At 40.9% G+C, this 269441-nt stretch overlaps 2 protein-coding genes and 1 long non-coding RNA gene across 20 annotated transcripts; 2 read left to right on the top strand and 1 right to left on the bottom strand.

Annotated features, from left to right (window-relative positions):
* Positions 1 to 26064: 26064 nt before the first annotated feature.
* Positions 26065 to 59600, bottom strand: FHIP2A (FHF complex subunit HOOK interacting protein 2A). Of its 2 annotated transcripts, XM_065843256.2 has the most exons (18): positions 59330 to 59600; positions 52517 to 52595; positions 50436 to 50605; positions 48222 to 48326; positions 47755 to 47877; positions 45207 to 45245; positions 43164 to 43457; positions 42153 to 42349; positions 40853 to 40967; positions 40671 to 40747; positions 40374 to 40566; positions 38978 to 39147; positions 37968 to 38111; positions 36160 to 36250; positions 34382 to 34525; positions 31570 to 31710; positions 30407 to 30510; positions 26065 to 30313 (listed from the first exon to the last, which is right to left on the bottom strand). In XM_065843256.2, exons 1-18 carry the CDS (start codon positions 59372 to 59374, stop codon positions 30208 to 30210), a joined length of 2337 nt encoding a protein of 778 aa, XP_065699328.1. In that variant the 5' UTR covers positions 59375 to 59600; the 3' UTR covers positions 26065 to 30207. The 2 variants fall into 2 exon arrangements, with proteins under 2 accessions (XP_065699328.1, XP_065699329.1); XM_065843257.2 differs by lacking the exon at positions 45207 to 45245 and having other exon boundaries at positions 59330 to 59599.
* Positions 59601 to 59630: 30 nt separating this feature from the next.
* LOC136104237 (uncharacterized) lies at positions 59631 to 68896 on the top strand. Of its 6 annotated transcripts, none has more exons than XR_011740341.1 (5): positions 59631 to 60387; positions 60811 to 60942; positions 61531 to 61597; positions 62749 to 62836; positions 63316 to 64507. It is a non-coding gene; the product is annotated as an uncharacterized lncRNA (long non-coding RNA). The 6 variants fall into 6 exon arrangements; XR_011740343.1 differs by lacking the exon at positions 63316 to 64507 and adding an exon at positions 68388 to 68896 and having other exon boundaries at positions 59637 to 60387; positions 62799 to 62836; XR_010651743.2 differs by having other exon boundaries at positions 59661 to 60387; positions 62799 to 62836.
* A 1826-nt stretch (positions 68897 to 70722) lies between these two features.
* ABLIM1 (actin binding LIM protein 1) lies at positions 70723 to 267195 on the top strand. Of its 12 annotated transcripts, XM_071812181.1 has the most exons (24): positions 131920 to 132262; positions 163494 to 163628; positions 178765 to 178948; positions 181251 to 181360; positions 195708 to 195834; positions 196986 to 197079; positions 219306 to 219393; positions 223972 to 224030; positions 226505 to 226567; positions 233172 to 233249; positions 235966 to 236121; positions 240764 to 240799; positions 242053 to 242182; positions 251665 to 251769; positions 254265 to 254312; positions 256648 to 256788; positions 258879 to 258970; positions 259092 to 259188; positions 259765 to 259826; positions 260138 to 260198; positions 261146 to 261153; positions 262412 to 262486; positions 265368 to 265448; positions 266682 to 267195. In XM_071812181.1, the coding sequence occupies exons 1-24, from the start codon at positions 132019 to 132021 to the stop codon at positions 266793 to 266795; spliced, it is 2388 nt and encodes a 795-aa protein (XP_071668282.1). In that variant the 5' UTR covers positions 131920 to 132018; the 3' UTR covers positions 266796 to 267195. The 12 variants fall into 12 exon arrangements, with proteins under 12 accessions (XP_065699473.1, XP_065699474.1, XP_065699478.2 ...); XM_071812180.1 differs by lacking the exon at positions 226505 to 226567 and having other exon boundaries at positions 131924 to 132262; positions 256642 to 256788; XM_065843401.2 differs by lacking the exons at positions 131920 to 132262; positions 262412 to 262486; positions 265368 to 265448; positions 266682 to 267195 and adding an exon at positions 70723 to 70866 and having other exon boundaries at positions 256642 to 256788; positions 261146 to 262405.
* The last annotated feature ends 2246 nt before the right edge of the window (positions 267196 to 269441 follow it).

Raw genomic sequence — 269441 nt, 5'->3', positions numbered from 1 at the left:
CTCTGGTTCCACTCTTGGTATAAAGATGTCCTTCATGCAAAGAGCACCTCAGCTTTCCAGTAATGCAGTGGCAGATGGGGCCTGTGAAAAAACTCCTGGTACTGACATCCCAGGGCTGACCTAAGCAGAGAATTGTCCAAAATTCCTGACAGAGGCATAGGACATGAGCTGAAGGTCAGTATCTGACTCCCAATACTGTTTCCACAAATTGCAGAAAGCTTTCTTTTTAAAAAAATGCCTTTTTGGGGGAGGGAGACAGGGTTTCAGGGTTCCAGGTGTCTAAAGAAATGACTCCTTACTCTCATGTTTGGTATTGAGCAGGAGGTTCTAGTAGGTCTTCCAGACCTTGGCATCAGCAATTAAAACATTTCATTACTGCAGCAGGTAGAGTCTTCAAAGGCTTAGAAAGAAAACGTCTGCTTTGACTTCAGTGGGCATTGGATAAGGGCCCAAAATAAGAATTGCAAAAAACTATTAATGACTGTCAGTATTTTAGTGGGCTGGAAATAGATGTGTACGTAAATCACAAATAGCTCTCTTCGTGTGGCAAGGTTATTCAGCATTCGAAATGGTGGGAATGATATAGCAAACTGTTCATCTCAAGGGCATCGTTTCAGATTTGCCTCATGTTGCTTGTGATTAAAAGTCACTACCATCTGCTCAGTAGCCTATTTGAAATAGGATGTTTATCTCCAACAATTCCTAGCCAAGCCAAGATCCACAACAACCAAAAGCATGATTAGAGTTACTGACTTTATTTGCAACCATAATAAAGGGGCTTCTCAAATGGCTGAAAGGACAATGTTGCTTTTTGCATGGAACATGGTAGATCTGGACAAGGCAAGCCAAACCCTCCCCTCAGGTCACTGGAACTGTGCAAAATAATGCCTCGAGGACCTGGTGCAATTATGCTTTATAGAGAAGAGATAATGGGTAGGATCTGTTGCATGTGCAAACAGCAGATGAGTGCTATTGCAGAAGAGGAGAAATCCATCACTTGCTTGTGCGGAGATGCAGCATTTCACTTGACCTTCTCCAGAAAGATGCTCACATTTTTGTGTGCTTTCAGGCTGTTTTTTTCTGAGGTAGTGCTCACACAGCACAATGCAGAAGGAAATGATGCTGCAATACAGCTTTCAAGTAGATTCAGTAGCAACAGGCCATTTCTGTATTGTGTTGACTTTATGATTCCAGCTTTATCGTCTGTATCCAAATCAGAGCAAATAATTCCAAGGGGGTCAATCATGCCTCATGTTCTCCTGTAAAACAGTTGTAGCTGTTTGAAAGTTTAGGTCCTAGATGTGTAAACTGCTCCCTTGTCAGCTAGTAGAATTTTGTCTGTAATAGGAACTATCAAACCTGATATATGTAGATTTTTTTCCTCTAGCAGTTCCATCTCTTTGGATAATAAGGCCTAGATAAATAACTCTTCAACTTATTAGTTCCATTGGTCCCATTCATGTGGACACAGAGCATATCATTCAATGTGTTTGAGTGGTTCTTCTGAACAAAAGTAGATTCTTCAGTATCTTGTTCAACTGCAGCAGTTTTGAAAAAAAAGAACGTCAATTATTGCGTGCAAGGGAAAGATATAACTACCCATGACATACCCTAATCCAAGGTTTGGCAATTTTTGTTAGGCGTTCTCCACATGAGAAAATGTTCCTAAACTGCAAGTATTTCATGAACAGATATCTGTATTTGGTTCAGAACAGGACTGGTAGTTAAGGTTTACACCAATATGGATTTTACATCTAGGATTTTGTTTAAGAATATTTTCATTCTACCTTTCTTCTGGCTTCTCTGATGTTAGAGGGATTGTTTTAAATTGAGAATAGTTTAGACAAGAAGAGGTTTTGGATGGCTGATTTAATACAGATTTATAGTGTCAATTTGCATTGAACTGGACAGAATAAAGTAGGATCCAAACGTTTTTAGCTGTACCTTCATGTGAAACACAGTTCTGGCAGTTAGCTAATTAAGAGAACAGCAGTTTTTCCTGATGGCTGGTAGGTCACAAATGGTGTAGAGCTACAGAGAAATATGACACAGACATGATTTCTATTGTTCCTTATGGAACCTTTCTAAATACCTTGCATTAGTGAGGGCAGATCTATATGGACTGGGAAGTTGCTTTTAATCTCTGATACATGCCCAGGTGTGTCTGTAATGACAGAGGACTGAGCATGGTCTGGAATAAGAAGATTCAGTGATGCTGAGGGAAAGAAAAACAAAATACATTTTGGACATCTTTGATTTTGTTGCTAATAAAAGTCTCAGTGAGATTCTCAGTTCTCATTTAAATTTGCACCGTTTCTGGTTACAGTTGCTGTCAAAGAACTAATTTCCCAAGAAGCTGCATCCTAATTAGGAACAATGAAGAGCTCTCTGACTGTGCATGTGAAATAAGGCATCACATGAGGGACTGTTTATATGAACAACTCAAGTCCAGCCTGCCTCTCCGTAAATTCAGAACATAAGGTTAAAAGGACCTAGACACTGTTAAATCTGAGAAGCTGCTAAATGCCACGGCTAGAAAATAAAGTCAGCAGTATGAGTTGAACTGAAGTGTGTTTTCTTGAAAAAACATTCAATCTTGATTTGAAGATGCTCAGAGACAGGAAAAAAAAATAGATCTGTAGGTTTACTAGTAGTTCAAATTTATACTTGTTTTCTCATCTGGCTTTGTGTTATTTCAGATAAATGTGTTCTAATCAGCCCTATGGTGACTTGTTCACAGCTTGTGGGCCCACATATAGACTCTGATTAATGGTTTGTGAGAAGGATGCCCAGCAAAGAGAATACCTGAGCTCCAGCACCTCAAATAACCTTCTTTCCTCACCTCCACATTTGAGTGAAGGAACAGATTGTACCTCCAGAAAAAAGCCACCTTCAACATCTAACATTAAAGCCATATCAAAGTTAAATAAATATTGTGTAATTTTTTTGACACAAGAAAACCAAAGCCTATGAAGCCTCCATGTGTGGAGAGCTAAGAGCTTCTCTTCCAAACCTTTCTGAACTTCCAGATTCAATGTGCTCTCTGGCTTCAGCAGTGGCAAAGGCATCTCCTGTGCACAAACAACTGGCTCGGTTCAGGTCCCCAGCCCACTGCTGGAAGCCTGTAGCAAATGCTTAGGGAAAGCACAGGAACAAAGACTGCAAGGAGTTGCCCTCCCAGCTTCTCATTTTCATCAGTGGGAGGTATTTTTAGCCACAGCTTCAGTGTGGACTATTAGATTTAACCATTATCAATATATCTTCCATCCGTTGTCTAATCTGCCTAATTGCTTTGAAGCCATATGTACATTCAGCTTTTACACTCTGGCAATGACTTTCTCAAGTTAGTTGGAGGTTGTATGAAGGAGTCTTATTTATTTTGCCCTTTATTTTAAGCTACCTTGACTAGCACGAAGTGCCTCTTGATTCTAATACAATGAAAAATGAAAAATTCACTCATTTATTTCCTCCATCTCTCATATTATTTTAAAGACCTTAAATCATATCTCGCTCTCCCATCATCTATCTCTTCTCAATTTGAAGAATCCTATTAAGCCTTTCTGAAGCTTTCTATTTAGTCCCTCCTCAGACAGAGGCTATTTGTTGGCTATGATATTCATTATGATTGTAACTCTTCTCCCTCTATTTTTAGATTTCACAATATCCTTCTTGATATGGGGTGACTGGTATTTTACTCAGCAGTTAAAATTTGGCCGCGTTAGGGTTTTATAGGGTGGCATGACCAGACCTTCTGCTGTGCGTTCTGCTCCTTCCCAAAATTCTTAGCACTTAATTAATGTTTTTGATCTCTTTACAAGGTGCAAAGCTTGACCCCCTGGGCACAGTTGGAGAGCCTCGTTCTGCATGAGTATGATCATGTAGTATCATTAAAAGAGCTGGGCATAGCTGTTAGCAGGTGTCTCAGGCCCTCACTGCACTTTCCTGACTGCCTGACACTTCACGTATTGCAAGAGAAGCTGTCTGATGCCTGGTAGCTGTTGTCTTTCTCCCAGCATCCTCCATCTTCCGTTGTGTGGGTGATTCTGGGGGGTCTACTGGACAAGCATACAAGTTACGTTATTGGGGCAAAAGAAGAAGGAAGGGAAGGGAAGGGAAGGGAAGGGAAGGGAAGGGAAGGGAAGGGAAGGGAAGGGAAGGGAAGGGAAGGGAAGGGAAGGGAAGGGAAGGGAAGGGAAGGGAAGGGAAGGGAAGGGAAGGGAAGGGAAGGGAAGGGAAGGGAAGGGAAGGGAAGGGAAGGGAAGGGAAGGGAAGGGAAGGGGAAAGAGAAAAGACAAAAAAGAAGAAAAAAGAAGAAAGAAAAAGAAGAGAAGAGAAGAGAAGAGAAGAGAAGAGAAGAGAAGAGAAGAGAAGAGAAGAGAAGAGAAGAGAAGAGAAGAGAAGAGAAGAGAAGAGAAGAGAAGAGAAGAGAAGAGAAGAGAAGAGAAGAGAAAGAAGAGAAGAGAAGAGGAAAGAAAAGGAAAGGAAAGGAAAGGAAAGAAAAGAAAAGAAAAGAAAAGAAAAGAAAAGAAAAGAAAAGAAAAGAAAAGAAAAGAAAAGAAAAGAGAAGAGAAAAGAAAGCGAACAGCCAGCTGGAAAGCATTTCTGCAAAAGACAGTTAAAAGAGACACAGAGACAAATGTTCACTCCACCTTAGTGTCTTGGAGCTACAGTCCAAAATGTAACAATTTCTTAAAATCTATGGACTACCACATGTTCATAAGAAGAAAGAAATATCTCTCCTTGTACTGAAGAAGGGCTGTCCAGAACTGCTACAAAGGGCAATGGCTGAGCTCAGGTTCTCCCTGCCAAGAAGAGCAGGAACATCAATGGATGACCACCCACCAGACATGACCTCAATAACAAATCTCTCATCTAACTGGAGACATCCCCACAAGAGTCAGACCACACACAGGCACAAACTGGTTTTTCTCAACCTCACGCTAACCTGACAGTTTTCTCCAAGCCACCTTTTTTATTTTATTCCCTGGAAAGATTCAGTTCTTTTGGCTTCAACTCTCAAAGACACAATCCCCATATTGATCTTCCTACTGATCGCTCACCCCTTGCAGCTGCTCCTGAATACCTATGTAGCTTAACACCACTTTTGCTATGAGAGGCTTGTAAACATCACCAGCCCAAGCAAATACCTGTGCTAAGAAGCTGAAAGCTGTGAGTTTGCCCTCCCTTGCCCTGGGAATGAAGCTGGAGGTGAGGAGGTGTTTGCTGTGTGTCCTGGCTGGAGGTGTCAGTAACCATTCCGTGTGTTTTGCCTGGAAGATAACCTGCTGGCACGAGAACAACCATAGCACACCCCCTCCACCCTCTTTTATGGGCAGAATCTCACCCTAAATAAGCACAAGTAACCACGGATTTGTTCCAATTAATTCAGAAGTGCAGGCAAAAAGCAGCCATGGCCCACGGGCCGGGGCTGCCGATTGCATCGCTAATGAGAACTCCCGAATCAATAATCACCCAGCTCCAGGCAGTGAAGTACATTTCTAATGCACATTGTAATACTGTTGACAGAAATTGTTCCATTTGCTGTATTCAGCTTCTAATTGTTTAGGCTTTGGAATCTGTAAAGATGCTAACTGCCGACTGTAAGATTAAACTTACAGTGTTGAAATTGCAGAGAGAAGAAAGACTTTGACTTTACAGATACCTTGTTAAAAATAAAGAGAGCAAAAAAATGATGAGTGCTCTGCTTTTTTATTTTGGGCTGCGATCATTAAAATGGCATTCCATATTTACCGTATCTGTCTGAATGCAGGAGTAAATATTTTGACCAGCACACAGACCTGAGTCAATATTCCACACCATCCGAGTTATTCCATCCCATATCTTGGTCATGGATAGTGAATAACCATCAGATGAGACTATATTTTTGCCTGTCACATCTGAAGTCGTATACTTCAAAGCAAGAAAGTAAAATGGAGTTGAGCATTTTTAAGTCTTCTGACATTTCTTGCAGGTTTTCTTGTGTTTGTATCATTCTTTCATTGGCTGTTTATCTTCTGGGATGTGTAAAGATAGATAGATAGATAGATAGATAGATAGATAGATAGATAGACAGACAGACAGATAGATAGATGTAAAAAGAGAAAGTTTGCTTTTTATAGTAATCACTATGGAGAAAAGATATTGAGAAGTTTATTCAGAAATATTTTTGCTTAGTAAAGAAACTATTTGCTAGAACTACAAATCTGATGTCACCTCGGAAGTCAGTCTGGATTTTTCCACTTTAAGCTGATTTAATTGAATTTGAACTTCTGTTTGAACTGCTTGATGAGGAAAGAAATTGCCATTCGTGGTATCCTGGTTGACATGCCACTTCCAAAAGGAACAGCGGTACATCCAATCTCAAATGTCAAAGATAAAATAAACTAAAATAAAGAATTTTGTCCTGTGTTAGACATTGAAAACCCCTTCCTGGAAAGCTGAAAAAAAGGCCAAAGTATTTTTTTGTTTTAGCTTAGAAGTTCACTTTGAAGCAGTATTCGCTTATACAGCTGAACAGCTTGATCCCAGGGGTGCTACCTACTGAAGTCAGTGAGAGGTAAAGGATGCTCAGCATCACGCCCTGATTGCTAACTGCTAAGAAGCCAGTTTACAGCAATTGTCCTGTGCTGTAATAAAATCATGGGAGGCTGTGGTGGCTGAGACTACCAGTGTGTAAATGTAGCTTTGAAAAGGGGCACTAAATGGCTGTACCACGGCAATGATATTTTGGCAAATGATAATCAAGAGGTGACCAGGGATGTGCAAAAGTTGATCTGCTTGAGTTACTGCTTCAATAAAGATACTCCGCTTGAGTATTCGCTCGGTTCAAGCCCTTTTGTTCATAGGAGGTCATTAAGTTACTTTGTTTCTGGAGTATATTTATTACTTGTAAATCCAGTGCAGTCTATTTAGTCTTTCTTGATGCTTCTGTGTAAAACATTAATGAGAAGCTCACACACAGAGTCATAGAATTTGCCTGATTACTCCATTCATATTTAATGAGCTTGCTGCTTACACTTCAGAGTAACAACAGAAATTAGATAACGCAATACTTTAGTCCTGGAGTGCCCCTAAATTTGACTCTAAATTATTCATTTTACTGGCTGAGGGCGAGAGAGCTGTTGTAACCCTAAATTTATCTAAATCCTACATTGTCTAATTTGTGCCTCTGTTGTTATTCCCACTTTAAAAAAGAACTTGTTTTTACTGAAACTCAGAACATCCAGTTTTTATCTGTGGCAGATTTATCATCATTGTCTGCAGAAGTACTGTGGTCAGCTGAAAACAAAGGTAATTTAGTTGGACTTCAGGCGTATATACAAAATGTGAGCCCTGCAATCAAGTAAGACTGGGAAGATCTGTTTTGTTAAAGTAGTGATTGTATTTTCAAGCTAAGACAGTGTTTTGTTAAAAACTGTCAATTAGACAGGAACACAGATATTAACCAGCTGCACTCCCACATTTTTAGATTTTTATTGTTTCATTCTGTAAACTAAATGTCTCTATCGTATGGCTTCTATCTGGAAACACACTATCAATATAATATTTTTAGGGCCTTGAAAGTAAATGAAACTTGTAAGGTAAAAGGTCTAATCTAAGCCTAGGTGGCCCTTCAAGCAGAGTCTAAAATTATATCTTAAATGTTGGTGGACTCATAATCTATTTACCAAAACAGACAGAATCTTTCATACCTTCAGATTCATTGCTATGAATGTCCCTTTCTTAAAGGTTATATCTGGAAACAGGACCACAACATACAGCTCAGTTCAGATGTATTTCAAGCTTCATAAGAGTAGCTCACTGAAGGACATTTGCATCCTCTGATCTGACCTTCTAGTAGAGATCCCCTGTTCATAAACCACTTCTGCATTCAAACCTTTCATGGATTACGTGCACATGCCCAGCATCAAACTGGATTGGGCACCCATGGTGATGGCTCTAATGGTTATAATGGGCTAACTGGCTGTCTAACAACATGGGGCAAAACCAGGCTCACTGGGAGGTGTCAGTGAAATAACCACCACCTTCTAAAGCATCTCAGGGGAAAATAAAGATGAAAGAGAAAGTGGGGTGTAACTACGTGGCACATAAGCAAGAGGAACCCAGAAGCAGTGCAGCTACCTCCAATTTTTCCTCGTTGTCTGCGCTGCGGAATGAAATGACCCCACTATGGAAAGCCCTGGTCCAGATGAGTGGCAGCACAAAAACTTGTCCCTCATTTGCACACCTCAACTTGACCAAACAACCTAGTCTAAACCACCAAAATGAGAAAATAGCATAGAAAATGCTGTTACACTGTTCCTAAAATACAGTGAGTCCCCATTAAAAGTTTGGAACCTCTTTGTGCTCGTTGCATTTCAGGTGACGTGCATGGTAATGCATTATTATCATCACCTGTTATTAAGAAATAAAGTAACACATGTAAGAGTTGAAGGCATTTTACCACATCTCGAGCGCTGTCTCAGTGAAACGCTCACAGAGACAGATTGCATATCCTGACAGCAGTCCAAAAGGGAAAAAAACAACTTTGGGAAGGCAACGCAATCTACATTTTGTAGAGTTGAGCCAACAGACAGATGGCAGGAACTAAACGTCCTTAAAAAAACTCCCATGGCCGGGGCCGTCCTGGCATCAGTCTGATACTCTGCCGAACTGAGAGCCCTGGTGAATGAACTACAAGGAGCTTATAGTTGTTTCAGTCCAAAAGAGCTTAAGGGGAAAAGAGTTGGAATGGATGAACTGCTGCAAATGATGGCAACTCAGAAAGTTAGTATGGGAATCTGCCCATTCGATACTGGCCATGGGAGAGAGGCACTTTAAAAGAAATCTGTGATTTCATAGTCAAATTAATAAGTTATTTTTCAGCAATAGCAGAACAGTTATTGTAACTGCTCTACAGCCAGCAGATCCAGCTGCTGGAAACTTACTTCTTGCGTGGAAAAAAAGGGCAAGGCTTTCCCCCACTTAAATCCTCAAAAATAAAGTTTAAATTAGATTTGTCTGGGCCATGGCAGAGGCAGATTTACGGAACAGCAGCCCCTCTGCTCTTCCCTCACCAGGGCTGTGTGCACAGCACAAACTGCTGGGCAGGTACCAGCCGTGCAGCTCCCTCAGCCACCCACATTCCTTGTGCCATAGCTGAGTATAATGATTCCTCTTTCAGATAAATCCCATTAAATAACATCTTAGCTTTCCCCTGTGCTCTGGAGAGCAGGAAATACCAGCTGGGGGACGAATGAAACCTAGAATAGCAGCTTGGATTAGACAAGACTTGCAAGACTTTTTCCTCATTCTTTTAAGTACAGCGTAATGGTTCAGTCAACTTAAAAGAGGAACTGCTTTCTTCTTCAGAAGCATTCATCCAGATTTAGCTTCAAAGTCCGATTGTTGTAACACTGAAAACTGTGGTTTTCATGACATTCAGCACCACAGTACACTTGCTTTTCCCCAGAAAGCTTTGCATTGTCTGACCAGCATAAAACGACAGTGGAGCCTGACCAGATGCTCTCAGAGAGATGCTTGTGTGTCAGAGTCACCATCGTGTCTCCAAAATCAGCTTTGCTCTGTGCCTGGGGTCGGCAGCTGAAGCAGCAGCCTTGTATGATGCTGGTAGGCCCAGCTTCAGTTCATAGGCTCCTGAATGCTTCTGAAAAATCTTCTGAGCTCGTTTCAGAGGTTCCATGGGGCAGGGAACAGACAGAAAGGCTGACCTTCCCTCAGAAGCCCTTCCCTCAAAGGCTGGCGTTGGCAACGTCTCCCACTCCTAATTAATATTTCCATCTGTCGTCCCATTGAAGGATGAGGGTGAAAACATGCCTGGGGGAAGGCTGGCCATGCAGCTATTCTTGGTTTTCCCTCTATCATCGCTGTCCAAAGAGAAGGAGACATCCTGGCCGGTTACAGGCAGGCAGGAGGGGCTGCAAACGCTTATAAACCCCTGAGCTGATTAAACTTGCTTTGATCATCACAGTAATTCTGCATCAAAGGTGCTGTGTGGCAAATCACTGCATTGCACAGATCGCTGCACTGGAACCATTCCTGGGTGAATGCTTTTCTCCCCAAAATCTGCAAAATCTGCACAGTAAATAGCGAGAGATTGAAGCAAACTATTTGAGGAGGGAACAGGCTGCAGGGTCTTCTCCTTCCTGCTGGGTCCAGCCTTATACAGCCCGTCCTGCCTCAGGGAGCAAAGAGGACACTCACACAGCCATTTTTCTACTTTCTGGGTTTGATTGCTGTGTGCTTCTTGCCTGCGGACCCAGGCCTTTGCCATTCTATTTACCCTTCCCAGAAGTGCACTTAGCGATAAATGGAAGATTCAAATTCAAGCATTCACTCTGGGGAAAAAGTAGGTTACAATAAATAATGGTCACAGGTTAAGTCATCCAGGTATTGTGTGTGCTCTTAATGGATATCAGAGAAAAAATATGCCATAATGCTTGCAAATAACTTCATTTTTTCCCCAACAACGTCCATTTTAAATTATATCTCGTGAGAGACTTCAGCTATTTTCTTCACTTTCAAAGACAGCTTCCCTCTCTTTCTCTGACTCTGAAGTAGAGAGCTGAATTCAAACTGCAGAGAAATTTGTGAGAAGATGCCTGGAGGTATGTGGCACAAAGACAGACATTTTATCTTATTTTCTGGCTGCTCTGAACTGATTGTGGGGATTAATGATTTATGACTTTTTAAAGAACTCCTTGGAGCTACATGGTCTCAAATCAGATAGAGTATATACCATTCCCTGACCAGGCACCTGTCAATTTAGGTTTAGCCTTTAATGAGGGCACTTCTAGTTTTGCAAAGATTTGACTTAAAGGAAAGTTTCTTGAGAGTTATCAGTGTTCATCAGTTTTCCAAAACCTGTCTGATATTTCTTCTGAGAGGCCTGATAGCCTGGATTTTTTTCAAGAAGAAAGGAGAAACAGCAGAAATTTACCTTTCTGCTGAGAACAGTCCGACACCACCCTCTGTCCTGAGTGAATCCCTTGAACAGCACATAGAGCTCAAGGTGGCTTCTGGCACAAGGGCAAAGTTTGCCTTGGGGACTGTCACGGTCATATTTCACCCTGCCCTCAGGATCCGTGTAGGTCACCAGCAGGCACAGAGAAAGCAGCAGCCCCCTCATCGAACTAACACCTGTTCAAGTTCGCTGCAAGCTTACTTATCTGTGCGAAAAGGGAGTGAAGGATTGCTCAGAAGCAGAAATACACACCACCGGTCCATAGACAAGTCTTTCAGAGGTCAATACGGATGTTGCTGAAAACGCACCAGACACGATGTGGCTCAGTGACATGAAATCTGATTATTGACTCACTTGTAACAAAGTCAATGGGAGTCATCTTGTTGAAAGCATGTTTGGACTAGATACTTCTCTGATTCATGTCCTTATTTATCTGAATCCAAAGTGGGTTTTGTTGTTTGAGGTAAAAAAGAAACCAAGCAATTCATTCACATATACAATAAAAAGGAATCCACACACGGCCAGAATTCTGCCAAATGCAAGGCAGGTCCAGAGAAAAATGACATTGTAAACCACTTCGTAGCTTAAAAGAAAATAAGCTGGGCGTACAACAAGGTAGGAACCATCTGCTTGGCTTCAGTGGGAATTTCCCCAGAGTAATCATTGCAGGGCTGGATAGATCATGAAACAGAGGAATTTTTTTCTCCTCTCATAATTAAATTTACTGGGTTTCTGCAGAACAGTTCCTGGCACAGAGTATGACATGTATATGTAATTCCTTATCATTGTAAGGCTACATAATTACAGTGATAAACAAGCCCATTTAGTTTAGCAGAGTCTGACATTTCGTCTGATTGACAGAACTTCATTTCCTACACATCGTAAGGCCATTTTTTGTCGCCATGTCAGATTTCCCATTCAACCACTGCCTTTCCCTTCCCACAGCATCCAAAACAAATATCTGTTTGATGTAGTACCAGATTTCCCTGGAAGCTGGAATTTGAAGGGGAGACCATATTTGCTTCATTCTTCTTCATAACATTCAGACTAAATAGTTGCCCTTTACACAGGTCTCCTGTAAAGCTGGGAGCAGAGAACATGAATCAAGGAGGTAGAGGTCTAAATGACCTTGTAATAAATTAATATTGTCCTCTGACTCCATGCTTTTGGGCCTGCACCATAAATTCTTGATCAGGATGTAAATTCAGAGCTACTCTTAGTTTGCTTCTGCTGCGGTATCTGGAATTAATATTGCAGGTAGTGATTCACTTCTAATGCAATTGGAGTTAAATATTGCTGTCAATCTAAGTACATTTAATTAAGTAATATTTACAGAGCAATCGGATGTTCTGAGAATTACAATATAGTGACCTGGAATTCTTCAAGTCTTCTTTTTCTTCATTTCCTGTTTCAATACTTTATTTCATGTTTCAGCTTCTTTTGCACTGGTAATTTAACAGTGTGTCACAACATCACAGTTGACCTTTAGAGGACAAGAAAGTGGGACCACTGTGTTGGTTCTGTTATTTTTCCCTTGCAGTTTCAAACAATACGTATTAGATTTACATTTTCTATGTGAAATGAAATCAGTCTCAAGAGTTACAAAATGTCAGAAGAACCAATTTGTTGAATCTTTTTGAATATGTTGAGCTTTATTTTTCCAGTTCCCATGCTAAGTGGAAAAGGCCAAAAGATGAAAAAATAATTGTCCAGTATAGCCTGTACTATTAATTAAAAATTAATAAATTACATGTAAAACCAAAGATGAATAGTTTATCTCCAAGCAGTGTGCTAGACAAAGAAAAGCCATATTCTGGCCATATTTTCTCAATATAGATCAAGTAAAGAAACTAACTCACACAAAGAAGTTTGAAATTATGTTGATTCTGTATCGTGAATGTAAATACAGGCGTGAGTTTCCAGAGAGAGGCAGACAGAGAAAAAAATATAAATAAGGAAAGATTGTTATAATAGGCTTTCATTGTATCTTTTGCAATGTTTGACTTTCTAATGTCCTCTTTAGCGGTATCATTCTTCATAATCAGAAACAGAAGGAAAAAACTATCAATGAGCAAAGCCATCGAATCAGCATTTTCTTTCATACAGGGGTGAGCAGTGTTCAATATCAGACCCAGATGGAGACACTGGTCAATCAATGAAACCAGGCTCTTCAAGGGAAGGGCAGTAGCTTGTTTGGTTGATTGTGTCTGGACTCCAATTTTGGTCATTCTGCCTGCTGCACAGCTGGGTGTTGCCTGATCTCTAATGTCTTACACTAAATGTACTAGTGAGCTTTCCTAAAATGCTCCACGCTCCAGCAGCAAAGTGTCTGATGTCCAGACTCTGACAGCGTTTTTCCCTCCAGGAACCCCACGAGGGATTTTGTCTCCTGGCTGCAGGGTTGAGCTGCACCAGGGCTGGCTGAGCAACCAAGGGCACGAGAGGAACCCGTGAGCCCTCAGACGAACCCAGAGCTTGAGATTTTACTCTGTTTCCCTTTCTCCAGGAAACCTGCTTATCGCACATTTAGAAAACATAAATATTAGATGAAGTTATGCTGGACTGTGAATAACCTTCTTATTTACAGGGCAGTCCTACTGTTTGAATCCATCCATCCATGGAAAGAATTCCCAAGTTGGCAGGTACCGCAACTCACACAGCTTGAGTGGTTTAAAGGTACTTTTGTGTCCATAATATTTGGGCCCAATGTGACTTTTAGGGAGTGCATAGCTGCGTGGTTTAGCCCACAGTCTTCAGTAGTTTCACAAGTTCTTTATCAATCTTTATAAACATGATATTTAGCGCTACAGGCTACTTCAGAGGACGGGCATTCCAGCTTCCTTTAAAATTAAGCAGAACAAAGATGTTCTCATCTTCTCAGCACAGCTGAAAGCTCGGGCTGACCATCCTGTTGTGCTACAGTTCTGCAGGATATGGCAGATGATGCCTCTGCTCTGGGGACAGATAAGCTGGGGGGACATGGAGGGACAGCAACCTCTTGAACCAGCGCAGCAGAAATCCCCAGGGCACTCTGAATCTTTGTTTTGGATCATTAGGGTAGAGTGCTACAGTTTTTCTATAATGCGTATTTTGAGACAGATACCAGTTCCAGTGAAGCGTTGTCTGTGAAATAGTCTGCTAGAAAAGGGTCAAACTACTGATGTGCCAATTACCATTATAAACCACTGCTGGCGAGTGTCCACGCAGCCAGGCGGAACGTGGCTCACACAAACCCGTGCAATTACCATAAAACAGTCACATATACATCGGGCTGGATTTAATGGCTGCAGAAGTGCCTGGCAATGAACAGGGTTTGCAGCCTTTGACTGATGATGAACTGGATGTGTAAGTTTTAATTAGCCAGCGACAAGGCAGAATGATAAGAACTGTTTTACTGGTGCAAAGTAAATACTTGCTCTCCTGCTTCCTCTATCCCTGAAATTTATGGATGTGTCCACATTTGAGAGCCAAGGAGGCAGACACTGGGGGAGTGAGGAAGAGGCTTTTGCAACCTGACCCCTCAGGAGGAATAGCTGCAGCAAAGCCTTTTATGCCGGCACATTTTTCTGAAATATTTATGCCCCATCATCCGCTGTTGTTTACCTCATGGTCTCCTCTCCCTGCTCACCCCGAGCTGCCTTAGCAGACAGCCTCCACTATTTAGAAAGCACATAGAAAACAACAACAACAACAACAACAACAACAAAATTAAGCGTCTGAAATTAGAGAAAAGCATTTTTGCCACACATTGAAGCATCCACTAAGAGAGCTGTGGAGAATTAACCGGGCAGGCAGACAGGGCTGGGAGAGGAGACCTGCGGGTGCCCCAGCAGCATCACGCAAGCCTGTGAAGGGCAGTTCCCCTCGCTCCGGTCAGCCTGACTGCTGTGGAGTTTAGGTGAGAACTGCTTTTCAGAACCAGTTGTTAACCAGCCAGAGGTTGGTCGGTTGTTTCACCCAGTCCATGCTGGATGTTTTCCCCTTGCCTGCTTGCAGAACAGGCAACCGCAGCCTCGGCAGCAGCTACAGCAGCCGCCTGCAGCGCGGACAAAGGGAAAAGCCTCAGAGTGAGCGGCAGAAAGTGGGTTAGTGCTGAAAGGTGTGAGGAGAAGCAGTGCTTTTATAGACAGCTTTCTTATAGACTCCTGTACATTTACTTTGTAACGGCTCAGAAGCAGATGACACTGCTTTGCATCATTTTCAGTGAGGAGGGAGCTGAATTCCCTCTCTTCATGCTCTCTCCTCTGACCTCTCTAATCACTGTAGAAGGGGAGCCCAAAGAAAGTCAATATGGAGAAAAACCTCCTGAATCCTGATATCGGTCTGACTGCCTTCCTGAGGTCATAGATTTAGCTGAGAACAGCAGATTTGTCCTTTTCAACAGTTTTGCAAGATGAGGGGCTTTTGCTGTGGGATTTTTGCTTTCCTTTGTCAGTCGTTGTGTCTTTTTTGCTGTGTCTAGATCCAGCTACCTGAAGGTAACCATGGTTGTGCCAGTGATTTTAGTGTAATAGGAATTTGATCTTGAAATACACCGAGTTCACAGGCCAATAATATTTTGTACATCTGCTCTGAATCCAGACAGCCAGAGGACCAAAGGGACATTCCCCGCTGTAAACAGATCTGCTGAAAAGCAAGAAATAGATCTTGATTTAAAGAGATCCACCATTGCCAATTGTGTGACACAGATAGAGAATGGAAGGAGAACCGTGATCAAACACACTTTATTGACTTTATTGCTTCCTTAACTAACAGGCAAAGTTCTGCAAATGTGCACAGTAGACATTTTATGAAATATGAAAGCAAGCACTGAATCGCAATCCTCAAATCACCAACTCAGAGCCCTCAGAATTTATTTTTTTATCCATTTCTTCCACTATAATTTCCAAGCTGGAGCTCTAGCCATTAATAGCAGCTACATCATTACACTGCCGTGACACTTCAGCAGCACCCTCATCCATTTCAGTCATTGATCCACTAATGTGCGCCAAATGAAAAAGGAAAAGGTCCAGCTCATCCATCCTCCCCCTCCTTTCTCCTCCTCTCACCAGGTGGCAACCACTCACCCTTTGCTTTCAATCCCTATCAGATTTCAGATGCTCAGTGTTAATTGTCTCAGTACAAGGACTGACCCCAGACAGTGAAACTAAAATTAAAGTAGCAGGGTCACAGAAGTGGGTGTAAAAGCTGCCGAAGTGAAGGGATCTGCAGCTGCTTCCCTTGGTCCCAGTGTGCTGACAGTGCTGGACGGGGTAAGTTAGAGCTGGAGTCATAAAGCACACTTGGCAGGGTTGGATTCTTTCTGGAATATGAAGCCAAACCAGGGAAAGAGTGGGAGAAAGGCTAAAGAAGTTAGACAATAGGATCAAACACACAGCAATGTGCTGCTGCAGGAATGGTACCTGAAGTATTATAGCATGAGTATTATAGCATCATCTGCATGAGTAATTCTGTGATTCCAGTTGCATAGGAAGCAAAACAATATCCTTCCTATGGACATCTGTGGTTAATCCATATTGCAACTCTATGTTTAGGTGGTTTTCTGAGTTGCAAAGATACTGAACTGAATGATACCTGGTAGCAAAGATACTGAACTGAATGATACCTGGTAGCTTGTTGGGGTTTCCCAATCCAGCAACCTGCTTAGTTTTTATCTGTCTGTCTATCTATCTATCTATCTATCTATCTATCTATCTATCTATCTATCATCTATCTATTTTAATCTATCCAACTAACATATAGGCACATTCTTGCTTTCCCTTTTCACTCTTCACTAGGTACATCTGTTCTTTTGTTCTGCTTTTCCTTATCTTTATATTGCTCATTTTGGGGATCAAAGGATAAAGGAAATAAAAATCCTGTCAGTTTTCAAAGGTCCACACAGCAGTAGATAATTGGTTTCAAATCAAGCCCAGACTGTCTTTGATCTCCAAAGCCCTTGCAAAGAACATTTAGCTAAGACACAAGTATATGTGGTCGGTAGCTCTACCAGGAGATCTAATTTTGAAAGTCTGCAATTACCTGTGCAGTGGCACTTATAAAGATGAGAGGGACTGATAACAATGCTGGGGTTTTACACTGTCTTCCATCAAACTTGCATTAATGAGATGTAACTACACCCTTCTGAAGAGGCACATTCAGTAATATTTCTCTAACACTGCAGTACCAGAGGTGATGGGTCAGGGACAGAAAACAGCTTCTTCCAGCCCCCCAGCCCACGGCTCAGCTGTGTCACCAGCCTCCCGTGCCGCCCCTTCCTGTTCTTCTTTGTGAAGCCAAATTTAGGTCGAGAGAGGTTCTCCTGCCCCTCTACTCTGCCCTGGTGAGACCACACCTGGAATATTGTGTCCAGTTCTGGGTCCCTCAGTTCCAGAAGGACAGGGAACTGCTGGAGAGAGTCCAGCGCAGGGCAACAAAGATGCTGAAGGGAGTGGAGCTGAGTCTCTTTAGCTTGGAGGAGACTGAGGGGTGAGCTCATTAATGTTTACAGATATATAAAGGGTGAGTGTCAGGAGGATGGAGCCAGGCTCTTCTCAGTGACAAACAATGGTAGGACAAGGGGTCGTGGGTTCAAACTGGAACACAAAAGGTTCCACTTAAATTTGACAAGAAACTTCTTCTCAGTGAGGGTGACAGACACTGGACCAGGCTGCCCAGAGGGGTTGTGGAGTCTCCTTCTCTGCAGACATTCAAACCCGCCTGGACACCTTCCTGTGTAACCTCATCTGCTCTGGCAGGGGGATTGGACTGGATGAGCTTTCCAGGTCCCTTCCAATCCCTGACATTCTGAGATGCTGTGATTATGTGATTCTGTGAAATTTGCTGCCTGGAACCACCCTCTTTCATGTTTCCATCTCCATGCAGCAGTTTATAACCTTTGGCTGTGCTAGCTGAACTCTTTGGGCTGTGTTGCCATGAAATGAAATGAAATGTTATTGTTTATATATAACTTTCAGTAAGAACAAAACATGATGCCCGGCAGCTAAGGATAGAAAATTTTTGAAACCAGCTTTACCACTAGAGGAACTGTAATGTGAAACTATACCCTTGTTCATCTTTGCAAGCAGTTAATCTTTTCTGTCACTTGGAACCTTAATGCCCTTCACTTTACCTTCCCTTGTTCACTAAATGTCCTTCTTTTCTCTTTCCACCCATGCTTAATCCCACCAAAACATATGAAAAATCAAAGTGTGGTTATGCTAGAAAAACATGATACACTCAGGGTGAAATTACTGATCTTGGGTTTATAGGAATGTCTTTCTCTTTCTTTTTCCTTTTTTCTTTTTCCTCCTCCTCCTCCTCTTCTTCTTCTTGTTCTTCTTCTTTCTGTTCTTCTTGTTGTTGTTGTTCTTCTTCTTGTTTTTCTTTTTCTTCTGTACTCTTTCTCCCAGGCCTGGCCAGAAACAACAACAGATCTATTTCATGTATCAAGGCAGAATTGTTTTGTGCAATCTGGAGAGGCACAAGTGCACAAGACACACAGGTATATACTTGTGTATGCATACCAAAATCTTTAACTGACTCTGCTTCTTTAAATAAACAGTATACATTAATTTAGCTTAAAATAGGACTACTGTCAAGCTCCTACCCTAGAGCAACTACCAATTGCACTGTCAAAATCACTCTCTGTGGTTCTGAATAGGTTTCTTAATGAAAGAGCAACATTAGCTCTTTAGAACATTTTGTCCCTGAAGGATGCAGCAGCAGCCACTGAATGATTTCTGGCTCAGACATGCTTATAAATGGTAGGAAACATAATGGTTTAAAACATGACTATCAGCTCTCTGGAAATGCTTCCTAACGGTGATTTGGTGAACCAAGAGACAAATGGATACTGAGAATGGCACCCACTGAGGAGCACTTTGCTTCCCACATGCACACTGACCCCCGTAAGAATAAATATGGTGTGGGTATGTTGTCACTGAAACAATGCAATAAATGGAGGATGAAAGTATTTGGGACCCAATCCAAAGGAAAATATGTTCTGGTAAAATTAAATTTTAATGTTCGCTGGTTGCTGTATTAAGTAATGATGAGCATCCGAATGAAATCCTGTGCTTCTATTTTTGCAGTCTGGTCATACTGACTGTTACAGTGGTCATTTTTTATGCTGGTTAAACCTGAAGGCAGTAGCAGAGTAGAATTTGACTTGAGTAGAGATGTCTAGATTCAAACCAAAGACAAAGAGCTCTTGTTATAAAATGTTTGGTTGGAGGCAGGGCTCAGGTGTTCTCTTGTTTCTTTAATACAGATGTTATGGTTGCACTCAGCTAAAAGCTCCAAACTGGGGCTGCAGCACCATTTAAATGTTGAAGAATGATATTAACCACCAGCCTCGTGCACATCCCCAGTCCTGGTTTCAGACAGATTTCAGATCAAATGTCGCTGTTCTCATGCAGGAAAAACCCACAAGCAGCTTTTCCACAGCATGGAGGGTTTCTGGATGAAGAACAACAGTAAAATAGATGTTATTTTTCATCAGAAGATAGAAGTATCTATCCCTGCTTTGTCAGAATCTTTTCCTTGGCAGCAAGAGAATGAATTTTTCCTGGTGTGTTTGGTCCTGTCATTTGCTCTCTTTCTTTTTGTAGTTCTAAAATGTATTCGTCACTGTTTTGCTCCAAAATTTGTTAAAAGGCAAAGAGGAAACACACCTTATATATGAATCCAATAATTTATTACAAGTATAGTTGAAACCCTTGCAGTCTGTTCCAAGAGCCACTGTCAGCCCAGATCTAATTATTACAGAAAGAAGCTGCTTTGACTGAGCATGAAAAATTTAAATGTCAATAGCAAACCTGTTAAAATTGCTCTTCCTATGTCCTGCCCCATTTCCTGACATCACGGCCCCTTCCCCTGCTCCCTGGGGCTCTGTGGTCAGTGCTGGGGCTGCTGCAGCACCATCAGCATCTGGAGCCTTCCAGCAGGAGGACTGTGATGTTCACACTGATAGTTTTGTCGTCCTAACCCTAAGATCTGCTTGGGTTTATTTTAATATGTTTCCTAACAGGTTTTACACCTTTCCTCTTCACACATTGTTCTGCAGCTCTGCGTCACATCTGAATTTGCTATGTACGGCACCTTTTAAGTATGCTAGGTACCATTTCTTTGTTATCCCTAGAAGCGGCTTTGTCCAGGACTGTGTGTTTTTAATGGGCTGGGTGTGAGTCCATCGTCGTGGGGTGTCCAGTGCCAAGCCCATGCCCCACCACTCCTCACCCCATATCAATATTTCTCTGCTCTGATGCTCTCAAGGCTTTGGCTGTCGTACCAGCCCCATATTTATTTCTCTGTACTGCATCATGACATTAGAGTGTAAAACCACAGCAGTACCATTGCAATGATAACCAAGGTAAAACAAATTAGGCATGGCCACCTGATCAGAGGAAAAATAGCTGATACAGCCAAATCAAATTAAAACAAAGCTGCAGGCAGGTCAATAAAAGTTCAGACAAAGGAAACCTGGCGCCTCAGGCCTGAGGCCTTGCAAACTCAGCACAAAACCTGTGGCCTGTTAAAGGAATGGCAATATGATATAACAGGGCTACACGGTTGCATTATTGTGCTATTCTTAATTTTATCATTTGCTTCCCATCCAACTCAGATACTTCATCGCCCAAAGTAGGGAGCTGCAGGTACAGGGATCAGCCCAGCATCAAGAGTTTGCTGTTCACCTGCCTTAATGAAAAACAACTCGTTAAATACTACATGCAGGATTGGTGCCTCCTTGGCTATGTTTATAAAATTTCAGGGAGGCACTGGATAAATGGTACTGAATTAATATAAACCTATAAATAGGTTAAACAGGTGAAATCTTCAGCTGCTGAAATAGTAGAGTTACACAATTATACTGACCTTGCTCGTGACGATGCAAGTTTCCTTTACCGAATTTTGGTTTCAACCTGGAGATCTTTATCTGGCATCTGGGTCAGCTTGCTCTTGTTTTCTACCGAAGTAACAAACCACGAGGCCAATGTTGAAGCAATATCTTCGGGGCTTCTGGTAGTTGTTCATAGAGCTGCTGAGCGTAAAATGTTTCTGAAGAAAACTGAGTCAAAACTAAGAAGTCAAACCCCTTCTGCTGAACATTTTAATACCTGGAAAGCTGAAAAGATGAATTGAATCTATATGGCCTGTACTTAAAAAAGTTAAATGAAGCCTATATAGGTAATTCCTCTGTGATAGCTTTCTCTATTAACAAAGTAAGTCATTCAGCTGTCACATGGAATAAAAACGTCTTTGTCACTCAAACCCACCAACCCAACAAAATTGCTCAGATGACTCAGCAGCCCCTTGGTGTGTGGATAGGAAGCAAGCTGCTTAAAAATAACTAAACAATTAGCAGAACAAGACACAGTGATCAGGGGTAAAAGGTTAATATGTTCCTTGAAATGGCACCACTGGCCATTTCAGCACATGCTGGCTGGAATTATTGGCATCACAGTATTTACAGTTCCCACACCTTTGCTTCTTTCTGAAATACAATGGAATAAATAATGCTTTACAGGATAAGTATTTATACCATAATCCCAAACTATCCACCATAATGTACGGCCGCTTTCTAGCTCAGAACCTGTGGTACTGTTCCACTGTTTGAACAGATCACATTTCATCAGATCAAGGCATTTATTTATTCATTGTTCTGTTTGGCTGATACTTAGAAACAAAAAAAGAAACCCTATTTTAGAAATCTGGCAATTAGAATTATATTAGTAGATCAAATTGACATTTGGAATTAATTATAAAAGGGGAAAAATGGGTTTGTGCTCACTTTTGATCTTTTAGAATGTAAAAATCAGGCCTGATATATCCAGTTTCCTGCATATTTACCATATTGGAAACATCAAGCTTTATTCTGATTTGTTGGTTGATATTAAACCAGCTCCTTATTTAATGATCCGCGCTGAGGTCACGGTTCCAGGGAAGCAGACATATACTATACAGAGCAGGAATCTGCTCACACAATTTTGATGCGTGATTTACCCAGTATTACTTTTCCTAAATTTCAGACAAAAGTCAGGGAACAGCAGAATTCTAAGCTGTTAATGTGAGGTCTTATTTACCAATAGCAAAGCTCTCTTCTGGCAGACAGCTGTGAGACGGGAACACTTCAGATAGCACCGGCCTAAATATGTATCTTATATGATCCTGACAAGTTTTTGGCTATGTAAGCAAGGCCAAGAGATTTTGGTGACTGAATTTTGATTTCAAACTCTTCAGGCTTCCATTCCGTAGGAATTTATGTTTGATTATTTCAACAAAGAACCATCAGAACAACACAATTCTGAGCAAGCAGAAATATGAAATATATGAGGTATATATTTCCCATATGTAGGAAGTTATTTTCCTGTCCTTGGCTTATGCTTTACTTCTGTGGCCACACTGTAAGTTTCCCTCTGTGGGTTACAAACTATTGTACTTGGTCCAAGACACCAGTTGTCCCCACCTGCCCGAGCACATGTGGCTCCTCTGTCCCTGTGCTGAGCTGGTGCCAAACACGCTGTTGGGAGCTCAGAACCGCGGCCAGGTTGTGCAGACGCACTCTTTAAATCAATAGAATGTGTCTCTTTAAGCGTCTGTCTTTTAAACACAATCAAGCTATACAGTTTTCTTCAGGCATCATAAGAAAGTCAGGAAACCAGTTTTTTCTTCTCTGATAGTTTTTCATTCCTGTTTTCCTTCTGAAAAACATAACACTTCATCAGAAATGCCAAATTGAAATTGTGAAGCAGTGTGGGGGACTATGATGGATTCCCTGACGGAGGGCATGGGAACAGAAATTAGCCTTGAAGATAGGAAGGCCTACCCGTGAGAAAGATGGGAGTAAAGGAGTATCCGGAGATGTTAAGGATGTACCCGTGAGAGAGAAGGGAGTAAAAGAGTGACATTGATGATGGCAAAAATAGCCAATGAGATGTTCCTGTTGTAACTTGTAGCCAATAGTGAAGAGACACCTGAACTGGTAAAGCTGTATAAAAATGCACTTGTGGCAATAAATGGCATCTACTGCTTTCATTCTGGAAGAACCTGGTCTATGTCGTTTGTCCATCTCAACCACGACAAAGCAGAAAGTGCTTGACTTGGTATCATTTCTAATGATGGCACAATTCCCACTGATTTCGGGGTGCTTGGGTTTTAATTCTGGTCCCACATTTGCTGTGTAGACAGGATTTCCCATACAGATCGTGCAGCTGGAGCTGGGTGGAGGGAAGCAGCTCAGCTTCTGTCTGTATGGTCCCCAACACCCCCTGCCTGCTGCGCTGCACAAACGGCTGATGGAACAACCCCCAAGGTGAGGGACAAGACGAGACACATTTTCAGGGGTTTGAAAGGAAGGAATTAACAATGCAGGAGAACGTGAGTCTCAAAGTGAGGATAAACAAGACAAAGATTTCTTTCTTTTACAAGAAGCTGAAAGGAAAATTGGCTGGGAATATGCGGAGTGTTGATGGACATCCTGCTAACGGTTAAAATAGGAGCCTCTAAAAACCTTAGGAAATAAAAATTCATGACCCAAATTAAGAAATGTGAACTTGACAGGTGCTTCCTGAGGAAGCGGAGATGAGGGAAGCAGAAGTGGGTTTCTCAAGTGAGGGATAATGACGATGCAGAGAACAGGTGATTTGTTCCTTCCCTCCCAGGCAGCTCAGCATGGAGGATCCTGCCCTGCTCCTCAGCTGCACCGCCCACTGCTGGAACGGGGGTCGCTTCTGCAAACAGGTTGTTATGGAAGCGAGTTGCATTTTGGGAGGCTGAAAATTGCTTTTCTCAGATTGCAGAAACTTTCCTCTTTTATAGGAGACGCTCAGGTGGATTAGCTATCTCACTGCTTTCTCGCAGAACAAATGCAAATTATTCAGGAGCCATTAATTAGCTGGTAGACTGAGGATGTAAACACATTTACTTCATCTCCTCACTGACCGGCTGGTTTCCTCTTGAAACATTCAATGTTTTGTCCAGTTTGGTTTTTAAAGTGGGAGGTTACAGCCTCCTTCCATTTCTCCTGGTCTAGCAGCATTCATGACCAGGAAGTTTTCACTGCCAATGAATATCAGTTTTCCTCAATGACATTACTTCATTCTTAATTGCGTTCTGATAGATTAGGCTCCGTAATTTCTTCAGTCTTGATGCTTAAGGCTTTAAAATCTTTTTATTGGGAAGTAATGTTCTTCTAACCCTAAGCCATAATTTCACTATGCTAAACTTAGTTACCTCTGTTGCCCTCCTCTCTTAAATCAGTTTAATATCTTTGGTTTTCTGCAGAACTTCCTGTGGTCACTTTAGAGTACGGTGAGGTTCACCTTTTTTGAAAATTAAGACGGTTAAGAACACGCTTTTCTTCATGCTCCTACAGCCCAGCACTGCAATGGGATCCTTCCTTTCACATCTTCCTATTTTTCAGTATGTAAAATGTCTTTCCAGAGGGAGGAGACACACACAAATCTCTACTGAGTTACAATGAGCAGAAAGGTAAAGGTAGATATATCTACTTCATCAAAGTTAGAAGATACCGACAAAGTTGTCGATTCCACACCACTATTCTAGCAGATTTCATACCACCAGCAGCGATTTGATGAAAAATAGTATTCTAGTAAGATCAATTTAAATAGCCTGGTAAGAGACCACGTTCCAAGATGCATCTTTTTATCCCCATGGATCTGACTCCAAAGACAATGCCAGCAACTGCTTCAAAAATTTAACTTCTTACATTTTATTTCTTTTTTGGCATTCCCAAGAATCTTACGACACCTGAAAACTTTAATCCACCACATGCTCTTCACTTGAGTCCCAAATTGCTCTTCAGTTCTCTTTCTTATCCTTCGAAGGGAGTCTCAGTGGATAAAGGATGTCCCGGGAACATGTGGGTTTAGGCTGAAAGGGCTCATGCGAGTTGTGACAGATTCACTTCTCTGAGCGTTATTGTTATTGCACTTTAATCCAATTAGATCGCATACCAAACTGGCAAAATCCTTAAGGCTTCAACAGCACTGGTTCTGCTAATACCTGAAGGTTAACGAATTCGGTAGATCCTGCACTATTTGTATCTACATTGAGACTGAGAATCTGTAAAATGAGTTAACAAATATGAAGTAGGGACCACACACTGATAATACTCTGGTCTTTTTCCAGTAGAATGTAGAGCCCCAAAATCTTGTGTCAGGATGCAATTGCCATAAGATTATCATGCTTCAATAATCCAGTCATTTCAGGGATATCAAAGTAAGAGAAAAGTACAAGAAGATATAAAATGTGCAATTTTGATACATCTTCCTCACTGCTTGAGGAAGCAAAAAGTCCCTAAATCTCAAAATGCTTCAAGCAAGGCACAGCAAATAAATGATTTGGGGTGGGAGATGACAATCTCTGAGACCCAAGAGGAGGAGGTAAGATGCTGAGAGCTGTTAAAAAAGCTGTCAAGTGTATCATCTTGCTGTAGCTCTCTTGTAAAAGATGCAAGAGCACTTGCAGCTGCTAAATACTGAGAAGGAGAAACAGCTTAACATCCAAGTGGAGCCCTCAGAGGGAATCTTACAGTGCAATGAAATTTTTGAAAAGCTGAGGGAAACTTCAAGGACATCAAAACTAGATGAGATACTAAGAAAAGATACCCAACAAATACAATTTTAAAATATATAAAAGCATATGTATAAAAGCATTCCTCAAAGGGCCTGAAGGAAGAAACGATGCTTACTCACGTACATGACATTTCTATCCAATTCAATAAACTCATGTTGTGACTGACACACTCTGCGCTCAAATGCAATAGAAAACCAAGGTCTTGATGAGCTGCAGTCTTGACAGATATCAGGGTTTTCGGGAAGATCAGACGTGAATCTGTGTTGAGGTGACTCAAGTCTGGCCATTTCCTTTTGCTCCCACTGTTCATGGGCCAGAACGAGCTGATTCACTCCCAGCCCCCGCAGTGTCCTGCAGCTCCGTTCAGGAATGAGGTTTATCCCAGCAGATGCTGCAGTGACAAACTCACAGTAAATGAAAGGACTTGAGGATCAAAGGCATGATGGAAAATGTTAACACATTTTCTGTCTCAAGGTCGTCCGTACAAAACTTATTATGGATTCTGTAATAACAGAAGCAGTGGCTTCATTGAAATTAATTTATTTTGAGAATATCCCTTTTAATCCTCCATGCATTTTTTTGCACAAAAAGTTGGAATTTATCACAACCTCCTTCATAAAACTTATTATTGTATGTCTGGTAATGTGGCTGTTTCAACAATTCCTCATTGGAAATCCCAAACCCACGAAACCTTGGCAACGCTCTCAGTAAGTGACCTACACAAAGTTTAATAGAAAAAATTTACTGAATATCCTCTGTTTAATGTAAACAAGGCAGGAGGCAAAACAAGGATATAGATTTTATATAGTTACACTATTTTACAGGGCACAGAAAGTATTGAGGATCATGGTTTGAAAACCCTGCATGGTACGCAATATCAGATATGGATTTTCCATTTAGCCCCAAGTCTACGACATAATCCTTCAATTTTACCTATTCACTTTGGTTTAGTATTTCTTTCAACAAGACAAATAGCACTAGTAAAACATCATTTGTGAAATTACACAGCAGGTTATGGTAGAAATTACCATGCATTTACAAAGCCATTCCATGATTATTTGTGCCCTGTAAAATCAAGTGCAACAATCCTTACACTAATTGTAGTGTAAGTAAGCTTGGGATTCTGGTCCTTATATATATATATGTATATATATACATAGGTGATGTACAACAAGACTCAAGCTGTGTATCAAATCACAGCTTTTATATTGCACAGACAAATACATAGTAAGAACATTACACAGACGGGATCTGATTACCAAGAATATTACAATCATATGAGAAACTAAGGACAAACTTGTTCTACCAGAGTTAGCACATGGCTTATTACAAAATTTTCTATACTGGAGTCTAAATCAAATACATACTGTAAATGGAAAAGAAGTAAAAAATGTGTCTATTTACACACATGTGCATCAGGGTTAAAATGTGGTTTGGATCTGCTTTTTGAAACAAAAAAAAATACTCTAGTATTACCTCTCAAGTATTTCAATCTAATACTAATGGTCGTATTCTCTAAGGTGATAAGCACTTGCATTTCCCACCGACATCTGGGGGACATGCATATGCTGTGAACTTCAGGCCACGTCTTTTCTCAGGGTCCATTTCTGGGTAATAAATAACCACATACAAACACGCACACAGAAACAAAACAGGCACCTCAATGACATGCATAGATTGGAAAGGTGAAAACATGGACCTGAACTAACTTCTAACCTTTTTGAAAAAAAGTGCATGAAAAGTATAACCACAAAAAAAAATAATTGAGTTCCATCTCTGAGGGAAGATTAAATCACTTTTACAAAAATAAAGGTCATTGTCATCATGTACGGTAATTAAGGGCTTGTCGGCAGCGCTCACAAAAGCCATTTAGGCCACAGCAACTTGGAGCAATTGCTTCACTTCCATCAGGATGGGTCCATGTCTTATCAACTAAATAACATTTAGTTTGCAAGAACATCAGCAGTGTTGCTGGAGACCAAACAATAGCATGCTGAATTTTAGAGTGTTTATAGCTATATCTACCTATTTTTTCTCATGGACAAGCATGAAGAAATTATATTTGCAGCTCAGTAGACTGTTTTCTGTTAAATAGCATAGAGGTTGCAGCAGTCCTTCCAGCAGCTGATCGATACAAGTCCTCAGTGTCACAAGCTCAGGTATCACTGAAAACAACGACAAGAGCCGTGATGTTACTGCTTTCATTTGAGATCAGGCATCTCTTGAACGGCTTTATAAATTGTTTTATTACTTGGAATGCTCTTGCAAATTTCGTTTAATATTTATCTCGCTTTTGTTTATAGCAGTAATATCACTTCCAGTTTCCACTGAAATTGAGACATTAGAAGTATTCTGGAACATACATTAAAAAAAAATAAATAATAAAGATAGAAAATTTGAGGAAAAAGTAATGAAACTCAAGCAAAACCATCAAAGACCCAAATTCAGGAAAGCATCAGCATTTGTGCTCAACAGTTTAACTTTGTTCATGTAAGAATTTGTGAATTAGGAATAAAATTATTGAAATGAAGCTTATGTTTAACTGCTTTGCTGAACTTGGACCTTATTTATAATAAATGTATGTCTTCAACATCCTCTGCATAGACAGTTACATGTTCTAAACTACGTGTCAGGTATGTCACATTAACAAAGCTTCTAATATAGACTGACTGCAATACATATCGCTAAAAATTATTTGCTACTTTCAAGTTACGTTTCTAAAGAACAAAAATGAAGGAAGTGTCACTTTTTAAACTTTATCCTACTATGTTACTTTGACCTGAAAACACTTTAGGGCTAAATTTTGCAAAAAAACAAAAGAGGTGATGAAGTAAAACATTCTTTTGTTTGCCAGATAAATGCAACGCTTTGTGCAAAAGCCTCACAGTATAGGGAGCCAGTGAATACAAGTTTTACCTGCCAAAATATTTCCCAGGTTCCAGAACTGCTCTCTCCAGCTGAACCTGTACTGGAAGCTTTTACAGCAGGACCCTCTTCACTGCTGTGATAGGAATAAATGTAGTCCATTAACTGTGACACTGTTCTAATTAATCTGCTAACTTAAAAGGCTTCTCAACAACCAGGTTCCATAAATATTAAAACAAAAAATAGAACCCTCAAAGGCATGGATTCAGAGCAGAATCTGTTTCACGTAAATCCAGAAAAATTCTAGTGACCAAGTAAATTAGTCCATATTTGTGTATGAGCAATCACATCTGAAATGGGCATTAGCGGTGCAAATGGGATGGTAGGAAAGACAAACTAATACAATATAAACACAAGGAGCTCAACTCCACCTTGCCTGCCTACACTATGATATTTATAGGAGGGGAAAGAGGGACCACACACCTGTGTGGAGAGCAGGACAGGTCTCTCACCCAAGTCCCTCAGTGTCACCTGAAGGTTAAAGCCCGGACGCCTGAACCTGCGGTGCAGAGGTGGCACTGGGGAAGCGCAGGCTGCAGCACCCGTCATGCTGGAGAAACAGAAGCAAAGCACTCTGAAGTCCGAACACTTGCAATGCAAACGCCTGCCCTGGCTGATAGTATTCATAGTGAAAAAGATTCACTGAGAGACATTTCTGCATCCCAGCACTAGGAAAAAAAGGTGTAAATTTTGGTCCTATATATGGTATCAACACTTCAACTGAATTGGCATCAGTCAATCTTTTGCTGAGCACTACTGCAATGGTTAGATAAGCAATCAAAACATTTCAAAAAATGACAGAATGTTTATGCTGCCAGTTTTCAAGGCACAAAAGATTCTTAAGCCAATTCAGGCTAAATATAAATTTAAAAGAAATTAAAAATACTGTTTCAACAACAACTACTAATGACCTACAATTAACTTCCCTGTAAAGGTGACATGAGCCAAAGCAACTAGAGTTCACAGGCAGAAACCTAAAGCAAATCTAGTTACACAGATGACCTGAAGAGCAATCACTTGGAATGACACAGACAAACATACCAGAAACACGTACACTTCAGATATATTTGTTACGGTTGTGATGCTGAATCAGGATTAATTCCATTAGTATTGATTTTATACTGATACATCTCCTGGAGTAATCCATTGGGGAATTAGTCTCAGAGTTGTCCTTAAGATTCACCAAAACAAATATGATCCCTCATTAATATATCCCACTGCTTATGAATTGGTGGATTTTTTTAACCTCTTCATTTTTAATAACGTACATTGCAACTATAGTTGTGATTTCCTTTCATGTATCCAACTGAAAAGAAAAGGAATTAAGACATAAAAATGTTAGAAAATTAATTTGCTTTTTAAAAGTAACATGGTCACAAAAAGCAAATTGGCGTGTGTGAGCCCCAGAACATACAAAAGACCCAACTCTCTAAACACTGTCATTATAACAGAATAACCAAGGTCTGATGTCTGTGGTTCTTCATGCAGCTTTTGCAGCTCTTCACACAATGGCTAGAAATGCTATGTATTGGTTTATCCCCAAACGACTTCGATCATATTCTAGGTCCATTTGAATCCCTCTCTATTGCGATGTCAACACCTGGTGAGAGTAACTTCTCTTCCAATTCTGCCAAACGTCAACCGACACTTTGCCAGGAGGCATCACCTCCTTTTCTCTAGGTGTTGTCAATAGTCTGAAACAGGCTGGGTGGTTTTACAGCCTGGCTACTCATCAAGGCTGCTCATGGTGTAGACGAGGCATGATACTTCACAAAGGCAATGGCTGCCAGCTCTTTGCAGAATTCTTCCAGCACAATCACGCCCTCTAGTAACGTCATGTGGTCAATGCTGAGAAAGAGAAAAAAAATGAGCAGAGAATCAAGACTGGCACACAGAAAAACCAGCCGTGAGTCTTGGAGAATATGCAGTGTATTTACTCACATGGGCCCTTCTGGCTCCAGGCCCAAAAGGCGTTTTCTGACCAGCAGAAGTTTGGGAGTGAAATCTGGGATGCGCTGGATTCTAACCATGAGGTCCCCAACGACCTGTGAAGCACAATGTCAACACACAAAGTTAACACCTTCAAAGTGTGCGCGGTAGCAAGGTGAACTGGCAGCCTCCAGTGCCCAGGATGCAGAGTCACTTCAGTATCCTCACAGGCTCACAAAACAACACACAGAGTATGTGCTCTGCCCCAAAAAAGGGTGAGTGGGTGCAGAAAGTAAAGAGATCCAGATGGGCAGGAACTCTTGAGCCTTCCTAGCTGTTGCCACAAATGGTATTACTTATTTTAATTATGCCAACAATTAATTTGTCCTAATAAATGTTGATGCAGGCAATTGACCAGTAAATTCCTGGGTTTCGGGAAAGCACAAAGGGAGAGAGTGAAGATTATATTTTGAAATGGGGAGAACTGCTGGGAAAAAGGGAGCTAAGCCCTCCGTTAGTACTGGGCAAGGACCATTAATAGGCTTCCCACCAGCTTAATAACAGCTGGTGCGTGGGGCAGGGAAGGGATCTCTGACTGAGAAGCCGCAGTGTGACAGGCACCCAGCCAGCACTTCTAGGATGCAGCTCTGTCAGGAAGAGATGGAATCTGAGAGGGAAAGGAAGGAAAGGGACTCTCAAAAAATCCAGGACATCAGCATCAAAAACAGAAAAAAAAAAACCAAAGGATGAACAGAGATACATGTCACGGCACAGAATACTCTGGAGTGTCCTTTGCGTGTGTGTAAACCTCGTGCAAACCTGCACTTGGCCTGTTCTTACAGCACTACCTGACATTGCCTGCAAGTGACAACGATGTGACCTAATCCAGTTTAAAGCAACATCATTGCCTGAGCGGTGATTTTGCATATACACAATGAAACTAAGCAAACGAGCAACTTTCAAGACACACAGAATGAAAATAAATGCTGGGAAATACATTTTCCAATGTTTTTGGTAGAAAATCCATAATTCTGATGTTCAAATCAGAGCATAAGTATCTATGTTCAGTGATAAGCCATTCGCCAACTTAAACTAGTCAGCAACAACCACCACTGACTACAAAGTTAGTAAATATATTACTGCCATATGTAAATATTAACTGTGTGTTTACTCACCCTGACAATGACAGAGAAGAGAGACCTGCAGCCAGACGCCAGGTTTACGTAAGGATCCAATAGGTATTCGTGTATATGAGGATGGGGAAATAAGGACAGTTTGGACAACACTGACGTAACTTGTAAATTTACATCATAGGGCTGCAAAGAAAGGAAACAAAGAGCTCAGTTACTTCATGCTGGCTTCTTTTCATCAAGCCAGTGTTTATTTAACTACTAGAACCGTATGCACAGGGATATGAATATATAAAAAGTTAGATTAGAAGACAAGCCCAAAACCTCTGATTTCCACAACAGGAGTGATGTGAATATGACAGTTAGTCATTAAATGCTATTATCTCTGTAACTGCTACAACCACTTGAACCTATTGCACAGTTGTCTACTGTAGGATAAGTCCTCTTCCTGTAAGATACTTCTTCAGCTCAGTAACTAAACAAATAGCACAAAATCAGCCTAGATTAAACATCTGCTTGCTTCTCTTGGATAACAGTGAAGGGCATGAGCTCAGACAATTGAGACAGACAAATTCATGTTTACAACTAATATGGCATTTCTCTTCTCCTCTCCTACTTGCTTTTTTCTTGGAGAGAACCATTGCAGAAGGCCTGGTCATCTTGTGGCAGCATCCTATGGGAGATGAGATAGTCCTGAGAAGGCAGCATGAAATTCTGAGCTGCTTCTCTACCTCCTTCCCTAATCAACCACGTGGGAAAGGCAACACTGTCAGATGCTAGAAGACGCTAATCAGTCATAAGGAAAAAAATAGTACCTAACTTTCTAGGAAAAAAATAGTGACTAGCTTCAAGGATTTTACTATTCTAGTGAGAAACTCCATAAAAGCAAGTATTTTCACCATAGTTTCTTTGTGTTCCGAGTACTTTTTTTTTCCATCTTTGATTTTCTCATCACAGTGAAAACAAGCTGACATTTTAACTCAGCCCCAAACTTGCGAACTAGGGGAATTTCCTTCCAGTGGTGGAACAGATGACGCTGACAAGAGATGGGCAGACATTCCCCTTGTACACACCTATGCCAGTCTGAAGATGTTACTGACACCCAGATGGTTTAACTTAATCTTGTTTATTTTACCTGAAGTGGATTACAGGGCCCTCACTCGATCCCTTTGACTGCACACCAGCAGTAACATCCTCAGTGGCATAATCACATCTAGAAGAGGATGATTTCTTGGCCTCAAATTATCATCTTAATGCTCACAAGTTAGCATCCTGCTGAAGAATCAGAGAACAGATTCTTCCCTTTTCCAGACTGTAAGATTTGGAAGAATTCAGCTTCAGATTAAGAAAGATACATTTAGATGGGTCTACATGTCTTTAAGCTCGCATTAGCCTACTCAACAAGGATCTGACACTTCATACACTTGCCTACATGCAACCATCTCATGTCATCTCAGGCGCTCAAGAGCATCTGCTGGTCTCTTGATGGTTCCACAGAGGGTGGATCCTGCAAGATCTCTGTTGTAACCACAAGCTTGCGGGAATATCTTGAGCACCACCAAAATGGCAACAGGTAGCTCAGGCAACCGAGTCGAGCTTTCAGTCAATAGAGTCAAGGAAGCTGAGACGGTGATTCACTTCACAGTAAAACAGATTTGTTTTTCAGTCTAACACCTCCAGAGACAGCCGGGGCTCTTCTGACAAAATTTCCACTGACTAGAGGTGGGCACCTAACTAATATTTAGGTACCTCACTCCTGAATTCATCACCACACACTGTTGCATTGCAAAGGGAGTTGTCTTACAGATCTTTTGAAGTGAAAGCACATATTTCTCCCAGTCAGTAGCAGTTATTTCTGCACTTGGTATTCCAGCAATAGATTCATTCCAATCTAACCAACGAAGCTCTCAGACCCCGGATCGGAGATGTTAAAGGTAATAGAGATCACTACATTTTGAGTTATTGTAAAAAAGTTACTCTGCAGACACAGACACAAATTCCTTCCATAAATCCATTCCACTGTCTACCTAGCTGAACTGTAGAAGGTTTTTAAAGTTGTCTGAGTCAGTCAATTCATTAGGAAGCTTTGAAGCCATGAGCATTATTTGGTTTTCACAAGAAGAGAAGGAAAGCAACTAGTAAGACGTGCTGCGCTGTTCAGACAGATTGCTGTTGTGATTTGAACTAATTGAGACCATTAAGGAAAGCTGCTTCTTCACATAGAGCTTTTATTGCTGTCCATATGTCAGCAGACTCAGTTAGACAGCCTTACATCAGATAACATCCTAAAAATTTCTCTGTAACTAAAAAGGTTTAAAACCAGCGAAGTTTGCAGTTCAGAAAATTCTTACAAAATTCTTATGAAACATTCAGCTCCATGGAAGTGACATTGAAGTTCACTGAAATGTGGCACTAAGGAACTGTACAATATGTTATTTGGTGAAAAATGTACATGCTTTCTCAGTGTAAATGCCAGAAAATGAAACAGAACCAGTGATGCTAGTACTGAAGGATTCCTCAGATACTATCTTATCTTCATCTTTTATCTTAAAGATACTATTTTCTTACTCATCAACTTAAATGATATTTCTGGTCAAGAAAACATTTGGTACACAAAAAGGTAGTTAACAAAGATAAGAGAGTTTTTGTTCTCTGCTTTTGTTAAATAATACTGATCACTGTAACATCCTGCAATCTACAGAGACCTGCTACCAAGGACATGAGACATTACACAGTAATACTCATAAGATGCTCAATGGACATCTGAGTGATGAGAATACATGGGACCTTAAGGAGATTAGTCCTTTAGCAGTAATGAAGGCATCAGAAATGGAATTCATAACCTGCTTTTTCTTACCTGATCAAGAATTCTGCCCATTCTTTCAAACAGGACTTTCAAGAAGTGTCCTTCAAAAAATGGTGCTTCTAAATTGCACTTTTCCAAAGACGTGGGATATCCAGGCCACTCCCACCGTAAACAGACGACACAATAATCCCGGAACTAAAAAGAGTAGTGAAGAAAATAGATTCAAACCTCCATGGAAACAATTTAATTTCCTTTTAATAGTCCATATACCTCAAAACCATAATCTGTAGCTAAATAATAAATCTAAGTTCAAAAAGAAATGTCACTCTAATGTAAACACTATCAGTTTCTACGCAGGTACCTCATTTTCTTCTTGACATTCATGCTACTAGGTTAGTTTCAGAAACAATGAGTGGAGAACAAGAATTGCATTCACATACATTATTTTTCTCAGTCCATTACCCCACTTTCACTATATTATGTGTAGTTTATCTCGCTATCCAATTGATACTGCTCCCTAATTCCCAGGAGAGGAAAGGCAGGTGTATGTGCAGGAGATCCAAATGAAAACTACATCAGGGCCTTCTCTCCCCTCTCTGTTTCCTGTCACCCAAACGAGACTTTCTCAGCCTCTGCCTCTGGTTTGCTGTGGGCTGCCTGATGTCTCACTTTCCAGGAATTACACCTTGAAAGGAACACAGGTTAGAGCAGTGAAAACACAGAACCCAGGAACAAACAGTAGCAAAAGAGAGACAAAACAGACCCAGAAATTCTGCACTGCATGTACATTACCTACTTGTGCAGGCTTCCAGGAATAGAAATATGAAAGCAGAACAGCTATTTGGATGTAATAGCAGCAAGAGGCAGGGCTATTCTCAGGGGGAAATATTTTAAGAGTAGCCATATCATTGTCAGGAACTGACAGAAACCAATTCTGTTCTCTAATAACTCCCAGAATACTCTTTTTCCCAAGGCATGAAAGAAATACAAAGATGATATGTATTTTCCGTCATCCAAGAATAGAACATAGGGGAATTTTACATCAACCTTTGTCTCCCTATTTCCTATTTTCTTTCTCCTCAGACTACAGATAAAATGATATAATAAGTACGGAAATTCAAGCTTCCCACCTTAAACTGCTCATATTGAAAGTCAGAGGTTATGGAATATTTATGGAATATAATAGTGCCTACTAAATATAGCTCTCTCAGTTACTCTACTCCTTTGCATTTTTTTTATTTCAGAAGAATCACAGGGCTTCAATAAGAAAGCTGCAAATATATGGTGATTGTCCTTTGACCAAGAAAACTTTAGATTGTTTGTAAGAACAAAACCTGCATTTATTCAAAACTGGAAATCAAACACCTTTCCCTACCTACCAAAACTCCCAACTTCAAACCTGAATGCCTTAGGCTGCGCATTCCCTGTGATGAGCCTTTATTTTTTAAGTCCCAGATTGCATAACTCCTATGCAGCATTTTAATTTCCCTTTAGTCCTTTCAAACAGCTTGGCAGGCGATTCTCCAAGAGAATGCAGATAAATGCAAAAGCAAATTAAGAATCTATCTGCAGTTCAGATAGAATTCTGAACGTATTTGTTATATGAATATTAATGCATTTAATCTCATCCATCATTCCCACTGGAGTAATACAAGGTGGATTCACCATCAAAAGATCTTCAAAGGTAAATCTTCATTAGAAAATAAAAATTGAATTTTCCTATCTTCCATTACCAAAAGATGCATTTAGTAGGACTATTTATAGAACCGTTTGTATATACTCATAGTATTTCAACTTCTCAAGGACTCAGGAAGACTTCACTGACTTACTTGTCTGTGGGCATCTCTGAGGTAAGTGTCATAACCTGTACCCTCCACGTGGTACGATGACTTGGCTTCATCAGGTACAAGACAGAGAAAACTAAAGAGAAAATAAGTACATTAATGAATATCTACAATCCACAGAGCACCACATCAATACTTGCTCACCATTCGTAACAGTGTACACAATACTGAATTGTCTGGCCAATTAATCCACAGATTCTACCATAACTTTATGTGAAGAACAGAGAATACACAATCTATTTAAGTGCATCTATTCTAAGTACTGTTCGTAATAACAAGATATATACTTCAGAACTTTCATATCTAGCACTAGAGGTAAAAATCTCAGTGGAAGCATTTTCTGAGAATTAGCAGACAGAATAGAGACGAACAGGAATATTCATAACCAGGTCAAGTATTTGCTAAAGGTCACACTCAATCTTACTACAGTACGTAGAAAATCTACTGGGGAATAAATGAGCAAAAAGAGAAGGAGAATTGCAGTTAAAATTCCTTTTAACCGACTGCACAAGCAGTTTTATTTACCATAGTTTGTTCTGGTAAAAAACAAATATCTAGGAACATAAATATTTGCCTATAAATGTCCCAGTTACACATAACACTGCCTTTACCAGGTATGTAGTGCAAATACTCTATGTTCTTATTACTTCACCAATATCAGATCTAAAAAGTATCAGGAAATTCTGAATCTTATTAGAGAAGAACAGTCTTTAAACAATAAACCCCTAAAATTTCTGGACACCAAAATAAAACTCAGTCTTTGGGCTCTGTTTCCAAATTTCAGCTTTCTTCACACCCCAGGAACTGCTGGAAGCTCCCGAAATATTTATATGCAGAAATATGTAATAGGTGACTTTTTGTATGGAGTTCATCTTATCTGAAAAAATACAAATTTGCAAAATATTGAAAAACCTGAAAACATTCCTGTTCACTGAGGGAGATGACATGGGGTGAATTCAGGAGACTGTTCTTTGCATCTTTGCTCCAAACCACGTCCACCATAACTATATATAGCAGTACCAGGGGAAAAGGGCAAGGAGTGACAACGCCATCTTCTGCTGCCTGCCCTCGGGCTCCTTGCTTCCTTTGCCTAACACCTTTGATTATTTCTGGATAAGCAGATAGGTCAGCACTGAAATACCAGCGCTGCTTTGCTACCGTGCACTAACAGAGCAAACAGCGTTTGTCCTAATATTAGTCACTAAGAGAATTACATCACTAAGTTGCTTAGAGGAGAGCCACTCCTCTTGGCGATATCCAATTTGCAGGACGTGCAACACGCACAGAGGTGTGTTACAGGTGACAGAGATGCCCCTTGATTTTCAGGGAACAGAAGGTTATCTCTAGCATGGCAATTATTTACTTTTATATATGTGTTTAAGAAAGATTAGGAAGTTTGAGGGCTTTTTTCCCCTGAAACTTTTATGGCAAGACTCCCCAGACTTCTCCAGGACGGTGAAGTCCTGTAACAGCAGATTAAGCATAGCATTTTTTTTTTGAGAAAAGAAAGTTTTATAATCAATGAGGCTTTCATCATTAATTCTGAGTATTCAACTAGACTATTAGCTATAAAGTTCTTCCATTTTTCTCTTTCATGTTGAATTATTTTTACTCATTGTAAGCTCTTATCTTTCAGGAGTCGCTTGCTGATAAAATGCCACATAATTTCCTTCTGTGGAGTCATTTTACCAGCTGGCACAGAATAACACCAGTTACAGAGTACATTTAATTTGCACAGTATGTGCAGACACCCACACATTCAGACATTTCTTTAAGTGTTTGTTTCAACGTACCTATTTACAATTTTATGAACTTCAGTCTTCCCATCATTTCTTGGATGTTCTGGACTGGCAGATGGAGAAGCGCTGAGCCACTCCTGAGTTGACAACGTGTTGTCCGGAGACAGATCAGTAAACAAGGGATCTTCCTCTAGGTCTCTGTAAGATTATAGTAGACAAAAACATAATCATTCACAGAATGTTATGGAAGGTATGTAAATCTCTGGGTCAAAAGGCATGCTCTCTGTTTTTCTTCTCTGAACAACTGAGATGTTTTCCAGGACACTATCATATGCACATCTTTTTACCTAACAAATATATAGAAACACCAACCTTTACAGATACCAAACAAACTTCATTTTGAAGGAAATGCTAACTTCTTGACCTGAACAACATTTTTGACTCATACAAAATCACTGCATTATATCACTTAAACTCACATCTTCTACATGACAGAGAGTTATGCTCCAGGAAATCTTCAGATTATTTTATATAACTCAGAAATATCTAAATTAAGGTGCCTAAAATAGCTGGTGTGACTAGTCCTTACCCCTCCATCAGTAAAAAAAAGGAGTTACAAGAGTCACATAGGGTCTTTAAAAGGATCTTACATAAAGTGTCCCAGAAAAGTTCTTCCATCAAAAAATTATCCCAGAACATAAATATAAGCAAGAAACCCAAGTGACTGACTTCCAGGAATGATCTTATTGAAAAGAATACAAATATGTATAGACTTAAGCTAGGCAGAGGCATAAGTAAATTGATACATGAAGACCTTTGGGTGCCTACTGTTCAGGAAAGAGGCTTTTGATAATTTTAGCTTTGCTGTTACAGTTCTACCGATATCCATAAGTTGCTGATATAATAATTTCTGTATTACTTTATGTATATGGATTAATACATAGAGCAAAGTGCTATCTGTGCTCACTTTTCTTTCAATTACTGAAAAAAAGCCAACTGTTTTGTTCTAAAAATGAGGATCCAAGTTAGCTGTTGTGAACACTTCCCTTAAAAAAGAAACTTACACTGCTCCTGCAATCTGTCCATTCTCTACCATGTCTTTATCTTCTTGACAGAGAGGCTTGTATTCCATATAGTTTCTTTCTTCTAAATTTCTCAGAACCAAGTTATAAAGAATGTGCTCATTGGGTTTTTGCAAAAGGTGCTCAAACATTCGTAAAGTCATTATGCTGATCTGCAACACAAAAAGTGAAAATTCAGTATGTGGAGGCACCGCTGCCTTATACTTTTTACCTTACATCTGGTTTGTACATCCTAGAATATCGCTATTACTTATTAACATTATGGAGGGAAGCAAAAATCCTAAGAGAAATGGGGAAATTGTTACACTGAATGTGGTATAAACACGGATGAAGAGTTCACACACATTTGAAAATCCATATGTGGATGTTATTGTTTTCCTGTAAAACAAAAATTGTTCCAAAATCTGCCCAAAGAACAATACAAAGAACATTCAGAGAACTTACAACTTAGCTTTCCATATTGCAATGAGATCCACCCTGGAAGATGGTTATCATTGTGCCAGTGAGACACACAACATGACTGAATGTTAGTAATAAATACCCAGAATAAAATAAAGTAATACTAGGATACTGTGACTAGAACTACAGGCTAAGATTTTTACATGGAGATATTATGCAGGCTTTTAAAAATAGACTGACTTTAAGTAATACAGAGGCAGTTTTTAAAGATGATTTCAGAGTGCTTAGCTTTGCAAAGATCAACTAATTTATAAACAGAATTGATTCTGATGGGGTGAGCAGGTAAGCATACCGAAAAAAATGGATATGTGAAGGCATAGATCTGTATTTCCGGAAAACTTGGTTTGATTTGAAAAAGCAGAGTGTGGAGGTTGTTTCATGGAAAAAATGAAACAAGCACCTCCTGAGGAGGGATTTTACTCAAGTCAATTATTTTAACAACATTCACTGTGTGTAAAGGGCTTGAAGCTACTATATAGCCTTTCAATTGGCATTGTGTGTATTCTCTGATCACACTTACTTTATATAATAGAAGTCTCTAACTATACCTTACATGATAACACGACAGAATTGACACAACACAGAAAATAAGTGTGACGGAACATATAACAAAGCGCAAATGAAAATGCAATTAAAGAAACTGATTTTCTCCTATCTTATCGATAAGCCAGCCCAATTACATATGCATAGGGGCAAGCAAATTTAGCAAAGAATCTTTATTGGTGGGAACAATGTGCTACCTGGAAAAAACAGTGTCATTTTCTAAAGGGAATTTGCAGGGCTGGCAGTCAGAACTCTTTTCCTTGGCAAAACAAGATAGCTGACACCAAGATGAGAAGACCCCACGACGACGTTTTTACAGCCTCTGCGCAAGACAGAACTGACCAGCAGACATTATTATGTTGTAACCACTTCTCACCTCATCAGAAATATGATCACAGTGCTCAATTAATCTGTGTCGCAATGGATGTCTGTTGATGTCTGTCAAAGTTTCTGGCTCTCTGTGTTCTCCAAGTATAAAATAGACTATTTCCTGCAGCAGTACATCTGAATTCACTTGACGAACGATGCGATGCAATAGTGCAGTCGATGTGAGGATTCCAATCTCTGAACTGCACAAAAAGTTTCATGTCAGATATGCAGTGGATTTCAGCTGAAAAATCAAATCAGCTTGATTCCAATTCTGTTCTGCTGTGTCTTGCAGGATGCTACTCACGTTTGCATCAGCTGGGGTTCCAAAACATCAATGAAAAATCGTTCCCGCATAGCTTTTGCCATAGCAACAGCCGCAGTCTGAAACAAAAGTACAAAATGGTGTGTCTCAAACTAAAAAGCTAAGAAACAACTGGAACTACTTATTTGCTGAATATATTTGTATTCTCAGTAAAAATTTCAAACCTTTTGTGCTTCTTTGATGAGTTGATCACAGTAGTCAAACCATGAAAGAAACGAAATCAACGCTCTTTTCCCTGGAAAAGCAGATGCATCTTCTTTGTGGCTATAGGAATCCAAACTAGACAACACAGGGAAAAATACTTAGTCTGCAAGTAACAGAAAAATCTTGAAATTTATTCTTATTAAACTTAACAGAATAAGTAAAGATGAATGAAGTGAACAGGAAATGTTCATTGCAATGAAGTGAACATGAAAAAAGCTTTTCTGACAGTCTCTACTTATCCAGCAGTGCTATCATCATACAGGTTTTCAGTGGAATGCTAAAGGACACACAGTATAGACAGCAGAATAATTCTGGTTAAGCACTTCTTGAGTCAGAAGGGAAAACTGATCACCTAATCTGTTCTTCCAGGAAACGCAGACCACAGAAACTGAATCAGTAACTCCTGTAGTCAGAGAACCATAAAATGAAGGCAATTTTTCTTCTCTACTCTGTAAACAACCTCAATCAAGTCCACCACGGCCCCACAGTGTATACCTGAACTAGACTGTACCTTTCAGAAAAACACGTGTATCTCAATTTAAAGGCTCTACGGAATCACAAATTCACCATTTTCTTTGGTAAAGCAGTCCAAGTTATTTATACCACCGCTTAAAGTTGGTTTGTCCCTTCTATCTTCAAACTCCAACCACGGGAAACTTTGGTAGTTGTTTTGCACATACCTACTTTTTGCCTCACTACTGATATATCAGGAACAATTCATAATAATGAAGGCAGAGTAGGGAAGAGAAGTATTTTGAGAATCTATCATGGAAGCAGTTAGGCTAGCAGGCATGTATTTTTTACTTCATGCCAGTAAGTTATGCAGTTACTCTTTCCTACTTCTTTTTTACTGAAAAAATTTTGCAACAACAGCCTGTTACCAAATATACTCTTCCTGTCCCCTGCAGCAGCTTACGGTGCTGTGTACAGTTTATGTTTCCTAAATCCTAAACATCCGAACAAGAAAATATTTTGTACCTGATACTGCAGCTACACCACCACAAATTGCTGATGTAATTCAGTGGAAAAACCTGCCCCCTGAGGAATCTCTGCAAGGGACTGGTAGCCAAACCTGGTCGCGTGTCAGAAATCACACGTACCGAAGTCGTACCTTTACTCTGCAGCTGGGATCCCAGCTCTGCTCTTGAGACTTTAGCATGGGGGTGTGAGTATTTTATACATCTTATCTACCTACAGAAAATTAGATTCAGGGAGAGGTATAGTCACCTTGGGTATTAAATACAAAAATAAAATTCTTACCCCCAGTTAATTGCCTCCACTGTTTCAATGTCTAGGGGATCCAGTGACTGAGGCAGGGCTTTGTAGAGAGTGGCCAGCCTGTCTGTCAACAATTCACATAAACAAGTGCTTTGAGTCAGGCACTTGGCAGCTGCTGGTTCTGGCAAACTCACCAAAAGCATGAGACCCTCACAGGCCTTCACTGCTATCCGGCCGTCCTGGCAGAAGGCATGGAAGAATTAATCAGAAGGTGAAAAAAGCTCACTTGAAACCAAGAAGCAAACATCTCTCAAATAAAACCTCTCCATTGCCCCCAGGGAGCGAATGCATTTATTTTTGTTGCCTTTTCAGTCATTAAAATTTAATTCTACTGAATTAAGTAAAACTGCAACCTTCAGGTTGACAGAACTAGTGCTGTAAGTCAGCTTAAAACCAAAACATCAGACAATGTAAACTATCACTTAACAATAATGAGGTACATCATCAGGTTCAGTTTTCTGCTCTCAACACTGCTGTAGTGATTACAGGCTTACCCAACCCTTCTCTGAGTTTTCTGAAAGAACCTAAGTATGAATTCAAGGGTGGAGCTGGGTAAGACATACAGCAGTTGTTTCTAAAAGAAATCAAACCACCACAGATAGCCCAGTGCCTTTACAAAAAAAGTGGGTCTGCTTAAATCAGTACAATTGAAAACATTTTTTTTAATATTCTCTTGTGGTATATTTAACCTAATAATTGCAGCCTGTCTGGGAAACATGCAGCATTCTATAAAACTTGCTCAAAAAACACCTACGTTATCATCAACCAATTTAATATTAATTTTCTCAAATAGTATTTTTACTTTAATCTGAATTGGCAAATAAAATTGTCAATTTACAAAAACTGTCTGGAAAACAAACCTCATTTTGCTTTTGATAGTTGAAATACAGTGTGTCCACACATGTATATTCACTTCTTCTGCCCACTTAACACAGCACCCAAATGATTTCATTTTATTACATAAACATAGAAAAAGAACACCCAACAACTCACGGGACTTTTAGTGAGGTTTAGTAGAGAATTCACTAAATTATAGTCTTGATTTGGACAAGCAGTGGAGGACTCGGGTGATGATGTGACATTTAGTTCATCCAGACTGAACGAGAGATCATCTGCCTGTTGCAGGAGGTCGTCGTCCTTCTCCATTTGCTCCGCTCCAGCAGCAGCGGGCATTTCTTCAGGCTGAACGGGCTGGCCTGTGTCTGTTGCCAAAGAGTCTTGGCCTCTGAGCATGTCTTCTGTGATCACACCTCCTGATTCCTTGGAAGCCATTGCTTTTAACTTGCTCTGCAAAGCATTGTTGTTGCAATTACACAGTTGAAATTACTGTTTATTCTGAAGCATAAATTTACTAAAGGCAAATTTTTGACACCAGCATTTGGAGTAGGTCTCTACAAGGCTAGATGCCGTAACCACGTAGAACGTAATGGGTTGTGGGAGCGTGGCGGTTTTTAAACCTAGAACATTTTTTAATCTGCTTATATTTCTCTTAAGCCTTGTACCATTCTGCTTCAAGTGCCATTTCCAAAGAGATGACATTTTTTTCTGCCCACCAATGAAGGCAAATATTCACTTGCTTTGCCTACTATCTGATAGAGGTTTTTCATTTCCATTTCATTCACCTTTAGACTTCAGCACACACTATAAAACTTTCCTTCCTAGGTCAAGGCCTCAAATTCATCTAATATCTGAAACACTGTTACCAGTTGGTGTCATACAACTAAACTCATTCTAAACTTCTTGAGATTTTATCTTCAACAGCAAAGGGAAAAACAACCCAACTTTAATGACAGCAGAATACTCTCAAGTTGTGTTTCTCACTAAGAAAAAACTCCATAGATTAAATGGAGAGAAAATACCAGAATTTAGCACTGGGCACTGAGTACTATAAGAGACCACAGAGAACCTTCTCAGAAGCTACAAAGCATCTCTACTTAGCCCGAAACAAAGCAACCACCCTGTCTTCCCATCAATCTGTTTTCACAGAAAAAGACATTTAAATTTGTGCTCTGTGATACCAAGAAGCAGCTCACAGCAAGGCAAGAATTCAGTGTTCTTCTGGCATAAGCACGAATGAATAATACTTTATTAGAACCATAAATTAGACTTCAGCACAAGACATTTTTTCAAGTGAGTATAGTAGTGAGATAATAAATCCAAATGGTTTCCCTTCTCTATGACAACACCAAAATTATTACAAATATATCTCAAGCATTAATAATTTAAAAGAGTAACCATTTGGGGTTAATGGAGTTTAGTACATACAAACCAGCAGGGACATCACGGTCTCAGGCAGCAAACTAGAGAACTGCTGTGAATTCTTGCTTGACTGACGTGCATTCATTGTGGAGAATTTGTACAGAATGTTGCGATACACTCATCGAACCAATTCCCTGAAGAGGCAAGCCACTGGTAAAAGCAGCACACCGCATGCTATAAAATAAGTATGATTTTTGACTACACTGGAAAAATTACTCCTTCAACATATATATATATCTGTTTTTACAGTGTGAAATACATAATGCTGCCAAGCAACCAGAATGTGTCTGTCTGATCCATGCTTGTCTATCTCTAAATCTTTTAAAGTCCTCCAGCATCCTTCCATGTATTTTATCAATACACAGGAATATCTGAATCACAACGATGAGCCTCGACCATCAAGCAGAACTAAAGGCTGGAACCGCATTTCACTCCTGCATTATACACTGTTGCTGGCACTACTCAAGTAGCAGGCAGGGTTGCCAAAGAGAAAAGCTACTTTTTTTCAAAAATTAGAAAATATTTTGTTTTACACCAGCCTATTATCTCATGTCTGCACTTTTCTGCCATTCGAAAGGCCGTCGTTTAGCTAAGGCATCACTGAGAAGACTTAACATAAATGTATAAATGCCTCCAGAAATTTGTCCATAGCTCATTGCTCTTCCATTGGCAGGTGACACAAAGTGGTCTGTACACTGAACAACGCACAGGCAGAGTTTTTGCGTGTATTTAAGCTTCTATTGCCTAATCATGCAATTCTGCAGCTTAGCTGCTCACCTGCCTCCTGTAAAGGTGCAAAACAGGATCCTGAATGACCTAACAGAAAAGGTGACATAAAACACATCGTCAACGCTAGATGAAGCACTCCTCTAATTGAATTCCGCACCAACAGAGAGTGGACAACATTAAAATACATTTTTATATTTTCATGATATGTAACTATCAGAGTTTCAAAATCTGTGGTGGATGATGTTGTGTCTAAGTTCAGGTAGATTTAAAAAGAATTCTGTGAAAAAATGAAGTGCTATCACAGCTAACGAGAATCTCTACTTAATTCGTGGTGAGAAATAGAAAGCTGGTAATTTGTAGTAATGAAAGTAGAAGCGAACAGTAAAACTACTGTTCAGTTTATGAAATGCAGGTACAACTTTTTAATGGACACTGTATTAGAACTTGTTTAATGTCTCAAGAGTAGAAACAGAAACATAGAGAACCAAGTGTCCCTTTGCATGGAACCAGTTGCAAGGAAAATCCTCGTGTAAGACGCGATGAGATGGGGCAAACGAGTAAGGAACACCACGAGTTAACAAGTTTAGCATAAAATAATAATGACTGAAATAGAGGTGATAAGTCAAACATTCTTATGTATGTTCTTTCTATGCAAAACCAAGGAAAACTCGGTCTAAAGAAAGGAATAAATTAAAGCCAAAATAAAATTTGTATACTGATTTTAAAGGTTTAAAAAGTAGAATCCAGTTCCTCCAGTGTTTATTTCCACAACAAAAGTAACTTGCTGAAGAGACAGATAGGCCATAGAGCCTTACTGGTTATGCAATATAGGTGAAAGATTTTACTAAAATATAAACAGCACTCTATCAACAAACTATTCGATACAGAAATGACATGAACAAAGGAAATAAAGCGTTTGTACATACTCCATTTTTTATGTTCATAAAATACTGCAGAAACTGATCAGGAAAAGTCAAAGAAGGAAGCAAACCTGACAGATACAAACAGACTGCTTTGGAGAGACCTATCTGCATTTCAGTGTATAAAGTGATGGGAGATTTGAGAGACAAATGCCATTGAATTCTGTAAATTTACCCTTTCATGCATTTGAAGGTCAAAAACAACAACAGCACCTCAAAGAGGCATAGACATGTACAACCAGAATATTCTGTTCTAATATAGTAGAACTCTGCACCCCAAACACCTTATCTGGAAACAACTATCAGATGTTGTGAAGACGTGTGCCTTAGGCTATGACATTTAGAGTAATGTTGTGAAGGAAACAGGAGCTACAAGAAATGTTCTCCAGCTTGCCTGAACTCTATCACCAGCATTCTGTGAAACTAGAGATCTCTCTAAAATTTGGAATCATGTTTTTCCATGTCTGATTTTTAATACTGTAATCATGATATTTTGGGGAAGAACACTGATGTCTAACAAAACACTTGAGGTTCTTTTATGATTGGGGTTCTCAGGTTGGACTTCAAGGGCATTATTTGAGTGTAAGAGTCATTCAGAGGGTTCTTTTCAAACCACACAACTTACAAAAATTACATTGAAAGTAATCCTGGTTTGGACTTCTACCATACTCTGAGTGTAAAATACCTAGTAGCTTGCTTCTGAGTGCTTCTCGTGTTCAAACACTAACTTCTCAATCCTTACACCATTTCTACTGCTTGTGTAACTACAGTGGATACAATGGCAATCAGGGTGGTATTTAATTAAGGTAAAAATAAACTCAAGATGAATTCTTTACCTTATAAGTGATATCCATATACTCAGTGGAAAATAACGTATCTGTGGTTTAGCAGCCTCTGCTGTTACAGATCTTGTTTGTGAAAAGCTTTTGAAATATTCCTGAAGGACACTATATCTACATCTCTTCACCATAGGAAACACCAAAGTGGGAGCAGAAGGCTTTTCTAAATGGACTTTTATAAATTAAACTTTTTATGCTCCTTCTACATGGGAACAGAAAGTCAGTCTAGAAATTATCTCTCCTCCCACTCTGATTTCATCAATGCCACATATTAAGTTCAAAGAGGGAGTGAAGATTTCTGGCTTTCCTACAGCCAGTAAATAATGTCATGTTGTAGATTGTGAGGTGGCACTGCAGCTACACCATATGTGCCACTGCCAAATAAGGGCCCAATCCTGCAGAACACTTTGCAACTTGCAAGGTTCCAATGCCTCATGCAATATGTCCCTTAGTCTTTATTGGGCTGAAGACAAAACAACACCAGAAATCCAAAGTCTCACCCAATGTTCTACACTACGATTCATATCCCTACTCTAAAAGTCCTTTCACTACAAATGACAAGGACATCAGGCAGGTATATTTGTGAGCTCTGAATGAAACTCTAGTAAAAATAACCAGATGTATCAACTCTCTGGAAGAAAAACAAACAAACCAAAACAAACAAACCCCCTCCCAAAACCAACCAAACACCCCACACACACCTGTTTTCTAATATTGCAGAAAAAACCCAGAGTGAATGAAAACTCAGTTATGAAGCACAATGTGATATCTCCGGTTCCCTATTAGATTTTGTCTGTGACACTGTAAATACACCTGGAAGTGATTGATTTGATTTACCTCAAGGAAGAAGTTGACCAGGTATGGATCCTGTTTCAGCTTTGCACACACTATACACAGAAACTGAATTTCTTCATTTTCTGTTGGTGTTGCCAGGACTTCACCACAGAGTCTGATTAATTTCTGTCACATAAAGAAAAGTGAACAATTAGAGAGCAAGTTATAGCTTTTTCTGGGAATGACAGACTGAATTATTTTTCTATATACATACTACAAAGATTTATGATTATTGACTTGAACATTTGCTCCAGATTTCGATCGCTATGAACAAGATTTCTTTATTACTTATGACTTGCATTGCAGGGGCAGTTCAAGGCTTTAATCGTCAATACGTTAAAACTGATACTGCACTCGAGCAGTTTCTTTAACTCACTTGACAATGGAAGAATTAAAGATACTATTAGATACAGCAGAGTAAGAGAAACCTGTCATGCAAAACCACAGTTTACTTAAAATGTGAACACTACCTGCACTGGTCTATGCACATTTATGTGGGGAAGAAGAGGTTGCCGTATTCTTCCAAGAAGTTTTGTATAAAAAGCCAAAACTTGCTGTTTCATTCCTGGAGGACACTGAAACAAAACCAGATTAACAATAACAAAAATACAAGTGCAGAGAGAAACACAGATGCAAATTTGTCACTCAAAATGGCTAAAGAAACAGCAATAATTTATCTGAAAGTATTTTTTTAAATATCATCATCTGTTAACATATTCCTTTTATCAATATGGACAGAGATCAACAAAAAATGTTGCATCTCATGACTGTTTTCTTTTTCAGATTATTCATACTTTCAGTTAATTGCTCTAGTGCAGACTTCTACTGGTCTTTCCATGAAATATTCGCTATCAATACAGTGCTAAGGGGAAATCAACCGAATTAACTGGCTACAGATCAGCTGTCTTTTACGGTACTGTGCCACAAAATCCAGCAATTCAGTGAGTCAGCACACGCAAATATACAATGATAAACTATAAACATCTTAATGTCTACAAAAGCTTTTTAAATTAATGTGCAATCAACCTTAACAGATAAAGTGTTTATAAATGCACAGATGTTCCAGGACAAGAGAAAGCTGTTGTTTTCCCTGAGATTCAGCAGAATATAAATCATAAATAAACCTCGTTCTACTGTCCCTCATGCATATCACATGAAAGTACTTCTTTACCTCCATGAGATCTGATGGCTCGTGGTCCTTGATGTACCTTTGTTTCTAGCTAAATCCCTCCTGACTCTAACGTGTTCTACCATGTTAACAAATGCTGTTATTCCATAGGTTAATTTTAAACCACATCATTTCCTTCATCTGGTTCACTGCACAGGTGAATGGAGCATGGGTGGCAAGAGCCAACAATGGCAGTTGCACAACCTGGTTCTCCTTCCAAGGTAATTATCCTTAGATTGTTCATCCCTAATTGTCACTCAGTTGTCAAGCAATCCATTGAAAAGCATGGCCAACTGTGTACCATCAGGGTGCACCTACAATCATGTAGTAAGTCTAAGTGGTTGCTGTGAAAAGATATTATTCATTTTGCAGCAGATCTCTGCAACATCTTGCAAGCACTGAACTGTGTGTTTACTTCAGATGTATCAACTCGCAAGTGGTAAAGGATAAAGACAGGCTGTACAAGAATTGCTTGTGCAGGCGTATTTGCATGAGTGCAAAATGACTTCTCTCAACTCTTAAAAACATATTACTAATTACCCGCTTCACATATGTCACCATTTCATCTCAGCTCCTTGGCAAAGTTTATAGATTACTGAACGAGCTGTATTTCTGAGCAAGTATTTTCAATTCATCAGGTATCTCAGCCTGATCGTACGACAGCTGGTAGAGCAACAGAAATCATAGAGCTCTCATCCTTCCAGAGCAAGGAACAGTTCAGGCTCAGACAGCAAGTACCCTGCATTGTCTACATATGTAAAATCCAGTAGATTAAAAACTCACAACCTGTAAAAGACTGACTGAGAATGAAACAACAGAGAGCTCCATTTATACTTGGAATAGAATATACCATGATTTCTAACTCATCTGTATCATGATACAAAAAGTTCTAGCACAAGGGCTGCTGAGCTATTTCACCCCATGATCCCACCAGCCCCACACATTTGAGCTCTTAAGTCTGCCAAGACACACACCAACAAGAATCCACCAAGACTACAAAGATAATTTCCCAAGTGCCACAAAGCAGACCTGAGAAGAACCAGACAACACTGCCAAGGGCTGCACTCATACCAAAAACTCAGCTGTGAAAGCTGTCTGGGGATCAGCTTAAATTAGTGTTTTCTGTCATAGAAGTCTTTCTGAGCAGCAACTCATCACATTCAGAAAAATTAAACAAAATTAGTATTTAATACACCACTTTTCACCCAAGAATCTCCCAACACTGAACAAATGACAGGAAGGGACTGTCTTGTAGAAGCCAGAAAAATTCTAGACTAAAAAATATGTTTCATCTCCTTCTGGCTTCACAGTCAATGTTAACAGTGGTGAGTAATGAATCTCAGAGTTCTGCCTTAGCATCTCTCTGGTTGTCTCACTCTTGTAATAGTGTCGGTAACATAAGCAAACAGCTCTTTGCTAGAGTTCAGTGTCCCACACTACCACCTACTGTAGAACTTCAGTCCCTATTACAATCGGGAGCTCACACAAAAGATAATCTCAGCTGAGAAGTACGTACATCAGCTTTTCCTAGTGTGTAAAGTGTCTCCAAAATCTTGTGATGTAGCAAATATTCCATACATGGTCCTGTTTCTCCTGATTCTCTCTCATTTTCTTCTTGAACTAAAATATCCAACATTTGTTCCAGGTGAGAAGGAATGTTGGTATCAGTCACGGGAGCTTTGTCATCTAAACAGAAGAGACGAGCAATTAAGAATGATTAAAATATTGTCCTCTCTTTTCTTAAGTTCAGTTCCAAATTTCAGATTCAAAACCATGACCACTCATCTTTTATATAGTATGTAAGTTTTTCAACATGTCTTAAATCAAATTTTCAGAACCGTATCTGGAAATGTAAACTGGAATATGCACCAGGTAGATATTTAACCTTGCAATGGGGAAAAGGTGAAATGCCAATTTCAAAACATGTGTTAATTACACAGTCAAAAAGGAAAACTTTTAAAGCCAGAAACCAAGCTTAGGGAGAGAAATGTTCAACTCCCAATTTTCCGGTTAGTATCCACCCTGTCCTGATAACTTCCTCTTTCACTCCTCACACAGAAATTGGGAAATCTATAAACAGCCTCTAACATCAGCTCAATGTGCAGCTGAGCAGTTTCTTTACAAACTCGATAATAAATACTTTTTCTAATAGTAACAACAAAGAAAACCCAAACTCTATGCTGCTTATTCTTCCAAAGTTTATATATTTGTCTTTTATACTTTCTGCATTGAGGTAGCATTCTGTCAAACTTGAGGAAGGAAAGAATAATACTCTGATTTCATTACACTAAAGTCATGGAACTGTCACGGATTTACGGCACTGGCAGTGGGAGCTGGCACTAACATGTTGTAGTGCACGTCCTCACATGGAGATTTTCCATTTTATTTTTTTCAGTGACATGCTACTTGAAATATAGCCCACTAGAGAAATGGTTACTACTTCTTACGCAATAACCTAAAAATAACTGTCACTTGCATGCAAATGGCAACAAGATCACAAAGGAAAACTGCCATGTCAGAGTGATTTTGATCTCTACCACAACCTTCAGTTAGCCTGGAGTGTTTTGCTTGAGTTTCCTGGGCATAATTCTGCTCCCACTGCAGAGGACAGAAGTACATCCACTGGGTGGAAACGTGTTTTCCACCAGACTTTTGAAAGTCTGGCAGAGAGGTCAGCTTTTATTCCGCGCCACATAATCGCAGGTATCAGTTTTCTCCTACCACCCTGTCATTTCTACCTTGGGAAACATCACATAGCGTTCCGAAAGATGGGTGTTTAGGACCAAGGGTCGAGTTTCAGCTTCTAAGAGTAAATATTGATCTAAACAAGATCACCAGGCCCAGACACAAATACAGATTCAACAGCTATGCTAGCAGAAATGCAGAACTTGAGGAAAGCATGGTAACATTCACTTTTAAAACTTAATAGTTTAATAACTAAGACTAAAAATTAAAAATCTAAATGTTGTGTAACTGTTGTAGGAAACCATGGAAAAGTTTAAGAAAAAGCAACTAAAGCCATATTTCATCAGAATACCCATTTTTTAGAAGAGCAAAGTAAGGGCTGGATAAGTTTTAACAAAATGTATTCTAAACCTTCTCATCAACTCACTTTTCAGAACTATGTTATCAAAACATCTTTCATGGCAACAAGACACTAAAGAAAAAACACCTAATACTGAGCACACAGAGTTCAGATGGTCTGGTAAAATCTATGACCACAAAATATATGTTGTTAAAATCTTGGAAAGAAGAAGAAAATCCCTGATGCAAAACAATAAAAAGGTCAACAGCAGGAACTACATTTCTGTACTTGTCTGTTCGGATTAAACAGAACATGTGAAGACAGAAATTGGGTCAGACATGAAAAGGTACAATTCTCTACATGGTACTCAGGAAAGACCTTCCCGCAATCATTTTTTTACCTACTTTTTAAGGGTACACAATATTTTTAATTACTAATAATTATTGTTGGCATTTTGAGAAAAGACACGACTCATTTTAGTAGTCCTTAATGTTTACTTTTTAACAACACTGAAATTGGGAATTCTAGTTTTCACAATAAAGAGACAAAACCAGAATGTTTTCTTCTTTTACCTGATGTCTCTATGTAGTAATGAGTGATTGCTTTCCAGTGGTAAACAAAATCTTCTTGTAATGGAAGGGAAGGTGCGAGCTATAGGGAAAAAAAATAACAAACAAAAACCAGTTAGGAATGAAATAAACATATTTCCTTAGAGATTAAATTGAATTTTATTTTATACTTGGAAGCAAACCACTGCAGACTAGTGCTACAATTCTTACTCTATGCTCTTTTACCTTTAACAAGGACAACATACATTATTCATGCCAAAAGCCCCATGTCATATTGCCTAGACTGTGAACATCAGTAATAATCTCTGTGATGTCTCTATGATCAGACAATCTATTTGAAGCAACAAAAGCAATCGCTCATACAGCAAAGCAACAATAGAAACATAGGTTAGAATTCTTTAGCTCTCAGTTTTGTCCTGTCGAAAAAAACCATGTTCTTTTACATTTGCTGTTGGAGCCATCATCCCTTTCTGTACACTCTGTTCTCTCTCCCTCTGCTCCCTCAAAAATACTGAACAGCTGCTTCATATAGTTTTTGCCATGCCTTTTACTCCTGTTAACCACAACTTTTAAAATAACTTTCTTTTTTTTTGCACATCAGGCAGATCACCACAGCTTGACTGGTTGTTCTTTTTTTAAACAAATTCACTTCTTATTTCCCTTCAGAACCCACAGATACCACATTCTGAATTTCTTTAGTGTCTCCTCGTAGGACCTAAAAAGTGTTGAGTTGCCTCAGCTCTTGTACAAAAAGAAGCACATAGTTCAGACATCTGTATAATCTTCACTGGGTACTGCTGGTCTCTGAAAAAGCCTTGGAAGTTCTCCACATCAACCTTTTATTTTACTTGAATTTAATGACAATAAAATTTATCTTGGCAAAGACATAAAGCCCTGTATACGAACAGCGTGCCCTGCTGTGACAAGAAAGTGGAATGCTAATTGTTAACAACCCTTTGCAGATAGAACTTTGAAACGTAAGACTTTAAAAAGGCAGTGATAAGTATCTACACCTGCATCCTGTGTGGAAATGTGTCCTTACAAACAGCAGTGAGGAAATAAAGCTGACATTGCTTATCCATTCCCTGACAGTCTGTGGGCTCATTAAGTCTTCCATACTTCCAGGGCTGGGCCCTGAGAGCAGCACTTCAGCTACCACAGAAGAAATATCAGGACATCACACACTGGACAAAACTAGTTTATTTTACTAAGAACTCTACTAGGTTATTGAAATTCAGAAGAAAACCTGAACAAACTGAAGACCGAGCACATGATATTTTGTATCATACGCCATATATCACACTTGCTACTGTAGATGTGTACTTCAAGCAATGTAATGATCATTTTGCATCTTTCTGTAATAAAACTATACCTAAAACTCAACTTGGGCTGATGAATGGCAGAGAGATCACTTTTGAGGAATACCAGGTCTTTTAGACCACTCTACTTCCAAAGTAATACATAATAGATAACATTAAAGATTTATCCTTGACTGATGTGATTTTCCTCTCTGCTGCTTCTAGCCTCATCTGCCTCGAGATGAATTTAGTGCCTCTGAGCAGTGCCAGGAAAAGGATTTCACTTCTCAGCACTGTCAATAATTTATCCACCGCGGGAGAGAACTGTGCATACAGACATTCTCCCTCCCAACAAACGCCTCCAGGGACTCCTCTCAGAGGTGAAAAGGTAACTCAGGGACAGGTCCTGCCATTTTTAATTAAAATATTCAGTGATTTGAGAGTCTTCTCTGTCAAGGACTGCAAGACAGAGTTACCAAACAGAGATACCATTAGTGTATGCGTGCACCTGTGCTTGTGTGTACATGTTCACCTATTGGGAACATTCAATCGACCTTGACACCAATTGTACCTGGTGATACAGAGCTGCGGCAGCTTCACCTACATTGAGCTACCAGACTCAACAACTCCTAATGATACAGAAAAATGGTATTTCTTTACTTGTTCAGTTAAAGTATTGCCACCCCCGAATTCCTCTTCCCACCGCAGATGGACATAGATGGATATCTGCTTTTTACAGCACAGCTGTTCTCAGGAATATTTAACAGAGATGTAACTCCAGCAATGATATGTATTATTCTGAGAGAGGCATCCTACTGACAAAAAATAGCCCAATCCTCTTAACTGAGTTAGTTATTCAGACACAACATCAAGGTACAAACCAAGACTAAGGTACCAGCTTAAACACAAAGAAAGCCCAGCACTGGAAAGCATTGGAAAAATGTAAGGTCCCGAACACTTGGTTGACATGCTTTAACCCTACTAGGACAGGTAATCCTAGGGTGAAGCTGTAATTTCTATTTTGGGATGAATTATTAGCTACCAGCTGAAAAGAAATATGTCACAGTTGCCAACCTGAATAATCACTCTTTTTTAAAAGTGCACATAATGGTGAAGGCCATTAACTCCTGCTATTTGTCTAATTTGAAGGAATTACCTTGAAAGTGCAGTTATTTCTCACAGTTATATTAATTAATTTTGATGTAATTACGCATGTTCTTACTAATTTTGAACTATCAGTTCCTAATCTCAAAGTGAAGTTTTCCTCCTTCGGGGAAAAAAACCTAACCTCTCAAAGATTGCAGCGTGGGTGTTGGTATATCAAATAGCCAAAACTCACTGAACACTCCTAAAAACCAGCCCATTTGAGCAGACATTGATTAGCTCTTCCATCTGGTCCCCAACTCCAGCAGTCCAGCTCCTGGGACTGAACGAGTGTTCTCATTTACGAGCTAAATTTAACACATGCTGCCTTATCATTCTGGTGACAATACGTTACTAATGATCAAACCCAAAAGAAGTGCTGTTCTCAGGAGAACTATCGATCTTTGACCAGAACTACAGCCTGTTCATTATAAAATCTGTCCAAAATACAATTCCACGTAGTTTTCAGAAGTATATAGAATTTGTGTTTAGGCAGGAAAATAAAATAATTTCAAGAGCAAAGAAACCTATAAATATTCAGTATTTAACAGCAATTCCTTTGTGAATTTAAAAATTATTGTCCTATTTTTCACGTGTGATTTTCAGAAGTGCAGTTCAATACAAAAAGAATGGAAACAACCAAAGCTGTTGATAGCCTGCAATATCTTTTGGACTAGTCCACAAAATAAAGAAAACACTGTATAAAAGAATAACAGGTACTGTCTGGTCAGAAAAAGAAAGCAGAAACTGGGCAAAAAAATAAATGAAGAAGTCCATTCACAGTCCCCTGACTAAAACAAGGAAAACTGCAGCAGTTGCTTGATTCTTTTTCTTCAGTCCTACTACTTTACCAGTGTGAAGGTTTGCCCCGAGGGAAAATCTGGAAAAAGACTAACGCTTGAACGTTTACTTTATTTCTTCAGCTGGGAAATGAACAGAATTTATAATGGTCACTGCTTTCAAGTATAAAATTAAGACTGCACATGTTTGCAAGCCATGTATTAAATTTTATCATCATAATTTGTTAATAGCAGCACAGTATCAAAGCAATCGGTAATGGGAGGTCATTACATCTAGTAAAGTGGTTTCAAGAATAGATCTTGTTCTGAGCAGCTATTCAGTTAATGATTTTGGTCTAGTACCTGTAGCAAATGACTCAGTTTCTTTCACAGCTCAGCTTTGCCTCAAAACATGAACAGAAAAGAAACTACATATGAGCATTTTAAGGTACCAGTGTAAGAGATACAGTGGAATAACAGGATGGTAGAGAGGGGTCCCAAAAATGTGCAACAGACCCCAAAATCTAAATTCACTCCCAAATACTGAAAGAGTGACAGAATAATCTTATTTGACAGAAAATTGCAAAATTCAAAACAAAAACAATCATATTTTTCCTGCTTAAGGTAGACAGCTCAAAAATATCCTTTTGAGTTCACTGTTAAGATGAAACATATCCTGATAGCCCAAATCAAACACAAACAGAAGTCCTCTGAAGACTGAGTGACCACTTTACAGACAAGGTATTTTGTCTAGGGAAATATGAGTGAAAAGCACAAGATAAGAGAAAAAAATAAGTCTAACTTGCTGCTTTGTTATTGTGCACTACATTTTGTACATTCCTGAGAATGTGGCACTCCTGGAATACGTCTGGGATAAAAGTATATCAGAAATGCATAGCAAAAAGCAAACATCTCGCAGACAAGCTGTATATAAACTGTCACAGATTCATTAAGATTAACCTCATAAAATACTCCCATGTGCACTAGATCATCAACCTTTGGAACTCCTCGTCATAGTTCAGAGAGGTGGCATATTGAGGGGAAGATAATGATTATCTAATAACACAGGAACTATTATTATTTAAACACATCTCTCAGTTTGCAGGCCCAGAGGCCCTGAGGCAGGACAGGAACATTTTTAAAAGTGACACGCAGGAGAAAGGAGAGGGGAGAAGGGATATCCAACCATCCTGATTTAAAGTCATCCTCCCAGGGAAAGCCAAGCCTAGGCACTTGGAGTGTATTTAAGTGTCCAGCTCAGCTGAAACCTGTTCAGCTGCAGCTGAATTCCTCTGGGATGTAGAAACTGAAAATCTTTGAGAATTTATATCTTAGTTACCAGTTATGTTGTTAATATTGAGGGCTGAAATAGGGTCTACTTGAGGTTGCATGAGCTATACTTCCTCCACTCCAAATTCTCTAGGTTCTGAAAACAGCAGGCTGCATCAAGATGGACTTCTCTAATATTTAGGATTTACACCAATTTTCAGATTTACACCATCATTTTCAGAGTAGAAATGCTAAACAGCCCACACACTTCAGTTAAAGAGAGAATGAAACAATGATCTGAAGTCACATACAGCCCCCAGACTGGTTAAAAGTTTCTATTTCTCAGTTCTGTGCCTGAATTACTAGGTCAAACTTCGCAGCTGAAGTAAGAAACATTCTTAACATCCTCTTGCTTTTGTGATTCCATGTTTCTTTCCTAGCATGTGGTGTTTGGTATTTGTCACAACCCTGCAAATGCGGTTTAGTGCAGTATTTATTATAAGGAGATCCATCACAGTGCTGTTAGCAGGATGAGGCAATTCTAAAAGGGACACCAGAGTTGAACAAGGATATACAGCATGTTGTTTGATAGCTGTCACTTGCAGAGTGATGTTATCAAACTCTATTTCTCTTTGAGTTTTTTTTAATCACCATTCTTAATAAAGATTGTCTAGCCCCTACTACATCTGCTTTTCCCCTTTTTCATTCAACTCGTTCTCATTCATTTTTCCTAGTTTTTTACGGATCTCAAGTAAATCAAGGGGGGGGTGTTTGTTGGGTTTTTTTGCTTTGTACACATCACTAATCCAAATATTCTTCTAGGAGTAACTTTTATTAGCTATCTTGGATTGGTAAGCCTGAACGAATAACTTCTCCTTCACTCCTGCATCTCTTAGTCATCCAGCCTTATTCAAAAATGTGGCACATCTCCCTATAACAAGATTTCTTTAGGCAGGCAGCCACTAATTTCTGTTTCTCCTCCAGGGAGAGGAGGCACTGAAGGCATTCATATGTGGTCACAGAGAGTTTTCAAGTAAGTCACTTCATCATTACTTAAAACATTTATTTCCAATTGCCACTCTACCACTAAAAGAGGAAACTAGGAACCTGCAAGTAATTAATACATGCTTAACTTTAAACCCTGAATAGTCCCACTAAAGACTGCGGAACCACAGGCAGAAATAAAGTCAAGCATATGTCAAGTATATGCAGCAAAGCACACACTGATGCACAAAGGGTGCACCTCACATGAGGTAGGATTTGCCATGCAAGGCTCTTTTTTTCAACCATTTCAACCATTTCCCTTCAACACTTTCCACCTTCCCTGCCAGCAGTATTCCACAAACAGTTTTTAGCCCCTAACCAAAGATACGCCTCTTCTAACTCAGTCTCGCAGGTGCCCTGGCTTACTGAGAAAGGTGCTGAATGCCCAGACATTACCACCAGGACCCACCTCGCCCAAAAGCAAACACAAATAAATCGTGTAGACGGTAAACAGGCACTAAATCAGCAGGCAGCTGGACGCGGCCTACAGAAATGGCAGCAGCATCAGAACCAAGCCCTGGTGCTTCCCTGTCCCCAGGGCAGCCCTGGGCTCAGAGCGTGAGGCTCCGTGACGAAATCTGACTGAACATACACAACTCCAGGTCCTCTCCGCTTCCTCTTCCACCCCACCCAAATTAAAAAAAAAAGGGGGGGGGGGATGAAAACATGGGTTTGGAAGAGACCACAACACACAAAAGCACCAGAGACAGCGACTGCCATTGTCTGCTGCCCACGACAAGAAGAAAATCCCCAGAAGTCTGCTGAATTCACCCCCTTTCTCAGTAGCCGTGCGGAAGGCGCCCAGCACGGCCGGGCCAGGGCCGCCCTCAGGCCCCGCGCAGCCTCCGGGCCCGCTTGGAAGAGCTTTGCCGGGGCAGCCCCGGGCTGCTCCCGCCGGGCCGGCCGCAGAGCCCCGGCTGCAGCCGCTCCCTCCCCTCGGCAGCCCCGGCCCGCGCTGGGGCAACTCGCTCCCTTGGCGGGCACCGCTCGGGGCCGCCGCTGGCCGCGGCCTGTGCGGGTACCTCGGCTTCCGCCTCCCTGCCCCGCGGCACGGGCGAGCCGGGATCGGCGGGGCCGCGGCTGCCGGCGAATATGCCACTCGGCAAGGCCCCTGGCCCCGGCAGCGAGCCCTGGGAGAGGCGGCAGGCCCGAGGCACCGCGCTTAGGGGCCGGACCGGGCCGGGCCGCCCGCTCCGCGCCGCTGCTCCCCGCGGGGCCCGCTCGGCGGCTGGGCCCGGTTCGCATCCCCGGCTTGGCGTGGCCGGGCCCGCCGGCGGCCTTACCGCCTCCACGGCGTGCTGCAGGATGGAGGTGAACTTGGAGAACATCCTGTCCCGCGACTGCAGCAGCCGCTGCCGGGAGGACCGCGAGAGCTCCTCGATCCGCCGCCGCCGCTCCAGGGTGAGGGCTGCATGCGGGGGCTTGGCCGCGGAGATCGGGCGGGCGGGCGGCCGCCGGCTCTGCCTCTCGCTCCCCGGCGGACACCGTGGCACTGACTCCGCCGGGCTGCGGCGCCGGCTGCCAAGGCTCCGGGTGTCCGCCCCGCCGCGGCCTGCAGGGGCCGCCACCCTCCGCACGCACCCGCCGCCCCGCGGGGAGGTCCTGGCCCAGCCCGCCCTAATCTGCCCGGCGCCGGCTGGCCCGGGGCCCGGGTCCTGGGAAGCCTGGAGTGCCGTCCTCCCACCCGGGCGGTGACGCCGCTCGCCGTGCCCCCGGCATTACCGATCGCACCGGGCCGCTTGTGCCGAGCCTGCCCAGCACAGGGACCCTGTGCCGGATCCCCAGTGTGGGGCGCAGCCCGGGCTGCCCCAAGCCACCCCCTGGCTCTGCGGGCAACTCCCGGGAAGGGGCGCCCAGCGCTGCGGGGTCAGGCTCCGACCGGGGGCTGTGTGTCTGCACAGGCCGCTCTGCTCCGTGCGGGCTGGACAGCTCGGCCTCCCCGCGCTCCGGGCATGGGCAGGTGGGGAGCGGGCCCGGCGGGGGTGCCCGAAGGCCTGTCTGGCTGCTTGCTGGGACACTTGGGATATGTCACCGTCTGCAGGGACTACGAGGTCCTCAGGGACTCGTTGACATACCTGCCTTTCCACAGAGCAGCGAGAAGGGCAATGAACTCAGAAAGTCAGTGACATGTTGCTGCTGGCCTGGTCTGGCTGTGTCCCTGGGGCTCGCAGGGAACCACAGCGTGACAGGGCTTGTGGCTGTGCCTGTAACCTGTTTCACTGCTGGTTCTTCCCCCAGAACTTTGAAAGGAAACTAAGGGGGGCTTACTTCACCTCCAAGCCATGTACCTAAGAGAAAATATCATCCCTGCCAATTTTGCCATGCTGCAGGGAAAGCAGAGGTGAGGGGCTGAGCAGAGGTTGAGGATGTGGCTCGTGAGCACTGTGATGTTTTAGAACAGCTGCCATTCATGGGATAGTGTTCGAGTGCTGCGCAAATGGATGTTGGGGAGCAGGACTGATTTGGCACTGGGGGAGCAGAGTGAAATGTTGAGGATGTGACAGAGCAGTATGGGGAGGGGAAGAGAATCTGTTGTACTTAATGGAGAAAAACTTTGTAATCAATTTTTTGAGATGAATGAACATTTGTGAGCAAGGAGAGACACACGAATCAAAAGACGGGACAAAGGGACAAAGCTACTGTTTAACTGCTGTGTTTTAAATTGCGTCATCTAGGAAGTCTGAGTATGACTGTTGATCCTATGATGAAGTCTTACTAATGATTCTGCTGTACTGATTGTTGTTACTACCCCTGTGCTTTGCAGGCTTGAAGAGCCACAGTCTGTATGGAAGTAAATGCCAGTTGTATGTGGACACCTTTGCTGAAGCTGTTAAGGAGCAGAGCTAGCTATTTCCTTCTCAAAATCCAGACATATCAAATAACATAAATTTATAAGGTAATTGTGGTTTTGTATTTGTTTTGGGGTTTTGTCTTTTGTTTTTTATTTTTTAATCTGCTTGTTGTGGGTTCTTGAAGTTATATTCTATAGATGTTCTTAGGAAATGTAAATTTGCTATGTGGGTGGTCATATGATGAAACAGATGTACCATCTCTGCACTTATGTAATTATTAACTGGATGGATGCTTCATTTGGAAGGTGCCTATCTTCTATGATTTAACTTTAAAAGTTCTGTTAGGTTTTTTAAGTGTTCTAGGAGGTAAACTCTTCTTCAGGTGAATTTAAGTTTTGTCTACTATAGTTTTGCAATGCATCAGGAGTATTATTAATATTGATGTATATTTTTATATGTAAATACTCGTATGTATTTTTATGCTGTAAGTACAGTTCAGGAGCTACATTCAGCCTGCTTATATGGTTCATATTGAAGGTTTGTATTGATTTCAGAAAAAACACCACAAACAAGTTGTACATTTGAATGCAAACATGTTGTCAGCAATGGGCTGAGTAGCGGCACAGCTTTTCTGCTATCAATGTGAGGGTGTTTACCATGTTAATGGGCACCTTCCTGTTCTCTCACCATAGATACCGTTTTGGAGCCTGCATCATTTCTGAAGAAAATGTGGATTTAAGGCATGCGTGTTTGATTAAGGTATCCAAGAGAACATGGTAATTTAAAATGCTCTTTGCAATCCATTTGTTTTTGCAAAAATGCCTTTTGGGTGTGCCTGGGCCTCTTCATCTCTGTGCAGTGGAATGCATAAAGAAACAGTAAGATATCATGAAGATATAAAAGGAGACAGTTTTATAACAGTGAGAATATTCCTAAGCATGCTTCACAATTTATGAAATCATAAGTTGCCTCTTCACAGATGGTGAGGTAAAGCTTTTCTAGTACTTAAGGGCCTCTTATTATTCTAAGAGCGCCTGATGTATATAAAAGCACTTTTTAAATACGGAACATTTCATTGTGATTTGAATTCATCTTTTGGTTGTAAAAGTGACTTCTAATTAGGACTTCTCGATATGAAATGCCTTGCAGTAAAGGAAACAAAGAAAATATCACAATTATGTTATTATCCCTAAGCTTATTAAACAAATTGAGTCTCTGCAAGTGATTCCACATTTACTTACTAATATATTGATCTTGATTTTGTAGCCATACTGCAGAATCCAGTTGGTGGTGCTTATGCATGTTGAAAGTTCTAGATTTTCTTTTAATACTCTTTTAAGGTAATCTCAAGTATATGAACGTATTTCTCACAGCTAGGAATATTAGATAAATACCGGCAGCCCATTAATACAGATCCCTGGGAACTGATGGAAAAATCATTTCACCAGTTTCAGTGCAAAAGAACTGAGCTGAGGTTACGTTCTGTGTGGGTAATTCCTGTTCTCATTGGAGGTGATGCAGCTGGAGGTGACTCAGTTATGGACAGGCTACCAATGTCATATGCAACAGTACATTTTCACCTGCCCGTGCTTGATGTTGTTTCCACTGAAATAAACACAAACATTACTCCTTATTTTAATACTCTTGAGAGCAGAGCTCTGCTGGTTTTGTTTGGGTTTTTTGGTGAGGTAGTTCTTTTTTGGGAATGGTGCATGCAGTGAATGTTTTGCTTCAATGTGAGTTAAGACACAGCTTGAAAGTGAGGCTGTTTTAATTGATAGAGCTTTTGGGAACTAACTTTTCTCTTTCTTGCAAATTAATGAAATTGTCTAGATCAAATCAATTTAGATGGAGTGAGACAGTGAGATAATGTGCCAGCCTTTCTATCTGAAAATCTCTCTGCTATTTAGATTGATGGCACCAGGCCAGTCCCTAATGGATGTATTTGTCTGCATTACAGAAAAACTTCTTGCAGTCTGGACTTTTGCTTTAGAAAAGGTGAGAATTTGGAAGGTACATTTTTGTACTCTAGAATGGAAACCTGCTGATACAGCTATGAATAACAACTATTTATATTCTGCACAGGAATTTATTGTATTTATAATAACCAGATTGCCATTTATGTTTTCAGTGACTACTTGAATGAAATAAAGAATGAAGTGTTAGTGGCTCAGCATGATCTCTGCTTTTGAGGAGGGCTAAGGAGACATGTAAAATCATCTTAATACCTTTCTGATTCTGGGCTTTATTATAGAAAGCAAGCATTCTGTGCATCAGATACCAAAGAGCACACAGTGGGAATGAAGACCAAACTATGCTTCTCCCAAATTGCATGTGCTTCTTTTCACTGCCATTTTCTGTCATGAATTTTCTGGTTTTCTGTCCTCTCAGCTGTGTGCAGTACCTCCCTCCTTGCTGATTGTCTAGTAGCACTATGTAATCAGCTCATGCAGTATTTCTTTAAATCCCATTTTCAGGTATTTCCTGGTCTGTGCATCCTGCTCCACATCTGCACATCTGTTCCTTCTGTAGAGACATTCGTCCTCTGATGGGTTACAAACCTCCGAGTCATTAATTTATTGTCTAATTGCTTACCTGTCACATCTGCAAGTGTCTTTTTATGCCATCACTCATTGCTACTGTGGAAGACACAATACTGAACTGGATGGACAAATATGCATTCCCAGCAGGATATTTCATCTGTACTTCAGATACACTGTCCACACTACCCTGCTTTAGTGTATATAATGGGTTGTATAGGAGAACAGGAGAAGGTCAGAAGTACATATTGTCAGTGAAATGAGCTATTTATTTTCCAAAGACATCATATTTCCCTCAGATGTTTCTATTCCATTGGAAGTGTTATAATCCAAGCTTTCCTCTATAAGTAAATATATTAATGTTCTTGCATACGGTATCTGCAAGCGTTAGCATATAATAAGTTATTGAAACCAGATAAAATACTCTCAAATATGATCACTGATATTTTAGCCAATTTCACTGAAGTCTGCAGGGTACCAGGACCACAACTTTACTTGTTTGTATGGTAGCGGAGGCTTGAAGCAAAGACATTAAGGGTAAACATCTGGCTTTATGCTATATTGCCACTGCAAGAGTCTGAATGTGGCATAAATAGACATAAAACTGTATTTTGCCCCAAAATCTTGGAAAAAAAAAATTGAGTGGTCCAGCTGCTATAAATTGGGTCCCTCAATTATTTGTCTGTGTATCTGCAGAAAGGGAATTCTAGCAACCGGAATCTGGATGTATTTCTGTGGATAATTTTTGTGCTTAGCCTTGACTCTTCTAAGAGATTTCAAAGTCATTTTCAGATCCGCTCTGACTGCATTATTTGTTTTCTAATACATGATAAGATTTCATCGTTACTTACATCTTTGGATTTAGGGGTATAATCTGTTAATCCCTAAAATGTCATCGCATAATCTGTTTAATCGTCAGCAAAAGCTGATCCTGGTAGTCAATATGTGTTATGCAAAATAGTTCAGGCACACTACTACTGTGCAAGTAGAGAAACTTTCAGATCTCTCTTTTTTCAGTTCTCCACAATTAAAACTAGGGTTTTGACAGTTTCCCTTCATATTTCTTTGTCCTGAGGCATAACTGAAATCTTTCATGGTGTCTGAGAATAAATTTTGGCATTGTAAAATGTCTTAATTTTGAAGCAAGTGTCTAAAATATTTATGATGCAAGGTACTCAGTAGTGGCTTCATTATTATTTTTAAATTATTGATAGCACAATTGTCTAGAAGGCCCAAATACTAATGTTCACTATCCATACAGTTACATGACAAATGTCCAGTGATGTTCTTCAGTATTTTGTTACACCAGGAAGGTGGCCAGTAACTCCTGTGAGTTCCATTCATGGCTTCTTGGTAGGAAGCTGCTCTCACTTGCAGATGACACAGATGACCTCATTTCATCTGTAAGCCACAAAACAGCAAGAGAGAATCCCCCATAGCTATTTTTAGGAAAAAAATAAACGTATGTATCCTATGTAGAATGAATCAGTATGCCAACTAGTAATGGTACCTCTGGGGTTAACTGCTGTGTGTTACTTGGCTTGTAAAAGCTTTGGTTGCTACACATGACAGCCCATCATCTTAGCAGTTCACTTGTCCCACTGGATTCTCAAATGATGTTATTTGAAGCTACAGGACTGGTTTGATTTCACTAAGACATTGACTTACCCCTGTGGCTATCATATCCCACATGACATTTGCATCTTAGCAACAGCTAAACCCAAGTGAATTTAGGAAAGGTCTTGTATTCAAAGACTGGTCCTTCTTGACAACTGACCGAACTTTTACGGAGTTCCCAAAGAGGTGAGAGTGACCATGTACATCACCATTGCATTATTTTACCTGTGGATTAGGGTAGAGGGAGCCACCTGAACATTCCAGTTAGAATTTCATGCTCGGAAGCTGTACTCTGAGCCAAACTGCATTTCCAGAAAATGTACAACTTGATCCTTTGTAATTCTTTCTGAGTCATCCGCCCTGCAGGAACAAGCGTCTGCACTTGGATGAAGCCCCTAAGGAACTGAGCTGGAGGCACTACTGACAAGCAAAGAAAATGAAGTCTGTAGCAGATCTGGTATCATCCAGAAATGTTTTTGTTGCTCGTCCCTTTTTTTTTTTTTGCCTCAGGCTGCTTTGGACTAGTTTGACATTCAGTCCTCACGCTGTGAAATGCTGAAGTAAGCAGCCCTGTGTTTGTAATACGCCTAATTTAATGGAACCTGTTCCTGATTAGATCTTGGAGTGGTGCTGTAAGGTACGGTCCTTGATTCCTGCCTGGCAGATGACCTGCTAAGAGAAGTATTTCCATCCATTTATTTTCTCTGGTTTTGTGTTCAGAAGCTGTTCTCCCCACTCTTTAGGTCTCTGGGAATTCCCAGGTGGCGTCATATCCAGCTGTTATTTGTACCTGGGGTGCATGACTGCTGCATCAGACACATGCAGTCTGCATTTTCTTCACCCTTTCTGGCAGTGACAATCAGGCAGCCAAAAGCCAATTGTTATATTTGGCGTTACGGGTACAGCATACGTCAAAATTCTGTGTTCAGGCATAGAAATCTTGTACCAGCACTATGCAGTTTCCATGAGCTGTTGCAAAACAATTCATCCCAGTGGTAGATCATAGCCCGCAGAGGGCAGCCTGCCCTCGTGTTTTACGCCAGCGATGTGCTCAGCTGGAGAATTCAGTCATCTGCTGGCATCTCTGTCTATCAGCGTGACTTGCTGTGAAGTAAACAACTGAATGTTGCTGAGAATGAACATCAGCCCTAAAATCCAACAGATTCAAAAGTGGACAAAAAAAGAAAAACAATTGCTTGACTAAATTAAACCTCCTGTTTGTTTGTTTGTTTTTTTTAACATATAGAAAGAAAAAATTGCATGAGAAAACTCAGCTGGACCTGAGATTTTAATATCTCACATGCACAACAGATAAGTTTATTGGTAAATGACAACAGGCAAGAGAAGGAAAATATCCACAATATGTGTACCTGACTGTACTGGACAAGATTAACGGGATAAAAGCATTTTTCTTCAGGAATCTTCAGGAATCTTTCAAGATTTCAAGTTTCTGTTACCATGACTGTAAGACTGTAACTTTGGCTACTTGGCCCATGATCTTTCACAAGTGTGTCCTGAGTCCTTGTGAAATAGTCACCAGAATTTCAAGCAGATTTTGTCTAAGAGGTTGTGTCTACACACAGGCACGTGCCCTAGCTGTAAAACTGGTGAGTGGCAGGTTTGGGACTAGGGGTTGCTCTCTTGACTGACTATGACAAGAAACAAGGCATTCAGTTTCTGAAGAAGAGCCAGTACTTTGTGTCTCTCATCAAATTGTGTCCACCAGCTAATTAAGTAATGATCTTGATGTGCTCTGAAGGGAGGCCTGTCCACTTCTATCCTTCTCAGCCAGAGGGCCCTGCAATGCAGTGTTCAGAGTAGAAAATAATTGTAAAGAAAAAAGCATTTGAGGAACCAAGACAGCATCAGTAGTGTTTGTTTTTCAGAAGTATGGGAAGGAACCTAAGTATCTGTTATGATCAGATGTCAAGTTACTCACTGATGCACTTTGCACATTGATTTAGATAATTAATGTCATTGGTTCCAAACTTTCTATCCCATATAAGCATGACTATTCACAGCAGAACATATACTCTTCTTAGAGTTCATCTTGCAACTACAGGTGGATTTTCACTTATGATTCCTAAAACTTTTTCCATGTATATGAGTGCAGAGAGATTTTGACTATGATATATTAATAAACTTTGCTATGTTTGGTATTTTATTCATAAACACCTTTGCTAATGTGAAGTTTGACCAAGGACATATCTGTCACGTTTTACATTGATAGGATGGTGAGTCTTGGTCAAAAGCTACTGAAAAGCAAAGTGGGAGATTCTCACCCACCTTGCTGTGCAGATCATGAGTGGGACAATGTATTGGCTGTAAGAATTCAGTAAAAATGATTAATGTATTCACATTCAAACTTACGAATCCAGCCTTCGGTGCCTTATCTGGACATTATAATTCTTCTAAGAGTTTTTTATATATATACCTAGTGACTAAGTGACAGCAAAGTATGCTGCACAGGGAATACAGTCCAATATTTAGGATACTTTTATTTAAAGATGCAGTTTCTGTTCTTTGCTCTGACATAGATTTTTCTCTGTGACTCCGGACAACATACTTCGCTCCTCAAGGGCACTTAGGCATCTGAAAATACCAATAGGGGATTTGAAAACACCTGCTGTTTGGTAAAATATATTAATCTGTTTTGGTGTCTCTAAAAAATCTCAAGGTGCTTGTTTGCATCTCTTAAAGCACAAATACCTTTAAAAGATGGCGTTAGTGGATTTTTTTTCCCACTATCTGAGTTTGAAGCCTAGTCCGTCTGTATATTCAGTAAGAAAATGTAGGAGGTAGGATCCTGCTTCCCAGTTGACTAATTCAGAAGCCTCAGGTAGCTGCCTGAAATAAAACAGTGTCAATCACTGCTCCTTAATGGACTTCTAAAGTAGTCAGGAAATGGCTCGGTCAATCAAACAGCTCAACAGCTTGCTGCTGCTCAAAAGGATCATCTCTTTTCCTTCTAATGGTTCCTCATCACCTCTTCCTGGCTGTGCAGTTCTGCAGTAGCTTTCTGTCAGCACCCGTGTTTATCTGAGCCTCTGGTTTCTTTCTCTGTTCTTCTGTATCCTTATCTGGCAGAAAGCTAACTCAGGGCAAGAAAGTGAGCAATTTTTTGCTAATGAATGAGCTGAAGTAGTTCCTTGAGGGTCAGACCAGTGGTGATGGTGCTGCAGTGAGAGGAGCAGGAGCAGGGCTGGAGTAAGAAGAGGGAGCACACAGAAAGGTACATGCCTGCCCCTTGCGGAAGCAGCAGTGAACTCTTGGGTTGGCTTGTCCATCTTACCTGACTCAACATCTGTTGTCTAAGTATCTGAGGTCTTCATCTGTAAAACAGCAATAATGATGTCTCAATTCTCTGTACCTCCCTTTTTTGCCTTCTTCAGCTCCCTTCCACGTTGGCAGCATCTGAGACAGCAACTGCAGGAGCCGGTTCGGCTGCACATGTGCAGATTGCCTGACTGGTACTTGTAGCTAATGAAGACACATCTTCCAGAAATGGTAACTGTTGAGTTCCCACTGCAGATTTTCTCCTTCATTTTAATTTATCTTATTCTAATATTTGTGCTGATTTCCACAAAACTTGTAGGGTTGTAGAACTCTTTTTGAATCATACCTTTTAATCAACTTGAATTGAAATTCTCCATATCCAAATCTGAAAATTCTTGAAGGGGACTTGATGGACAGACAGAAAAATAGAACTCTATCAGCCTCAATTCCACCAGAAACGCAGCTAAAAGCTCTTTTTAATAAATGAGTGCAGTATCTGTTCCATTTTAGCATTCTCTGACATGTCTGTTGAACTTCTCTGCCTTAGGAACTTTACACAATAAATGGAATAAAGTCTTTGTGTTCTATAGAAACCCAAGTTACAAATGTCTTTCCCTTCCTACTTCCTAGCAGTATAAAGAAAGGAAGTTCTTAATTAAAAAGCTAATTTCTGCGTGTTCCTGAGCCTTTTTTTTTTTTTTAAAGCCATCTCTTAAGTGCCACATGGGAGAACCCTTGATAGTGCTACTTAGAAACTCACTGAAGGAAGTGCATAGGAAATGACTCAATTAAAAATACAAAACGCTGTCATACTGCACTGACTGAGGAAAACCTTCACTTTTTTCGCAAGAAGGAAAACTTGAGTTGTTTGCAAGTGGAAAATTCTACTCATTTCAGAAAAGAAGATGGAAAGGAAATGTTTTTCAAGTGGGTGTCAGATCACCAAGTGAGAATAATGCCATAGGACCTGGGAAGGAGAGGAAGAACTTAAGATTTATTTCATTCCTGTTGCAGGATTCAGAAACATTTGCAATGGGCAAGAAAACAGAACAACATGAATATGATTGAACCGAAGGGTGGGAGACACTGAGGTAATCCACGGCAAATAGAGTTGAATGCGACTATAAGTCATTGCTGTGTGTGAGCACGGACACAGTATCAGAGAAACAGACATATCGATTGACTTCTTGTGCATTTATCACCTGAGGAGAAGGCACGTGTGTGCTGTCCGTTCTGCTGCCGCTTCCCTGCTTTCTTACACATGCACGCTCCCTACTCGGGGGCGATGGGGAAGGTGAGCGGCATAAAGCAGTGCCCGGGGATCCTCTGATGGAGCAGATTCACTGGCCGGGCTGCGCTTCCAATAGCAGTGGGAACACCTGTTACTAGCACCCATCTCTGCTCTGCAGACACGCAGCGATGCGATTTTTGCCACCTCTGTTACATTTGAATATTTTGGTAATTAGTTATTTTGATGGAAAATTTGTGTAGGCTTCTTGCTAGTATGAAGATGTATAGTGTATGGTAGAGCAGCGTGGAGGAGTGTGATTCAGTCTCTCCTGTCACTTAGGTTGTCTGCTGGCTCCTCACTGAACATCACAGATTGCGCTTTCTGTTTCTTAGTTCATTGTTGCTCATTCTGAAATTGATAAGTCAGCTCTAATGTTTTAATTTCACTATTCTGACGTGGCCTTCTAACCTGTTGTTCTTCACGAACTAGATCGTTGTTTTGCTTAACTCTTGCCAGCATCTAATAAATGGGTGGCATAGAGGTTTTCTTTTTAGTGTGCCTTGGGAGTACTTGGCTTTATTAGATGGGAGGCTCAGCTACTGTGGGGAGGGGTGTCTGCTAGACACTGATCGTCTTCTTTGGTGCTTTGCAGTTGGTTGCTTTTATTAAGGTGCTCAGAGGAAGCTGAGTCCTCTTTTCTGTATGTTAATGCCAAAATTTACAGGCAACATTGCTATAATTTTTATGTTTATATACTATTCACATACAGAAATGCAGGTGTATACTTGCTCTGCTCTGCTGCTGTTCCGTGGGTGAATTTCAAGTTGTGCCACAGACTTCAGTGTCACATCATAAACGAGCTGCATTGCTGTCGAGCAGCACTGGCAGAGATTTCAGAAGAATACCCGCCTACCCGAGCACTTTAAGGAGCACAAGGTCTGGCGGTGCTTTTTCCAGCCGTGCTTTTGCTGCCGGTGCGGCTCTCCCCCCCGCGCATCCCCGCCCGGACCGCACCCCCGCCGAGCGACATTTCCCGGTTGCCGAACCAGCAGCGACCATCGCCGTGTTCCGCGCCCCCGCCGCACCCGCCGCGCAGTCACGCCTCAGGGGAGCCGCCGCGGCCCCGCACCCACGGACACCGGCACCCACGCACTCCCGCCCCGCACGGAGGCCCCCGGCGCCGCCCCGCAGCGCGGCGGGCAGGGAGGGAGCGCGGCGGCGGCGCGGACCCGCCCGGCCCGGCCCAGCCCAGCGCCGCCGCCCCCCGCATCGGCCGCCGCGGAGGGCGCAGGGCGGCGCGGTCCCTGCGCTGTCACCGCCGCCGCTCCGCGGCTCCTCGCCCGGCTGAGCCATGTCTGCCAGAGGTGGGTCTGTGCCGCCCCGGGCTCCGCGTCCCTGCGAGCGGCTGGGGCGCGGCCGGAGGAGCCGCGCTTGACCTTGGGCGCCTGATCGTGCTGCAATGCTTTGCTCGCTGCGCTTGGGCGGAGGTTGCGCGGGCGATTTCGGAGCAGGGGGAGGCGAGGAGGTTCCCCCCCACACACCGGCCGTGTCCTCCCCGGTGCCATTGTGCAGCTCGGCCGTGGCAGGGGCTGCGGAGCGGGCTGGGCGCCGCAGAGCATCCTCCGGGCAGGGCACCCCCGCACCTGCCGGGCGAGGCGTGGAGACCCGCTGCGCCTCTTCCCAGCGCCCGGGGCGACGGGGGCCGGCGGTGGGGGTGCGGCGGTTTGCTGCGTTTTAGATGGTGATGGGAGCGTGTGTATGCAGAGAAAGGAATATGGTGGTGTGGGGAGGTTTAGGGTCAGGACTCGGTGGTTATTACTACTTAGGAAATATTAACTGGTTGGTGCTGCTGTGTCTGCTGAGCGCTGCTGAGGCATCTGGTTTGTTCTGTCGTTTGTAAAGCAAGAGATCCCTTCAGGGTGTGGTGCTAAATCCAATCGGCAGATTATACCTCTGGTGGTGGACATTTGCATCCGGCTTGAAATTAACATTTTGAAGTTTTACTCCGAATTTGCATTTGTTTTAATAATGGCCTAAACTTGAATAGCTTTTGTCCTTTGCATGCATTTTTGTGTAGGCTCTGACTGTGCATTTGGTAATTTTGGGCTGGAGATGAACAGATCAACCCTCGTTGACTGCAGATCCTGCCTCTTCCCAAACTTCTGCTTCCGATTCGAGAAACTGATGCAGGTGTGGCCCAAGACTGGTGCTTTCATTTTGTGATGTTTTTTATTTTCTTTTTATTAGAGTTAGTAGCAATTAAAGAGCTGGAGGCATAAAGTTAAGCATTTTCTGAACGTTGTCATAACAAAGCAGAAATACTTGTAAGCATCTGTTTTTTTTTCCCCTGAAGGAAGAGAGAAAATTACCTGCACAATAATGACAAGTCAAAACACCTCTGAGTTATCTCCAAATTGAAAAAATACTTTGTCAAAATTATGTATTACAAATTAACAAACTCCTGAATATAGGGATACATTTTTTTTTTTATGCCTTTGTTTTTCTGCATCTATTACATGGTGCTCAGCACGGACTAGCTCTTTCATTTGCTTGGATTCCTATTGCCCCCCAGATGAGCTTCACGCACATGGAAGGCATTGGGCAACTGCTGAAAGGTTATCAGCATTTTGTGGTTAGGACCATATTCCTAAAGCATCACACCCATTTCAGATATGAATAATAAATGGTGTTAGAGCAGCATCCTTCTTCACGGCACAGTATTATCCTTGCTTTAGGAAGAAATGGACCATATCGGTCTCCAAAGAATCAATTGCTGGAAGAACAGTATTAGCCTCAGTGCTGTGCTAAGGCTGCATTAGTACTTGTGGGGAAAACCCAGCAAAGCTTTATAACATGTTGTCTTCAAAGGGGTACCCGGATTTGAGGAAGCGACAGAGAAACTTTGCCATTTCAGCTCTGCAGATGACTCCCCACTACAGTACTGTACAGAATGGGAATCCAGGGAACGTTTCCACTGGCCATATTCCCTTTTCCTCCCCCCCACCATCCCTCGTTCCTATTCATCTGCACAAACACATGATGTTTGATGCCTGCTAGATTCTGCTGGAGAGCTGCCTGGGGAAGAAGGGTGAATTCTTTCTCAGCCTCTCCCCTGCCATCTAGTTTTTTCAGAGTAATTAATTGTTGAGAGAGAGAGAAGAGAGAGAGAGTCTGTAGGACTTCAGGGAGGTACTGAATAAGATTCATAAAAGAGATTAAGATATTAATTTCTATCAATATCTGCTTTAAGAAATGTACCTACTTGGAAAATAAGCATGTCTGTGCAAGTAAATAGTGTTATTCAGTATTGACCAAAGGCTATTCGTGTATAAAGCAGTGTAGACCATTGTTACTAATAACCATTTTAAACATTACTGCTGTTAAAAATCTTACATATGAACTTACTTTTACACACTTATGTGGTATGATGGGTCTTAATGAGGTTACTCACGAGAACGTAACTCAAATAAGCAGTGAGTCAGTATGGGATTAGGGCTTTGTTCAAATGTCAGATAGGAGCCCTTTGCTTCATGAAGGCAGATTACCTCATGCATATGCAGTCTTATTAAAACCACTGTTTCATTGGGGTTTGCATGCTCAGCGAATATTGATTGTTAATATTTTATGTTGTGTTAGCCATCCGGAAGGTGATCGTTATTATTCTGAATGCATCAGGCACTTGGAGCTGTCTGCTTGTTGATTACATACCAAACATAACAAGAATAGCAAATGAGTTAAACATTCACCTGTGCCATTTTTATTATTAAACTGCAGAAGATATACAAGGGGTAGTAGAAAACCCACAATATTATCAGTGTTCAATCTGTGCAGCTCTCTATTCATCTCTTTTGCTCCAGGAGGCAGCATGGTCTAGTGAACTGACTGCGAGAGATGACAGAAGAAACTCCTGAAATCCAACAGTACCTCTGTACTTTTGGAATGTTCCTTTTAGGTTCCTGTTGTTATTTAACCAAAACTACCCATATAGTCAATGACAATATGACAGATTGTAAGTCAATACATAAAGTATAAATGGTAACACAAATTCATATTATTTTGCTTCAAGTGGAACTCTGAATGAGGAGGTTTACGCTTCTCTATTTGGAAAATACAAAAAAAATGGTAGCTAACTTTTTCATAGGGGCTGCTGTGAGGTCTAATGGCTCACCTGTGCTTTAAGATGAATTTTCTGAAATGCTGCTTTGTTTTCTTCCACCCTTCACAGCGAGGTTGTTGCCGTCCCTCATGCCTGTCACTCACCCCTTGCTGTTCCAGAAGTGTAAGGTCTCTAACGTTCTTCCACCGCTTCCCTCATAGTACAGCTCTAGCAGATGTTTTGACCACATGCCAGATGCAAGAGCGTCGACGAGTATTCCCAGAAGCTTGAAGAAATAATAATTTTGGAAATCTTGTGACTTGATTGAACTGGGAGCCGAAACGAACTTTGAAAATCCCTTTTCACTTCCCTGTCAAGCTGGAGCCCTTCCCAGGGCTCTCAGGCCGGGCTCCGCAGCCCGTTGGGATCCGTGCAGAGCTGCCGTTGACGTCAGTCGGGCTTTTCAGTTTTGCAGATTGCAAAAAGCTTCATATTCTGCTTTCAGCTGCTGTTAAGTAGTTGCTGTTAGGACTCAAACATGACTGAATTTGGGTGTTGGAGGAAGCCTTATAAGATTGTTGCTTACCTAAGGGCTTGTTTGCAAAGAGCTGTAAATCCCCTGGATGAAAGACATTTTTCTAAAGCCAAGTATAACTGTGACCTACTTGTGCATACTATCTCGAACTGCTTAAAAACTGTCAAAACTACTTGTTATCATGAAGGTCTAAGTTAATGGAAAAATGGCTATTTTTAACTATTACAATCTTCAGTTATGCTAGAGCAAACAGGCCCAAATGGTAGTGTTTGCTATGGCCCAGTATGAAGATCTTTGCTAAATTTCTAAATGTTGAAAGGATTAGTGTGAGCTGTATTTAGTCTGGTAGGCAACTTATTCAGGAAAAAGAAGGCATGTGAAATAGGAGGTTTATCAATAGTGGTGTCTTTTTAGGCTTTTTTTTTGTGCCATAACAAAAATCACTGCATTTTGACAGAAGCCAGTGTTAAGGAAATATTGTTGCTGTCTAATATTAGCAAGCTGTACTGTGTCACTCTGTTGCTGCAAGTGTGGGTGTTATAGGAAAGGTAATTACATTTTTAAGCCTACTCAGTAGTGAAAGTAGTAGAATTGTTTAGCTGAAGAATTTATTTTATAATACAATCTTTGTCTTTTCCTATTTGGTTTTCTGACAAATGTAGATCAAACCCTTCTCATTCCAGACAAATAAATCACCTTAACACTGCTGTGAGGGAGGTTTTCTCCTCATTTTACATGTGAGACAAGAAGTGAAATGATTATTCCAAATATGTGTAAAGACTTATGGTTTTTTCTCTAGTTACTTCTTTTAGGGCTTGAACCTCAATTTAGTGGCTTAAGTAGCTCAGAGCACCTGGATTGTCACTGCAAGTTGTACTTGTCTGTACATGAGAATCAGTAGCTGCAGCCAAATCTTTAGGCCTGGTAGAGCTTTTTGTTTTGATGAGGAAGAAGAAAATGTTACTGAAATGCACAATTTAATCAGTAGTATCTCTTTTAAGCTGCTCCTTTTTAAGTTTTGTCTCTTGTCCCATCTTTTTTCCCCCTCAACAAAGCTTCGTCTGTGCTGTTTAACTTTTGTGATTAATGAAAATTAGTCCTGAATGCATGGAAAAAGTTGCATAGACTAATGGCAACAACAAGAGGAAACTGGGACAATGAGGTAGAATCTATTTTAGATGCATGGCTTTGAAAGGAATTGCACAGAAGGAAAATAAGCATCAGCTTATGGACGGAAAAGCCAGCAAAATTGCTTTTAGTGAAGAACACCAGAACCTCATGTGTTTTGCAGTCTCTGAGAACAATCTTTTTGGGATTTTTTTTTTCTTTAATAGATTTGGATTGAATATTTTGAATTATTTTTAATCTAATCTGTTAGTAAAATGAAAACCACACATGCTTAGTTCATGTGACTGGTGTAGTGTTTCTTAGGTTTGCAGTGTAAAGGCAGAAGCACACAGTGGAAAGCAGACTTCGGTCGATAAGTTCCAAGACCAGCAAGTAGCCCCTTATTTTTTTATCATATGCTGTTTAGGTACAATGGTTTTATAATTAGGTGTTGTTCTTCATTAAAACCCAAAGAAAACTCTTAAACCTTACACAGAAATAGGAGAAAAAACCTCTGCGAGAGACACATTTTTTTAAATGCTCAGTCCTTACTGTGGCATGTTTTCAGAACTTAATTTTTAGAAGCTCACACTCAAATAAGAGTCTCAATACTATAAACATTATTGAGCATTACATTCTGTATGTTTACCAGTACCATATGGTATGTAGGGAAATCTTTAATTTGTAAACAAGGCTTCAGCAAGGTACACCTGTGATAGAGGAGACTTACGTTCTCCTTTTCCCATTTGTAAGTCAGAATTAGCGCTTGGGTGACTCAGTTTGTTCCATGTAAACCATGAAACACGGGCACATCCACAACACCGTGCCTGCTGTTTATGCGCACACATTGAGTTAAAGTCAGGGTGGTGCTACTGGTGCAGAGCATTAGCGAGGGCTGAATGGGAGCTCCCTGAGTACCTGCCCAGTTTCTTGTGTGGATTTTGCAGCCTGTGTTGACTTCAGTGCTGTGGTGAATGGTTTGGTGTGGCCCATCTCAGCAAACTCAGCTGTGGTGTGATGACATAGCCTTGGAGTTCCTTGGCCATGGTCAGGAAAAATTGCATGCACTTCACACTTGGCGAAAACTATTCATTTGTTCATCTAAGATCTATGGTTTTGAAGTGGAAGGAGGACTTGTTGTCATCATTTTAAAAAAGATTGATTGTAAAAAGGTATGATGAGCCAGAGTGTTTTGTGACACCAGGATGTTCTCTGCCTTCAGAGAAGGGGTGCTGGGATCCCTGCTGTGCCTGGGAGTGGCTGAGAGACACAGGAGAGATGCTGTGACCAAGGGATGCTCTGGGCAGGAGGACGAAATAGGAAACATCCAAAAGAGAATGTTCTCAAAAGTGAGGCATAAGGTTATTTTCTTCCCCTGTGGGATATTTGCAGTTTCAACTTACAGGGAGGTGAAAGAAGAAACGTGCAAGTCAGTCAGCAGATTGTGAGGTTGTGACTCCGTGAAGCCCTTAGACCTGTGCTTAGCTCTTTTTGGAGCGTGCTGAGAAGAGCAGTCAGTACATGTTGCTGTTGACTGATGAAGCCAACAGGGTCTTTTTGTGTTTCAGGGGCATAGACATTTTCTTGGTGACTTACTGGCATGGTGCTTAGTAGTGATCCTTTTGGAGACAGCTTAGAGAAGTGAGCGGTCTTATCACAGGGAACTTTCCGAGGACATCACGATAAGAAGTTTTGGTTCACTCCTTCCTTACTAATATAGATGGTTTATTTTGTTTCTGAAACTGCACAAACAGTTCGTGTATTGTCATAGAGATGGGCACGTTTTAATCCAAAGTGCAAAGCTGAAACAGTTTTTGTAACATTTTTTAGTGCATGCCATTCCTTTTGCTATCCCTCAAACCTCAACTTAGTTGTTTCTAATGTGCTCTCATTTTAACTACTGTTTCCTCCAGCGTAAGTCCTGTATGAGTAAGGACTGTGGGATTTCACTCAGTAAAAGGATTCCACTTTAATTACTGCTATTATAAACTTGATTTTGTTTCTATCACATCAGGCTCGCATGAGGCATCTTTGATCAACAGAGAAGTTGGGAAAACTGCTGTTCAAATTATGGTTTCTTTTCAACTAGTGATGAAAGCTTTCAGTTTATTTTTGGCATCAGAAAGTCTGGGAGACAACCAGGTTAGATGAGAGATGAAACCTAGTTAATGATAAAGGAAGGTAGCTAGGAGGGTATACTAACAGCTCGGAAAAACATGTTCCAGCTCTAACTCTCTGTGACCCTACACACACAGAAAATGCAGAACAGTTTATGCCAAAGTGCTGGCTTTCTCTGGTCTCCCAGGTTGCCACTTCTGTTAATCTGTGTTTGTGGAAGATTTGGCTTCAATAAAGACTGTGAAAGGTGAATGAGTTTCATAGAATTAGAATGCAAAAGAAGATGGATTTAGGACTTGCTGTTTCACTGAAGATAATAGCAAGTACCTTGTTCAGTGGAACCGGGATATAGGTGAGCCTATGGTCAATAGACAATGTGGAAATCAGTGGTTTTGTCAGAGTGAAAACCAAAAGAAGAAAACCCATTTTTTTCTTGAACGGAAGAACACCTGAGTGAAGCACAAATCTAAGCACCTTTAAAATTAGGTTTAGTTGCACAAGGAATTATGCAGAGTATTACCCATCATGAAGCAATCTTTTATGCCTATTAATGAAAGTTGACATTATGTAAGTGTACTAATTTTCTCTGCCGAGGACTTTCTTTATCCCAGTCTGAAGGATGTGTACACGCATGAACAGGCTGTACTAAGGTGTGTGTGAATGTCTCTGTTCCGTAAAAAGAAATCTGCAGATGTCTTCAGTGGTTTCTGATGAGCAGAGCTGGAAGACCTATTACCTTTCATTGGAGTTGTGCCCAGTTTGATTGTTTTTAATCTTAGTTTCACCTCTTCTCATTAATATCCTCTGCATATGGATGTAGGTGCATGAGACAGGATTTGAATGCATCTACGGCCTGCTGCTGCTGCTGCTGCGTAATTTCTCTTGTATTGTCCTAGCAAGCCAATAGAACAATTAAATGATAATCAGACAATCCATTAAAAACCTGTGGCATATGTAAATAAGAACAAAACTTACTGCAAGAAGACAATATTATTATATAATACGTGGTTATCCAAAACTATTTATTCTACCTTATAAGCTGGAGATAATCCCAAAATTATCCAGTCCAGACTTTGATCTAAGGAGGAATAATAAAACCTTGATCACTGTTGAACTGACAGCTGCTGTAAAAAGTCTATGTCATATTTCTCTCTTAGTAATGCTGGCTAAATCCAAAATAACTGAGAAAAGAATGTGACGACTGAAGTTTAGGGATGCTTGCTGACTTGACCTGAAGTAATCTCTGTCCAAAAATGTCTGTAAATATTTTTTCTGGTTTCCGTTGCCAGATGTTTTGATATTTGAGATGAATAACAAAAACGTTTTGTGTACTTGGATGTGTAATCCACATTTGGAGGCCAGTGTTTCAGAGAAAGAGGCTCTGATTAACTCATTATGTTCATATATAATACAGTCAATTTACAATAAAATCCTGATGCCATTATCTTACTTTCTATCTTTCTGAAAATGTCATTTAAAATTTAAAAAATGTAAGTGGCTAATGTCTGCGACTGTATTATAGTTACCACAGTGATACCATGTTTCTTTCCATACTTGCAATATAGTAAATGTTTTCCTATACATGTTTGTATAGGAAACACAGCTTGTGGTGTTCTTCCCTCAGAGTTGTGGCTGAACAGTGGCAAATTTTTCTAGGTTTAATATTTTAAAACTTAAAGAATAATTAAAAAGCGCCATCTAACATTTTATTCCTCATAATTTTAGATTTTTTTTTTAAAATAGCAGAATTGTAAGGGTTAACAGAGCTGAAAGACTTGTAAAGTTTCTTTGGAACTTTTGGATTTCTACCCATAATACATTCAATAAGGAAAAGCTGAAAACCTACACTCAAATGGTGGTTGACTTTAGGATCTTTAAGGTATTTTGTATATCATGATGTACCATGACCTCAGTCCCTGGGTAACGAGGGGGTTTTTCAAATCTGTGCGGCAGGGATGTTGAGAGGTTCGTGTCAGGTTTGGTACCGTGTGGCCATGGAAGGGCCACATCTTGTTCTTCCTTCCACCGGGCTCTGTGGATTTGGCTTTTTCTGCACGGTTTGTGGTGGGGCAGAAGTTAAGCAGGGCAAGGTCGACCTCTCCCGTCTTTCGCTGGGTGTTCTCCTGCTGTCTGGCTCCCTGCTTAATGTAGATTATCTGCAGATGGAAAGTTTTCTTTAATAACACTGGTCTTGTCTTTTGGGCAGTAAATCCTATTATGCTAAACATGTTCAGAATTTAGGTTTGGGAGATTTTGTGGACTTTTTGCGATAGCAGTTTCCTTCTCTTTTTGTCCTGCTTTTGTGGATACCAGGAGTTCTCATTTTTCCTTTCTGCCAGGCACACAGGCCAAGCAGACCAGTGCTAGAAGATGCACTTTATTCTCTGTCCATTGTTGCCACTGCGTATTTATCAAAAGCAAAAAGCCCACATGCCTGAAGGGGGGATTAAGAATCCTACCATCTTGCTATTTATGATGCTCAGGAGGTATTTTTAGCAAAGGTTGTTGGCGCTGCTGCCCGAGGGGCAGGTCAGGAGGCAGCCAGCCGAAACTAATGGGTGCTGTGGCTGGGGCTGCAGGGAAGGGCTGATCCCCGCAAAGATGCCTTCGGTGGTTTTGTGCGTGCGTATGAATGTGCATGTGTACACAGAAACAGATTTGGAGTCTGTGTATAGAAAGCAACTAACGAAACGGTAATCACCTGTGCTCACTGCAGCCATTTGAAAGAGGGGAGTAGATTAATTTATTCTCTATTCCACACGATTTGCCTTCCTGAAAGATTATTAGAGTTACGTGAAATGGTTTTTTTATATGATACTCAATTTCCACAGCTGAACCCTCCCTCCAAATGTACAGGTCCAGCAAGAGCTGTGTGTAACTAATACAGATTATGACTCAGTTTTCTGAGGAAGCAAGGTCGAGATTAAGCCTTGTTCTGCCCTTGTTCAGTTTGCTTCCTACACTTTCCTCTGGAGACAAGTCACGAGAGCAGTGGGTGAAGGAGACGGTGAGTAAGAGCTGGAGAGAGTGGAATAGAATAGAAGGGCACCTGAGAACAGTGAGCAAAAGAGACAGATTTAAAGCAAAGTGAGAGCAGAGAGTGTCCCTGGAAATCCTTCTTCCAGCTCTTACAGAGACGAAACTGATACAGACCAGAACTGGCCCTGAACCTGAAAAGATTAGAAGAGATGGGAGTAGAGAACGTTTGGAGAGTTACAATCAGTGTCCTGATGTCAGAAAGCTTTTTGGTTTGATTTCTTTGGTTTTGGGATGCCCCAAGTAGCCCAGCAGTCAGTCCAGGAGAGCACTGGAGCAACTGTCCTTACACTTGCTGCAAATATTTTTGTGATTTCCTGAAGGGAGTGGAGGAAAGTGTTGGTTTGAAATTGCCGGAGGTAAAACTCTGAGCTGCCTAAAACCTCTGAACGCTTCACAGACTCATGTAGGAGCTGGTGCTCTGCCAGCTTTAATTTTTAAGCAATTAGGTTTCTCTCCCAGCCTTATGAAGTTCTGCTTCTTTATCTATATCACACAAGCATAGGGTGTGGGAAGGGAGGGGGGAACACGCATGCAAGCATATGACTTTTCAGGGGAAAAATATAAAATGAAGTTTGGTGCCATGTTTCCTTGTTTATGTAGCAAAGGGCCGATCTTCATGGAGACGAACATCTCCAGCCTGGCTGTGTTTCCATCCTGCCGAGTTGCACTCTGTGTTGCTACTTGAAAGTACAATCCGCTGTTTTCCTTGAATACACTGCTAATTCTTTTCTGCTAATGCTTTCTTTGCGCTGCAAGTTGAAGTTTCACACGAAAGTATTAAGAGATTTCCTGGGACAATCAGGAAACCCCATCAGCTGGGGAATGTAAAGGAACTAGAAAGCGTGATACTGACAAAAGTCTTATGTTAACTCACTGGGAATGGATTAATTATGAGATCAGCTATGATATCCTCTTGATTTCTGACTTATCTAAAGAGCACCACAGATGCAGCCAGAACTGATCAAAAGTGTTTTCGTGAATATAACAACTAGTTTTTCTATTTGCAAAATTCACTTAATGTATTCCTGTGGAGACACAGAAGGAATAACGGGATGAGAAAATAAACTCCACAGGAATCATTGTTGCTGCCTAAACAGTAGTAATGCTATTAACTCTAAGTTCCAAACTTAACAGTTTTAGTCAGAATATATCTTCCTTCATGCTGGCAGGAAAGCTCAGTTTACTTAGTGTGTTCTGATTTTCTGATTTCCAGCAATAAATGCTGTATCAAAAATGCTATATCAAAAGTGTGGCCAATGGATCATAGAAGAGTTAGAGTCTCTGAGATTTTTCCAAGTACTAGGGTAAAAAAATGATGTCTTGACACCAATATGGGGAGAGGTGGTCAGTTTAAAATGCATGTTAGTGTTCCCCGCTCAGAATTTCTTTCAAGTGTGGAGTTCTTAGTAACGAATTAATTGATGTTTCTTCCCCAGTCTGTATTCCAGGAAAAATACTCATCCTGGACTTGATGAGTTCTTGAATCCTATTAAGTTTCATTTTCTACCACACCCTCCTTAATTTCTGTATGCAAAATAACCCAGTAGGAAATCTTTAATTTGGCTTTTCGTTCTGTCCAACATTATTTACTGCTAATGTTTATGGGTTCCATAAGCACGCTGCTCTTAATGTTTCATCTTGGGAGCGCAAATGTTTAGCACCAAGTTCATTCTTCACTAGGAACTAGAAGTTAAAAGCCTTTCAAAAATGGCTGTTTTCCTGTTTTATATGTCTTGAAGATGTGAGGCAGTACTGTTGGTTACACTCGAGCACAATATTCTGCAGAATCAGAGGGTGAGAGCGACACAGCGATTTGATCTTTCCTGAGTGCTTCAGAAAATAATCAGCATGCCTTTTATTTCTGATCTGCTTCTTGGCTGAATGGCTTTGCTCATTTTATGGGCAAAGAATACATTGACAAAAGGGCTTTTTTAGTAGCGGAGCTCTTTGAAGACAAGCTGTCCCTCTTGCGTTGTGTGAATCTGGAATAACTGTGGAGGCCAGCAGAGTAATTGCAGATTTGTGCTGTTCGGAGAGATGAATTGGTCAGATTTTTGGTGAGGATATGAAGCAAAGGAAGACATTGAATAGAGGATGGGTGGTAGAGACAGTTCATCATGCCTTGGAAAAGGCACAGAGCTTGTTCAAGTCCCTTTCACTGTTAGTATTTTGTAACACAGGGTTTTGTGTTACAGGACATATGGGTTTATTCAGCTGTGTTCTGCCTGAAACCCTATTTTGGAGACTTGCTTTAATTTTTTTTCATGTTCATTTGTATATAACAGCACTACAGAGAAGCTCAACAATATATTGTTATTTAGAAAAGTAGTTGATAATTAAAATAGTCATACTTTAGCATGCGTAAAAGGAAGTTAATTGTATATGCAGTGATTCTTAAGCTACATGAAGCTGAATAAGTATTCCCCCATTTGAAAGCACAAAAGTAGGCATTGCGGTCTTTGGGAAATTGTTCATCCTGGCAGTTACAAGAGTCTGAGTAAGATCTGTATTTCATCCACAATCTGCTTTACCTGATCTAGATAACATGCTATCCTAGAAGGAAGGTGTGAAAATTACTTTTAGCTGTTTCTAGAGTGTTATGATTGAAGTCAGATGTAGGTTAGTGCAGAGAAGTTATATAAAACTCTTAATGAGTTCTGTATATTAATCAAAATATTGGTCTCCCTTCCTCTTTCTCTCCCTTCCTCCCTCTGGGCTAAACTCTGCTCTGAACTGAGCACCTCTGTTGAATGCTTTTGCCATCGTGGCAGCCGCATTGGAAAACTGCTGGAAACGTGAGGAACTCCATGAATTGTATATGCATGTATATAGATGTTTTTATTCAGTTATTTCTGGTGAGCTGAACCACAGACAAGTATCCTTTTTTTTTGCCTAGTGCATAGTTTGCTTTCTAGTCATTCCTTATCTTCTCTAAAGAAAGTACAGTAAGTGGATATAGTTGTTATTTAGTTTTAATACCTCTTTGTTATAACTTGTGTGCCAGTAGGAGCATGGAGGTCTTACCCCTGATGTAGAGCATGGTGGCTTTGTGTTCTGGAGGACATGAACACTGTCAGCACCATGAAGACAGCTGAGACATTGTTCAGGAGCCAAGGGCAGAGATTTATTGCATGTTTTAGTTACCTTTGCATCTTTTCATTACCTTTTACAAGGTAAACACCCTGTAAAAGAGAGCTGCAGAAGGGAAGGCAGCATGTTGCATTATGTTTCATTATGTTTTATGATGCTGAATTCATATTAATTTCTTCTGCGTGTTTGTTGTTTTGTGTTGGTTTTTTTTTTTTTTTTAAGCAGAGATTTGGCAATGGCTGTTTTTCAATGTATTTGACGTTTGGCCATCTGGAGCTGAGCAGAGCTTTAGTCACACACGTTAGCTGTGTTAAGTGGAGCAGTGTAGGGTGCAGGGCCCAGATTCAACTCTGAAGTAAGCACAGCGGAATTAGCAAACTTACACCAGGACTGGACCAGGTCTTACTGGTGGCCATTTGCTATGCGGTTTAGTGAGAAATTTCATCTTGTTTTCTCATCTCTGGGGGAACTTGATGTGAAAATGCTCAGGATGCTTAGGGTAAATTGCTGGATAAGTGAATGGAAACCCATCAAATAATTTCCAGCACTTTGTTTCTATCCAAGTTAAATAATAAGTACTTCTCTCTTGGTAAAGCTTTGTAGGGAATTTTCAACTTGCTAATGGCCCAGAGCTCATGCTTACAGAACCTATAATTTTGGGTTGCGTTTAGGGTGCATCGTATTCACGAGGTATCTCCCCAGGCCCTGCATTGCTGGAGCTCTCTGCCCCAACTTTTCCAGAAGGTATGGCTCCAAAAGCAGAAGAGAGTGAATACAGCATTATTAGGTGGTTGAATGATTTACTGTTGGTTTGTGTGTTGACTTTGTGTACTGCGTACAGGGGATGGTATTAGATTCAGTGGACAAGTTCCCTTATATAACAGTATCTCTATTTCCTTGAAAATGAGGCTGTCAACACCCTTCTGGGTAACCAAATATATATTCTGCAAACATTATTACTGGTGATGTTTCTGCAGTCCATGATTGTGATGTCCATCTTCCTTCTGGGTCACATGAACAGCTCATAACTGTTTTTCGTATCCCCATAACAAGGCACCAATGGGCCTGTGTCTCCAATCAGCTGACTTTAAAAGACGCTTGTACTCTGTGTTTCAGGTTTATCTCTATGTGAGAAAGAATATTACTTTCATAACGCTTTCCCTCTACTTGTAAGTTGGCCTTGTAAATGTTTTGTTAGTACCAGAAGGAGATCGTCGTGGTTTCTTGAAGGGAGGTATCAAGGCTGAGCCTATTTAGGCTGGAGGTGGTGCCATGTACAGAAGAATGAACTGTGTATCTGTTGCTGAAATCCAGGTATACAGGAAACAAAGCCTTATGTTGCTCCTGTCTACAGATCAGAGATGTGATTGTAACGTGCCATATGACATGACATTACAGCTTTAATTGAGATAGTTTGGGTAACAGTACAAGGGAAGTCACAGTGGCCCAAGGTTTAGGAAAGAACCTGTATGTTTTGATGAATAGGCTGAGTTGAAATTCATATCACCGTGATTAATTGTTAGTTCCCAAGCTTCATATGAGTTTGGGTATGGCAACTACTGTTGTAGTTAAGCTTTTCATGTGGTTTTAGGCAAGTCCCTGAGATTAATTTCAGAACGTTTCTATGCGTTTTGGTTGCATTCTTGCAAATTTCTATCTAGTGCGCTGCACAGCCTGCCACGAAGTTTTTTTCCATGTGTGGCACAGCTGGACAAAATGAAAGCCAGCAGGATAATAAATGTATGTAGCTTCAGTTGTTATCTTTATTTTGTAAACAGGTAGTCTAGCTAACAGCTAAGGACTTCTATTCCTCTTGGACTTTGGTTTCTCAGCTGCAGACAGCTGCTCACAAACAGCTGTGTTGGTCCATTTTTACAAAGCTTTGAGGATTAATGATGTTAATGCACAATACAGTAGAGGAACTTCGCTAAATCAATGCTCCCTCATTTGGTGCTCATGCTCTTTAATAATTAAAATTATTGCCCATAGTGGTTTTCTGCCTTTCCTGATGTCCAGAAGAGCAGCTCTAGACCTGACGCAAGTCCTTGTATTCTTGTGCAGATGAGCCAAGGGCTGAGCGTAAACCGCTGCCATACAGTGGGGTCAGGAGCTGCAGAACAACTTCCCCTCAACAGCTCTGAGGAGTCTTTAGGCAGATTGTAAAAGCTGATCTGTGAAATCACCTCACCTGCATTTTCAGATTTGGTATAGGAGAAATGGTTAAGAAGTGCAAATTATGGGAAATGGAGTATCATATAGCCCAGGTATGGAATCACTCAGTGAGAAAATGCACTTGTGCTACTGTTAACGAAGTTCATTGTAAAGTATCTGGTTAGCAGGCATTTCCTGAGATTTAAGTGCACCATCATAAATTTTATTTCTGGAGGTGAGACTGGCTGATGGTAGATGCCTTACAATCAGCGGATGGAGAATACTTTGAGGCAGCAGTCATGGGACACACTTTGAGTGGGACCTCTCACCATCACAGCCATCAGCTGTCACCTGTAAGTTGGTCTTTTCCTTCAAGTGCAAACTGTCATGCCAATCTGGTGAACAGAACTGCCTGTTGAGGACATGGGACAAATGAGGTGCCTGGCAACATTTACTCTCATGGTCCAAACTCAGAATGGAGTTTGTAGTGTTAAGTCGCTTGCATCACTAGATTTTTGGTATTTTGTTTTGGAAGCATTGGTTACTTAGCTCTGTCCCCTTCCTGAATTTGTGGTTTGCTAAGCAAGAATGTAATTTAAGAGTTGAGTCTTTATAGCAAGTTGCTGTTGTTAGTGTGTTTAAGAAGATTCAGAGCACGGCAATTAGAAAGTTTTGTGTCTGTGTTACCACTGATGTCATTCAGAGCCCGCCCTAATTCTGTGATGCTCCACTGCTAAGTACGGGCCAACTCAGGCTTTCCTCAGTGCTGCAGCTTCTCTCCTACTCTGATTCAACATACCGGGTGTCAGTGGTTGGTGTGATCTACGATGGCAGGTGCAGGTCAAGATATAGGAGAGGATATATAAGATGAGGCTGTTACAGTGAAGGAGGTTAGAAAGCACAGATGATGGCATAACCTAGTAATGCTGTGTTGGTCCTTCCCTGTCATCTCCAGCACACTAAGCGTGTCTCCCGTTACCTAATCCACAGCGGTGCTGTCTCATTTGTGCAAGAAGAACGTTAATGATATTTCAAATAGGCTTAAGTAGGATTTAAGTGTCGTGCAGATGTGGGCTAATCTTTTGCATGGGGTTGTAGTCAGCTTTTAATGCAAATGCATAGTTGGCCTTTTTGCACAAATGTAGATAGGTACGAAAATTAACAGGTTTGAATTACAGATACAAGTTCTTTGAAGTCCACTTGGTAACTCAGAGAGCATCTCAGTATCTCTAACACACTGTCCTGAAAGGATAGAACAGACATTTACTACAGCATTTCATAATGCAAATCTATTTCTAGGTATGTGTCATGTGATTATCAGGAAAAAGAAAAGTGTTGGTTTTTTTTAATTTGAACAGGGTAATTTAAAAGACAAAATCAAGTTTCTCCAGTTTAACTGCTTTAAAAGAAAATACAGTTGGGAAAAATATCTGTAACTGTATTTTTTTAATGTTACCTGCTCAGTCATAAATTGATATACCAGATGATCAACTTGGAGAGGAGGAAGTCCAGAATAACTCACAACCAGAGGCTTGTATCAAAGCCACACTAGGGAACAAAATAGAGCAGGTTTAAAGCTGTGTTTGGATGACCTTCAAATCCCATCTGCAGATTTCTTTTTAGCTTCAAGTTTCAAATGTCAGCTGCAAGTAGATCACTGCACCAGAAGCACTTCGGCAATAAAAGATCAAGGATATCCTCTTTTTGCATTTGTTTTAGAGGAGACAGAACTGTGTTGCCTCCTCGGGAACTGCTGTCTGTGGGTAGACTGATGTCTCTGGACAGAATGGTGAAATGTTGCACACTGGCACTGGGTTGATGTATTAATCAGGGGTGAAAATTGGAATATCTCCACTAGGTAAAACAAAAGCATTAAAAATCCGCTATGTTAACATATTATAACATACTGCTTTTGTCTGGTGTTCAGGTTTTATGTCATGAGGCGTGAATATCCGTGGCTAAGAGGTGTAAAGATTTAGAGAGTGTGGATGTTGGGGAAAGACAGCTAAAAAAATACTAGCGTATACTCAAGTATATTTAGCCAGTATTATAATCTCTTACCTTCTTGAGCTACAAAATTTACCAACAAATCCAAAAGGCAGGCTGAAGGGAGAAATCTCCATCTCCTGTGTTAGTTGTGGGCTTCCCTCTTGTGCTTCCATTGCTTATATGAAAGAAATCGGGATAAAGGGGAAGTACATGCAAGACATTGTTATTTTAGAAGCAAAACATTAGGTCAGAGGTTTCTGTCAGCCAGGATGGCCCTTGAGTCCAGTAAAAACATTTGAGCCTTAGCTGCCTCCAAGAGGCATTTGGCAGAACTGGAGGGCTGCTCAGAGAAGGAAGAAGCTGCTCTGAAGTGCTGTGAAAGCTTCAGGAGCTTTAGTTGTTGCTATTGATGTCATTGAAGCCTGATTCCCACTGGAACTTCCTTTGTGTTAATTATGGTTCCGAGGATGATAACTTGGCAAACGCAGCTGCAGCGTTGCTGTTGCATCAGTTAATTAATCTGCAGGCTGGGCTGGAGGGAAGTTGTGTTTCTCCGCTTGTTATAAACAGCTGTAGAGAAGTGGAAAGGTTTTGACGCCTGGAAGTCCCTTTTCAGCCGTCTTACAGTGTGAGGGCTGCAGGCTCCTAACACTGCTGTGCAGATCTCATATGGGCATGTTTTCAAATGCATTGGTGGTGCTTTTTATCATAAAGGAAACACAAAACACATCAAATCTACAAAAGCAGCTCATCTCTGATTCCTCAATACAGCTATAAGAACAGGCTTTGTGAATAAAATAAATCCAGCTTTAATAAATTTTTTAAATAACTTTCACGGGTGAAGGAGATCATATTAGGAATGAACTGAAGATAGGCAGAGTGGTTTTCCTAGGGAAATGTAGAGGGATTATTTCTGGGGTGGCTTTGGGAATAGCTTGCTTGCTGTGGCGATGCTGATTTCCCTGTAGGGTTGTTAGTGTTCCCTTAGTGCCTCTTGCTGACCTGCTGCTTGAAGCAATGCAAACATCTGAAGAACACCACTCATAGGATTCCCAAGCAAAACCTCAGCTGTAAGAACATGGCCTTTGAAGTGACCTCTGTCAGTTCGTCCCTGCAGTGCTCTGACCCTCTCTTTATCTGGTCCTGTTAATCATAAGGAATATTTATGGAATTTGTTGTGTGAAGTGCAAGCTGTAGCAGCTGAATATTGTTTCAGCTAAACTTTGAAGCTGATGAGAGGGCATGTATTTACATTGCTGAACTGGGTCACTCTTTGTGAAATTTGATTCTGAACATGCTTGGGAGCCAAAATAACACTTTTCTAACACCGTTATTTGGTTCTTCAGGCAGATAAAAGCCTCAAGCTGCTTTGTGTAACATGCCTCACAGATCCTCTTGTTGGCTCTTTCTAAGGCAAAAATAACTTCCAGAAATGTCAACAGAGGTGAGAAATGATTATTTTGGAGCTTGTAAATTAAGCTAACTGCACTGAAGACATGTTCTTTTTATGTGGTGATGGGAAACAGTGATAAATATGACATATTCATAGTGATATTCTACAATCTGTAATTATGTTCTTCCTCGTTTGTTAATTAACTGATTTCCATGGCATTCTTGCTGGGAGGGGAGGGCTGTGTTTTATTAGCAGGGCACTGCGGAATTTGGTTTCGTGTCCAGTGGGCTGCATTGCGTGCCCTGAGGAGCACCTGAGTCTGGAATAACCTTTAAGGTCATTTAAATCTGTTAAAGCCATTTTTTTCCCTCCATTTTTAAAACTGTAGAGATTCCCTTTAACACTAGTTGTTTTGAGTTGACTTATCCAAGGCAAATATTTAGTTTGGGAAAGAGTTTTTTTCCTTTGAGGAAACTAGCACTAGTACATTGACACATGACTAAGGTGACATGGACTGTGTCTGGTCTGCGTCGCTGCTGAGGAATAAAAAGTCATCCCAAAAGAAAGATGACAAGGCTGATAAATTAATATTCATAAGTACTTGTTAATTGGAGAGAAAGCTTTGATGATTTAGTGTGGAGGAGATGCTTATCTTTTGGGCAACTACTGATAGATAAGGTGAATCTTGCTCTAAAAAAATGCTTTATATTATTAGATTTGCAGTGGGAAGCCCAGCAAGGCTGGGTGGGTGATGGGCACTGTATGAAGTACCATTTACACACTGTGAAAGATCAGTGCCCGGGGACTTGTTAATCTAAACAGACAGCAGAAACAGAGAAACTGTTTGTAGCCTTTATTTATCTACTTATTTATTAATAAAACCAGCTATGTAAAGCTTTTATTTTAGTAATTTGGACTCTGGTAAGTTGCTGTAAAGGAACTGGACTGACAGGCAAATTGACGAGAGTTCATCAGAGAAGCACAAATAGACACAGCTCATCAAATGGATTAACCATGACATATATTATAGGTACACGTAAGATGTTGAAAAATGAGTGACAGATCCTGAATCAAGTTAATAAATTTCACTTTGCATGGCAGAGTAGTGGATTCTTCATTGCAGATCAAGGGAGACGTGCCATTGTTTAGGGAGCGCTTTAGAGCAGAGGTGTGCGTTGGCTTTGTGCTGTGTTGGGAAGGTGTGACAGAGACTTTAATATCTCTGGCACATTTTTAACTTCAACCATTACAGCCTGGTACATAGATCATCTGTGTAAAAATGGCCTTTTAAATCCATTTCTTTACTTTATTCAGACCAGAACGTTGAAATAAAGCTGTACTTTATCTGATTTTAGCTCTAATGTACCTACTGATCTTTAGCAGAGCACTAAGAATCACAAGATTTAGAACATCGGTCTTAAATATATTTTCCACAAAAACTGAAAAGTGAAACTGATGCATGGAGGACACTTGCCATCCTCAGATGGTGGCCACTAATTTAGGTCACTTCTGAGTGTTAGTGCTGAGGCTGTTAAGTTTAAATATGAGTTATCCCCCAGCAGATCGGGCAGAGGAAGGCGCTTCAGAACTGAGTGCTGGGGACCGGCCTCCTTCCTCCAGCAGAACGTCTTCCTTACACACCTGTGCTGGTGTGTAAACAGCTTACCCCTTGGGAACAAATGAACGTCTTTGCTGGCAGGGTGTTTGCAGGTACTGATTTGATTTGCATCAGCCATTCCAGAACTCCTGTGACATAGTTTTGCATCCCTAGTGTCACGGAGACACCCAAAAGTCAATTTTAGGCGGACAACAAGTTCCAAACCAGACTTTATTCTAGCTGGAAAAGTGTAGCCAATAAGCCGACTAGAAACAGGGTTTATACAATTATTTAGCACTCTGACAAGAGAAAATACAAGTTTGGATATCAGTTGAGATTACTGGGGTTCGGCAACGTAAAAATAATGAGGATCCACAGTGTGCACACACACACTCACAAGAAACAAAACCAGAGGCCTCTCATTCCAGGACACCCACAAGAAAATAATCAGTTGCCTGGGTGAGGCGAGGGCTCACGCTTGTATGGGTTTGGCAAGGACTCATTCAAGTATATATCCAGTAAATAACCACTCAAACAGGGAGGTGAGATGTTCTCAATCCCGGGAAGTCTCCTTAGACACGTCCCAGTCTAAGGGGAGGACTCCACAGATCTGCTGCTCCGAGAAGACCACTCAAAAGGGGACCCCGTTTTATAGCCTGGTCAGATATGGCTGTGGGCATTACAACATGGTCCAGAAGCTTCTCAGCTTCTTTGGGCACCTCCTTTGTTGAGGATCCTGTCAGTTGACCAAGGGTCCCACCCCTCCTGCCGTCCCAGCTGGTGAAGGTGAAGTCCTCCTGTCCTGGGGCGGGGGAGGATGTGACTGTCAGCACCCTGGTCCCACCCTGGGTGTGTATGTGGGGACAGGCACAGTGGGGCACAAAAGGTGCTAAAGAGCCATCAACTGCCCCATTGAATGCTCGGGATCTCAGAGGAATGTGCAACTGCCACACCTGGGGATAAAATGGGTTTGAAAGAGAGAAAGGTGGAATGACTTATAGTGACTGACAGACATTCTTATGTCCAAAGGAACTTGCTGCCTCTAATTCAGTTTCTAAAGTCTGCTGTGTCTGCAGCTCTTTTGGAGGTGGCTAGACCTGGAGCAGGTCAGCTTTGGTCCAGACATCGCAGTATTGTGATTGCCCTGTGTGGCCCCCTTGGCACACCTCCATTGCTGTGGAATTACAGGCTTCACCTGTAAAAGACACAGGCAGGTCAGTTCTTCTAGCAAGCAGCTGATTTTATTTCACAGTGTAGTAGGCATAAGGAGAAAATTTAGGCTCTACAGATCTTTGCACAGTGTTTCACAAGTTCAGTTCAGTGTCGGGGTGTGGAATCTGTATCCCAGGTATTTTTTCAGTTGTGCTCCCACTCTGACTCTCCTAACTCCTTTAATCACTTGGCATTTCCCCTGGCAAAGGGGATCGGTGTCCCAAGGTTGGAGTAATTTTCTAGAGCATCTGTGTTTCTTCCCAGTTACCCCAGTAGAGTCAGGGCTGAGCAGTCTGCCTGTCCGGGCTGGTACCCTCGCCCGCTCCCTCAGTTGTGACGTTGCACATGCGCCAGAGAAGAGCATAAGGTGAACCTAAAATGAAAAACTAACACTTTGCTGGACTTCCCTGCCCTTTACCCACTGAGTTGGGCTTTCTTTTGCTGAAATAGACCTGATACACCTCGTAGTGTCATACTGAAGCAATAGGGTGGGAAGGGTATCAAGGTATTTGCATCTCTGTTGCTTTAGTGGTATTTATTTTCCTTGTTATATTTCCTTTTTCCTGTTACTGTTCTCCAGCGTAATAAAAGCAGCTGGTCTTCAACCAGAAGAGAATTCTTTTGAGCGTTTCAGTAAATAGTTTAAAACAATTACAGGTTTTATTTGGGTGTATGTGCGTCCTGTTTCCACTGCTTGTGGCAGGGAACAGTGTGAGAGGGATTGTTGAAATCACCTATTACTTTCTCTGTTGTCAGTGTGAGCTGGTGGCCTGCTGGGATCCTTTCTCCTGTGCCCACGGTTTGGTGGTATGAGAGGGAAGCAAGCAGTATTTTTTTGGATCTCTCCGTTTGTTATATCCCCTGGCAGGGATGGTTTGTATCCCTTTTCTCTGACTTGCAGCCATTTGATGGTAACTTGTTCTTTCATTCCTCTCAGCGGTGCAGTCTGGAAATCTCCCAACTGATTTGTTCTGTTTTCCTGCCAATGTGCAATTTCAGTGGCAGTAAGGGAGCAGGTCCCTCCTTGTTTTGGGTAGGGGAACTTAAACTGCAAGACGGTTTCACAGCAATACGTTACATAATACTGCGCAAAGCAAAAAGTAATTAATGTGGAGGTGGAAAAGATATCCCTGCTACTCAGTGCAAAGTCGGCTTGCCTTTCTGACAAAGATAGTTACCTCCTACCTCTTCATTTCCATGAGGCGCTCCCTCAGAATCCCAAAGATAATGAAAAAAAATTGGAAAATTGTCTTTAATCTTTAGCGGAATCTGGCAATACACACAAAAGGTTGAGGCAACGTTATTCTGTTGCCTCAGCTGCTTAGTATTTGGAAACAGCAAGGAAATAAGTGAAAAAAGACCCAATGCCCCCTCCTCAAGGCTGCAGAATTCCAGAGTTTTCAGCAGACCAGCCACATTATCATCTCATGCTGCACTGGAGAAAATCTGAATAACATAGTGAAACTAATTAATTTTCCCAGTATGGCTAAAATCACAGTGTCACAGTATATGGAATTTAGGAAAACTTCAGTCTAACTGCAGTAACTATTGAGAAACTTATTATTGCAGCGTCTGAAGAGGTGAAGCTCTCCTGAAGATGTTCCCTGCCCCGGAAATGACAGGACTGCTCAGTTTTATCTGTTATACCCTTCATAAAGATTTGTTTTGCAGCAGTCTCAAGTTATATGAGGGTATGATAACAAGAACAGAGTCTGGCTAAACCTCCTAACTGGTGCTCATCTGATTTAGACAATGTATAATCATAGATTAAAAATACCCTGAGCTTGGTTACATACTAAAAATACTGTTCAAAGTTCTTAGCAGCTGTTAATAGAAATAGTTTACTATTGGCTAGGAGGTACAGTAAAAACTGAAAATATAAAGAATGGGTTTCGTTTTTTCTCTTAAATGTTCATCATGACTTGAATACTCTGTGTTCAGATCAGTATCTGTCAAGCACTTGCCCAGGCTGTTTATAAGGACTGAAGTCATGAGTCAAAGGGGATAGGGCATGTGGCATATAAAAAGTACTGTTTATTTCTATTGATTGGTGATGCAGGTTTTCCTGCAGTATTTTCTAGTTGTGATTATTTCATTTTAAGCTGGAGAGAGTTCAGAAAAGGGAGATTAACATGATCTATGCTGGAAACACATGATGAAAGACTAAACCCCCTGGGATTATCTTTTTAGGCTCTGTTCTTTATCCCCTTTCCATGCCATATCAGTAGCTGAAATTACAAGTGGTGCAGAAGAGAGAGATAAGGACCATCTATTTTCTTTCTTCGTAACAAAAATATCGGGGTACTCAGTTAAATACAAATCATGGCAAACCTGTAGAGGGGAAAAATGAGGGTGCTTGGTTAGACTTTGAAACTCATTGCAACAGGCTTGTTGCGATCAGGAAATTAATGAAATGAAGAAAGAAATTGAGTCAGTGAGACTAATTTATCCAAATTCCTAGTTGTACTGAAACTAGAAAAGTATTGGTTCTGAAGTCCTGGGTATAAGGTGAGGGGGTTATGCTTCACAGTACCATAAGAGCATTGTGAGACTGAAGAAAGTAATGGAAAGTGCTATATGTCAATATTGTATTTTTTTTTAGAGTTAAGAACATGTGCCAACAAACAGTTTTTAGATGCCTGTACCAGGCCTGGGCAAGGCAGCTCTGCTTCTACTGCTGGCCAGGTCTGAGCTGTGTTTCTTTCCTGAAATAAAGCCCCAGAGATGCAGTTGATCAGACCAGTACGTTTCATGCGATTGCCAGTCCATATTCTCCCCTTGAGTCTTCGTATCAGCTTCCTTTGTGGAAACCTGAGAACTATGTAATTGTCTGCATTGCAAGAAATGCAGTCTGAGACGTGTGTTTATCTGCAGAAATACTTTGTGTGCTTTTAAAAATCCAAGGAATTGTCAGTAGAGTGTTAACATCAGCACAGTACTACTTCTTGTCTGAAGAATATCCTTTGTTTTTAAAGTTTGAGGCTTTGCTTTTCATTGTAAGAACTTACTTTAAAATCACAGAATCACAGAGTCACAGAATCACAGAATCACAGAATGTCAGGGGTTGGAAGGGACCTCAAAAGCTCATCCAGTCCAATCCCCCCGCCGGAGCAGGAACACCCTGATGAGGTTCCACAGGAAGGTGTCCAGGTGGGTTTTGAATGTCTGCAGAGTAGGAGACTCCACAACCTCCCTGGGCAGCCTGGTCTAGTGCTCTGTTACCCTCACTGAGAAGAAGTTTCCTCTCAAATTTAAGTGGAACCTTTTGTGTTTCAATTTGAACCCATTACCCCTTGTCCTACCATTGGTTGTCACTGAGAAGAGCCTGGCTCCATCCTCCTGACACTCACCCTTTATATATTTATAAACATTAATGAGGTCACCCCTCAGTCTCCTCCAAGCTAGAGGGACCCAGCTCCCTCAGCCTTTCCTCATAAGGGAGATGCTCCACTCCCTTGATTATCTTTGTTGCCAGAAAAGCTATATATTATGTATTTATATAGTATTTACTTTTATTTTGAACAGGTTTTTTTCTTCTGTGATTGTTCCCCCAAGACCAAATTAGTGTGTATATTTTGTAAATATTGCTCTTACAAAATGCTGGCTTTATGACGCATCTTCTGAAATGTGTTATGCTCTTCACAGGTGTGCATGTTCTGAGTGTAAATCCTATTTACTGGTAGACATCCTATAATCTTCTCAGTTGCCCACCCTCCAAATTCACTAAAATGAACTGTATTTTGTTGAAGTCTTGGCAAAAAAGTGTGTTTTGTATACAGTAAAAACAGATGATGGCAAGCATAGCAATCACCATATTGCTCAGTCAGTGGTTTTGAGGTATTCTGACAGAGCAGCGGCATTAATCATGTTACCACCTTCAGATTACCTTCACCTTTTGCCTGTGGAAAAGATGCTTCTGTTTGCAGAGCATAGATGTGCAGTGAGTATGCGTGGATGTAAATGTGGCACTTTGCATCAATATCTCAGGGTCTGAACAGAATCAACTGGGTTGGAAAAGACCTCAGAGATCATCAAGTCCAACCCTTGGTCCAACTCCAGTCCGTTGACCAGATCATGGCACTAAGTGCCATGTCCAATCTCAGTTTAAAAACCTACAGGGACGGTGAGTCCAGCACGTCCCTGGGCAGCCATTCCAATGCCTGACCACTCTCTCTGTAAAGAATTGCTTTCTAATATCCAGCCTAAATTTCCCCTGGTAGAGTTTAAGCCCATGCCCGCTTGTCCTGTTGCTGACTGCCTGGGAGAAGAGACCAATGCCCACCTGGCTAGAACTGCCCTTCAGGTCGTTCTAGAGAGTGCTGAGCTCACCTCTAAGCCTCCTCTTCTCCAGACTAAACAAACCCAGCTCCCTCAGCCTCTCTTGTTGCTCTTCTCTGGACCCACTCCAGCACTTCAAGCTCTTTCCTGAACTGAGGGGCCCAGAACTGAACACAATACTCCAGGTATGGCTTCACCAATGCAGAGTACAGGGGAAGGATCACTTCCCTTGTCCTGCTGACCATCCTGGTTTTGATACAGGAACGTGCTGTTAAGTGCTGTACAGCTCTGGAGGCAGCTGCATTTGCCCAGTGGTTCTGTTGTCCCAAAACCAGGGTTCTGTGCAAAAAAAGAAAGAGTATAGCACACAGAGATGAGATATTATTACAGAGTTGCGCAAGCCAGGGTGGTGGAATAAAGCTAGCATGCCAGCAAGGAAAGTAACAGCCATTGGATACAAGATCTTATCACTACTTTTACACCCTAAAGAGTCATTTACATATTGGTTACATATTAATTTTAGTGTATAATGAGCAACGGTCATCTAGAGGACATTTTATCCAACAGTCTCGAGATAGCTGTTAAAGCAAGCCTTGACTAATTGTGTGGGCTTCAAAATGTTTAAAGCGGCAAGGTTAATAGTCTTGGTGGTTTGTGATTAGGGGTTTTGCAAGTCACTCATTGTCAGACTGACCTGAAACTGAAAGGATGTACGCATCTTTAGAGTAGCAATTGCACACAGGATTTGTGAATTCTTCAGTCCCCCTTCAGAGCAATGGGGAGGGTGCGCTCCCAGAGACCTGCAACCTGCATCTCCAAGGATTAGGGCGCTGGGCAAGCCCACCTTGGGTAGTTGCTGGTACTCTGAGGCAGAACGCTGCTTCATTCTGTTAGTACCGTTTAAGACTTTTCTAAAACTTAGTTTTAGAAACTTAGTTTTAGCTACTGATTTTTACCTGTGATAATTTTTGCATCCTATGTCAAACAATTGATGTTGTTAATGCCGGAGGTGGAATGAACAGGCTTGGAAATGGTGACTTACCTTTGATTTTGGAAGTAACTTTTAGGAATCTAAGGGGCCTAGAATTACAGAAACGTAAAGCAGACATACGTTTTCCATTATCTCGTGGCCTTTGTTTAACAGAAGGGAGATTGGAAGTATGTTTTTTTCAGGACTATTTCTGATGCAGAATTAATTATGTATTCTTTTCATTCCTCTTCTCTAAACACTGTCTGTTCCGCAGGGGGGTTTTTGTTTGTTGTTGTTCTATTATAGATAAATTATAAGTATGGTTAGATTGCCATACTGTTTTATTTACATATATATTTCTATTTGTTTATGTATTTATTTACAGTTAGATTGCCATACTGTTTAGCCCAGGGAAAGCTGCCTTTAGTGTCAGATAACGCTAAAAAATGACTTCACTGCTAGCAAAACGTTGTTAAGATTTGGGGGACTTTGCAAATAATTAGTTAGGTTTGTAGTTCTCTCTGGAATTCATTTGAGTGAACGAGTGTTGATGTTACTTCTGCCATTTGTATCTATTTCTTCTGATCGCAGTTTGAGTGGAAGTTTCATCAGATCTGGGACCATGGTAGACACACCTCGTTACAAGTAGCTGCAATTATCTGAGTGTTCTGCATAATTGTTATCTATTACATTAGGTGATCAATAATATCAGTTCCTATTTTAAAAAAAATATTGAGATTCTGGTTTTTAAACCATTGTGGTTTATTTCACGTTCAACTGAGAGTAAGAATATTACCTTCTTCAATTTTGCAGCTGCATGCAAATGAATAGTATTTCCTTCGCCAGTTTTAGAAGGGATTTGGCAGAATGCAGACTGGACAGTAGCTGCATGAGCCGGTGACAGATGAGACTGACATTAGGAAGATATTTTAGGTTTTTTAATTAATTTTTTTTGTTTTTAACCTGCTGGCACTTATGTTCTCCTTATTTTTGGCATCTGAGTAATCATCGAAGTCCTAAATGAAAGAGATCTAATTTTTTCTGGAGTCTTTACAACATGAACTCCATAGCTGTACAAAACTTAGGAGAAAAAACCAACCAACCAACATTTTCTCTTTTAAAGAGGGTAACTTTCCCCCAGTATTTTTTAAACTGTAACTGCAGTGATTTTTTTTCCATTTTGAAAGTTCAAAAGCCTGGAAGTTGGGAAAATTGTGTGTTTAACAATATTCTTTTTGTTTTGGAAGCTATACTGTGTTACTGAGTTTACAAAACAACCAACAAATGAACACAAACAAAAACAAACAACCCCCCAAAACAAACAAACACCAAAACCAAACAGAAAGAGCCGACACCGACGCTTTACTATACAGTTAAGTTTTAAAAAGTCACAGAAGCAGCCAAGGTAAAACCTTACAATTCATACAGGAGAAACAGTGCATAGATAGGCAAATAGATGGGGTCAGCTAAGGAATGGAAAACAGAACGATTTAGAAATATTCCCCTGCCTCTTGGTTGTCCGGTTAAATTAGGCAGATATTGCTTATGTGTCTGTAGTGCCTCATGTTATCTTGTCTAGAAAATTCACCTGATGAGTGAAGATGTACAGGTTTAATGGCAGATTTATAAGACTTTTTTCTACCGTTAACAGTCCCTTGCTCTTGCCCCATAGAGTCCCCAGAATGCCTGTGCCGGGGAGGAGGCTTTGACATTTGTCAGAGTCACTTCTCTTCATTTCGGAACAGCTGGCTTGCCATTGGTGGTGACTCTGGCTTCTCTCTCTCATTTTAAAAATCTAAATAATCAGTGTCTTTTAATTAAAAGAAATGCAACTTGCTTTAATCTAATGCTAGCAAAGCATACAGCTGCTGTAAAGTGTCTGCCACTAACATATTTAAAGTAGTATAGCATGGGGTTGAAAGCCTGTGTGTGTTTCTCTGAAGATTTTGGGGTATTTTGCAGGATTTAGATATTAATATTGAAAGCTGCTTTGGACAAATTTGGGCACTCCGGTAGTTGGATACCACAGTGACGGTGCTACATGAAGCTGTAAGGAAGTAGAAAACAGAGCAGCACTTTACAAATAAAAGAGCTGGTGTACCAAAGAGTTTAAACGAGTACTTGCAAATCGTATTTATGTGCATCTTTTTTCCTTGAATGTTGGTTTAATGGAAATGGAATGGGGGGAGTGCATCTTTTCTGTCCCTTAAATAAACTTTGAAAAACACTTGGCTAATTTTTTTAGGATACCTACTAAATCTGGGTACCATAGTTTCTGGCTGCCTATTTCAGATAGTTAGAATTTGATTTTTGAGAAGTGATGCACAGACTGTCTTAATCAGGCAAAGGAAGAGATTCAATAGTTTGCCTGGAAATTCTGTTTTCCATTCCTGTTGGCATCCCTGTCTTGCACACTGCATTGCTTGTTTTAAGCAGTATCAGGGACGGCCTCAGAAATATGAATACGGTATTATATTTGATGTGCTCTCCAGGCAGGCTTCTCATCCAGTCCTATATAAACATTCATTTACAGAAAGAAAATAATTTAAACCAAATGCTTTAAGGAAGTGTGGACTATTTATCTGGATCTGTCAACCTTTGTTTCTAAATGAATAATTCCTATTCAACTGAAACTGTCTCTCAGAAATAGCCTGAGATGAATCTGTACCCATGAACAGGGTTACTTATGAGCTCTACCTGAACAATTGCTGAATACTGATAATGTGAAAGGAGGGGCAACACCGCATGTTTTCTTTATGCAGATATATCTGACAGTCTCCTTTTTGCCCATGAAGGTGCAAATGAGTTTGAATTTGAAACTGATAATAGCAGCAGTGCTAAGAAGAGCTTTTAGAATTTGAGGCTTGCCAGCAAATTACTGATGCAACAAAGTGGAGGAAAAAAAACTTACCATTTTCTCTTGAGGCCTCATCATGACAAGTAGCATTTTAGTTTCCCCAGGTTTGCGTCTTTCCTTCCTCGTTTAGTCTTTTCAAGAGGCGAAAGTTAGGATGAAGTACTGGAGCACCAGGAGCAGTCAGTCTGGAAGCAGTGCTGCTAACCGGGTTTGCCAGCCCACTGACACGGCTAGAAGTACACCAGAATAATAAACAGATGTGATACGGGAAGGAAGGCATAAAATTCAGTTCACTACACAGGGTACTTTACTTTGGGATTTTCATTTTTAGCTCTCACCATGAAATTTCCGTGAGTAAGGAATATGACGGATGCTTGGCCTATCTATTATACTGGTGTTGGATTTTTGACAATTATACTTTTAAGGTTTCAAAGATGTTTGTCTTCTGTTCTCTGTGGATCTTTTAAATCATGCCGCTCATCACCACGTTGCTTCTCATGCCATTTTTGTAATGTGAGGCAGCATCAGACGTGATTCATCCTCAAAAGAATTTGGGTGAAGGCGAAAGGGTCAGTGGCTGCACCTCTGTGGGGTTCTCTGTGTCAGGGCTGGGAGGGCATGGCCGCGTGTCTGTGGGCTCATCGGGAAGGTGCTGGATTCCTTGTCAAATCAAGATTACGACGCTCAAGTTCCTGAAACCACCTCAGCAATCCCAGATCAAATTTTAATGAGATAGTTATTTTTTGTTTTCTTAATCCACACATAACTGCTTGCTGCATTTTTACATTTCACTGAATAGTTTACTTTATAGATATGAAAGGCTCTGCTTACTTGATTATGGTACTTTCCACTTCTTGTCTCAGTGTTGCATGAAGTGGTTGTATTCCCTGTAAGAGACAGCTTCTAGCCTTAAGCATTACAGTTTGCTGATTCAGTTATTGCATGTGCCAGTTTGTTTCCTGTTGTTCCGTTACAGTTTTACTGGTAGAAGTCATCCCATGCAAGACTGTCTCATAGAACTTGTCTTCGTTAGGCTATGGGATTGAATGCATGCAGGTAGGACACTTAGCAAAGTCACCTTTGTTCTTGGCTTGTGTCATCTCTGCTTTTTCTCTCTTGTCTATCTTAAGAGGGTTTTTTTTTTTGTCTTGGAGAGGATAGGGGTAGCTGCATGTTTCTGAGAACCAGTATTTGAGCTATTTAATTCTAGGACAAAATGTAGACAGAGAGTAAAGCAAAGAGAAAAAGTTGTTCATGGTTAAAAGAAACTCTTTCAATCATACTGTGAAGTTCATTGGCTTCAGACAATCAAGGCATGGATTTACCCTCAAGCAGTTCTGTCCTGCCGCTGTATTTGTAAATCGTATCCCACAGGTTCTCTGGCTGTGAAACCCCTCCTGCTCACTGACCTGGGAGTTTGGTGTATCAGCCTACTTCATATTCCACTAAAGGTTGTACAGTTCTTTGAATTCTCTGGGACAAACGGTGCTACGTGTGTAACTCGGAGGTTACTCAGTGGATGGATGGCATACACTCTGTTAAAAGCATAAAGTGTGGTATCTTTCTCCTTTGTCTCCCAAGTGTTACATAAGAACTTTCAGGAAACCTTCAACTGAAGAAGACAAAGCACTCTTAAGGATTTATAGGTTTTTGCAGTCTCAGTGTTAGACCTAAGGCAAGTAAAACCAGCCATTATTTTCCAGTGCACACAGTTGTGAGAGATAGAAATGATATTGCTCGAGATTCCTCAGAACGCCTGACAGAGATGGGGTTTAAGCTCAGACATCTTGGATGCCATTTCAGGGTCTTCCATGCGTCCCTCTCGCTGCCTTTCCACTCAGACGTGGGTACCGATAATAGTGGCACTTCCACAACAGCGCAGAGTGAAGTAGCACTAGAGACAAAGAGAGAATCACTATCACCCCCTCCTGCTTCACTACACACACTCTGGCATGCATGCATGCTTGCAAACCCATAGTAATTTAAATAGGTGGTAACATAAGGGCAAATTCTCAAGTTTCACTGACAGTACAGCTCAGCCTCTGGCATCCCAAAGTTTTACACCCATATGAATTTCAAAGTAGCTGGTGAAGCCTTCAGTTAACATACTACCACTGGGCTGATTCTCTTTAGAAAGTCAGTGTCACACGGATTTGATCAGTAGAATACTGCACAAGTTTTCCAGTGCTCACTGCTTTACAGAATCATCGGGGTTAAATGCAAATTCTTGACACATAGAAAGAAGCTACTCTTCCAATTAGGCAAAAACTTTGTCTGACTAATTTTGTTCTTGTAGTCATGCTGTAAGAGAGTAGAAGATGACTTAAACGTTGTGATCCTAGGGAAGATGTGTTATTTGAGAAAGTGGGCAATACTGCTTACAGCTTGTTGTGCAAAATATTAGGAAGATGCTTGGCAAGCAGCACGAGTTTCTTCTCAGCTTGTTTTGCCTCCCATCTGTCTGCTTGACTTTGTTCCACTCTGCAAATGTAACTTCCTTGCATTGTCAATTGGTGAAAGGGTGTTGTTTGAAGGAAATGGTTCATAAAAACTTCATTAAAGGTTTAGGGGGAAATGGCAAGAGCAGTAAATCTGTCAAAACGGGTTATTCCTGTCTCCTAATGAGGCAGCTGGCAACCCTGGTTATAAGGAAAAGTCTCAGTGTTCAGCGACTGCTACCTGATCTTTGAGCCTGTTTCCAGCTCTGAAGACTTCTGTAAAACGCAGGCTGTTTTGGTTCATTTGCTCTGAGCTCCTTCTGTGGTCTCTCTATAGTCTGCGCTCGAGGAGAACCCGAGGGCTGTCAAGTGCAGCTCAAGTCGCAGTTGGCATCATCAGCCCCCATTGCCTTCGGAGTGAGGCCTGACAGATGCATCATTTGCTCTTGCTGCTTTTTCTGATGTAGCAATGTATCACTTTCAGTTAATACTGAGGTATTTTTGCTCTATCCAGAACAGTGAATTTTATAGCCATGATTATTTTTGTGTTAGAAACAAAATTGTAACAGCCTTGTGTGAGAACGTGTTGTGTTATGTGGGGTTTAGAGTGTAATGACCAGGGAGATAACGCAGGGAAATTTGTTTCTTTCCATTTGTTCGCCAGCCTAATAGTTTTACGTAGTCTGATGAAGAGACATACGAACAGTTAATTCAAATTAAATAAAGAAGTGAATTCAGGGTTGAAGGGGCTCTGATTGATCTTAATTTATTCTTGTAATGAGCTAACTGAAATTGATTAAGGTCATTCTTATTCAGGAACGAGAGAGCCCACAAAAGTAGTTTCTGTAATCTATTTCAAAAGTTAATTTGAATTTATTTTCAGAGGTGTCCGCAGGCAGAAAACCCATTACAGTCTGTGTATGACGACTGGAAGCACTCAAAAATAAATCTACCTGGCTCTGTGTTCTCAGTGCCGCCACAGGTGATGATTATAAAGAGGGAGACTGCAGTGTCCCAGTGGGCGGTGTTACACCCCAGGGCCGTGTCCCCAGGTCCTTCCTCTGTGTGGAACCGTTGCCTCGGGATTAAGGACTCCTTCAAATCTCATAAATTTTATCCGGCTCCTACTCCCAGTGCATTAATTTACATTTGCTTTACCTTGGCTCCCATGTACGCCACCTTCACCCACAGCTAGCTGAGAGAGCAAGTCTTTAAACACTTTTTCCAGCACTTCAGCCAGAATGACTCTGTGGTTCAGCTGCTGGGTGAGACTAATGCCAGGTTCCCTGAGGAACAAATGCACCACCTGGCCAAGGAGCTCCAGTTGTCTGGCCCTGTGCCTTGCAGGCTTCCTTGTACTGCCAAACATTGCCAGTTAGTCCCAGCATGTAATTTTTTGTTGTTGCTGCTGTTTTTATTAGTGACTCAGCCAAGATTGTTTTGAAAAAAGCCCTTTTAAATTCAGGAAGGCTGTGAAAAAGGAGGAAAGGCTGAATGCATGGGAACTGCTCCGAGCTGTTTGTAATGTTCCCTCTGTAAATTGAAGCTGGAATATCACTCTTGTGCTCTGCCTGTGCCACTCTGCCACATGAAAAAAATTGCTTGAGAATATTCCGACAGACTCCTTTCTCTGGTGCTCGGAGTAGGGTGTTTGTTTGAACGTCTCTTCAGATTCAGGGCCCTGTCATCGCTATTATTAAATGACTGTGCTGGTCACAGGCACTAGTTCAGCAGCCCAGGAGATCCCTTCTATGCTCAAAACTGCCTAGAAAAAGCCTCTGCTTTTATGGGGTAATTCTAAGGGATATGCAGAGGTGTTTTTTTATCTTCTGTCTTCTCAGATGCCAAGTGCATTGACTTCCTACGAGTCACAGTCCCTGGCTACTGAATTGATTGTTTCCACAGTACTCCTGCTGTGGAATATGACAGTAATGAGATACTCTGCAATGAGAAGGTGTGTTAGGATCACAACCAAAGAGCTCATCTCCTTTGTGATAGCCACTACCAAGCCATAAAATACTCTGATACTTAAAGCCTTGCTTGTGAAGCTGGAGCTACGCTGGGCTAAAACCCGAGCTCATGCATAGATTTATACATGGAAGATGTCCAGGAGCTGAAGTCAGCGCAGGCTGTGCTGTTGCTAATGAAGTTGTGTTGGTGGCTGCAGTGCCGGCATAGGCAGAGGTCCAGGCTGGGGAACCAACACCTCTCCCTTTCTCGCATTGACCAGAGCAGGTGCGGCTCCTGTAGGTCATTCTCAACCTATTCTGAGGGCAGCTAAATCTTCTCCCATGTGGTTCAAAGGTGGAGGCATTCGTCCTCCATTCTGGAATATTAATAGACGGTGTCATCTCAGAACACAGTGCTGGTTTTTGTAGTCCTCTGGTGGGTCAACCAGGGATGCAACCTGGAGGTCACTTGGGCTGGCAACAGTGGAACCTTGTTTGTGTAGCCCTAGTTTGTGAGTCTCTGAGTATTTGTTTGCAGAGACCTCGCTGATGCACAGTGTAATGGGCTTACACAAGGAAAGAAGTTTAGGTGGGAATTTATTTAAGGAAAGATTTGGAGCTGTCTTCCCCAAGAGCAGTTTTTTCCTTAAATAGAATTTTTTTCTCCTGAGCTGCAAACAAGAGTTGTCACTACAGGCAGGTCTGGAAAATGCATTTCAGCTACTTTTAAATAAGCATCTCTATTATTTAGTTCTAGCACAGGACATTTAATTACCTCTCTAAGGCACTGGAGCCATTTAAAATATTTCCAAGGCATTTCCAGCTCATCTTCCATCAGGTTGCCTTACACTAGTTATATTCATAGCGTGCATTTAAATTTATGAGGTGCATTTAGATTTGGTGTGTGTGTTTGTGTCAGAAAGGAGCATCTGTTCTGGTATGGCAGAGTTGAGTAGGAAGCAGTGCCTTCTAGATATCCAGGAGTTTTCATCTGCTTTAACTGCATTATGCACTAGAGTTGGGTTTTTAAATTATTTTTAAACAACTTCAACAGGACAGAAACACTTAAGCTTTTTTTCTGATTTTAGTGTGGTTTTACCCAAAAGTAACACCATTTGCACTGAGGAGCAGTGTTTTTAATGTCTGACAGTGTGAGCAGAATGCATATCAGGACACAGGTACTCCTGATTATTCCCAGGATTAGATTTTTTTAGTTTCTTACGTGATTATAATTAAAGAGCAACAATAATGACTTTCTCTGATGACCCAGCTGATTTGTCTAGTTTGGAAGCTGCTTGTACTCTCAAATTCACTAAAACTGACTTTCTGGAAAATGAGACTGTCATTCTAAATTTCCAGGAATTACTGCCTTGCAAATTAATTGATGTTAATAATGAAGAATATGCCTCACTAGGAAGTGAGGTGGGGAATGGGCATGATCAGATCAATTGGAGATTCTAAAATACAATTGGATAAGGTATTCTAGTGCCTCTTGAATAGGGTGTAGGTGGCTTGGAGATAAGGAAGATTATGTCTCGTATCTTTTGATACAAAATGCCTACTTTTGAGTATTGAGCCTAAAACTCAATACAGCATTTAAGGGTTTCTGTTTGTTTGTTTTTAAATGGATGGATAACACCATAGTTTATTATTATTTTAGTATTTTAGATTGATGAAAAGAGAATAGTAATTGTAAATTTAGTCCAGAGATCACCAGGAAAGTTTTCTTGGCACTGCAAAAGCATGAGAACCGCCCAAAATGCATCTTTAAGTACACAATAAACTTAAGCCTAGCAATGAGCCAGTATTTTAAAATAGCATTCGATCTGAAGCTGAAAATAGTTCTGAGCTGGAAAAATTAATGACACTGTAATAAAGCTATCTGGAAACTGAGCTGCTGAGAATGTGTGATCCATGTAAAGGTGTCTATGTAAAAAGGACAAATGCTTGGAGTGGAACAAAGGCTTTGTGTTTCCAGTGTAGGTGTCTGTAAGGTATGTGTTATCCAGCCTTTCAAATCTCTCATCAGAGACATGTAGTCTAGATGGGATTTCTTTTGAACTGCCTTTTTTTGGCAACACAGTTGACCTTGAGTTAGGCTTCTGATTCCCTTTAGTGTACGTAAACAGCCTGCTAAAAGGCCAAACGATTTGTTGGGTGGTGGTTTTCTTTTCACATTTGATTTGTCATGGAACAAATGAGAAACTCATGATAAAAATTAGTAGAATTAGTGTGTGGGTGTCATCAGCATACATAAATTGCTGACTAGGTGCTCAGTTAAATGCCAGCTAAATTTCATTGGCTTGTGTTAGTTTTTGTTCATAAAATCATTCCATGGGTTCTCAGATGCCAAAGGGTGAATTGTTTTCTGGTTTATCTGGGTGCATGGCTAACAGCTCAGTCTTTAAATAGAAGAAACAGACCGCATAACATGAAAATGAGGTGTTAAAAGGCCTGGCTGCTATCCCTTTAGTGAATATAATAGGAAAAATGGACAAATGGAGTAAATCCATAGGAAAGGGAGGAATTCCCAGGTGTTGATTGTTTCCGTTTGGGATGGATGCGTATGAACACAGTGGGCTTCTGAAATAGTGAAACAGCTTTTCTTAGCGCTAACAACTGCTAAATTTCACCCAGTGGCGATCACCCTTTAACCTGTTTTGTCTGGACTTCAGTGTGTAGCAGGGGTGCAGCTCTGAACTCAAGTGCACTCACTATTCTCCAAGCCAGCACATAAACAAATTGATCTCCCATCATATATTTGTAGTCAAACTGGGGGTTATGGACCAAATGGGTGGACTACAAGGTTTGTGAAAACCTGACTAGACCTTCAGGCTCAAAGTGTCGGTGTTTTGAAGTCCAACTGTCTGTGCCAAGCAATGTGCCTCAGGGCCTGATGCTGGAGTTACTGCTGTTCAACATCTTTGAGTGCCCCAGCTTGTGGGGCAGAATTGTCCCCTTAGCATGTTCAAAAGTGACACCAGATCAGTGCACTGGAAGGAGAGCAGGGCTGCCATTCAGAGGGACTTAAGCAATCTGGAAGAATGGGCCGGCAGGGAGCTTGAGACGTTCGGCAAAGATAAATGCGGCCTCGCATGTTGGATGAAACAGCTGAAGGAGCTGGCTTTGTGTAGGCCTGGGCAAGAGAAGGCCAAGGGCTGATACCATTACTGGCTTCAACTATTCACAGAATGACAGAATCACAGAATGTCAGAGATTGAAAGGGACCTCAAAAGATCATCCAGTCCAATCCCCCTGCTGGAGCAGGAACACTTAGATGAGGTTACACAGGAAGGTGTCCAGGCGGGTTTTGAATGTCTGCAGAGAAGGAGACTCCACAACCCCCCTGGGCAGCCTGGGCCAGGCTCTGGCACCCTCACTGAGAAGAAGTTTCCTCTCATATTTACATCTTGTGTTCCAGTTTGTACCCATCACCCCTTGTCCTATCATTGGTTGTCACCGAGAAGAGCCTGGCTCCATCTTCGTCATACCTGAATGGGTCCATGTTTTCTCTATAGCCCCCTTCCCCAACTCTCCTTGGTGCACAGTGAAAAGGTGCAAGACAGCAGTCACAAATTGCGTCAGGAGATATTCCAGCTAAATAGAAAGTTTGTTTTTTTGTTTGTTTTTTCCACAGTGATAATATGGGCTAGAGAGGGTGAGCAAGCTGTAGATTTTCAGAAGTTGATGGAAAAAGGCCCCGAGCAACTTGATTTGGTTTTGAAAGTAGCCCTGCTTTGGGCAGAAGGTTGGACTAGAGATCTCCAGAGGCCCCTTCCAGCCTGATTTATTCTCTTGCTTCTCTTTTAAGACTCAGGGATTCTGATGGCAGCAGAATGTGGGGCTCCTGCCCTTCAGCAATCCAATCCACTCTCTGCAGGGGGTAGGCACAGGCTGTACTTTTTTTTAGGCTGAAATCTTTTTATCCTTACTCATATCTTAAGGGACAGTAAGGATATCAACGGGCTGCCTGTAAAAGCCGTAAGGAAGAATCTGACACCGGAGGAGTTTCAGCATTCACTAAGAAATGATCCCCTTCTCCACACCGCAAGCATTGCTCTTGTCAGGGCTCTTCCTTTTAAACTCTCTCCTCCTGATGGGGAATGACCTGACAAGTGAGTGATGGTCAATGTGAATTTCTGTATCTTCAGTCCCGTGTCCCACGTGTAAGTCCTGGTCAGAATTCCTCTTACTTTAGCAGAAAATTTGGGCAGAATGGAGAAAGAAGTTCCACTTGGATGAGCTCTCTGTACTCCTGTTGAGAGTTTAGATTGCGGGGTGACAATCAAACCCTGGCAGATGTATTGTTAACCTCCTCTTCCCCCCGCTTTCCCCTTTTTGCCCCTTCCTCTCCCCACTTCCCACTCAGGACAGGCGATCGGGAGGGAAAGAAGGACAGAGAGAAGAGAGTTGGAAAAATTAAAGATGTTTTACTAATGCTACTAATAAGAATAGAGAAAATAATACAAAATATACAAAACCAACTTTGAAAGTCTCAGCAACTGCAGAGCCAGCACCCAAATTCGTGGACTGGACTCTGCAGCCAACCGGAGCTGGATTCAGTCTGTCACTAGGCCTCAGTTCGCAGGGACGACTCGCAAGGTCCTCTCCTAATGTCAGCCATAAGCAAAAAGGGACGAAAAGGGATGAGATCCTTGTGATCTCCCACTTTTATATGAAGTATTCACATGAATGGAATGTTATACACAGTTGGTCAGTTTCTTGGTCACCAGTTTCTCATTGCCCCTCTCGCGAGATGTCCATCTGTGCTTATCAATAACTTCACATTGCATTGCTGTGTTTACCAAAACATGTATCTGGTTCTCCAGGACAATGCAGCTAATATGAAGGCTTTAGCTGACAGGCAAATTCACTAAAAGAGAAACTTGTTTTTTAACAAAACCAGGACAACTCCTAGAGTGTGGTTTATAATGTAATGTGGAACTACTGGTTAGATGTAGCAGGTAGCAGCGGATGTGGTTCTCATTTTCTGTCCTTTGAAAACAGAGACTAAATAAATAAATAGAAACGCTGGTTCTGCGAGCCATCCCTTATGCATTTTAACTAGAAGCAAATGCCATTGCCCTACTTCTAAATAAAACTTGCAGCTATAAAATCATGTGAATGTCAATTAAAAGGATAGATCTCCCTTTCTCTGTCAATTTTAATCCTGCATGTTTCTGATCGTTTAACTTTCTTTACTGCTTATTTGTTAGATAAACAGAGTGCAGATACTCCTGGGGTCTGTTATGCTAGCACTTTTTTTTTCTGCTTACTGTAACAAAATACGAACAACAACAAAACCAAGACCCAAACGTTATTTACTCAGGTTCTCTAGTGTTTAAGATCCTGATATTTCCAGTGAGGCTATTGACCAGACAGGTTTTGAATTTAAGGCTGTAAAAAACCCATTTTGTTTACGTTCCTATATCACCTTTTTTAGTTGTTGTGATACGAAAGAAATGTTCTTGGTCTAGAGTCACATCTCATATGTAGGAATTTCAGTGGTAGTAAAATTTTAATGAAAGCATTTTTTATATAGTCCAAAAGGCTGTGATAAAAATTGCCTTGCAGCAACAAAAAAAGAGCTATAAGGCATCATTTGAATTCTTCCAGTATTCTTGTCTATCAACTGTGCTTTATACTTAAAGCACATGGAGGACTATAAAAGCCTTTAACTCTTTCAGATTTGCCTCTTTTAGCACATTTTTGAGCCTTGGTCTTTGGATATATTGGTGATTTATCTACACAATAGTTATCATATTAAGACAGTTATTTTTTTTCAGTTGGACTATATTGTTCATTTGTTCTCATTTTTAATATTCCCATCAGGCACATCCGTACTTCAAAGAAATGAACAAAACTGAAAAACTGCCTTGTGGGTTCCTGCCTACACTTCCAAGTTCTCTGCCTGGCTTTCCTTCTGATCTGTGGTGTGCAAATTTAGATTCATTAATTCCTTTCTATGTCGTATTTTTGTCTCCTGTCCAGTGGTTCTCTCACCTGTTCAGATTTTAATTGGTACAGGAATGTTACTGTGTTTGTTACAGGTCTTAGCCCAGCACTGTCTTGCCCTCTGTAGAAGCCTGTAGGCTTTATTAAAATAAGAATGAAAATGTCTGCACTTCTTGTTTTCTCCTGAAACAATACTGTGGTTTTTCTGGAAATGGAGACAGAACTTAACCATTGTTTTTTTACTCTGGTTACAGAATGATGCTTCTGACCCAACTTGAGCCACCAGAACAGCTTAATGCGAGAGTGACTGATAAGAGGTTTGGGTTTTTTTTGACATGGTAATACAAAACAGGGCAAATGAAACATGGACAAATTTGTAAGCTTGAATATTTATTCTTGAGAAATTACTAATAAAGGTGGAAGATATTATAGTTCATACACGTGTTGTAAGGTGGACAAGAGAAACATAGGGGGCTGCTAATCAAGTATACTGGTGACACACATTTGAGAGGTGTATTCCGTGTCAAATGGGGATTAGCACATAGTGAGGTTTAGGGCAAATTGTTGGAATAGGTTGAAATTTGGTTTTACTAAGAGACGTTTGTGCGCTTGGCGACTAAGGAGGATTTTTGCTGTACAGAAGGAGGTTTTTTGGGGGGAATGACTGTAGAGAAGAACGTATATCACAGTATCACAGTATGTTTGGGATTGGAAGGGATGTTTGATGGCAGGATGGTGGTGGACAGGGCTCTAAACAAGGATGTGTTGCTTCAGCCTAACAAAAGAGAAAATATACCTGTCAGGACATACAACCAAAATTATATGACACTTATGAAGGGTGAAGAACCATTTTAACTAGTGGATGATGTTGTCACCAGAAAAAGGTTTATGAACATCCCATTAACGAATGTAGTATAGGAGTTAGAAGAAACTTAATCTCCACACCGGCCTTCCAGTGGAACTTGTGAGTGTTCCATGTTTTAAGTTGGAACTTGATAAGGTTCTGTAAGGAGCTGTGTGGTGTAATAGCCTGTGATTGCTGACAGCTGATACACTGGGAAGTTGTATCTGTTCCTTCCATCTGGGTATGATATTTTTCTACGCAGTGCCACACCGAAATTTCTTATAAAAAAGAACAGTGAAGTCTTCCCTTTAGAGATTGCATTATCGTTTTCTTTCCATTCTTGCGAAGGATGGAATATCAGAAAGACACTGGTAAATTAAATCAACTTCCGCTTTAAAGAGTCCCACCAGGTGATGTGTGAATCTGGCTGCTGGGAACGGGCACAGCCTCAGGAGCCCAGCACATGGAGCATTGCTCACATCCTGGTGTATCACACCACACGCTGTTCCCAGCTGCCAGCCAGGTGCGATGGCTTGTACTGAAAATCCAGACACAGATAATGCCGCTTGTGTTAAGGCTGAGGAAGAACATTTTGCAATACTGACTTGTGCCTATCACTGTTTATGCTGCGAGCTAGGAAATTCTACATTTTCATGCAGGTTTTTATAGAGAAAATTGTTACTACATCCCTGTTTTTCTGTGTCTCTTTGCAGAGCATAAACAGAACATATGAAGAAGTTTCCCTTGACATGAAAGAAAAAAAGTGGACAGGAAAAAAGGAGGCGTTGTTTAAAGTGTCTTCTTTTTTTAAAAAATACTGTTGTGCTTGCAGTGACATACACTGAAAGTAGTATTTTGCATTTCTGGTCGTTTAAGCTTGCTGTAGCAACATTCACATGGGCAAGATGCATACGTGAACATCAGTAAGTTTTCTTTCGTGTACAGTGCTTACAGGCCTAGGTTTTATTTTAGTGTAATGGAGACCAACATTTTTATTTCTGACAGTCTTCACAACTGTTGCTCATGGTGAATGAATCCTTCAGCCAGGACTTTCATTTAGGACTTAGCTCACTTCTTTGAGGCTTAATAGTCTTCCTTGAAAAAATCAAGGATGTAAATATTATCCTGCTACTGACAGAATGTAAATATTTTTCATTTCCCTGAGAATCGTTTGGCAAGTGTATCATATTTGCAACCAACTTGTATCAAAATTAGCACCATTCAAAAAGATCTGTTGTAAATTTTGTAAAGGTAATGACCGAAACACAGGATCAGGATTTCAGTATGTAGTACAGCGTTTAGTAACTCGCCAAAGATGACGGAAAAAAGATGGCAAGAAATTAGGATTCAGATTGTCAGCGGATGTAAACTGATCCCTCCACTAACATCATCTTTCTCAAAGGTAAAGTTGGTATTTTTGGTGGGGTTTTTTTAGTATCAGGGAGCAAAATCAACCATAACTAGCTAAGTATCGGGCCCAAAGTTATTTATTGTAAAGATCTGTTAAATGCCAGCCTTGCATCTCACTAAAAATTGCTCCTTAAGCTTAACACACTTCCCTTCTGAAAGATAAAGCACTTGCTTAACCAACAAGTTGCCAATAAAAAATAGAATTATGGAAAAGTTAATTAATGAGGTGGTTTTAATAGGCTCTGTTTTATTTCTTGGCAACAGAAAGTATATGATAGTGGGGTGTCTGCCAAATGTTTTATCTCCCTGTTATCCATTTGTGATCCATTGCCTGGCGCCTGAATTAAAAGCTGAGTCGGGGAAAGCAGTTGGTATCAGCGAGTTCCCAAGCTGCCTTCGAGAGTGGGAAGGCAGAGAGAGGTTGCACGTTATTGTAGCTTTGCAAACACTTCGCTTAGCTTAAGGAAAGACAAGGTTGTTAAGTAAATCTTTAAATGAAGTGTAATGGGACACTGCCTTTTTAGTCTGAGAAACTATTTAAAGCTCGGTGTATCACAACTGGAATATTTGCATTTCTTGCAAGTGTACATTGAAATCCCAGGAGAATTGACTCAGTCTCCTTCCTTCCTGCATGGATATGTTGGGGAACGTGGAATTTACTCCTGCTCTTTGCCTTCTGATAATGATTGTAAGGACACGGACGCCTGGGCTTTTTCACCAGGGCTGTCACTAGCTCAGTGTGGGACTTCAGAAAATCATTTGGTGTCTATATGGGAGGAAATTTGAAAACTATCTGCCTAAATTTAGATCTCTGAAAACAAAGAGTTTGTATTTCTGCAGATGTTAAGTCTTCAAAATATTCTAAAATCTTTGTGCAGAGAAAGCATGTAGAGAATGATTATTTTATTTTAAGTGGTTGGTTTGTTTGCTTTTTATTTTTTCCTGAGGACATAGGAATTTTGGTCTCAACCAGATCGAATCAGCAGGTTTAAAAGCAAAAAAAGCTATTGTGGATGTGTTTCTTCATATAGCACTGGAATACAGGATGGAGTTCACTGCTTCAGAGTATAAAGCAATGAAGAGGAGGGAGACATTCTGAAATGGAATATCAGAGACAGGTGTATTGGCAGCTGTTAAACACTGACCTGGAGACAATCATCTCCAGCTAAACCACCATTTTGCTGTAATGTGAGAGAGAATCTAGAAGGACCACTCAATATTTACCCTGGTTCATCTATTTTTCTTCCCTTAAGCACTTCCTCTTGACTACTAGCAGAGGCATTGCAGGTTTTAGATCTTTATGTATGCCTTACCTAATTAAAATACTGTACAAGTTAATTAATGTTTTTAAAACAGTGAGATCATCAAATGAAATGGATATGCAAGAATTTCAAATGATGTCTGAAGGGGAAGGAAAGGTCTTTATCTAACTACAGAGATTCAGTGTTCTGCCATTGGCCAAAGCTTTCTCATAATGAATTTATCCACAGGCTGCTGCCCTGGATTCTAGACGTGTCTGGGTACTGGTAGTTCTGTATTAATACAGTCTCCTTTTAAAACTGTGTGACAGTTTACAAAATGCTCTGGGATATAGTAGGATGAAAAACGCATAAATACATGTAAAATGCTCTAATTAAGATGCAATTAGCAATGCACAAGAAAGAAGTGTTTGCCTGGCTACACTTTATGTCTATAAAGTTTCATTTTCTGGAGCACAGAATACATGGCATATCACTTGTTCTAAGCAGTTGCACTTGAAAATAATTGCTGTGTAAAAGCTCTGAGGAGGTTATTGTAAATTTGTTTCTGCTGCGAGACAGAGGCATTGAAAGTGATGGAATAATTTCACAGGATGAGGAGAAAATTCCGGAGGAGTCACCACTGGACGCTGTAAATGAGCAGCAGAATTGCTATTCCAGCAGTCAGGAGTCTCGCCTGGACGGGCGGGTGAGGGGAACTGCTGAGGGAATGAGCAAGAGTCAGGTTGGGCTTTTCCTCCTGTGATCTCTTGGTTCTGCTGCTGTCGCTTTGGAACCAGCTCTGGTGAAAAGGTTGTGGCACCGCGGGAACTGTGTAGGGACATTTTCTCTGATGTGGGACTTGGGGCGAGAAGAAATAAGAAGATAAGCTATGAAGGAACAGGGTAAGCTAATTTCCTTTGATAAAAGCTTATTTGTTTCGTTAAAGTCTCTGTCTTTTTTTTTTTCTGTTGTGGTTTTGTTTTGTTTTAAATACATCATGTTCAACAGAAGGTGTAATTGTTAGACCATTGGGTTGGGATGCACAAAACCTAGACTCAGTTTCTAAGCTGGGCACAGAGTTTTGTGGTTCTGGACAGATCACTTAGTTTGCCTGGTATTTTCTTCACGGGAAGAATATCTCAACAGGGATAAAATCTTCCAGGGCACAGGCTGAGCTAATACAGTCTTATGTTGTCTAGGAAGAACTGCTTTTGAAATCTGAAGGAGAAATTGTGGTGTCTTGTGTGTCTCCCACTGGGCACGACAGGAACCTGCTGCCTCCTGAATCCTGTGGCTGTCTGAAGCAGCTGATAAGGTTCTTGATCAGTAGGTTTTCTGATAGCAGGTAGTTTGTAATTGTGGCTGCTTCTGTTTGGGTTACGTGAAATCTAGAGGAGAAAAAAAGGCAATGAAAGAAAATCAAAATCACAGAAATGAATTCTTAAATTAGTGTCAGATTGTTGGTCTGTGTAGTGGAATCACGGAGAACAGTGCTGTCTTGCTGTTCTTCTGGCACCAGCGTGATTCTGCATATCCCTTGCAGCATGGGGATTGATTATTCTCAGTCACTTTGTAGGAATTACAATAGGCCTGAGAACTGTGTAGGATGGAATAAGCTAAATCCGATAAAATTACTAGAGAACTAACAGCCAGCAGGTCTCTGCTGAGCTTTAATGGCCAACAAAAACATCTCTCTGCTGAGCATAATAGACTGCAATGTTTCAAAGTCTAGTCACTTGACGAGATTTATGTGGTTTTTTTCATGGGAACAACATAAAATGTTTATGGCAGCACACTGGCAGATTTCAAATGCTGCAGAATTTCTGGGGATTAGACCTTCAGCATTGGGAAACGTGTACAGAAATTAGTGAGATGAGACTCAGGACTAGTGCAATGTGTGGGAAGTGATTGCTTCTCACGTCGTGTACTAAACTACTACCTATGATCAGTTAATTTAACATAAATGAAAATCAACATATAATCAATTGTGTTGCAGAGGTAACGTGTATGTGCCTACAGAACTATACAAAAGACAAGTTAATACCTGTCTCAAATATAGCATCTAAAGCTATAGCTACTAGTAATAGCTAGTGTGAGCGTGATGACTTGTACAGTATGTAGATGTATATTGAATCATTCTCATCTCCCTTCTCTTTCATCTCTTCAGCTAAATAAAAAAGATATAAATGTGGTTACCTGCAGAAGTCACACTGGGGGAAACTCCAGGAATTGGTCTCTCAATGAGGACAGGAAAACTTAATTCTGGACCCACAGAACTTCTCTTCACCGTTGTACCTGAGCTGGATACACAATACACAGTTGTATCTAGGAGCAGAGGAAATAAAATAACTAAATGCTGGTGGTCAGCACTTCCTAGGAATGTAGTGCTTTAATTTTTTTGTCTGTAGAATGGGAATAATTGTATCTGCTTACCACATCAGAGTGGCAGTAACGGTAATTAGAGTGTGGAATGCTGTGATTATTAAAAAGAAGAACAGGGGTGGAGAGAAAGCAGCATTTCTGATGAGCTAATGGTTTTCAGTCAGGCACATTTAAAGTCCAAGCGGAGTGAACGCCCTGTCCTGCACTCCACTTAATTTGGCAGCAAATGAAATGTGTAAAGCCAGAGGAGCAGAACGCCAGACTGAGAATAAAGGCAGAGAAACCAGATTCTGTGCCTGTGTTTACATTTGTCTGTGCGTCTGCATGAGTGTCTATTTTTAACAAGCTGGCTGAGAAGATGACAATTCTTTGCGGGGAAAATGAAGTCAAGAGTTCAGGAAATTCAGGATTTAGTGTTTGAAGCAGGGGATGAAACGTAGTTGGCCAAAATTTGGTTGGACTTAGCAGTTCCCACCCAGGAAGCCGAAAGTTTTTGTGTGTTTCTGGCATCTTTTCATGCATGTTTAGAGGAGAAAAGGCATTTTTTTGTCTTCTAAAGTGAAATCTTAGGGATAAAATGTGATTTGTGTTACAACAGCATCTCTCAATCCATAATAAAGTACAGAGTACGGTAAGTGTGCTCCAGGGAGGGCTTCGGGCTGCAAATTGTCAGTGTCTGCACCTTGTGTTTGGCTGCTTTTCAGTCTCATTTCCTAGGACATGAGGGTTATACAAGTGCTCTGTCAGCCTTCCCTCCCTCCTCCTTTCAGAGAAACAGAACTTAAAGATACTAAACAGTCATTGGGGTGCAGGAGAAAGAGTGAAAGGAGTGTGTGGTTTAGGAGGTATGGGTAGAAACTGAAGATGTTGGAGCAGTTATGGAAGACAGCTTAAGGGTCTGTGCATGGATTTAAAGGACATGGAGAGGAACTGGGAAAGCAGACAAATGGCAAGGAACTGAGAGTATTTCTGGGAATGCTATTGCCAAGAGGATGTTACATGGAGACAGAACAAACCCGACGGGTGTTGAGGATGTTGCACGCAAATCTGTCAGAGAAAAACGATTCATTAATTCAGCTGCTCATGGAACAGTTTGTCTCTGGATCTGTACAACTACGTAGAAGGAAATGCCTGGAAGTCTACACTTCGAGTTGGCCTAATTGTCTCTGTCTGGGTGGGACGTTGTGGGAGCCTAGAGAAGATGGCCAGGACTTTTACTTTCCCTGCTGTGTGTAAGGAAAGTGATAACGGTATTTCTTCGATCCCCATCTTCCACAGGCCCTTACCCTTTTGTTTAGGTGCAATATATCCGTAAATGAAAAGCGGTGGAGTAGAGATGAGACAGAGCGAAAGAGAAAGAAAACAGTCTCAGGACAAAATTGAGTCAAGCTTTGAGGCTGGTTAGGGTCCTTTCATGTGGAAAAGAAAGTTACCAATAATATCAGCTGCTCTGAGACAGTCAATACATGGAAACATGTCACTGAAGGACAACACACCATGGTCCTGATGACTCATGGAATATCTAGAGGAAAATAGTCACTCTTCCTTTAAACTGTTTGGGAACACGGACACACCTGCTTTGCTCAGGCCACTCCCTTAGTCCTGTTCAACCCAGGAAATACGAGGAGTAAAGCCATAGAGTGAGAAGGATCTCTGCTGTTCCTCCAGCTTGTCATCTCTCCTCCGAAAGGCTGTAGCTTTTGAGGTCCAGGAACATTACTGCCTGAGAGCCCAAATGGAAGTAGAAATACATCAGAGCTCCGCAAACGGCAAAGGTTCGTCCTGGGCTATAGCTTTGCTATTGAAATCTCTATTGAGAATGTCATAGGTTAAGCCATCCATAGGACATTAGTTCTTGGATTTACAGAAGAAAGGTTTTCTTCTGAGGCTGAGGAAGTTCTGCTGAACTGAAATTGGGATGTTTGTTTCTAGAGCAATTTATTTTAATTTGTTTTTCCTGTACTGATTTAACAGTTAAACTTCTCCGTCTGTTGTATTCTGTGAACAGTGAACTTTGTGACAGGGCTGACCAGTGTGTGCTTGTAGCCATGTGTCTGTCCCCTGGACTGGATTTTTTAATATAAAGAGCAGAGCACAACTCAGTGCAATTAAACCCAGGCTTGTTATCCATGTGTATTTTTGTGAGAGGTACCTCACTGCTCTGTTTTGCAGTTTCTCGGTAAAGATGATGCTATTGCTGTGGGGCAGGTTCTGTACAAAGAGCTGTTAAAGTTTTGTAATGGAAGGTGGCACAAAAGGTCAGAGTATTATTAATTAATGCTTTGAATGAGAAGCTGATAACTGATCTGGCTTAGGGTGCTGTTGAGGGCAGCATTCTTTGGAACGTAACCTGAGGAAACATTGTTGTACAAAGTGTGACTTAGTGACCCGGCACACCTACAAGTCCTGGCTGTCCTGCCACCGTGTGTCACCGCTGTTGGCTGGCAGCAGGACCTGGAGCAGCTGCCACCGAGCAGCACTTGTTCCCCGAGCAAACGTGCTGCAGGTGTGACCGTACAGCACACAGTCCCAACGTGCAGCAACCCGCGCGGAGCTACCAGGAGGCGTGAGTCAAAGCGCTTCGCTTCTAAACACCGAAAGCATGCTCAGCGCAGTTTTGGTGGTAACTTACAGCAAAGTGGATACTCTTTGAATCCAAGAGGCATGCAGATCTTAGTTTGCTTAGTAAACATTTCTCTCTTTTTATACCACAGTCTTCTGAAAAGGTGGGCGAAGAGGCATAAATATGGAAAGTTATATTTAGCTATCTTGGTAACTCAAGGGTGTGTAGTTGTTTTCTCTGTTATGCTTGGGCAGATAAATAAACCTTTAGGGTATCCCTTTGACTTCAGGGGTTAAAACTGGAAGAAATCAAGTCTTATTTTTTCTTTATATTGTCTAATCCAATATTTGTCACTTAAAAATAGTGCTCACACAGATATCTTATCTTTATGGATCTGGAGCTTAAAAATGTGCAGGTAGACATACTAAAGAACTGTGTATTTATCTTCATTAAAAGTATCAATTTACCTTAAAAAAAGCCCACAACCCCAACTCTCTACCTACTGTTCATAACAACAACAAAAAAAGACTTTTTCCATTGCTAATTAGTCTTTTAGGCCACACAACCTAATGTTGAACTAGATGTAACAGTTCTGTTTCTGTTGTTTCTCCCAATGTGTGCCGAATTAAGTGTGCAAAATTACTTCTTTTTCCCTCCTTATTTCTTTACTATTTATTTTTAAAGTACTATCTTGGGTTTATTATGTCAATATAAATTTGTCAGAAGTACAATACAATAGCATTTGGTTAAATTGTTGTGATGTGGTGAACTATTATATCATTAAGTGAACATACTGACCAAAGTAACATTTGTCCAAGTCCTGTGGGGGATCATTACAGTGAGGTTGGGCTGAATACCTGGTTCTCCACCTCCTGGCCAGATAGATTGAGAACTGGGGAGGTCTTCCTTATATATCTCTCCCTGCTTTGGCCAGTGCAGGTAACCTTGTCTGTGGATGTGAAAACCTCTTCTCACTGGTGTGTCCTGTGAGATGAATACATGTAATTTCATTAAAGTAATGAGAACAGATTGTTTTATTTTTCTTTAGTTTTTAAACACTTTCACGTGCTGGCTTTCACATTCTAGAAAAATGACACACTGGTTCTTTCTGTCGGTTATCTGTTTTGGATTGCAAGGCCTGACCTTATTCTGATGATAATCCGGTAAGCAGCTGGAGACCTGAAATCTTGTACTTCTTCAGAATCAATTAATTGATTCTAGGAAAAGTACTGGAAGGGTTTGGATTCCAAAGAAATCATAAATGTGGGGAAAAAACTCAATAACAAAACAATCAGAAAACCAATATAAAATAATGCATCATCTTGTAATTCATTCATGGTTAAAAAGGAAATAACAGGAAGCTGCCAGCTAGTTTCAATCTGAAAATATGCACAACATATGTTTATAACACAAGGTTCACTACTGATAAGTCCTGTGATGGTCAGCACCTGTTTTAACTGATTCATCTGAAAATATTGCTTTATGCTGCTAGAAGTAATTCATCAATCGGTTTTTATTAGCACAGCCTGACAGGTTGGCTGGCTTGCCTACTTGCTTTGATTCTTGTTGCTGTTTTTGCTGTTGTTTTGCTGTTCTCCTCTGCAGAACTATTCCTAAATCATTCCAGGGCAAAACTGCTACCAAAAAACTGAAGATGCACAGAGAGTGTTAATACCAGAAGCGATGCTGAAGCTGATCTGCATGGGAAAGGGAGGGTTTTTTGTCATTGATTTGTGTCAGTGCTAAATCTGTATATTAAACAAGTACCACAGTGGTAATATCAACACAAATAAAATAAAACTAAACTTTGCTTTAGACTGAGGGAGTGTTTACACTTAAAACCACAAATGACCAAACCTCCTAGTTTGCACTAGTAGAAGTTCTTTGCACTCTGCATAAACTGCGGAATCAGTTCCCATTGTGGAGGAACTGTCTAGACGCAAAATTTAATGTAACCATCTGGACTTTACATCATGTTTTAGTTACAATTTAAAAATAATTTTAAACCTACACTTTCATTTAAAGTTCACCCGCTGGAAAAACTCCTTTTGTTAGCAGCCCATGATGCGCACGGCCTTAACTGGCAAACCCAAATAACCTCAGGAGGCGGAATTTGGTCAGGCAGTGGCAGGGTAAGATCAAGAAATGCTGCTGTAGACCATTGTTGCAAATATAATATGGTAAATATCAATCAAGCAGTGGGCAAAGTGGTCTTAGATTCTTTGTAGCAATTCCATTTGACTCATTCACCACTCCCATGTTTATGATACCACTGAAACTATTATTCCCAGTATTGTAAGACCTTATTTCCTACCTTCTGTTCCAAAATTGTAGCTTGCTACGTGCTGAATGCCCTCTGCTTCCCCTGCAGGATCAAGACTCTTGATATAGCGCTACCTTTGAATAACTCTCATAGGATTTGATGGGCACGGCTTCACAATGTTATACATGTCAGGGAAATACCATGAGATAAGGCCACTAGTGTGCTGAGTGACAGTGGAGAAGAACAATCCCAGCTGTACCTGTCGTCAGGTCAAGGACATTTTTGTCCTTTTTAAATATTGAGGAAAATAACCAAGCAAAATGAGACCCTGAGGTACCCAGAATGATCAAATTCTCAGATTATCAAATACTAGTAGTTAAATGATACCCTATATGTAATTTCCTGTCATGAATAAATTAAACCAAATTCCAAATCCTTTGTCTGCCCCATCAATTGTATTTTCAGATGTGTCCAGGCCTCGTTTTTGCCTGTACAAAACACGGTCCCTGTGTGAGAAGTGAGCTGCCAGTGGAGTTGTAGTTTTGCTTATCTGACAGTTTGTGGATTTTTAACGTGGCTGTCGATGGCCGGTGTGAGTGCGGCTGATGGCACCGGGAGATAGCACTGGCCGCCAGGGAAGGGTTCAGCAGCGCTGTAGGATTCATTTAATTACGAAACAAAGAGTAGCCAACACGGCGTATTTAAAGCTGCTTTTAGTAGGAATGTTGGCAGTGGATGAACTGGCCTGATGTCATTTCTGGCATCCTGTATCTTGCTGCCATACTTTCCACTATATAGAAAGGTAACCTCCTATTCTTAGTTTTGACAGACATTGACAAAAAGTTTCTGCCGGCTTCTGGTAGGTGGTTAAATTAGTCCTTATCGTATGAAGAAGGAATCTCTTTCAGGGCTTTGCTGAAGTTAGGAGAGGGCACTGTGAGTGCAAAAGTTGTTCTGTTGGAGTCACAGCACGCTCCAAGGGGGCTGTGATGTTGGAGACCTTGAGAGTTTGATGCAGCGAGAGAAATACTTAATTCTTCTAATGATCACACGTGCTGGTTCTACATCTACAGCAGAAGATCCACTGTTAGGAGAGCATGGGGAATGTTAAACTAAGATGTTCAAGAAGTCCTGCAATGGCCTAGGGAAACCTTTCTTCTGATATAATTATTTGTTCAACATTTGAATGAAGTTGCTGTGCATAGTTCTGTAATCCCGTGACTTGTCAGAAGAGAGAAGATAATAATATCCATTTTATTTTAATACAAAACGAGTGGAGTGGTACTTTCTTTGGTATCATGCTTGTAACACATCGCTCTTTATACAGATACAAGAAATAAATATGAGGATTGAGAGAACACTGAGCTTTCAACTTTCATCTCTTTGCTTCCTAACTTATCCCTGTCTCAGTTGCTATGAAGTCTATGTTGAGAAGGGAATGTTACAGAGAGTTTCTTCTCTCAGCTGGAAGAAAAACATTGAAGTTCAAGGAAAGAAAAGAAAAAAGTCTGATTAAAGGAATTACGTTTATCTTGAAAGTCTTTGCTCACTTGAAGCTACCTTTGTGATCGTCGGGAAAGCAAAATTAATATGAAACACAATAGGGAGCTATTTTAATGTACCATCTCCAGCTCTTCAGGCCTTTAGCCAATATAATTTAGTTGTGGTTTGTTTGGTTTTTATTTGTTTCGGTTGTTGTTCTTTCCAGGCTATTACAGGCTTAACTGTTACACAATAATGACCACAAGTAAACAGAAGAATATTAAAAATTTTAAATGCTTTTCCACAGTACTTATTTGCTTCTCAAATATCTGAATAAAAGATACCTAAACATTGCTGAGTAGAAAAAAACAAACAAAACCATTTTGTTACTGAATATCTGAAGGGCTGCCAGCTTCTGCCAGGATCCTTTTTGTTAATTATTCCCTAGAGTGACTGAACAGTCTCTTTAACTTCAAGCACAGTGCGCAGCCCCACTGAAGTCGTGGGGTTATTTGTAAGCTTTGAGGTAGGCAGGCACTGGGATTGTGCTATTGAGTCAGTTCAATGATAGAGAGTCTTACACTGACCTCTGAGTAGTAAAACCATTGCCATACAGCTCACTTATTTAGCAGGGAGAGCTCAAAGTGGGCTCATCCAGGCTATCGTTTTTCTAGAAGAAAGTGGTTGACTCGTACTCAAATAGCATAGAGTAAGAAAAGCGTGTATGAGACTTGTGCGCTCACAAGTTACCGGCATTCAGTTGCTCTTCTGCTTCCCTGTGAGTCTCCTGGAAGGAGTTTTTGGCCTGGTTACGGCTCAGGCCCTTCCCTCCTCTAGAGCCTGGATCAAACTGCTGAGGATTTGGCTGGGGGTGATTGGGGGATCAAGTGCATCTGCCACACATGGCAGCCCAGAGAGAACTGAGCCAGACAACAGGACTCCTTTCCGCAACATCCTCATAGACGCCTGGACCAAGGAGCTTGGCATTCGGTAGGTCTGTGGCATCCCCATCATGCACCAGCCGCTGGGAAAATGGAGCGGTGTGACGGACTGTTAAAGACTATGCTCAGAGCAATGGCTGCTGGAACTTTTAGAAACTGGGATTGAAATTTGGAACAGCCAGGTTCCCAGAGCTAGCCTGTGCCTCCCGAAGTCCTGGAGGTGCAGCATTTTTATAGTTATATTTCGCATAGCTCTCACTATATCCTACCCACAAAATTGCATCAGTTGTCAGCAATTACAGTTGTTAGCAATTACAGTTGTTGGTTTTTTTCCTGCTGTAAGTGAAAAGGCTTGGTTTTGCTGTAGGAATACATGGTGCAGTGTTCTTGACATTACAGATCAATAGATTTGCCTTGTGCTGCCAGGAAATGAAATGCTGAACCACCTCATCTTGTAATAATGCAATAGATGGATCCATTAATGCACACACTGTAATTTTATGTCTGAAAATAGTTGAGGACAGAGATTTTGTTTTTCCCGTGGCCAGTCCAAAATAAACATTAGAATTGATGAAGTAAGGTGAATAGCCTTTGGTTGAATCATGCCTTTTGTCATAACTGGGTAACTGTGCACTCTTCTACTCACAGCAACTGGAGATTTTGCTTGTTTGGGGCAGAATAGATAAAAATGGAGTTTTCAGATGAGAGAAGATGTACAGAGTTAGTTATGTTCGCCTTATCTGGTAACATGATTCTCCAGGGGAAACGAGCACTTTTAGTGTTAAATAAGGGCTGCAATCTGTTGGAAAATCATTAAGAAATACAGTAATGAAGTTGGAAGGTAATTAAGATCAAGGAGAAGCACTCAGCTATGCTTTACATGACCTCTTTTTTTATTGCTAACTAGTTACTCCCTAGTGTGGTCTGTAGTACTTCTATAGTTCCCATTATCACAAAATCTGAAAACTTCAGTCTTTAATGTACCAATTGTTACAATTCCCATGTGAAGGGGGAAAGTGATACGGGAAATGCAGTAAAAGAGATTAAGGGGATGGCTCAGAGATGAAGTAGTCTGGGGAGGGCAGCGGCTGCAGGTTTCCAAATCCCAGGTTAGCATTCCAGCCCTTCACTCTCAATTTCTTGCTATTAACCTCAGTATTTATTAATAATTTAAATAATAGATTATGGAAGCAGATACCTTGGTAGCTGTGATGGCATTAAATACTAAAAATGGATTTCAGCAAATGGTTTTGCTGCTTATTTAAATGTGGTAGAATGGGATCTCCATAGGCTGTTGTGGATGTGGCAGTAACTCATCTGGGTGCTGGTGACATTCTTCACCAGCACTTGTCTTAGTGCAGCGTCATCCCAAAGGCCTTTGGTCATTAACAGGAAAACAAATCAGCATTGCAGGTGCAATGCCATAGGAACTGCACATTATTTCTGGGTTCCTTTGGCAGATTGAGGTCCAGTTCTGAATGCACGAATGTTCAGCTTTGTGCCCCCAAAGGCACTGCCTGTTTTCTGTCACAGGTTGGGGATTTAGTTGTCTGTCTCTGCTTCAGCTTTAAACCTAGTAGAAGAAATAGTTTTAAAAATGAAACTGGATAACCTTCAAAGATAACCTTTTGCAGAAGGCAAAAAAAATCATTTGAGGAATCTTCCTTAAAAATGTTCCAATTGGTGAGTTTGGGAAGTACAAGGAAAATAAAAGTTACTCTTTGTTGTTTTCCAGTTTCACAGAACAGTGATGTCGAAAGAGTTAATATTTTATGTTAGCGAACTCAAAGTTCTACAGACCGTTTTGTTTCTCGCTTTTAGATAAGTTAATAGATTAACTCTTAAAAACAATTTCTGTTTATTTATTTGCAGTATTCTTGGTGGAAGTGGATTATCCAATATAGAAACAATGTAGTTATGAAATGGATTCAAACCATTTCATTCCCAGTGGTTGTACATGTGCTCCCTGACAGTAGCCAATACCTGATGCTTGATAGGAATGTTTTAAGGCTTCCACAGGTCGTAGACAGTACTTTGCTACCTGACATTGTTCCCCACCCCCCCAATCATTTAAATATTTGATGATTGATTTTTGTGTGTACTATTTCAGCTCAGCTAATAAAAGCACATGATGGTAAATGGCTGGTGCTGCTCTCCCTTTTGTCCAAGAAGAAGATGATTAGATATAATCTCAAGCTTATTGTTTAGATATTTTTGTTTGTTTAATCTTTATCTTCACTGAAGGGTACACTTGGTGGATATAGGGGCTTAGGGAAGTGAGTCAGGTTCAGTTTCTGAACATACAGCAAAGGGAACAGCATTCCCAAGAGCTCGTGCTGCCCAGCAAAGCTGCTCTTTTGTTATCAAGGGCTCATGTGCCATGAAGTTATCAGCCATGGTTGATAACAGGGAGCTGAGCACAATGCTTTAATTCAGCTGGAAGATTTTGCAAATGTCATCAGTTGGGAAAGGAAATTGTCACCATGTGGTCTTAGTTAAGCCTGGGATAGAAATGTAGTTGTGTTTTTTCTTGGGTGCAAACTGTAACAAAAGAATAAAGGGCAAAGCGATGTTTCATGTGTGTTTTGGTATAAACACCAAGGAGAAACTGATGCATAAAATAACATTTGCTTTCTTATTTCTGAATTAGTTTAACCAAATAGTTTGTGTGTGGAAATCTTGCTGTTAGCATATAAAGATGAGATCAGATTTGCAGCACACAACCTCAGGAGATCCCCAGATGGCTTTTCAAAGAGTTAATATTTGATGTAGTGGAAGATGATACAAATGTCCTATTCAGACTTGAACTTGCTGCTATCCTTTCACAGACCTCATGGACTTGACAGACTTTGAAACAGATCTTTAATGCTCCTTTTTGCATGTGTGTGCTGCAGAAGCAGGTGTTTTGGGTGGAGTTGGGCTGATGATCAGTTAAATGTCAGGTCTAATAGCAGTCAAGAAAAAATTTTGACTTGACAACTTGATAACAAGCCTATGTGGGAGGCTCGCACTTAATTGGGTTGCTCAGCTGAGTTATAACACAAATCATTTTACCTTTACAGTTTGGGTTAGCGCTTTTCAGTAAGCCACTGTTTTTTTTCCAGTATAGAGACGCCATGGGGCTCTGTGGTCTTTATGTTCCTCCTGCCACAGGCAGTAGTATATCTTACCTTATAGAACCTTGTATGGGCTGAAACCAGTAAACTAACTTGGTAGAGACCTGTGGACTGTAAAATTCATGTCTATGGGGATCCTTCATAGCCCGTAGCATGATAAAAGACATGAATGCCTTATGCTTTTATAGACAATAAATTAATATTAAATATTAATAACTAAGCTTCTCAATCTGTTGTAAAATTTACATCTAGATGTACCAGTACAGATCTCTTTTTAAATTGTCTGCCTAGTAGTAACAATGCTCAGTGCAGACATCAGCAGTCATTATATGATCTCTACTAAATGTTTTTTCATGAGTGGATGTGATCTTAGTGAAGATGCAGCAAGCGTTAAGTAAATGGAGAAAAAAAACAGGTGTGGTGGACCAGGAGCATATTTGTTTATGAGGGACACCTGTTCTTCATTGGTAACGCTCACCTGAGTCAGAGAGTACAGCCAAAGCCGTTCTGCAAGTATTGAGCTGAACAGGTGTCACTGATTGCATGATTTGTAGTGGATTTGTTGTTGTTGTTAATGCTCTTTCTCCCCTGGTCAGGCTCGCAATGCTCTGTCCTGGTCTCTGGAGAGCAGAGCAGGTCCAGGTATGTGTGGCTGCTGCAGCTGGCCCAGAGCAGGATTGCTGGCTCAGTTCTGGGGTATTTTCTTCTCAGCCGAGATGACCAAGATGAGCTTCATCTGCACTAAGAGAGCTGAGAAAATACCATTTTCCTGGTGCTCCTGGCTGTGGTGCCTTAGATTGTTTGAAATACATCATGCTAGAAAGTGCCAGAAAATATGTTAGTACTTGGGCTCTTTTTTTGTTTGTTTTTAGCCCCCAGAAGATCTATAGCATTGAGAAGTGGTGCGTGGCAATATAAGATGAACTAATGGTGCTGTTACAGCAGTGGATGTGTTTGCTTGCCGGAGTATATCGTAATGCATTTCTCTATATGGTAATTCTGTTTCTGGGTTTGAGCTGGGTAATTTAAATGTCTTAGTGATCTGGGAGTGTAATGCCACCAATAGTTCCACTTGTGCAGGAAAAGAAAGGATTTTGTTGCGATTCAAAAATATATTCTGTAAACCATTGGAATATAATAAACTGTGATACTTTTTAAGGACTATACCATGATTACTTCAAAAGCCACAAAGTAGCTTTGCGCTACCGGTTTTTAAAGCTCAGCAAGTTTTATGTAGTACCTGAATTATTAATGGAGATGAATTGGAAGAGGAAGCTCCGTTGGCTTCTCAGTCTCCAGTGGTTGTCTCTGCAGGGAGAGGCAGCTCCTCCTGGAGCCATGAGCGAGCAGGTCCTGGGTGAGGAACCCCCCAGCGACGGTGGCTTGTGTCGCTATGCCCAGAAGATGACGGCCTGTTTTGGACATTTAGGTAAAGAAATTAAAGAAGTGCATGTGGATTTTTTGGTCTCTGTTATGTGAGGAAGCATTTCCTCAAGTTCACAGTAAATAGCTGAGCGTTTTGTACATCACCCTGCGGTCTTGAGTAAGTAAATTGTGTGTGTCAAAAGCGAAAAAGCCGCATGTGTGAAGTAATTTCACGACAAGGAGAAAGCTTATGTTTCTTTTTTTGTGTGTGTGAACTTGAATGTTCGAATGTTTTTACTCTCTCTTTTGCTCTTTTAATTATTTTATCGGTTGGATAACTATACTTCTTGGTATAAATAGACATAATGCTTGCTCATTTTTCATTTATGTGAAGAACCTTTTTAATTTTAATATATATTTTTTTCTCTCCTTACTCTCAATATCTTTGAGAATTCACACATGGTAAAAGAAAATTATCCTGTTGCCTTGGATAGATGCATGAAACATCACATGGGGCATCTACGTGTGCAGTAAATGTGTTACTCTGATGTGGTATCAGGGGAAAGGAACATTTCATTTTGTTTTACATTGTTTTCTGTGTCTGTATTTTGATTTTTCTTTGCACCAGGTTTCGCTGAAGTAGTAGGACAGAGTTCAAGTTATTTTGGTTTTGGTTGGCGTTTTTGTTGCTTTCAATGCAAGAATAAAGTCGCAGTGAAATGTATTTGCAGGCAGTTTAATTCTGATGACAGAAGCAATTAAGGGCAGCATTAGTGCCTTTCATTTAGCTGAAGGACCAGTTTAATCCTGAGTGTTGTTCAGGAGGATGGAAAGATATTTCCTCTACCATGATTTTAGCCTTTGGTGTCTAATTATTGCTATTATTCAGCGCCTGCTATTCTGTTGTTCAATTTATTTGTGGATTGGTTTCAAATTTTTTTGGTTCTTCTGTTCCAGTAACATTAGTACAGAAGCTTCTATTCCAGGTTGCATATGAAGCATATATGTATTTTTGTCATCGGGATAGCCAATGAGTTTGGTAAATTCAGAAGGAATTGAACAGGAAATGATCTTGAGATGGCTGAAAATATTGAGAAATAAAATATTTATAGAGTTGGTAAGGAGATAAAATATTTAAAGTAGCTAGTCTGCCTAATTCCTGTCTCGTAGCCAGTCCATTGTGGGAACGGTCAGTCTGGAAAGTGCCCATACCTCAAAGTGTGCTCTCTGAAGCCTCGAGCCCCCAGCACTGAATGCTTGGACTCGGCACGGCTCCGAGTTGGCAGTCATTTGGAAATATTCTGCTATTTGGCAAATGCTGAGGAAATTTCCTCAACGCTGCTTCTGGGTTGGGCGCCTTGGATTCCTGAGAATATGTTTCAAGAAGCATAAGGACAGGGTTGTGCCCTTGTGTTTTCTGCCTTTTTCTTTTCAGCAAGAACATTAGAAATCAGTCTTTTCTACTTAATCGAGTGCTTGACTTAAGTGGCAGGAGATTGCCACTGTCTTTTTGATTCTGGCTACGGCTAAATGCTGATGCTTGGTAACTGGGTGTTGTACAGGGCTGTTTGTCCTTTACCTTGGACACCAGGATCTGACCCTCAGAGCCAGATGCTCCAAACAGCCCTTTGTCTGGCTCAGGAGCTGTTGTGATGCTTCCTGGCCTTGTTTTGCTCACTTCTACTTCTTACCCTCTTTTATATTGCATATTAACATGATGGAGGCTGTTGAAGACATACTCTGTACTTATAAACCACAAAAAAATCATATTGCTTTGTGTTATAAGCTTCAACTGATATGTGGCCTTAGAGATTGTAGTTATCAGACAATGACAGCAATAGCCAGGGCTGGAAAGGGGCATCATTAGAGTGGTCTCTCTTATTTTTAATTAAGCAGGGCGCTTCTCCAGTGACATGTTAGGGTCACAAAATGCTTGTCTAAACAGAGCTGTTCCCATGGTCCCCCACTGATCCCGCGTCTTGCTGGCGGGAGGAGTCTGGATTGCATTTTGCTGTTTGAAATAACATCAGACCCTTCTCCAGCACTCACGGGCTGGCTGCTCCCATAGTGGAGATGCTGTGGGAAAGGGACACAGACCTCCGCTGCCCCCCAAGCTCACGTGGGGACTGCAAATGTTGGAACGGTTAAAGAATTTACTGCACAGCTCACCTTTCTGAGGATTCTGAGTTAGTGTCAGGGCAATGTGTACTTTTCACCTCGCCTACCTCCAAGGGTAAAGTCCACCTTGACGTGTTGGGGAGATGGGATAGTTGGCACTGCTGTCATCAGATGTCAACATCCGTCACTGATCATCCAGCAACAAATAGATATTCCTGTGCTAAGCTGAGGGAGAGCTGTGTTAAGAGTGCATCAGCCCTCTCCTATGAGCCATCCTTCTGCTTTAGGCACAGAATGGTGATCCACCTTGAGCTGAAGTGGCGGAAGCTTTAGGAGTTTGAGATGATCTGTCTTTTCCACCAACTGGCTGTGGTGTGCAGGTCAGGAGGTTGTGAAATCTGGGAGAGAGTGAAAAATTGCCACAAAGCTTCATTTCCTAGGGGGGAACACTTGAAACAAAGCTTTTGCTGAGATTCCTGATCTGATAGAAGATACTCTAAGGCGGAACTCAAATTGCTGTTTTATTGAGCCACAGCTCTTTCTCAAATATGCATTAGCATCACCCCATTAAATTTAGTGTGGTGGTGCTGATTTATTCCAGCCTTGACCCACTGTGTCTGTGACTGGTTAAAAACCCAGGATGATGGCTGTTTAAGGAGAACTGTGATTTCAGGCTTATTTTCAAGATAGCATAGAAGTCTTGCTACTTGACAAATAAAAAGCAAAGGATCTCATAGGAGTTGTGTAATACTAGATGATCAAAATATGGATTTGTGAGATGATATTTTCTCTTTAAAATAGTAAATAAAGCAGTCTTCTCTTCCAAGCCTGCCTCCATCTGTAGATAGTACTTGAAATCTGGGTTTCAAGGGAACAATTAAATGACAGTTTCTCTGTGTGCTCAGTAAGCCTGTTAGTGTTTTTTGCACCTTCTAATTTAACAAAGACATAACTGGAAGCAGTGCAATTATTACAGCAGGTCATGTTGCAGCTGTAGCAACCTTCTCTGTGTTAAGGGGAACTGAAACCTGGGCCAAACACAGTCTGCACAGTTTGGCTGAGTAAGGAACCTGAACTTGTCTCGGAACAGGTCCTGGTCTGAGCTCTACCTGTAACTTTCTCTTAGAGATGATGGATGTGGTTTTCTTTTTTCTTTTTCTTTCCGTTTTTTTTTCCTCTCTTTTGCTTTGGAATTTCCTGTGACTTTCCAGTGCCCCGTTGATGATTAACTCTGCCTTTACCCAGGGAGAAATATTCATTAGATGATTAGATTAGCAAGTCACTGGAATTGGATTAATGTAAATACTTCTTGTAAATGAAGCAGGAAGTATCTGCGGTATCTGCAAAGCCTCTGCTGTCAGCTACACAGGAAAGTGGAGAGGAAGAGCACAAGCAAACCAACCCTTAATAGTTAGGGGGAAGCTTAAGGGCTTTTGTTTGGAATAGGCAGTGAAAGCGGCAGAAGGAATTCTCCAAAGCAATCTGCTTATGAAGCAGTGCTACCAGCCCTCGCACGTGCCTCTAAGAGAAGGACCAACACGTTCTACCTTTCCTGTAAGCTTTTTGCCGTAGCACATGTATGACCTGGCACGGAACAGGGGCACGGTAGATTATGTGCACAGATGTGCATTTGTAGCTTATGATAATGATTCTTCCATAATAAGATTTTTAACACAGCAAGGTTTTTTGATTTTAAACTAATCCTCTTATATACCTCAGTTACGTTCTTTCTCTTGTCCTGAATATTAATCTGATTTTCAGATACTCTTTATGGTTTTGCTTCTGATTTTTGCGTTCCCAGGGATGAGTTGCAACTGGTTACGACAGTTGTAGATGGCAGTCACCTGACCAAGCATACTGACATAATCTCTTGAAGATAATCACTAAAAATATATCTTCCTTAATCTCCTTTGCTGGAGAAGAGAAAAAGAGAAGGATTGGTAAGGGCAGCGTGCCGTGAGTAGTAGACTGACTACAAGCACCACAAGTTGCTTTCCCTGGCTGCTTCTGAATAGAAATGCCGTCTTTCCCCATCTTAAACAGCTTTGGGAAGCTGTGTGGATCAAGTAAAACTGAAGAATTGGTGCTGGAAAGGGTGAAATTCCGAAATTCAATCAAAAGGATGTCCATAATTGAGGATGGGGATATTGCAGAGGTCTTGTATCTCATTCCGAAGCAGAGCTTGCTAAAGCAACTGCCCTACTTGAATCCTGATGACTACTACTTATGTGAGCGGTTATTCGACCCTCCTGAGGATCTGGGTAAGTGAGGACTGGCATCGCATCTTGAGTTTTAGTTGGCGAATAGGCTAAATTACCGCACAGCCTGTTTTTTGTGTAGCGGCAATGTACTTTATGACAGCAAGTGTATTCAGGTGTGGAGAAATATTTTATCACTGACGGGAGGGAAAGATGAATAAAAAGCCAAATTGGAATCTCAGTAGTCAAAAGCAGTTTGGATATAGGTGCAGCTCTCTCTGTGTGGCTGTCCTGGGACAGGGGGGGCTTTAATGTGCAGAAGTACTCAAGCTAGAAAAATACCTTTGAAAGCACAACATCTTGTAGTAGTGTGTTCCAGAGCTTCCTCTGGGTTTTATGGAACTACAGTAGCTTCATTTGAAGCTTCCTCATTTTTGAATGGGAAGAGATGATTAAAAGTCTGTGTTCACTTTTGTCTTGTAACTTGTGAGTTTTTTAGAATTCTGTTGTGTCTTTTATCCAGGTATCTCATGTTCCAAGATGAGTGGTCATAATTTATTTAGATGCATTTTGTGCAAGACCCAGTCCATGCCTTTGATTATCCTTTTTACCTTTATTTTGTAAATTCTACTATAACCCTTGAGAAAATGTGTAATAGAACTGTATTCATCATGTAGCATAATGTGTGTGTGTGTACAGAGACATAACAATATTCTCTGTTCCTCCCAGTAGTTCCTAAAATTCGGTTTGTATTTTTCATCAATATTGAGCACTGGCTTACTCCTTCCTAGAGTTATCAGTGGTGGGAGGACTTAGATCTAGAATTCATCAGCTTAACTGATTTGTTACAATCCATTAAAAAAAGGTTTCCTGGAAACTCTGATCTATGAAATTGGCTATAAATGTTAATATGAAGTTTTCAGATATATTTCAAAGGTGTTGTCTTTTAGGACTTACAATATGGACCTCAGTTTTGATAACCCAAACTAGTTATGTGCTGGAGTTTTGCCTGTACTTAGCAGATGAAGAAAACTGCTGCATGCTTGTCACTCTACTCTGCTCTTCAAAATGTTAATATTGAGTAATTATATACAGGCAAGTATTTTAAAAATATCTGCTTTCAAGTTTGTCATTTTGTCAGTGCCAGGTAACATCTTTTCCTCTGTGCAAATAACTTTTTCTAGTCAGCTCTGTACCCAATGAACTTCACACTGTAAGGGTAATACTGACCAAACCCCAGCTGCTGGTTTGGATAGTTACTGCTTCTGAGTGATCGGTTATGTTAAAACTACAATTTTAATTAAGGCATTGCTAAAACATGGGGCAAATACATAATATGGCTGTGAACCAGAAAAAGCAGGTACCATTCTACTTTTCGAGCACCTGCCTGGTGTTTCACATTGGTAATCTGGAGAAAACTTCTGCCATTTAGGCACTTTGATAAATCACAGTTCAAGACAGAAAATTAATTGAATGAACAGTGATCAGCTATATGATCAATCCATGTAGGCCTCCAAAGAAATTCTTTGCCATTGTAGCCAGCTGGGAGCCACCTTTTCACACAGGTATGATTTTCTTTTAATTTGTATGGGACTTAAATCAGTATAGAAATCTACAATTTTGCATTTCTTCACTCATTTGTAAGCAAACACAAAGCTAGTGGGACAGGCTCTGATTAGCGTTATGCTGTGATAGGTAATGCAGATAATCACTGGGGCCTCTTTTCCTTTCATCCTACAGTGTGGGTGCTACTGTGCAATAGCATGGCTGTTGTGGTCCTGCTTTCCAGTGCCGTGAATAATGCTCTCTGAAAGGCTGCAAGGTGTCTGCTGTCTCAGCTTTACTTAAATTACAACAATTGCAATCAGACTCTCGCCTACCTAGAGCAGAAATAGTGGAATGATATTGAAAATGACCTGGTTGTAAAAGCTGTATGTGACTTTAAGATGCAAAATGCATGAGTCTGTCTCTTAAGCCATATGCCTGCTTGGGGATTATGGTGCCTCAAGTACTAGGAGATTTAGCAGTTTATATACTCTGCTGAAAGACAGTTTCCTGTCTGTATTTGCCTTTACAAACAGAGATTAGAAATTGTGCTGTTCAAGGCATTTGGAGAATCACTAAATGTTTTCCTTGCTGCTCGTAAGTGGAATCATAACCATCAGGAAGGGTTCATCTTTTAGGTTTTTGGAAGGCCTTGACTTATCAACAAGTACAGAGGTATTTATCATACAGGAAAGTGAGTCTTTTGAGTCTCCCCAATTTTATCTGCAACGTGCTTTTACTTAGCACTTGTGTTGTTCTTCATAAGGAGGATGGTGGAGGTTAAATGGTGGTATGATACTGACAGTCGAAAGTGCTCTAAAAATTGAAGAAAACTTAAAAACAAGAGTTCAGAAGAGTCTTTGAATCACTGAAAGGCCCCTCATTCTACATTTCCCTTGAGTTTGGCCAAGGGCTGCTGCAAGGAGGTTTGCTGCAACCAAGTCCGGCTTAGCCTAGAAGGCCTGGGTCAGCACGTGGCTTTGATCCTCTGGAGGCCAGACTGGGATACTAAGAATTCTGTGGAAAAATGTCTGATATTTAGAACAAGCAAAAGTTCAAAGTTGATTGCAAAAGAGCAGTGGAAATTGGCTTGGAACTGTGTGATGTTGCTTCTTGTACAAGATACTGTCACCTGTCACTTGTGCAGATGACACCTGGTGCACCCCTCCAAACCGGTGACTCTGAACATAGCAGAGGATACACCTGAGGGAAAGGAGATCTATACCGTATTATCTAACCGACCTCATGTGTGAGTTTAGTAACTATTTATGTAACAGTCTTAATTTAAAGCAGCGCTTGTGAGAATGGCTGCTTGTGTTGGATCAGTCAGATGTAAAGGAAGACAAAAACAACCTGAGAGGATGAGAAAGGCATGGGGGGTACTTCAGAGAGCATGAGAACAGCTCAGTGGTAAAACCAGGGAGCAGGCTGGACTGGTGCAGGAAAATACATGGAGAACTGAGAGCCTGTGAGAAATGGGGGTCTGGGGAAAAAAGGATCTGATTGCTGTGTGTGTATGTTTGGGGGGAAGGGTCCAGGATGTCAATATGGTGATGGGAAGGAAGACAAAGAGGTAGGGTGTTCTTGAGAGGAATGGGCTTGACAGATTTTAAACCAGACATCCAGTTCTAAAATACTATCTGCAGTGTAAGCATTTCAGTTTCTGCTTACTGTTTAACATCTAAGATCCCACACATCAGCTGGCTTGTATCAGTGGGGTTTTCCTGTTGCGTTATGGCAAGAAAGCTGGAGCTGCCAGCTCAGGAGATGAGCAGGCACAGTTTTGTGCACCGTTGTCGTTTTATGCTCTTAGTACCCAGCCCAAAATCACCCTGAAGGCTGCAGTTTCTTTACCACCAGTCCACATCATTACCTGGGCAGAAAGAAGGAAGGTGTAGATGGGGGTGGGGGGAAGAGTATATTTTAATCTTTGGTCTTACCTGCTAAAGGCATTCATAGTGGCTCCCTCCAGAATGTGTACTTGATGTGACCTACAGTCATAGGATTTTAATGGTGCTGTGTGACCTTGTCAGGTGTCCAAAGCTAAGCAATCCTGAATGTGACAAGTGGTGATGTAAGAGAGAAAAATCCAGGTTCTGTTGGCATTGTAGCAGGTGGTTCCCTTTAGATGCTGGAAGGTGCTGTACAGACTGTTCATGTACTTCAGATAAGGTAGTTTTTGATAGCTTTTCAAATGGATTCTTTCAAGTGAGTGCTCTCTCCTATCCTCAGTCCTTACATAATTTTCTTTTATGATGCTGACTTATATGATTACATGATTGAATAGGGAGCATGCTTTTAAAGTTTGTAGTAATCCAGGTTTAGGAATATTATGTGATTCTTCTGCAGGACAGTGTCTGAATTCAGTATAGTCCTGACAAGTCAGCTAGATGATTTGAAATTGCGCAGTTGAATTTTGGTGAATAGAAGTATGAAGTGTTTGACTTGTACAGATGAGGAGTGGAAAAAAAACTAACATGACTCCAGAAAAATACATGCAGGTTAATGACACTTATCACACTGTAAATATAGATCGACTATATAACACTGCCGCAAAAAAAACATTCTTTTTCTGGGTTGTGTCAGCAGGAGATACGAACAGCAAGGAGAGAGTTTTTCTGTTCCTCTTACTGAGGAGGACTCTGCTTGATGCTGTCTTTAGGTTTGGACATTGCATTTTGAGAAAGATACTGATCAATTGGAAGCAATCTAGTAAAACGCAATGTGGATAGTATTAAAAAAGACTTGTGAGAAAAGATTAATAGAATTAGGTTTGCTGAATCTGGGGGAGCAGAGATAAGTGAGGGATTTACTCACTCTTCAGACGAATAGGGGGTTGTCAAATGGCGATGTGTTCCGTATTGTCCTGAGAGGCACAGAAAGAGATCAGGTGCATTTGCAGCAGGGAAGATCCAGTTTGTATAATGGGAACTCACTTTCTAGATACGGAGGCAGAGAAGTGGTGGAACAGTTTGCCTGAGCATGTTGTACAATCTTTTTGGAGGGTTTTAAGAATCTCACAAATGATATAGGTGCTTGAGCCTACCCAGCTCATATGTGATTTTTTTTCTTGAGTCTTCCAGAATCTTTTTCTGTGGTTACAGATCACTGTCAGCTAAAGACCTGGTTGAGTGCACTGACATTAATTTCTTTTATTTTTGTCTTTAAGAAGTACGTGGCCCTAGTGTCTTCAGATTTGGGGAAACTGGATTTCTCCCTCCTTGAAGTCCCATTTTTCTGGGGACAGTCTTGCAGTGTTAAAAAAGAAGTTTCTAGGTGTATTGTGCTTCATGGACCAAGCATGTCATCGAACTTGGGTATCACCGTGGGAGCAGCCTCCCTCTCTACGGTGCTTTTCAGCACCTCTGGGAATTGCTGGCAAACCCTCTGTGATACCAGTGCAGAGCTGGGGTCCAGCGTAAGGATCACACATCCCTGACAAAGACCATCAAAGAGTGAGAAACCTCCCTTTTATGCTCGTTGCAATGTCTGGGTATTACCCTGCTGCTAAATAAGTTTGCAAACTTCGTACAGGTGAAAGTTTTCCCTCTCCCTCTTTCTCTTGCTGATACTGGAGAAATTGCTTTCTTCTCTGCCCTTTGCTGCAGTAACAGTGCTGATGTGGCTTTGATCCTGCAATGATTGCATCCGTTGAAGATGTAGTTGCTTATTTCATCAGCTTTACTAGGACAGGATAGTTTTTCTCTGCTCACCTATTGGACCTTAAACACAAGCAGATGTTTTTCCTTGTGTTACTGCAGGGTTCAGAGTGGCTGCAGTGAACAAAGTTCACCTGATGCAGTTGCTTCAGCTTCAGCATTCTAGGGACAAATAGACTTGTGAAAAATACTGAGTAGTGGGTTTGTGTTTGAGTAAGAAATACAGCTGGAACAGCTTCTCTGTGTTAGGCCATAAAAATCATTGCTTCTGTAAATATGCACAGTTTGATAAATATATATATATATATTTTTTTTTTTAATTAAGAAGAAAAAATAATCAATTAGGACCAGTTCTTCATCCTCTGCCCATTTGCAGTATCTCCACTCCAACTTAATTGCTGTCACATTTTACGTCAAATATTTGAACATTCAATGTCTTAACCCTTGGCTTCCTGTTTCGGATTTCATTTGCTGTGGGATAAATTGCTGCCGGTGTTCAAGATCAATTCAAGCTAATTTGCTTAGTAGTACATCAGTGGTTTAACACTAATCTGCATTAACATAGCACGATTTAGAGCAACTGCATTTACCTCTGTAGGTCTCACTGCTCCCTCTCCACCAAAATTCTTTGTTATCTCTTATCCAATAAACAGGAACAAAACTGCAGTTGCTACTGTTATTAGATGCTAGAGCTAAATCAGCTTTAAGTAGAAAGAAATAATGAGAGTTTTGTGGTTTGCTTCCTCTGTGGATATATACGTAGGCAACAGCAGCAGTGAGAAGATGGTTAAGGGGAGCTGAAGCAAAGATGTCCCTTGCTCTGTGACTCCTTAGCACTGAGGGCAGCTCGGACTGGAAAGACAGCTGTATTGTGGCTACACATCCCCTGCCATTGTTTACAGGGAGTCCTGCTTTTGTTCTGTATCTGATTGAAACTTCCTCCTCTGTGTCCATCATTTGCAGTTGTATAACCTTGGTATTTTAATTAAACAACCCAGACAGAAAAGCAGTCCCCTTCCTGGGCAGGGCTGAAGCAGGACGGTAGATGTGGCTTTGCCCTCCTCTGCTTCAGGTGGCAAGAGCGACCTCTCTTCCGCCAGAACGTGGACATCCCAGGCAACCACAGCCTCTTGCAGGCAGGAAAGATACAGGTGAATCTGGAATGGAAGCTGCTTTCAAGCTGAAGCAGTTCTAGCCTTTCTACCAGTGGTGAAATACTGGTGGTACTGGAATGGGGAAAGAGAAATGCATATTACTATTTCTTCTCCTCTGAAAGCCGTTCCCTGGGCCTGCTCTGCTTATGCAAAAGGTGAAATAGCAGGAACACTTCAGAGCAGAGAGGAGGGCGTAGGAAATGGCCACCCTCACTCACTGCAACTTTGACTTTGGAGCATGGAGGGAGTAGAAGTGGAGAAGGTTGATATATGTCCTCTTCCCTTGCTTCATCCACTCCCATATGTCCCTGGTATAGAATCACAGAATGAATCAGAATGGTTTGGGTTGGAAGGGACCTTAAAGATCATCTAATTCCAATCCCCCTGCCATTGGCAGGGACACCTTCCACTAGACCAGGTTGCTGAAAGCCCCATCCAACCTGGTCTTGGACACTGCCAGGGATGGGGCATCCACAGCTTCTCTGGGCAGCCTGTGCGAGAGCATCACCACCCTCATGGGGAAGAATATATCCTTATATCTCGTCTAAATCTACCCTCTTTCAGCTTAAAGCCATTACCCCTTGTCCTATCACTACATGCCCTTATAAAAAGTCCCTCTTGAGCTTTCTCATAGCTCCCTTTGGGTACTGGAAGGCTGCTGTGTACTGGTTGATGAGAGGATGAGTGCTGTCATAATTGCTGTTGGCTCCTTTCTTCCTTTATGCTTGAGAGATGGGGATATCACTAAGTAGACTTTTGTATACAGGGACCTCAGAGGTACCTTTTAGTTTGGGAGAATGGCAGATGTTCTGTAGACCTCTGTGGGCTTTTGGGAGTAAAATGGAAATAGCTGAGGGGAGGAAAAGGGAAGAAAGGGAAGCAGGAATGCTCTTCACCCAGGTGATGCAGACAAGGTGAAGCTGAGAGAAAGACAAAAATGTTAGAATGGGAGTTTGTGAGGAGTTTTTGCATGATCTTGCTTTTGATTTTTTCAGTTTTCAGTTATTTCCCTGTAAGGAGCAGGTCTTTATGGTGGGATGCAGAAACATTATGGCACCAGGGAATGTTTCTCACTGGTTTGTTACCCTGTGAATTAGACAGTGGAGCTGTCGGGGCAGTTTCCATGTAAATCATAGCAGCATTAAACTGTAAAATGCAAAAATATAAACCCAACTAGCTTATCAGTATACATGGATACTTGGAGGATTAAATATTGTTTATTTTTTAAGTTTGCAAACTCTCCTTTAAAATATGTGACCCTTTTCTTTGAAGCAGAGGCAATAAGCCACCTGGTTTGATGTAACTGTAAGCAAACCTTCTTATGGAGCAGCAACAGCAAAATAATTTCTGTAGTTATCTTTCAAAAAATCTGGTTGGTGCAGATGTGTGAACTGGTTTACCTACTCTGTTTAGAATATCAATTTGTTGTGTGTCAGCTTAATAGTTTTATGATGACCCTACTATTGAAACAGCAACAAGTAATTTAAAAGACAGCTTCACAGATAGATGTTTCTGCATACTGAAACAAGTGACCTCCCTAGCCAGCAGTTGAAATCAAAGAGCCACTAGTAGAAAAGCTTCAGAAGCTGGTGTGAGGTGATATAAAGTCTGTTTGTTGTCAAAGCTTGTTGGAATATATTACTACACTGTGTAGCCAAGTTGTATCGTCTTGAAAAGCATATTTTTATCTTTCAGGTCTTTTTTGGTTCATTTGGTAGGGCACTGGGCTGGGAAGTAGCTGCTGGGAGTGAAATACATTTGCAATACAGTTTTAGGTGCCTTTTTAAAAAACTTTCTTTTAGATTCCTATGTGTAGTTTAATAAAGAGAGAATATGTCACTTGGCTCAGTGAAAATTGGTTGGTCCAGTTCAAATGTGAGGGTGGTATATATCCAGTGCCCACGTGGTGGGTTGCCTCATCTTTGGGGACCAGGAATTTTCGTTGTCACCTGCTTTGCTGTGGGTTGTGTTGCCAAGGCACACACTGAAGGTTAATGCCTAGTGAGCTGATCTGTCACGTCTCTCGAGGCTGCAAGACAAAGAACTTGTTTCTTTGCTCTGCAAATTAACTGATTGGCAGGAAGCTGCTTCAATCTGGTATTTCATGGATCTCTCATGGAGAAGCTCTTTAGACCGGGGAGTCTGCTACATTCCTGCTGGTTTCACTGAGGCAGGAACTCCCAAGACAGGCTGTGTGGGTTATTCTGCAGCGTTAATCCAATTCTGAGGTGGATTATCAATATCAAATCTCCTTAATTTTAGGCATGCACAGTAAAGCGTGACACTTGCATATGTGCTATCCTGTTGGAGATTCCTGCCTTCTGCAAGTTATTTGCAGTTTTTAGCAGTAGTTGTGCTTATGGTCAGTAAGAGCTACTGACAGTATCCTCTGCCTAAATCTTGCAAAACCTGTGAGACATGGGCACAGCAAGTGAGAAACGGAACAGTTTGCTGCTTTTTTGTTACATGCAGTGGAACAACCCCTATCCTAAGCCAGAATAAAAGTTCTGTCTGGCCTTGTAGCCTGTGGCCTACAGTAGGTACCTAGGGAAGAATGCAAGTATGTGTCAAGTAAACAGCGATCCCTTATTTTGTAATAAACAGCACATAACCATATCTTTCTTCATACTAGTCATGGTGTTTTAAATCTTGTACTATGTCTCTCCCTCCAGGTCTCTTCTCAACACAGAAGTATCCTTATCAATTTAATATCTCCTTCTAGACAAGTAACTTCTGATCATACTTGTCGCCTTTCTATAACTTCCATATTTCTGTTACATTCTTGGTACTGTTGTAATCTTTGGCAAGTTGTTTTTATCAGCAATAGTACTAGTTGTAATCATGATTTGGCTAGATGATTTTACTTTATAGTACGAGAACAGTGATTTTATATAGTAGTTTAAAAATAATACCGAGTTTAAACCGCTGTCACTACAGCGTATGACTGTACTGTATCTTGGTTCGGCATCACCTATGTGTGCATAGTGTAGAAGTTCACACAGGTGTTAAGAAAACTTGATCTCCTTTCTAAGGATTAGCAATAGCATAAGAAGTTTGGAAGCCAGTTGTTATATCAATAGTATCAGTGTGTGTTCAGGGGTAAATGTCTGTACAAACTTACAGTAAGAAGATGACCCATCAGTGAGCTTTATATATTTTGGGGACCACTGCAAAGACATATAATGTAACCAACTTTTCTCATCTATTTCTAAAGATGATCTGGAAGCTTCAGGTGCTTTTTACATAAACGTGTGTTATATAGGCTTCTTAATGTTTGGAGCAAAGTCACCTGCCCTTGTTTCCTTATTTTCTTCTGCAATAAGTTACACATTACTCTTATTGGTTTATCTGTATTTTGCAGACTATTACTGTTACACAGAATAGCAGGCTACCAAGAAAGTTTTGCTTGTGAGAACCTCAGAAAATGAAATTTTAAGAAATCCAGACCTCTTAATACATCAAAACCCAATAGATGTTTTATTCCTGAGAAGTGTAATTTAAATGGCTCTATTTAAAAAAGCACTAATATCAGAATGAATGCATTACGTATTTTGCTGAATCAGGTGATGCATTTGGTAAATTTTAATTTCATTTACTCTTAAAGAATGATGATACATGACTGTAGACACTGTTATTACAGACTGTCTTCAAAACAGTATGACATAGGCTGCAAAGAAAAACCCAGCATAGCAGAAAAGTTGTGGGTAGGATCCAAGCATCAGGCATTATTTACTTGAGGATCAGTCAGATTATCCCAAGACGTAGGGTTGCAGGACCATAGCATGTCTTAAGAAAGAAGATATTATTCCTCTCTGGTGGGTCTGTGGACCCTCCTCTAGACTGTTTAAAACTTGTGATGGGGCAGCATGGAGGGTCTGAGGTGAGATCAGACTGTGGGGCCATCATTGCTCCTTCATGTTCTGCTGGTTCCACACAGGGCAGCATGGTGAGGAGAGGTTGGCAGCCCCAAGTCCATTGCACAAGCTGCAGTATGAAGTCATTACAGAGCAAAATCTGCATGGACGGTATGGAAAGGCTATAGGATGAAATAACTGCCATAAAGGAACTTCCTCTGCCGCTTGCCTGCAGGTTGGGAAGACAGGCAGAGTTACTGGGTGTAGGAACCTGGAGAGGCACAGGAGCAGCACGTGCAAGAACAGCCTGACTCAACACCTCATGTCTGTCTACAGGAACAAACACCCAGCTCTTCACACCTCTTGTGGGGGACAGTTTTGTGAAGTACAGGCTGAATTCTGCTCAGCAGCGTGTCTCGATGAATCTGAACCTCCACCAGTGTTATCAGCTTTGCCTCAGTCAGTTCCCTGCCTGCTACAGTCCTTCAGCAGCACCACTGCTTGAGCTGTCCTCAAAAGATGGACAATCTGCCAGTTGTCCTAATGTCAGAGGGAGAGGCATCAGAGGAATAGCTTGCTGGAGCAGGGTATGTTCAAGGGGAACAGAAGCCAGGAAATACTTAATCGTACAGCTTTTGAGGATGCGAAAACTGGAAACTTGCGTCTCCATCAGGGTACTGGGACCACTGCTGGGTCACAGGTCTTTTGCAAGAAATCTCATGTTGACATTATTGGTTTGACTCTGAGCAGGCACAGTTGAGTCAGGGTAATAATTAGAGCGGGTCACCTTTTCTTTAAGGGCATGAAAGAACGGGGTTTCCTTCCTGGAAAAGGGAGTATTTTGCAAAATGCCATAATCAAGATGTTACAGAAGTGATGGCTCTTGATTGACCTGGGTTGTACGGTGGTTAAGCTGTGGAAGCCTCTGGCAGGATTTCTTGTCAAAACTGTTTGTGCCAGGCTATTTGCCAGAGGGACATTAAACAGAGGGTATTTTCTGGATGTTATTTGATATAACAACTTCTCCCCTTTTCTGCTTGCTAGCAGACTGTTCCCTTCATTGGTTGGTGAACAAGAGATATTTGTCAGTTTTGAAGAAACTGGATAAAAACTGTACACTCATACCTCTAAGCCATGATCTCATCTATGAAGAATGAGTACAAGATAAAAATATGAAGGCCAGCTTTTAAAATGAGAATAACAAATCTTAAATCATGGCTAAACTGCTTAGTATCTTACATGCGCTTTTTCAACATTATCAAGGTACCAGAAAAAGCAAAACAAAGTGGTTTAACTCTTTCTCAGTGTGGCTCTCATGGCTCTTGCTGAATGCACAGGGCATTTTTCACCAGAAAATAACAGCAACATAAGCATGTTGTTTACCTATAGTATACTCGTGGTGACTATTCCATCCATACTCTGTTCAAGGGAGACTCTCTGATTTGTACAGTGCAAAAGGTTATTTAAAGAAAAGTTTATTTTGCTTTCCTTTAAAATATGCACCTCTACATAACAATAAATACTAGGGGTTTGTTTCTAAAATTGCTGTCTATTTCTCTTTCATCTCCAGTTTAGGATATCTGAGTAGATTGTGAACTGTACTGCAGGATGAATTTTAGTCTTAAGGCTTAAAACAATGAGATAAAAATCAAAAATCCCGGTGTAAAAAGATTTTATTTCTACTATCAATGTCTGCTCTTTATCTCTCTTTACTCAGGAGTAAATTAAATTTGGCTCTTAAATCTCCAGTATAATTTCCTGCAGTCTGTATTTTTACATTATTTTTGTGCACAATCTGTAGTCCAACCTTGCGGCTTTCCATGGCTGAACAACGTGAGGAAAGGCTTCTGTGCAGGGTGAGATGAGATAGAGCAGCGCTAATCTCTAGCACATGTGAAAAATGGAGGTAATGAACTCAGAGAACACCAAGTCCAGATACCGGCGGGGGCTTCTGTGTCAGCAGCTGCTGGCACAAAAACTGGATGGTAATCGTTGTGAGTGTTCTGAGGGTGTCTGCGGATCCCAGGAAGGGGTTAACAGTGCCCATAGACCCTGCTCTGCACATCAGATCAAATATTTATGAATGAAGGTCTGATGTGCCCCTTTCAGGGGGCTGTCCCCTGACTGTTTACAAAATACGGGTTGAAAAAGAACACAGCCAGGTTGAGTTACAACCTGACATCTCGAATGTGTCAGAAATGTGACATAATGGATTGTGCCCCAGCGTTGGTGGGGTTCAGCCCGGCTCCCGCTGGAGCCTCCAGTGTTATTAATAGTAACACAGTGAGTCATAGAAGCAGGAATGTCAGACTGCCTGGGCTGTGCTTCTCCTACACGTTAGACTGCTAACAATAGAAAGCCAGCCTAGATTTGTTAGAATAACTATCTTTTCCATGCATGTGCCTGAATCTCTGCCTCTCTCTCTTATTTATTTATTAAAGAACAGCACTGAATAACAGAGATCTTTTGGGTGAGGCAGATTGGCTTGTTTAATTTCTTTCTGTTGTTCTGGGTGGCATTTATACAAAACATTTGGAATTTATTGACTGCAAATATTCCTAACACTGTGTCTATGCTCTGGTTCTTTTCCAGCAGGTATCAGCCATCTGCTGCTCTTTCTGGCTGATGCCTACAGCTTGTTTCTTTACATTAATTTCTTTCTCCCTACACGTAGTAGCATTAAGAAGGAATTCCATTGTGGAGGTGTGAGCTCCGGTTCAAGTCCAGCTCTCGAGTCTGAGTCTGGGCTGAACATAACTTGTGTTTTAGGACACAGTATAAATGTAATTGCACCTCCATCATGTAACCTAAAGCACATTTGCACTGGGTTTTGGTCAAGCCAAAGCTGTAGCCCAATGAATCTGACCATAATCTATCCCAGAATATCTTCACATTTGACGTTGTTCTCTATTACTGAGGTCACTGCGATCTTTGGCAAGTCAATTCATGTTCCTTTGTAATTTTCTCTACCTCTAAACCACAAATACTAAAATTTACTCTCCAAGCAAAATTATGATGGGATAGGTTTGTATTGGTGAAGTCGCTGTTAGCTACCTAAAATGAGGAATGTAGTTAGTTATAACAAAGGAAAAAGTGGCAAATAATAGTAGTGACAGAGGTTCCCCAAAATCTTGGTACTGGCAGTATTTATGTATTAAAAATTATACACATTAAGTGTTTTTTAATGGACATTCAGGGTTTTGCTTAATTGTATCTACGAACTCCTCATAACTTTGAATAAAACTATGCTTAGAAAAGCTTTGTTTCTCACCTCTGACCTGTATCATTTAATAGAAAACAGAAATATTCTGAAGCTTACTCGATGATGAGACTTGACAGTATTGTAAAGGGCTGTTTGCTTTGTTTTTTAACATCAGCTCACTGACCAGTGCTTTCTCAGGTAGACTTTAGTGCCTGGAGAACAATAACTTGGAAGGTCAGTGGTGCTTTGCCTTGTTGGGGGATGAAATTCGCGTGTAAGTGCTGCTGTTTCAGTGCACAAACTGTCTTCTCAGTTCGGTGAGTACCTATGGCCGTCGTCTCAAGAGGAATAGTGTAAGAGGAGTTTAGTTTACAATTATGTAGTGCTTGACTCACAGCAAAAATCTAATCTGTGGTACTTAGTCCTTGGCTCTGCTTCTAAGCCCAGGTGCTCACCGAGCGGTGACAGTTCTCATTTTTATCATCTTTATTGTTACTTCAAGGTAGTGAATAGAGGCAGTATTCTCAGCTTGGGCAGATTTGATGTTACTCTCGTCTGTGCTATGGTCGGAAGGCATTGAGAGACTATTAGAATATTTTGTGCTCTAGTAATGGGCATTTGGTAACAGCTCTAAAGTAAAACCAGGAGTGGATAAGCAGTGCTCACCATAGAAAAGCCACCGTGCCCAGCCTGCCTCAGCACTTGTTCATCTTGGGTTTCCCCTCTTGATCCTGGCTCAGCTTGAGTAAATAGAATAATAGGAAGCTCATAGATACCACTTTATGTTTCTGTGTGTGTTTGAACAGCTCTCGTGTTCTCTCTCGCATCTCCTCACGGGTGGTTTTTCGCAGATTGCCTTGCCAGCCCCGCTCGGGAGGGCAGAGGAATGCAAGGTGGTGTCAGGGGCTGGGATCGAGGGACGGTGGAATTCGGTGTTTGTTCGCGGCAGCAGCTGGGGCTGTTGTTCTGCACAAGGGGCAGAGTCCACAGGCAGGGCAAGAGCTGCCGTTAGACCACAGGGGGAGGAGGTGAGAGGCAGGAGAAGAAAAGACAGTGACAAGCTGAGCGGATCTTGTGGGAAATCTGACCGAGGAATATAATTATCTGGAATAAGCTGCCTCTTTTTTATTTTTATTTTTATTTTAAATCCACCTCAGCCACACACTGCTGGAAAAGAGACTGTGTTTAAATTACTTCAGCTAATTCTTGCTGCTTCCACTACGAAGAAAATTTGTTTGCCATGGTGAAAGAAAAAGGTAATTATGTTTATTGATAGACTGGAGGAGAAACAACATAACGTGCCAACCATAATCACCTGAGGTTTAAACCTTCACATTTAAAATGAATCATGCTTTGATTGACAGTTGCTGTTTTCCTTTCTGTAGGAGTGATGTGCCAAAACCTGCAGTGGATTGCACTGATTATCTTTGTACCTGTTTTAATAAGGGTAGAATCTGGAACACACCTAATTTAGAGTGTTTGCACAGCTGGGATCCTTCTATGTGTACGTGTAGTTTTCCTTTTTTTCATGTCATTTAACCCAACTTTGCTGTTGACTGTTTTTTACCTCTGTTTGCTGCAGTTCAAAGAGCTTTGGCCACCAAAGCAGTTAGCTTGAAATTTTAAAGACAAACATTGCTATATTTAGTAAGTCTGAATTGAGAGGATGTTATTTTACTTCTTAATGAAAAAATGGATTATGTGAGATTTTGCATACTGTTTGAATTTTGCAGCTGTAAATTAGAGATCGGTTTCAGTTTCTGTAAATAATGTTTTAAGCCTCCTACTGAAGCATTTACTAGGCAAAGAATTTAGAAATGGTTGTGGGGTCTTTCCCTGCAGTGATAGTGGTCTGCGTGATTTATTGCATTGTGAAGATGTGAATTATGTTCTGAATTGTATTTGAGTAGTGGATTGGATGTGATTTTGGAGCATGATGTTATCACAGATTTAATCTCTTTCTGTGAAGAGGAGGATCTGTGTTCTTCTGAGGACTCTGTAAAAGATAATGTGGGATCAATTCAAAGTAGGGAAGAAACACATGTAAAAAGTAGTGATGCGGAGCAAGTGTTAGTGGTTTTTCAACTCCAAACACCCACATTAAGGTTCTTTTTAATGCTGTAAATGAAATAAATGGAGTGGATTTAGCTTCATAGATGTTCAAATGGAAGAGAGCAGGACAAATGAATGCCTCGTTAGCCTGTTGTAGTGTGTCAGATGTATCAAAAGAGTTATAGTCATAACCATTATACACTCTACCCATAATTTTTCTTGATGAAAAGCAGTGGCCCAGCATAAATAGTATTGACTGCATAGCAGATTTGAGATCTATTGCTTCAGATTTACAGGATCATTTTTATTATGTCAGTTGTGAACTGTTGACCTGCTACCAGGATCAGAAAGCCATATGAGAGATGATTTAAGTGGCAGTTTCACCCCAAATCCTTGAAAATGCAGGTTTCAGAATCATTTGAATCAACTATGCCACTCCTCATAAAAGTGTAGTATCACTCAACTCAGCGTAATTGTTGCCTGTTTTCTAAGATGCACTTTTAAATTAGGCTGTTGATTTACTTGGGCTGTACATAAGATGTGTCACCTTTTTAACCGTGTGTTCAGTTTCGATCCTTTGGTGTGTCCGTGCTCCCCGCCCAGCTGATGCTCAGTTTGCTGGGCGCCCTGTGTGACATCGGCTCTGCCTCAGCAGTACTCTACAAGTTCAATTTCAGCATCCTACACCATGAAAGGTGTCATATATCTGCAATAAAATTAAAACGAACCTGTTGTTTTTATAAAAAAAAACGCAAGGGAGAGAAACTCCTATAATAGTGGGGAAAAATTAACAATAAATGGTTGAAAATGTGCAAAAGACTTGGGTTCAAATTGCTTCCTTTCCCCCTCCCCACAAAGTTTAATACACTATTTACAATGACTACTAATATTGATGTTGGATACAACTTTTTTTTCCCTGTTCACACATATATATAATAGACTAAAATAACTAAATGCTGTCTTTAATTTTGTGGTATAATTACTTATATTTCGTACCTTATGGCTGCAGAGTTATCTATTTAGTACTTTTCTTTTCTGCCTTATTACTTTCAAATAATATCTCCAGATATTTTTTGTTGCTTATTTTGCTTCTTCCTTGCCTTTTTTTGTCCTTTTTTTCTTAATTTTTCCCCCCTCTGCTGTAGTCAGAAGGTCGGGAGTTATTGCTGCTGTAGCTGCTCCAAACACGGCTCTCTGGAGTGATGCTCTTGCTAAGTGCAGCAGGTTCCCTCCCTCCCAGCCACGGCTTCAATTGCCGTTTGAACAAGCTGCAGATGCTTTCAGTCCGGTCTCGGTTCATAAACATGTTAACTGGGCACTAGAGGGGCTGGTTTCAGCTAGAAAAATACAATTCCAATTCACTGAAGTGCGAAATGGTTAGTAACAGTTTTTAGCAAATTAGCATGCTTCATTATCCTCATATTGTTGAAAGATTTCGGTGTCTGCCTGGTTGGTTCATACACAAAAAAAATCCTGAGGCCAGGGTGTTTTCTGCTGACACCAAATGGCGCTTTCTAAATTATGTCTGACTGATATCACATTTTCATGTCTCTGACTGTGTACTTATCTATTCCCAATTATGAGCCCGTATTATCTTGTTCCTCAGCTACGTTATTGCCACTGTGTTGCATGCAAGGGCAACTTTCTGTCTTTATATCCTTAAACAGAAAGAAAGTTTAGATGTGCACGTGCATGTCTCGTTAGTCTCTTCTGCAATTTAAAACCCATATTGAATAATCTACGTTATTAGTGCTTTGATGTTGAGGTCCATGTGTGAATTGTGAGCCTGGCAGCCATGTCGCTGGGTGATAAGTGTTGTATCTTCATTTTTACCTCTGTTAGTTCATATAAGCTGATGATTTAGCCCTGATTATTTATTCCTTGACCAGTTGATAAAAAGATGGTCCAACATTCACCTGCTAGTCTGTGAAAACATACTGGGAGTCAGCTTTGAACCTGATGAGATCTTGGGTTGGGTCATGCCTGGCCAAACCTATGGATTAGTATCTCTTCATGCCAGACTTCTCCATGCTTGGAGGGATAAGAGAAGAGGAAGGGTTGGAGATTTTTTTGGATTAAGGAAGCAGGTACAGAGGCTTTATGATTTCTGTTCTTCACATGCTGATTCTGTTGGAGGGTACGTGCTGGCACCTACTGAGTACCAAGTTGCAGTAAACTAGATGGTGTTTCCATGTTCTCACTGTCTTTGGGTGTTCAACTGGTGCTGGCTTTCCCACTAAGCAACACAGAAAATGAAGTTCACTAAAATGTTAACAGCATTTCCTGTATATTTAGGCCTATGGTCTCGTTCAATCTCGCAGAGCAGTTTAGTTCTCTGCTGGTTTCATTTCATGCTTTTGGTAAAGCAAGATACTGATACCCTGTAAGGTTATGACCAAGAGGGCTGGTTTTGTGCTTGCAGTAGCTCCAGTCTTGTCTGCTCTTCCATTCGTATATCCCGAGAGCTGTGTCTCCAAAGCAGCTTTTAGTCTAACTTTTCCTTTTGTTGTAAATGGAACTGCTTTAGATAGGGTTATTCCCAAAAGGCATGCAAATGTTACCTGTGTGTTAATTTAAAGGTTTTCTTGATCTGGAACACTGTCTGTCCAGTGCCCTATTTGCAGTCTCAACATTTATTCCCAGTGTGAATCAAGAAAATGGTGAATAATGGACTTCGAGCCCTGACGCTGTCTCAGTGTCACGGTCGTTAATGAAACATAGTCTTGATCTGAACTCATGACTTTGGAACTTTTAACCCTGGGTGACCTGGGAAAGTCTCCAAGTTTGTTGCTTTTGGAGCACATGACAAGATTATGCAATGCACGTTGGCAGGGGCAGGACTGGGCTGTTCTGTTTTATTTTGCTTCAGTTTACCTAGTTTTAAATTTAGTTCTGCCTGACAATTTGCTTTTGGTGCTGGACATTTGGGGGTTTGTTTTGTTTAAGTCAATGTGCTAACTTGTACAAGCCACAGAAAAGGCATTTTATAAATACGCAGAATAGTAGATGTTAAAACGTATTCTTGTAGTTGAAGTACTAAACTACAGAACAGTTCTGTGTTAGAGACTCGTAAGGTGACCTTGGGGAAGTAATTTGATCTCTCCTTGTGTTAATCTGTAAAATGAGGATAAGAACATTCCTTTTGTCTGCCTTGATTATTCGAATCAAGTCTTTGAAGCAGAGAGTTCCTTTTACTTTGTTTCGCAGCTATGACAAGGAAATCTTAGTCTTGGGATTTAACTGCTTCCATTTCTAAAAAAAAAACCCCAACGAAATCCAGTGGTATGTGAATATCTTCTAAGTTATCTTCTTAGTTTTTCAAGACAAAACAACTTGAAAGGAATTACATTTTTACTGGAAAATTTATGGTGTTGCTTGCTCTGTACTCTCTCTTTCTAAATGCATTTTTAATATTAGGTTTCAAGTTGCGGTTCTGCTGTGCAGTATTCATACTGAGAGAAACAAAAATAACCCAAGAGATGCCAGCTCAGGCACTGCGTGTTTGTTAGAGGTTTTATGTTTTTGTTTGTGTGTTTTGGTTTTTTTTAAATAGGACTTAGTTCACATGAGGGTACGAATATTCATATCCGAAGAGCTGGGCAAGCACAGCGTGCAGTCCTGCCATGCCTGAAGGCTTCTCTGTTTCCCAGTAGTGAAATTCCATACATTCCTTGCATCCCAGCTTCATGTAGGAGCCAGCTCTCTGATGGCAGCTATTTTATAGTGAGAAATGGGAGAACTTCTGCTGTTGATCTCACTGGAGAGGAGGGCTTAGTGGTTTTAGTCGTTGAATTTGAGGCCACAGAGTTCATGGGTTCAGCCATGGGCAGAAGCAGTTAAACTGTTCCACCACCTGAAACAGTGGGTGTTGAGGGCCGAAAACCGGGCTTGAGTAGGGGAGGCTCAATCAATGTGATTTATTGGCGATGAACAAACTTTTAGTTACTGATTTGGATGTTGAAAATAAAAGCAAGCAAACACACAAAGAAACATGTGCTTCTTTCCTTAGCTCTGCCTTGGTGTCTCTCCTACACTGCCATTATCTCTTGTGTTTCCTCTGTTTTTCCGCCTCCTTGCAGCTCTGGCATCTCTCCTGTGTCTCCTACCGAGTGTCTGTCCCTTCAAATATTTACTGCCCTTTTTAATGTATGTGTTTTTGCAGAGGTGCTATGTGCTTCTCTGGTTCTGTTTTGATGTGCAATAGGCCCATTTTGTCCATTGCCGAGATGGTTGGAAGCAGCTGTGACCAGCACAGTGTGGTCCATGACCGCCTCCCACACCGGTCACCACTGCAGCACCCATGCCACCCAACCCTGCTGGTTACAGAATCAGTGAATTTTATGTTGAATACAAGTGAGTACACGGCAAACTGTATAATTCATTTTCTTGGAGGAGAATCTGAAAGGCAAGGCTTTTAAAGATAGTCTTGGCATAGTGGAATTGTGCATGTTTAGAAGCTAGGGCAAAGAGATATTTTTTTCCAGAGGGGAGTTAGGAAGATTGGTAGGAAAGTACTTCCAAGTTAGGGTGATAATTTGGCCTGCTACTGTAGGAAAGTCAATTCTTTTTGTGGAAAAATTAATGCGTACCGGGGGAAAAGACGACCAAGTTCGACTAATCAAAATGCGCTGTGTCCTTTGGGTGGGAGAAACCAGAGAACTGGATTTCATTGTTTCTGGGGGCAATCCATAACTAATTTAAAAAGGATTATTTATAACAGAGTTGGTTTTGCACCTAGAGAACAGTGAGCATCCCCAAAAGGATGATTAATCCTTGCCTTCCGTGAGCCTGGATAGCTTTCAGGCTCACTAGGGATCTGGCTGAGGAGAACTCTTAGGCATTGTCTTAAGCCTATTCTGTTCAGCAGAGTATCTTGTTGAGTCTAATTGAATCACTGGGATTTAAAGCTCAGTAACTGCTCCAGTGTTGTCTCAAAGTTGGACTCCATTTTTAGAGGCTTTGCGATATTTCTGCAGTGAAGTTGTGTATTTTATTAATAGCGGTCATTTTATGTTGTTAGCTGCGTTGAGAGAAATAATACTGGCTTATCAAAAATGCTATAAACCCAGAAATGACAGATGCCTTGTGTAGCTTAGTTGTGTACGTTATCTGTTATTATATTCCGTATAGACCCGAAAGCAGAAGCAGGAAAGTGGAGGAGTCTCCTCAAAACTGCCAAGTGAGGAGCAAGTGCTAAATAAGGGTCAAACTGAGCAATTCCACCTTTTCACAAGTGAAATGTTGCATTTATGCGATATGAGAGCCTAATGGGCAGTGTCAACAGGAGAGCTCTCCAATTCCCAGTGCTGTTAGCACCCGTTCAGTCTCACAGATGTTAGTGTGATCTGCATGGCAGTGTTGTGGAACTTAGTTCAGGATCTGGTACAGCAGCAGGATCTTAAACTGATACCAAAATAAAGAAGCGATGCAAATATAAATGCAGCCTTGCAGAATGGTCAGGGTTATCTTTTGTTACTGCTCAGTCAAACAAGAGTCAATAAATGGCCGGAATGGCTTGTTTGTTCAAAGAAGCAGTTGCATTTGCACCTTTTTTCTTTTTTAATTCTTCAAAGGCACCTCAGAACAAGATTGGATGGATTTGAAAAGTGTCTGCTTGCTGTTCTGTACATGAAGTGCTAGCCAAGGAACAGGCTCTATTCAGGAGTACTGTATCAGTCATTAGTGCTTTCTTTATGATAGTCCATTTACCAAATAGTGTTTGAAGCTGACAGACTTCCAGAAATAATAGACATGAAGGAATTTACTTCTACACTGCAATTTTTTGCTAGGTCTGGGTGCCAAGATGGGCAGCTAAGCCCAGGGCAGGGCTTCTGAAATATCAGGTTTACCAGCTCTATATGTGGCAAACCATCCTGGCAGTCAGGAGCCATGTGAAGGGTTATGTTGCTCATTAATGTGCCTGCCTAGTCTGAGCTCAGGCAGAAGAAGAGATGCAATGTGTGGGGACAGAGCTTCTGTGGTTCAAAAGCACTGGCTGAGGACAGATCTCTGCCAGGGTCTTCCACAAAACCCTTGGTGAGATTGCTGGTGGTATCTGAGGGGAGATTTTACTATAGATTCTGTTCTGAAAGATCTTTAAGTCAGGCCTGTTTCTGTGCAGGCTTTCCCTTATTTTTCATACAAACATCAAACTGCAGCCATGATTCAACACTATGAAGATACCAAAAGGTATCTGGGAGACCACTGTCGTAAGTATGTCAGTGGTCCTCCTTAGGTAATCTCAGGGTAAACAGTGGGAGAATTGGTGTTTAAAATTAGCATTTTTATATTGACTTGCCTCAAAAGGGAATTTATCTCCTTTTACTGTATGGAATGCTTTTGGCAGCCTCAAAAAAGGAAGCACAGGGGAACTCTGAGTGTGTTGCCGCTGACTAAAATCCCCATGTGGGCTGCTGTGAAGGTAGCTAAGACGCCTTTTTGACACTTCAGTGCTATTATGGGTAACCAGCACTCATCAGTAAGCCAGAATTTCTGTGCTGTCTGGAAAAAACAATTGCCTTTTCTGCTAATTTCAGCAACTTGCGTTCGTGCAGCCTTGAGCATCCTTGAGGTTTTACAGTGAATAGTTTGACACTTCTGTTTATTTATTCATCGTTTTGAGTAAGATTTTGATACGGATATCAAGTGATGTGTATGAGATAGTTGCTCAGACTACTCTTAGGAGCTCTTGAATTTCTAAGTACCCCTCTCCTATGTTAGAAGCAAAACAAAACAAGCCCTGAATAGTCTTTGAAATAGTGACTTGATCTTCTTGTGTATGGCAGGTGTGTTGAAAGAATAACTCAAAATAATTTTACTACTTACAAGGCTGATAAGGAGTTTCTACATGTTAGGCTTTCAGATGTTATGTATGAGAGACATCTGCTTAGCAATGATCCTCCAACCCTTCAGTAAAGAGTTTTGAAAGATTGATTATCTAGAAATACCGTCTCTCGGTAAGCTGGTTGTACAAGTAAATGCAGAGAACTTTTGTGTATGTGATGAAGATCACTAGGGGCATTCTCAGAACATGAGATAAAACAATCAGGGTTCGTTATCCTTTTATCACCCGATTTGTATCATGATCCGTTTTGGGAAAAATTACTCTCTACTAATGTAGAAATATGGCAGACTAAATTCACTTTACTTCTTCCCTTTGGGTTGCTAACTGCTAATCAGTAATCCATCTGTTAACCATCGTGTTGAGTAATGAAGTTTTTGATTCAAAGAGTGGCTTAGCTTAGTCAACATTTGTTTCAACATCGTCTGTTTCACAGCACATCTTAGCTTGATGCATGCTTCGTTGTAACATTAGTGTCCTTCCATTACTGAAAACAGTTTTAAAGCTGTTTATTGCTTTCCCTGTTTGAGCTTAAAACAACTCCTGACCATACTCAGCAAGCTGTTCCTGACTCTGCTTTGAAAGGATTAAAGCTTTTCTTAAACAGTAATTGTCATATAAGGTATTTAATGTAACAAACATAAATTGAGTGATTTTGTCAAGTTGTTTTGTTTTCTGCAGTAGAGATGATGCTATAGAATGTGCTTTTGTTCACCTGCCAAGCAACTGAAGGCAAACGCGTATGGACAGACATGGTGGAAGGAAAATGAAGGACAGTGCTGCTGCTTCAGAGAATGGCAGGTCCTTCTAAATAGGCTCTGATGCTTTTATACTGAGAACAGCATCAATGGTACTGCTGCGTTTATGTTTTGTCACTGTAAAACTGAAAATTGTACACCAAAGCTATAGAAGATCAGAATCTGTGGTGTAATCTTCACTGAGTCCGGATAAGGTTATAACCATGTAAATGCAACTGAATTTTCTTAGTCTCTCAATCACTATCAAAATCATGGCAAAGTGGATCCGTCAAGCACATGTATTTTAATCACAGAACAACCACAGGTCTGTTCTAACACAGAGGCTTTTTGTGTATCTTGTAGAAGATGGTCGCTTTTCAGAAAGGATCAAGCAGGTGCTGGTGTTAAATACTTCCCTTAATTCTGAACCATTCAGATGCTTAAATCTTCATAAGGCTGAGGCCTTGGGCGCAGGTTTTGCAGGCTGGTCAGTGAGGAATTCTTTGCTGTATCAAAACTCTAGATAAAATAAGAGGGTTGGGAGAAGGATAGGGAACATCAGGCAGAATACAGAGAAGCATGTTTGTAGCTGTGTTCTGAAACTTTTAAACAAATAAGGGTTTTTCCTTCCTGCTGTGTTTTAAAGCTCATAATTTCCTAGCCTTTCTACATGTATGTATGCAGGTAACACAAAGCTGCTTTATTTTCTTTTCAAATAACATAGGATTTCAAGTTACAGTTCTTAATATTTTAGGTTATTACCTGACACTTGACTCTCTAATCTTTTACTTCATTCTTTTACCTGCATCAGCTCTATCCTTGTGGCGTGCATGCTTACAAATATCTAGGAAAGTACTTAAATACTGGCTTGCTTATTTAAAACCAGTATATGTTTCATATCTTCTTTTTAAAATTTGATTTCTGGTTTTGAAATCTCTGCGCTCTATTTTAATGCAAATTAAGTGTTCGATATCTTTACTTACAATGTTTTCTCAACTGCCTTTCTTATGAGCTACCCTAGCCTGTCATCCTAGTTTAACAATTTCCACTTGTTAATGTCCACATAACCTATTTTTTCCTTTTAAAGATGTTATTTCTCAAGATAGCAACACACCCCATTTCTAGGCTGGACTCGTGCCTTGTCCTCTGAGCATTTTGTGGAAATCTTTAATTGTTACAGTACCTGCCAAAGGGTGTGGGGGGATGTGGAGAGAATTGATACAAATCTGTTAATTACTCTGAGTCAGCCTCACATCTGGCTGTGAGAGGCTGTTTTGAGGGTCAATGACTCTGGTGTACTTTATTCTAGTTGAAGAACTGAGGCTGAGAAGCATATATTACGGTGATAATTGAATAGGATACATAAGAAAAGTGTCAGTTTTCCTTAGGACTTCTCTTTGTTAAATAAGTACACAATAAAACCAGAGGCAAAGACCTGGGATATTAGTCGTGATTTCTGGATCTAAACCAGAACAGATGCGGGCTGTGTTATCCATCTTTATGTGGCTTTCTCACGTCATCCAGCCTTCTCTCCTGCGTTGTCCTACTTGTTAAGCTTTGACTTTCATCCCATGAACACCCCAAAGAAGGGAGTGTGAGCAGCTGGGGTGCTCTCACCTGTGTGTATGTGCCATGTGTCACTTGCTTTTGCAGTGCCCAAGGAGATGCTGTCCCACAGTGTTCTCATGGCTGCTGGGGCCCCATTTGCATCTGCTGGTTTCAGCAGCAGGCTAATTGTAAAGGGGAAATAACAATACTTCTGTGGAAAATATCAGTAAACATGTAAAAACTATGGCAAATAACTACAAGTTTAAGATTTTTTTTTTTCCTGTCTTTTTTTTAAAAATAGCTGCTCTGGTTATATGTGGATAGCAAAAATAGTTTTAAGACAAATTGGCACTCAGTAGGAGTGATACAGATAAACTGACAAGGAGAGTTTTTAAACTATTCTTCAGCTATGATTTGAATGGTAGTAGTATGAGCAAGCTACAGTCTAGGGTTTTGCCTTAGGCTTTTTAGTACATGTGTGGGCATGCAGCTGACTAGTATCTCTCTATGGGAGTGCCTCTTTTTAGGATAGCCTGGAATTCCTCAAGATCTCTGCCTGATACCTGTGGCTGCTTTATCTGTCCCTGACAGCTGGAGGTTTGATTTCAGTTTCGGTGGCTGTTTGGTCACCTTAGCTGATAGGATTCTTATAGATTGAAGATTCGAGAACTGAGGCTGCAGATAAGGAGAACGACACTGCATTTTTCATCCCTTTTTAGTGGGTATTTCAGTAACTCCTCAAGGCTCCACTGTGCTGAGATTGTACAAAAGAGCAATGCCTTGGGTAGCGTACAAACTATAGACAGACAGGCTTTACAAACCAGAGGTTACAGACATTCACCTCTGCGAGAAAACACAAAGGATGGGAGAAAATTGCTTTTTCTCCCTTTTTTTACAAAGGGAGCGTGGAGAAGTAGTGATAAGCCAGATCTGGTTCTTTAACTTGGTTCTCAGGTGTCTCTCTTGCACCTTTCATCCAGGAATAGCTTTGTCACAGCTGCTTGTCCTGGTCCCAGTGCCCACCAGCCGCCCTCTGTCCTGTCCCCAGCAAGCGGCCGCCCAGCTGGAGGTACAGGACAGTCACTTGATAGTGTCCAATTGTAAAACCTTCATGTTTTGAACTTCAAATCCTGTACATTAATTCAAGAAAAGTTCTCCGAAGCCATATTAGGTATTTTGGAGAGAGAAGGCAGGGAGCGCTGCTGCCCGAAGGAGGATTTGGTTGCATTTTATGGCCTTGGCAGTCTCTAGTACAGTTATTTTACCTTCATCCCTGGAAACAGAGGAATGGGGAAATTTAAAGCAGGCTAGCACAAAAACACACAATAGTTTAATGCCATTACATTCTTGCTTTATTTTTCCATCTTAATAGTTCTGATTTTGGCCAAAAAAACACAGCAGCCAATTGAAAGTTAGCATTTCAGAGCATGCTGTCTGTATTAGGCCACTCTTCAAGATCTGAAGGACACAGCTGTGAAATCCTGAGCGTCCCCTTGCCTATGCTGCTGTGGGCACAGCACATTCTCAGTGCTGTGCAAAAGTGCCTCGAGGTTGTGGAGCTACACATCACAGAAATGGTGTATCCTAGTGTGAGGTTTGAAGTTACACCTGCTACAGTACGGTTGGAGCTGACTGAGTATAACTCCAAGTTTATCTGTGAAGGTAGGCATGCAAATGAGAAAACTACAAAAATTCCCTTTTAAAAAGAAGGATAGCGTATATCCTCCTTGTGATTAAATTTAGAGGAAGCTGCTTTTTACTTCAATTTAGAGCAGAACGGAACCCAGCCTCTCTTGCTGTGACCTCTGCTTTGCAGCATACGCAGAGCAAGGCGTTTCCCAGAAGCTTCTCTCTGAATTCCAGGACGAAGCTGAGTGTCCTGCGGCTCGCAGCAGAGACGTGGAGTCTCGCCAGCAGGAATCTGCAGCTCAGAGCCACTTAACTTCAACCTTTGCTTTCCCAACAGTTCTGTGTTCAGGGAGAGGATCATCAATAAGGGAGGCTGCAGGATTTATTTTCCTGTTTTTCTTTTATTCAACAACGGTTACTGTTCAGGTAGTTGCTGTAATTGCCGGTTCAGAAGGGTTCGGTGTGAGTACTGCGGTCCTTTTTCTAGCTGATGCAGCAAAACATGTAATAGGTATTAAACCTTTGTACGATGAGCTGCTCTACGTAAAGAAGCATTGACAGGACAGTTTTGAACTTTGCACAGCAATTCATTTCCTTCATTTTGCCCAGAAGGTGCTTCAGGTTTCTCATTTGAACACGGGGTTGTTATCGGTCTTTTCTCTCCCTTTTTCTTTTTAGTTGTTTCTTTGCAGATCTGGGATTGAGATGTGTTGATAAAATGCAGTAATGAGTACTCTCAAGGTGGTAGAGTTGCTTTAAATTTACATCAATATAGTGCAGTTGCAAAATGTAATGAAATTGCGTGCTTCACAATGGAACATAAGGAATGACAAAAATCAGGGTGAAATGTCTATGGAGTGATGTTAGCACAAAGCAATACTCCAGTGACAAAGATTATATTCCTCATAGAAGAAAGCACTATTGATTTCCACCCCCCACCCCAACAAACAATGTAATCCAGACTTCACAGTTCTCCCAGTCAATACATTGGATATTAAATGGGACATTGATTTGTCTTATTGGAAACCCAGATGAGCTAAAGAAAGCATTAAATAATCATTAATTGTTCAGTTAAGCTGGTCTTGTAAGCAAGAGTGGAAGTCTTGCTGTTCTTGAAAAGCTGTTCTTTACATGACTCCCCTTTACATATCTCATGTATGGTCATTAATTTAAAAAAAGCATCTTTAGACAGTACTCAATAGCATTGGAAGTTAAAACTGACATAAAGCAACCAGAAACTTTGGAAAAAGTTTTATTGATGGTTTCTTGTAATTGGTCTCTGTACAATTGTGAAGACTGTGACAGCTATTCTTCTATAGGTACTGTAGCTTTCATAGTTACTCTTAACAAGGAATAAAAACACGATTAAAGATTCAAATAAATTGTTGCAGCTGTTTGGTATGTATGCGTGCTTCCAGCATCCCGTTGTTCAAGTGTAGACACTGCACTAGTTTAACTACAGTTGGGTTAAGAAAACAGTTCACTTAGTCGCCTGGGTACTTGGAAGGAATGACATTTGAAACAAGATCTATTGTCTTAGGAGGTGTTTGCACCTTGCTGATGTGAGCTAGACCGATACATTGTGCTTAATGTTACACAAAAAGATCCATGCACCTTGTTATACCGGTTAAGCTAAACTGGTATGATCACATCTTGACTTAATCTGACATGATTTGTGTGTGGGCAAGTATCAGTTCACCGCAGTATACTGGAACTGGTAAATACTTGACTTGTGTTTATATTATGTTACCCACACAGTACATATGTATTTTATGATAGGACGACAATTGTGAACCCTGATACTGGACCAAGAATTTGTTGCTGTGGCAGCATCTCTCCCTCAAAAAGCTGTTGATTTATGTTCTTTTAATTTGGAAGATAGTTGTGGTGATAATGTATTTGGATTTGTAACTTTATTAAAGGCAATGCAGCTCCTCAAGTTGGTGTTGGTCCACTCACGCACTTTCCAATGAATGCTCCTTCCAGAAATATGGCAGATGTGGAACATGTAGCCCATCAGGACTGAATTACTGTCTTGGGTGCTTGTGTGACTCCTTCCATCGCAGTGCCTGGGAGCCTGGTCCTCTGTGTTCCCCCTCTCAGCAGGGTGAGGCTGACAGTGCTGTTACACCTGATTTAAAGTCAGGGGCGTTCAAGACACAGAGAAAAACCTTCAGATAACCTGATTTTAAGCTGACAGGTTACAGGCTTAGAGACTGAGCTGAACTTCATTGTCTGGCTTTAGTTCTTTAGAGCTAAGGGTATGCCATCTGAAGAGCCTAGAGATTGTGGAGCAGGGGTTGGAACCTGGGTTATCCAGATCCTAAATTAACATCCTGTCACTAATGATACTGTGTGGAGTCCATTATTGTCTTAGTCACGATATAGAGCTGCCCTATTACACCATTGCTGCTGGTGCACGATGCCTGAGGATCTGTCCTTTAGTGGGGAGCGTTGGTGCAGGCAGAGCCTAAAAAATTACTTTCTCAAGATATGAAATCCCTGTAAGGAAATGAACCTAATTTGGAGTTTTCAAACCCAAAGTAGTGCACAGTTTACATGTCCAGTAGGCTGGCTGGACCTCTAGTCAGAAACGTTTATATAAACAGCTTGTAAAGGTATTTCTTTAATTTCTCATTGTGTCCTCACTGGCATCCGTAAAGCCTCAGCTCTGCCACTGAGAAGCCTTGTGTGTATTGCAGATATCCAAAGGAAAAAGCTTGCAAGCAATTCTTGCAGAAGAACAAAAGTCAGCCACTCAGTCTTGACCTACAATGTCAAATTGAAGCCAGTGAGACAAGCACCATAATTAGCTTCAGTTAAGAGGTCAGTCTGGAAAGAGCAAAACTTGTATTCATTTAAATGGCTTTAAAGGCAGAACTGGAAAGAACTTGCATCTTCGGACCAGCCTTGAAAACATTTGTTTGCTCTGTAGTAAAGAGCAAGAGCTTGTGTTTCAGATCAAGAACAGAAGATCTGGAACCTGACATGCAGAATGTGTTAGAGTGTCCTCCACCTGTGAGTTTGCGAGAGCAGAATGTTGTAGGTACAGATTTCATGCTTCACCGTTTAAGTCCTAAGAGACTTTGCCCAAATCCTTGATCCAGTTCTTCACTGAGCAACTTTAAAAACTGTTACCTTTTCTTCAGCTGGCATCAGGCCCATCTCAGGCTGTCTGGATCAGAGAGGGGCTTTTCCTCGTAATAGTTTAATTTGCTACTGCTTGTCTCTTCTTTCTTTCTCACTGCATAAACAATGTGTTTCCTTGGTTACAAGTTAATAGTTAATAGTCCTGTTTGGAAGAAAAGTAACTTCCACTCCAGAAATATGATGGCATTGCAGACTATTAGATGAGGTTCACTCAAGTCAAGGCATTCATTAAATGGAGCTGCTAATTGAAATACTGGTTCATGTTGCCAACTGCATTCTGTTCACCAGTATGGACTGAGAAACTGCTCAAGGGAGATTATTGCAATGAAAATACCTGAAGCTTGAGTAGAAAAATTCAGCTATTTTCTTTGAAGACTGCAGTGTATGGGGGGTGAAGAATCAAACAGCAGCTGCCCTATTAGTTTGGCTAGACTTGAAGCAGAAATTATTGCTTGGGATATTTGTAATCCTCTAGTCCTGTTACTTCTGTAATCACATATTAGGCTTTTCTATTATTAATCTTATTGATATAATACAGAATTTCTTCACTAAGGCATTTATGGAGGACAGTATAATATAGAAGAACTTCATTAAGTGTTGGGGCTTTTTCCCTAGAAATTCGTTGAGGAAGGGGAGGCAACTGATGCAGTCAATGTGAACAAGGTAACTGTTATGTTGCTGAATATGCAGTAACCTGAAAACGAGTATAATCCTGGCTGGGTAGATGTCAGGAATTGATCAGGGAAGGAAAAGATCTGCAGCAAACATCAAGATAAAAATAATAAAGATGATTCCCAGTGACAGTGAGAATGATGTAGGTGTAACAGCACTCAGTCCTTTGCAGGACAGGAATGGCATGAAGACTGATACATTTTCTCTGAAACATCCTGACGGGCATCACTAGTTTGAGAACAGTATTACAAGGCGAACAACTTTCTACTGCTAGAATGGGATGTGGGAGGGAGATTTCAAGGGACATAGTTTTGTTTGGGAGCATTCTGGGTAACGCTTTCCATTTCAAACAGTACAGTTGAGACTCAGTCTTGTTCCAGCTTACACCCCTGGGTTTCTGTTGGGGCCCCAAGCTGCCACAGGACACATCTGAAGAACAAGTTAAACATTCTTTTACAGAAGCCAAATGGGTAGCAATAAAACTTTTATTACAACAATGAAAGACACAATAAAGCTGACACAAACCTTTCCTGTTCTTCTCCAAGCTCTGCTCTGGGCTGTGGGACAGCTGATCAATTACCAGTACCTGGAATTTTCGTCTCCCTGACTATATTGCAGATGCTTTGATTATTTCTGTTTGTTCATAATATCTCTAATCTGCATATGGAGAGACATTTTTGCTAGAAACAAATAGCATTGGCTTCTTTTCAGATGTGCTTTCCGTGTTTTAGGTATGTGCTGTAGCAAAATGGAGATGTTTGTAGTTTCTATTTAATATGGTCATTTGCGTGCAAACTCAGGCTGCGTGGTTCGTCTGGTTTCCCAAAACATGATTTGCAGTTGCATTCTGTTCATTCTTTTTGCTTGGATTGTATTATTTCTTGGATTAAAATAGCTCGGTTCTTGTTGCCTTGTGTACTCATTGAATGGTTTGCACACATTCAGGTTCTTGGAAAGGAAAGCTCAGGCATTCTGAAACACTTTGTGGCACTGAAACTGTGGAGGGAATTTTTCCTCATCTTTCCATGGCAACCTCTGTGGAAAGAGGTAGTAGTTGATATGAATGGCTTAAGTTAATGGTTTAGGAAAAGATTATATTTTTAAAAAATGGTGGTGACTTTTTAGATGAGCTTAAAATATGAATGGATACATTTATTTTGTGATGAAATCTGTCTGAAAACACAAATATAAGTGCAGGAGAAAATATTATTTTTTTGTCTGAGTTTAACGTCATATGTTGTTGTTTTACAGTGGCCCACCCTCAGGAGCCTCACCACCCCTCCGAAAAGCCCGTCATCCACTGCCATAAATGTGGGGAGCCGTGTAAAGGTGAAGTGCTTCGTGTTCAGGCCAGGCACTTTCACATCAAATGCTTCACCTGCAAAGGTAAGACCTCGATATACAGCTGTCAGAAATGAGTCAGTTTGTGCAAATGTACCTTGAACCAGTGGCGAGACATCCCACTTCCTGCGATCGGCCAATTACAGGATATTCTCGTTGCTTAGTATCTGAAGAATTTGTGCGTGGAGAGGGTAAAGAATGGGGGTGAAATGGCTGAATCACACATGTACAAGCAGCAAAGTGATCAGTTCCACACAGCACAAATTCATTATGCAAACATCTATGATTTAATGGAAAAGGAAGATTATATGAGACATTTTGTTTTATTGGAGGGATGCGAGAATAAATTGGCCACCACTAGAAGACTCAAAATAGCACATTGTGCTCTGAATAAGTGTTCATTCTTTTTCTTTTCTACTGTTCATTGAGTGCAAAATGCACAATAGATAATTATACCTGAAAGAGATGAAAGAAACCCTTAGTTCTTATTAACATTATTTTCAATTTTATTTACTTTGTACAGTTCTATGTAGACAGTTTCTCATATTTCCCAAATAGTGAGTTAGGCCGTAATTAGACTCTGGTTGCTTTGGTGATGTGTGTGTTTTCTTGTTTATTTGGGAAACAGTGGAACAACACTAAACATCCAAGATGAACTGCTTTATGGAGAGTTGCAAAACATAGGAAGAGAAATCCAGTGTAAATAGTTGATTAGGTTTAAAATATGTTGTATGTGTTTCCTGTTATATCCATATATGGGGTGAGGGTATGTTTAGATTGTATAGTGTGATGAGGTGAAAAGGAATATGGTATAACAATGCTTAAGAAAATTCTTTCTTTGTGTAGTTTTGCTCCAAGTGCTTTTTCAAGGATTTGGATAAATCTGGATTTTTTGACCATTAATAGCAACCACTGCCTTTCATTAGGAATAGCTGTGAAAATTATGCTCCTTTTAACTGAATTGATTGCTGAAACTAACTATGTGCATTCAAAAAAACCCCACCAAAAAGCACCTAATGGGCACTGACATCTGAGAGAAACACGCAGGGAGGTCACTGAGGAGCATGTGCTGGGGAGAGGGGCAGCTCAGCCCCCCGTTTTAGGAGAGGCGCTTCAGTGAGCGAGCATTGCAGAGGGTTGTTACAGGAGGGAAGGGAGCGGGAGCCAAGGGATGTTTGCAGCAGCTGTGCTCATGCTGTCACCCCCAGAAAAAGCTGAGCTGGACATTTTAAGCTGAATGACCAAAAAGATGTTCTTAACTTACTTTGCTTGTGTGGTTGGATTTTGACTAAGTTCTGGAAATAGTATGTGCACGCTGTATATGTGTGCATAATATATATTTGTGTGTATAAGTATATACACACACCTGCTGAGGCCTCCAGTCTGTGGGCTGGGTCCCCTCTTCTGCTATGTGAGGCTCCAGCTCTCTCTGGGTCTCCATTCTCTGGGCTGGCGTTCTCTGGACAGCCCACAGTTTTGGGTGGCCCCAGCTCTCTAGGTCTCCACCTGCCCGGGACCTTATCCTCTGAGCCTCACACTGCTTCAGGTGTCCCTGTGCGAACCTCCCTCCCTTTCTGGTTCCCCCTCACTTGGTGTGAGCCTCCCACCTTTTATTGCCTTCCCGTGCCTTCAGGTGTCCTGCTCTTTCTGGCCTCTGCTTCCCCTCACTCCCCACACACGCATTTTTCCACTGTGTGAGTCGCCCCTCCATTCTCTGTGCCTCTCGCTTCCTTTTGTCCTCATAATTTTAAGGACCTCCATGGTGTGAGCCTCTCCCTCTAACCTGCCCTACCCGTCGCTGGGCCTCTGCTTTGAGCCTTGATGTCAGGTGTGAGTACCTCTGTGTTTCTGTATTTGTATTTGTAGCTGCCTGAAAGCTGTCAGGAAGCTGCATGGCAGGCTCTCTATGACCACAACAAAGGCTCGCTGTGGCTTTTTGTTAAAAAAGAGGTTTAATGGAGCGTTAAGTAATTGTAAAACTACTCTTTGTGAAGTCATCACCTTTGAAGATGGGTGTTCTGAAGCAGGAGGCAATCCTGACTCCTCTGTATGGTTTCTGTTTAGTGAACAACAATACAGAGTTGGCTAAATTAAGTAACTCTCTCCGCAGTACGTAGGATGAAAGGTGAAAATATGGAGAAATATATTGGCCCAGGTGGAACAAGGGAAGGGTTGTTCCTGAACAACCAGCATCTGCTGCATTCAGTCCTAGCACAGCACAGTGTAAAGCAAGGGCTTTGGGCTTGAGCTGGACGTAGTGGAGCTGGTGGTGAACTCGAAGAAAGGTTCTGGAGTAACTTGGAGTAATATAGAGTAATTTAGTACCTAAAATAGAGTAGCAGAATAGACTTTTGCTTCCCTTACACCTAAGTTATATTTCTGAAAGTCCATGTCTAGCACATATGCTGCAGATCCAGCCTTTGAAAAGTGCCTCAAGCTCAGTCTCTGAGTTTGTTGTATTTTCATGTTCTGGATGTGAATGGAATAGAACAGCGGTGTGATTACAATCACTCTGTTCTTCTGCTTCATAAATAGATGGGATATAGCAGAACTTAGAAATATTTGTTTCCGTATGTTACTAAAGGTTGTTGTGTTTTTTTTTTTTTTTAAAGTCAGTTGAGTTATTTGCGTGCTGAAAAATGAATAGCTAGAATCTAAGAAATTCTGTGTTTCTGTTACCTGCAGGTTTTAGTTAAATACAGCTAGGTAGCTCAAAAAATAAGCTTCGCTTTCTTCTGGATGTTTTCCATCTGTGTCAAACTGGAATGGTATCAGCCCACCATGGGCGGCAGAGAGGAGCACTGCACCATTCCTGAAACTCTTGGGGTAATGCATATGCCTCTCTGTATTAGAGCTGCTCTATTTCAAGCAGTACTTGATGTTGTGTGATGCCAAAACAGTTCAAAACCAGCAATAAGTGCTTTCTTTTACCATTTTTACCCGTAGTGAGTAGTGATCTCAGTGTACAGCAGCCCCTGGATTAGGGTATTTCCAGCAGCAGCCCCTTTGAGTCATGAAGAAGAATGGTAATTCAGACCAGGCAGAAAGCAGTATGGCAAGTACCCTTCTGATAGAGCAAAGGACAGGGGTAGCAGACCTTTGGAATTGTTCTCCTGCTGAATGTGCTAGATTAATCTTGCAATTTCTCCTTTCACTTGTGTTTTAGTTACATACACACTGCTTTTGTGCTTTAACTATTCTGTTGCAAGGCTGGGTTTACTAGGATACTTTTTGTTTTCTTCCCTAGGGCAATATGTAAACTCATTGTGATTTCTGTTCATGGAGATAATTCCAAACTGATGACAGTTTGATATTCTGTAATATTATTGGCCTCATGACTCCTTGCATGAAGATCACCAGAGAAAGGAGAGCTATAGAAATTTCTCTGATGGAAATGAAACTATGATTTTTATCAGTAACTTGTTAAGGAAACTGTAAGCTTGTGGAAGGTGACTGGTTGCATGTGTTTACCTATTGTTTAGGAGAAAGGGGTGAGCGTGGCTTCTACCTGTTTGTAGTATTTGCACATCCTGGTTTGAACTGAGAGAGCAGTGCCGAATCTTAGAGACTTTTCTCTTGCTGTTTGTCCAGTTTGTGCCGTATTAGTTGGGTTTATCAGCAAGTAAATGCCATCCTTCTCATGTTCATTTGCTTGCACTGAGAGGAGGGAAAGGAGGGTGTGTGAGATGTTACTCCAAGTCCTCTTTTGAATCTTCTACCTGCTTGTATATTCTTGGTCTCTCATATTTAAGCGAATGCACGCTTTTGTTTAAACCATATAGTTATTTACTTATATTGCATGTTGTCTGACCACATGGTTCATACAAGTGGGACAAAGCTGTTTGAGTAAGCGTTCTTTTCCTCTTAGTCTAATGGGTTTTTAATTTGACATGACTATGACTCTACAGGAATTAGAGCTAGACCCCCTCAGCATATAGGGTGTGATATTAGCCAGAGGAGATACTGGGATACTCCTGATACTGGGACCAGAATGTGTCTGACATCCAAGGCACCTGTGGACACAGCTTTTTCCTTCCAGTTTAACAAAGCTTGTTCTTGAGACTTCAACTCATACATGTACGGTGTGTAAGACTTCAGCAAGCACATACTTGTCTGAGTGCTGTTGTACCTGCTGAAAATGCCCATAGGATTAGTCTTATAGCCTAGTGAAGTTGTGGAAAAAAGAATCTATTTCCTCATAAAACCATCAACATTAGTTGTGTAGTAGCAGGGCTTCAGTGTGAACCTGTTCTTATTTTTGCTCTGTATGCGATTCCTATATATTTTTTTGTCATTGTCATCCATGCTCTCAACTTTGGACTGTATCTTATATGATTGTAACCCTGCTTCCCCAGGTTACATCAGAGACACACAGGCACTCTGTGCCCGTGGTGGCTGCTGCACTGCAGGGACATGGTGACTTACACCTCTGTGCTGCGGCAGCCAGTGCGGGACATGCTCGTGTGTCACGTTACATGATCACACAATTGTCTTCTCTTGTAGTTTGGTGCTCTGTCCATCTCTGGAATCTTTCTCAGAAGAGAGTAACCGCCTCCTGGTACAGATGACAGGCAAAACCTCCATCGCTGCCTATGGAGAACCGAGTGCATACAGCTGGTTTGTCCTGTCTGCCTGGCGAGGCCGGATAGTTCTATTTGTGGCTCCAGATAAGAGCTGATACAAAAAAAAAAGAGCTGAAAGTGGCATGGCCTGTCCCCCAGAAGGTGAGGGCTGCCAGCCCCCTGATAGGCAAGGAATCTGCGGCAGTCGGCAGCTGACTCAGAGCGGCGTTAGCAGGGGCTGGTGGACGGGGCAGGGACAGGAGACGTTCAGGAGCGCAGCCCCAGGAGCTCTACTCAGAGCAGTTGTTTTTGGCTGGTTTATTACAAACTTGCTTCCCTTGTGAAGGAATTACACTGTTGTGTGTTACAGGTGCAAGTTTAATTGGATTTTATGTTATCTCCAGTTGTAATAAATAAGTCTTAATTTCTGTTTTTCCAGGAGTACACTACTTTAACCACACCACATTGTTAATGGTTACCAGGCAATGGAAGCAGCAGGCTGAGAGGAGGGCGGGTTTGATGAGGCGGTTGGAGGGAGAACAGACCGAGCTGGATAACTCATTGTTTTACTTTTTGTCTTTAATAAGCATCAACACTAACAAGAATGATTTAGTAGCTTACAAAAAGTAAAAAGTTTTTCTTGTAAGCATCTATGTACATGAATAACTTTTTTGGAAAAACTAAGACTGTTCACTACAATGGCTGTTACATATGTAAATGTGTGTAGGATCAAGCCCTGAATTATGATGTGCACGAGCAGAGATCTGAATATCTCAAATTGTCATCTGATACAAATGATAATTTTCTATTATTGTCAGTTGATTGTTCATTTTACCCTATTGCATGTACTAGGAGAGGAAACTTTGAGGCTTGCAAAATTGCTATAAATAAGACATTATTATTAAGCCTGTGATTCATCTTCTGGGTTAGAGGGAAATGTTGGTTTCAATACAGTGTATTGCTCAACAGAACAAGCTTTAAGGTTTCATAGTAACAATGTAAAAGTTTATGTGTCTTGGTACATGTAGGGATTGGTTGCATTAATTTAACAAGGTAATGTAGAGTCTGTGGTAGGAGTTTTTTAAAAAGTAGAGTGTCCCTGTTCTCAGTGTCAAATACAAATAGGAAAACATAATGTAGCTTCCATGTCGTAGTCTAAACCAAAACAAAACCCACAACGAAAAACCACCTCATAAATAAGCAGTCCTGCCATGAGAATATAGATGGTGTCTAAAAGTTTTCTAGTCCTCACTATGTGGCATATATGTCTGTCATTTGATTAGGCTATGCCAGGTGGAAATGTTTCACTCTGTATGAATGTTTTACATGCCATAGCAATATCAGATATCAAAACTAAATTACTAGCTAATATTTTTACTAATTATAAGGCCAAAGCAAAGTCTTGGCATACAGGAAGCATTCCACAAACTCGGAGTATCTCACAGAGGTAGTATACCTTCTATTAAAACACTGCTGTAAGTGAGCATAAAGGAGCTTCTTAATTATGGAACAAATACGCTAATTTTCCTCTTTTGAGTTAGATGTCTTTCAAGCTTATTTAGGAAAGCCCATATCAATATCTACTTTTAGAATCCTTTGTGGTATGTGTAGGTTCCAGGCACGTGTCTATTTCTTTTATGTGATGACTGCTGCAAGGCTACATCATCTGTAGCTCAATGTGCTTGACTGGGAAGAGGGAGGGTTCCTAAGTTTAGATTTTGGGATGCTCTGTGATCTTTGACTTTGAACCGGATCTTCCTCCCGTGAAGGACAGGGTAGAAGTTGGGGTCATGTAAGCAGACACTGTATCAACAGGCTGGAATGCGTTTTAAATCATTAGTTCTTTGACCTTTGGTCTGTCATCAGATTCCTCCTGTGGCGGCAGGAGGAGGCTGTAAACTGGCTGCTGGGTAGTCCGTGCTATTAATAGTTCAGTGTCAGCGGATGGAAAGTTTAAATGTGAGGACGTTCTTGTGATAGATACCCAGTGCAGTGTTTGAAAAGACCCCTGCGTTTCCACAAACACTTCTGAAACAGAGACTGATCTATGGACGCGGTAACGTTAACTGGTGGATAGAACATGCTCCTTCCTGAGCACTGGGAAATTATACGAGGTCCCTTGAAGCTCTGAATCACTGAACCAAAGAGCCTGCTTTATATAAAAGCTCTCCAGGCTTGAAATTCTCTTTCAATACACCACAATTCTGCTTGCCAGATTCTGAACTCCCCTTTTCAGCTTGGTTATTGAAACAGCCTTTAACATTATTGAGTCTTTTGATTTTTTTTCTCGAGAGTATTTGTATTTTCATTTTTTTCATAAACCTGAGTGTGTTTGCTTTCATGGAAAGAAAAGCACATTTCTAGTCATTAAAATACAAAACATTGGTAAATATGAGCCTGAAATGCTCTAACAGCAGAATACAAATACAAGGGACAGAAATGTTACAATATCCTGGTTTGGATGGTCAAGACTTTGGGGATCTGACTCGAGATAGTGAAGGATTATGACTCTGCATCCTTTCTCCGTGATAGAAAGTCCCATGGAAGGGAATGAGGAAGTGAAGATTTTAAGGGTGAAAATGAGAAGTACTTGTTGCTGAAGAGATTAGTACATAAATCAAGTGAAAAAATGAAAAGGGGGGCATGCTGTTGTCTGTGTGCACAGAGAGGCCTAATGAGACACGTGGAGAACATGCAAAAGGACAGGAAATCAGGTTTGAATGATTTAGAAAATCCAGGGAGCAGTGGGATTCTGCTGCTCCTGGGAAGCTAATGGAGGGTAAAATTTCTCTCATGAGAGGAAATGAGATTCAGCTGTGAACTCATCTGTTCGGGTAGTTTGATAGGAGAGCAAGCCTCGGAGTAGCTGTAGTTGCCATTTCTCCATTTGCATAGTTCTGCTGCTGAGTCCTGTAGCCTGTTCTTTTTCTTGCAGTGATTCCTGTTGGTATTTCACTTCAGGTAAGGGCCTGGGAACTTTGCTGCAAGACAGGCTGTAAGGTCTTTCTTATGAAGAGAGACTGAGAGAGCTGGGTCTGTTCAGTCTGGAGAAGAGAAGCTGAGGGGGGACCTCATCAATGTTTATAAATATCTCCAGGGTGGGTGTCAAGAGGAAGGACCAGACTCCTTTCAGTGGTGCCCAAGGACAGGATGAGGGACAATGGGCACAGGCTGAAGCACAGGAGGTTCCATCTGAATATGAGGAAAAACTTCTCTCTTTTGAGGGTGGCAGAGCCTGGCCCAGGCTGCCCAGAGAGCTTGTGGAGTCTTCTCTGGAGACATTCAAAGACTGGCTGGCTGGATTTCTTTGCAGTCTACTGTAGGTGAACCTGCTTTAGCAGGTGGGTTGGACTGGATGATCTCCTGAGGTTCCTTCCAACCCCAACCATTCTGTGATTCCTGCAGAAACCCAAACCCTCCCGGACATACAGGCAGCAGGGAGAGCTCTGCCTTATTAATGGCAGCAGCCTTTGGGATGGCAATAGGCTGTTTTGGCTGTGCAGCAGGTAGTAAATGATATCCAACTCCTTGGCAGTGAAAGCCACCGCTCACCCTCAGCACTTGTGGGAAAGAGTCTCTATAAGAATTCCCGAGGAGCCCTTGCTCCCTGTTGAAGAGGCACCGTGGCTGAGGTGTCTTATGGGCGCTGGCAGTAGGGTTCAAACTGGACCCATAGGTCTGTGTCACACTGTTCTGTCATCGGACCCTTTCCTGCCCTTGTGCTTGTTTTCAATAGCAATGTCCTCTTTTATTTGCGTCTTCTTTTCCAAGTTATTTTTTCTATTTTCACATAAAACACCGAATTGTTAATTTTGCTTTAGATGTTGACAGGAGAAAGAAAATCCCAAGTAGTTTCATCCCGTTCTGAAGTGGATCCTTGTTTTGCTCGTGGGGTTTTAATGCTATGAATAGCAATCGGTTGACACTGATCTTGGTTTAGTTGGGATTGAAGTCTCTTTCAGTGACCAAACATTTGACAGGAAATGAAATTAATTGCACTGCTTGGCTGTTATTGATGAATGCTGACAGATGTCATGTCAGATTTTAATAAGCTACTGGATCCCTTTGAAAGTAGAGGGCCAGCAGGATGCTTTACAGGTGCTTGATGAGTGCGGCAGAGCATCATTATAAGAATATGCCAAGTCGCTTGGGTTTGTTGTCATGTATCCTTCATTTGCCTGGCTTGTTTCATAAGTCTGGATGAGGCAGATTTGGTTTTTTTTCTATTCTTAATCCTTGGTTTGCTTATTTATAATCTTTTTGGAGAGATCTCACATCCTAGATAGTTACAGCCAAGCTATCCCAGGCTAAACTTTGACATTTTTCCACTGATTGCATTTTCTTCAAGGTTCATTTCCCACAGATCCATAGATGACTTTGATCTCCACCTAGTGCTTAGTTTAATGTGAAAGGTGTTTTAAATGGTTGAATGATTCCTGCCCTTGTTTCCATCCTGGTGCACAAAACATGGATATTCTATTTGGGAAGGTGTCACATTGCTGCATTATGTATGGCTGTTGTTTATTTGCTCTTGAGCTCAGGTACTAGCTATTGTCTGTTAAGTTGCTAGAAAGACTGAAATATATGCGTGTCAGACGCAAACAGGAAAGTTTTCCCTGTGCAGTATTGTTTGTATCTCAGGTGTTTAAGAGAAAACCGAAGAAAAATGACCTTTTAGGACTAAGGGCAGTGTCATGGCGTGGATTGGGAAGTTAAGTTAAAACTCTGAGCGTAGGGGATTCACTCAGGTTCCCCACTGGGAATTCCTTGTGTGACAATGCCAGTGGCACTCAGGAGTCGTGCAGGCGGGATATTTGAAATGGAGGGTCAAGGTTTTTCAAGGGAAGCCGAGAAGGGCCTGGCTGGAGGTGAAAACACGCTTCTGCTGGACATCCCAGGCCAGTTTAACAGAAAAGAGGAGAAATGGAGTCTCATGTTTTGCACAGGAGATATTATAGCTGCTAAACCCTTCTGCCAGCTGGTGACTAGATAATGAAGCAGATTTTAACATCACCTATATTTGTTCCATGTATATAAAGCTCTTTTGACTTCGCAGCATTGTTTATAAAGTCAATCTCTTGAAATGAGAAGAGATTCCAGAACCACTGAGAGTGCTGCACACGGTTCCAAATAGCTTAAATCAAAATGCATCTCTCATCAGTGTGTGGCAAATAAACCCAACCTGCTGTGACAGGAGTGTGACAAACAGTTATCAGGATCTCTGTTGCAGCTTTTGCAAAGAACTTTATGCAATTTCTTAATGGTGCCTGTCAATCTTCCTACAGTTCTGCAGCGTGGCTTCTGAGGTTGACCATTCTCATGTGGTCTTCTGATGGTACTTTGAACGTTCATTCTTTAAATGACTTAAGGAACCAGAGGTTATGCCATCAAGAGAAGTGCTGATAAGAGGAAAAGGAAGGCAGCGAAAGACTTAGTTCATTTGAAATGTGGAAACTTTAAACTTTAATAAGAACATGAAGCTTGCTTTCATCAATACTGGATTTGTTCAACTCTCAGGCAGAATAAAAAAAAAGAAAAGAACTTTTCCTGTGTATTTGTTTAGATGTAGATGATAAATGGAAACATTGCCAAATTCCTTTCTACCTTCTAACAAGAAATCCATTATGTCCTAAGAGGTAAATGTTGTATGAATATTTCCCACTTGAGAACAGCACCATTATTCTATGAAGCTTAGAAATACAAGGAAGAAATAAAACCCCAACAGGAAATTGAATTTGCACCTTATTTAATGCACAGTGACAAAGCAGATCATTAGAGTGTTCCTAATGAATACCATTCACTTCTGCAAACTGAGAGCCCATGCTCATAGAGTCTCCTTGTGTGGGTTTGTTTCTTCAGTGTTGAAACAATTTTTCCTTAACATCAGCACAGAGTTATTTTACTAAGGACCTGTTTTTTCAGCTCTCACTGACAATACCCTTATGGAAACCCTACATAATGCTCAATAGGATCAAATCTACTTCCGTTCAGTTAGAAAAAAATTGGATCTCTTAGTTTTCATTGTACCCGTTAAAGCTTGGAAGTGACTCAGCTTAAGAATGATCCCAGTCCCTTGGAGGTAGAATCACAGAATGTTAGGGACTGGAAGGGACCTCAAAAGCTCATCCAGTCCAATCCCCCTGCCGGAGCAGGAACACCCTGATGAGGTTACACAGGAAAGATCACGTTGTCAAAGATAATGCTTCTTATTTAAATAAAAATGCTGATTTCCACCCCCCTGCAATGCTTCTGGTACCTCAGGGAATAGAAATGCTTCCCAGTGTCTCCTGTTTCAGAAGGTTCTGGTCCTGTAAAACATAATTTCTTCCATCGTATCAAGCAGGAAAGGTCTTGGAGAAATGTTATACTCCTGTAGAACTGTTTCCATGTGATGGATGTTTAGGGAATACCTCTCACTTCTTGCTTTCTCAAGCACCATTTGTACATCACTATTGACTCCACTAATTAATAATTTTGAAGTGATTTTTTTTTTTTTCATCAGCATAGGAAAAAAACCCAAAAGAACATTCAGTGCTTCCTATTAACTGTCATCATTTTGCTATTTGTTTTTATTTGATGACTTGATATTTGTATCACAGCTGGTTTCTCTTCATTGCCTCTGCTGTTTGTGCATTTTGAATGATGCTGGGCAGATGGTCTTATTTTTAATAAAAACAGTCATAACTGGTCCATCTTTTCTGTGGCATTACTACAGTGGTCATAAACATGTGTGCCAAGGCAGTGTGTTTAAGCTTGAGGGGTTTTGTTGTCAGAACCATGACTTCTGCACAGTCGTAAAAAGAAAATAGAAAAACAAGCCATTTAAATCCATTCCTTGTTTGAACAGCACACTGCACACCAAGTGTGGATCCAGTCATGTTCATTCCTTCCGATTGGATCTCTGACTCCCAGCAAGAGCAGCTGGAACAGCGTTTTTCCGACCACGGATGTTAACAGCCTGCCCGTGGAGCTTAAAGCTGGGATTAGTGATGGGAACACAATTGTCCACAAAAATCCGTTGTGACGTGGGATTGCCAGGACTTGTCTTAAATTCTTGCAGATTGGTGTGTGCTTCGTGCTGTGAGAAGGCCAAAAATGATGGAGCTGCTGGTGGTTTAAGCAGTTCTGCCTGTGCCCGAATTCATGACTTGCCTGTATCAGAGAATTAACTCATTCTGAGTTATTGACAAAGAGCTACTGCGTGGACAAGAGACTTCATAAAGAAAAGGGCGATACAGGGAGCTTCTTTTTAATAATAGTAATTACTGTATTTACAAGACTTGCCAAATAATTTTATTTCCCATTTTTGTCACTGGGCTTGAATCTCTGTGGCCATGCAGAAGGGGTAGATCTTACCTGTGAGTGCATGAGCCCTTTAGGGTTTGCATGGAGTTTGCAGTGGGTTTTTTGTAAGCAGTGATCTACCACAGACCTCTGTATGATATGTTGAAGCTGGATTTTCAGAAGCAACTAGAACTGAGGTTGCATTGAAAGTTGCTGTTGATCATCCTACCTTATTAGACTCATTGCTTGGGCAGGCCAGGAGAGCCATCGTGACTGAATTTTTGAAAAGGTGACTCATTGGTAGACCTGGGGGCCATAGTACAGAACCAGAGAGTTCATACATGCAGCTTCGGAGGCAGATCCAGCAGCATGCTCGGTGCCTTTGGCTTGAAGCTGAAATATATGGCCTCAGGTTATGCCAGAGAACGTTCAGATTGGATATTAGGAAAAGGAAAGGATTGTGAAGCACTGGAACAGGCTGCCCAGGGCAGTGGTGGAGTCACCATCCCTGAAGGGGTTTGAAAGACGTGTCGATGAGGCTCTTAGGGACATGGTTTAGTGCTAGAGTTAGGTTATGGTTGGAATTAATGATCTTGAGGGTCCCTTCCAACCAAAATGGTTCTATGATTTCTATATATTGATTTGGATGTTAAAGCTTCAAGTTAAATTACAAACTAAAGGAGGTTAGGAGGAAACTTTCGCACAGACATGTGAGTACTCCAGAGCTCTTTATGAAACGTAGCAGCTTCTGAAGTATCTACTATTGACCACGACAATACTCCAGTTTATACACTGTAAACCCAGGATCTAGCAGTCTGAATATTGAAATAATCCCTAGCAACTTTTAAGCATTAAAGTAGGATTCTCAGTTACTCCGTGATTTAATCCTAGGGATCCACCAAAGGTAACTTAGAAAGGCAAACCTATTGCAAGTTCCCTGTTGCCCAAAAAATAAGACAGGGTCTTATATTAATTTTCACTCTAGAAGATGCCTTTTTTACATGTATAGCCTGCACGCTATTTAAATTGTCTTTTTTTATGAACTGTAGCTAGAAGTTTTTTTTTTTTTTGGAGTAGCACTTATATTTTGAGCATCCTCAAAAATATTGAAAAATCATGCTATGGCTTATTTTTGGAGTGGATCTTATTTTCAGGGAAACAGGGTAGGCTTAGGTTTCACCTCTGAGCCTGCAGTGGAAAATGCCCAGATGGTCCCCAGCCCAGGAAGAGTCTAATGTGGTGTGGTCTAGAGGTCACAGTATTTTCTGCATAAGAGTTGCATGATATTGCACCATTAGTTTGAAAATAATATTTTAAACAAAATGGAAATCAAAAGGAAAAACTGGAAGGAGATGTACCTGAAAACCAGCTTGACGCATTTTGCGGCATTGTAGTAGAGCCTTAACAATAGTTCTCTGTAATTCTCTGAAATCACTCATTATTGAGTTTTGACTGCGTGTGGATTTAATGCCACTGTGAAATGTAATTTGTTTGTACATGAGATATTCACAGTGTTCTATGCAGAAATGTGAAACCAAAAGAATGCTGGCAGTGATACTGCTTCAATTCTAAGCTGTATTTTAGTGCTTTCTGTTTATTGTTATTCTATTAATTATTGTTACAGTAATACTACTTAGACCTCTGAGCCTTGGCAACAGGCAAACACGGAGGATTTGCAATCCCTGCCCCAAACACCTTTGATTTTGATTTTCAAGGCAGGTATCGAATAGGAGAGAATTAATGTCGTGCACAACATCATGCTTGGAATTTGTGGTGGAGGGATGAATTGATCCTAGTTTCCCTGATAATCTTTCTATATTTCATATTTTAATTTTTCAAGGACTCTGTAGCTGCAGGGACCTAGAATGCTTGTTATTTATTTCCCCTTAATAATCAGAATTTCTGACATTTGATATTTTGATATTTGATCTGAATGTACTTGGATGGTATGAAGAGGGATGAGATGGAATTTCTTGCAGAGTTAACCTAGCATCCCAGACCACTGTGAGCAGTAGTTTCTCTTACTGAATTACACAGATACAGCAATATGCAGTAGGAGTGGCCTGGGAGGGTCCTATATCTATTTGTTTAAGAATTCATCTAGCAGCTCCTGTTCGTGCCTTCCCGCTGAGGTGAATAAAGAGGAGGTTTAAAAGCTTGCATGAAACACGTAATGGTTTTGGTGCTACTGTTGGACAGCAGTAGGTTCAAGTCCTTTGTCCAACCCGAGCAGAAGTGCCCATGTAGCACTGTGAATGTTTCCTTAAAGCAAAACAGGTACCTGGTTGTGATGTGTTTTGGTTTGGGTGAATAAGCATCTAACAGTGAAAAACTGCCAAGTCACAGGACTCCTTGACTGGTCCTTTGCCTTTTTACTGATAAAATGATTTTTCCCAATAAAGTTGTACATGGTCACAAGTCTATATCCAGATATTAGAGTTGTGTCTCTAGTCCATGAAGTACAGGGAATTTAGTATAGAAAAGACACAGGACCAGTGCAGATGAGGCACCCAAAGGTAATAGTAGCTCTTCGAACATGAATTTGTTCTGAATGCAGATGGGGAAAACTCTTTATTCCTAGTTCGCTCTTCAGTATTCAATATACTGTTATATAGCTTGGCTTCATATATCATAAAGTGTACATAGTGGAGATGTGGCTTGATAGTCTCTTCTCTGCAGCTTTCTCCCAGTATTTATGTCTAAATTATAACTGTAAAAGCAACCTGAACATTTCAAAGATCATACTTTTTAGAGCAAAATGAAAAGTATTAATGCAGCAACAGTGGAGCAGCTTAGTGTTATCTGGGGACTGGAGGAGTTACTCTGAACCATGCAACATTTCTAAAATATTCATTGTTTCAAAAAGATGCAACACCTTGTAAGTTTCTTAAAATAAAGCACATGCTTGTAGGAAAAACATATGCTGGTGTATAAAATAGTAAAATCTGTCCTATTTATGGAATCAGATCTTTTCTGCTCACCTCCAGGCCCAGAAGTGAAAGCAAGATTGTATTGGTACAAATAACTCTGATAACATGATTAAGTGGATGACTGGAGGTAACTGAGGTCTTGGTGAGGACCAAGCACCTGAAAGTTGTTATTATGTAGATTCCTCCAAGGAAAGTCTTTATTACAGGCTCTCTTGTAGCCAGAGAATACCAGCCCTCTCCTGGGATGCCAAAGCATGTAGTGACAGGAGGAGAAAGCCAAAATGTGGTAGAAGTGAGTAAGACCACCAAGGTCATCTCATTTGTTGGCAGCAGGCTGTTGCTGACATCCTTAGGTGTATTTTCTCTAATCTATTGCTGTGTTGTTGTTTTTTTTTTTTCTTCCAGTGTGTGGCTGTGACTTGGCACAAGGAGGCTTTTTCATTAAGAATGGGGAATATCTCTGCACCTTGGATTACCAGCGCATGTATGGGACCCGCTGCAACGGTTGTGGGGACTTCGTGGAAGGTGAAGTAGTGACAGCTCTGGGAAAGACTTACCATCCAAGCTGCTTTGCCTGTACCGTTTGCAAGTAAGTCATCTCTTTCAACTAATGTGGCGTGAACCCAGCACGAGGAAAATAGGGAGAAAGGTGTTGCTGTGAGACACAAGTCTCAAGACATATTTCTATTGGGGAAGCACTTGGCTGTAAGAAAAACCTGCTGCAAGTCTGACTTTGAGGGTCTTCAAAATACCACTCACTTATTTGGGGGCACAGCTTCTCTGTTACATGTAGTTCCTTGTTCTTAGAAAGTTAGCCTCACATATGAAAGAATTAAATATCAGGTTTACCTGTTGAGATAATGGACATGGGTTGATTCAGGCGATCAGCCCAGCTTGGTGGGAGAAATGAGGCAAAGCAAAGTTCTGGATGCTACAACAGACAAGTAATTTGGGCTGTAAGAACTGTTAAACAATTGAAAACATACTGGAGCTTCATTTTCATATCATGCAAGAACACATGGCTTTGGGACAGCTGTGGTCCTCCTCTTCCCGAATACTATTTCTTGTCCCCAGTAAGAGACCAGTTCTATAGGGCATAAAAAGTAGTTGACTGCGGCTATGTGGATGGGACAAAAGGTGGCATTTTTAACTTGTGCTTTTGTTTAAACTCTCACTAAGACGTTCATATAGAATTTAGGAGGTTACTGAGTAAATCTTCCACATTCTCTCATAGCCTGCTCATTTGAGCAGTTCTGTACTTGAAAATCTCAGCTGAGCTTTGCAGCCTGAACTCAGCCCAAAGTCTCCATGCCTAGCTGGCTCTAGGCACTGGGACCATGCTAGAATTTAGGCTGTCTTAGCATGTACCTTATTGCTATGGTGATCAGTGAAATATTTTGGATACACCAGGGGAAATAAAGCTTCTGTAGGTTTTTATAGTAGTGGCACATTTTTATAGTAGTAAAAACAATCTTGTAGACATAATAGGAAAGTGATATTATGGTGCCGTGATGGTTCTACAGAAAGCCACCTGTGTTATGTGCATACTTACTAAGCTGGAATTAAGATGACAATCAGGTGGTAAATTTCCGCAGTTCTGAGCCCTACAGGTAAAACAGAACTTTTTTTTTCAATAAGTTTCAGCATAATGCCTGAGGGGCAGATAAGGAGCATCAAATAGCAATGTAAAGGAGCATCAAATAGCAATGTAGGTAGATTTAATAGAGAGGGAGGAGTAAAAAAGACAGGGCCTGTTCCTTCATCTGAAACTTAATGCAGGAGGATGACGTGAACAGGAAAGGCAAGAATCTCCATTCTGGGATAGTACCTTGTTGGAGATCCCATCATATGATGTGTCTGGTTGTTAGTGTGGCAGACTTGCCGGGTGCTACCCTGATCTTTCACAGTTCTCTCTGACAAGTAGTTTAAGAACTTTTTTCTATAGCCTGGTGCCTTTTTCAAGACCTTTTGTATTGAAAGTATTTTGATCATTTTTCGATTTGGTTTTAAACAGTGTGTGAATATCCTGCACGTCAGTAATCATATGATTTGTATGTTCCAGTTTTATTTCCCAAGAACAGTGTGAAAGTAGGTGACACAGTATGAAACATGACATTAATTTTCTGTACATTGACTTCCATCAATCTTTTTATGTTGAATGAACAGAAGATGAGTCATTGTAATAGATTCATGAAATGCAGTATTGCTGCTGGTTTATTTATGGCCCACTTAGGAACGGCAGTGAAAGGAAACTAGAACAATGCCTCAAACATTTTATTTTGTGGAAACAAGCAGATGTTCATTTGTCAAGCACAGATTTGGAGCAAGGTGTGGTGTAGGTGGGTCTTACTAAAAATTTGGAGTTACTGAACCTTCTTATTTTAGTGAAATACTCATACAAAATGTTGTTCATCCTCTGTTTTACACACCAAATAAGAGTAACAGCAATGTCATGTATTTCACTGCCGAGTACAGATGAAATGAGTGACTAGTTCCACATTCCTTCACTGGCATCAAGGCCAGTTCCGATTCTTCCTTTGACCTCTTTTCTGTACCATTTGCTACTCACAACATCATGCTGAGACCATCATAAATGTAGCTGTTGTGTCTTAAAAGGATTTCACTGTCTCTACTCCTTAGATAAAGTATGTCTGATAACTTTTTTAAACCAAAATACAAGGCAAGCGTAACCTCTGCTCCACTTGCATCCATGGATTGGGTTTCTTCCAGTGTCTGGCTTTGCCAAGGCCACATTGCAGAAACTATTTGGCCCGAGTTTGTGTAAAATATTGATTGCACTGGGGGCAGGCAGCAAAATCAGGGCATGGGGAACAGAGGAAAATTTCTGGCATAACCTTTGCTAGAATACGTTTTTCTCTTTAACTCTCCAGGCGTCCGTTTCCACCAGGCGATCGAGTTACCTTTAATGGAAGGGACTGTCTGTGTCAGATGTGTGCTCAGCCCATGTGCTCCAGTCCAAAAGAACTGTCTTCCTCCAGCAGTAAGTATGGAATCTGCCTTCTGAAGCCTCTCGCTTTCACAGGCTGATCAACATTTGGTTGGAAGTAACTTAATGCCATATATTGGCTTTTGTTTTTCTTTACCTTTAGAAATGTGGGCTCTCTCTGGGAATTGTATTTTTTTCTTTCTTTTTTATTTGTCTTCATGAGAAGTGACACACATTTGAATATGAACACATGACTTTTCTCTCATGACTGGATTTTAGAAAGGGATGAGTACTTTTTAAGTACTGGAAAGGTACTTGATGGAATCTGAGGTTTCAGAGTTGATAAATTCATTTTTTTTTCCATGTATAATTGCACAGGTTTAAGCATTCAAAAGAGGAGAAAGAGGAAATTAATTTTCTTCTACTATTTAGCAGTTTAATTAAATTATCCCTTAAAGGAATATTGCTAGGATTATGCCTCCAGTGGACTGATACAATGATACTGTGATCAGAACTTCAGGAAACAATTATAAAAAAAGGAGAAAGCAAGTTAATGGGAAAGAGAATGAAGAAAGGTTTGGGAGGGAAAAAAGCTTGTAAGTGATAGATGCAACCTTCATGTGTGAAACACTGTTCTAATCCTGTCTGGGTAGTATTTTAAAGTACTTGCAGGAACATTGGTGATATAGTGAATTTACTTCAAGTATTTGAGAAAAGTGTGTGAGAATGTGTGAGGTTTTATTTTTCTATCTGGTGTAATCACTTGAAGATTTTGTGAAAATCTCTCAGTCTTTAGGGCTTTTTCTGATCTGCTGTCTGTAAAAATGGGAGTAATACCTCTAGAATTAATCTGAAGCTGTTGGGTTTTAATGTTTGTAAAAGATCATTTGTAAATTACCAATATTAATCTCTGTCTCTAGTAGTTAACTTTTTAAATTTTGGGAGATTTCTGTTTCTTTCTCTGACTGCTGGATTGTATTCAGCACTCTAATCGGTAACGATTTACCGAGTATAGGTCTGTAATTCAGAATAGCTGCAGTTTTCCTTGTGATACTGGGCAGTTTTCCACCAATGTTGGTTTCCTTCAGGGAGACACTGTGGATTTTGTATTGGGACTTTGCCTTGAGATCCCGGGATTCTGAAGTGCAATGTACAGGCAGGGTTGGATACTGTTTGTGCTTGGTGGATGGGTCGAGTGAATCTCAGGTTATCTGATTTGCCTGAGAATATGTAATCAGACACTTAGAAAACAGAAAATGAGGAACTTTTTTTGCTATCATGCCTTTCTCTCTGTTAAGTGATAGTTTTCCACTGTAACTGTAGATTTGGAGCTAAAAATGCACAGGCCTAATCAGTTAAGGAGAATTTAAGAACCTGAAAAAAGCCTTACAGGACTTACAAACCAAAATAGAAATGTATAAGGTACTTCAGGCACCCAGAGAATCCTGAGACAAAAGAATGATGTGGAAATTGTATGTGAGTTACTGATATTTGGGAGGTATAATTGGCAAGGAACTGCAAGGGGCCCTTGGGCAGGAGCGATGTTCTTTTTCTAGGCCTGTCACAGCACCGGTTCCCAAACAACTGGTGTTCGATGTACAACTGTCTGGATCACAATACATCTGGTTCTCAAAACGTGGCGCACTCATCCAGCAGTGTGGCCACTTCCCAGTTCTGTGACTTCGGGTGCCAGAATTGCCCGTTGCAAATGATGGACTTGAGGCGTCTGATGGTGAGCGAGCAAAAGAGCTGGAGAGTCATTTTCTGACAGCCAGAGTCTCTGCTTCAATTGCTTCTTGGGTTCTACGCTGCAGCCATTGGGAGCAAGGAACAGAAAACAATCTTCCCTGCTACTTGTGATATTTTTAAATTATTATTATTGTTATTTAATTAGAATTGTGTCCTGCCAGGCAAACTCCCTCACCAATACACACAACAAGAGATCTCCAGCTCTTAACAGTTTAGAGCGCGCTGCTTTGAAATCTGCAAGTACCTGCCACTGTGCATCTTGTTCCTTCAGGAAGAGAGACCTGTAGCAAGATACAGTATAGAGATTCTCATCATTTTAGAGAAAAACTTGCCAAACCAAGGCAAATAAAAGTGAGACCAGCATGTGTTTATAAGTTCAGAAAAACTAAATTAAAAGAGTGCCAATGAAGCATCCTCTGTCTTCAGAGATATGCCAGCTGCTGCTTTGGCTTTGTCCAAAAGTTGACTTGGATACAGAGAAGTCTTTCTTGCTGGCACTGGAGAGTCAATTTTAATTAATGTAAGCTGTTCCAGATTGCTTCCTTGTCCTCCTGCTGGCTGAATCAGACACATCAATTTTTTTGAATGCTTTGCCCTTTTCTGAAAGGATTTTTTTTAAATGCAAGTTCTTTTAGAAGAGAATCGTATTCCCACTATGCATCTATTTTATATCCTACATTGTTTCCAGTTTCCTTTGATTACTTCCAAGTAGATTACTAGGGGAGGCTTTCCTTAAAATAAAGGAAGTTGAAAGTGAGGAAATTCAGTATACTGCAAGTATACCAGGTTTGGTTGGCTTATGTAATGTAAAAGGAAGCCTTCTGGCCACTAGAATGTCTGCATTAATACTGACATGCAGTTTTCTGATGTCTGTTACTTCACATAAAAGAAAGGCTTATTGACAGCTTTTCTCGGATGATTTCAAGGAAAATCAAATGTCTCTATATGCAGGGGTTAACATCTTGAATAACATGAACCTGAACGTGGTTATGCTCTTTTATGGTGCACACCAATGAAAATCAGAAGGAAAAGGACTGGATAATTAATTTTCCTTTTTTTGTTTAATGTTATTTGGGTCCATGGTACTTATTTACCTTATTTATATTAAGGATATATTTCTTTCACTGCACGTATACTACCTGGAATAATTATAGCTGTTTTCTCGAAGAACCATTTCAGTGACTCCTTTCGAATTCTAATTTTCTAAGACAATCTTTTTCATTATACAGGTTCTACAGAGTAATCATAATTCATAATTTAGTCCACCCTATTTGTTAGACACTGCTAGATGCACACAATGCCAGTAGCTTTGGGATTTTCATTCATTCATTGCATTCGGCAGGAAATCTAAGACCAAATACCTGCAAACAGCTTTGCAGGAAAGTAAAGGGGTGGTGTTCTTTTTTTGTTATTGTTTTATTTGGTATGACAGGTTGATAAATGAGATGTGATCTGTAAAGCAAAGTGACTGAGACAGATGTGGAGCAGCACAGCAGCAGGGGACAACTGGACAGCACTGACTAAGGGTGTGATGTTGATGGCTGGTCAGGGTTTTCAAGGTTCTGCCAAAGGCAGGAAGATATTTTCTTTTGCTCCCAATAAAGAAGTATCAATAGTTCTAAGTCAGGTATCCTGGTAACTACTATTTCTGTTTTAAGCAATGTCTTTTGTATACAATATCATGGTTACATATCTTCAGCTCTTTCTACTTTTTGTTGTGTTCTATTGTGTTCTAGTTCCATGCTAACACACCTCTCATTGTTATGGTCCATATTGTCTTTCCAGAGAAGCATTTGTGCAGGAATCTGTTGTTTCTAAACTATGCACAAAACTGCAACTTGGCTGTTTGGCGATGGGTACCATGCTTACCCTCCCTCCCCCCATTTTACGTTCTTCTAATTAAGATCTCCCCTATTGTATCTCTGTTGCATAGATGACAGCCTCATTTCACCAGCCCTCAGCGTTTTGTATCGCATATTCAGTGGGCTGTTTCTGAAGGCCACCTTGAAAAATCTTCATATTATATGGGTTTTGGGTTTGTTTTTTGTGTTGTTTTTGTTTTGGTTTGTTTTGGCCTTTTTTTCCCCCTAATTTCTTACTGTAATTTCAGGTAAAAAAAGAGTTAAAGCCAAAGTTAAACTTCAGAGTCTTTTGTCGTCATTGTCATTGTTATTTTGTAGTTTGTGGATTCATGGTTTATTGTTTCCATGTTGTCATAGGAGGGATTATCCAGTGGTTAATTCCCTGAATGTGGGAATTCTGAGTGTAGCTTTCTGGTCTTTTTACACATTTTATGTATCAGGGTAAATTTGAAGGGTTGGTTCTCTACCAGCAAAATGAAAAAATAGCACTGCCCTAGCTTACTAGTATGTTGTGGTTATACTCGAATTGAAGATAATGTGGTGCTTAGATGATGCAGTGCCGAGTACTGTGCTACTGCCCGAGTCTTACCTGTCGATGCTAAAGGGATAAAAATTAGAAAATAAAGAACCTAAAGTCTGCCTAAATCTTTGTTCTTCATCCACGTTGGGGTTAGATACCTTTGGAAGAGTAGCGTGAGCTTTGAAATTCTGCTAAGACTGTGCATCTTTGAACAGAGTTTAATACATTTCCCTCTTTCTTAGACATAGATTATTCCCTTAGGCATTCCACTTCACTATTTCCATAGTGAAGCATTTCAGTAATCAGAATGTTATTTCTCTACCCGAGCCTGAGCCCTTTGTCTGTTAGTTCCTTGTCTGGGTGCTGCTAAGTAAGTTTGTGTTATTTCTGATTACCTTTTTGCTGAAAGGTTGGATTATTTGAGTGATGTGCATGAACTAATTAAGAAATTGCATTTCAAGTGAAAAGTGGGCTTCCTACATGGTTAAGAAAAAGCTCTTTATCCAAAGGAAACTGGAAGCATTACAATCACCTAGCAAGAACCTTCATTTGAAAAATTGATCTTTTAAAATGATGGTGGAGATTTTAATTTTCCTTTTCTTCAGCTAAATATATTCTTGTTCTATATATGCGGAGATACCCAGCGATGATGCGATTTGGAATGAAGGATGGGGAAGTTAAGTCAACTCCCCTTTCTTTGTGAAGTCTCTCCTTGTGAGTTAAGGGCATCCCAGCACAGCCAGGATGTGGAGCAGGGTTTTCAGATCGGCCGGTGTTACATGTGCATAAATCATCTTTGGGGCAGCTGTTCCCCGACCAGCCGGCGTCCACGTGGAGGTTTCACAATACTGTTTTGTATGTTTGTCCTTGTCTGGTTTGCACATTATGTTCTGGTTCAGAGAATGTAAGTTCTCTGGGACAAATGCTTTCATGCCTATCAGTCGGATCCTGCCTCACAAATGGAGATCTTAGCTCTATTGTGATATAAATAATAAGCTTAATGCTTAATGAACTTATGGGAGAAAGATATCTTTGTTAATTATTCAATAGCCTTATCTCTTCCAATAAGATGCAGCAAAGCTCCCAGCAAATATCTGAAACTTCCAACAAGGTTTCTGGTAATGCTGGAGTGGAGCGGAGCCAACATACGGTGGGCAGGAAAAAATGGGGATCAGCGTTTGCCTCACTGCCCAGAAAGTGGGGGAAAGCGAAGATATTTTTGAAACGGTGAAGCATCTGAATGGAGAAGCAAATCTGCTTTGTAGTCGTCCTCTAAAGACCAATTCTTATTGCAGTTTTGTATTTGGGACATAACTGTCCCTTCATTAAATTGAGATACAGATGATTGTTGCCAGTGTTCTGAGCTGAGTTTTAGGCATCACGAACTTCTGCATTAGAATTTAACTGAGTGGATGAAATGGATGCAAAATTCCTTCTAATCATAGTTTTTGTGAATAGTCTGCAGTTAGGATTTGTAAATACTTAGCCCCATTTGACTCAGTTTTCATTATTTTGGTCTTTAGCCCTTTTTCCTGAGCTGTTTGAAAACTTCTTCAAGTCCATAGGGAAGACTTCAAAAGTGAAGGGCAATAGTTGGCTGACTATTTGTGAGCAAGCTATCTGCAGTGGTTTTTTGGCTTTAAAAGGGTATTAGGCAACATGCCACACATGATTTTGAGCTTCTTCTTAGGGAATATCCTACAATTTCACGCAGTATATCAAAGCTACATAGTAAATGTAGGTGTTGTACAAATGTAGATAGGCTTTAGTGCAAGACACTGAGCCCAGTTTTGCCTTATGGGATACACCCAATATCCACAAACAGTGAATGCCCTGGGGAACTTAGGCTCAACAATTTTGGTTTTGAACATGCGTTTTTAACATACAGTTTAAAAAATTCTGTGTATAATTTTGAACCTTAAAGGTTTAATATTGTTTTGTGCCGTAACACACAGATTTTCTGGTTACATGATTCCTGGTTTGTGCTAAGAATACAGAAACACTCATTTCTGTGGCATTCAAGCTCGCACACCTATGTTTAGGTACTGGAGATTCAGCTGAGGATTTTGGGGGCTTTAGGGGCTCATTTAGTCCCATATCTTCTTTTTTGGTTTGCCACAGAATCAGGACACGCCACAGACATCATTGTGGATTGATATCAAACACTGCCATTTAAATCACTGATTTTAATCATGGTTTACGTGAGAACTGTGGAAACCTTGATTAGAATAATGGATCGTAACCTTGTTTTACATTTAGATTTTTAATTACGAAAGGCTAATTGATGAGCATGAGGATATTCCATATTTATACACATTTAATTAAACTGATACAGCTCTGCATATATTAATCATATTCTTTAACATCTATATTTTGTTCACTAACGGCTGTTTTTGCTCATTGTTTATGTCAAGCTCTATTTGAATGGAAATTGAAATGCAATTAGAATGTATAAAATAGCATTGTGGGTTTTTTTTAATTTCAGAAAACTGACTGAAATGTGTTAAACACATCAAGAAAGTAAATGCATTGCAATTTAATTTAATTCTGAACCAGCTGATTTGTCAAGGATATGTAGCTTATAAAACCGTTTACTTTGGGTCATAATGCCCTTAAGGATTTTAAAAGTGGCAGAACTTAAAATATGTCAATTTATTCAAAGGTAGGAAAAGGAGAGCAAGTTTATTCTCTGTGTTTTGAGACCTCATCTGAATTTTTAAAATCTAAAATGCTGGTTTTAAGTGAAATCCTTTTGTTTGTTTGTTTCATTGTGGTGGGGTTGGTTTGTTTGTTATATATAGATATATATATATATATATATATATAAATATCAGTATTCCCCTTTAATCTAGGACAACTACATTTATGGCTTAATATATTGAGCATACAGTGGTTCTAGTATTTTACCCTTTCCCCACTTTTAAGAATAAAATAAGCAAATCAACATGCATGAAATGATACAAAGTTCAGAGAAACGGTGCAAACCCAAGCACAGTTCCTTTCTGGCAAAAGCCATTAGATTACACCTTGATACATCCTTCCCATGACACTGACCTGCTTTTGTGATTACTTCAAGGAGATTTACTCTTTGGAAGAATTTGGCAATTTTTGAGGTGTTTTTGTAATTTGAATTGTTTTCTTGGATTCCTTATAGTCCTCACTTCTGTTTCCTAACAGTGGCTAAATTACTTGAGTAGCCTTCCTTTATTCAGATGGGTATTATAATTGCTTTTTTTATAATACGTTGCCTTGGATCCTCCTCAGGAGGAATATGAAGCGTTGTTATAGACTGACTTTGGGGTGATAGAGACAGGGCAGGAACTCTATGGAGAATACAGTTGTTGCAGGGCAGGAAGTTTCTGAATTGTGAGTTTTCTATTGAAACATAGCCCTTCACAAAAATTACTGTTTTTCAGGAAGGTATTTTCAGTCCAGTTTACCTTTTTTTTTTTCATACTTTTGTGTTACATGTAAATTAGGCAAAACCAACTGTGAATAGACTGTAAGAGTGTATTGGTTCTTACTTATCTAAGCGTAGCCCCATCTTGAACTTGGAATCAAAATAGGTCCATCTCCTTAGCTTTTTCCAGAGAGCTACTCATCAAAAGGTAATTCCAAAGAACATTCTGGGGCAAGTGCAAGGAATTGCTCAGGAAAACACAACTGAAGGAGATCACTGGAGATAAGAGGAATTGTCATGCTCAGCAAGCCTGCCAGGTAGTACATCAGGAATCAGAGGTCACTTTAAAAGAATATGAGAAATTAATTAGTTTTTAACTAGATCTTTATTTGCCGTGGCTTGTCATGGCATAAAAACCTTCTGAAAAGTTGCTGTATCTTTCATTCCTATTGTCAGAGGTTGTACCCTGTTGGAATTGCTTGCTTTCCGAGAGTAACAGTTGAAAATCACCCAAAATAGTCTGCAGATGAAGAGACACAATGTGCTTTCCATGAGCTGGGTATTAAATGGTGAAGCTCGTTTGCTAACCAAGCAATTCAGTTGTGGTATCGTGAGATGGAATGGTGAATTTGAACTTGTTTGGAACTCAGTACTGAAGTGTGGTAAGAGAAATAACAGGGTAAAGACTATAAAGATATACCTGGCTGTGGTTTATCCATCAGAGTAGTTTTACAGCTGGGGGTCCTTAGCTGGAAAACCAAACCAACCAACCAACCCAGCCTTTATCTTTCATTTATGGGACAGTTCAAACTCTTCTATTAAATAGTGTGTAGCATCTCTGCTGTTTCTTCCTCGTCCTGTTTCATTCACCCCTTGGTTTTGAGTTCAGGCACTTATGTGAAAGGTGGGCTTGAAGAAGACACTGAGGCTGATCTTATGGAAAACGGCCACATTGGTGGTATGTTGCTTGCAAGAACAGTTTGCAGGAGTAACAGGTTAAAAGATCAATTGCTTTTGACTTCCTTTGGAAAAGAGGTGTAGAAAGATGTGGGAAGAGGGGAAATACTGTTTCCTTTTCCTGGGTAGAACATGAACACAAATACTTACCTCAAAACAAAGGGGAAAAATAAAACCTCCTTTGATAAAATAATGTCATATTAACAAAGTAGATTTGGGGAAGAGCATTCATCTTTGCAAATGAATTTAAATTACATCAGACAATGCAAGAACTATTTACAGTAATGATATATCCAAGATGTATGTTAAGCAGTTTCTTAAAAAGGCGGGTAAACATTAGGCACTCGTAGGCGGTTAACAGGGACCTGTGTTGTAAGCAAATAATGCCGGTTCATGCCATTGTGATTTCTTTCCATATTTAATCAACTAAAATAGTTTTATTTCCCTAAGTATTCATTTTGAAAATGTCAGTTTTCCCCAACTTGCCGTTTATAATAAACTGTGGAAGCTGTGCTCCCCTTCCCATGGGGGATTTATTTCCCTCCATTGTATGTATCCAGCCTCTTATTGTTAGATTTCAGGAGTACAAGGCTGCCCGCATGGGTTTGTTTTGCCTTTAGCAAAAGGGCAATAGTCCATTTTGTTCTGGCAAACATTTCCCATCCTTGAGCTGGCAAAGAGGAAGGGGCTGGCAGCAGATTTCTTTGTGAAATTGAGTTACACACTCAGATCTAAATCCTGGATGTAAAATTCCCAATGCTGCATGTCCTTCTCTGACTTGCAGAACTCATCGCTGCCCTGACGATCAAATGGTTGTGCTTTAAACTTCGGAAGCATTTACTGTATTGTAAACAGACAAAGTGAGGTTGTATTTTTAGCTTTGACAGAAATAATCCTGATGATCTGGAAAACCCTGTGTGATTTCATCAAAACATTTAATTTTAAAACAGAGCTTTGAAAGGCATTACCTGACCTGTGGTTAAAGGGTGACTGAGGAAAAACTCTGATCTTCCTAACTCGATGAGAACTTAAAAATGTGCAACCTTCAAATTGCCACAGAAGATTTATTGGGATGCAGGTTGGTTTTCAGGCTTGCTGAGAGTTATTTACAATTAGAGATTTCTTGGCCTTGACTTCAGTGATATTTGCCTTTTCCTTCACTTCCAAATCACCGTTCCTCATAGCTTGCTCTTTAGGTCCAGCTGTGTTTGACAATGTATTTCTGTGTAAGTCCAATGAAAACTTGTTTGTTGATGGTGATAACAATAATGCCCCTCATTCTGCCCTGCTTTACCTGTTTCAGGGCAGAAGCCTGCTGGTGCTGTCTTTATAAAACTAATTTATCTGTGTTTTATAGCAAGGGGAACAGTAACAAAAGGAGTATAAAATGAGTGTTACTCCTGTGACTCATAGGAGTTGTGGCAGCTTCAGACTTTATCTAGCCATGTGCTGCTAATGGCCATCAGGATTGAAAGGAACTTTTTGGTGACTTAATTATGGATCATTAAGTCAGACTGCAATTAACTCTGCTCAGTGAGCAGAGTTAACATGCTCATGTAAAACTCTCCCTGCACGTGACTTTGCATAAGCATGTTCATTAGGACTAAAGCAGGGAGAGGTGATTTCCCTTTCTTCAGTTATATGGGGTGAGCAGAGACTGTGAGGTAAATGTATATTTGCTGGAGAATTGTCAAAGCGATGGAAATGGGTGCGGGTGATGCCTTATGCAGTGTGCTCAGGGTTAATCCAGCTGTATCGCCTGTGCAGGGATGGGGGCTCCTGCTATTGGCTGAGCACAGGGGAGGGAGGCAAAGGAAGAAAATCCACCGCTTAATTTAGGCAGTGACGAATGGGTTGCTGTGCAGGATGTGTCACTCCTGGGTGTCTGGGGTGATGCAGATGCTAAAAAGGGAACCGCATTTTCTCCTCATATCTTTACAAGCAAGGTGTCATGGGTGGCAGCTCAGCCTGGGCTACATCTGTAGCCTGAGGCTACTTGAAGTGCTTGAGGGGTGGAGGTGTTAATCATCCATAATATTATCATGCTGTGCTATTTTTCCTTGTCCTGCCCCCCCACTTCTCCCTGCTTTTGGACTGGCTGACTCCACATCACAGCCCTTTTGTCCAGGCATTGGCATTTGCTTTTGTATCTGGACACATCAAATATGACACCCTTCTGGACTATTTTCTTCCAGAGCTGTAGCTTAAATACGTTAGGATATATCTTCAGATTGAGCAGGCCTAGCCAGAGTATGTGAAAGATACAACAGGTATGTTTAAGCATCTCTGACAGGGAATCGTGTAAGAAGCTTTTGCTTGGATAAAAAATGGTGCTGTCAGCTAATGCTGTTATGAGAGTGAATTCAATTTTATACACAGTGTCTGAGCAAGTGGATGTTACCTGTAGAAGCTGCAGCTGCTGGCGTCATAGGCAGCCCAGGGAGGCTCCCCTGTGATCTGGGTAACTACATGTCCAGCGCTCTCAGATACAATCCTTTTCCTCTGCTTAGGATGGATTTGGGGGAATACATTATCTTACTGACATTCCCAGCTAACCTTATTCTGGTTGGGTCCTTATTGAGGTCGTACTGCAGTGTTTTTATTGAGAGATGGCTGTCATACAGCTGAAGATTCTGGTCATGGACACAAAACATATGAACAGTGTTACTTCCCATTTCTTCTGAGAATCAGTGCTGTTATCCTTCAGCTCAAACCTAATTGCACGTAGTGTTTTTTGTGGTATGCTTTTCTTTAGATTTTAAGTGCATATAGGAATGGCACTGCTCACTCTGCACTTTAACCAGGATGCTGCACTTTCCTCCTCTTCGATATCCCGGCACAGCTGAACGTGTGGATGTGCAAGGAATGGAAGTAGGGAAGAATTTGGGTTATAAGACATAAAGAAAACTCAAGATCAGGGGTTCTAGTCTGTCAGACCCAGGTATGAAGCTGGAGAGAAATGTGGTGGGAACCTATTGCACAAAATTTCAAGAAGCATTTTCAGCTTTAAGTACAATTCAGCTCTGACCTGCGGTTGTGGACCACTCTGTCATACCTCACGGCCCTTTTATTCGCAGTGTGTGCTGGTTAGAGGTTAGGCTCCTGCAGATTGTGCTTAGTGTGATAGTGAGATCCTGCCTGCATATGCTGTGTGCTGCTGACATTCAGCCAGAGGCTTTAATGTCTCTCATGCAGGCCTGAGATCATAAATGGCTTTTATTTGTAGAATTTGGCTGAACAAATGGTCTTTTTTTAGCTCAACCCGGCCTTATTTGCTTTCTATTTTAAGAGATAATGATAATTGCTTGCTTTTCATGTATGCACCCAACCATTTTGCCAGAGTTAAAATCAGGTTTAGTTAAAAGCCATCTCAGCCTAAGATGACAGTACTGGGCTATTAGCTTACTTTGATTCCAGACATAAAACATATCTGTGATATTAGTAGAATGGAAATAATGATGTTAATTTACTCTTGCAAAGCACTTCAAGGAGCCTAGAAAGAGTAAGTAAATGTCATTGTTGCTATAGAATAGTGAAAGCATGTTATCAACCCCTTGTATCACACATGAGCACAAGAATAAGCACAGCAACACCACCTTTGGCTTACAAAGAAGCAACTAAATAGGTAGGGATACTTCATGGATCCCTGCTTCCTCCAAACAGGTGGTTTTGGCACCAATAAAGATATTGGACTAGGTAGACCTTTTGTGTAAAGTGATTTTTCTATTCTGACTGCTTCAGAAATTCAATTAGAAACAAAATATCTGCGAAGCATAGAAGTTAGAAGCATATCTGAGAAATTTCAGCTTCACAGAAGCAGATTGTTTGAGGGATTAATGTAACAGGGAATGTACCCCGGTTTGGCAGGACCCCAGGTCAGGAATGTGGAAGCTGGCACACCAGGGCAGGCAGCAGTGCTGGGAACCTGAGGAATGGGTGCTGTTTAGAACTGCAGTTCAGCACCCACTGAGACTGGAGGAAAGATCCCATTTGCTGCCGCACTTGGGAGGACAAATCGCAAGGTTTTATATTTAGCGTAAGAAAAATAGCCTGGAAGTGACCTCGAGAGATGATGTAGTAGCCTCTCAAAACTGAAGGCAAGATCAGGGTACCAGAGCCACCCTGGCAGATCTTTCCTTGTCCCTTCCTCAGCCTCATGCTGGGCATTCCAGAGCCTCCTTGATGACCTTATCCAGCCTTTGCTGTTACAGAGTGGCATGGAGCCTTGAGCTGGCACTGAAGAGCAGAGGGATCCATTACATGGTGTCAGTCCTTGTCATTTTATCATTTCAATTTGCAACATTTGTCCTCTAGAGTAAAGTCCTGGTATTAGGTCATCTCAGGGTTGTTTTTCGAGTCCAAGTCATGTCAACAGACTTGCATTTTATCACAAGGTACCATGGGGCTTAGCACCCCCCCTTTTTTTTTTCCAAGGGGTTTGAGAAGGGTGATGCTGACAGAAAGAGGGACGTGCTGCAAATGGTGACCTGGATAGCAGGAATACACAGAATTTATAATATTTGGGGCTCTCTTGGCCCGTTATCCAGGAAACAAAAGTCAGGCTTTTTAGTGTCAAAAGGAGTGACTCTCATTATCAGTTGTGATAATAAACTTGGACTTGCCCTTTTGCAAAGTGTGGGGTTGCCTGGGCTGCAAAGCCATGAGGAGATGAAGGTTTTCAGGCTATATCTGGTCTCTCAGCTTGAGCAGTGCAGTCAGGACAAGCTTTTCCCCAGGATGAGCTGAGCCTTAAGTGCCCAGATCGCACTCTTGATCTCTGTTTGTTTGGGATGTTACATTTGCCAGAGAAACACTGAGTTTGGGGATAATAAAATATGGAAAATGCTTTGTTCCAGGCTGTCTCCTCTGTGGCTTGTGTGTGTGCCTCAGCTGATGGGCATTCCCTTTCTGCTTCACTGCTCTTCCAGGCCTTCCCTCCCCTCTGTCCTTCTGTCCCCTCGGGCTGAGCACAGAACTGTAGCACAACCCTGGCAGTTCAGCGCTCTCTGCCACATCAGTCTCTTCAGATCTTACCATGTGCTGAATTGCCTCTTACCAGGAAATTTCTCCTGAGTATTTTAGGTTTGAATGGGGAGGAATGGGAGCTTGGGGCTGAGCCAGAGATTTGTGATGTGACATGAGACATTGTGGCATCCTCTGGGACAGAGGGCATTCAGTGCTCCTGGCTTCAGGTTTGCATTCTGCCATCAAAAAGCCTTTCAGAATCGTGGTGAAAAGTGAGTGTCAACTGCTAAGATAGTACCAAAAATCCCTGAGCAAGAGTCCTTGTGCCTGTTGGAGACCATGAGAACTACAGTTTCCCACAGCTGCAGGTGGAAGACAATCTGCCCTGCCATGCAGCCTTCGCTGTTGTCACCATGCTGTCACCCTTGCCTTGGGCCCTCCCTGAAAAAAGGTCTGTCCCCTGGTCCCGGCTGGGATGTGTCACCGCCCTGTGCTGGGCGGACACGCTGGGCTTTGCTGCCACCCGACGGGGACATGCAGACGGTGCTCGCTGGGATCTCCTTGTTCAGCTTCGTCTCAGCAGTCAAGTTCTCGATAAAAGCAAAACGAGAAACAACAGCGATTGCTTTAGAAGATGGGAACTTCTTGCAGTGATGATTTTTGTAGCTCCTTCATAACAAAATGTGAAGTTTGTATGGAGCTTGCCTGGCAGTCTTTGAATCATAAACAGCATGAAAAACGAAGGAGGTACATTCCCTCTGCTACTGAACATATCTATAGTGATGAAGATTGAATCTGAGAAGTGTTTGAGAAAAGGAAGATAGACATAAATCTGCACTACTGTATAATTCTCCCCTGTGTTCATCAAGGGTTACAATGGATGGCTGGTTAATGAGAGTTAATGAACCAAGTAACTGACAACAAATGCATTTGTTTGTTTACTTGCAGATTGTGCTGGTTGTGGAAGAGACATAAAAAATGGCCAAGCATTGCTAGCTCTGGATAAGCAGTGGCACCTCGGGTGCTTTAAGTGCAAGGCCTGCGGGAAGGTCCTAACCGGGGAATACATCAGCAAGTAAGTAACCTCTGTGTCTATTCTGCACTCTTGGCGTGAGCTCTGGTTGCCTATGGAAAGGAGTTTGCAGCAAAGTTCACCTTTCAAAATGCAGTTTTTACCGCCTTTCCATATGCGCCAAAATCTTTGTTCCCAGTGAAAGCGAAGTTGGGAAAGGAAACTAAACTGAAAGGTGTGTTTAATGATATTAGTCCATATTTAATACCAATATATAATAGACGGGGGTGTATGTTTCCACAAAGGATTAGGTGAATTCCCTGCATCTGTTTTCTGTATTAGCCACATAAAGCGTTGTGACATTTTGTTCTCCAACATGTAATTTTGAGGAACAAAAGTAGGAACCTATCCATTGCTTGCCTTTGCTAGAGAATAAACACGACAATGTAATTGATCTGACACTGTTTCCCATCTCCATGTAAGAAACTAATAAAGAGGTTTTTGAGTGGAAGGAACTATAGAGGAAGTGAATGGGGACAAATGGTGTAATGATGAAATAGAGAGAATGAAGATGCAGTTTCTGTTCCCCCTTTAAGCATATAACAGAGAAAAACTAGAAAGACAATGTATGTTTCACAAACCTGTCATTAATGGGTGTATAATATTTAACAAAAAGTAGCATCTGTAATTTCTCAGAAGTTCAGTGCCTGAGAAATACTCCTAAGCTGACTAGTGTTTCCACTTTTACTATATGTATGTTCCTTTTCATACTAAAAAACTAAATAACCTTACACTTAAAAGTAACTGATTATACCCTTGCAGACTACCAAAGATTTTTTTGCTGAACTAAACAAAAACTACCTGCCTGTGGTAGAGATGTGATCTCCTCTCATCCCACTCTCATTCTGCTGATTCCCTAGAATTGCACCACCTGTAGGTCAAGAGAGTCTGTTCTAAAGAATGAGATTTACTTCAGTGGTTTCTACTGGATGCTTTTTCTTGATGGGAATTCAAAGAATAATTCTGAGAGACACTAATGAGAATATTATGTTTGGGTTTTTTTCTTCTACTACAAAATATTCCCCTTGAATTTTCTCCCATTTGCCTATTGCTGTGTGTAAGAATTCCAGACTGAAGACAAGTGAAGAGTACAAAGTCATGCTGTAACCCGTTTATTAAAATGTGATTTGTAATTTGTGGATTTTTGTTTTCAGAGATGGTATTCCTTATTGTGAAAAGGACTATCAGGTTCTTTTTGGAGTCAAATGCGAAGCATGTCACCAGTTCATTACTGGGAAAGTCCTAGAGGTAGGTGTTACGTCCTCATGCAACTGCAGAGAATACAAAAATTCTCATAGGAAAGTTCTACTGATTTTTAGAGCAAAGGTTCTAATTTTCAGAAATATTTTCAGTGTTTTAGCTTTGCAGTCATCAGGAAAAGTATATTATAGGGAATTAATTGCACTGGCTTCTATAGATTTGTGGTTTCTATGTTTCTCTTTTAATGGTGATCTGCCAAGTCTACTGCACTGCTTATTCTGCATCAGATCCGACATATTTGCAGAGGTAATTTCTGTATTAGAATCATCTTTGGCAACCGTAGGTTTGCCAAAACTTGGGACATGAGATTTCTCTTCTCAAATGAGGCCAGATGATCTGAATGATGCTGAAAAGGTGAGAGAGAGAAATTTGCTGGAGAGGTAAATTATATGATCAGAAACAAGAAGTCAGAAAAATCAGAAGCATCTCTTTTGTTGGCTCTTAGTTGGAGTCCTCAACGTTACCATTGAAACTGGCCAAAACTTTATAGATATGTGTGTCTTTTGTTGTCAGTACTGATTTCCATCTCCCATGGCTCTGATGAGTCCCCTTTGAGCTGGAATCCTTGAACTCTGCATGGATTACTCTGTGCCATCACTGAAATGTTTAGGGGGCGAAAATGCAGAGGACCTTCCTTGTCATCACACTATCACTGAGATAATGAGGAGCAAAACTGTTATCTCCTTTCCATGTAGGAAGCTGTTTAATGGAAAGAACCTAAGCTTTGAGCTCAGGTCTGGAGCTGAGCTGTATGGCTTGACTCCAGATTTAGTGGGCTTTTTTAATAGTCCACTTTCCTTGTAATAAATAAATATAAATATGAATATAAATAAAACATAATAAAGTTTGTGGAAGAAATGGAGCACCACAAAGAAATTTTGTGCATTTTGTGAAGAAGAAACTGCAGGTGCTGTATGTTTTACAGTGAATAACAGAAAATAAATGTGCAAGTGTTATAGAAATCAGCTGGAATTTGCTAGTAAATGTGTATTACAGGTTCTGTTTTTAGTGTCACGTCTGCTACAGATATAAGACTGTGTCAGCCCTCATATGAGAAGTTTTAGGTTTGATTTAAAGTGGTAACAACTTGTGGTTTTAGTTCTGGAGGTTTCTCTGGTTGGGTGTTCAGAATATTAACCAGATGGTAACCACCCGTTGAGGGACTCGGAACGTGTGTGGACACCTGGTGCATTTGTCACTGCATCTACTGGGAGTGCGGTTTTTAATTAGCCACGCTCTTAGTCTGCCTCTTTTGCAATGTGTATCTAATTCCTTCAGAGACCCGCATAGATAATTAGTGAGAACAGTCTGAGTTTTCACTTGAGAAGAAATGCTGTGTCTCTCACTTTAATCTAGTGGTCTGCTACCATCTGTTTATCAATTCCTGTCTAAGTGATGAGTTTTCCAGTTTAGTACTGCGTATTGGTGACACCAGAGTTGCATTCCAGCACGGGAAGCACTGCAGGAGAGAAGGAATTGGATTTGTGAGATTGGGAAGCATAAAATAATTCTAAAATTATTTTAGATGCACATGAGAAGTGCTCTAACCTGCAAACAATGTAACCTATTCAGTGGCATGGAGATGAAAATTATAAACCAGGAGCTTATTGGAATCTGTGGAGAGCTGGGAATAAATGAACTATTCCTGTTTAGAGCCTGTTGTGCAGTGGATGTGAATATAGCAAGGTTGCACTCGAGTCACTTGTCCTAGCATCACTGAGAAAGAAATGTAGCTTTTTGAAAGGATCGTGCCCTTGCAGAATCAGAATGTGCTGATGAATTAGAAACAGACCCTTTGAATGGCTTTGTCAATACAAGGAAATATTAAGCGTGCTAAGTTCTGGGTAAGACTAGGAATTTTGCTTGAATATTTGCGGTTCTTGTTGATTATCAGAGGCACAACCCATAATAATACAGTAGATGGCAGCACTAGTTCTCAATATGTAACTAAGACCAACCTCTTGTAAAGCCTGTAGTTGAATTACTCTATAGTGCAACTCTGTCCTGATCTGTTTAAATGCAATTTAAAGGCTGAGTGCTATCTGAAAGGTACAGACTGGACAAGTCTTTAGAAACTTTCACCAAAAAATTAATATTAATACTGTGTAGTCAGGGAGGCCATTCAGACATTGGCTGAACTGCATTTCAGTCTGTATTAGCAGTCCAGATAGTCCATGTTTTAGCGTTCTCCAGGTATCATCTGCAGATGCAGGAGAGACATTGCAGCACTTTGTGTCATTAGGTGGTACTTGAGAAGAGCGGAAGGTACAGGTGAGCAGCCAACATTCAATAATCAGAGCAATTTATCAGAACCGTGGGTTAGTTTCTTGGCACATCCTTGAACCTGTTACGCTGTCAGAGATGAACAGTTCCAAAGGTACAGTGTTTAATCCCCCTAAGTTAAAGTAAAGGAATGAATAAGTCAAAACTTAAGATGAGAAAAATCATGTGTCAGCATATGTGTCCCCTTTGGGCAGGAAAGGGAAGTCTGAAGGATGCAGTCAGAGCATGACAGAAATCCACTGGTAGTAACAGAGATGAGAGATCAGAAGCAGCCAAAGGGCCATGGAAGGTGATTCCCAGCACAAGATGCCACAGGTCAGGGAGGGCTGCAGACCCCTTTGAGGTAGGAAAAATAACTATTTCCTTATCCTGTACAGGAAATCACCCACAACATCTCAGTACACCTGAACTTGTAACTTAAATAAAGCTCAAGATTCTCACAGGAGGATTACTGTCTTCCTTCTCTGTTTTCTTTGGCAACGTTTCTTTGGCAAATGGGTATTTTTGCTGATTTGTATCATGCAAGTTGTCTCTTGTCCTGCTCCCTCTCTTGGGAAGGAAACCACATTTTGGTGTAAAGTAGCACAATTACAGGAACTGAGTAGGTAGAGGTTATGGCATCACTGACCAACCCAAGTTATACCTACTAACATCGGGTAGGAAAAAAAAAATCACTGATCACTATCTTCCTTTTTATTTGTCAATAAAATAATTTGGTATGTTAGGAGCAGAGGATACTATTTCATCATCTCCAGCTAAAGAAATGATGAGAAGAGACTGGAGGAAAGTATGTAGTACATTGTCTACAAAGCCTTCCCTCTAATGGATCAGAAGCAATTAGCAGCATGCCGTTGTAGTTCTGCTTTATTTTCTGCTTCTTCTTATTACATCTCTACTTTGTGTTCACAGAGGATTCTGACATCTATTTTTCCAGTAAAATATATATATGTATATATATATATATATTTAATTTAAAGAGAAAATGAGATTCCTTGCAATGTTGCCAGCTTACAGATTTTGCTCATGTTTGTCGTCAGTTCAGAAATGCATTATGAGAAGAACAGTACTTATTTTGCTAATATCCACATATCATGGATCATAGATATAACAGCTTTCAGTAGCCATGAAAATATGCAAGAAAAATACCGTGTGCATTTAAGGCATCTCAGATAATTTCTCATGTATTATTTGGCACATAACTTTCCATGACAAATAATCACAGATGATAGATGAGTGCATGCCAATACAAAAATGTGATAAGTATCCAATATGAAATAGATATTGCAACTTTCTTGAGCATATTGGATCCTTTAATGCTTGAATATTTCAGGGAATGTTGTCAAGGCAACACCAATCCATATTCTTTCTTTTGGTTTCTCAAACAGAATCTTTATTTGTGAAAAATTACTAATTTCCCATTAATTCTGGTGAAAAATGTTTTTATCAGGCAATAGCAGTGTAGAGAGAGCAAGGACTTTCACATAGACTTTCTACTCAGCTATTTTTTATAGCTCAAGGCTTGCCTATTGAGAGATGCCCATCTGATCCCAATCCTGCAAATTTCTGTGTAGACATGTGTAAGTCCACAAATTTATTTCAACTTCAGCACATATTTAGGTATTTGAAAGATGCTGGCCTAAATAATTTTTGGTGTGGTTATTATACACAATATAACTATACCTCCAGGGCTTAATTCAAAATATGTTATATGAATGAGAAGCTATCTGTTGACTTCAGAGAATGGTGGATCATGCCTACATCCGTGTCTTTCACCTTTGCTTATCTGAAGAGTTCTACAAAAATTTTAAGTAGTATTCTTTTATTTCTGCAGAAAGAAGACAGCATGGCAGAAACAGGCGGATATTTTGCATGAAATCATACTGAAAGTTTGAGAATAAGATTTGGGTCTTACAGTTTTAACTTTTTACTTATATGAACAGGATCTGATCTCATGATCTAGAGATACAAATGCATGCATCTGCTATCAAATCCCTCAACCATCTTGCTACTCTACCCATTATTTTTCCAATATCATTTGCTTAATATTCATTTGCAAATAAGAAGTCACTGTGTGATTTCCCCTAGCTGTGCGTAGCTCAAATTCCTGTTGTCCTGCCTGCCCTGTGTGTGTTTCCGTGCTCTGCTGACACTTGCGCCCACCTTGGGAGCAGTGGCGATTGGCCACTCGAACAGATGGAGCTGGAAAGAGAAATGCCAGCGCACCAGAAGGCTCCCTTGGCTTCAGCCTGCAAGGTCAATTTCTAAATGTGTTTTTGATTTTGTTATTTATGCTGAGCTTCCCCTGGTTTTAAAGAGGAGGAGTAGTTGAATATGTGGCGTTTAATGTGAAGGAGGTTTAGTTCTTGTAGATACTTTAATGCGTCAGAATTTTAAGGTGTCTTATTGCTGCTGCAGCTAACTCTGCAAGATGTCAATTCTGAGGCACCTTGACTTCTGCAGTTAGAAATAAATAACAATAATTATTGAGAGGAAAAACAACCCAAACAGCAAAAGCTGCTGTGGTTGTGTAAGGATACCGTGCCCATATTTTAAGAGGCAAAGGATGGGAGCCAGAGGAACCTCCAAGTTTCTTCAGGTATTGTTTTCAGAGCTAGATTTAGAAACCTGTGCTGTGAGGGGTTCAGGGAAGTTTCTGCCGATTCTTTACATGTGAATGAGTCAGTTCTAAATAAATAAATAACACATAAATGAGAGAACAACGTCGCTGTTTCCCATAAGAACTGTAAATTATTTATTGGAACAATAGGTGTTTATATTGTTCAAGGATGTGCCTTCTGCCAATGCTTAACCATGCAAGCAACTTTGTTCGTGTGGCTGTTAGTGTTCAGATGCTTCAGCTGATTGACTTGCAGGGAAATTTGGTCACCTATATGTTTTGATGTAATTTATTTTAAGAAGCTTTAGGCTCACAGCTCCCGTGAAAACCCTTTTCTGCAAAGATCCATGCAGCACAGAGTTCAGTTCGGTACTTTGCTACATTCATGCATCTGGTCCGATGTTCTTATAGCGGTATGCTTTATAGCTTGAGGAACCACGTAGAGAATCTCTTAAAACAGAGATTTATTTCAATTCCATTCAGAAATGTTAAATGAAAGGCTAACATACCATCTTCTGCTGAACACTTTATTTAGCAAGGCTGTTTTCATAGTAGTTATGTAGGGAGTATCACAAAATGTGTCATTTACTGCATTTTAATGATGCAACCTGTACTGGTCATACAGGTTGAAGCTAAGTAAAATTTTAAACACTTCTGTAAATGAAGCAATTGATGGACTGAACAAAGACTGATGATATGATGGATCCAAACGGGTTTGGGTTTTGGTGGTATGTTAAAGTTGTAGTAAAATAACATCCCTGAAGAATGTATTACCATTCTTTTTTCATAGCACTAGGCGTTTACTGGTTTGGATGGCTTACAGGCTTGGGAGAGACTTTGTTCTCAACCAGTATGTCCCAGTCACCACTGTCATCTTCAGACACTATAAAAATGCATGGGGAAAAGGCAAATGAGAAGCAGCAGTGGAGTTCAGCGCATGCTTTGTTAGCTCTGTGATTTACTTTATGTTTAATTTTACTGCTCTTACAGTAAGTGAGGAAACATGAACATGTTGTCTGAATGTCCTAGGTAAATTGTAAGGAAAAGCAGAAGCACATGCTGTGATTGTTTGTCTGACAGGTATGTCCTGCAGACTACAGGACATTTTTGATTGTGGAAAATACCTGTTGAAAGATCAGATAGGGCCAGATAGAGCTCAGATAAGGTCAGTGCACAGGACCCACTGTAAATTAATCAGATTTTCTCAGAGTATGTCTGAAGCATTAGCCCACCCAAAATGTGCAAATAGGATCAAGGGATACATGCACTGGTGTGGCAAGTGACCCCAGCACTCTGCCTGCATTTATCTACATTGGACTAGAATATAATCTCAGTGTAACTAAGTGTGTCTGACAAAACTAGACTGACACCCAGGAGGCTGTATGAATTCTTCAGGAGCTCTGCAAGTAATATTTAGTAACATCCAAAGAAAGAGAGCACTAATTTCACACGCGGCAGACGCCTCTCCCCAAGGGCAAAATGCTTCGAGTTGTATCAACCTCAAGTGATGAGAAATGGTCCTGCCCTGCCTGGGCCGGTGTTCTTCCCCCTTTTCCTTTTTGAGAATGGGTTGGCCGAGCTGCTGCCGAGTGAGTTTAATGTGCAGGGAAGGAGGATTTTGCCGCTTTTGGAGGGTGCGTGCGGGAGCGGGAGGCACAGGGTGCGCGCAGTCCCGGGCGCTTTGCTGGGAACAGAAACCGTCCCCCATCGCTCCAGGTCCTGCTCCCGACGGGAGCCGGCCGGTCGGGCTGAGGACGGGATGGACTCACACTAAGAACTGTCATCAGAAGGTAAAGCCCTTCCTGTGAGACTAGATCGGAACTGGATGGGGTCCTGGCTTTCCTTTGGGGGTAGAGGGGGTGCAGCTTTGTGACTGAATAGCTTGCCAAGTGGTCCCAGAACAGGGCGCTGGTACTTTCGTTCCTGTGCACCAGAAAGATTTTTGGAAGGCTGCGTGTAATTCTGTGGTTCAGCAGAAGAGAGAGCAGCTCACGTGTTTTTAAGCTGCCGTAAAGAGAGGAGAGTGTTACAGACCTTGGGCTGCTTCTGATTGCAGCGAATTGCTGATGTATTGAGGAACAATATGATTCTTTACCTTGAATAATTCTTAATATAGGTTGTTGGCTCTTTTGATCACTTCTGGAGATTTTGCATAGAAATGAAGTCAGAGGTTGTTTCCAGTTTCCCAGTCTTTTTCCTGGGAAACATGTTTTATCAGTAACCTAGAATGCCTTTTTTTTCCCTTGTAATATAGGGTTTATTTGTGTAAAAATGGGGGAAATGAGAAGTTTAATAATAACTCAGGATAGGGATAAATGGTTCAGACAGGTCATGTAGCTGAGTAGCAGCAGAAATTTAATTTAATTTAGACTGTCCTTCTCTGATGAAATATATACTAGCGTAATTGCCTAGAACACCACACCATGCACAGGGGCAAAAAACTGGAATAAATATACTTCCAGAAAACTAACTTAAATTGCTTCATGTACAAATCTTTCTAACAGGACTTAGGTGATTTCTTCCCCACCCCCCCTTCCCCACCCCCCCATCCCATCTTAAAAGAATGAATTTGGCAAGAGAAATGCATATCTGTAGTTGGGAAAGACTTGATATATAAAGATGACAAGGGGTATCTGAAGTTGACAGAGCCCCAACAGGAGTTTGGTTGCTATGGGAGCATAATCACAAGGCATTAACTTCTCAGCAGTGGTTTGGAAACCATCCTTCAGTCAATTTGAACATCAATAGGAAGGGGAAGAATGTTAAGAGGGTGTAGGGATGGTGAATAAGAAAAGCAAGTTGTAACAAGTAATTTGAAAAAATACCAATTAAAGCTTCCTTATTGCCACAAAGGGATTTGTGAAATCTTGCAGGTGCTTATAAAAATATGACTTATTTGTCTATGATTGCTTTCTTGAGTATGGTATTGCTGATTTGAATCTATATTTCCTAGCACAGCATCTTTACTTTTTACCTTTTTGATTTAGTTAAATATTCTCCGGTGTGTTTCTTGCACTAAATAGTACTGAAAGACTTTAGCGGGCTGAACAAAATACTTTAAAATTACATTTCAGTAGAGGAATTTATATTAGTATGAAGTTTCTTGCCAGCAACAGGAGCCTTTGTGATACGTAGCCATTGCATATATTTCAGTAATACACAACAGGTATGTAAAACAAGTAGCTTTTTCATAACTCGGGGTGCACATAAGACATACCAGTTTTTAGTATGAGAGTAACTTATCTGGGTGACTTTATTTTTCTTGTTATGTAGCTGTACTAATAATTTAGTTGCATGGTTGTCACTGTTCTTGTTCTGTTGTCACACGTCTTGTTCTCCTTTTGGAACGCTGCTTTAGGGAAAACAAGTCTCTATTTTTATTTTGGAGCTTCCATTGCTGCTTCTGTTCATCTTTTAAACCCTTGCACTGTGATAGTGCTGCCTACACAGTCACCCACAACAGATGTAAAATTCGGAATGATCCCTGCACTAAAGTAGTTCCAGTGTCACCATCTGACTGTCAGTGGGATGTAGTGACAGGGGAATGTGAGGCACTCTGTGGCAATACCAAGTTATTTCAGCCGGTTACTTTTTTTGTTACTACTGGACTGAGATCACAAGGAGAAAATGGATTAAGTGGTGATTCTTTTTTTTCTTCTTCAGGATTGTGATATTTCATTTTTAAGTTCTCCTATCAGTGGGGATTTTGCTGCTGACTTCTAGAAGAACAGGATAGGATTTAAACCTGCCCCTGTAGAAAGTCATTGTTGGAAAGAATGTAGCAGTTAACAGGTTTGAAACTTGAGAAGCAGGGAAGAGCCTGTTGGGACAAGTCTGTAGCTGTCACCTGTTTCTAACAGCTCTACCTGGGTTTGTGCCTTGTGTTTGCTCTGTGAGGGCTCCGTCCTCTCCCTCGTTGGTCTGCTTCATCAGGCTGCTTTCCTGGGCGGTGGGGGGAGCACGAAATGAAAGAAAAACAAAACCAAGACTGAAAGATATGTCTAAAATCTCTAGGGACTTTGAAACCCACAGAATTAACACCTGTCTTTACTGAGCAGGTGCTTTAGAGGTGAAGAAATATGATACACCTGAGTATTTTGTGGGTGATTAAATGTTTGAAATGACCACCTGGAGCACAAAATGGGTAGATTTTAATCACATGGTCATGCTACATTAGGAGATCATAGAGGTCTGATAGTTCTTTGAATAGATACCTGGGAAATATGACATTTATTACAAGCCTTTTTATTTTTTTTATAATAGGGAAAAATAGCACAAAGCAAGAAATGCACCTTTTCATCACCAGCACCACAGATGCTCTGGTACTCGGCTGTAAACCGAGGGGCAGTGGATGATGTTAGGTGTCCCCTCCTGCTTCATGTCCATCACCTTCTTCCTCTTCACCACTGTAGTAATATGTTGTATTATCGTTATTTTGTTGGAACTATCTTCCTGTGGTAACTAGAAATCTTGACTTCATGCAGAGCTGAAGAAAACAAGATAGGGAGTAAAATCCCTGTGTCTTGGCTCTGACAAATACAGTTTGATGCCTTGTTTATGCCAGCTAGGATTCAGAAGTACACTCACGTAGTTTTGCACCTGTAATTGGAAATCACAGGTATTGGCAGTGAGAAAACTGAAAAGCAGAACAAAAAAATGGACTTTGCCAAAAATAAAAAACTTTGCTTTGAGCAGAGTCCGTGTTGGTAATCTGATATTTGTTCAAGGTTTTTCTATTTGAAAAAGAGACAACTATTTCTCTGCATTAACTATCTGCTGGTTACCTTGATGTACATTGATACTTGAATTTTAAATTTAGTGTAATGAACACTTTGGTGAGAAATGCAAAACAGGGATTCCTGAGAAGTGTCTGAATGTAGTAGAATCCAGGCTCATAGTTATGTATTGGTGACTCTGGAGATAAGAGCAATGTGGTTGGGGAAGAAAAATATGTGAAGAAAATCTGTCTCTTCCCTAGATTGTCATCTGTTGCTTATTGTGACCCCTAGCTGGAAGAGATTTCCAAAGGCAGCAGGTAGCTTTGCAGTTAATCAAGGATAAAAACCGTTCTGTTGACTTTTTAAAGTGTTATCATATCAGAATAGTTGGAATGACAGTGACTTTTAGGATCAGTTTGCTACATGAGCAGGCTCTAGCCGCTAAAAGAAAAGTGTTCCCTGCTCAATTCACTCCTAACGTGTTTTCCTATTAGAACAATCTGTGAGTCTGCCAGGTACAAATTAGTACATATTGAGTGCTTTGTGTCTGCTTTGTTTCTTGCAAGCTACTTTTATTTTAGATTCTCTGGTGGTTTTCTACATATGTACTGTGTGTGACCTCATGCTTAGTTTCTTTCCCCATCCTTTGGCCTTCACAACTTGTATTTCTCTGTTCTTGGGACACTCCCTCTGAACTGAATGCAGGCATCAGAATGGAGACCGGGCTTTGCTAAACCACACACCAAAGCTTGCCTGAAACAACCTTTTGACAGAAAACTGGAAAGACAGTTTTGTGTTGGGCGAACAAGAAAATCGGCTACAGTTATTTGGATCTAGTGGTATGCTATGGGGAGGTGCAGTGGGGCTGGGAGTCTGAGAATTTGAGTTCTGTGCTTGGCTCTGCTACAAGCATTTGTTTTGATCCAAGGTGAGTTGCTTTGTCTCCCAAGCTTTCACTTGCTTCATCGGTTACATAGTGGTTTGCACTTGCTCACTGAATAGGTTAATGTGAGTTGTGCTTGGTGTCACACTGACCTGTTTTCTCAACCTTCCCCATAGTGCAGACCCCATCTTGGTGCTGGACCCTCTGGGTCAGTGACAATTCTGGCACTGATGCAGCACACCCAGCCCCAGAACTTCTCCTGGTGTTGCACTTGAAGTGTCTCTCCAAACCACAAGCCACATCAACAACATCTCCCTGCTCTACCAGGGATTTTGCTGCTTAGCTAAGACAGCTCTCCCTGAACTCATTTAACTCTAGTGAGAGATTTTCCTGGTATAACCTTAGACTCTAATAGTTCTATTGGATGGTACAGAACTGTGTTCCCTAGGAGCATCTTGATGCATGTGTAAAGCTTCCCTCTATGTAAAGCCCATTGAAATGGATCTTAAGATCAAAGGTACTGTTAAAATAATCTTGTGTGACCTTCTCTTTTCAAAATCATAGAGCTTTTCCATAGAAACCAAATGAGAACTTACGCATCGTTGTCATGAGGACTGCAGAGTGATTGTAAGGCCACAAATTTCCCCTCTTGCTGCTTAAATTACCTTTCCTTTTTAGAAACTTTACCTTATTTTGAGGTTGAATATGTCCAACTGTAGCTTTTGGATGTTACCGTAGTTTTTTTCAGTGGGATTGAAAAGCTTTCTGGGAGATTAGTACTGATGTTGTCAAACCACCTCTCTCAGTTGCTGTTGTCCACAACGTGACCCTCAGTCTCACAGGGTTCTGCTTTCTTCATTTGCAGCCATGTTATTCTTGACTATTAAAATGTACTTGTTGTGTTTAGCTAGCTTTAAGCAAGCCTTGTCTTTGAGTCATCTGCAGATTTACCAGGAAGGGTTTTATATTCTTGGCCCATGCAGTGGGCAGGAGGAAGTACTGGCTGGGGTGTCTGGCCCAGCAGAGCCTCCCCTGCTAACACACCCATCTGTCAGAGCTGCCTGGCCATGGTTTTCTTAACACTCTTGAGTACAAATTATTCAACTCTCCGAATTCGTAAACGTTGACTCATGGCAAACACTATTCAAAAAAATCTTGCTCCATCAACAGTGTCAAACAGCAAAAGTGTATCTTTCATCGTTGTCAAATACAGACCTGAAAGATACACCTTCTGAATATTCCTGCCTTTTCTGTGCCATCTTTCATTGTTTTTCATTTACAGCCCACAAGGGACCTTTGCTTGATATGTCACTTTAATTTTTTTTTTTAAATGTCATTTTTTGTTGTCAAGCTTTAATGAAGACTCTTATTGTCTTTAGACATATTCTTTGGTCACTTTAGCTTTCTTAGTCATTTAGTCATTGCCTTGGTTTTTTTTTTTTTTGTGAATAGTATCTTAGTTCTTTTCAGTTCCCTTGATTTTTCTGTGCCTCAGGCATACAGACCATGATAACTTATTTTGTTTGTATTTTAGAATACAGAATTTGGGACATTCAGTAGGATGTCTTAAAAATTCCTGGGTTCATCCTTTTATGGTTATTTCAAGATCTACGAACATGTTCCTTTAAAATTGCACATGCACATATATATGTGTAAACATATAACACCGCTCTTTATTTCTGTCTATAAATGCAAACAAATCATGATCAGAATGGAAATAATTGCTAACTTTTGGAATTGCAAAGAACCTTTTAATATCAGGGCGAGGTCTGTATTTATTGCGTGTTGTCACGTGCAAGACGTTCTGATTTATGAAATAATGTTGTTGTTTTTTTAAGATACAAAGGAGGTTTGTTACTGACTTTTCTAGCTGAACTTCAGCAGATTGAAGTCAGTTATAGTTCTACTGGCTGAGAAAGTTGTTTCTAAGTAAAGAAACTAGTAATATCTCAGTCTTCCAAGGTACATTCCATTGCTCTGGTGATACCTTTGCAGCACTTGCAAATACAACTTCATTTACCATGATCTGCTGATGCCTGTATAGCAAACTCTGTTATTAGAAGTTCAGCCAGGGGACAGGTCAAGGGAGTAACAATCACTTCGTGCAGAGAGTTAAATGGAGAAATGTGGTTTTGTTTCACTCTTGTGCTCATGTATTCCTGACAGCTCAGCTGTCCTGTTATCACCTAACGAAGGGAAACATGGAGATCACTTGGAAAGTGGGACTTTCCTGGTGTTACGGAAGATCGCATACGGTGTGTGTCCGGTACACAATGCACTCACAGAGCTCCATGCCGCCCCTCGCCTTGTACCGTGTAACCAGCGCTCAAGCCAGGCTCAGGGCTTGGCTTTGCTTTGTGCTCAGCAGGCTGGGAGCTGTGCCTGGAATGGATTTCTCGCCTTGCTGCAGAGACTGATAGCTCAGCTCAGCAGACCTGTGCTGCCGTCTTGGTGGTCAGTAGAGGTGTTTTACTGGCTGGTTAAGCCAAAGTTACAGTCATGCCAGTATTACCAGGCTGTTTGAAAAGGCCCTTGGCACTTTGGTGAAATTACTGTAAAGTAGCTTTGCTGGTTGATTCTGATTCCAAACTAATCCAGCAATATGAATGTGGGTATAATCAGGGCCTTTAGGTGAAGTATCTTTTCATGTCAAAAACTCATGCTGGACAAAGTGCATACAAGATAAAACCCTAAGATTACAGACGATATATTATAGAAAGTTCACACCTGTGCTTGTGAACTGGACCTTTTCCAGCATTGTTAAGACAAGAGGAGGGTTTTGCATCAGGCCTTGCCAAATACTTGCTGTTAAGTTCAAAATTCAAAACAGTCTGGTTTAAAAGAAAATTGACTGGGAGATGCTGGATTTTGCCCTCATATGCACCTAATATAAGGGAAATGAAGCCAGTGAATTCACAGATTTGTATTGTAATTAGATTAGAATGAAAGTATGTAGAAAATCGTGTGAATTCATGTAGCTCTTCACTACAAAACAGAACATGCACCTAAAGAAAACACTAGATGCATCCAATAGTTGCCTTTTTTTTTTTTTTTTTTTTTTTTAGTTTTTCAGAATATACACATTATCTTAATAAAATTTAGTGCATATATTTCCTCTGGATTTTTTTCTGATTAGCTATGTGTTTACTCACTGGGATTAGGTTTGTCTGTGCATTAATGTAACCCAGGACCCAAACAGAGATGCTGTAGAAAACCTGGCAATAGGCGATAAAGCTGTGTTTGCTATTGCTTTGCTCCTCTGTACCACCCGAAGTATTCTAGCCGGCCACTTTGGGCTACTGTGGCTACATTTCTTAGTTGAATGGAATTACCTTCTTTATGGTACTTCTTCTTGCTGTTAAATATTTAGATAATGTAAGTTCATAGCTTTGGTACTGCGGGTAGCAATAGGTGGCTTTGCCCCATGAAGACAAATGAGTAGCTCCCACAAGGCCTGTAGTTGGTAGTTCAGCATTTCACCTGTGTGTGCAGCTCGCTCAACACTGGGATTGCAGCGAAGCGAGAACTCTGGGCAGAGCTGGCCGTGCAGAAACAAGTGAGCGCAGAGGTGTTACTGAAGTCAGGTCCCATTGATATTCAGCTGCCATGAGGGCTGTTACTTCACGCCAGCAGAGCAGTTGCACAACTGGGGATCCAGCCTCAGTCATTACCCACATGTTTGCTACAAGGAAAAATTATATTCCAAGAAGCTGATAATTACATTGCTGTTAACAGCAACTAATGAGTATAGGAGTATTGTGTGCTGACAGAATTAACACTGATAAGTTACAAAGTTTGTTATAGTCCATCTGCTAAGGAATATGCTTGCATGACATTGGTAGTCACTGCTGGGATGCTGGTAAGTATTTCTGCGTAAAAATCAGAAACCAGGCGTGACTTAACAGCGCAAGTGTTCACAGCAGCAGGACAGCTGCAGTTCGGCCTTACCCAAGGCAGCCCAGCAAGCGCTGGAGGTGTCTGAGGGTCTTCTATGGCTCTTGCATGCATGTTGTCGTTCAGATTTACAGTCTTGGCCTCGCGCTCCATTTCCTGCTGTCCCCCCTGTGGTCTCTGGTGTCCTGGGAACTGCCGGTGAGCTCAGCCGCCCGCTGCTCCGGCCTCCCTGGGGTGCAGAGGCTGCCGGCAGCTGCTGCTGTTGAGGTGCTGTGGCAGTCGTGTTAAAAACAGCTTTTTTAAAGATACATATCAAACAAGGACTTGTCAGGCTAGAATTTTTTCAGCATTTAAATTGTATTATGCTTTCCTTCCTTTGGTACTAGCAGAAAATTATGGTAGATTCTGAAGTTGTTTGGAAGCAGAGGAGCTGTGCTTTTATTTTTGTATATGAGCACAGATATTTGTAGTGGCTTGCTAAACAGATAAGAGCCTGGGAAAAATGGGTGGACAGTTTGGGTCAGGATGTTATTAGAGGCAAATTTTGGTCTTTGTAGCGTTTATGCTGTTCCAACCACTTGTGAAGCCTGCAGAGAAGGAACAATGGAATTTGATGTTATACCAAACATCAAACAGGGTTGAAGGTTCTGTGACCTCTGCAAGTAATTAAAATAAAGCTTCACTGGAAAATGGTAGGCTGCTGCCACAGTTCCTGTTTTACAATTCACAGCGTTCCTTAAGGGGCTTTAAGAAATGAGTCCAAGTTATTTTTTTGTGCTGCTTCTTAGGCCTCCTTAAGAGAGTTAAGAAATCAGGTCATTCTCCTCAGAGTTATGGTAGAGCTAAATATTTCATTAGGCTTATCCATCAAATGGGCCCATTATACCTGTTCATAAAAAATTAAAAAAAGGAGGGAGCATTTACTCGTAAATGTGCTTTGCTACTCTGTAGCAGTTTTTGTGCTATTTAAACAATGTTAGAAAAATAAAGCTTTCTATATGTTTAATAGCTGTTTGTCAGGTGGCTGCTAAGATATCTTTGAATGGAGAGGGAGTGAGTGCAGCTGTGCAAATGTAACACAACAAATATGCACTTAATTGTGTCCTTTGGCCGGCAGAAGATGTCTGCTGGTAATCAGTTGTTCTCCAGCAGACCCACTGGCATGGGAGCTCTCCTGGCGGGATTCTTGTTGTTGTTCTCTTTGGCTTTTGTTCACTGTTGTTCTGGAAGGAAGGACACAACTGAAGGCATGAGTAATAGGAAATCTTAAGCTCTCACATTCCCCGAAGAGGAAAACATTTATTTAATCAGACTAGAGCTCTACAAGCACTCAGAGAATAAAAGTTGTGTGAGAAGTGGGAACAAAAGGGATGGACTTGGAAAATGCAGTTCTGGGCTTGTGAACAGCTTTTACCGTGGGGTTAAAGCCGTGTGCTCAGCGCAGGTACTTCTTATTAGTAACTGCCAGGCTGGAGTCGTTCCTGCAATACCCACTGACATCAGCTAAGGAGGATTTGTATTTTCCAGTTATTGAAGAGAACAGTGTGCTGGGAGAAGGCTGAAAATTGATAGCTGGTGATCTATGAACTATTTGGTCTCTCATTATTAACTATTATTGTACGTCATGGTATTGTTCTAATACCTAATAGAGCTTGTGCTTCTGCTGGTGTTACTTGGGACATGTTGTCTGCACCATACACACACCAGGCTCCCCAGTGAAGCCCATCATCTGTGAATCCGGACGACTGAGCCTCCAACCATCATTCATAAGCCTTAGAGGAGAGGTGAATACATGGTTTTAGTCTCAGGACTGGTCATGAGGGATACATTTCTGTAATGGGTTTCCTTGGTAGTGTTTCTCTAAGGTATTTTATGAAGGACATTGAATTTTCTTTAACCTTCTTTGTAGATCAGGAAACTGAAGTGTAGTGTTGTGAAAAACTTGATTCCTGTGTAAGTCTAAATTACCAGAATAAATGAAACCTTAGTACTGTGCGTGTTAAACCTTGTTTTCTCTACACGAATGCGCATATAATGTACGTATTGTGTGTAGTAGCTATATTTAATAATATATAGAAAATAAATAGAATGCATATTTTGCTGGTCAACCATGAATCAGTGAGACTTACAGAACCATGGAAAGCTGTTCAAAATTAACATACATATATTTGTATTTATAATGATACTTATATCTTTGGCTACTGTTTCTTAATTCTGCAATTCTAAAGCTCTGGAGTATGCTAAATGAGTATATACTACTACTTTTTTTTTAACCTAATTTTTTCTGTCTACTGTGTTTAAATGGGATTTAATCTAAGAACTCTATTAGATTTGTCAGTGTGGGTAGAAGACAAATAGAAAAGTCAGAAGATATTGTATGTTGTTATAAATGGATAACTGATGTTCTTTGCTTCTAGCGCAAATGCAAGCGCCAGTTGATTTAACAAAGAGTTTATAAGCAGTGACAGTAACACGTAGGTTTAATATTTCATTTGACAAGAAACTTTGCTGCCAACTCATTCAGTTCCATTCAAGAGTTTGTATGCAAAGTGATAGTGATGATATTCAGTATTGTTTTGGTTGGTTTTAGCACTTCTAGCTGAGCAAAATTTTCAGCAATTAATTCAGCTTTGTTTAGTAACTACACTTAGTTTAGTGACAGTCCTCTAAGGTATGTGTTATAGTTGGCACTGGTGGTTTGTATTGTCCTCAAGACCTCAACTAAAGCAGCCATGATTCAGAAGGGATCAGAAGCAATATGATGGATCAAAACCTAGTGGCCGCATAGCTGGTTTTTGAACAAGGAAGAGATTGGTTGCTGCAGGGTGCAGGGTGCTGCTTGAGAAGTCCTTGTGTAGCAAAGATAACTGTAAGGTATTGCTGGATGTGAGGTGAAGGGTAAGGAGAGCCAGGCGTGGTGGGAAGGGACTTTAACCCTCTTGCACCTTGACTGAAGAATGATCGTGGCAAATGTGCACTGATTTAATGCTGTGTGTTACACCCAGCAGGACTGAGATACAAGCCTTACACTCCCCAGCACAGCAGCATAAGGTTACAAGAAGCTGTATGTTGACTGTACTGAATGCAGTTTAGTGGCCTGAGAGCTGAGCAAGACCTGGTATATGGAAAGTGTGAATATTTCATCCCGTTCTAGATCTAAAAGGTTTTCCTGTTACTTTGCGTATTTTTAGCAACCGGTTTTCTCAGTTGATTACAGCAAGGTTAGTCTTGAGTTAGTTGAGATGCAGATTGTTCTCCAGCAATTACCCACTGAAGAAAGGTTTCCATTCCCGAGTAATAGAAACACTACTGAGGTGGAAAGCGCATGCAGGTGGTTTGGAAGTGTTCAACAACCACTGCGGCTGCTGTGGTGTGCAACTGTCCCCCAAAACCTCTCCAGTGTGCGATGTGTCCGCGCATCCACTTAGAAAACGTGTGTTGTCTGGGGTGTGGTGTTCATTCATTATCGCTCACACCAGGCTGAAGTGTGGACAGTTGTTTCAGCTCTGGAGAAAGATCTGATCAACTTGAGATCAGTCTCTTTGGCTGTTTTGAAGAGACATGTGTACATCATTTAAACTGTATTCTCTTGACAGTAGCATGTCAGAAGTTTTTCCAGGAAAAAAGCCTTCAGAGATCCCACAGGCCTACACACAATATTATGATGAATTCTGGATTTGTTTCCCCTATAAATAGCCTGGATTTTAAAAACATGTAAACTGCTTACAGCAATTAACCAACAAATGCTTGAATCCAGGTGCCCTTTTCTAAAGGAACCTTAAGAAAAACTTTGTGATGAGGAGAAAAAAAAGTGGAATGTTTATCGAATGATCAGGGCAAGTAGAAGACTTATTAATATTAGCATTAGATGGACCAGATATGGACCCGTTTAGGATCAAGCTAGTAGAAGCAACTGACCAAAGTTATTGTGAATTAATTGCAAAACAAGGAACAGGACACTCAGAAGCCTGGGGCAGGACTGCCAGAGTAGTTACACAAATCCCAAAGGACTGGCAGCTTTTGCTTATGACAATGAAATGCAGCATTTGGTTAAATATGGCTTTCTTGTTCCTAAACAAAACAAACAAACAGAACCAATCCAACAAACAAAACCAAACAGAAACCTCAAAACCAACCCAAACTAAAAACGCTTCAAAGGCCAGACTTGAAGAACAGAAGCTGGAACTGTACAGGTGTGAGTCTGTGATTTGCTTTGTCCACATGCCGTGGTCCTCTCACAATGTAGATATCTCTGCTGGATCCTAACTACCCTTCTTAAAACCACTTTGCCTTAGCTGAGCATTGAGGTGCTTGGTAAGGAATGATTTCTTTATAAAACCTGTTGTGTCTGATAATACTTATGCACAAAGATTTCCATCCTTCATGTCTGGGAATTCAGTAAAGCATCTCACAGGACACAATCCCACCTCAGGTGGGATATCTCAGATGTTAAATAATAATCACAGGCTCTGTACTCTTTCCAGTTCAGATTATGTAGCTACTTAGCTACCCTAATGAATACCTTTAGAGGAGTTATGAATTCTATTTCAGAAAAATCCACATGCCTGCTGAAAATCTGAGCTCTGTTAAGCAGCAGCACAGTTATGCTGCAGAGATATTCTTTAGTTAGATGAGACAGGCTGAACATAGAAAATATTCCTGTTTCAATACTTCACATCTATTTTTCAATTACTGTCTTCCTGTTTGGAGAAGAGCCTTTCTGGCAGTGATTCATCCTTCTCAGGAATTTTTTATATCTCATTACCTGGGAGTGGTTCCCAGGACATCAGATTTGCCATCATGTTTGAATCAAGTACATCTGAAATCACTTGTGACAAGCAGCTCGATGGGCCCCACTCTGCTGAAGAACTTCAAAAATGCTCAAAAGCTGGGATTTCTGTTGTTGTTGAATACAGATAAAATTGCTGTTTCTCTGTATATACAGTGTTTGTGTCAGGCAGAAAGTGCAGAAAAGGATGTCGGCTTCTGCTGGGTGCTGAGCTGTCTGAATTTGAGATCTACCTCAGTTGACAGCCCTAAGCCACATGTATCTACAAGTAGCTGTTCTTTGTGTGTCTGCACTCAAGGTCGGAGTAGCTGTGCTTTGGTGCTGGCATTACGTTTCAGCTACATTCACAGTTTTTTCATTTTGTTTTTCTTAAATTCCGGTCTTGAATGGAACTGATGGGACACCTCAGAGGTTAAATAATTATGAGAGTCAGAGATAAAGACGACAACCAGTAATGAAAATGATACAAAGAGCATTAACTGTGTTTTTCCTTTTCAATTCAATATTGATTTTGTTGCTGCAAGTCAAGCATCAGTTGTTTGTTTCTTCCCTCATTAGCCTTTCTTCCTTGAATAGACATATCTGGTAGTGAACTTCTGTTCTCCCTTTTACCAGAGTCCCTTTTTTGCCTGATAAGTCTAAATCTGCTGCACAAAAAATACTAAATCGCGTTAGTCTCCCTGTTTGGTGCCCTCTAAGAAGCAAGAATCAACAGCAAAGGCAGGATCTGAGTAAGAGAAGTGCAGAGTGAATGTATGAATGAATTAGCAGCATACTGCATCTCTTCTCTGGCCTCGTGTTGCTGAAATTTCTGGGTGGGAACTGTTCTTTATGGTAATGAAAGATAAATATTTATATCCACAAACGCCACTGTCTCTCTGAACAGCTGCCTTTCCCAACCTTCCCTAAAATCTAACCCGGGTACTACACTGCTAAGGCAGGAATAAATGAGAACATGAAAATTAATTGGTGCAACGTTCCCTGTAGAAGGACCGGGTGGTCGATCTGGTTGTCTGGTGTTTGTTAGGTACTTTAATCCATATCCTTTATCATCTCATATAAACACTTTTAATTATTAAACCTGTATAACCAATGTCAAATGTGAACCAGAAATATGTTGGTTTTCATCTCAATAGACATAAGGTTGAATTAAGTAATTTTACAATCTTGAGTACAATGAAGTAGAATTTTAGGACATTTTTCAAGTCTGCTACAGAGTAAACAGATATTTTGTGCATACAATATCTCAGTGGATGGGGAATATTTTGTGAAAAAGGATTTGAGGTTAACTTGTCTGGAAAGACAGATAAAATTTCAAAGACTTTTAGAATTCATAACTTACCATTATTAAGGGTCATTTTCTAGGGACAGTTATTTTTTATTAAAAAAGCCTGATGTGGACATTGCATGCTTCATATCTGATACAAGGAAGTGAATACATTGGTCGTATTGTTCTCCTAAGGAGAAGAAATCACATTAATATCTGTGCCTTGATTTTTTCCTGTCTTTATAGGTCTGAAATCTGATCAGATTTGTTTATTATAAGTATCAATGTATGTAAGAGGTGAATGGCTCAGTGGATTTGGGTAACAGGATCTAGAGTATTTAGCATCTTTACACCAGTAGTTTGAATTCAACTCATGCTGCCTGTGCTAGTGTATCTTCCGAATTGAGTTGATGGTCCCAGAAGTGTCTTTAGACACTGCCATCCAGCGAGACCTGGACAGGCTGGAGAGTTGGGCAGGGAAAAATCTAATGAAATATAACAAGGGAAAGTGTAGAGTCCTGCATCTGGACAGAAACAACCCCAGGTTCCAGTATAAGTTGGGGAATGACCTATTAGAGAGCAGCGTAGGGGAAAGGGACCTGGGGGTGCTGATGGACAACAGGATGACCATGAGCCAGCACTGGGCCCTTGTGGCCAGGAAGGCCAACGGTACCTGGGGTGTATTAAAAGGGGGGGTAGTTAGTAGGTTGAGAGAGGTTCTCCTTCCCCTCTACTCTGCCCTGATGAGACCACATCTGGAATATTGTGTCCAGTTCTGGGTCCCTCAGTTCCAGAAGGACAGGGAACTGCTGGAGAGAGTCCAGCGCAGGGCAACAAAGATGATCAAGGGAGTGGAGCATCTCCCTTATGAAGAAAGGCTGAGGGAGCTGGGTCTCTTTAGCTTCGAGGAAACTGAGGGGTGACCTCATTAATGTTTACAAATATATAAAGGTTGAGTGTCAGGAGGATGGAGCCAGGCTCTTCTTGGTGACAACCAATGATAGGACAAGGGATAATGGGTTCAAACTGGAACACAAGAGGTTCCACTTCAATTTGAGAAGAAACTTCTTCTCAGTGAAGGTGGCAGACACTGGACCAGGCTGCCCAGGGAGGTTGTGGAGTCTCCTACTCTGGAGACATTCAAAACCCACCTGGACACCTTCCTGTGGAACCTCATGTGGGTGCTCCTGCTCCGGCAGGGGGATTGGACTGGATGAGCTTTCGAGGTCCCTTCCAATCCCTGACATTCTGCGATTCTGTGATTAATGCCCATATCAGCAGTGTTGGAAAGAAGGCCACGGAACGTAATGGCAGGATGAAAACTGTTGTTTGTTGTCTAAATTCATCCATAACAATGGGGAAATTGAGAAAATACATGTTGTTTGACAAAATGAAAAGACAGCGGGTTTACAGAAATATCTAACTGCAGTGTGACATCCACTGCCTTGGACTGTTCAATGGAGATTTAAAAAGGTGTTGGGCAAATCACGGAGAATAGATAGTGATGTAGCCTCTAGCCAGGAAATCTTTAAAGCACTGATCACCTGAATGGGAAGGTGTGAAGCGGAAAGGCTGTTCTGTATTGTCGTGTTTCTTACAGCCTTCTACCCCAAGTAATCACTGCTGGGTCCCTGGTGAAGACAAGAAACTGGGCTAGATAGACTGAACTAAGAAAAACAGCAGTGGTCTGTCAGCACCTAGTGAGTGCTCGAAAAGTGATGCAGTGCATTGATCCTTCGTTTTCCCTTTCTATTTTTGTTCAGGCAGGTGACAAGCATTATCATCCGAGCTGTGCACGATGCAGCAGGTGCAACCAAATGTTCACAGAAGGAGAAGAAATGTATCTGCAAGGTAAGAATGATTCCATTCCAAAACAAGGCGATCAGACTTGGTCGTTTTTCTGTCACAGACCTCAGGACTTTACAAACTGTCCCCATGTAACATAGGCAAGGAGGACTTCATACTCATCCTGTCTTCATTACAGTGTTCTCAGACTTTTGAGATCCTTTTACCCTCATGGGTGCTCCTAATGGAGGCTTTGCTGAGGCTGACTGTGTTCTCAAATGCTGTGTAGCAAAAATGAAATTGATTAGGCTGCCTCTGAGTTTGACATCTCACAGATAGCTTAGCCCACAGATTGATATATGGGATACCAGACTGAATTCTGCTGATCAGTTTCTCTACTCTTCTCGACCACACTCCAAACTGTAAAAGGCAATAGAAAAACTTCCAAAGACTGCAGCAAGCTTGTTTTGAGTCATGCAGATCTCATTCCTCATGTGCGCTGACAGATAGTCTCCTCCCGTTCTTAATCATATTTGCTTGCCTTGCCCACTTCCCTTTTATCTGGTTACATCTCTCTTTTTCTTCCCATATACTTTATTTTTGTGTCTTTCTACAGTCACTTCTTTCTTGTACATTCATTTTTATCTCCTCTTTCCTATTAAGTCTCACACTCCAAGGTATTGCCAAACATGTTTTATTCGTGATCTTTTCATATAAAAAAAGATGATGCCCTTTGACTGAAAAATATCCTTGATCTGAATTGCACCTACTCTCCCAGAAGGTAACACGTTAACTATTAAGCTACAGTTATTTTTATTACTTGCTGTAGCGTTAACTAATGTTAGTAGAAAGATGTATAATACACATTTATGCAAGCTGGAAATCAAAGTGAAAAAGGCAGATACATTATTGGGATTTTGTATATTGTGCTTGTGTTAGCAAACTTGCTTGCTATACCTGAAAAGACTGTAAAAGAATAGGAAAAAATTATGAGAGTGTGGTTGCAGCCATCTCTTGAAATCCTGAGGAGAGATTCCTTCTGGAGAAATTCCAAAATAAGATGCTATCGTTAAGGAATTCCTTTGAAGCAGACCTGTGTTATTTTGTAGTTTGGCCTCCCTACTAGTCAGTCTCTCTCATATCTCCCTGACCTTATACTTGAGTCATCTTATTCCAGCTCTGCACAGAACTCTGCAGTGCGAGAGCAAGAGAGGCTGAGGGAGGGCAGGGTAGGGAGTGCTGCTTTGGGATGGCAAACTGGAAAGACTAATTTGAAAGCAGCAGTTACAGCATCTGACAACTGGTAATCTTCCTAGTTTCCTCACATTGTAGTGTGATAAAGTACAGCCAGAGCTCAAGGTGAACATCAGTTCATCCTTTGCGGTTATTAATAACAGCTGCTTGAAACTGATGCTGTTTGCACCAGTCTGGCAGAGAGCTGGAGTTCATGTTGATTGGGCAGGCTGTGGTGTAGACTTTTGCAGATCCAAATAAGACAGAAACCGTTGCTTCTAGTTATTAAACAAGGCTAGATTTTTGTCCTGGCCAAGTTCACGTAAGAGAGGAGAGGAACCTGGCTCCTTGATCTGCCATCGTTCTCTTCTTGGCTGTATTTCCCCTTCTGAATTAGTGTTCTTCATGCTCACCCTGGCTCAGAGAAGGAGCAGCCCAAGTGGTTTTGCTTTATTGTCCACAAGCTGTTTTCTGACTAAATAATGTTATTGCTGAGTGTGCTCCAGACTGTCCTGCCAAAGCTTTCCCTGCTGAATTCAGCATGCTTTAAGTGTAAGGGACCTAAAAGCCCTTCCTGTGCAAAGCGCTCAGCTGAAATGTATATCCTCACTCCATCCGAATGGGTTTACTCTAGGGTGCAGAAATAAAAATACAACACTACAGCACCGAAGCTAGGACTAAAATCACATTATTGATAAAAGATATGAAAATAGAAGTGAGAAGGAAGCTGCCTAATTGTCCTCTCCACAGGACATGAAAGCACTGTGTTGGGATTGCTTTGTATAATAGAGGAGCCCGACAGGTTTATGGTAGCTACGGGTATGAGCCATGTATGGGAAACCTGCAAAAGAAGAATATGGAAAAACAAGCTGTCAATTTTGGGGCTTTCTATGTTAAGGATGGTTTGAATAATGCTAGCAGAAGCCCTCTGGCTTTGCCCTGCTTCAACACAGGAAAATGAAAAGGAAGAAGCATCAGAAACTTTCTCTTTTCCCATTGACTTTCTAGTAATATATTACTATATGGACTGCCTCAGAAGACTCTGGCTGAGCTAGGCTGTTGATTAGCATTTACAAGAATGCTTTAGGTGATTCTCACACAGGCTTTCGTCCTTATTCAATGTGTATATAATAGCCCGAGTTACTGGTTTTCAGAGGGCTCTATGTTGAAACAATGGTACATGCAAAGTAAGAAGCTGAATCAATGAACATGTTGCTTGGTGTCTGCCAAGTGGGCAAACAAACATATGTTAAGAATGGGAGTAACCACAATTTGCTGAACTGTTTCCGGTGGGAAAAAGAGCGGTGATGCAGCTTGAGAATTTACACTGTTCTAAACATTTCAAAACAGACTGACATGTTTGGATGAATAAAATCGACACGTTGTAGGTATCTCAGAGTTCAAGATAGTGAAGAAAATGTGCATTTAACTTCTTCAGCCTGTTCTATCTGATTAGGGTTTTTTAATTTCACATATTTCAAACCTCTTATCATTTTGTGAAAAAGAAAAACCAAACACCAAACTCAGAACCCTTAGCCAAGTTTCACCATGAAAATGACATCTGGACTTCCTTATGTTTCTTTTTCACTTTCAACAGTTCCGGTGTTCTCCTGGGGTGTCCTTAAGGTCGTGCCAGTTTGTACCAAATACTGCCTGAAAATGCAGTGAGAAACTTTTTCTTTGGTGGCAATGGTTTAATAGAAAATAAAGGGAGGTACAGAGGAACAGAGATCTCTTTTCTCGGGGTTACACAGGAAGCTCACAGCTGAGTTGGAGAACTGAACTGAACCTAAACCTTCTGAGTTTATCAGCCTTATAATAAACATGAGCTCCCTTCCTCCTGAGTGCCTGGGTCTGTCTGCCCTCCGAAGCCAATGCATGGGGCGTCCTTCTCTCCTGATATCATGGGCCCTGCGGGCTCCTGGCTCCGAGGGTGCTGTTTGTTGATGGAGAAGGCTGGTGGTACGTTTCTCCCTGGTGTCTGATCGTCTCTCCCTGCCAAACGCACAGTTTCTTCTTCCTCGGCTTAGACTCAAAGCCAAATGTCTCAGACCCGTGACCCAAAGTCACAGCGTTCTCTCCAGTCTCTTGATGATGATTATACGGTGTGCTGCTGGGAAGTGGAACCATTCCTGCTGGTCTGTACTTCTGTACCGATCCATGTAAGGGCTCGTTAGAACAAAAGTTCCGAGGGGGGCCTGGCCTGTACCTCTCCTGGGCTCTGAGGGTGGGGTTTCCTCTGACCGCACTGGAGCGAACAGTCAGCAGCAGGAGACCTGGACTTTGCTCTGTTTGGTTTCTTTGTGGACAAAGCGAAGAGGTGACGTTCCCCCCTGCAGACAGACAAAGCTCTGTGGTGACTGGAATGAAGTTTGAATTTGACCGAAGCTGCAGTCAGTGTTAAAAATCAGCATTAGCTTCTGCTCTGTTTCAAATCGGCTGATACCTGCCAGCAGCTTCCCAGCAGTGACCACAGCTGACACTCTGCTCCAAGGGGGAGCTGACATGGGGTGGAAGTGCTCCTTGACCCTGACACCGCTCAGCCCTTGGGGACAACTGGATATTTCCTTTTTTTACCGCATAAGAAAGAAGCCCATGTTTAGGGACACAAACAACAAAGTCCTTGCCTTTTTAGCAGGATGTGTAGCTGGAATATGCCACATGGAAATGCCAGTGCAGGACATGCCCCTGACCTTGCACAGCAAGGGCTAGAAATGATGTGTGTGCCAATGGCAAGTATGGAACACTGTGGTCCACAGAGAGGCTGTTTTATGTGCTGCTTTGTAGCATCGGCATCCTACCGGCCTCTCTAGCTTAGTGCAATGGGTGAGATACAGCCCTGGCTTTGCTGCATCGTGAATTCTCTAGTTTTGCTTTTCCTGTTACATTTTGCAGAATTGCAGGGGAGAGGTGATCAAAATAGTAGTTTACAGTAACTGAACATCACATGTATTGCTCAAGGAAGTCAGAGGACTTTACAAGTATTCATGCATTTATAATCAGAACTTCCTTTTTATGTGTGGGATGTAAGAGGAGAACACATCAGGTAACTGTGGCCCAGTTATTTTTCTCTTACCCTTTGTCCTGCTCAAAGAAACCCTCTGTCTTTCAATTCTTCCAGCTGGTGCTTGCTGATGTGCTGCTTGAGATTATTTGAGTTTTAATTAACAATGTGTGCAAAGTGATTTGACAGCCTCAGGAAGAGGCTGCTGTAGATAGGCCAAGGATTTTAACATTTTTTTTTGTTTCACTTGTATTTCCCATGAGCTCGAATTGAATGTGAATTACTTGCATAGGTCATACAGATTCACCATCTGATGCCATGAAGGGATTCTCTTTAATAACTGACCTGTCATGACTGGAAGTTATCTGCTTTACTCTGAATAAAGGTGCTTTTTTTACCTCCCTCAGGTTCCACTGTTTGGCATCCCGACTGTAAGCAATCCACTAAGACTGAAGAGAAGCTACGGGTAAGCCGAATTCGTGTCAATGACACACGAAATATTTTGCCCCTAGAGTAACTGAATGCTGTATTTAAAAGAGTGACCTTTCCCGTGTTTTTTCCGCCTAGCTGTCACCACTCTGGCAGAATAAACGGTGGAGGCACTTCAGAGGTATTGCTCTGGTTTTTAGGCTTAACCACCTTCATGTACCTGTCTCCGTGCAGTGCCTTAAAGATCGTATTACTTACTGCCACATAGACATGGCGAAGCCACTAGAACACTTCATATCTCAGTTATTGAGAGAGAGACTCACTTCGTTTCATATCTCAATTATTGTGAGACTCCTAAGGAGAAAATTTGAACAGGACAAATGCTACAGTATATTGTAGTATTTTTGCACATCTGTACCATTGCTCTATGGTTATCCCCTGTTGTGCATGGTTATTTACAACATTTAGACAATATGGAAACTTCATCCTTTGCCATCCAAATAAACCCCAGCTTAAGTGATCCTATTTTGAATGCCAAGAAGAGCTGCAGTTACCCATGGAGTCACTTCAGCATACCCAGACAAATTTTCTGGGTCAGGTCCTTGATGGCAATAATGCTGCACTGCTAAATGCTGGAGCCTGCCTTTTTGCATGCACCAGGCAATTTTAAGCCCATATTCACCCATTCATCTTCTGGACAATTTATTCTTTTTGATGTCTCAGCTGGTCTTTGAACTTTGATATTTTTTCTTGATATGAATATTAGAGACTGTATATGAATAAAATGTCTTTCAGACAAGGAAACTAAGAGGTACTGGCATGGAGATACATAGGATATCCTGTGGGTTGTGTTCTATGTGTGTCTTATTGTACAGGAAGCCACGTCCTCTAGAATTTGTTCAGGTGCAGTGGTCTGTAAAACATCCCCTGCAGAGAATTCACTATGATCATAGGTAATGTCCAGATAAATTCTTTTTGAGCACAGTTCATGTTAGTGTGGGCTGTACTGATAATACAGAAGTATAATTGGCCCTAGATGGGGATGGGATCTAGCACAGCCAAACATCACTGTAGGTACCATCCAGCATTTGCCACGTTGTTCTATACTGACTTCCCATAAGAAAATGCAAAACTGTGCCGGACTGGATTTTCTTCTTCATTTGACAGTTTGAATGTAGGACAGTGTTTTGGCCTTGCATGAGTGTCAGAATGCTTGTGCTTTGTAGTGAATGGTTGGGGTACAAATACCTCCCTTTCACTTGGAACCAGGAGTCTTATCAAAGCACTCCTGACTACATTGCGGCCCTTATCAACCTTCTCCAGCTGACCTGGCTTTCCATTCCCTGTGGAAATGGCCAAAGTCTTCTTCCAACATTTCCTTTTTTTTCCATCACACAATCAAGCATGTCAGTCTTCTTCCCCCTCACCTAATTTTAATTAAACTGAGTGGAGTGAAGTAAATTAATTCATCCACTTGCAAGGCTTTGCCGAAGTGAGTTCTTGCAGGAAAATGAAGTGAAGCTAACAAATGCATGTTGATGGAACATCCAAGAAATGCTATGGCACAGCTATCAAGGTCACCCCATTCCTGGACGAGGGCTTCTATGCAGAGGTTTAGTATGTCTGTAAAAGGCATTGACAAATGTGCTGTACTAAAACTAGCTGGAGAGATGGAGACTTTTTAGCTTCGACTGTACGACACAAGTAGTCTCTATACACTCCATTGTAAAGCCAGACACATTTTAAAATCAGTTTGAGTTCACTTTGATGACTTTGACATGTTTCCTTCTTCTGACTCAAATGAAGGCAGCAGCGGGCAGGTAGGTACCAAACCCAAGGAACTAGGAACTATGTACTATTTGAATATGTCATCAGTAAATTACAAACTGTATTTTGACTTCCATTTTTTTTATGGCATACATTTAGACCTGATGTAAGAATCAGAATCTGGTTTGTGAGTTGACAAATACATGATAGAGCCCCTTGCAGGGTCAGGTCTGGATTTTCTCATGGTTCTGCAAAAAGCCAGTGAGATGTCCTCTGCTCTGCTGGGTTTCCTTTCCCTATAGAGCAAAACAAAACAAAAAGCACTTTTATCATTGAAGTCACTTTAGAAGTTTTCAGCAAGTTCTGTTTTCCTTCAGTAACTGGATTGTGGAATAAACTGATCAGCAGTCTAGCTGGTCAGGATCTGAGAAGGGAGTTCATAAAAACACCGGTTGCTTTAGATCTTCCTCCCACTGGATGTTTGTGGAGGATTACAAAGCCAAAACAAGCAGAAAATAAAGCAACCATATGTATGTTTAAAAATATACATTGCTTAGGACTTTTTACAACTGTCTGGTGGTTCATTATACAGGGATTAATAAGTAGCATAGATATTATAACGCAGAGATTATTATCTAGCCAAGAAGGTATTAGTAACTTGATTTAAAAAAAAGCTTAACCACTGGGCTGGAGAAACTGCTTTCCTTTTCACTCTTTTTTTTCCCCTTTTGTGTTTCATGACAGCATTCCTCATCTGAGTTCTTTTATCCAAAGAGTCTGGTTCTGCGCAGGCCACGCTCTGCAGAGGTTTGCTGTTGTGTTTTCATAGTGTTGATAATGGTCTTCTTTACTGAGAAGATTCTTCATTCTTGTCATTCGCTGCGCTTGCTACTACTTCTGCCACACAGCTTTCCTGTTATCACTTACCACCCTGGGCACTGACGCTGTATTTTGCATCATGTGGTGCAGTGTTGTTTGTTAATGCTCACATTTCTTTTTATTTTGTTTAATGAAATTATGATGATGATTATTATTATCATTATTTAGAATCAGGTGAGTTTTATGGAGCTGTAGTATCGTTCTTCCAGTATTACAGAAGGTTTTTCTTCTAAACCAAAAAATCAGACTGCAAATACGAAGCAAATGAAAATGGTGAAAAGCATCTGACTTTAAAATGACGGTTAAAAAGAAATAGCTTTTCATGAACAATGGCTCATGCTTTTTAGAAAAAAAATGTCATCAGTTAAATCAGGTCCTTCTTTACGTGTGTTTACCAACTACATATGAATACTTTAGTTGAGAAAATACATACGGAGTTCTGGGTTTGGACATGTTCCATGTGCTGCCCGGGAGTATTTGCCTCACTCTAATCTGGGGCACGTCCGTGTCGGAGTTGGGAGGTCCTCCCTGTCCTCTTGACTCTGGGCCATCTTTCTCCTTTCAGACTTCCTTGAGCTTGCTTTGCATCTACAAACACCACCCACCTCCACTTCACCTTCAGGGCAGAGCTAATTTATTAGTTGCGTTTGCTGGGGGAGCCGTGTGGCTGCACCGCATGTGGGTACACCTGAGGGAGCCTTCACCTGAGAACCAAGGATGTACTGGGACCCACCTGGTGCAGCCTGGTGCTTGGCAGATGGGCTGATCGAGTCCGTGCCACTGGATTTCCATTGTGTCTGCTCGTGCTGCTTTCACGTCTCTAATTGCAAAGTAGACATCGGATTGTGAGCCAGGGCAGAGTATTGGTGTTGGATGTGGTCTGCAGGGTGGCGTTCCATGGTTGAACCCATTGCTGTGATCCGGTGGGGTAAATGCAAGCCCTGTGTCTGTTTTCCAGCACAGGATTGTCAGCAGTTAATGTAGGGTGTTGCAATGCATTAACCACTCTCTCTGTTAGCTATAGAAATACGTATCAAGAAAATACAGCTATAAAGTTGCGTTATCAGTGCTCCTGAGGAGGGCAATGTGTCCGCAGTCCTAGGCTTTATGGAATTGAATGTTGGAGTCTGAGAACAGTAAACTGTGGGACCGTTTCACCCATCTTTTAGACCAGTGCAGTGGTTTTTTGCATTCAGCTTAGCATGCACGGATCTGAGTTTACAGTGCTGAAATCCGGGAGCTTTCGGATTAAAAAAACAAGTCCTGTCCAATGTATTAGAAAAATACGCAAGGTAAATTAGGAGCAGCCCTGTCAAAATAAAGGTATGTTCTTTTTCTTGTGTTGTAGACTGTGTAGGATACAAATAAGCTTAGGGTCAGATGAATATTCCTCTTGTGTAAATTTGGTCAATATTAAATTCTCTTTAGATTTATATGCTTATTATACAAAATGTATTTCAAGGCAGACTTTGGCTTCAAGTGTTCTTCAGAGTAGACACAAAGATACTGTCATTGCTCTTGCTATAAATACGGGCCAAAGGCTTGAGTCTCGATTAAACTTATACATAGAAAATTGTAGGGTGAAATCCTGTGAATTCTCTGAGAAGTTTGGTGTTGAATTCAGTATGTTGTAGACTTCCCACTTTATTTTCTTCTGCTTTCCACTGACTCTTGGCGAAGGATACGTTTGCATGAGTAATTTTGTCAAAGCTTGGTAGCAATGTGCCTTCAATGATTATGTGCTGGAAATTAATTCTTTTCTCTGACCTTTGTGTCTAGAAAGAAAAATTAGTTGTAACCTATTAATATGTGTCCATGTGAGTTTGAACTAAACTTGTTCACTAGTTTTGCCTTGATGCATACATAACATAGATTTTTTTAGACTGAAATAATAAGTGCATGCATTTGGAGGAAACACTCCAGTAAGGAGAGGATCCAACTTAACGCCGAGGTGCTTTGTTGGTCTAGTACACAGCCATTGTGAATTACTGAAATCCATAGGAAGCCAGTGTTTAATCAACCCTGGTTCCAAGTCCCGAATATCTGTAAAACCTTGTTGTTGATGAAGCAGGTACTCCGAGTAGCAAGTGTTGGGCTGAGAAAGCCAAATCCTTTGCTATTGTGTCTACCTAATGGAATAAATTACGTACTAATTGTCTATTAGTTTACTTATAAACATACTTCACTTAAAATAGCTTCTGAGGTTTGGAGAATTTGCTTAAGCTATAATGTTAAATGCTATTAAGTGAAAACATATTCATTCTTCTGCAGCTACTATCACCGCCTTGCATAATGAACTCTATCAAAAAACTAAGGCAGGTACTGTAAACAATGCTGACGATGCCTTTGTTAAACAACAGTGCATCCATTTGGCCAGATGTTCTTGGTGCCTGCACTTGTAAGTTTTCATAGAGCATGATTCTGAACATCTGTACTTGAGAAAGCTGGAGCCGCCGCATTGTAGCAGCATCGGAATGATGTGAATGGCTCCAGTGCGGTTTTGTTTTGTTTTTTAGAAGTTGTTTATTTAGATGATGTGCCATGCATGATGACATGACAAACTGGGGTAAATGCAGATGAACATTGTAAGCTCTGCAATCAGTATTAAAATAACAAGTGAATCAATGTGGGGCATATGCATGGGTGATATGATAACTGAGCACTGAAATGTGCGGTGAACCTGACAGGAGGAGCATGATGGTGTTACCTCTGCCAGTCTGCAAATGGAGTTGGTAAAGAACTTTTGCATTGAAGACAAATGCATGGAATGAAGAACAAAAACATAAAAATATGAAGTCTGCGATTAAGTGGGAAATACTGAGAAGTCTTGCAGGTTATACTTTAGATGCTTTGTGATCTGGTTCTTTCCTTTGGATTCTTTAATGACATGCATGATTTTCTATTGACTGAATTTCTATTGATTTTTTTTTTTCATATGCTTCATAGACTTCCTGTATCTGGTACAGACATCCTATATTGATGCATTTACCACTGTTAATCTGTCTGGGTGGAAGAGTAAGCAAACAAAATAAAAGACTCTTCTACTCTCAGAAAATGTGGAGAAAGGCCATGCACCACAAGAAAAGATTAGTTGTAGTTCTTCGTAGAAATTTTGCTTTAAGTTTCTCTGCACAAAAGTGACTTTGTGAAAAGCTCCGTTTGAATTCTTCAAGAACAGTCATGTAAAATGTTCCCAATCTGTTTGTAGAAGCAGCAAAGCAGCTTTACTTGTTTTATCAGTGGTAGTGTAGAAGTGTGACAGGACTATCGTGATGGAAGGAAATACCTCTAAATTAATGCATTCATATTAAAGGGTGTATCCTCTATTTCTTTACCCGTCATCTTCCAATAATGTGTGCAAGAAATGCCTACGTGAAATCTCCACTGAAGGTTAAAGGTTAAATCAGAGATAGCTGCTATTCCTGTTTCACCTGTGCTCTGATCAGCTCTCCTCTAAGGTGAATTTACACCCCATTGGAGGTCAAGTTCTCTATTGATGTAACTGCAGTGTGTTTCTTGCCTCCTGTTTAAGATATGAAGTCACAACAGCATCAGGGATTCTCGACTGCTAATGAAGGTGTAATGTACAATCTAATAAAAGCTGTACCCCGTCACACATTTTCAGTCAGGAGCTGTTTATTATTGATCTGTTAGGAGAGGAGCCAACCACAGCAACTAAAAGGATGCCAGAGGAACAGCTTATATCAGGGAATCTTTAGCATAGATTTGCTAAGGCGCAAGCGGCACAAATGTTTTTAAGTGCAATGCAATTGTTTTTAGGGGAAACTGCAAAACTGTGACCGATTCCAGACCATACGGAAGCAGCAGAGTAGGAAATAGCCATCTGCCATGGGAACAGCCTGTGTAATTCAAAACAAGAAACGGGGTGAAGTGAGGCAGGAAGGGTGAGAGTAGATGTACAAATCCTCTTTTTCATGCACTGACTTCAGGGGTATGTTATCAACTTAAACAAGATACAGGACTGGGAGCGAAAAGAGGAGCCACAGAGTTGCAGGTCTGCTTGGATGGAGCTCCTGAGGAGTGGAGCAGGGTGTGCTCAGGCAGGGCTGGCGGGATGGGGTCCTGCCCAGGGAACGCAGAGCTTGGCTGTAGGTGGGAGGTAAAAGTGATGTAGGCAAGAAGAATTACCAAAAATAGAAAACTGGTTTTAAAGGGTGTTGGATCTGGCTCATGGCTGCGTTAATGGGATGGTAATGAGGGAAATGGAGCAAAACCTCGGTGAGGAAATGATGAACAGGTGCTACCGCTTGTCAGTCCATCTGACAACAGCTCCTGTGCTCCAGGGTTAAAAGCACCTAAGAAAGTTGTTAGAAGGATGTGGCTAAAACTATATCTTCTCAAGGTGTCTATTTAATAAATTCACTGAAGTGATAAATACTAGTAAACTTTCCTTTGCTGAAAAGGTTTTTAGCAGTGAGACTAAGAGATGAGACTAAAGAGATGGATTGTGGGGTGAGAATTTCTTGTTTTCTGCAGTGATTATAAAAGATCCAGAGTGAAGAGCAGCCAAGGGGGCCTGCCAGGTGGGAAGAAGCCATAACGGCCTCTAACGCCTGTTTTCCTACAGCAGGGAGAATTGAGCAGACAAAACTCTTTAAGTATTGTCTGCCAAAAGCCAGAGGTAACAGAGACACCCCGAACAGTACTTCAAATGCTTAATACTGTTCCCTATGTTGTAATGAAAACAATTGTTTTCCATAGCAACTGCAGCAACATATTACATGTGTCTCCACTCAAACAGACAGTGGTATAAAATGGCAGAGTGGAAGGGGCAATAAAGTGTTTCTCAACAACAGCCAGATTTTTCCAGCTTAATTCTTGTAACATTTCCATGAAACAAGTGATTGTTGTTGGGTTTTTTTGCTTTGATTGTATCATGGGAGGAGGTTAAGGGCAGCTGAGAAATTTCTGTTCCCTTTTGGAATGTAAGAATTTGCAGCTACAGAGAGGAAAGGAAAGGAAAGAAGCACATGATGGTCCAGCTGAGAAAGTGTTCTCAGATGTGCTCTGAGGAGGATTTGTGACTCTGTCAGTTCATGGCCACATCTGCTCTCTGTTTGATCTGAATCTTCACGTTTTTTGGTGGAACATGTTCAAAGTCTTTTGTTCCTCTGGCCTTCCCTGAATGTGGTGATCTCATTTGTACAGATGAAGTCAGAGGAAGCCTGCTTGTATGATCCACAACTAGTCTTCAGCATTTTTTGTACGGATGGTTCCAATAGCTTTCCTGGCTATGAAATAAAAGGTAGAAAGACTCTGAAGTTGGGTGAAGGATCCTTTTGGGAAATGTGTGCTGAGAGATAAGAGAGATCCAGTAGCCTTCTTGTGCTCACTCCAGATATTTCCTAAGAAAAATCAGCAAGCCAGGCTGTCAAGCCTTGTTTCTCTTCAATGAGTGCCTGAAAGTCCCTTAGTTCAATGTCAGAAGCTGATGAGGTAAGGACTATTTACCAAAATTTAATTTTCAGTGACTTCGAGCTGTCCCACTGCACTGGTGTCATCAGAGTCATCTGCTGATCCGTCGCTTTGTGATGGGATCTTGCTTGTTGAAGTCATTTAGGGAACAAAAGTTGTTAATAATTTCTCAGTTGCGAGTGGGTATCGTTGACTACCTTTGTGTGTCTGCTGTGTGCCAAGTTTAGGGGTAATCGCCACAGTAACCTGGGTGACTTTTGATCAAATAGATATTTTTTCAAATGCATCAGGTTTTCTGGATCCCCACATGTCAGTGATAAGTCATTATGTCTGCTCTCACAAAACCTCCCTCAGGGAGTCAGCGTCTGTTTAGTCCTGATGAAATGCTGGAAAATCAACTGAATGTTTAACAGCACTCGCTCTGTAGGGCTGTGACTGTTCCATGGATTTCAGTTTGCAGAACATTGTCCTTAAACTTCAGGACTTTTGCAGTATGACGAATCATGAAATTTCAGTTTGGCATTTGTGTTGCATCTAGATTGTGCTGCAGATGTAGGGAACAGCCCCAAGCCGAGTAATTCTGGTCCTTCTACGTAGAGGGGCTGAATTCAGTTCTGTATTCATAATGGAAATCCAGTGGTTGAACATCTGGAAAGTGGTAACGTGTGTGCTCTGCGCCTCTCAAGAGTTTGTCTGTTGAACTGCTGATACCTCTAGCTGTTTGTGAGCTAACATTTTGATAGAATGACCAGCAGGACTATCCTGGATTGTACTTTGTGTGGCTCCTTGCAGTGTCTCTGGCAGGTGTTGTTTGGTTTTGTTAATTCTTGTTGTCAGTCTTTCACACTGTATGGTTTACCAAACCTCCTTGCACTCTCACCGCACTCCTTCCCCTACCAAAACAAAATAAACATTAAAAAAAAAAGCCCACCTGCCTCACAATTTTGTGAAATTTGCCAGAATGCTTGCATTTGTGTTGACGTTTTTTCCTGAATTCAGTTAATTTCAAGTTGTATGCAGATTTCTTCACTTAAAACCAGAATTACCAATGTTAATGGCTTCAGGTTGCTCTGAAAAGTTACTTTTTGTTTTTCAGCCTACAAGAACATCATCAGAAAGCATTTATTCCAGACCAGGTTCCAGTATACCAGGCTCTCCAGGCCACACTATCTATGTAAGTATTCCTTCTGGCAAATAAACTGCTGATCCCTTGCACATGACGTACTCCATACAGAAATAAATCACTTTTATACTGGTGCTAATGCCTTTGTCCTAGTGGTGAAATTGTTAAAATTCTCACCATGACAGATGTAGTTTTTATAATTACAGAATTTCAAGAACAGGGTAGGCCTTTTTTAGGTCACATTTCCCTTAGAAAGGTAATGGTAAATCTTTTGAAGTCACTTGGTGATGTGATGAGATACAGAAGGCAGAGAGGCCATTTGCCTTAGGGGTTATGTGGGGAGATCTGTGCACCTTGTTGTGCAGTTCTGGGGAGATCTGGCATCTGCACTTGGACGTGGGGAGAAGGGTCAGCCTGGGTGATTCAACACCTATTTCAGAAGTCAGATGTTTGGGTTGTAGATGGAAAGATGCTTTTTATTTAAGAACAAAACCAATATTAAGCATCCTTCTATTACTAAACTAACAGTGCCGAAAATGCAAGGTTATTGATAGCCTGTTTTCTTTGTGACTGCCTGAGATGTAGAGTTTAGTATGATTCCTTCAGTAACCGAGCGTCCTCTTTCATTATTTTAGAGGATCTCTTTCACCTCCTGGCCTCATGATTGATACCTTTTGAGCCATAAGATCTTAGACATTAAAAGTGGAAATATTTCAGCAGAAGATTAGCCCAAATTTTTCAAAGGAATAATGTTTTTCTCCTCTTTTATTCCAGTTACCCAGGCATTTCAATGTTGGAAATGTCAGTACCTTTTCTTTCTAGGCAGAGCAGTCCATAGGGTGAAAAAAGTCATCTTTTGTGGCTGTACTAATCTGGTTCTAAGGAGCAAGAATATTAACTCAGATGTACTTGGGCGAATAACAGAACAGCTCAGCCTCCGCAAACTTGCTGTATTTACATGGATATAACCTATACTTCCAAAAACTCATACCCATTTGAGAGTCCTGTTCCTTGAAAGCCCATATAACATTTGTCCTCATACAAGACATGCTCTTGAATGACCTGCACAAAATCAAGGGCAGAATTGGGAGGTACCAGCTAAGAAAGAAAATCACAGGAAGACAAGATAGTGAGAGAAAGTTCATTATGATTTTATCAACAACCTTGAGATTACAAGTGCAGGGTAAGACACAGACATGTATCAGGTACGTGCATAATAATGCAGAAAAATTACCCAAATTACAAATCTCAACTCCTGAGTTTAATACTAGTTCTTCAGTGCGTTTCAACAACAACAAGAAAAATCAGCTGATGTATTAAAAGTGTTCACACCACAGGTAGAAAAACACAGAGCGTGTCCTGCAGAACTGCCATTCTACTGGTAATATGGACTTTGTGAACTGTAGCTTATGAAACTTAACTGCTGCATAATAGCACAGTCTGTGGAGCAACGTGGTGGCCTAGACTGGGGGTCTACAAAAATACCTATGGTAATTTATATCGGATTAAGAATATCCAGGCATATTCACAGCTCATTAACAGACTGTGGTAAAAATATTACAGAAGTAACATACATTAATGTATCTACATATTTTAAGGGTTAAATTGGCTTAAGGTATTTTGTTATGTGTGGTAAGTCAAAACCATAAACAGATTTGAGGCTATTTTTAGAAAGTGAACTATTTCAAACCTTTCTTCTCTATCAAAAACTGTTTTGTATTGTTTCTAATTTTTGGCATTGCTTAAGAACCGTCAAGACCAGAGGTAGTTAGGAGAGCTTGTGAAAGCAAATGCACTTAAATCTGAAAATACTGCGTGCTAGTACTCAGGAATAATGGAACTAAATATGAGTAGAAACAGATGAGCCTCATTTCCTTGTGCGACCTACTATGAATAAATAAAATGTCTTGTAGAAGAGTTGAAAACCAGTTTGAATATGCACTATTAATTTTAATCAAGTGTATTTTTGTAAGAATGTATTGGGTTTTTTTTAATAAGTCATCTTCTAAGTAACAAAATATATTGCCTATCTAAACTATATGTAAGGGCCCTTTCTGGCTTCTTCTGTTGGGTTCAGCTGCCTTTGGAATGGATTTCCTACTTCCATTTTTTAACTAGTTAAGAGTTCCTTGCAGTTTTGGTAGAAAACTAGTGAACGTTAGTACTATGTAGCATGCAGTTAGTAAGCAACATGTACCTAGTCAGAAGTTTGGGTGTAGCTTGAGTGGTGAGAGCAATGTAATAATTTCAGTTGAGAGTTTTGATACCCAGTCCTGAGAAATGGTCCTGCTTGCCTTTTATTTCCTTGTAATAAGTTGTATTTCCTCTTGTGTCCACAGTTTTAAGTTACCTTTCTGTCTGTGCTCTTCTGCATGGAATCCTCTCAATCTCTGTAATCTGCAAACTAAATCGATGTTGTTGTACATTTTACATATGGGAAAATGAGCAGAAAGGTGAAAATACTTGCCTGAGGCCACAAGTCCTTTGCAGAGCTGAAGTTTCCAGCTCACTACTGGGACAGAGAAACTTTTGTATTAGATCTATATATGCCACGTTCTTTCTTTCCTAAACTGAGAAAACACTGTGTGCTTTTTTAGGAGGCCAAGTGGAGAAGAACAAGAAGCAATCTCTTCACATGTAGAGTGCCAAAAAGAGTTTTCCGTAGCAACAGTGTGACAACAAATACACAAAAAATCATAAATTGTGTAAAACAGAAATTACCAGTGCATTTGTGTAAGTTAATTTATCTTCTGTCTTTGACCTTCAGGCAAAAGTAGACAATGAAATCCTTGATTACAAGGATTTAGCAGCCATTCCCAAAGTCAAGGCCATTTATGACATTGAACGTCCAGACCTAATTACTTATGAGCCATTCTACACTTCCGCCTACGAGGACAGACAGGAGAGACAGAGTCTTGGAGAGGTAATGAACCCACAAGCAACTCATGCTGCTGTGTGCTTTATTCAGAGCCTGCTTCGCTTCTGTCCTCTTTTGAAACAGTTTTTAATTGACGCTCCTTGGTATTGTTGCTGCTGCTGTTCAAAGTGCTTTTTGTCTGTTTGATCTGGGTTTAATGGGAACAATCACGACGATGCCTCGTGTGCGAAACTGCACAATTAAACACGCTGTTAAACACCGACATTAACGCCGGCAGAGGAGTGGCAGGGGAGGCTTGCAGGCTGGTGGTGTGTGCATCCTCATAACTCATGATATCCTGGGCTTTGGGTACAGCAAAGCCCAGAACGTGAGGCAAAAGCCAACCTGGTATGCTGTACAGCAACCATATTCACAACAGAATATGGGGAACACCGTGATGTTCTTACAGCACTGAAAGGGTTAAGAGCAACGGAATGCTTTCCCTCACACATATTGAGGGGAAATACATTTCTGGAGCACTTTAGACATCCTGGATAAAATCTGAACTGGGTCAGGATGAAGTGCTCTGCCACCTGGGAAATCAGATTGTGTTATAGAAATAGCTGCCTCACATCTTAAACTGCTGACATTTAGTAAGGATTCTTGTATCCTGCAATGATAGGAAAAAAAAAAAAAAATCAAATGTATTCTCTTAAATTTGTATTTAAAGATATCTTTCAGGTCATAGGGTCCCCCAGTTCGTCAAGTGAACTTCCATAGCTGCAATTACTGTTTACATGGTTCCAGTGCAGATCCTGAAGCAGATCTTGTCATGTAATGCCATCTGACTGTGAATCAGACCTGCAGAATGCAAATTCAGATGGACATGGAAATGAATTTGCTTCCTTGCAATCTCAGTGACTTTACTGGCTGTAACTGAATTGAGAATGAAGATGAACTGAGGAAGAAGGAAGGACAGTAAGTCATTCAGGCACCGGTGCTCTGAAGATGCCCAGATCAGTGACTAATGATCTGCTCTCTGAGCAACAGATCAGACCTGCCTCGGTTTTTCTACTTTGTTCTTTAATGTTTTATAGGGTTGGTATTTTAAATTGTGACGAGTCGGAATTCAGGAGACTGTTCAGCTCAGGAGTAATATAAGAGATTAACACGTCAAAATATTACAGAATTTCCCCCTTCAAATCTGTTTTGGTAGTGAATCCAAATTCTTGTTGCTGGTGAATCTAGCTGATGTCTGGTTCAAAACCACTCTGAGATGTGTTGGTGACCTCTGATCAGCTCCAACAGGCCTGACCCATTCCACAAAACCCTCTAAAACACAGGTCTCTTGTTATTAACAGAGGAGGAACTAATCTCAGAGAAGGTGAACTATTTGTTAATCCTTAAGGGGGGAAGCTGTCCGCCATCAGTGCTTGTTCTGGGGATAAGCAAAATCCTTTGGGGGTTTTCTTACCCCGTAACTTCACCAGAATTAAATCCACTTAATTTCTGGTGACTACAGAAATTTGTGCTGGAAACAGAAGCACTCTCATCTTCTTTTCAGAGGATCTGGGGTTTCCACCCAATGCTACTGCTGATTTCTGTCACCTTGGGCAAGTTACCTCACCTCTTTGTACCTGTTTCCCTTCCCTTGCCCTAATGAGAACACAAGACTATCAGAGTGATCTCTGTGTTGTGGAAATCGAGTGACACCTCAGTATTGGTACATCATGCATCAGTCACTGTCATGTTTAAAAAGCAAAGGTGACGTTAAGTCATGGGCAGGGGTTTGCATGATTTAACCTGCATTCCCTTTGCAAAGTGTGTGTATGTGGTGGTGTTAAATAAATAGGGATGTGGAGTTTGTACACTAGAAATGCCCTTCACTGTGATTTTAAAAAGAAAAAAAGGCCAGACTCAGCTAAGGAAGATTTCTGGGTGTACAAGGGAGATTTGCAAGAGCCACCAAAGTTAACCTAGTGGTGGAGACAAACCTTAATTACAGGGAGCGAGCTACAAGAAAATTACGTATTTTAGTCATAGAAAGTGAGAAAACACAGCATGAGGCTTTCTTCTTTATTGCAATGGAAGGGAAATCCTTTGAGAAGTTTCTTGCTCATCATCTCTCGTTTTTTCTGGAGGTCTGTGAGGAAAAACGTTTTCCCAGAGCACCATCTAGTGGTTCCAGGATCTGAGTTACAGCTCTGCCAACAGTGGGGAGGAGAAAGGGATCTCATGAAGGGATGGTTTAATTTCTGAGGTAAAAGAGATGAAAAGATACAAAATAAGATCTGTAAATACATTTTCTGCTACTGAGGTTGACATTTAATATAGTTGTAGTGTTTCCATAAACCATCAGGTTCTTCGTGTCCTGTAACTTCTGCGCTGGCAGCAACAACCTTATTAACACTGAAATGGTCTTTTCCCAGCTCTGCCTTTTGCTGCATTAATATTGAGAGAAGCAGCATTTTACCTTCTATATTCTGTCTGTTGAAAGAATTGAATGTTTGTAACAGCTTTCAGTAAACAAGCTGTCCTAAAATGAGAAAAGTGTTTTTTCTAATGTGATAGATGTGCTTCAGAATGGAGCAGGCACCCTACTTGGTAGTTCAATAAAAAGACAGTTAAAATGAGGTCGGTGCAAGATGCTGGAGTTTGTGTTGTGAAATGACACCTGTAAAAGTTGGCAGAAATTTCCCAGAACACAAAATTACCTGTACAACTATAGGTTCTAAAGCAACCTCGTAGATCTCAAACTGATAGAGCATTCAGCCTGATGTAGTGAGTAGAAGTCATTACTCTGTATTTCTCCTGAAGTCATTACTCTGTATTTCTACTGACATATTATTCTGGAACTGAGCTGTTTCTTTTCGGTCAACTGTGTGGTATATTTCAAACTGACTAGTGTAGGCTTATGGGATAGCCCAGATTTAAAAGACCTCATAAACCCCAAAGAACCAAGCATTCCTTGGCAGACTCGGTGTTTGAGTTGTGGCAGTTCACCTGTGTGTGGTAGAACAGCAAGTTGGCTGCAGAGTGTGGTTCCACCTCCCAAAAGTAACAAGATGATGTCAGATAGTGATGGAGTAAAAATACAGGACAGGTTGGTCATGGGTTCAGCGTATTACTTTTTGGGATGCCTCCCCAGTCTTAGATTCCTCTGACAGCCTTTGGCAGCAGTCATTCCTGAGCAGCTAGACAACCACTGCAGATTATGGAAATTTGCTTATTTGCAGTGATACATAAATTACTAATAGAAAAACATGGGAATGCACATCACAACGTGCGCTTTTTTCATTCATATTGGAAGTTTTAGATTAGCTCTCCGTTGTTTTTGTGGAGAATGATGCTGCAAAGCGCTGTGTGCGATATGTTTCATGTAGAGCAAAGTTTTTATGAGTGCTGCTGTTAGATCTCTAATGAAATGGTGTTTTGCTGTATAGAGCTTGGGCAGTTACAAGGATTAGGAAAACAAGAATGTAAAGGACATTCAGGGCCTTGATGAAAAGTAGTGAAAGCAGACTTTAAAAAGCTTTATGGGAACTTGCTGGAAAGGAGATGTTCTGTACCCAAATAAAAAATGTTACTCCTTTGTTTGGACACTTTTCATGTGCAGTGTCACCAGCTCCATGAGAGTTAATGATCTCTCAGTGCCGAATGTATAGCTGGATGTTTATGACCAGAAATTCTGCCTGTGTTTTACGCTGCTGCTGTTGTACATTATTGTCACAGTTAGACCAGAATCAGCAGGTTTGCTTCTGAGACATTATCTTAATAGCTGTATCATTCTGCAATAATTGTGGTCTTATTTGAAAGCATAATCTCTTGCCCAGTTTATTATGGCAATTAAATAATATTGAAGTTCAGTGCCTGAAGAAAATAATTAAATCCTGATTTTCCAGCTTCAAATTGCCTTGTGATTAAAGGCCACATAACTGGTAATTAAACATAGCCTTTATTCTTGTTCGTACTATCCATCAGCGTGTGCATGATCTTATGCTTCATTTCTAAAGGTATTTCTTGCCTCGGTTTCCCTATCCTTGTAATACTTTTCGTAATATTCTGCATATTTCTGCCGACTGGCCTTTGCACAGTTCTTTCAATCTACACGCTTGTAATTCCTGTCTGTCCTCCTTACGTAACCGTGGAAGAGCACAGAGACTTAAAGGAGATTGTATCAAAGAGCCGTTGATGACAGCTGCGTACTCCTTTGCATGGGTATGAAATGTAAGGCCTTGGGGGGAAAGCACATTTTTGCCGGAGTACGTGTGTTGGAGGAAAGACGTGCTTCTTCCTGGAAGTTATTCTGTATTTCTGGTGCCATACAAAGCTCTGAGTTAAGTTTATTTACTTTTGATTTCCACTTTAAAGTTTTCTTCATAATAGGCATGGTTATTAAATGAATAACCCTTTCTGATTTTGATCTTTACAGCTATGTTTTAATTACCACGATGATTAGATGGCTGAGAGATCATGTTGCATGGTATTTGACTGAATTAATCACACTTCTAAAGATTCTCCCAGAAACTTTAATTGCTTCAGTAATTTATGGACCAGTTCCTAAGCAATGTGGAAAACGCAAGTTCCAGTGCTGCAGTGGCCTCAGTGATTTGTGCTCTGCCATTTTACATTGCCCTGTTCCGTGTATTTGCAACAATTTTAGCATATGCAATGATGTTTTGGTAACCTTATTTTTATGTCTTTGCAGTCTCCAAGGACATTATCACCTACCCCTTCTGCAGAAGTAAGTTTGGTGGCACTTTTGGGGGCAATATCTTGCTGTGATTAGAATTGTTCGCTTCAGCAAATGCAGGTGTTGATTTTGTTATCAGTCTGATCCATCTCTATTTGCCACATAGACATATTTTCTAAATATTGAAACTTAACAAAAATTAACTCTAAAAAGAAAACGTCAAGTTCTTATTGACAGGTTGTACAAAAAGTGAAGCTGCCGCTCCTCCCCATTTGTTGTCTATAAAGCAGAGTTGTTTGCCCAGCAGACGTCACTTGTTGTACATTTGTCCTCCTTGTGGCACAGGTGAACTCAGATCTCAGGAGCTGGATGATTTCCATGAGCTAAAATGCTGCTCTAAGCATCTGAAAATAAGCTGTGTTTGCTGCTAAAATATTTGCTCTTCTGTCTTGGAAAAAAAAATGTCACTATGGTTTGGTTTTGTTTTGCTTTTCCCAATGAGTTAATTTGAACCTTACAATCATGTGAAGCATTTGGGAAGTCATTTGTCAGGATCCAGTAGATGCCATTGCAGAAACATTGTCATTTTGGGGGTGGGAAATGTTGCTTATTTGCAATGGAGAAGTTGTGGTGATTACAATGTGTTAAAAGAAGTGACTACAGAATTTCTTGTAAATCTTCATGCATTAACCTCAGTCCTGTCCCTTTTGTCTTGGTTTGGTGTGCTTTATGGGGTTGGGAGTATTTGTTTTTGGGGCAGTTTGTGTGTTTTTTTCTTGACTTCTTTTTTCCACAGGAAACCAAGTAAATTGAATTTTGCCATGCATTGAGGTGTCACGTTTTCAGATACAAGGGGAACCTAATTTGGAAACTAAATACCTTTTGATGTATCCAGTCAAGAGACATGGTAAATGGAGCCACAGAGAGCTCTGTGCTGCAGCTTTGAATCCTTGTTGGTCTCCCCATTCGCCAGCTGAAGGCTCATGGATCTCGTGCAGGACACACCTGCTCTGAATTACAGATTCCCTTACGGAGTCATGGGAATGTGGGCAAATCTAGGTTTATATGGAACTTAATAGAAATTACAGGTGGAATTGGAACCTTCCAGGCTGAACTCTGGCCCAGGCTACTAAAATGAGTTGGAGTCTTGGAACAGATCGTTAGAGAACAATAATAATGAAGCAGGTTGGAAGCTTAAGGGATGTTGTTATTTCAGTAGCTTCTGTCTTCAGATCTATGAACGTGCTGCTAAAAAAACGTGTGATGTGCATTTCCATTTATTAGAGAATGTTTCTATTCTGCAGGGTTATCAAGATGTTCGGGATCGTATGATTCACAGGTCGACTAGTCAGGGCTCCATTAATTCTCCAGTGTACAGTCGTCATAGCTACACACCCACCATGTCACGTTCCCCTCAGCATTTCCACAGACCTGGTAAGGGCAACCGCATTGCAAGTAGATCTAAAACTATTCTTTCTTTATTACATCACTTAGTAGCACAGCAAAACGCTTGTTTCTCTTAGCAGTGAAAATTTAGGATTGAAAAATTATTGCATATTTTAGGATCTTGTTTTCTACCTGTTTTTTGTTCTTGATCGATGCATTTTTTTTGCGCTAGGCTGATGCGTGTTCCTTACATCATAAATATGGATCATGTGGGTTTGTTTCTGATTAATTATTTAAAAAATCTTTGTATGTTTGTGGAAGGGAGCAAAAATTTGCAACAGTGAATCACAAACTTCGTTGTGGAGTTTGGAAAAAGTATCACCCATTGGAAACAGAAGTTATGGCTTCACTATACAGAAGTCAGTAATGCAGGATTCCTGCCTCCTGAAAACCAATTCATTTAAAGCTTGGTGCAGCCATAGAGTCTCAGATTCGGCAGCAAAACCCTCAAATATTCCAAATTCCATGTGATTTTTTAAAACACAAACTCATGGTTCACAAGGTAGATTTCTTAATTACAATTGCCTGGGAACATTTGAAAAACACGAACTTCATTTACTGGTTTAGCAGTGCTGTACAAGTTCTGTGTACAATATAGAAAATGTGCAGGTCATTCAGGTTCCCAGTGCATTCACAACTACTGGTCGTTTATATTAAAGCAAGATATGAAAATGACCAGTTCATCCACACCCAAATTGCATAAAAAATACGTCTCTAAATGCTATTTATTGAATCCTTTTCAAGACTGATTTTATTGTTTATGGTAATGAATTAATCTTCGTGATCTGTTTTTAAATTGCTATACAATCGTGCAATTACATCTTCCTTGGTGATTACAGCTGAACAGTTGAGATGCCAAAAGCCCATCTAGAATAGGAGCTGCACTTTTAAAATTAAAGATTTATAATAGAGCAACCACTGTGGAACTTGAATGCTGTAGCCATTTCCTAGTGGGGATGGGCTGAAAGCAACTAATTGTGTCTGTCATGAATGCCTTATTTAAAGGGCCCAAGGGAGGTGGGACAGAAGCAAATTGTGTCTGATACTTAGTGTTGGCAGCTTGACTTTTAAGATGATGTTAGAACTGAAACTGAAAGAGACCTAAAAGTGTGAAAAAGCTGCAAACTTCTGTCTTTTGATTCTGGCAATTCTGGGGAGATTTTTCCGTTTGTATCAGTTGTATCAGGGATATGAACAAATCCAGACCCTGTTCCAGACTTGACTGTGATTGAGTTTCACTGTCTGTGTTCAGTCAGGGGCCTTCCCCAGAATCAGTCTGTTTGTGTAACTCCTGTGATGGGTGGATGGGCTCAAGACAGAGTTTGGATCCAAATCTTCAAATTTTGCAGCCTGAGGGATTTTCTGAGAAGAGACTTGTTCAAACTTATCTCTGTTCTGATGATCTCAGCTTTGGTTTACCTGTCTCTGTTTCTTATATGACAGACACAGAAGTAATTCTATAGAACTTACCATTTTGATCTTTGCTACCCTGCTTTGGGGTAATTGTTAATGCTACTTCGTAATTTTCCTACGGTAATTATGCATGTTGAATAATAGCAAGTGTGTATTTACCATTTTTCTCCTAATAGCACTTATGATGTTATTTCCAAGAATAATTTTTCTCTGAATAAACCCAGTGGACCCAGATAACTTCTCTTTAGCTCCCAGCTAGTCCTTGAGAGAGAAGTGAACCACTATGTTGATGTTGTCAGCATAAGGTTCTTCAGAAATCGGAGTGCTACAAGTTTTGAGAAAGTTTGCAGCCTTTTCCTCCTGCGGTGCCCGAGCCGAGGTTGGCAGCATTTTTGGAATGTCTTAAAACAATAGCAAACAGCTTGCATGCCTCTTGACTGACGTTTTTTGGTCAGGCACTTTTCAAATCAGCTTTTTTCTTAACTAATAGAGCATTAGTGTTTGTGATGTTGGCACGCTGGTAGCAGGCTACTTTTCGGTAAAAAGGCATAGATCAGAAGCTCGTTAAGCCAATAAATGTTATGCTAAATTAGCGATGCAGTTCAAATCTGAGCCTTTCTTCTAATACTTCCTGTAATCTTGTCCGACATTTATTAACCCTCTGGTACATCTTTAACCTTTTTTTTTTCTCCTTCCTTCTTTCCAGAATCCTAATTGTTCAATGCCTTTTATTTTCTTCCTTTGAAGCCTCCTTCCCTGCCTTTCTCTTATCGTTTTTCTTTGTTTTCATTTTGTTCTGCCCCCCGACTCCCTGCTGCCGCAGAGCTGCTCCCGACTGCTGTGCAGCGGTTGTCACACCTGCGCACGAGCAGTCCCAGCTCTGCCCACCATGACTCCCGCCCCAACTCCCCCTTCCGACACCACTTCATCCCCCCTGTCAAAGGTAAGGAGCCAGGGAGTACCCCCCAGCCTGGAGATTTATTAGCGTTCCGTCAAAGCTAATAAGGTGTATCTCCGTGAGGTGGTCGTTGGCTGTGTAGCTGAGCATGCCTCGAAATGTGCTGTTACACTTAAAATTACGTTAGAATAGACATAATGTCCTTTTTTTTCAGAGGAAATATGTCATTTCTAAGGGCCCTAGTTGGAGAGTCATCAAGCAATTACCTATCAGAAATATACAGCAAAGCGTTATCATCTGCTATTTAGAACCTATATGTGCGTAATTTAGCTTCTTTCTAAAGCAGTGCATAACAATCACAACAGCAGTTAGCATATTGAATTTAATTATTATTTCCACATTCTTAGAACATGCGTTTAAAAACTGATTACAAATATCACCTGGATGAGAGCAAGGTGATCAAAAATACGGAGAAGGAAGGAAAAAAGATTATATAAAGATCAGTGGCAACAAGGAAGCTAATAATTGTTAATCATGTTGGCAATAATCAGTGCCCAACAAAGTAAAATTAAAATCTCTGGGCCTCTCCTCAATCAGTGAGGATCGGCAGGCTCTGCTGAAGGTGGTAGAGCTGCAGAGATCTGCACTACCTGAGGACCTGGTCATTTCTCTCTCTTTTTTTCCAATCTGTTATTTTCCGTGGTTTGATTTGGTGGGAGGGTTGTTCTTATGTTATGTCCCTTCAAGCAGCTCATTCAGCTCAATAAGCTTTTAGTTTTGTTTCTCGCTTTCTTGGAATGTGGTTTTACTTTTATTTCTGTTGGAGCACTCTGGCTGTACCATCTCCTCTGTTGGGGGAGAAGGTCATAGCTTTTATCACCTACAAGAGCTCAAAAAGAGGCAGTTGACTAAGTTGAACACAAATTCTATACTGGAGCTGCTGATGAATGTAGATAAGCATAAATGGGAGATAATAAAAAAGGAGTTGTTGCCATGAACTTTCAAGAAATGCTGATAGATTGCAGTGTGACAGCTCTTCTAGCATTCAGATCACCATTACTAATTTTACTCTTAGATGATTTTTATTAATATGCACTTTCAACTTTCCTATCATGTCACTATAAAAAAAAAAATCTCACTTCAAACTTAAAAGATTGGGACCCTTAAAAATAGATAACGCTGCTCATTTCAGCATGCAGTTAATTCATAATCCTTGCAATTTCAACATTTCTTTGCTGTAAATCCAAATTAATGCTCACACTCTTTCAAGGGGCGTTTTCATTCTTTTCCTGTTGAGAAAATAGCTTCTTCAACAGATAAAGCAGAAGAACTATTGGAAATCCGTGCCTGTTGTTTTCAGATTTCAAAGAATTACCTGGCCTGTAGATTAGGTATGTATGTCAGTTATCGCTACAAAAGGCCAAGTGGGATAACAAGCGCTGTAGACAGTGGGTTGTGTGTGGTTCTTATCAGATATGGCACACAAGACATTGTAAGAATCTATGATTTTCTGAAAATTTTATATTAAGGTCTTAGGCCTGGATGGGCCTACAACTTGTAACTCAACAAAGCTCCTGAAAGCCCCGGTTCATATCACGGTGGCAGTGCCCACCGTCTGAGGGTGTGGGACATTTAAGAAGGGGCAAGTAGCATGCACCCACATCTCATAATCCACGTGGCTGAATTGAACGAGTAGTCTTTTAATAGCTGGTTGAGAATAAGAAACACCTTCTTAAGGTGACCTCTCTTAATGTGGTGGGAATATCCCCACAGTTTTCGTTTCTTTTTGCTAAGTCCGGTGTCCCAGCAGGATGGGTGATGTAAGGAACACTGAAGAAGCTTCAGGGAAGGACCATCAAATAATTCCAAATCTCATGGTGGAAAAAAAAAAAGGATGTTAATATATTAATACTATTAAATGGAAGGATATGGTAGTGATCTGTTCAGTGTCTGGGTACCTGTGTGGTCACAGAAGGTTCTCCCGTATAACAGGCAAAGATACAAGAAGTTTCTATGTTACAGTAAAATGAGATAAAAATAATCCTTATTTCCCTGACTTGTTTAAGATGAAGATAAATAGCTATTGAAACAGCTTAGGAAAAGTTTTTGTCTTCCCATTACTACAAAATATTGAAAGGTACAAAAAGTCAGAAGGCCTGAAGACCTTTGTAACTTTTCCAGCATGTTACGTGATCAACCAAGTGCTCACAAAACATTAGACAAGCGAATGTTCATAATGTTCCCTAAGTCAGAGCAAGCTCTGCCTTGTCCTGTAAAAGGAATAGGATGGAAGATAATTCCTAATCAGATATACTCTAATATCAAATACACATACTGTATATATACATATATGTACTAATAGTATGCATGCACTTAAAGACAAGATGATAGGGACTGGTAGTATTTTTATTAAATAAACCTCTGTACTATTACATCACTTATCTCTTCCTGTGGAAACACTTACACATAATATAGCTTGCCCAGTACCTAGTTTGGGGCGGGCGGCGTTCAATATTGAAGTAGCATTAAGTGATGTCCAGTTGCACTATATGGTATGTGCTCTTCGCTAGTTCATGTTCATAAATGGATGCTTTGTTATCAACTGGTGAGGTTGATCTGGGTTTCCTAGGTGGTTCTTCGTTTGTCCTCATGAACCACATGTATACAAGCAGCCACTTTTCACATCTATGCAGCAGAAAAGAGAGATTAGTCTGGCACTGGCTGCACCTAATGCAACTCCCACTATTCTTACCCATAGGGATTTGTTTTGGGTATTCTAGCTGTCTGTTTTCAGAGTTTAAAGAACTGCATTATTTTACCCTTGAGAATGGCATTTTTATGTTTACCAGGGAATTAGACCCTTGCGAATATATCTGCAATGAGAATTGTAGCACTGTGGTAGTTAAATGGATGTGACAGATAAATTTGCAGTGATTCAAAGAAGCAGCATCGTGATCTCAGTTGTACTTGGTCAGCGTTCCTCAAAGCCGCTTGTACTTACACCAAATAGGTATAAGTTTGTGAGAAGGATTTCATAAAGATATGTATTTTTTTTTCCTTTAGGTAAAGGAGCATAATTTTCATACATCATTATGATAATGGCAGTGGCATGCGACATGTTATGTCTGTGTTATTTCAAGGTGGGAAAGTAGACATTTAGACCAGTTTCAGTGTGTTTTCATACAGCATCATGTTTAAACAAGCATAATGCTCAGGCCTTGTAGACAAGGCCAAATGAAAAGAACTTCAAGGAGCGAGGAGATTAAATATGCTGTAGAAAGTCTTAGAGTTTGTTAATGTCACACATCTTCTAAACAAGCTGGAAGAGAGTGTAATACGCATCAGTTTGGGCTTAATTTAATCTCATTTGGAGTCTTCATTGAATTTGGTCTTGTCTCAATAAAGTACTGTATTTGCTATGAAAGAATCAAAACAAGTCCATGAATGAAAGAAACCCTGACCCTACTGAAATTGGAGACAAAAGTCTCATTGAGAGCCAGGATTTCATCTGACATGCCTAGAATTTTTCAGAGGCATTCAAGAATATTGCAAAGCCCCCATAAGATTTCCGCATAACCAAAAAAAACCCTCTGAAGTAATGTGCATTCCTCTGCTCACAGACCCTTCCCATAAGGAATCTACCCACCTTCAGAGTGAATTTTGGCTGTGGTTTTCACAGGTTCATGCTTTCCTTGCCTGAGGTAGGCCTCTGTGTGATAACAATTTTCAGGGTTTTGTGGATGCAGCTGGAAGCTGTGTGCTGGAAAACAGCCGTGTTTTGGCTGCTTCGTGGCTTTCAGTTTTGAGCTACATATCTGGACAAGATAACGAATTATAGTATGACAAAACCTGAGTGGGACTTAGGGTATCAGGTGTCGTTGAGCTCTTTTTCCCATGTCTGTTCAGAAGTAGAGCGACAAATTAACAGGAGACTCTGTGTTGGTTGCATATGGGTTTTTCTGGGCTGATTCTGTAGATTTAGCTTGTGAATCCCACAGTGAGCCCAGTGGTGAACACATCAGAAGGCAGCAGGAACCTGCATTACCCTGTGCTGTGTATAGGCAAGCAGTTACATGCCTGAGTGCCAGGGAAACCTGCTCAACAAATCGAGCTATAGGAAATGGGGACTGCCTGATGGAGCACACAGAACAAAAGAAAAAAGTCCTCCGAATTTCATTTTTGAGGCTGCTGTGCTCAAGTGATTGAGTTTTGTATTAAATTTACTCTGTTATCTCTTGACATCCCCCACTTGCCTACACACACATGCAGGTTTGACTTCATGCCAGGTGTGTGGGAGCTAGTTTCTCCTACAGTGTTGGTGACCTGGAGTGCTCTTGTTGCTTTGTGGATTTCTCACTAGTTACAGCGTATCTGAGATAATATGAGAGGCTTTCCTGCGCAGACACAGCAAGGAACCCAAATTCAGAGCGTGCACGGCCCCTACTTTGATGCGAAGCCACAAGCAGCCCCAGGGAGGCAGGGACAGGCAGGCAGCTCTGCTTTCACGTGTGCCTATGCACGTCCCACAGATGCTGGCATTGCTTTCAGAAATTGCGGGTTATTTACAGCAGCATCTGAAGCACTTAAGCCTCATTGTTAGGGTGGGCTCATCCAGGATGATCCAATGAGAGTCTGCAGCGGTTGGAGGTAATGAGGCTGCCATCCTCGGAAGTGTAAAGGAGAGTGGTTTGCCAGTGCTAGTAGGAGTCATTAGGAAGAGAGAGGCTGCACAGGAACCCCAGGAAATACAAACCAACAGAGACATCTGTAAAGCCGGATGATACCACACTCTCTGCTTTTTACCCTATGCATTATACAGCATTACCAGATCTCTGTAAACAAATTACCTGTGTACCAGGTGCTAGATTAGCCAGCATACATTTATGGATGTGAGCATACTTAGTTGTGTCTAGTTGAGATGAAGAGCGGGGTGTAAGAAGGGTTTCTTCCCTGTATTTGTAGTGTTGGTGACAGAGGCGTTGTAAATTGAACATGTCCACATTTTGACTACCAGTTCACAACAGGTAAAAGGTACTTGTGACTCTTCTGTTAAGACAGTCCACAGGTTAATAAATCCCTTTTGATTCTTCTCTGTCATTGAATATACTAATTGCCAATGGAAGCAGAAAGGCAGAATGACTTGTCTCTTTAAAGGCTACAAACGTTAGAATTAATTATATCTTGAGGCAATCTCAATACTGGTTTGGTTTTTTTTTCACCCTATAAAACAATGATTTTAATGAAAAGTGACTCGTCATTTCTCAATAGAAACAAAAGATATCAGTAAAATCAGCTTAACCAAGTTAGGTGTTTCAACATCATAATGTTTCAAAGGCTGGACAAGTAGAACACAATATTGAAATTGCTGAGTAAAAGACCATAGATTGAGATATGACAATGTTATTTTAAGTAATTGTTCATACTGCTTTTCAGAGTTAGTAAACCTCGCACTTACTGTTACCTGGCCAGAAGCCGAGCATCATTGTGCCCATGACATAAAACCACCACCAACTCGTATTGTTGAAAGAACGTCATGTTTGAGGGATATCATGTACATTAAGTCATTCAGAGCTGAAATATCCAAGTAGTAAATACAGAATTTTCCACATGCATTCTTCTGGACAAATTTTGTACAGCCAAGCTCCCTGAACTGTGCATGTAATTTTTAAACCACATGTGTGCAGATGGGTTAACTTGTATACTGGTAGAGGCCTCTGTGGCACATCTCTCTTAGTGAGGTTTGTAAAGAGCACTTTTTTCCTCCCTTCTGGTGCCTTTTAATTTGGCAGGGGACCATTCAAGTGAAAGGGGAAACATTGTGTAAAGAAAACTTCCTTTCCCACCCACACGCCACCACCCAATATATAAATAAGAACTGTGCTGAGTCCAAGATTTTGGGTCCCCTAACAGGACACAGGAAACCTGCAGCTGAAAGGAGGCCTGCAGTTGCTTCTTTGTCCATTCCTCAACCTCCCTCTTTTTTTTTTTTTTTTATTCTCACTTTGTTAATCAGTTTTTCTAGATTTTTTTTTTTTTTAAGCCCTTTTTCATACCTGAAAGATGGAAGCGGGGGTGATGGTCCCCAGCTTTTCACTGTTGTGGTCAACCACAGCCATGTAAAATGAGTGCGTACGTGAATGGATTTTATTTGGGGGAGCTTGCACTGGCGTGAAGAATGGCACAAAGTAGAAGGCAGCAACATTATTTTATGGTACACGCACAGTCATGTGTTTGGATATCTGGCTAAGTCTTGATACTTAGGGACCAGCCCTCTTGCCCTGACAGACATGGGAACTTTTGGGGCCATTGGACTCCTGTGGTGAGTTGTTAGGAGGCAAAGAAATAGTCCTGGTAAGAGCAATCCTACAAATGGAACAAAGCGCATGCACAAAATGGAACTTAAGTTTTTAGACATTAGATTCAGATTTGCTGAATCACTAGTGGTGCAGTATTGTCACCAGAGCCAGATTTGACATGGACAGAGATTTGAGGTGCAACCGATGATACAGGTGCATCCACCAGGTGGGCTGCATTGCTTTACAAATTACTTTGCTATATCAAAAATTTCCTACCAGAGAACTAAACCAGTGAAAGAGTGTGTATAGAACAGTTACACCTTTTGATATGGGCCAAGTGACCTAACAGCTATTTTCCATCTCTAGCTTCTGAATGCTTTTGGTTTAGGGAACTGTAGTAACTGCCAGCATCTGCTTCTATCTGCTTGGGAGTTGGTTTCATTTTGGGTTTGCATATCAACTACTATGCTCTGTGCCTGCAAATTTAACTCCAAATAGCAGTCTCCGTACTAAATCATTGCCAAGTAACCTTCCATTCTTCTTTTCCACGCTGCCCATCTCATCACCAGCTGCGAGCGCACAGCTCCTGCCTGCATGCCGTCAGAATGAGTCTGAGCTGCTCGAACCTCAACTCCAGCCTGAACATGAATTTTTGTCTCTGCAGGAATATCAGGAAAAAAAAAGTCACCAGGGCTACCAGTTCTTGTTATTGTTTGTATTTTTGGTTCAACTTCTTTTCTCTCTGGAGGTTTTAATTCCACCGATTTTTGTTTTGTTTTGTTTGGGTTTGATTGGGCTTGCTTTTTTTTTTTTTTAATTGCTCTCCCTCTTCTCATTTTGTTTTCTCCATTCTTTCATTGGAGGCAATGAGCCGTCCAGCGGTCGGAACTCCCCTGTCCCCTATCGGCCCGACAGCCGCCCTCTCACTCCAACTTACGCTCAGGCCCCTAAACATTTCCATGTTCCAGGTAGGAGCTGGCACTGTATGTGTCTTGGTGTCCTGTCACAGTGTAGAATGTAGCCTTTGTAACTTATGTCTTGTCTCCATCGTTTCATGCTGTTTACCATGGGGTGCACCCGCAGGGTTCGGAACTGCCTGCTCCTGGGCTTGCTGAGAGGAGCAGTGAGTTAAGAAATGAAGGGGGGGTTAATTGGGATTTTTGTTTTCAGGGTCTGTTGATGGCCTGTGAGCTGGTTATGAGCTATGTAGGGCTTGATTTTTCTTGTAGTTGCACCAGCTGAGCACCGACATAACCCTGCTGACTTTGGAGGAGTGGGTTTTGATTCACAGTGACACGCAGAAAAGAGTTGACCAGTGAGCCATTACGTATGTTGTTCGCTCAATTGTTGTGACTGGCTTCAGTCCTCAACTAAGCAGTTCTAGTTTAGCGTTCCTTTTTTTTTAAAGCAGGTGAGCATGTTTCTTCTTGGGGAGGTTTAGGTTGGACATGAGGAAAAGGTTCTTCACCCGAGGGTGGTGAAGCACTGGAACAGGCTCCCCAGGGAGGTCCCCAGACCTGACAGTGTTCAAGAAGAGACTGGACAATGTCCTCAGACGTGTGATGTGAACTGTGGAGCTGTCATACGCAGGGACAGGAGTTGGACTCAATCCTTGTGGGTCCCTTCCAACTCAGGACATTCTATGATTGTATGATTTTACTTGTGTTATGCAACAACTTGGTGTCCTCAGAGAGACTTGCAGATCCACAGGGGTTTGTGTGCCTCAGGGTGTCCTCTCTATAGAGGGCAGTCTCTGTTTTGAAGTGAGCTGCACAGTTCTTCCAGCCTCAGAGAAACTCATCTGTCTTGGATTTTGACGAGATAAGACTGGTGTGTTCCTAGCATTGGCGACATGCATCTCCTGACTGCACCAGTGCCACCTGAAAGCCTTCTTATGTCCAGCTATTCTTCAGGTCCCCTTCAGTCTTGTATCCCTTTGCACTGCCAGAGGTCGCTGCCCCTCCTCCTTCCCTCAGATCGGGCAGATAAACTGTTTGTGGGAACTTATTTTTCAGTCAGCGTGACCTGGCCTGGCTCAGGCATGCCGGTTTAACTGCTTAAGCTAACCTGGCTCACCGTGACTTGCGTAGGCTGTAGCACACTTGCATGAGTAGCTCCGAGTCCCCATGTGGAGCGTGGTGGCACAGCTGTCCCCTTGAGCGGGCACAGCGCAGCCACAACCCGCATTCCTGTCCTCCTTAGAGCCCTCTGCGGTAGATGTGCGCAAAAGTCCTGCATGACTGCCCTTGAAGTGTTTGTGCTTATTTGCTGGTCAAGTAGCTGTACCAGATCACTAACAAGAACCAAATACCTCAGCGTCATGGTGCGCGATGGATTTGCCTGTTGAGTGAGGGATGGAGCTGTCTGCAGATTTCTAGGGTTAGCTTTCCGTCATGCCAAAGGCTGCGTGGTGTGCTGTAGCGCTTTAATTGGATCTGCGATACACAGCATGGATTTCTACAGTGCTTTTTCATCTTTCATTCTAATGTAACGGAAAACTTTTTTACAGGCGGTACGAAGTAGCAAAGTAGGTTTCTGATGTTAATTTTCTAGTTCCCAGTGTCTCGTTTTGGTCTTCTAAAAAGATTTTGACGGATTTTGCACTGTAGCACTAATTTTGGATTAGCTTTTGTATTTGTAGGTGTGCTCAAAACATGAAGTGTTGGTTTGGGTGGGGAGGTAGTTTAGACCAAACTAGTTCCTGTCTTAGATAAGTATTTGTAAAAATATGGTATCTTTTGGACATGCTGTAGATTTACTGCATTAGAGTTTCCGGGAGGTGTTTTTATTGACATTTACATTGATAATGTGCAATGTGGTGGGTCTTACATTAAAAAATTACAAAATAAAAATAAATAGAATCTATCCTTGTGGTTTGAGAATTAGCAGAATATCAGTTAATACTGCATAAAGCATCCCTTTAACTCACAGAGGTGTAGCTATTGTTGACTGTTTAAAACTGTGTCAGGCAGCTATGTTGCCCTCTGGGTTTTGAAGTGATGGTAGCTCACTGCATTCTCTTCTGCTCAATCCAGCCAGTCAGTTGGAAAGAAAATTGAGCCGATGTGACTGAAGCGCAATTTTCCGCAGAAGTTATTTGGGGTGGTTTTCCCCAAATGGCTTGTGTCTTCACCATTGAAATGTGTTGCCTGTTTGCATTTCCTCTCTTTTATCCTGCTGACTATCTTCTGAATGTGTAAGATGTTCATAACTTGAATGCATCCACATGTTACGGAATCAGCTCCAAAGGACTTCATGCCACATGTCTTTGACTTTCCACTTATTTTTGTGTTTTCTTTTATTTAAATAATCAGATATTGTGTAATGCTAGAAATAGCTCTCTGGCTTTTTCTTGTGCTACATCCTTGATTTGGTCTGTCTGTTGTTTTAAGTGTTGGAATTACCTTTATCTACAACTGAAGTGGTTTTCATATTCCCATTTTTCTGTTTCTTGATTTCACAGATCAAGGTGTCAACATTTACAGAAAACCACCCATCTACAAACAACATGGTAAATGATCTTTCACTTTTTACATCAAAAGTGGAGTGTCAACTAAATTAAAAGGCATGCAGACTAGTGAAAAGCATTCAGTTCTTACTTTGTAAGCATAAAGAATTAGTAGTCCAAGCTTGAAACAGCCGGTTTTGCATGTCCTGCTGAGTGACTATGTTTTAAAGCGTGTTGTTTCATTTGGATCATATGGTTTACATCTTGGCCATGTTGATATTAATGGCACAAATTGCCATTAACTGGAATTTTGCTGTCTCTTTAGCGTTATGATGCCTTCCTCTATTTTACTTCTTTAAGTTTATATTTTCAGAATTCAGGTACTGATCATGTTAAAATGGAATAACAACAGACCGTTCTCTGACAGGGGCTTCATGGAATATCCTTATTCTATACACAGTACAATAATTATTTCAGCGGCAAAGGTGGAGATGTTATGATCAGACTGGAATTCCAAATGTACCTGTGGCTTTAAGGATCTTTAATTATTGATGATAATACAGGTGACATGTCACTGAGAGGGCTGATTTGACTCTCGAGCCCTGCAGTACAGCTCAGTGCGCCGTACGTGTTTCCCCAGGTGTTTGGATTCCGGGTTGGGCAGCAGTGGTAGTGCTCTGATCTTTTCTGGTGTAGATGTTGTTACAGTGACTCTGAACTGACACCAGTGGCAGGATCCCACTGCCCCACCAGTCCTGAGCACTGCTGAGCACGGTCCCGGTTGGAATGGAGAATGTTCATGTGTTCACTCCTCCCTTCTGCTGTCAAGAGAAAACTTGGAGTAGGACATGGTTTGGGTGTAACATGGTGAAAGATGGGTGGCTCCACTTTTTAAAGACTTTGAGTTTGCATCTCTTTGCACACCCTTTATCCAAAGAAATATCTTTGGGGTTAAGAAGCAGATCCGCAGTACTGCAGGGTGTAGGTGAACAGTTGGCCAAGAGCCATTGAGCTGAGATGATCAGCAAAGCCTGGGAAGTCAGTTCTGTAGTCAGGAGTGAGCATTGCAAATAGCACTGCTGTGGTTTTACATCAGGGTTTTTTCCTCTTTCTTTTTTAAGTTTCAAACCATATGCTCATTTTGGAAAAAGTCTTAACATTATTTTTGTTTTGCTTTTATGGTTTTAATGTATCTCCTCACCTCCCATTAACATGTGAATGTTTAACCACTGACATCACCAATTCTAATACGTAAGTACTGTTTGAAGTCATGCTTTTGTAAACTCTGACCAGCTTCCTCCGTATCTGCAATTATGCCTAGGGCTTCCCAGTCATAAAATGCTCAAAATTCCTAATGGTATCCAATACTGATGTTCCTAAACTACCCAGAACATGTTGGATGAGCAACATAGTGCTTCACTTCATGAACAGATGTCTTTCTGTTTAAAGGCAACAAAGAATATATATATGTATATTTATAAAGGGGGCAAAAAAAGTCCGGAATCCTTGTTTCTTATATGACAGCTTCATGTAAGAGAGAGGGTGATTTTGAGCTAATAGTTTGCAGATAAAAGGTAGTTAAATGGTAGTTAAGGCTGAGTTTAATGTAAACTGCATCCTATTGGATTTTTTTAAATGTCAAGAAGTGAAAGCCATAATGCACATCTCACATGCTTTTAAGAGACTTTGGCTTAGAGTGAAATCTGAAGTGGATGCCCCGCTACTGAGATATTTTATTGATGAGGTTCATTTCATTGCAAGTGCCTTTCCCTGCCAAGCTGATCTGAATGGAGTTTACTATTTATTAATAAACTCACATCTGCTTGTATTACTACTGCATGCTTATAAGCAAGGGCATGCAGCAGAAAGAAAAAATCCACTCACTAAATAAACATATTTGTTTCAGATTTCTTTTTTTGTTTTGCAGCTTTTCACAGAAACATAGAAAATAATTAGCATCAATAGAGTTAGAATTAGTGCTGTTCCTCTGAGCTATTTGTTTTCTTGCCCTAGAGGAAAGACAGATCAGTACATAAATCTGGCTTCGTCTTCACTGATAATCAGTTGTCCTTAAGAGATACTGGCAAATACTGTTAGATTGAGTTTTCTCACTCTTGCCTAATCATTCTAACACTGTGCTATCCCAGTAAAATCCAAAGCTGATTTGGGGTTATTTTGGGGGTGGGGAAGAGGGAGGAGAGGAAGGTTTGATTCCAATCTCTTGGCAAGAGAAAGACACTACTTTGCTTCAAATTGCAATTAGAAAAGCAAAACATGAGCATGTTTGCTTTTGAATATAACTTCTTGTAAAGTATAAAATTTTGCCAAAATAAGGAAGACCTTTATACTGATGCAAGTTATGACATAGCTAAGTTCCCTGATTGCCATCTAGATGCAGCTGCTTTGGCAGCACAGAGCAAGTCCTCCGAGGATATCATCAAGTCCTCCAAGTTCCCAGCAGCTCATGCACCAGCACCCAACGAGATCCCAAAGATTGAGACGGACCACTGGCCAGGTCCTCCCTCTCTTGCGGCCATAGGTATGCAAAAAAAATGATACAAGCAATGCGGCTTAAAAGGTACCGGTAACCAAAGCAGATGAATACTGGAGCTGTAGAAATGGGGAGTGATTGTGTCCACTCCAGGTGTTTGCACAAAGTGCAGTTCTCTGGTGAGACCTCCATGTCTGTGAATTTAAAACTGTTGAATCACATTGAGTAGAAGAGGTTTTGCTTAAAACATGTGGTGTGGCACACAAGCCTGACTTCTTTCAGTTATTGTCTATTTAATCTTTTAGTCCTAATCTAATAGCAAATATTCCACAGAAAATATGATTGCTTCCAACCACATGGCAAGAAGCAATGACTGATGTGGAACTGTGAATGGACTAAAAAATTCTTGATTTTCAGAGTTATTCTTTCTACAGACTTTGTGGTTTCCTTCTGTGTTGTTGCACTACAGGTATCTTTTGTTTAAATCATGTCCATGATCATTTTAAATTTTTGTTTTGCATTTTTCTTTTTCCTCTGTTAATTTCTATTGGCCCCCATAGCATAAAATAAGCTGTTTAGCCTGGTTCATTTATGAAGTCATGTCTGAAACACTGAAGGTGTTACCTGTTCCAGGCTTCTGTGGAGGAGAGGATGGTTTTCATTGCAATGGGATTTTCATAGAAGTGCTGGGAGAGGAGACACAGGGTGGGAGAGATCAGTGACCAACTAAAGGGGCTGCATATGCAGTGGCAATTTTTTGAACATGTGTTTTATATAGGATTTCAACCTGACAAACATTAAAGTCACAGTGATAACATCTACATACTTGAAACTCTCCAGACAATGCTTGGGATAACTGCAGTATCATTGTACCCCATGTCTCAGGTGGAGCCTTTGTGTGGAATCTTGCCTCTCAGTCTCAGGGCAGTGAATGACAACTTTTAAAGTCTCTACTGAAACTGCTTTGTATGTTGGCTATCAGGTGGTTTTGTTATACCTGAGAAGCTAAACAGGACTGTTTGGAAACTATAAAGATAAAATTGTGCTCGTGGACATATTTTATTGAGAAATAAAAAGGCATCATAGAAGATTAATCGCTGAAAGCAAACCCACAAGCCCCAGGTTTTTCAGCTTGTTGTCTGACTTTGAGTGTGATATTTTGCTTACAGAGCTAGAATGAGCTCAGCTGTCAAAAAAGGGAGTATTACTGGTATTGCAGTGACAAGCCTTGCAAAAGCCTGAGACACCAAACAAAACAATAAATAATTTAAACACAGATAATTTCTCCATAACTTTTTATCTCTCTCCACACTAGCATAAATTTAACACTGCTGCTCAAAACATTCAGTTGATAGAAACCTTCTGATACTTTAGATGCAAAATTTAGTTTTCATTCAAATAAAACACTGAGTTTCTCTAGCACGGGATTGGTGAATAACTATATCAGGAAAAAGTACTGCTTGCAGCAGTCATATTCTGTGTATTCATGCACGTGTCCTCATGTCCAAATTGGACTATTTCTTAATGATATTCAATAAAATAAAGATCATTCAAAACCAGTACAGAACTAAAATGTAGGACACCTCTTAGTTAATTTCAGCTTTTCCCAATGGATCAAATCAGTTTGCTTCATTTTAGACTAAAAATAACGGCTTCCTTATTCCAGATATGAGTGTCCATTTAGCAGATTAATGTAATTTAATTTTCCATTTGAAATGTTAATTCAAATTTGCTTTTCTGAGTCTAGATAAAAGTATAAATGTAAATTAGACTTTATGTTTTGAGCCACTGGTACCGTTAGTGGTGCCGTTAAACCCCATATTTCCAGAAATAGCAATCTGAGCTCCTTTTTTTCTGTTACATTGATTCATGGCTTCTGTATCCAGGACTTGCTTGGTTTGGAACTCACGTGCACTTCTTGTTAATTCTATAAGAAGCCCGGTAGCCACAGGGCAGGCTATCCAAGAGAGTTTCGTTAAGAGTGAGTTTTGAAAAGGTCTTTTGAATCTGCCAGAAAATGCTGCTTTGTTTGTTCAGTAAATCAAACTGACCAGGACTTTGAAGTAGCATTGAAACGTTCAAGCGGCGGTTGCACTGATACACCAAGTTCTGTCTGTGCTGTGGTTTTGTGGAAGCAGGAGCTGACATGAGGCGCAGATCGAGCGGCAGAGAGGAAGATGATGAGGAGCTACAGCGGCGCCGGCAGCTGCAGGAGGAGCAGCTCATGAAGGTGGTTATGAGCTTGTCTTCGTGCTGGTTCTGAACAGCATCCAAAAAGTGCCCCTTTGCTTTCTGTAAGCAATTTCTACTGATGCCTTGATTTTATTTTTTTCTTTAATTGCCATTTATAGCTCAACTCTGGTCTGGGACAACTGATACTGAAAGAAGAGATGGAAAAGGAGAGTCGCGATAGGTCAGCCCTTTCTGCCAGTCGATACGATTCTCCAGGTAATTCATGTAGGCAATAAAGCTAATAAAGAACAGTGTATAGTGAGCACCACGTATACATGTATCAGGCAGTCTCCCAGAAGAGAAGCCACTGGGAAGACAGCTTGATAAGTGAATTGTGGTGTTCTCCTCTCAAAGAGCGACCTAATTCATTAGCTGGTTTTGGTGAGGGAAGAGTGTTGGGGTTGTTTTTTTAATTAAAAGAAATATAAGGTTGATGATTTTCAAGCAATTTTGAGGAGAGAGATTTTTCTAATGGAGATAAGGAGTGAAATAAAATATTCACTGACTGGTACATCACACACATACTAATAGGCTGGGTTATTAAATTGCAATAACTCATTTTGCTTAAACTGGTGGTTCCTGTCACTGTTTAGTCTCTCCTTCCAGGGACAGAAAACAGCAACATTTACCAGAGGGGCTGCATATTCCAAACGCAACCAATTGGCTGACATTTTGATTGAATGTATTCTTTTAACTGGGTTTTTTGTGCTAGTTGATTCCTCAAATGTTCTCATTTTTGAGGTTCCCTGGGATTTTTCCATTAAAAACATTTTTCCCTTCCTCATTCAACAGCACATTCTTCAGCCTCCAAAACTTCCTCTCTCCCTGGCTATGGAAAAAATGGACTTCATAGGGTAAGGAGATGTTGATTTTGAGAAGCAAAAGGTGGCTTTAGTTATCCATGGTATTTATTTCTGTATTAACTGTATTGGACATTCAGTTTGATCAAACTTGCTTGTAAGGCCATCTGAAGTCAGTCAAAACCTAATTTCCCTTCCCACAAACTACATTGTTAAAGACGCAAGAAAGCAATGCAAGAAACATTGTGAAAATTGAAGAGGGTGGGGGGGAAGGCTTGAAGCAACTTATTCCTCCCCATATACCAACCTGCTTGTGAAGTCATGAACTGTGAATTTATGTGCGTGTCCCTCTTTTCCTGTTACAGCCAGTGTCTACAGATTTTGGTCAGTACAACAGTTATGGGGATGTGAGTGGTGGTGTTAGAGGTAAGGCTGAGGAGCCTTTTTACGTGTCACTTCGGTAGTGAATGAGTTTGATCGGTTCTGCTGTTTTACTTTAAGGCTGTGGATGTGGTTACTTTGTATTTCCTCGGTACATTTTAACTTTCTCTGGGAAACTCAACAATTAACTCAAACTCCACCAATACCTATTAAAGAGTTTGGGTTTATTTTGCTGTGTGGAGCTGATCTTTGTTTATAGCAAGAACTGCTTTAGAATTGGTGCAAATGGAAGGCAGGTAATGTGTATATTATAAGGAATATGTACTGGTTCTGTTATGGTGTTTTCTTCCTTTGAAAATTACGTCGCACAGTCTGAAATAATGTGTCACAGTGAAGAAAGGAGGGTAGTATCTTCTAATCCCTGTTGCTGCTCATTTATTTTCTTTATGACTTTGAGCTCTGATTTCAATCATTTCCTAATAAATATTGATGATATTTATGAAACTTTGAGAGTTAATGTTTTGCAGTGGTTTGAGCTGAAAGTCTCGTTATCTCCAAAGTGATATTGATCCCAATGATCTTAGATACCCTACAATCAGACATCTTCTGTTGGTGCCTGTGTCTCCTTATAGATTCTGGAGGAATCTAGATAGCTGCCTGGTGGCAGAAGTTAGGTGAAGGGATTCCTGCTCTACACATTTGAATTTTAGTTGGCTATTTATTCACTTGATTGTGGTTTTGTGTCTCTTAATATTTCCAAAGTGACTTGATTTTCCTGAATGAGAAGGTTGCTCAAAATGAAAAGGGCTGCAGTGTTTGGAGTGTTTGACTCTTTGCAAATGAAGCCCGAAAGTAGTAATGTTACTGGCCTTAGAGAATGGGGTGGCATTTTGAAAAGATTGGGCAGACCAAAAGATACAAGGGTTATCTGATAGATTGTAATTGCTGTTCTTCCACACTCTGAAGCTGATGAGATTTCTTTTTCTTTTCAGATTTCCAGGTAGAGTACAGGTTTTCATCAATCAACTGACAACAGAACTAAAAGCATCTACTTCCTTGTTGAAGTTTGAATTCCTGCTACAGGGAAGGGTTTCTTAAGACAATAGCTTTGATTTTCCTGCATGTTTAAGCATAGTCATCAATGTAGACTTTTACCAACAAAAACCAGGCACAGCCTCAGATTCCTCCTTGTTACCTCCCCAGAGCTGGAGTGAGACAGCTCACACCAGTTCTGTGATTTGCTTTGAAAAATCTACTGGCTGTTGTACGTGAGTTATCTATAATAGTCCTCCTGGGACAGCTGAGGGTGGATTTACTTCCACCCTCTCTAGCACTGACATTTAGGAAGTCTCTTCTGGAGGCAATTTTCTCCCATACCAGGAGCCTTGAAGTTCTCATTTTAACCCTGGCTTTTGCTCTCCAGACATGATGGCTGGTCAGTAGTTTTCTACAGTGCTGCCATCACAGATGAGCCAGTAAGAGGTGTGCTTGTGAATATAAACACTTTTACTCCAAATCCTGTCTGCAGGGTTTTTTCTAGAATGGTTTGAGTCTGGTTGGCTCCTCAGCACAATCACAGTATGAAATCGCAATCTAAGACAAAGTTTAATTAGTTGGATACTTTTGTTATTGTTGTATCAAAATCATGATGATTGGAAAGAGAATAAGATTGTGGGAGGAAAGAGGAGTTATCCATGTATTTTACTCAAAACATGATTTCATTAGGAACAGTACCTCTGTCAAAACAGCACCTTTTTACCCTATCCCTGTTTGTGTTCATAGTAAGAATTTCCCGTTTTAGAGATAAAAAAGAAAAATAACAATCCCTGAGCTGATACAGTAAGTGAGAGGAAGGAAAGCCCAGAGGTGGAGAAGTGCTTTTTATGCTGTTGGGTGGGATCTGAATTAATGCTTCTGCATATTTGTCCAGAGGAGAACCCTACATAGCCACTGGGGTGGGAAAGGGCCCACCACTCTCTTGGGGTCCCCATGGCCACCTGGGGAGTGACGTTGGTCACCTCGTCAGGGAGCTGTCGCCAGCCTGAGCAGTGACAGAGGCTGTGATGGCATTGAGGATGGAAGGATGCCTCTGCATGCCTCAGAGAAGTGGTAAACTTGTGATCTATAGAACAAGACTAAATATTAAGACTTGAAGGAAGTCTCAGGGCCAGTTCACCTTTGTTTTCACCACTGCTCGAGTGCCTTTTCCCTCTGTGTGTGTAACCTCTGTGTCTGATGTATACCTGTATCCGATGCAGTCCCTTCCGGATGGTCATGTCCCTGGAATGAGAATGGACAGAGGAGTATCTATGCCTAACATGTTGGAGCCAAAGGCAAGTGCAGATGTTATTCACTTTCCTTCAAGACAGTGAAGATTTGACTGTGAAATGCAGATAAAATGTGGGAAATGTCGTAGTTCTTTTGTTTCTCTGTACCTTTCCCTGTTCCTTATGTGCCAAACCTCTCCCTTTGTTCTGGACTTTGCCCGTCTCAGGTGTTAGGGCTCAGGCAGGCTGAGAATTTTCCAGAGACAAAACAAAGATACTGAAGATGCTCAAGAGCAAGTTCTATGTCAAGCTTCCACTAGCCAAAACAGCAGGGCAAACTCGATGGGGAAGCCTCACATCTGTCAGGTTGGAAAAGAGATGCAGATTATTGTGGCTCATAACACAGTGTTGAGGCTGTCTTGATTTAAAAATTAATGAAATACATGGATCTTTGTTTCAAATTGAAGTTAGATACTTACATGTCTGTCTGGATCTGTTCTTAGCTCTCAGCGCTATTAGTCTGACACCTGTCAATAGCGTTGAGTTCTCTAGATGAGAAATTCTTTGGGAGATGTATTGGAAAAAAGATAGAATGTCAGCTAAATACAAGATATAAATTATAATGCTTTCGCAGCTAGGACTAGAGCTGCCTGAGTCAAAAATGAAAATAATATACAGAAGGGGATTCAACCAGGGCTGTGTTTTAAATCTTGCAACTTTCTCTGTTGCTGGTGAACCTTCCAAGAAATCATGATTTTGCCAAAGTTACAAGGTTCAGTATTTCTGCACCTAAGTGAGGAGCTCGTTTTGCAAACCAGATTATACTTGTGCTTCCGAGTCACCTCCAGACAAACTGTACAAGGCAATAACCCTGGCTTTATAAGCTGAGACTGCAGTGCAATGTATATTAACAAGTGTTTTTATATATTATATAAATAAGACCTTGGGGACGTCCCCAACTCCTGAGATACTTTTTATTCCAAATAATTTATCTTTCAGTGCAATAGACATTGTTACAGCCACCGCTGCTGTTGATGCACCCAGGGATTTGGAATGTTATTTTGGGTGACAAATTCTGTCGGGATTATTAGTGATAAAATTTATGGGAATTTTCATGAGATAGTAGGTCGCTTTCTGTTGATGTTTATGAAGACCCTTGTGTGAATTGGCAGTATTTTTATTCACATGAGTGGTCTGACATTTACTTAAACTTGGTAAAGTAAAAGAAACAAACTCAAAGTCAGCATGGAACATGTGAAAAGTGAAAATTAATAAGAATGACAAAATCTTACTGAATGGTTCTTCAGAAAGGACAGAATTTGTGCATCCTGGCACCCCAGACTGAGCCATGCCTTGCTGTGAATACCTAAATGTAAAATGTACTTTTGACCGTAGATCTTGACTTCAACTCCTCCTGTTTAAATATGAAAAGTTACATTTAAGTTTCCTATAATGCTGTATATGGTAGCCAGTATCAAACATAAGCAATGTAATTCAAAGTATAGACTTAATTGTACAATTGTGACAATGTCAGAATCTCCTGAGAATCATAACTTACAATTGGTATGTAAGCACACATTATTTAGATTATTATTACTTACAATAAACTCAGTGGTGTGTTCACTGGTGCCTGAATCTTATTTTATTTCTAAAAAGTTCATTGAGATAATTGTTGACAATAGAATGAACTTAATTGCCTGATTCTGCATGGAGACTGATTAGCTTGACTTTCTTCTGATGTTAAAATAATTGGATTAATAGCATTTGATAATACTTCAGCTGTCTCTCCAGGAGAGTTTTGGTGGTCTCAGTCTTGTTCTCAGTGGGCAAGTAAAACAAGATCCATAAATAACAGAAAAGGCTGAGCCAGTTGTCACTGAAGTCTGCAGAAAAACTTCATTGGCTTCAGTAGAACTGGATGAGACCCTCCCTGGAGCGCTCTGTTCCCGCTCGGCAGAGACAAGCGATGAGAAGGGCTATGGAGAGGCTCTGTCGGATGGAACATGAGCTCTCCGCACTCATTCCAGGCATTTACGGAAGTACCTGCCCAAGGGAAAAATCCTAAACCAGAGTTTTATTTGCCAGAGACGATTCCAGAAACTGATTTTAAGGCACATGGTTTTCTGAAATCCTTTCTAAGCAGCATTGTGTTTCTGTTGGACTAAACTGGTTTGAGACCCACTAACAGTAAACATTTTACTAAATCATTTATGCATTCAGGAATTGATTATTGGTCGATAACTGATTTGTATAAGTTTGCAATGTAAAGGGAAAGCAAGGGGAACATTAATGGGAGATGTGCTGGACACATAGTCTTCTGAATTAGATGAAAGTGTGTAAGACAAATACATCTACAAAGGTGTGTATTTTGCACAGCCAGCAAGCACAATGGGCAGTTGTTTGAATTCTTTAACTATCCAAAAAGGCAAGGAAGATCATGTGATGCATTTTGATTAATGCAGTGGCCCCCACCAGTCGATATCTTGCTTATTCACAGTTTGCTGTTTTTTCTGATGTAATTTCATGTGGTTCCTTTTTAAAAATCCACTAAGTGTCTGTTTCTTTAGAGCTGTCCACACTTTGGCAACCATCAGTTAGACCAAAGAATGCCAAATATATTTACCTTAATAAACTCTCAAGTTTATACATTAGTGAATGAGGAGGTATATTGACTAGAGAGGACTGTCTGACCAAAGTCAGCTCTATTATATGCACCATAAAAATCCATGGAGCAGGCAGGTACACAGTGGCAATTTGATACTAACCAAGTTTTACTATGTCCAGACTGACCTGCCTTTCATGCAGCTTTAGGGGGGAAAAAGTGAGGTGATTTCCTTTGAAAAAGAAACCAAACGTTTGTGTAGCGATGAAAATGAGACACGTTGTGTTCTTTTTGCCTTAGAATGTAAATAAATCTCTTTTTCCCCCTTTTATACATTGTTAACAGATTTTTCCATATGAAATGCTCATGGTGACCAACAGAGGGCGAAATAAAATACTAAAAGATGTAGACAGAACCAGGCTTGAGGTAAGAGAAGCAAGTTCCTAAATGCTCTTTCCTGCTGAAGTTGTTTGTTGTTGCACACTTGAAAGCTGAAAACACTGAAGTCTGGGTCCTCGCTAGGCTGGGGAGAGTATTAAGCACGGAGCAGGGAAGCAGCCGCTTCTCCATGAAGGGTGCTGGGCCAGGAGTCCCACATCTCTGTCTCTCTGCTCCTCGAGTGAGCTTCTCACGACCCCCTTATGTTTTCAAGCAATTAATTGTATACTTGTAAAACAGTGAAAACCGCGAAATCGGTGGTTTTCTAGTAATAAGCTCCATAATGGAATGGAGACCAGTACTTTGTTTGATCTTGGATCACTTCTTAGCTAAGAGTCATTGTCAGCCATCCTTGAGGATCCAAAGCCTAACTTTCTTTAACTCATCCACGAGTCCTGTGAGTTGGCTGAGGATTTAAATTTCTGCCAACAAATCAAAATTGTTTAGAACTTTGTGGATTAGGAAGATTTAAGCAGCCCAGTGGAAGGCTGGGGATATTTAAGTCATTTGCAGTTAGTTCATTTTCTGGATGGAAAGGGCCACAGAAATTTGTTTAAGTAACCATTAATGCACATTTTTAGACTAGTAGATATGTGATTGATAATTAGAATTCAATGCTGTGTTATATTAGTGCCACAGGTAGACACTTTCCCCATCCAGTGCACTCTAAAGCAGCTGAACGAGAAGTAACCTGTGCACAGGACAGCACCAAACAAATGTTCCCTACTGACAGCAGGGAGATGTGCTGGATGGTTAATCCGGCCAGGCATCATCTCAGAACTTCAAATGTAGCATGTCAACCTGCAGCCTTTCTGCAAAGCTCTCCTGCAACCCAGAGTCTGTTTGAACTCCCATATGTGAGCGAGGGGACAAGCTACAGCCTGGGGCAGGGCGTGCAGGACCTGGCTTGGTTCCCTGCTCTGTCACTGCTTGCTGGGTGACTTCAGATAAATCGTTCTTATGTCTCTTGCTTATTCAGCAACTGAAATAGTTCTGATTTCCTTTGGAAACTTCTCAGACTTAACAAGTTGCAAAATGTTATTGATTCATTGAACACTTGAGTTCATGAGGACTCGAATCAGTGTATTGCCAAAGCACTTTTATTTCTCTCAATGGCTCTTACACAGTGACATGAAATACCTAAGGCACTCCTGCCTCCTCTTGTGTCTCTTTGGCTTTGACTGACCATTGCCTTTTCTCCTTCTTTTTGTTTTTTTAAAGCGTCACTTAGCACCTGAAGTTTTTCAAGAAATCTTTGGCATGACGATACAGGAGTTTGACAAGTTACCTCTCTGGAGACGCAACGACATGAAGAAAAAAGCAAAACTCTTTTAATCTCCCTTTAAACAAACCAACAAAAAATGATGCACAGGATATTGTATCATACAGTCCAAACTATTTGGAAGCAACTACTTATCCACCAAAAAGGGAAAAATCGCATAGTGGCACCTCTGTACACAGCAATTGAACAAGATGAACATGTGCTCTCCTGGAACACAGGGAGAAAATATCTGGGCTCAGAAACAACAATGATAGTTTTCAGAGGTGTCAGCCTGTGACATGATATTATACAAGATAGGAAACTGTTCTCTTCTTCTCCCTCAATGATATTCCCTTTACTTCTCTCCACAATACGATGGACTTTATTGCTAGAGCCAGGAAGTGCCCTTAGGATGCCTTTTAGACTAAAGTAGTTGTAACCACTCCAAAAACTGGAGAAGAATATATATATATATATAAAAATATATATATATGTGTGTGTGCGCACATGTATTTATATCTATCCATCTCTCTATGTGTGTATGTGTATATATGTGTATATATATGGAGAAGGAGGATTGGTAGATGCTCTGTAGCGAAGGAGAAGCCCTTTGTAACGTATCCATGTGGTCACATTAAGTCTTTCACACAACAGTTTCTTAACTGGCACTCTTTTGAGATGGCATCTTCTTCATGTGACACAATCTGCAGCCGTGGGCACCCTGCTCGCGTTCAGTGCACACCAGTTGAATTTCTGGAAAACGGACTCCTTGTACTTGTATATATTTGCTAGGATATAGGAAGTGAATTGCTGTGTCTGTTGTCAGTCTTCCCCCTTCCACACTTTCTGCTTGAATTAATAAGGCTGGAGCTTAACCAGTCATTTGAATAATTTAATATCACTTAAGTAATGGGAATGATGGAGAAGAGTCAGTTTTCTTGTAATTTAGTCCAGGAGACGAGTGGATGGGAGTGATGGAGTGAGAAAATGCTTTTTTTAAGTGTGCCCTGGTTCGCACCCAGAGATTTCGGAGCAGCCTCCCTGCTGGCGATGACTGGTACAGCTCGTCAGGCTGAAGGGGGTTGTAGGATTTACATCAGCAGGGAGGATGGCTCTCTGCAAGCTAACACACAAGTTCATCCCTCTGTGGGAGGAATGTTTCCATCAAGGTGCCATGCTCTGCCAATAGAGGCTTTTTGATTAAATTGCAGTTGCTGTTGTCAATATGGCACAGTGCATGGGGCCAAGCACTCTTTTTAGTTAATGTAGTTTTTCACTTGTGCTTGGAAAAGAGGGCACAGACTTTTTTTTTTTCCCTCTCTTGAAGCTTCAAAGCTCCAGCCTTGGTTATTTTTATTTCCCTTTGTGCCTGACTTGGTTTGTGAAGACAGAGTAATCATGCAAGACAGTTTCTGAGCTGCATTGAACTCCTTATTGCTTTCAGTCTTCTTCCAATATGCTGCAGCTTAAAAAACTGCTTGTATATACCTTAACTGCTTCTGGGCAAGTCCTATACAGAGGAGGACACGAGCACCAAAGTCACTGAACGAATGCATTGTGGCTGCAAGGTCAGCTTTTTCTCTTCTTGGTGCTTAATTGCCAACGCGTGCTGCACTAATGAGCCTGTCTCCTCATATGGGAGAGGGGCATTTAGGTTCTGTGTCTGTCAAAGAATATCGAGGCTTCATTTTTAATGCAGAAACTTTTGGGACTGGAGACATCAGAACCTTTGTATTTTCTGTTAAATGAGACATTGGTGTAAAAATCGGAAAGTCGGGAAGGGGAAACAGTCCTGGGTAGTTGTGAGATTCAGTATCACTGTGTTGAGTTCTCTGTATCACCAAATAGCATTTCACCATGAATTGTGCAGGACGGCCCAAATCCTGCCTCTTCTTTGCTGGTTCAGGAAGTCCTGTTGCAACAGGTCGCTGTGGTTCCTTCGATAAAATCTGAGGTGAAGATACGATGAGTCAGTATGAGAGACAGATACAAGGGGTCAGCACCTGCTCCACGTCCCCAGAGCGAAGGGGAGGGTGAGTCGGTGGGACAAGTTGGAGAACGTGCTGCAGACCTGGCACCACAGTCCTTACTGAACACAAGCCCTCGGTGACACTGTGGCACACACACAATTGTGAGTGAACTCTCTGGACTTACTGAGATTGCAGCAAGGATCAACTCAACATCATTTACTTAATTTTTCGGAACAAGCATCTGAAAGGATTCTAGAGAAATGCTGAGAAGTAAATGGGAGTTTTAGGGGCACTGGCAGTTTGAGATGCATTTTTGGGTGACGGCTGAAACCAAATCCATATGATGAAAGAACGGCAATGTTTCACACTCACAGGCTTTGGGAATGCTGGAGTCTCAGAAATTCAGGGTTTGTCACTTGCAAGGTGTGACTTAGCTTTGAGGTGAACTTTAAAATTTTTGTGCATATTAAAGTTCTCCAACATTTGCCAGCCTGCATCCTATAAACGACACTGCTGCTGCCTCTCAAACATAGTGAGCATTATGGGTCTTTTAGCCCAAGTCACCTTGCCAGTAAACCTTTTTGATCCGATGACTTGCTCTCTCAAGGATGGGAGCTGCCAGTCTGCATTTTTCTGTCCCCATCTCTAGATTACTATTGAACTTCTCACAGCGTATATGAATACACTACTCAGTGTATTAAAAAGTGACTATGGTTGTTTTCTCTCTTTCCCCTCCTCTCAAAACAAACA

Source organism: Patagioenas fasciata, chromosome 8 (genome assembly GCF_037038585.1).
Source record: "Patagioenas fasciata isolate bPatFas1 chromosome 8, bPatFas1.hap1, whole genome shotgun sequence".
Taxonomy (NCBI): Eukaryota; Metazoa; Chordata; class Aves; order Columbiformes; family Columbidae; genus Patagioenas; species Patagioenas fasciata.
The sequence above is the reverse complement of the archived record's forward strand: the minus strand, read 5'-3'. Positions and strand labels throughout refer to the sequence as shown.

What these genes read in the sequence shown, in the direction of transcription:
- FHIP2A (XM_065843256.2), bottom strand. Translation starts at nt 59,374, where the DNA reads ATGTTCTCCAAGTTCACCTCCATCCTGCAGCACGCCGTGGAGGCG. An exon ending in TCAGAGATGCCCACAGACAA is followed by an intron (nt 34,526 to 36,159) that starts GTAAGTCAGTGA and finishes TACTCTTTTTAG; the next exon opens with TTCCGGGATTATTGTGTCGT. An exon ending in TCTTCTCTGTCATTGTCAGG is followed by an intron (nt 30,511 to 31,569) that starts GTGAGTAAACAC and finishes TGTGCTTCACAG; the next exon opens with GTCGTTGGGGACCTCATGGT.
- ABLIM1 (XM_071812181.1), top strand. Translation starts at nt 132,019, where the DNA reads ATGCCGTCTTTCCCCATCTTAAACAGCTTTGGGAAGCTGTGTGGATCA. An exon ending in AGACTGAAGAGAAGCTACGG is followed by an intron (nt 224,031 to 226,504) that starts GTAAGCCGAATT and finishes GTTTCATGACAG; the next exon opens with CATTCCTCATCTGAGTTCTT. An exon ending in CTAACATGTTGGAGCCAAAG is followed by an intron (nt 262,487 to 265,367) that starts GCAAGTGCAGAT and finishes CATTGTTAACAG; the next exon opens with ATTTTTCCATATGAAATGCT.